The sequence below is a fragment of the Zingiber officinale genome, chromosome 10B (assembly GCF_018446385.1).
Source record: "Zingiber officinale cultivar Zhangliang chromosome 10B, Zo_v1.1, whole genome shotgun sequence".
NCBI classification, from domain to species: domain Eukaryota; kingdom Viridiplantae; phylum Streptophyta; class Magnoliopsida; order Zingiberales; family Zingiberaceae; genus Zingiber; species Zingiber officinale.
In genome coordinates this window covers 13,471,967-13,760,324 of record NC_056005.1, presented here as the reverse complement: position 1 = coordinate 13,760,324, position 288,358 = coordinate 13,471,967, and the positions used below count along the sequence as shown (strand labels likewise).

The following is a 288,358-nucleotide window of genomic DNA, read 5'->3' as shown; positions in this document are numbered from 1 at the left end:
CTTGGGGAAGTCTGAGGATGGGTGACATCCTGGAAAGTTTTTCAAGGTGCGTGCGAGTGAGAACAAAGCACGCTAAAATGACTTCCGGTGGTCTGTGGAGCTAGTCGTCAACTTGATGGGCAATTCTGGTGGTGTTCCCGGTTCAGTCCGGGTGGGGCCCGTCCGGGCCGGGGCGTTACAGATGGTATCAGAGCGACCTTGCGACCATGAGTGCGCCTGTGGCAGGAGCACCCAGGGTACCACCTAGCGAGGGAGCTTCTGTGATTTTTCTGTGGTGTGATTCGTGGTTACACAACGAGGGCGTTGTGTCTTTAAGTGGGGGTGATTGTAATACCCCGGTTCTAAAATTCTGGTTAAGTGTGTGTGCGAGTGAGGACAAAACAAGATGAAAGGACCTCTGGTGGTCTGTGAAGCTAGTCGTCAATCTGATGGGCAATTTTGGTGGCGTTCCTGGTTCGGTCAGGGTGGGGCCCGCCCGAGCTGGGGCGTTACATAACAAGTTCCCATAAGGATATCCTCTGATCCTCCTTTTGTCTGTTACAAGTCGAGCGGAAGAGCCACTCGGCCAGCTATCGGTCATACGGGTGATCTTGTCCTCAGGCCGAGCGAAATGGCCTCTCGGCCAGTATCCACTGTCCAGGCTCCACTGCTATGTAGAACGGAGAAGCTGTGTCTGAATGTAGTCTGCTCGGTCGTCATTGTTTTACCGGTGTGAGTCTGAGCGAGCTGGCCGCTCGGCGCATACCTTGTCTATCCGAGCATCGAAAGCTCGGTACCTGGCCGAGCTATACTAACGTCTGCTTCATGTAGGCTGGGTGGTTCTTCCTCTCGGTCAGAAAAGGGGGTTGCCCAATCGGACGATAACACTGGGATGTTGACTAGCTTGACTTTGACTTCCACCATGTCATTGACCACCTTGCTGACCGGGGCCCCTCCTTACCACCGGATCACAAAATTTGATCCTATCCGACAGCCTCCTGAACCATCCCTGGGCCGAGTCGGATAGCATTGTAAGAAAGACTCAACACTTCACCTCATTTGTGTATTGGTGAAGTATAGCAGTATTGTCGAACTTTCCCAAATGATCATCCGGATCGATCGATCCATTGTACTCTCTGATTGCCAATGGAGCGTAGTGCCTTGGCAATGGGTCTTGTAGTATTGCTTCGGAGAACTGACAGTTGATCCACTCGAGAGATGCGTCGGCTCGGGGCGCCTTGTCCTTCCTTGCGTCTCGAACGGGCGCTTCGTCTGAAGAAGATCCCTTCTCCTGATTTGCTTGCGCAATCTCTGAGGGTGTTTGAAACAGAGTCCAATGAAATGGAATAGGCTCGGGTGGAGCTTCTCCATGCGTGCCGGTCGGCAGCTTATTTTGTCCCCAAATAGAATACTGCTCCGGTCGGTCGTCATGAGCCGCTCGGCCTCCAGAGGTCGACGTTGCTTGTTGCGCTAGTCGGTCGGCTAGTGCCTTTTGCTGCTGTTGCTCGACGATCTTTGTCGTTCGCACTTGTATTAGCGCGTCGAGCTCTTCTTGAGTGGGCGTCACGGTGTGAAGTCGTCCAGCTTCTTCCATTTTCTCAGTTCGGATGTACCTGTGCTCCCACAGACGGCACCAAATTTGATTCTATCCGAGAGTCGAGGCAATGGATGTTGGGGACGTGGCGCTCCCGTTGACCACTAGTGGACTCCTCGTCAATGAAGCCTCCATCGAAGCTTGAGGATCTTTATATAGGACTCCTTGGGAGCGCATGCATGCTCCCCGATGCATGCACGCTCCTCAAAGCATACCCTGAAGAGACGTGCCAGAAAAGTATCCTTGACACCATACCTTAACGACCCGAGCATGTCTCTGACAAGACAGCGGAAGCTTCCATCATACAATCTTCTGCCTAACCATGCCGCCAAGCATGTCGTCTGTCGGTGGCACAGGTTCCCATAAGGATATCCTCTGATCCTCCTTTTGTCTATTATAGGTCGAGCGGAAGAGCCACTCGGTCAGCTATCGGTCGTCCGGGTGATCTTGTCCTCGGGTCGAGCGGAATGGTCGTTCGTCCAGCATCCACTGTCTAGGCTCTGCTGCTATGTAGAACGGAGAAGTTGTGTCTGAATGTAGTCTGCTCGATCGTCACTGTTTTGCCGGTGTGAGTTCGAGCAGGCTGGTCGCTCAGTGCATACCTTGTCAGTCTGAGCATCGGAAGCTCGGTACCTGGCCGAGCTGTACTAACGTCTGCTTCATGTAGGCTCGACGGTTCTTCCTCCCGGTCGGAAAAGGGGATTGCCCGATCGAACGATAACACCGGGACGTTGACCAACTTGACATTGACCTCCACCATGTCATTGACCACCTTGCTGACCGAGGCCCCTCCTTATCACCGGATCATTATTATTATTTTCGAGGCGGGTTAGGGGATGGGGACAATATCCCCATACCCGCCCCGAACCCGCTCCATCCCCGAAAAAAACCCCGAACTCGTCCCCATCCCCGAATAAATTAGGGATCTTCGTCCCCATTTCGGGTTTTCCCCGTGGGGCTCCGAACCCGCGGGGAAAATTGTCATCCATAATCCCAAAAAGGGGAGACATATGCCTAGGAAGGATAGATCTAGGAATATTCAAGGTGGATATATTGATTCTAGGATTATAACCCTAGAATTGAAAAATCACGCCTTGAAAGTAAGGCTTGAGGAAATGGAGAAAATCCTAGATAGATTCATTATTGGACCGAGGGACTTAATAAGTATTTGGGTAGTCAAAGACTCAAAAATATCAATTTAGATCCCTCCAAGACCAAAAGGAGGACAAGTGCTAGAAAGACACATGACATTGATAGGAGAGGAGTGACCAAGGGAAAGGGAATATCATCTAAAGCCCATGAAAAGAAATATGCTAGGGTGGTATATGATTATAGTAAGGAGAGGTCAAGAAATGACAAGGGAAAATCATTTAAGGATAAGGAAAAAATTAACCAAGAACAAGATATCTAAGGTTAAGAAGGTAAGGTTTATAGACTAAATATCACTCAAGGTGCACTGAAGTGGCCTAGCCATAGTGGATGAGTCACATAGGGAGGTGGCTAAGGTTAAAAGCTTTAGGGGGAGCTCAAAGAGTATTTTTGAGACCCATGGTCAATGAATTTCAAGTGGACCTTGCTTGAGATTATAAATGGGTCATGAAATGTGCCAAAGTGAGTTAGAGATGGACTTGAGTCTCTAATTTAGTTGGTTGGTACATTTGAGATATGATTCATGCATAAAAATATGAAATGGGATTCATATTGCATAAAAATTGGTTTTAGATGTATAGATGCCACATGAACTAATGCAAGAGATGCATTGTGGTTTAGTATGAGCAGATACATCAAGAGAAAACCAAACTAGGACTTTAGATGAAAGTTCAATTGAACCATTTAGATAGTTTTAGATTTGTATCAATCTTGAGATCCGTGATAAATATATTTATATATTTTTTTTTCAAGTATACATGACAAAACAGACCTCTTCATAAAATTTGAGAATTTTTAGAGGTCAGTGAAATTTTTGGTGCATTTCTGAAATTGGGTTTAGAATGTAGTTTAGGCCAAAATAGTGGGTCAGTCGACTGATGCAGATACTAGTTGACTGGTAATATTATTTATCAAACACAGAATGATTCTGTGAGATTATTTTAATGAGCTCGATCGACTAGGGTCTATGTCAGTCAACTGCTACAGGTTGAAATTATTTTCAGCAGTTTGAAAATGATCAAAAGGATGGTATACATGTATATAATCTTATAGAAGATTAATTAATTATGGTCATTAGTAGTTAAAGAATTAAATAATTGAGATATTGTTGGAGCTCTTTTTAATTGATTGGAAAATGGGGAGAAATGTTAAGTTTAAGTGGGAAACTTACACACCTTTGTAAAAAATCCTAGCTCAAGGGGGAGTTTAGGTGAAGGGAGAGCCTAGGGTTAGGTTTTATGACTCATGTATGTGTAGATTGCATGTTTATTTATATTTTTATTACATTTATGTTTTCCTAACTTAAACGGATTGTCAAACATCGAAAAGGGAGAGATTGTTGAAGCAATTAGGTGCCCTAGGTTTCGATATTTGGGCAAAGGTTTAAGTTAGGTTTATTATTGTATTTGATGTGTCTTTGAGTGTGCAGGTATAGAAAAATCCAAGCATGGTCTTGGCAAAGGAGGAAAGTCCAAGAGTGAATTTTGGCGGTGTAAGTCAAAGTATGTAGTCTTAGCAATGTAAGTCCAAGTGTGACTTGGCAAAGGATGAAGTCCCCGAGGTGAGGAGTCTCTTGTAATGGAAGACCCGACAACAAGGAGAAGGCCAAAGGAAGCTCTTGAAGGCAATGTGCAAAGGATGGGGAAGCATCTGAGGGACGCAAGACTGATGAAGGAGGCTAGAAAGAAAGGTCAAGGTTGTGTGGGCGAGGACGAGTGTTGAAAGATTGTACTCAGAGTGGAATTCTAGATTTAGGGTTTACCAGCCAACTGGTGTATGTACTAGTCGACTAGTGATTAGACTGGGAGAGAATATAATACTTCTGTTCTTTCAACCCAAGTGGACCTGTCGACTGGTCTTGGCACCAGTCGACTGGTATCGATTCGTTGGATTGTAATAGTCAAATTTCCACATAGGAACAGTCGACTGGTGGAGGGAAACACAGCTTGTGTTTTCTCCCGAGCTCTATTTAATAGAGCCCAGAGTGGCCGGCCATGGTTGACAAAATATACTTGGTGAAAGTATATTAGAGTCTTCTAAGCTCTCGTGTGATCAAACGTGCTTATGCGAGGTTGTGGCGAGATTTCTCCACCCATAAAGAGCTACTTGAGTTAGCTGGGATTTCCCCAACTTGGCGGGTTGGAAATTTCCAACTCAACCCAATCCAAGACGGGTTGCGGGTTTGGCAGGTCAACCCGCGGGCCCATCAATTTTAAAAATAAAAAAAATGTTTCATATCTTCAATGTTTTACTTTGGAAATGTTTCATCAATCAAATGTATTCATAAACATGTATTTTAAATATAAATGAACACAAACGAGTACTTATGTGGGATGAAAAGTACTATTTTTATTTCAAAATTATAATAAAGAAAAATAATAAATTGACATAAAACTTACCTTATATGTGTTTCTCAATCGGCGGGCCAACTCAAGCCCGTCGCTGGCCGACCCGCGCAGGTCACGGGTCGCGGGCCTAGGCGGGTCGACCCGCAACGGGCTTGGGTTGATAAAATTCCAACCCAACCTGTTTAAATTGTTTGGCGGGGCAGGCCAACCCTGTTGGTTGGTCCTAGAAAGATCGTACCGGCTCCACTATACAAAAATTCTGTACAAGTGTCGAACCTTTCCTAAACAACCTATTGTGTTATTTAGAAATTAAATTAGGAATCGCAAACGGAACTTAACATTATTGATTCCAAATTTAACTTATCTGTTCTTAATGGTTTAGATTTGGATCACAAACGGTGCTTAACATTATTGATCCAAATCCACCTATATTATAAATTCAATTAAATATTAATTTCCAAAATTGGCTTACAAGTTAAACATGACGAGGCACTAGGCCTTCTTGGATATGGGAGCAACCACCACTTCCTAGACAAAGCCTTTTAAGGAAAGCTAATATTTAATTTCCTTATAATCGGCGAAAAAGTCTCCTCATAATCGATTCCCTCTTTCTGAGTATACCCTTTCGCAACAAACCTTACTTTGAAGGTTTCTACTTTCCCATCTGTCCCTCTTTTCCTTTTGTAGATCTACTTACATCCAACGGCTTTTTCACCATATGGTGGTTCTACAAGCTCTCTGACCTTATTAGAATACATAGACTCTATTTCAGAATTCATTGTCTTTTGCCAAGATACTGCATCTATATCTTGGAGTGCTTCGTCATATGTCCGGGGATCAGGTTCATGTTTACCCAGGATCAAATCCGAAGATTCTCCCAAAAATATGAATCTCTCAGGTTACCTCACAATCCTCCCACTACGACGAGGCACTGTCTGTAACTGTGCATCATGTGTGACATGTGCTATAGTCTCTTGTGTTACTTCATCTTGTACTGTTGGTACTAAAGTAGGCGTGCCCTCTCTTATTTCTTCTAGAATAATTTCACTCATGGGCTTATGGTTCATCTAAAAAATGAGCATTGGTGCTAACAATGATCTTCTGATTTTTAGGATTACAAAGTAAACTACCTTTCGTTCCCTTAGGATATCCCACAAACAGACAAACTTCTGTACGTGATTCCAACTTGTCAGTATCTCCCTTCAGCACATGTGCTGAACTACCCTATATCCAGATATGATTTAGACTAGGCTTATGCCCATTCCACAATTCCATAGGAGTAGAAGGAACTGTTTTAGAAGGTACCATATTCAGAATGTACACTGCTATTTCTAGAGCATATCCCCAAAACGAATTTAGTAATTCTGAATAACTCATCATTGATCTAACCATTTCCATAAGAGTCTTATTCCTTCGTTCTGCTACACCATTCTGTTGGGGTGTACCAGGTGTAGACAATTAGGATTGGATCCCGGCTTCTGATAAGTAATTTCTAAACTCTCCAAAAAGGTATTCGCCACCACGATCAGACCGTAGTGTCTTGATATTTTTACCAAGATATTTCTCCACATCAGCCCTATATTCTTTGAACTTATCAAAGCATTCAGACTTGCGGTGCATCAAGTAAATATATCCGTATCTTGAATAGTCATCTATAAAGGAGATGAAATATTCATAACCACCTCTTGCCTGGATAGACATAGGACCACACAAATCAGAATAAACTAGTTCTAACACATTTTTGGCTCTATACACCTTGGCCTTAAAAGGTCTCTTGGTCATTTTACCTTCCAAGCAAGATTCACAAGTTGGAAAGTTTTCCAACTCTAATGAGCCCAAGAGTCCATCGGCTACAAGCCTTTGAATCCTACTTAAGTTAATATGATCAAGCCTTAGATGTCGAAGATATGTTTGGTTCATTTTCGAATGTTCTTTTCTCTTATTAGAGTTAGAAGATGTGTTATTAATTTCCATTTGTTACTTTATGGGAGAAATTGGATTTAATGTATATAAATTGCCAACCAATGCACCAGAACAGATAATAACTCTATTTCTCTTTGTAACTACATTGTCACTGAAAGAAACAGAATATCCATCCAAACACAGTTTAGAAACTGAAATTAAATTCTTTCTGAAACTGAGTACATAAAAATAATTTCTTAAAACCAAACTTCTATTCCTATCAAAAGATAAGTAGACGTCTCCCACTGCAATAGCCGTCACCTTAGTAGCATTGCCCATGTAGATGGTTATCTCTCCTTCAAATAGTCGTCGGATTTTCTGGAACCCCTGCAAAGAGTTGCAGACATGATCAGTGGCTCCTGTATCTACACACCAGGTGCTGGTAGATAACATCGCTAAACATGTTGCAACTACTAGAGTATGAGATATACCTTTATTGTTCTCTTTCCTACGAGGACAGTCTGCCTTCCAATGTCCTGACTGCTTGCAGATGAAGCACTTGCCCTTCGGCTTCTTCATTCCAGCTTTTGATCCTGTACTTTGAGGTTTATTTACCTTCTTTGCTGATGCAACCTGTTTTTTCTTCTTCTTGCCTTTCGACCTAGAAGTAGAACCATATTCAGCATAGTGAATCTGAGAATTTTGACGAAATAGCTCTTCTGCTGCCTAAAGTTCTGTCAGTAGTTTCGCCAATGAATACATCCTTTTATTCATATTATAGTTCAGGCGGAAATGCTAAAAACTTCTGGGTAGCGTTTGGAGAATTATATCGATCTGGATTTCCCCATCACTTTATCCTCCAAGGATATGTATTTCATTCAAATAAGCCATCATCTTTAGGATATGGTCCCTGACGGGAGTACCCTCTGTCATGGTGGCTGTCATTAACTTTCTTATTGCTTCTTGCTTAGCGGCCCGATCCTGGTGATCAAAGAGATCCTTGAGATTGTTCATTATATCATAAGCTGTTGGTAAATCCTGATGCTGATGTTGCAACACATTTGACATTGAAGCCAAAATGTAACACCGCGCCATCTCATCTGCTTTTACCCATTTCCTATGATTCTCAATCTCCTCTTGGGTAGACTCACCATTAGGCGCATTAGGGCACTCCTCTGACAGTACACACTTATAGCCTTCAGCAGCTAGGACAATGTTCAAGTTTCTTTTCCAGTCTATATAATTGGGAACAGTAAGTTTATTCTCTTTTAGTATGATAACCAGTGGATTGAAAGTCATCGTAAGAATCACAAAAATAACTTTGGTCAGGTCTCTAAATTTAGAATAATATTGATTCCTTAAACAATACTATTTAAATTTATCAACACCTCAAAACACCGTGAATATTGCATGCCACGTTAGTGTGGACGTATACAAATTCATCATTTGTAAGAGGAGGGTCTTACCCATTAATTTTATTATCTTGTCATCCTAACTTTATGACGAATAAAATTAATAGTTGGTTTTAGTTTAGTCACGCAAAACAATAGCAATGACTCCGTTAGGGAGGATACTATTGAATGCGTCTAAGTGTATACCATTACTTGATACTTAGTCCATTAAATAGAATTATGCCCCTTCAGTTGGAGAAGATCACACGCTCCTAAATAATTTCTTATAACCATCCATAAAGGAAGTTTGATCTAGTGAACCGCAACAAACTCATTCGTTGTGGAGGGAGACACTCAGAGCCAACACGCAAGTTTGTTGCATCACTTACAAACTAGTAATGGAGACCGTGGAATTTATTTAAAAATCCCTCTCCCACTTAATTATTTAAGGTGGGGAATTTTAACCTATGCTAGCATACATCACATGCAAACACACATTACAGTAAATAAAAGCAATAAATATGGAAATTAATTTTTCAACTATTATGGTTTCTTCCATCACTGTCCTTCGCTTGCTGCCATCCCTCGGGATCATGGCGTCGGGTCCATCGAGCTTCTTTTTCCGCTGCGCCTTTGGTCCTCCAATAGCACCACGCCTCGCAAGGATATGATCCGTGACAAAAATAGAATTTTACATACATCGATCTTATATTCCAGAAAGGAATGTATGTAATCTAGATCGAAACAAAAATATAAAATCCTAATAACTAATACAGCTCCTGCTATATTTAATATTACAATCATATACACACAATAAAATGCCCTAGACATGTCCAAGGGTCCAATCACACACAATATCTATATGTCATAATAGTTGGAGCCTACATCCACAAAGTTAGCGCATCCTACTATTATCTTGCCTAAATTATGTATGACATGTGCATAATCTATTTGAAAACCAAACACACAGAGGCAAACCCTAGCTCTGATACCAATTGTTGGTTAGTCCTAGGAAGATCGTACCGGCTCCACTGTACAACAATTTTGTACAAGTGTCGAACCTTTCCTAAACAACCTATTGTGTTCTTTAGAAATTAAATTAGGAATCGCAAACGGAACTTAACATTATTGATTCCAAATTTAACTTATCTGTTCTTAATGGTTTAGATTTGGATTGCAAACTATGCTTAACATTATTGATCCAAATCCACCTATGTTATAAATTTAATTAAATATTAATTTTTAAAATTGGCTTCCAGGTTAAACATGGCGAGACACTAGGCCTTCTTGGATATGGGAGCAACCACCACTTCCTAGACAAAGCCTTTTAAGGAAAGCTAATATTTAATTTTCTTATATAACTCTAGGTTTAACCAAAAAGAAAAATCGAATCACAAATTCAAAAAAATAATAAAACACAAATTTGAAACAAATTCGAAACTCTAGAATCATATGCCTCTTGTGTTTGGAATTCGTACAAAGAAGAACTAGCATGATGTGGAAAGTAATTACTAGTTATACCTCTTCTTTGTATGCTAATAACCTTGAGATCTTCTGCCGTATTCTTCGCCTCCTCTTGGACGTCGTGTGGACGACGATCCTCCAAGATGAACACCACCCAAAAGACTTCTTCTTCCTTCTCTAGTATTCGACCACCACCACCACCACGGAGCAAAAGAGAGCAAGGGGAAAGAGAAGAGGAGAGGGCCGACCACAAGAGGGAGCTTCAACAAGAGAATAAGAATTGATTAATTATGAAGTCTCCCCTCCCCTTCTTTTATATTACTTGCCCAAGGCAAATAAGGAAAAGATTTTTACAAAAATTAAAATCTTCCTCTTGTTTTTCCTTTTCCCCTATTATTTTTCCTTTTCCTTCCTCTTGATTGATTCAATCATTGATTGGATCATTAATAGGATGATTGGCCGGCCCCTTGCTTGGGCACCAAGCAAGGGTGGTCGACCCTTTAAAAGAAGGAAAAAAACTTTGTAAAAATTTTATAAGCAAAAAGAAAAAGCTCTTATAAAATTTTACAAACTCTATTTTAATTTCCTAATGTGGATGTTAAAAAAGGAAAGTTCTAAAAATTAAAACTAAGTTTTAAAATTTAAAACTTCTCATCTAAAATTTCCTTTTTTAACATGGTTACAAAAATAGAAAGTTTCAAATTTAAAACTCCCTTCCTTTTTTCCAACAACCATGAGGATGATTAAAAAAGAAAAGTTTAAAAACTTTTAAACTTTCTTTTAAACCATGTGGCCTAATTCAAATAAGGAAAGTTTTGTGAATTTAAAATCCTTCTTTTAAACTTGTAGTTATCTACAAAGAGAAGATTTTAAAAATTCAAAACACCCCTCTTGAAATATAGTGGTCGGCCCCTCCTTTGCTTGGGCACCAAGCATAGGGCCAACCCTCTTGAGGAGATGGTGGCCGACCCTTGGCTTGGTCACCAAGCCTTGGACCGGCCCCCTTCTTGGACACCAAGATAGGCTTATATTTGGATGGACTTGAGGCTTTAATGAGGCTACGACAGGGACCTAGAGGAGAAATTGGTTTTGGTCTTCCGATGAGCTTGAGCATCCCGTGTTCGCCCCGAACACACAACTCAGGTTCATCAATAATAACTCATTCCACTAGAGAGTTATTATTGTACTATCGCACCAATCCCAAATTACATTATGGGCTCCTTCTTATCATGAGTGTGTTAGTCTCCTTGTGTTTAAGATATCGAATGCCCACTAATTAATTGAGTTACTAACAACTCATTTTAATTAATGTCTTAGTCCAAGAGTAGTACCACTCAACCTCATTGTCATGTCGGACTAAGTCCACCTGTAGGGTTTAACATGACAATCCTTATGAGCTCCTCTTGGGGACATTCTCAACCTAGATGACTAGGACACAGTTTCCTTCTATAATCAACAACACACACTATAAGTAATATCATTTCCCAACTTATCGGGCCTATTAATTTATCGAGCTAAATCTCACCCTTTGATAAGTCAAAGAAATAAATACTAAATATATGTGCTTGTTATTATATTAGGATTAAGAGCACACACTTCCATAATAACTAAGGTCTTGTTCTTTTATTAAGTCAGTATAAAAAGAACATACCTTAAATGGTCCTACTCAATACACTTAGAGTGTATTAGTGTAATTTATTAGTCAAGATAAACTAATACCTAATTACACTACGACTATTCCAACGGTTTGTTCCTTTCCATCTTAGTCGTGAGCAACTGTTTATAATTTATAAAGAGCTGATAACACGATCTTCTGTGTGTGACATCACACACCATGTTATCTACAATATAAATTAATTGAACAACTACACTTAACAAATAAATATAGACATTTGACCAATGTGATTCTTTTATTTCAAAAAATAAATGTTTACAAAAGCTAGGCTTTTAGTATACACTCTAACAAACCCAACAAGCCTAACCCAAATTGAAGAGTCTACTTTCCTATGCCAACGTGCGGTCCTCCTTGACCAACTAAGACTTTCCTTTACCTAACTACAGTTAGGATTTTACCTTGCCTAACCTCCAGTTAGGACTTTACCCTTGCCTAACCCTCAAGTTAGGACTTTGCATTGTTCGACCTCCAATTAGGACTTTACCAGTCAATTATCCAGTCAATCTGTACCTACTTGGTCTCTTCTCACATATTGTCCCACATATTATCCAAACATTGAAACTCAAGCTTAAATCCACTTGAGTTTAGTCAACTGGTTAACTTTGACCCAAGGACGATTGCACCAGCAAATCTCCCAACACACTACGTATTAATCAAACATCGAAACCCTAACTTAAGTCAACTCGAGCTGGGTGAACTTGATCAACCTTAACTAAAGGTCAATTACACCAATAATGTATAGATTTAAAAATATTATTTTACATTTAGCAATTAAATTATGTTTTTAAGTGTTATTCTATCTCAAAATGTAGTTGTCAAATTAAATTCTTAGAGTTACTAAATTATATATTAAGAGATATCAAATCATATTACAAACCTTATTCAATTATTTGAATAGTCTAGGTGCTATTAAATTATAATATAAGTGCCCCTAGATTATAGTGCAAGCATTATCAAATTCTATTTCAGGTGTTACCAAATAATATTATAATAGTTACTAAATTTTGTCTAGGTACTATTAAATTGGAACTTAAGTTATGTCGAATTATAGGGGGAATTAATTATATATATAGGGTTGTAAATGAATCGAATGTTCATGAATAATTTTGGTATTTGATTTGATAAGAGTTTATTTATGTTCATTCAATACACATAAGATCGATTAAATAAATAAACTTGAACAACTTGTTAAATTAAACAAATAATCTTGAACACATACGTGTTCGGCTCGTTAAGGTTCGTAAACAACACTCATGAACAATAGTTATGAATCATGTTCGTTAATAAAATTTATATCAATATGCTAAATAAATAAAATAAAATAAACATACAAGTTTGAATTAACAAGCTCAATAATCAATCAAACATGTAAAAGTTTCAAACAATCAAACAATTTTAAATTGAGAGCTCGATAATATTTAAGCAAACCAAGCTCAAGTCAAGTTTGAATTGAAAGCTTGATAACATATAAATGAGCAAAACTCAAGTTCATTAAAAATTAACCAAGCCAAGTTTGAACAATCATTTTAAAAGTTTGGTTCATTTAAAGTTCGACTTAACTTAGCTTTACTTGATTACTTTATCAAATAAACTTAAACACCTTAAAATAGACTCAGCTTAACTTATTTATCGCCCTAATATTATAGGCGAAGGAGTCTTCTATATTGTATGTTAGTTCTATTTCCATTTATTATAAAGATTTCATTGAAAAACAATGTACTTTTTCACGTAGTAAACTACTATAAAGATTTGAATAAATATATCAAAAAAAGAGTCCAACTTCTCATGACCTCTCTCGACATAACATTAAGGGATTAATTTTAAATATTTTTGAATATTCTCATATTGATCCAATTTATTTATAGTTATATTTAAATATCACTTTTACTTATTATGCTCATGAGATAAATGATTAAAAATAATTATATTAATAATGTTGGGGTAATCGATTTTGGGTCAAGGTTGACCAAGTTTTGATCGAATTGGCTTGAGTTTGAATTTCGATGATTGATTAATATGTGAAATAAAAGTCAAGTGCGCTATGGCTAACCGAATACTTGAAGATGTCAGAAGGTCAACGGAAAATTGACATGTGAAAAGTTTAAATGAGTCACGAAGGACTAGACACTTAATGATTGGAAGTTTAACAAAAAGTTGGCAAAGGAAAAGTCTAAGTAGGTTACTGAGGATCGGAGACTTGGTAATTGAAAGTCCAACGAGAAGTTGACAAGGAAAAATTCTAAATAGTACAAAAAGAATCGAATACTTAGTAAGGAAGTCCTAATAGATCATAGATAATCAGATATTGGATAACGGGAAGTTTTAATAAATCATGGATGAATGTATATTGAGCAGAGGAAGACCTGTAGGTTAAGGACAATATGATATTAGGCAAGACGTGATTTCAACCTTAAAAAGACTAAAACTAGGGTTATCAATTAATTGATAGGATGTAACAATCGATTGACAAACCCTAAATCCTAAATTTAGGATTTGCTATATAGAATCGATTGGAGCAATCAATTAACAACTTATTCCTAGCAAACATAAGGTCTCAGAATCGATTAGAGTAATCGATTGGAGGCTAAGCAATCGATTGACAGAAGTTTCATGAGAAAATAGAAGTTTGCTGAATCGATTGGCCGAATTGATTGGGCTAATCAATTAACAATATTTTCTCTACTATTAAAAGGCTTCAAATGAGTCAATCGATTGGAAGTTGACAATCGATTGGTATTTGATTGGTCGGGTGAAAAAGGGTAGTTCTATAAGTTTGAACGGTCGGATCTAATGTGACAATTGATTGAGGATAAGATTAATCGAATAGAAGACGTTTATCAGTTCGAAAAAAGATATTTCATGAAGATTTGAAATTGTCATTCTTGAGTATATGGAGACGAAGTGTTGCTATATTCCCACCACCAAGTGACATTTTCAAGTAATAAGAGATCAAATAAAACAAGATTTTGATTGTAAAGTCATTTTCAATTGTATTTTATTTTGCATTCTCTTTTCTTATTGTATTTTTATACTTAAACTTATTAAAGGTTTTCCGTCTCCGAAAGATTTCCGAGAAGAAAGAAGTTCTTATTAAAAGGTTTTCCGTCTCCAAAAGGTTTCCGAGAAGAAAAAAGTTCTTATTAAAAGATGTGAGCGAGAAGTGGACTCTTACAAAGTAAAATCGAGAAGCGATTGAAACTATTCACTCTTAGTTCGCACAAATCCTAATAAATAATTCATTAAAAATTTGGTTATAAAAAAATAATTGTCAAACATTTAGGTCAATATTTTCTTTTTTCAATGTATATGTGAGTTTAAATTAATTTATGCAAATATTTTAAAGATTATGAATGTTCCTATTATTTCAATTATCAAACTCTAACAATTAAGAACGATTTCAAAATTAAATAAATATGATATATAACAAAATACTCACTAATGTGATAACAAATATATATATATATATATATATATATATATATATATATAACATGACTACCTACCTGCATGTTTAGAACATCGGTCCGTGCCTCACTGAGTACCAATTGAAAATAATATTTTATTAAAATAATCATCCTTGTAAGTAGTAACTGTGCCAATTCAATTATTGTGGCCAAAAATAATACTTAGCTTTATTGAATAATATACCGTGAACACCCAGAGCTCTTTAAGGTGTGACCCATCACAACATCACGTAATCTTTTTCTGAAAAATTAAAAATTTACAAATTGTAGGTGCTTTAGTTTCTTAACAAAATTTTTTTAGTGTTTAGTCCTGCGTCATGCATGAAATTAATATATAAGATGATATAAATGATGTGCCATCAGTTTTATCATGTGTAATAATAACTAGTTAAATTATACTTAATTATGCAATGCCAATTTGATTCACGATCGACGATCTGTTGTTATTTGTGATTACGCACGTCACCGACACTGACTGTGAACGTCCAGTGGGTGCAAAATAAGAGCTCGGCAAATATTATAATTCGACCTAATTAAAATCATGATGAGGTTAATTAACCTGTCTTAGGTAGAATTTGTCTCTAATCATGTGGATTGAATTCCATCGATTTATATAGCTACGTTATCTGTTAATTAAGAATGCTCAACTGAAGTGAAATAAACAGGTAGGTTAGTTGGAGTTGGTTAAGCACTGACGAGCGACGGCGAGTGAAAAAAAAAACACTGCTATTTGAAATTTATAGTTTTTGTTTTATATATATATATATATATATATAATTCAAGTATGCACTTGCCGTCAAGTAATTTCAACTCTTCAAATATAATATTTAATTTGAATAAGAATTGATTTTTTTTATATAAGAAGTCCGTCCTATTGTGGGTAGCAATTGCCCTAAGTTTGTTAAAAAAAAATAATTAATGAATTTGGGACAACTAATCCGGCTTTATAAATTTTTGTCTGATGGTCAGGATAAATTGAAAAGTACTCACGACAGATTATCCAAAAGCTCAATATTCTTTAATTACGTGTTCCATTTAGAAAGATAAATCACTATAAATATCATATCTAAATGACAACTGAATATTTTTCCACTGTATTATAACTCTTGGGCACCTCCAAGTCTATTAATTATAGCAAAAGGTAGAATCCATCATCTCAGCGGTTCATACGGTCGATCTCACGATCATCTGTGAGGAAGTAAATCGAAAAATTATAATTAACTAATGTGGGGAAAGATTTTTCCCTGACTTTATCGAAATTCAGATCTTTATTTATTATAATAATTCTATCCTACAACTGAACCTTATCCGGGGGCTAACCCCAAGTCTATTAGGCTTAGCTTGAATAGAAGTTTGACGTCAATTTACTTCGGTCATAATCAAAATACTCAACTTTTAAAAAATATCTAAATCATTAACTTCCATATTTAAAAAAATAAAATTAAAATATCAAAAAATAAATAAATCAAGAAAACTCTTACCGTAGATTTTGACCTACCATGATTTTTTTGGCTGATTAATTACGTCTTCGATCAAGCTATGACTTCACATTCGATCACAACTACGTACGAGCAGAAAGAGAGAAAAAGATATTTTAAAAAATAAGTGTACTTTTTAGTAAATATAAAAATTAGGTGGAATATTTTTTTTAAAGTTGGGAATGCGATATCGAAATGCTTAATTAATGCCGTTAGGCGGTTGGTGAAATGGAATTGATTATATTGAGAAAACAGAAATAAAGTAATTAATGGAGCATTTTCAATTTTAATTTTTCGGTAAAAAAAAATAATAGATCAAGAAACATAAGACCTCTATGATATCATTCATTTCAAACGATTCAATATTAATATTATAGGTCCCATAATAAGATATACATAAATAAATTATTAAGAATATTTTATCCTAACATAATAACTTTTTACATCGAAAAGATTATACATCTAACAAGATATTTTACGTTAAAAAGCAACTACAAAATCTATCAGAACATAATACGGTCTCTTAAGTCCATAACGATAGGGTAGCTTTTTGTTAATTTGATTGGTATGCTCCAAGAGGCTAATTAGAATGCAACTTGAAGTAATTAAGTATAGAATTTTGACGACTTTATTATGCTTTGTTTATATTCTCACTGGTCTAGTAAAGAAGGAATTATCATCCAATAAAATTGGCTCATAATCTCATATTTTTAGTTAGTGATCTATATTATCGGTAAAAAAAAAAAATTGTCAGACCCCTTACTGGTAATTCATGATTGATAAATATTATTCACTGTCCTAAATAATATTATGATTTAATATACCTTTCCCTATCTTGTTACACTATAGAATCCTTCTCAAGTTATAATACGTATTTAGATCATTATGTTACTCTAATTAATATCTGGGAAGAATCTAAGTAAATGAGTAATGAGCAAAAAAAGATCAAATTTTGATAATTGGTAATTTAAAGAATGACTACTTAGTTTGTCAAATGATCGATCATATTTTAATTAAAAAAAAGTGCATTTGAAATTCAACAATGTATGCGTTATAATTTTAGATTTATCAAAAGAGTCATTCTCAAAATATCACTACTCAAATTTTTAAAAGTATTTTTGATGATCCTCTAATTTAATAGTGAAAATTTATAAGACCAAAAATCAAGTTTTGAAAGTGCTAAAAATGTACTTGTGCCTGTGAGGGGCAGGGATCCGGGAATCCTCTGGTCCCGGATCCCTGGATCAATCCTGATCTCTTACTCATTCATTGGATGGGTGGATTGATCCCTTGCTCCTTTTATAATACCTCTCTAACTTCTTTGTAATTCCTCCTATTAGGCTTTCAGGGCTTAGCCCTCATAAGAGGAATCTAATGGAGGCCCAAGGGGCTAATACAAGATATAGAGACCCAGCTTAATCCGCTTGGCAGATTGTCTCATAACTAGAAAGGTGGAGTCAGCCATTGGGGTCGTAAAAATCTGATCAGGGTATCCATAATTATAATTATATTGACCTGACCGGACTTTGACCATTTATTAATAAAGAGTTGACCATATGATCCGAGATGGAGGCCTTCAAAACCAACCACATCAGTCATGAACACGATTGGGGTTCTATATTGTCATTTTGACTATTGGAAAACTATGGATGAAATGAGTTAATTATTTTATAATATGTAAGAAAAAGGTAACATTGTGAATGAATTCTGGGAACATCATAAATGGTCTTATATTGCTATTTTGATAAACATCTTGATAATTTTCTTATACGAGAATATATCTTAGTGATGTCCGAGTGACAAAATAGTAAAACGAGATCAGAATTGCTCTCATGATGCTGCTATAAATTCATAAATTCTTTTTTGCTTTGATCACTATGAAGTTATCAAAGTAAATTGGTGTGGATTCATCAAATCAAGATGACTATTTTTTTTCTTAGCATCAACTTTTACATGGTAGGATTCATCAAATCAAGATGACTATTTTTTTTCTTAGCATCAATTTGTACATGGTATCAGAGCCTTGATTTTTTATTTTTTGATAATTTGATTAAAGAACTGTTAATTCAATCCACAGTTTCGGTGGATCAAACTCCGTAGTGAGTTTGCACAATTCGATTATTCGTAAGCATAATTCGTTCTATCATCATGAGTGGTCGCACAAATGAATCGCTCCAATCGATCAGTGTCCGACTAGATAGAAAAAATTATTCGTATTGGGGATATGTTATGAAAGACTTCTTGCAGGGAAAATCTATGTGAGAATATATTTCAGGTGTGCGAATTTAACCTACGGACATCAATGCTAATGATTATGTAAAGTCGTTGGATGTTTGGAAGACCGATAATGCAAAGATTATTATGTGGATCAATAATTCTATTTCACATTCTATTGGTACTCAGTTGGCCAAGTTCAAGATAGCCAAAGAAGTTTCGGATCATCTGGCAAGATTATATATGCAGTCTAACTTTACCAAATAACATCAATTGGAAGCAGATATCCACGCACTTCGGTAGCAAGATATGGGCAAACAAGATTTTTATTCTGTCATGTCTAAACTATGGGACCAGTTAGCACTCACAGAATCCTCAGAATTGTGAGCATTCCCAGCTTATATCACTCGTAGAGAAGAACAACGTCTAGTCCAATTCTTGATGGCTCTTTGTGATGACTATAAAGGATTGCATGGAATAATTTTACATCGTAGTTCTCTCTCTTCTGTTGATTCAATAGTACATGAATTGCAAGCTTAGGAGGTTCATCTTAAGTCTCAGGTTGATAAGAGGACTATTGCACTATTTACGTCATATGTTTTTACAGCACCACAGCGGTCTATGTCGTATAATCAAAGTAGGTCGACTTCGAAGGTTTCTAGTGATGAGTGTGCCTATTATAAAGAAAAGGGACATTGTAAGTCTCAGTGTTCATTATTGTTGAACAAAGGTAAACTACCGTAGCAGCAAAAATGACCACTATAACGGCAATATCTGTTGGCACAGTGGTGGTCGGTAAGAGGAGGGTGAATTGTCTGTATAGGATAAAATAGAAAAACTCTTCTCGTTCTTTCAATGTAAATTAGCAGCACGATAGCACATTTATAATAACAATAAATGAACAACTAATAAAATAAAGAATAGGTAAAAGACCAAAGGTTTACTTGGTTACAACCTAGGTAGTTATTAATCTAAGGCATTGAAAAGTACTAGCAGATCTCCTACGTTGAAGGCAGAGAAGTCTTTTACACACTTTGAATGCTCAGAAAGTTGCTAGAAAATTAATACAGAAATTGTTGTCTATTTCCTAGCTCCAGGGTCTTTTTATAGCCCCTGGAAAATTTTATCCTAAGCTGGAATGCACCTCCAACAAGGTAGTGTTGGGGATCGGTGGTCGGATAGAAAGGGGGGTTGGATAGACGGCGCCCCCAAATACTCGCTTTTCCTACGATGTTAGCTTGCGCAGCGGAATACAAATAAAATAAACAAGCTAAACACTAAAGGAAAGAATGCAAACCAATACACGTTAATGTAACGTGGTTCAGAGATATCTTGCTCCTACTCCACGGCTGTCCGTAAGGTGGACGATCCATATCCGTCGGTGGATTAGCCCCTAGCAAACTCCGACTATCTCAAGTCGCTCCTTATGGGTGGAGAAACCTCACCATAAAACTCACAAGCACTTAAGAACTAGCAGACTACTAATTAGGGTTTACCACCACTAATTTCGTCAACCTTAACCAAGCTCCTAAAACTTGGTTATATAGGTCGCATGTTAGAAAACTCCGCCTACCAGTCGACTGCTAAAACCATCAGTCGATTGCCCTCTGTAGAAATTTGACTGTTACATCCCAACGACTCGATACCAGTCGACTGCTAAAACTAGCAGTCGATTGCTCCACACTGGTCGAGCGAACAGAAGTATTATGTTCTCTCCCAGTCGACTGCTGAAAATACCAGTCGACTGCTACAGTAACTGTTACAGTAAACCCCTAAACCTAGGATTTTCAAGAGTACAATCTCTCATGCACTCGTACCCTCACGAATCACTTGACCCTTCATTGCAGCCTTTACCTCTAGCCTTCAAGCCTACTTCCTTTGGCTCTCGTCCCTCGGATGTATCCAAGCTCACGGTTCGTCCCCAATGTCATCATTCGCGTATGCCTCAAAGTCGCTTCCCTCGACCCTTGTCCTCGCCGCTTTGTCCACGGTCCCTCGGATGCTCCATCCTTCACCGAACACGAAGCCATCAACCTGAGTCATATGTGTATCCTGCAAACCTGCACAACTCAAATACACATATCAAATACAAGGGTGAACCTAACTTAAACCTTTTGCCCAAACACCAAAACACATGGTCGCACGGACCATTGGGATTGCTCCAACAATCTCTCCCTTTTTGATATTTGGCAATACGTTTAAGTTAGGGAAAACAAATAGCAAATAATAATGCTAATAATAATGGACTTACGTTGCCAAGGCTACACACTTAGACTTATACCGCCGAATGGACTTACGTTGCCAAGGCTACACACTTGGACTTACACCGCCGAATGGACTTACGTTGCCAAGGCTACACACTTGGACTTACACCGCCAAAACAAAATGAAACATGCATTGGAACCTATCCCAAAGCTCCCCTTACACCTAAGCTCCCCTTTGAGCTAGGAATTTCCAACAGGGATATTTAAGAACCTATCACAAGGCTCCTCCTACGCAAAGGCACTAAGGTTTTCCCAACTAAACCTTACTTCTCCCCCTTTGCCTAACATCCAAAAAGTTTTCCAACAATATTCCAATTGTTAAAAACTTATCATCCAACTGACCCTAAACTCATGTATTTATCACCCATGGATCTCATACATCTAAACGAGTTGACACAGTCAAGAATAGCGCTGGAAAATAATTTCAGGTTAGTATCAGTTAACTGTCAGAAGTATCAGTCGACTTTCCTTATCGAAATGAGCTTACAGAGATATTCTGTGCTAAAAAATACTGTTACCAGTCGACTGGTACCATATTTCTACAAAAATTAACCTTTTTTTATCAACTTCAGAAATACACCAGAAATTCCACAGACCTCCAAAAATTCTCAAATTTTATGAAGATGTCTATTTTATCAATGTCTACTTGGGAAAAATATATATAAATATATATTTATCACAAATCCTAAGATTGACAAAAAAACTCAAAATTAGCTAAATGGTTCAATTGAACCTTGACCTAAAGTCCTAGTTTTGGCTTCCTCTTGATATATTTGCTCATACTAACCCACAATGCATCCCTAGCATTGGTTTATATGACATCTATATATCCAAAACCAATTAGCATGCTATATGACCCCCAATGTCATATTTCTAAGTATGAAACACAACCCATGTGTGTCAAATCGCTAGGTTTGAGACTCAAGTCCGTCTCCAAATCACTTGGCACATTCCATGACTCCTCTAGACTCCCAAGTACAATCCACCTGAGATCCATTGGTCATGTGTCTCAACTTGACTCTTAGAGCTCCCCCTAGAGCCCTTAACCTTAGTTACCTCCCTAGGTGACTCATCTACAATAGCTGCACCTCCGGTGACACTTGGCCTACAAACCTAACCTTCTTAACCTTGGAGACATTGTCCTTCGTTAACTTCTTCTTACCTCTAAATGGCTTTCCCTTGCCATTTATTGGTTTCTCCTTGCTATAATCATATGCGACCTTAGCATATGACTTTCCCTTAACATTGGAGATACTAGATCGGTATCCTAAACCCGATATATCATTGTTGGATCTTTGGCTACCCAACACCATACCTAGACCCTTAGATCCAACATTGAATCTTTCTAGGGTTTTCTCAAACTTATCAAGCTTTGCCTTCAAAACTTGATTTTCCCTCTCTATGTTCCTAACCCTAGAATTTACTTGTCCAAATTAGACATTCCTAGACCTACCCATTTTTCTAGGCATATGTCTCCCCTTCTTAGGATTAATGCCTTGGGTCTCCTTAGGTCTACCATTTCTAGAGTTATCATGAATGGGTTTCCAAGGGTTATGATCCACATTTACCCTACTCCTATCATGATATTTAAATCCGAAAATTTTCATTTCTATATAATGATAATCATTATTTTTCCTAGTATGCATGGAGGAATTTAAATTTGACTTCAAATTTAAATTAGGGTTTACCTTACCCTTTACCTTTGAAACTCCCCCTTGACATGAGCCTCCATTTTTCCTCCACTTCTTTTCCCACATCTTCAAATGTGCTAGCTTCTTGATCTCTTCCTTCTTGGGCCATTTGGTGTGGTAGTGGCCCTTCTCCCCACACGTGAAGCATCTAATGCACATTCTCCTCCTTTGGGCTTCTTCATTCCTACAACCCTTGTTAATATTTAAATTAACTTGAATAGGTTTAGGAGTTACCTTCTTCTTACCCATTGGACACCTACTCTTGTAGTGTCCCTTCTCATTGCACCCGAAGCAAATTATGTGGTCCTTTGACTTCACTTCGGTGGAGGTGCTTGCTAGGTTGACCACTTCCAAGACCTCTTCTTCTTCTTCACTTATCTTGGAATTTTCTTCAATTCTTGAGGATGTAGATGATGCCTCATCTTCCTTCACCTCCTCGGATGTTGAGCATGACTCAACTTCTGGTTGCTCCACCTCCTCATGTGTAGGCAAAAGTTCTTCTCCTAGAACTTTCTTCACTTTGCTCCATAATTCATGGGTGTTCTTATATTTACCTACATGACTTATCACATTAGAAGGCAAAATTTCAATCAACATTGATATTACCTTTGAATTTGCCTCCGATCGTGTGGTTTGCTCCTCCGTCCAATGCCGTGGTCGAAGCTTCATCCCTTTCTTGTCCTTCGGGACTTCAAATGGCACTTCCACCACCATTATTGTGTCCCAATCCGTCTTGAGGAAATTCTTCATCTTCACCATCCAAAAGGTGATGCCCCATAAGCTTCCTCCTTCAAACTTCGACGGTTCAATCAAGTCGATCATCTTCTTGTATTTTCTCTTCTTGACGATTAGTCCGGTGAAGTGAGACCTCGGCTCTGATACCACTTGTTGGGGATTGGTGGCCAGATAGAAGGGGGGTTGGATAGATAGCACCCCTAAATACTCACTTTTCCTACGATGTTAGCTTGCGCAGCGGAATACAAACAAAACAAATAAGCTAAACACTAAAGGAAAGAATGCAAACCAATACACGTCAATGTAACGTGATTCGGAGATATCTTGCTCCTATTCTATAGCTGTCCGTAAGGTGGGCAATCCCTATTCGTCGGTGGATTAGCCCCCGGCAAACTCCGGCTATCTCAAGTCGCTCCTTATGGATGGAGAAACCTCACCACAAAACTCACAAGCACTTGAGAACTAGTAGACTACTAATTAGGGTTTATCACCACTAATTTCGTCAACCTTAATCAAGCTCCTAAGGCTTGGTTATATAGGTCGCGGGTTGGAAACCCTTGCCTACCAGTCGACTGCTAAAACCATCAATCGACTGCCCTCTGTGAAAATTCGACCGTTACATCCCGACGACTCGATACCAGTCGACTGCTAAAACTAGTAGTCAACTGCTCACACTGGTCGAGCGAACAGAAGCATTTTGTTCACTTCCAGTCGACTGCCCCAATTGACTGCACCAGTCAACTGCTGAAAACACCAGTCAACTGCTACAGTAACTGCTACAGTAAAACCCTAAACCTAGGATTTTATCCTGAGTATAATCTCTCATGCATTCGTACCCTCACGACTCACTTGACCCTTCATTGCAGCCTTGACCTCTAGCCTTCAAGCCTATTTCCTTTGACTCTCGTCCCTCGGATGCATCCAAGCCCGCGGCTCGTCCCCAATGTCATCCTTCACGTATGCCTCGAAGTCGCTTCCCTCGGCCCTTATCCTTGCTGCTTTGTCCACGGTCCCTCGAATGCTCCATCCTTCCCCGGATCCGAAGTTATCAACCTGAGTCATATGTGTATCCTGCAAGCCTGCACAACTCAAATACACATATCAAATACAAGGGTGAACCTAACTTAAACCTTTTGCCCAAACACCAAAACACATGGTCGCACAGACCATTGGGATTGCTCCAACAGGTGGAAGGTGTTGGTGCAATATCCCACAGGTCAAGGTTGACCTGGTTGATCAAGATTGAGTCTTGGTTTGAGTTTAAATGTTTGACAATACAAGACTTCGATGATATGGACAAGTGCAGGTGCAGTTGTTCATTTAGGGAGATTGTTTGGTGCAATTCTCCTCTGATCAGGGTCTGATCAGGTTGGTTGAAGAAGAGTCAAGTAGGTCAAGGTTGACCAGATACTTGACTGGGAAGTCCTAACTGGGATGTTAGGCAGAAGGAAAATCCCGGTGAGTGAAGCCAGGTGAAAGACCTAGTGAGTGAAGCTAGGTAGAGAGAAAATCCTAGTGAGTGAAGCTAGGCAGTATGAAAATCTTGGTGAGTGAAGCCAAGTGAAAGCCCTGGTGAGTGAAGCCAGGCAGAAGAAAATCTTGGTGAGTGAAGCCAAGTGAAAGCCCTGGTGAGTGAAGCCAGGCAGAAGGAAATCCTGGTGAGTGAAGCCAAGTGGAAGTCCTGGTGAGTGAAACTAGGCAGTTGGAAATCCTGGTGAGTGAAGCCAGGTGAAAGACCTAGTGAGTAAAGCTAGGCAGAGAGAAAATCCTGGTGATTGAAGCCAGGTGAAAGTCCTAGTGAGTGAAGCTAGGCAGTTGGAAGTCCTGGTGAGTGAAGTCAGGCAGATGAGAAGTCCTGGTGAGTGAAGTCAGGCACGGGTAAAGTCCATATGGGTCAAAGTTGACCAGACATCTGGTGAAAGTCCAAGTAGGTCAAGGGAGAGACCGGATACTTGACATGATGAGGAAAAGTCCAAGTGGGTCAAAGGGATTGACGCGACACTTGGTGAGAGAGTCCTAGCAGGTCAAGGGTGACCGGATGCTAGGCATGATGAACCAACAGGTCAAGGTTGACCGGATGTTGGTTTGAGGGGCTTGGGACTTGATTTTGGGCAAAAACCAGCAGCTGGATCGATCAGCTGAACGATTGGCTGGAGCCCAATTGATCGGCCGATTAATTAGGGAGTCCCCGCGAGAAGCCTTCGTCCCAATCGATCAGTGGATCGATTGGGAGGCAGTCGCGAGCGCAAAAAAGCTTGCTGGATCGATCAATGGATCGATTCAGAGGCCCCAATCGATCAGTGGATCGATTGGGAAGCTGTGATTTGTCACGATATGCCCTGGATCGATCCGTTGATCGATCCAGGCATTTCTCGAGAGCACAGAGGCGCTTTGGATCGATCAGTGGATCGATCCAAAGCCTCCCCGATCGATTGGGAGCAATCCAGTCGATCGAGATCCGACCGTTGGCGTAGATAAAGGTCGTTGGCGTGCGTCCTCTTCGGTAGAACTCCATAGAGATTTTGCGCATACAGCTCCGATCTACACAGGTGACTCCACAGCGTTTCTCCACTCTACCGCCAGTTCTTGAAGAGTTCTTGGAGCAAGGTTTGCTGGTGATTCAAGATCAAGAGGCGGGCTAAAACAAGAAGTTAGGATTAGGGTTTTCACTGCATAACTTGTAAGCTTTTGCTTGTATTTTGTTTCCCTTTCCTTCTTCTTGTATTGAGAGTGTTGTAGGGCTTCTACGCCTTTGGTAGTTACCATAAAGGAATGTTATTCATAGTGGAGGGTGTGTGTGTGCGTGGATCCTTGGACTAGTCATCTCTTGTGAGGTGGATACCAAGTAAAATCCATTTGTTAGCGTTGTTGTAGTTGTTTCTTGTATTTTCGCTGCACATCTTTGAAGAAACAAGCAACGAAGCACACGAGGAATGCGACGAGCTATTCACCCCCCCTTCTAGCTACATTTCGGTCCCAACAGAAGGCGCCTCCAGCGAGGCAAGCGAAGATAATGTTTTATCTTCGCCAATGATCACTTTTGCCCAGTCTAAGCCGCCTTCAAGTAGTTGAAGGCGCCTTCCATAAAGGCTCGAAGGCGCCTTCAAGAGATTGAAGGTGCCTTCCACCAGATAGGTGCGAGGGCGCCTCCAGCAGCATTAGAGCCACCTTTAGTAGCTTCAGCAGCTCTGTTTGCTCTTTCACTGCTCCAATCATCTAGGTGACTTCGTTCATCCGGAATTGGGCTCACCTGGACCTATTTTTCGGCTTTCTCCTCGAGCTGGCTTCCTCCCTGGCTTCTCATCTCTCGATCGCTGTGCACGTTCTTCTCATTCACCGATGTACTCTTCCGCAGCATTTTGTCCCTTGGATTCACCAAGCCCGTCAGCTCCTTTCCCATGTCACCCTTCTCTTTAGTTGCGTCTTCCGCTCGACTTTTTACGTTTCTAAGCTCCTACGCACTTAGACACAAGGATCAAATATAATAGGACCTAATTTAACTTGGTCAACCATATCAAAACCATCCTAGGGTTCTAACAATCTCCCCCTTTTTGATGTGTACCAACCCAAGTTCAAGTTAGGGTTAAAAATGCAATAACATAAGTAAATTGCAAATAACAATTGCAATAAATGAATTAAAGAATTTAGTAAAAAAAATTATTTATGCAATTATCCAAACTTCTCCTAAACTTGTATTAATTTCTCCCCTTTTGATCACATCAAAAATAAAGTGAGAAAAGCAAAGTTGGAAAAAGAATTAAATTTTCTAAGGGTTAAATAAAATTTTTCTTAAGGGTCAATAGAATTTAAATTTTTCAAAAATAAGTTTCAAGATTTTTTAGATTTGGAAATGTAGTTTTCGGCAAATAATCTATAGAAAATTCATTATTTAATTGTTATAAAATTTTACACAAAGGAGTTAACTATTTAACCGTTAGTCTATTAAATATTTATTTCAATAATTGGCTTTCAGATTATGACGAGGCACTATACCTTCTTGGATATTGGAACAACAACTACTTCTAGACAAAGTCTTTTAAAAAAAATAAACATTAATTTTCTTTTTACAAATTGTAACTTCAAAAAAAATTTATTCTAAGTAGGATTTGAGAACCCAATATAAGTTTCTTCCTACTAGATTAATTAAGTATCTTTTAGGAATATATTTTGGTGATAACTTTCTAATTTGACCCTTATGGTATCTAAAATATGAATTTGGACTTCTATCATTTTTCCCGACAGTTTAATTAAGACATGTAGAATTTCTAGATTTTTCAATTTGGTCCTTCAATTGTTTATTTTCTTCCTTTAACTTATCATACATTTCTAAAGGCTAGGTTTTTGCTAAGATTGTTCTTAATTCAGTATTTTCTCTTTCTAATTTTACTAAATCCTTGGAAAATATTTTAATAAATTGAAATGACTTTTTAGGAGTTAAGGTGCGTACCTTACTTACCTCGTATTTTGATATTTCCTCTTCATCGCAGCTTTCTTCTGATGATCCTCCCCCTTCATCGATGCTCATCTCTGAGCTGCTTACATCTTCTTCTTGGTGGTCGGCTAGTAAGGCTAGTCCAGCGTAGGCCTCGATCTCGAATTCGGAGGATGAAGAGTCATCCCATGTCGCCTTTAAATTCTTGAGTTTCACTCTTGTTAGTCTTTTACCCTTATTTTTCTTCAGTTTAGGGTAGTCATCCTTAATGTGCCCTTCTTCTTGGTAATTGTGGCATCAAATCTTCCTTTTGCTTCTTAAGTCCTTTTTCGTCTACGACTTGAATTTATTAGATCTAATAAATCTATTAAATTGTAACGACCCGACCCTTTTGGCCTCTTGGGTGACCCTTGTGGCGGCCCTTATGTCGTCGTCCCATTTGGCGACCTCTCATGTCGTCGACCGACGACCCTTTGGCCATGTCGTTACTCACTAGGACTTTCCACCCCAGGCAGTGGATTTTTGCCTTCACCAGGATTCGAACTCTAAACTTCCAGGCTAAGTATTAGAATTTATGAATCCTGGTAACCAAGTGAGATAATCTCACTTGGTTACCAAGATTCATAAATTCTAATACTTAGCCTGGAGGTTTAGAGTTCGAATCCTGGTGAAGGCAAAAATCCACTGCCAGGGGTGGAAAGTCCTAGTGAGTAACGACACGGCCAAATGGGCCGACGACATAAGGGCCACCAGTTGGGCCGCCACAAGGGTCACCCAAGAGGCCAAAAGGGTCGGGTCGTTACAATAAAAATGCGCCTTTTTATTGTAACGACCCGACCCTTTTGGCCTCTTGGGTGACCCTTGTGGCGACCCAACGCCTTTTTATTGTAACGACCCGGCCCTCTTGGCCCATTTGGCGACCCTCGGGTCGTCGACCGTCGGCCCTTATGTCGTCGGTCCATTTGGCGACCTCTCATGTCGTCGACCGTGATCTCACTTGGTTACCAGGATTCATAAACTCTAGTACTTAAGCCTGGAGGTTTAGAGTTCGAATCCTGGGGGAGGCAAAAATCCACTGGCCAGGGGTGGAAAGTCCTAGTGAGTAACGGCACGGCCAAGGGTCGTCGGTCGACGACAGGAGAGGTCGCCAAATGGGCCAAGAGGGCCGGGTCATTACAATAAAAGGCGCCTTTTTATTGTAATGACCCGACCCTCTTGGCCCATTTCGCGGCCCATTTGGCGACCTGTCATGTCGTCGACCGTCGGCCCTAATGTCGTCGGCCCATTTGGTGACCTCTCATGTCGTCGACCGACGACCCTTGGCCGTGCCGTTACTCACTAGGACTTTCCACCCCTGGCAATGAATTTTTGCCTCCCCCAGGATTCGAACTCTAGATCTCCAGGCTTAAGTACTAGAGTTTATGAATCCTGGTAACCAAGTGAGATCATCTCACTTGGTTACCAGGATTCATAAACTCTAATACTTAAGCCTGGAGGTTTAGAGTTCGAATCCTGGGGGAGGCAAAAATCCACTGACCAGGGGTGGAAAGTCCTAGTGAGTAACGGCACGGCCAAGGGTCGTTGGTCGACAACATTAAAGGTCGCCAAATGGGCCGACGACATAAGGGCCGATGAGAGTCTCCAAATGGGCCGCCAAATGGGCCAAGAGGGTCGGGTCGTTACATAAATTTTCTTACCAGTAATGTTGCTTCATCTATGTCGATGGATGTTTGCTTTTCTAGGCTTGTAGTGTTAGATTCTGACTTAGTCCCTTTCTTTGTCCTATACATCGAGACTCGTGTAATTCAAAAGTGAAAAAGAGACTTTCTAATGTACTTACCTCGAGGTCTGTAGAGATAGAGTAGGAGTCTACTATAGACGTCCATTCCGGTGTCCTCGAGAACGTATTTAAAGCATACCTTTGTGTGTCCCGATTAGTTACTATATTTCTGAGGTTTGTTAATCCGGTGATTAGCTCTTTAATTCTTCCTTGTAGATGAGCAACCGATTCACCTTTTTCCATCCGGAGGTTGCTGATTTGGTTCTGGAGCAGATCCCATCTTGTGAGTTTGGCTTTGGACGTACCTTCATGTAGTTCCAGGAACTTCTCCCAAAGTTCCTTTGCTAATTCGTAGGCGTTGATTCTGTTGACTTCTTGAGGAGGTAGCACACTCAGTAGATGGAATTCAGCTCATCCATAATCTGCTTGCTCCTTCTTGGTCCATTGATACTCCTCTTTATCTTTTAGTGCTACAAATCCATATTTTAATATTAACAATAAATCAAAATCAGTTTTAAAAAAATACCTCCATTTTTCTATTCCATATTGCAAACTCCCCCTCGAACTTAGGCGGGAAGATGCTGGGTCCAACCATCATCTCAGTGCTTCAGTCGACGGTTAGTCCTTCTAAGGCGTTCTGGCTCTGATACCAATTGTTGGCGCAGCGATGGCCGGCAAGAGGGGTGAATTGCCTATATAAGATAAAATAGAAAAACCTTTCTCATTCTTTCAATGTAAATTAGCAGCACAATAGCACAATTATAATAACAATAAATGAACAACTAATAAAATAAAGAATAGGTAAAAGGCCAGAGGTTTACTTAGTTACAACGTAGGTGGTTGTTAATCCAAGACATTGAAAAGTACTAGCAGATCTCCTTCATTAAAGGTAGAGAAGCCTTTTATACACACTTTGAACGCTCAGAAAGTTGTTAGGAAATAAATACAGAAGTTGTTATCTATTTCTTAACTCCAGGGGTCTTTTTATAGCCCAAAAAAAATATTATCCGAAGTTGGAAGGCGCCTCCAATAAGGTGGAAGGCACCTCCAGTGAGGCAAGTGAAGATAATGTTTTATCTTTGCTAATGGTCATTTTTGCCCAGTCTAAGCCGCCTTCAAATAGTTGAAGGCGCCTTCCATAAAGGCTCGAAGGCGCCTTCAAGAGATTGAAGGCGTCTTCCACCAGACAAGCGCGAGGGCGCCGCTAGCAGTGTTGAAGGCACCATCAGTAGCTTCAGTAGCTCCGTTTGCTCTTTCGCTGCTCCGATCATCTGGGTGATTTCATTCATCTGGAATTGGGCTCACCCGGACCTATCTTCCGGCCTTCTCCTCAAGCAGGTTTCCTCCTTGGCTTCTCATCCCTCAAACGCCACGCATATTCTTCTCGTCCACCAGTGTACTCTTCTATAGTATTTCGTCCCTCGGATACACCTAGCCCATCGGCTCCTTTCCTGTGATACCCTTCTCGCTAGCTACCTCTTCCGCTAGACTTTTTGTGTTCCTAACCTCCTGCATACTTAGACACAAGGATCAAATATAACAGAATCTAATTGAACTTAGTTGACTACATCAAAACCACCCCGAAGTTCTAACAATATCAGCAACAATGACCTAAACAGCCACCATTGCTATATCAAAACTAATTAAATTCAAACTTAATTAATTCAAATTCAAACTAAATCAAATCAAACTTAACTCAATTAAATTTAAACTTAATTAATTCAAATTCAAACTTAATTAATTCAAATTCAAACTAAATCAATTCAAACTTAATTAAATTTAAAACTTAATTAAAATTATTTTAAAAACATAATTAAAAGTATTAAAATTATCAAAATTATTTTAAATCTTAATTAAAATCATTTTAAAACTTAATTAAAATTATTCTAAAACTTAATTAAAATTATTTTAAAACTTAATCAAAATTATTTTAAAACTTAATTAAAATTATTCTAAAACTTAATTAAAATTATTTTAAAACTTAATCAAAATTATTTTACAACTTAATTAAAATTATTCTAAAACTTAATTAAAATTATTATAAAACTTAATCAAAATTATTTTAAAACTTAATCAAAATTATTTTACAACTTAATTAAAATGATTCTAAAACTTAATTAAAATTATTTTAAAACTTAATCAAAATTATTTTACAACTTAATTAAAATGATTCTAAAACTTAATTAAAATTATTTTAAAACTTAATCAAAATTATTTTAAAACAACTTTAAAATAAAACTAAATTAATTAACCCTAATCAATGACTAATAGACATAATCTTTAATGACTATAATCAATAAATTAATTTAACTTTAATATTAAATCAATGATTAATAACACTAACTTAATTAAATTAACTTAACTTAATTCTTAATGAATTTCAACTTTAAATCTTAACCTTAATCATCAAAAGTACTTTAAACTTAACAAAATTTAATTATGAAATTTATAATCAAATTTTTAATCCATAATTAATAATAATACTAAATCCAATTGAAACTAGCCTTTAAATTATGTTTAAATCAATCAATAATCTAGCAACTATTAAAAACAATTCTTAACCAAATCCACTTAATAACTTTACAATTTCTAAACTAAACATTAATTCAATTAATTCACAAAATAAATGTTACCATCTATTTAACTTACAATAATCAAAGTTTAACTAAAATTTAATTTAAATTTCAACAAACTCAAAATCAATAAAGTCATCTTACACAATTATAGGATTACTATACTTGAAAACTTAGAATGGGTGAGATGCTAAGAAAATTTAAATTTAAATCATTTTTAAATTATTTTGAAAACTTATAAATTTATTTTCTTAAGAAAATATTTTTCAAATCTTGATTGATCATTGATTGGGTGTATATAAATTATTATTGTTCATCGTCTAAGTCTTTAGAACCTTAAGTCAATCATCATCCTTAGATACACATAGAAATGTCTTCCTTGTGAGTAACAAGGATATCTAAAAGGAGTGTCTGATTAAGGGGGAGAGACTTGACTGAAGGAAATTTTTTTTCAAAATCTTGCTTTTGAAACATTTAAAAAAATTGTTTGATAAAACTTCTTTACAAATATTTTTGAAAATTATCTTTAAAATCTCTTAATCAAATACTTTTTGAAAATTATCTTTACATACTTATTTAAAGAAATCTGGTTTTGAAATTAACTTAAAAATATTTTTGAAAAATTGTTTACAAAACTCAAAATACTATCTTTTAAACCTAGCTCAAGCATTATCTTTTCAAAATCATATTCTTCAAACTTTTTGAAAACTTTCTGAAAAATCATAGTTTCCAAAATACTTTGAATATTCCTTGAAAATAAAATTTTACTTAGAGAATTTATTTGAGAATTTCCTTGAAAATTACTTGAAAATATTTTTTGACCTCCGCCTTAACAAGGATGCTTGATAAAAACTCTTTCCAAATATTTTTGAAAAGTATTCTTGAAAGAAATTCTGAGAAATTTTTGCAAGCATTAAAACTTCTATATCATGGTTTTGCAAAAATACTTTAAGTCTTGAAATACTTTTTGAGAGATTTTACTTAGTGCATTCTTCAAAATTATTTTGAAAAAGATACTGCAAATTTACTCAATTTTTTAATGGAATGAGGCTTTTTCAAAATCTCTATGACTCGTTTTTGAAAACTTTATTATACAGCAAATGGGTGAGGGAATACCTTAGGCATATCTTGAAAATATTTACAAGTATTCCATCATTGTTGGTGAAAAACTTAGGGATCCTTAGCAATTAAAGCCATTTGTGGAGAGTGTTGGGATCTTTCGTACTCGGCTAGAGAGGGGGGGTGTGAATAGCCGCCCCAAATCGATCGCGTTTCTTCCTACGATTAGGTTAGTGCAGCGGAAATACAAATAGAAACGAAAGGAGAAGAAAATCAAACCTTAACACAGCGATGTACGAGGTTCGGAGATGATACTCCTACTCCTCGGCGTGTCCGTAAGGTGGACGAGCCCTATCAATCCGTTGGTGGATGAGTCCCCGGAGAACCGGCTAATACAATATACTCCTTGTGGGTGGAGAAACCTCGCCACAATATTTGCAACAGCAATAGGAGTACAAATAGGAACAAGAAAACAAGAACAGAAATGTAAACTACACTTGCTTGCCTTCTTGAAGTCAGCAGGAACCCTGGGGAAGCAGCAGCTTCTCGGATCCAAGCCTAGCTAGAAAACCAGCAACAGGAAGAAGCTCACGCGAAGCTTTAGCACCCAACGAGCTCAACAAAGCTCAGCAAGAAGGAGAAGCAGAAGCTTGAGGCAGGAGAAAACTTCGTAAGAAGAAGAAGCACCTCAGAAGCCCTCCCCTTTATACCGCGAAGAAGAAATGAAGAAACTAGCCGTTGCGTAGCAACGACTAGACCGATCGGTCTACGGACCGATCTTGATCGGTCCCCGGACCGATCGGTCGTACGTAACCTTCAGCTACGATCGATGCGTGGACCGATCCTATCTGGATCGGTCCACGCACCGATCCCAACTCGCGTGCTTGCGATATCGTCTCGATCGGTCCCGCATCGATCAGACAGATCGGCGTGGACCGATCACCGCTTTCTTTTCGCCTCTGTTAAGCTGGCGACGGTCACCGATCGACAAGAATCGAACAGAGCTTGATATCGATCGGTCACCGGACCGATCGAGCAACAGTATCCGATCGGTCGGTGACCGATCCGAGCTTGGTTTTTGCCCAAACCAAGTCCCAAGACTTCAAACCAATATCCGGTCAACCTTGACCTATTGGTACTTCATCCCTAGCATCTGGTCACTCCCTTGACCTGCTAGAACTCCTCGCTAAGTGTCCGGTCAATTCCTTTGACCTACTTGGACTTTCAACACCGTAAGTCCGATCATCCCCGATCCATCTGGATTTTCCCTGCACGGCTTCACTCACGGGACTTTCACCTGCCTCACTCACCGGATTTCCCACCGCCTAACATCCTAGTTAGGACTTTCTCACCTGGCTTCACTTACCAGACCCACTGCCTGCTTCACTCACCGGGACTTTCCACACCGCCTAACATCCCGTTAGGACTTTCCCATTCACCTAGCTTCACTCACCAGATTTTCCCACTGGCTTCACTTACCTGGACTTTCACCTTCACCTAGCTTCACTCACTAGGATTTTCACTGGATTCACTCACCAGATTTCCCGGCTTCACTCACGGGACTTTCCCCTGCCAAACTCCTGCTTGGACTTTCCCCTGCCAAGTCTCCATACTTGGACTTTTCACGTGCCAAGCTCCTGCTTGGACTTTTCCCAAGTCTCCATACTTGGACTTTTCCAGTGCCAAGCTCCCTGCTTGGACTTTTCCGTGCCAAGTCTTCATACTTGGACTTTTCCCAAATCAGGTCAACCAGGTCAACTTTGACCTACGGTTGCACCAATAATCTCCCAAACATCTATTCTTGTCCCACATCAAGAATAGAACTCTCTCACGAGTGTCAAACATCAACATGCAACACAACTAGGTCAACCTTGACCTAAGGTTGCACCGATAATTTTCCCAAGTCAAACATCAAAATACAACTCGAGTCACGTCAACTCGAGTCGGGTCAACCAGGTCAACCTTGACCTAAGGTTGCACCAACAGAGAGTTCTTTTTGTTGTATCACAAAAGGGGGAGAAGAAGTGCTTAAGTTAGAAATCTAAATCTTTTTGAATTGACCTAACTTAAACATATTTGTCAAACATCAAAAAGGGGGAGATTGTTGGTGCAATCGACCTCCAAGATTTTAATGTCAGACAAATATGTTTAAGTATGTTTAAGTATGGAGTTTGATCTAGGGAAGTCCTAGTTGTAGGCTAGGCAAGGGAAGTCCTAGTTGGAGGCTAGGCAAGGAGAGAAATCTCGGTATATCGTGGAAGCCAGGTGGATAGGTCTGGAGGACTTGATCCCTGGGTAGCCGAATACTGAGTCTTAGTTGTAGGCTAGGTAAGGGAAATCTCAGTATATCGTGGAAGTCAGGTGGATAGGTCTGAAAGACTTGATCCCTGGGTAGCCGAATACTGAATCTTGGTGAGTGAAGCCAAGTGGAGAAAATCCTAGGGGATGGTAATCTTAGGTAACAAGAAGTCTTGGAGGAATGAACTCCAAGCAAGGTTGTTCGGATAGTTTCCGGTCGACCGCGCGCGGTCAATCGAACCAGCGGATCTCGGTAAATCTAGGTTTAGGTTTACCATTGTTTTCTGTATTACTATTATTGTTGTTGGCTAATATAGTATTGCAGGAAAAGTCTTAGTGGATCAGGCGATCAGACACTGAGCAGACAAAAGACCAAACATGTCTGGAGGATCATGTTTGGTAGGTAAGTTGAGGTATGCAACTGGAAGAGCGACAGTGAGGTCGGGTTCCTAAAGGAAACAACCTAACGTCGCTGATCCAACTAAAGAAACCGGGAAGGTTTTCAAGTTGAGATCAAGACAGTCCTAACTGTCATACTCATGCATCATTATATATTACTGTGCTAACCTTTGTGTTGCAGGGATACTTTGCTTAATACTGTGTTGTAGGTTTGACCGAATCGGTCGACCGAACCAGAGGATCGGTCGACCGAACCAAGATGACTCATCACAGATCAGTTTAATCAACAACGATCAGATGCAGAAGGAAAATACACTGATTGGTCGACCGAACCCGAGGATCGGTCAACCGAACCATCAATATTAAAGGCGCAATAAATGCAGATCACGGCAAATCTCGACGAACAGGGAAGGAGCCTATTCGGTCAACCGAACAGAGGGACGGTCGACCGAACCATTGAAGTCCAGTTAATGCAGAATATCGAGCCAGCGTCAGACTCCAGCTGGAAGGGATCGGAGCTGGTTCGGTCGACCGAACAGAGGGATCGGTCGACCGAACATCCATCATACCTATAAATTGAGGCTCGAAGTCAGAGGTGAAATAGGACTTTCTAATCAATTCTGGTGCTCTTCTGCAAGCTGCTCACGCCTACAATTTCAGCAAGCAACTTCATTCGTGCCGACCAAGCTTCGTCTTTCAAATCTTATTGTCGGTATACTTATTTTATATTGCACTTAATTTACATAAGATAGTAGGTGTGTTACTATCTTAACATTCTTGTATCTGTACGATTCGCTTCTTTCCGAGGATTTCGGAAAGAAGGATTATAGTGCTTTGCCCATCGGTGCAGTCAAGGACCGCGGGCCTTCGAGTAGGAATCGAGTTAGGCTCCGAACGAAGTAAATACCTTGTCTCTTTTTCTTATTTCCGCTGCACAACTTTGGTTTCAAAATACGAAAAGAATAGTTTTAAAAAGCGCGATATTCACCCCCCCCCCCTCTATCGCTTCAAACGATCTATCATGAATTTCTTGGAGCCTTGAACCCTTCCATGAGAGCAAACCATTGCTCTATCTCCATCATAAAAAAATTCTCGATTCTTGATTTCCAAGAATCGAAGCTTGTCATGGTGAACGGTGGAGGAACCCTTGTATCGAATCCAAGTCCATCTTGGAATTCCATTTGAAGTTGAGCTTCTTGAATGAAGTCTTTGACTTGTAGAATTTGCTCCAACTTCTACACCCTCTAGCTTTGTTGCCCTCCGATGATGATTCTGGTGAAGAGCGGCCTCGCTCTGATACCACTTGTTGGGACCAATTATGTAGCTAGAGGGGGGGGTGAATAGCTCGGCTCGATCCTCGTGCTCTTCGTTGCTTGTTTCTTCAAAGATATGCAGCGGAAATACAAGAAACAACACATACAACGCTAACACAAGGATTTACTTGATATCCACCTCAAGAAGAGGTGACTAATCCAAGGATCCACATACTCACGCACCCTCCACTATGAAAACGCTCCTTTTCGGTAACTACCGAAGGTGGAAAAGCCTTACAACACTCTCAATATAAGAAGAAAGCAAGGGAAGACAAATACAAGAAATATCTTATAAGATATGCAATGAAAACTCTAAGCCTAGCTTTTTCTTCTTGCTGTAACTTGCTTCTTAACTTGGACGTGCCTCCAAGATCCTTCAAGAACTGGCGTGAGAGTGGAGAAGAAGTCTGTGGAGAACTGCTGTGTAGAAGAGAATCGAAGTCGTGGAAGTTCTACCGAGAGAAGCACTCGCCAACAGCTATATCCTGCACCAACGGTCAGATCCCGATCGATTGGATTGCTCCCAATCGATCGGAGAGGCTTTGGATTGATCGGTCGATCGATCCAGAGCGCCTCTGTGCTATCAGGAATTGCCTGGATCGATCGGCTGATCGATCCAGGGCTTATCGTGTGAATCGCACCTCCCAATCGATCGGTCGATCGATTGGAGGCTCTGAATCGATCAGCCGATCGATCCAAAGTTGTTCTGTGTGATCGCCACTCCCCCAATCGATCAACTGATCGATTGGGCATGAGCCAATCGATCGGTTGATCGATCCAGCCCATGTGGACTTGCCCAATCAAGTCCAAGAGTCCCTAAAACCAACATCCGATCAACCATGACCTGTTGGTACATCACGCCTGACATCCGGTCATCCTTGACCTGCTAGGTCTCCCTCACCATGTGTCCAGTCAATCCCTTTGACCCACTTGGACTTTTCTCCTCGTGCCAAGTGTCCGATCATCCTTGACCCACTTGGACTTATCTCCATCAGGTGTCCGATCAACCTTGATCCACCTGAATTTCCTGTGCCAAGTATCCGGTCAATCCCTTTGACCTACTTGGACTTCCCAACACCAGATGTCCGATCAACTTTGATCCATCTGGATTTCCTGTGCCTAGCTTCACTCACCGGGACTTCTCATTTTACCTGGCTTTACTCACCAGAACTTTCCATACTGCCTTCACTCACTAGGTCTTTCACCTGACTTCACTCACCAGGATTTTCCAGCTGCCCGGCTTCACTCACCGGGACTTTCACCTAGCTTCACTCACTAGGGTTTTTTCCTTCTGCCTGGCTTCACTCACCAGGACTTTCACCTAGCTTCACTCACTAGGATTTTCCTTCTGCCTGCCTTCACTCACCAGGACTTTCCAGCTGCCCGGCTTCACTTACTGGGACTTTCCTTCTGCCCGGCTTCACTCACCGGGACTTTCCAGTCTGCCTAACCTCCCAGTTAGGACTTTCACCTGGCTTCACTTACCAGGATTTTCCAGTCAAGTATCCAGTCAACCTTGACATACTTGACTCTCCTTCAACAATCTCACCACATGAACAATTACACCTGCAATCTCCATGTCTTGTCTCCATGTATTGTCAAACATCGAAACATAAACATCAAGACTCGAGCTTGAACTAATTCAAGCTCAGTCAACCAGGTCAACCTTGACCTAAGGAATATTGCACCAACATTATTAACCACATCCACATCATCTTCATCATTCGATTCATTTACATTGAGGGTTTGAATCAATTCTATATCTAAAGATTGATCAAGTTCTTCAACATGAATGTTGTTTTCATTCTCTTGTTCCACATTCGTTGGATTATCAATTGTTTCTTCTACCATCATTCTCTTGTTACTAGAAAAATATTTATCAATATCTCCTGCTTGACTTTGAATTAATGCTTCTTCCTTTTTCTTTCTCTTTCTTTTCTGATAGTCAGATAGATGTTTGGGATTGGGAGCCATTAATTATATATTTTACCTAAAAATGTGTAAGAATTATCAAAATATTAAAACTCTTATAGTCTTATGTTGTCCAAACTTTTCTAAGGAATTACATTAACTACAAGAAAAACCCACCTCAAGGGAAGAATTTCCAATTTGATATTTTTGCCTATATTATGCTCCCCTTAGTTAACGGTAACCAAATATGCAAGATATAAACAAGATTCCAATTCTTACTAATGATCTTAATTATCAAGACAAAATCAAAAAAAAAAAAATCCAGCGGCATTAAAGGATACAAATGGAAGCTTTAATCTTGTGTTTCATACCTTATTGAACCTTTGGTAAAGAGAAATGGAAGCTCTAATCTTTAATCTTGTGCCAGATAAATGGAAGCTTTAATCCAAACACGACAAATTCAGCAAAGACAAATTCTGATTTCTACAATAAGTAAAGTGAAATAGGGTTATAGCATTAAAACCCCAGATTGAAACATCATCAAATTCAAACCCACTAGAGAAGATACGATCATACGAACCTTGCACAATTGCACTGAATGATTGGAAATTGGAGTCGATGAATGGGAAAGAAACAAAATAAGAAATGTCGACAATGACGTGAACAACAAGTCAGCACTCAGCAACTTAGGTAGCGTCGCGAATCTCGCGATTGTTGAATCATGAATGTTGAGCCTCAATCGATGCTTCCTTGTTCAAAAATTTTGATAGAAGGCGATAGCCGATAAGAGACTGCAATAGTAAGGGGAGGAGAAGCATCACAGGTGGCTTCGTGGAACAACGATGAGTTGGAGACACGGAATGATAGCAGCAGTGCGGACCGACGGCGTTAGCTGCTAGCGACGGGGAAGTGAAAAATCAAGAACATGTGGAAGAAAAAGGGGAAGTAGGGTTCAACTTATTATTTTACACTTTTACATAAAGTTTTTAAAATTATAATTAAGTCCTTGAAAAGTGTAGCTCGATTATTACAAAGACCCTCTATTGTGCTCCAACTATTGAGCCCCCTAAGATAATAGGCCCTGAGACAGTTGACTCTTGGGACTATGCTCAGGTTTGACCCTGCCAGGCCTTCGCCCTCCTCCTCCTGTTCCATTGTGGCAGCTCTATGCAGATTAGTGTGAGCCAATAGCAGGAACAAGACCAGCCGGATGGCCAATGCAAGTTTTAGCAGGGACGATGCGAGATTGAGTGGCTCAGTGTGCTTGAGCCCTCATGTCACGTGCCATCAGAGGTCAGTGTCACTAAGTACTTTGACCAATTACACCAGCAGATGCAATGCGCTAGAGTGTCTCACTACAAAAACAACATGATTTTAAAGACAAAATTTTTACATCACAAACTTGTAACAAATTTAGTGACAAAAATCAGTGTCATCATAAATTAGCGACAAAAATCAGCTTCATCACATATTAGCCACAAAACACATGACAAAATTATTTTAGTCGCAATATTAACAACCAATATATTGTTGGTTGCTATCCGAAATATCGTACCGGTTCTCCTGTACAAAAAATTTATACAAGTCCTGAACCATTCCTAACAACCTATTGTGTTCTTTAAAAATTAAATTTGAAATCGCAAACAGAACTTAACATTATTGATTCCAAATTCAACTTATCTGTTCTTAGAGGTTTAGACTTGGATCGCAAACGATGCTTAACATTATTGATCCAAATCCACTCATGTTACAAATTCAATTAAATATTTATTTCAAACTTCGGCTTCCAGGTCAAACGTGGCGAGGCACTAGGCCTTCTTGGGTATGGGATCATCCACCGCTGCCTAGACAAAGCCTTACAAAGAAAACCAATATTTAATTTCCTTATAGTAACCCTAGGTTTAACCAAAAAGAATAATCGAATCACAAATTTGAAAAATAAAAGAAACACAAAATTGAAAACATAAATTCGATAACCTAGATTCATTAGCCTCTTGTGTTTGATATTTCAAGATCTAAATAAAAGGATGAACTAGTTATGATCCGGAAACTAATAACTAGTTATACCTTTTATAGCTTATATACCCCACGATCTTCTATCGTATTCCTCTTCTTATCTCGGATGTCATGTGGGTGATGATCTACCGAGACGAGAATCCACCCAAGTTTCCTTCTTCTCCAAGCAAGTTTCGGCCAACAACAAACTCCTTGAGTTGAAGAACTTCGGCCACCAACGAAGCTCCAAAGGATGCTAAGAAACAATGCCTCCTATCACTCCTTCTTCTCTAAGCAAAATCCGACCACCAAGATCTCTCCAAGAAGATGATGTCGTCGGCCACTTAAGAAGAAGAATAGGGGAAGAGGAAGAAGAGAGGGCTGGCCACCACAAGGAAGAGAGGAATGGAAGATAGATTGTTATGAGGTGAGGCACCTCTACCCTCTCTTTTATATTCCTTGGTCTTGGCAAATAAGGAAAGTTTTAATTAAAACTTCCTTAATTTCCTTGCCAATGAAAAGGAAAATTTAATTAAAAATTCCTTTTATTTATTAATGTGGCCGGTCATATCAAATCCTCCAAGGAAGGAAAGTTTTAAACATAAAATTAAAACTTCCTAATTTGTTTCTGAAAATTTTTAAAATAAAAATTTATCTTTAAAAAATTCTCTTCATGGTTGGTTATAAAAGGAAACTTTTATAAATTAAAATCTCTCTATTAAAACATGTGGATGATTACAATAAAGAAAGTTTTCTCCAAAATTAAAATCTTCCTTTCAATCTTCAAATAAAGAAAGGTATCAATCCTTTCTCTTAATCTTTTGTAGAAACTATAAAAGAAAAGATTTAATTTTAAAACTCTCTTTTAAATCATGGCTTCCACATAAGAAAATATTTTCAAAAATAAAATCCCTTTTATTTAATTGTGGCCGGCCACCTAAGCTTGGGTTCAAGCTAGGGTCGGCCACCAACTCACCTTGGTTTAGCCTGCCCTAGCTTGGGATCCAAGCTAGGCTTGGCCGGCCACCTTAAGGTGGGTAAGAAGGTGGGTATGAGTGGGTATAAGACTTTATAAATAAGAGGCTACGGCAAGAACCGAGAGGAGGAATTGATTTTGGTCTCCTGATGAACTTGAGCTTCCCATGTTTGTCCCGAACACCCAACTCAAGTTCATCAATAATAACTCATACCACTAAAGATTTATTATTGAACTACCACAACAATCCCATATTACTATATGGGCTCCATCTTATCATGAGTGTGTTAGTCTCCCTGTGTTTAAGATATCGAATGACCACTAATTAAATGAGTTACTGACAACTCACTTAATTAATATCTAGCTCCAAGAGTAGTACCACTCAACCTTATCATCATGTCGGATTAAGTCCACCTGCAGGGTTTACATGACAATCCTTATGAGCTCCTCTTGGGGACATCATCAACCTATATTCCTAGGACACAGTTTCCTTCTATAATCAACAACACACACTATAAATAATATCATTTCTAAACTTATCAGCCCTTTTGATTTATCGAGCTAAATCTCACCCTTTGATAAGTCAAAGAAATAAATACTAGATATATGCGCATGTTATTATATCATGATTAAGAGCACACACTTCCATAATAACAAAGGTCTTGTTCTTTTATGCAGTCAGTGTTGGTGCGGTTAGCACTAACGATTTAACCCAGGTTTTGATGAATGACAAATCAGGTTAAGTTAGTCTGTTGTTGTCTAACACTCTGATCGAGTGTGCAGGAGAAGTCCAGACAGGTCGACGGGCTGACCGGATGTCTGGCACGAAGCCCAGCTAGGTCGACGGGCTGACCGGATAGCTGGCGAGAAGTCCAAGCGGGTCGACGGGCTGACCGGACGCTTGGCGAGAAGTCCAGCTAGGTCGACGGGCTGACCGGATAGCTGGCGAGAAGTCCAGACGGGTCGAAGGGATGACCGGACGTCTGGCAGGTAAGTAAGGTAAGTCACTGGAGGGGAGTGACTGCGAGGATGCGTTCCCAGGAAGGGAACATTAGGCGTCGATCCGGCTTAGATCCATTTCGGATATCTAAGTCGAGATCGTGACTAGATTCCGATCTCGGAAAGACGGAATCTAAGTCATACTCTGTTTTGCTAAGTCATACTTCTTATACTGACTCATAAACTGTGCTAACACTTTATTTTGCAAGATCTATTTGTCTCGGACTAACCTTGTTTTGTAGGAAAGTTGTTCGCTAGAAAAAGGTGGTCCGAGCGCCCGGAGGGGATCCGGGCGCCCGGAGGTCCGGGCGCCCTGGAGGCACCCGGGCGCCCTGGAGGCAAAAATTATCCTGATCGCGCGTCGCCACTTGGAGCTCGCTGGTTGGACTTGCCACGTCTCACCAGGGCGCCCGGAAGGCATCCAAGGCGCCCCGAGCATCATATAAAAGAAGGGTCAGAGGGGAGCTTCAGAACAACAACGAAAAGAAAAGTCTTCTACTGCTCTGCGCTTCTGCGACGCTAACAAAGCTCCGACAATACGCTCCTTTCTTTTTCTTATTAAATTCTTGTCGGTATTTGTTTTAATTTTCATTAGCATTCATTGTACTGTTTTTGTAATCATTATTTCGAATTGCTAGTGAATTGCCCAACGAAAGTACTCACGAAGTACGAGCCTTCGAGTAGGAGTCGTCACAGGCTCCGAACGAAGTAAAAAACACCGTGTTCAGCTTTTCTAAGTTTTTTATTATTCCGCTGCGCTTAACCCTTATTAACACTGTTTTTCGAATCGATATTCACCCCCCCCTCTATCGACGTTTCACGATCCAACAAATGGTATCAGAGTAGGTACCGCTCTGATTTGGTGCAACCACCAGTCAGACAGGGGGTGAAAATATTTTTTTTTACGCTTAATTCTAATATGATATTATTACTATTAATTTGGGAATTTGTCTTCGTTACAATTAAACTGATATTGGTGCAACACTAATTTAGATACTCATATTATTTTTTTTCCACACTGCTAATCCAAGACCAAGTCTTGGGATATTCTTTTTTCATCATTTACTTGTGTGCAGGATGTCCCAACTAGAAGGCTTCAGCACAGTACGTCCTCCCCTATTCAACGGGGATGACTTCTCGTACTGGAAGAAAAGAATGGAGGTATACCTAAAATCCACTAGACCCGGAACAGTGGACTCCGGACATGAGGAAAAAGGCATCAACAGAAAACAAGGCAATCAACACGCTACACTGCAGCCTAACACGAGAAGAGCTGAATCGGGTTGGACCGCATCAGAACGCTAAAGAATTGTGGGACAAACTGATCGAGCTACATGAAGGAACGAGCAATGCAAAGGTAACAAAAAGTGACCTACTTTTAAATAAAATATTTAATATAAAAATACAGGAAGGGAAAACGGCAAGTCAACTGCATGCGAGAATCAAGGACGTCCTCAACGGACTCCACGTGATAGGCCACCAGATGGAAAACAGAGATTTAATAAGGTACGCACTAAATGCCTTTCCTCGTAATAGCTTGTGGGCATCAATCGTAGATGCCTACAAAATTTCGAAAAACCTATCTAAGTTAAAATTAGACGAGCTTTTCTGTGAGTTAGAATTACATGAACAAACTAATGCTGGAGCCGAGAAAGGTATTGCTTTATTTGCAGGTTCATCCAAAGAAAAGAAGAGCAAGCCTGAATCTGAAGAAGATTCCGATCAAAATTCTGAAGACGAAGAACACCTGGTGAACCTGGTAAGAAAAATGTTCACCAGGAGAAAAAGGAGCTTCAGCAAGAAGGACCTTCAAAAGATCAGTTCTCCCGCGGAACAAAAGAACGTGACGTGCTTCGGATGCAATAAAAAGGGGCACTACAAGAATGAATGCCCAAGACTAAAATTCGACAAACCGAAGCCAACCAAAAAGAAGGCTCTCAAAGCAACGTGGGACGACTCCTCCTCGGACGAATCGGAGGTAGAAGAGCAGAAGCACCAGAGCCACCTCGCGCTGATGGTCCGCGAAGCTGAAACGGAAGACGAGTCGGGAGATGAAGACGGATCCGAACCCGAATCAAGCCACGAGTCCGTACTCGTTTCCGAAAGCCCGGATGAGGTACATTTTAATTTAAACAAAAAGTTTTTTAAAATTATTTCCTGCTTAAATAGTAAGTTAATTAAAATAGAAAATGAAAACAAATCACTCCTTGAGAAAAATCAAGACCTCAAGGAACAAATAAGAAATTCAAATCCAACTCAAGATCTAATACTTGAAGAGAATTCATCATTAAAATCAGAAATTAATAACTTAAAAGAAATACTAGAAAAATTCACTACAAGATCAAAAAATCTAGACTTAATCCTGAACAATCAAAAAGCATGTTATAATAAAATCGGACTTGCATACAAGTCGAACTCAAATAAAACCTTTAAATCATTAATAACTCAATACAAATCAACTAATCAAGTTTGGGTTCCGAAAGCGTGTTTGACCATGCAAGTAGGAATTAATCAATATTACATACCTAAAGAAAAAATATATTATGTAAACTCGAATAAACTAAATCAAAAACCAAAACACAAATCAAAGAAATCAAAATTTAAACATATTAAAACTCAACAAAATATAAATTATCACCAAGTTAATTATAACTATAAAAGAAATCGACACAAACCTAAAACGAAAATTTAAATTAAAAGTCAATAATTCAGGGGGAGGCTCCAGAATAGCTGGCACCTCCAAAACTAACTTACCCGACAGGGTAACCTAAACAAACTTACCCGATAGGGTAACCTAAACAAACTAACCCGACAGGGTAATTAGGATTAGTTAAAAAGAGACCAAGTTTAATTTGAATCATGGTACTGATGATGGTTTTGGATGATAGTACGTTAGGGAAGCTTGGGCATCGCATGTCTAAAAAGATATGGTTTCGATCTGGTGCATTTGGCCAAGTGGAACTGACCGAAGCTACCCTTAAATGAATCCTAACTAGTTAGACCAAGGTTCAGTACTAAGCTCCATGGATAGGACTATTCGGAAAACCTCGAAAGGTTGGTTACTTCTAATGACGTCCATGTGACTCACCAAGCTTAGAAGTTTATCCGAAGAATGCCTATTTGTAGAGACCAAAGCTAAACCTGAATCTAACACAAGTTAAACCAACCTCCATAATTAAAATCCAACCCATCTCACAAAATTATAGGATTCCCTGATTGAAAACTTAAATCGGGTGAGATGACTAAGGATCAAAATTAAATTTCAAATTAAATTTCAAATTTCAAATAAATTAAAATTAAATTTTGAATTTCAAATTAAATTAAATTAAAATTCAAATTCAAATTTCAAACAAATTAAAATTAAATTTTGAATTTCAAATTAAATTAAATTAAAATTAAATTTCAAATTTCAAATTTAAATTAAATTTCAAATTAAAACTAAATTTCTTTTAAATTCATTTTAAATTTTTTAAATTATTATTTTAACTCTAAAAACTATTTTTAAAAATTAAATTAACTTTCAAAATTATTTTAAAAATTAAATTAACTTTAAAAATTATTTTAAAAATTAAATTAACTTTTATTTTAAAAATAATTAAATTAACTTTAAAAATCATTTTAAAAATTAAATTAACTTTAAAAATTATTTTAAAAAATAAATTAACTTTAAAAATTATTTTAACCTTAAAAACTATTTTAAAAATTAAATTAACCTTAAAAATTATTTTAAAAATTAAATTAACCTTAAAAATTATTTTAAAAATTAAATTAACTTTTATTTTAAAAATAATTAAATTAACCTTAAAAACTATTCTAAAAATTAAATTAACTTTTATTTTAAAAATAATTAAATTAACTTTAAAAATCATTTTAAAAATTAAATTAACTTTAAAAATCATTTTAAAAATTAAATTAACTTTAAAAATTATTAAATTAACTTTAAAAATTATTTTAACCTTAAAAACTATTCTAAAAATTAAATTAACTTTAAAAATCATTTTAAAAATTAAATTAACCTTAAAAATTATTTTAAAAATTAAATTAACTTTAAAAATTTATTTTAACCTTAAAAACTATTCTAAAAATTAAATTAACTTTGAAAATTATTTTAAAAATTAAATTAACTTTAAAAAATTATTTTAAATGAAATTAATCTTAAAAGTTATTATAAAAAAAAAGGTCAAAAACCAGGACGGGCGCCCCGCCCAAAATCAACCCCGGGCACCTAGAAAGACTCCGGGCGCCCGGAGCTCCCTATAAATAGGGGGTAGCAGGCGCCCCCAACACTTGCCTCAAACCTTTCACTCTTACCAAGGTTCTATCCGAACCTCAGTGTGAGAGTGCTCTAAAATTAAATTTTCTTGCGGTGAAGACGCTGCTGCGACTCAACCGAGGTCATCAATTCTATACTCTACGATGGCTCCTCGGTAAATCCTTATCTAAAAATTCTTTAAATTTGTCTTGATATTTTCACTTAGAATATCTCTTTTATATACAGTAGGAAACGAACAAATACTGGTGCTGGGCCCTCTAACGCTAGTACTGACCCTAGGTTTCCCACAGATGAACTTAGAGTCAAGTTTGAGTCAACCATTTATATGGCTATTAGGGTTAAATGTATAGATAGACCATTCTTTCTAGTTTCGTGTGCTCCCGTTATAGAGGTTATAAACTACTATAACTTACGAAACCTTGTTGAATGCACTAGTCCGGTAAACATAAGTCTGTGTGCTGAATTTTACAACAACTTAGTGAAAGTAGACGACCTTACCTATACTACTAGGGCAGCGGGTACTGATATCACGCTATCCCCTACGACGATCCGGGAGTTTTTAGGGTTACGTCCATCCACTTGCTCCTTTTTGTTCTATCCTCCTGGGGATCTACCATTCGGAGATCTCTACTCGCATATTACTCTTGATACGATTTATTTGTACTTTTTTGGGGGAGAGCGAGATCCCACTGTGACCCAGTTTAGGTCAGTAGAACTTTGAGTCCAGGACTACGCTCTTTATAGGGTCTTAGTCTTCTGCATTTTACCACTGACTACACGGGACATCGCTGTCATGCGCCCATTCCATTCATTTTTACTCTATGCCCTGAGTCATAGGCTAGATATTGACATCAGCCTACATATCTTCTCCACTATTATCTACTCTACTGGATACGTGACTAATAGACGAGTCCACATGCCTTTCTGTCACATTCTGACAGCATATATGTCCTCGTTGGACATTGATGTCACTAGAGGAGACATTCGCTATATGACTGAGTTTGACGTCATAGCAGCTAGGAACTTCTCTCTAGCTAGTATCCACATAGATGAGGGTGACGGTACTATGTCTTGGCGGAGGGGGGCACGGCACCAGGATGATCCAGACGCACAGGGGGAGGCCGAGCAGGATGAGTTCATGCTTGCACTGTTTCCGGAGGAGGCCATTCCACCTCCACCACCAGCTCGAGCACCACGTCACGCACCACGCACTCTAGCCGACCGCATGACCGGACTAGAGAGAGCCATGACGAGTCTCCAGCAGGAGAACTCTGACTTTCAGCGTGACATGCGGCGAGAGGTCTCCGAGTTACGAGCTGACGGGCAGACTCGACACACTGAGCTGATGACATGCACTACTCCGCTCCTTGGGATCTGGACCACCCCCTTCCTCATCTCAGTGGCTCTAGTTATGACACTTTAGTTATCTACATCACTTGTAGAATACTTTTTGATCTAACTAGTGTTCGTTCTGATATGGATTGATTATGTTCGATCTTAATAGACTAGGAGTTTCAAATTTCAAAAATATTTTCAAAAAAAAAAATGGTTATTCTCAAATTATAGGTTAAAACATATTTCATTTTCAAAAATTTCCTATTTTTAGATTTTTAAATATATTTTTAGCCTTAGACTAGTTCAAAATCCTTAGAAAGTATGTACCCATAGGACTAGTTTTGAGCATCTCACCAAAACCCTAGGCTTACCTTGCTTGTGATTGACGAGCATAGAAAGGGGTGAGATGTATAGGCCACTTGCCTAAGACTTAAGATGCTTATTTCAGTACATCGACATAAGTCTAGGCGTTAAATACAAAATATACATTAATCAAGTTAAGGGTGAACTTAACTTGACTAACTAAGTGAAAGCTGCTATCTTCTGATAAGTCAGTCAATAACAAACTGGTTAGACATTTGATTCAATGTCAGGTTCAGGGGGAGAAATAAAACTACTTCAGTATTTCAAATTAAATTTTTAATCTTATTTTTGAAAATCAAAGTCTAAACTCAACGTGGTTAAAAATGTACAATTCTTTTTATTTTTGAAAATTTGATTCTGAAAAAGAATTTTACTCCTTTGTTTAAAAAAAAAATACATATATATATATATATATATATATATTGCTTTGAATATTTTTAGCAAATATTTTCAACATTTTATGTTAGTGATTGAAAAATGTTTTCTTAAATATTTCTTAAACTTATTTTTGAAAACTAACTCTTATAAAACTAAGTTGTTTTGAGTTTTACTCTTTGATTTTGAAAATTATATCTAACTTAGTTTTGAAAATTAAATGTTTTCACTTAATTTTGACAATTTTATTTGAAAGTTAAATTTTACAAAAATTAGTATTAAAAATTGTTTTGTTACTGAAAATTGTGGAACTTAGAGTTTTTTTACTAAAATCCTAAAAATCAGTTTCCTTAATTTTAAAACTATACTTGAAAAATTAGCTATTTTTCAAGATATTTTTTAAGAAATAAAAGTAAAACTACCTTTTAAACTCCCCCAGATTATCTCGACATTATTTCTTACTGAAGTCTATGTTTATGCTTACTTAATCCAAGCTTATTTTTGATGAATGCCAAAGGGGGAGGGTTAGGTGGTTAAGTTAGCTAAACCAGAATTGAAAATACAAAACTAACTTAAAAACCCTTTAAATGCTTATTTTTTTTCTTGCATATGTTTTCACTAACTTAACCAGGTTGTCATTCCATCAAAAGGGGGGAGATTGTTGGTGCGGTTAGCACTAATGATTTAACCCAGGTTTTGATGAATGACAAATCAGGTTAAGTTAGTCTGTTGTTGTCTAACACTCTGATCGAGTGTGCAGGAGAAGTCCAGACAGGTCGACGGGCTGACCGGATGTCTAGCACGAAGCCCAGCTAGGTCGACGGGCGGACCGGATAGCTGGCGAGAAGTCCAAGCGGGTCGACGGGCTGACCGGACGCTTGGCGAGAAGTTCAGCTAGGTCGACGGGCTGACCGGATAGCTGGCAAGAAGTCCAGACGGATCGAAGGGCTGACCGGACGTCTGGCAGGTAAATAAGGTAAGTCACTGGAGGGGAGTGACTGCGAGGACGCGTTCCCAGGAAGGGAACATTAGGCGTCGATCCGGCTTAGATCCATTTCGGATATCTAAGTCGAGATCGTGACTAGATTCCGGTCTCGGAAAGACGGAATCTAAGTCATACTCTGTTTTGCTAAGTCATACTTCTTATACTGAACTCATAAACTGTGCTAACACTTTATTTTGCAGGATCTATTTGTCTCGGACTAACCTTGTTTTGCAGGAAAGTTGTTCGCTGGAAAAAGGTGGTCCGGGCGCCCGGGAGGCACCCGGGCGCCCGGGAGGCACCCAGGCGCCCTGGAGGCAAAAATTATCCTGATCGCGCGTCGCCACTTGGAGCTCGCTGGTTGGACTTGCCACGTCTCACCAGGGCGCCCCGAGCATCATATAAAAGAAGGGTCAGAGGGGAGCTTCAGAACAACAACGAAAAGAAAAGTCTTCTACTGCTCTGCGCTTCTGCGACGCTAACAAAGCTCCGACAATACACTCCTTTCTTTTTCTTATTAAATTCTTGTCGATATTTGTTTTAATTTTTATTAGCGTTCATTGTACTGTTTTTGTAATCATTATTTCGAATTGCTAGTGAATTACCCAACGAAAGTACTCACGGAGTACGGGCCTTCGAGTAGGAGTCGTCACAGGCTCCGAACGAAGTAAAAAACACCGTGTTCAGCTTTTCTAAGTTTTTTATTATTCCGCTGCGCTTAACTCTTATTAACACTGTTTTTCGAATCGATATTCACCCCCCCCCCCCTCTATCGAAGTTTCACGATCCAACAGTCAGTATAAAAAGAAACTACCTAAATGATCCTGCTCAATACACTCAGAGTACTAGTGTAATTTTATAGTTAAGATAAACTAATACCAAATTACACAACGACTATTCCAATGGTTTGTTCCTATCTATCTTAGTCGTGAGCTACTGTTTATAATTTATAAGGAACTGATAATATGATCTTCTGTGTGTGACACCACACACTATGTTATCTATAATATAAATTAATTGAACAACTACACTTAGCATAGAAATGTAGACATTTGACCAATGTGATTCTTTTATTTCAAAATAAATGTTTACAAAAAGCTAGGCTTTTAGTATATACTCTAACATGTACATTCGTCGCTATATTTGTCACAAAAAAATAATGTCACAAATTTTGTAGCTACTTTGCTACGAATATGCATTCGTTGCACATTTTACGACGAATTATGAAATCATCACAGATTGGCTACTGATATGGTATGTTATGAGTGGAGTCAGAGGTGATGTGGCAGTCAAAGTCAAGGAGGGGTGACAGTCAAAGTTAGGATGAGGTGGTCGTCAAAGTCAGAGTACACACAGCTGAATGAGTCATTCTTGTTGGATCGAGTCGCACGTAAGAGGGAGGGTGAATCACGTGGTTTTTAAAAATTGGTCTTTTTCATTTTTAAGAACTAAGTACGCAACGAAAAATTACGAGAAAAGATGGAAATAGAAAAGCAAGTAAAATAACACGCGTTTGGTTTTACTTGGTTCGGAGCCTTTGGCAACTCTTACTCCAAGACCCAAGTCCCGTGGACCTATCGATAGGCAATCCACTAAAATACCTTTTCCGGTACTTCCAGAAAAGGGAATCGAGTACAAAAGACAGAACAAGTGCAACACCCTGCACTTGTCCTATTGCAAATAGTTAAATACACAAATTACAGCTCGTTACCCAATACCTTTGAAGATTGTCAACTTAGGCTCGGTGTCGATCAGTTCCTCTGCAAATTACAGCTTGTTACCCAACACCTTTGAAGATTGTCAGCTTAGTCTTGGTATTAGTCGGTTCCTCGGCAGTAGTCAAGCACAACAACGTCGTAGCAAAGTCACAACAGTAGGTCGGAGTAGTCGGAACCTCAATCGGATGAGTAGAAGCTTGTATGTGAGTTGTTATTCAATTCCTTCTCAAGACAGCCTTATAAAAGGCATGAAAGGCACCTCCGATGAGGCAAGTTTGTGTTGGAACCCCAAGGTTATTTTGATGTGATCAAACAAGTTAACTTAGGTCCTGTTTGGTTTAACCCTTGTGTCTAAGTGTGCAGGAGCTTAAGAGCATAGGAAGTCGAGCGAAAGATGTAGCTAGCGAGAAGGATGGCACAGGGAGAGAGCCAACGGGCTCGGTGTGTCTGAGGGATGAGGTACCATGGAAGAGTACACCGGTGGACGAGAAGAATGTACGCGACGATCGAGGGATGAGAAACCGGGGAGGAAGGCTGCCCGAGGAGAAGGCCAAAACTTGGGTTCGGGTGAGCCCTATTTCGGATGGCCGAGATCACCCAAGCTAGAGGAGCCGGAGCGGAAGACCCAGACCGAGACGAGCAGAACCGAAGTAGAGGAACCGGATGACAAAAAGTAAATCCTGTTGACTTTTGTGGTCCGGGCGCCATGAGCCATTTCGAGCGCTCGGAGCCTATAGAGTCCGAGTGCCCGGAACCCAAATGTTATCACAAGTGATGTGGACGTTGACCGACACATCAGGGATAGATTTCTATTCCGTTCCAGGCGCCCGGAACCCTTCCAGGTGCTCGGAACAATGCTATAAATATAGCGCTGATTTCAACAGTTTAGATAACAACTTGTAATTCCATTTCTTCTGCTTTACTTTTGTTTGTGAGCTGTGAACGTTGTACGAGGCTACTCCGCCCGAAGGAGATCTTCAAAAAAGTGCATTTCATTCTCCTTGGATTAGCAATCTTCTGATTGCAAACCAAGTACTTCTTCTTGTGTCTATTTCCTTTTTATTAGTTTCTTTATTTTTAGTTACAAGTGTTCTTATTCAAGCTATAAGTCGAGAAAGGGTTGATTTATTTTTGTAGGGAAATTTACCCCTCCCCTCTTGTTGGCCTCCAAAGGGACCAACAAGTGGTATCAGAGCGAGGATGCTTTAGAAAGACTAACCGTCGACCGAAGCAAAGCAACCAATGATCGGACCAAGCATCGTTCCACCAAAATTTGAGGGAGACTTCGCACACTGGAAATGTCGTATGGAGGTATTCCTGAAAACATACTTTGAGATTCATTTAATAATAAAATATGGTTTTGTAGCTCCTATGAATCAAAATGGAGAGAAAAAATAAGAGAGCCTTTGGACAAAGAAAGAGCAAAATGATTCCGTAGCGAATAATCGAGCGGAGTATTACTTGCTGAGCATACTGCCACCTCAAGAAGTTAACCGCATTGAGAGCTACTCGTCGGCCAAAGAACTCTGGGAAAGATTTCTAGAACTCCATGAAGGCACATCCGAAGCCAAGCTCGCAAGAAGAGACATACTTCGGAACAAATTGACAAATATTCGTCTGGAAAGAGGTGAGAAGGTAACCGATCTACACGCGAAGGTAAATGAACTAATCACCGGACTCTAAAACCTCGGTGAAATGGTAATCAACCGGGACATGATACGCTACGCACTCAATGTCTTTCCCAGAACTCCAGAATGGACCTCAATAATCGACACCTACTACATCTCAAAGGACCTTAAGGTAAGTACCCTAGTGGAACTCTTTTCCACTTTAGAATTACATGAAACTAGATGTGCAGGGACAACAAAAGAATCAAGTCAGATTATGACGCTAAATGCAACCAAGAAGGATGAACTCGAGACAGACTCAGAAGAAGATCAAGAAGCTTATATGGTAAGGAATTTCAGAAAATTCTTTAGATCTAATAAATTTAAAGAAATGTAGAATAAGAAAAATTCAAGAAATAGAAGAAGGGTTCGATGATACCAGTGTCAAAAGGAAGGACACTTAAAAGAGGACTACCCATAACTCAAGAAGGAAAAAGGCAAGACGCCCAAGAAACGCAAGACTCTAACTGCTACTTGGGACGACAGCTCATCATCAGAGTCAGAAATAAAAGAGTATGTTGGACTAGCACTGATGGCGAGCTATGAAGGGCAAAGCACATCAGAAGCCAGCATCAAAGAAGGGGGAATGACTTTAGATGAATGTAGCGAAGCAGGGGGAGAGTCAGGCTACAAGTCTGATATGGTAAGTGAGGTATGCCTCTTACCTCCTGATCAACTTTATTATGGTATTAAGTCTATGGCAAAATCTATGTACAAATTAAAAAGTAAAAATAATAAATTAAAAAATAAAAAACTTAGAAATAAACAGAATTTTAGCAAAATCATGTCTGATAGAAGATTTTGATAAAGTAAGACTTGAAAATGATAAATTAAAAGAAGAAATAGAAAACTTGAAAAATTCTGCTTGTTCAAATATTTCTGCTTTTAGAAACTATAAAGGATTAAATTGGTACTATAGGTTTTACAAAAGTCAGATCAGAAAAATATCAAAAGCTTATATACCTAGAAAATACCTGATTAACCCTGTAGGAAGGAACCTATATTGGGTTCCAAAAACTTGTTTAAATTGAAAATGAAATTAGACTTAGGGTTTTCAGGTAGAAAATTAAATATTTAAATTCATTAAAAGACTTTGTCTAGAAGTGGTTGATGATCCAATAACCAAGAAGGCCTAGTGCCTCGCCACAGCCTGGAAGTCAATTTCTGAAGTAAATATTTAATTGACAAACTGATAAGCATAAAAAGTAATTACCTTCAATCTTTGTCAATGGTTTAACATTTCTTCTAAAAATAAAAAATTACTTCACTTAGAATACTTTTTCAAACTTAACTCAGCAAAATTTTTTTATATAGCAAACTTCATTTAAATTATTTTTGTTAAATATTTTTGTATCCGTTGCACAAAAATTTTATTTTTAACTCAGAAATTTTTCTGCTTGAAATTTTTCTCACTTAGAAATTTTCTTTAACACTTAAAACTTTCTAATTTATTGCAAATTTTTTTAAATTAACCTTAGACTTATTAAGGAACCCCATTTTTTATGTGATCGAAGGGGGAGAAAGATATTAAGTCTAGGGGGAGGTATAATCCAATTTTTAAACTGAAAAATCTTTTTGCGCTTATTTGCAAAATTAATTGCCTTTACATTACTTTTTTTTTGCATTTGTTTACCCTAGCTTAACTTGGGTTGCTCACATCAAAAAAGGAGAGATTGTTGGAACCCCAAGATTGTTTTGATGTGATCAAACAAGTTAAGTTAGGTCATGTTTGGTTTAACCCTTGTGTCTAAGTGTGCAAGAGCTTAGGAGCACGGAAATTTAACGAAAAACGCGGCTAGCGAGAAGGGTGGCACGAGGAGAGAGCCGACGGGCTCGGTGCATCTGAGAAACGAGGTGCTGCGGAAGAGTACACCAGTGGACGAGAAGAACGTACATGACATTCGATGGACGAGAAATCGGGGAGGAAGGCTGCTCGAGGAGAAGGCTGAAACTTGGGTTCGGGTGAGTCCTATTCCAGATGGTCGAGATCACCCAAGCTAGCAGAGCCGTAGTGGAAGACCCGGACCGAGACGAGCAGAACTGGAGTAGAGGAACCGGACTGTAAAAAGTCAATCTTGTTGACTTTTGTGTTCCGAGCGCCTAGAGCCATTTAGGGTGCTTGGAGCCTATAGAGTCCGGGCACCCGAATCCCTTCCGGGTGCTCGAAACCCAAATGTTATCACAAGTGACGTTGATGCTGACCGACGTGTCGGGGATAGAATTCTATTCCCCTCCAGGTGCCCGAAATAGTGCTATAAATATAGCGCTGATTTCAACAGTTTAGACAACAACTTGTAATTTTATTTCTTCTGTTTTACTTTTATTTGTGAGCTTTGAATGTTGTAAGAGGCTACTCCGCTCAAAGGAGATCTTCAGAAAAGTACACTTCATTCTCCTTGGATTAGCAATCTTCTGATTGCAACCCAAGTAATTCTTCTTGTGTCTATTTCCTTTTTATTAGTCTCTTTATTTTTAGTTACAAGTGTTCTTATTCAAGATATAAGTCGAGAAAGGGTTTATTTGTTTTTGTAGGGCAATTCACCCCTCCCGTCTTGCCGGCCTCCAAAGGGACCAACAGTTTGATCCCGAACAGCCCGACACTTATCCACTGTGATGCCAAAAGTTTATCCTATGGAAGACACCTTCTATGAACAGTATGAAGGTGCCTTCACTGCTTGAAGACGCCTTCGGACATTGTTCATCCGAAAATAATTTTCTTCTTTTTGCCCTACAAAACAATATTAGTCCAAAAATACCCTGCAAAGCAAGTATTATAATAATTTAATAATAATACAGAGTAGTAATTAGGTCCTATCCTTCTAGGACCAGGAACTTGTCAAGGTCTTAGCTTAGGGATCCCAAATGGACCTAAACTAGACCGATGCCTATTGTCCCTTTAACCGAGATGAGTCCTCACTTGGTCACTCTCCTCCAGTGACTTACCTTAACTTACCAGTTTGCCAGACATCTGATCAGCCCGTCGACCTATCTGGACTTCGTGTCAACTATTCAATCGGCCCGTTGACCTAGCTGGAATTCGTATTAGCTATTTAGTCGGCTCATCGACCTAGCTGGATTTTGTACCAGCTATCTGGTCGGCCCGTCGACCTTGCTGGATTTCGTACCAGCTATCTGGTCAGCCCGTTGACCTAGCTAGATTTCATACCAGCTATCCGGTCGGCCTGTTGACCTAACTGGATTTCCTGCATACTTAATCAAGTGGTTAGATTACAACAAAACCTGACTTAACTAGTTTGTCATTCATCAAAACCCAGGTTAGGTCGTTAGTGCAAATCACACCAACAATCTCTCCCTTTTTGATGCAATGACAACCTGGGTTAAGTTAAGGAAAAAAAATACAATCATAAACCCATTAACCCCCTTTGGCATTCATCAAAAAAACATGAATAGATAAAAAAAATTGCTGGCGAAAGTAAGAAACATTTTTACAATAATTCTCAGGATTTCTTTGAGGGAGGAAAGACTAAAATTTATAACCACAAAAACTTGTTAAAACATATATTTTACAAAATATGTTTAAAGATAGTTTCTGTAGCACCCGAAAATTCTCAAAACTATTTTATAAATATTCTATGATTTTTCTGGAATTTTAGGATATTTTTAAAGAATTTTTAGAGTAGCGGAAGTAGCAAAAACAAATAGAAAATGAAAACGGCCTAAGCGGGAATTGAACCCGAGACCTATTGGGTCCTATGACTTATGGTGAACCATGGTAACGAGGTGAACCCAGCAGGGCCGTGCTGAAAAGAAAGAAAATCAATTATATTTATATTTAGTTGGGCCGAATTACCCACTTAATATAAATAAAGATTTAAGTGAGGAATTCTTATTTTTCTTAAAGGAGAAAAAACCTTTCCTTCACCCTAGTCACGCCGCCCTCTCCTTTTCTCCCTCACCTCTCGGCGCCAACCTCAAGAAACCTAGGGTTTCCGTCCCAAGGGCAAGGGGAACACCTTCCGGCGATATCTCGGCTACGAGAACGTTCCTCCCCGCGAGAAGAGCACGTGGACGTGAGGAAATCGACGGAGGAATCTTCTTCTCCGGAAATCTAGCGATTAGAATCGTAAGAAATTACGAACAGGAGGTAAGAAACCTCTCACCTGCAGTATAAGTAGCTTCCATGTGAATTCCATGATTTAGTTAGTAGTATATAGCTTTTCGGCACAAAGGATGTGAATTAGCGCATACCAAGTGTTCGAATAAATTACTAGCACAGCTAAAATGCAACTTAGGCATTGTGATAGCTTAGTTAAATGCAATAGGAGCATTTCACAGCTCATATAGTCTTGCTACAGCTTTTACAGGACTAGACGTCCAATGGGTGGGCTCCCACAGTCGCCTCTAGGTTTAGATAACCTAGTTCTGGGTTTAGACAACCTAGTAAAAGCAAGACAAAGAATTTATTAGCTTATGTTCAGTATTTTACTTTCTCAGTGGCACTGTACTGGATTAGATATCCATTGGGTTGGACTCCCATAGTCGTCCCTAGGTTCAGCTAACCTAGTAACCCTACTAAATTCGGGACTTGCAAACCAGAGCAAGTACAGTTGCCGGGCCCAAACAGCAACTTGATTATTATTTTAATCTACTTATGAATATAGTTTTCAAACATCACAAATTAGTCATGTGAGTTCAGTCAGCTTTAGCATCAGATTAGTATTAGCTTAGTTCAGTTTTATATCAGTTTAGTTTTCTGTTGATACAATATGATAGTTTATGATTAGTTCTATTGCTATGATCAGTTTCATTTCTATGTGTTGTATGTCATGCCATGTTTAGCATATTCAGTATGTTCTTTTCAAATAGCATGTTTTCAAAGCATGATTTGCATCGATTGCATGTTTTAGTGAGGTAGATGGTTTCTTACTAAGCGAAAGCTTACAGATACTTTCTTTTCCTTATACTGCAGATAAAGGTAAAGGAAAGATGGACTAGCGGAGGCTGGAGGTCAATGCAATGATGAAGATGTGTGTGGAAGGAACCTGGAGTAGAGATCTTGGAGGAACTAGCAAACTAAAACTTTAGTTTTATATAACGTTATTTCCGCATTTTTAGTTATTTTGATGCATGAATCATGAAAGACCTGTTTAGATTGTTAGTAATCATGCTTAGAATGTCAGTTAAATGTTGTTAGTATGTTTATAGCCATATTAGAACTCACGTGTATGAATTTGGCACGAAACGGTGCTGAAATCAGAGTTCTGGTATGAAATCAGAAACCCCAATCGATCGGTCGATCGATTGGAGGCTTCTCAATCAATCAGCCGATCGATTGGGGAGTTCGTACCGCGAACAGTAGGCTTCTGGATCGATCAGCCGATCGATCCAGCAAATTCTGTCGCAAACAGTAGGCTCTGGGATCGATCACTGGATCGATTGGCTAGTCCGGATCGATCAGCCGATCGATCCAGAATATTGGCCCGAGCACAGTAGCCACCTGGATCGATCCATGGATCGATCCGGCCATTCCAATCGATCCGTGGATCGATTGGGAGGCCTGATCGATCCGTGGATCGATCCAGGTGGCTACTGTAATATATGTCATGAATAGTTTAGATCACACCCCTTAGCACATGTAGAACCAAGAAATGATAATAGTTAGCAAAATTTTAATTAGTACAGCTTCCGCACTTAGATTTAATGATGGTCAGGGAATAGTTAGCACAGCATAATGTAACAATCGGCCTCACAGCCTAGTTAGTAGGAAGTGGGTCGTTACAGTTTCGAAACCACTTAACCTTTCAAAAGGATAAAGAAAATAACTTATTAAAAATTTCAAAGTTCAAAAATAAGTTTTGAAAAGAGTCTTTTCAAAAACTTTTTCAAAGTATTTTCAAGACATCTTGTAAAGCATATTTTAAAGATTTTTTAAAGACATTTTAAAAAAAACACTGTATATTAATATTTTCACAAGAGAAATAAAGTTGAAAATAATTTTAAAATTTACTAATTTTAGAAACTTTAAAATTTTCCAAAAAATAATTTGAAAATGCTGAGTTCTCCAAAAAAAAAAAAAAAACTTTTTAAGGTTAAAGTTTTCCAAGACAAAAGTTAAAATACTAAATGTTGCACCATTAAAAATTGTTTTAAAGTAGTTTGAAAAAAAATTAAATAGTTTTTAGAATAATTTTTCAAGACATGTAATAATTTTAAAAATATATTTTTGAAAAAGTAAAACAAAATATTTTCAAAGTTTTGTGGACTTTTTTATCCTCCCCTGAACCTAAGAGTACTTCAAAATAATCTAATCAACTATAAATTGTCCTTAATTGTCTAACCATTGGTTACTAACTAACTATCAGAGGATAGCAGTATTTACTTGGTTAGTTAGATTAAGTCTTTTTATTCAGTTAGAATTTAACTAACCTGGATTACTTAACTCAATCACTATAAATTTAGTATTTAACGTCCAGACTTATGTTGATGCACTGATATAAGCATCTTTAGTCCAGGTAAGCTGCCTATACATCTCATCCCTTTCTAAGTTTGAAATATACAAACAAGATAGTCCTAATGTGTTGGTAAGATGCTCAAGTCCTAAATCTATAGGTGCATTCTTTCTATGGGTTCGATCTAGACTAAGACTAAAATTAATTTTGAAAATTCTAAAAATAAGAGAATTTTGAGAAAAGTACATAAAGAATTTTTCCCTAGAATTTTAAAATTTTGAAAGTAATTTTGAAAATGATGATCCTAGTCTATGAAACACATTCCTAATTTTAACAATCAGACTGAAAAACAACTAACTGAATAGTAAGTCAAGTCATATACAATGCATAATAATGTATGTTGTTGGTGCAATCGACCTCCAAGGTTTTAATGTCAGACAAATATGTTTAAGTATGTTTAAGTATGGAGCTTGATCTAAGGAAGTCCTAGTTGTAGGCTAGGCAAGGGAAGTCCTAGTTGGAGGCTAGGCAAAGAGAGAAATCTCGGTATATCATGGAAGCCAGGTGGATAAGTCTGGAGGACTTGATCCCTGGGTAGCCGAATATTGAGTCCTAGTTGTAGGCTAGGTAAGGGAAATCTCAGTATATCGTGGAAGTGTAACGACCCACCTTTTTTACACTACTACTACTCTCTAAAGGTGGACCATTACTTGACTACTAACTCCACTTAACCGGTACGCTACTTAAACTTCGAGAAATCCCTACCGAAAAATTTCGGCAGAGTCTCCCCTGTACCGGTGACCCCAAACTGGGATACAAACACTATATACACAGCCACAGGCGGCTGGAACATATTTTTCACAACCACGCAGAAATAATAGCACGACACTAAAGCAATAGAAAACTATATAACTCCAACAATAGGAAATAACTCAACTAACAATGCGGAATAGACTCAATTAATCAACATAGACAAAGGAAACAACTAATACAATCTCTATCAACTTAATAACTGAAAGAAAAACTCAAAAGGGGTCTTGACAGTTTCCTTAGCAAACTCATGATCTCTCCATAGTCCTGGCATCACACACCGTTACAACATCTCCTCGTCGCCTTCCTTCTTATACTTTAGCTTTCCTTTTCCTTTATCTGCAGTAGGAGGAAAGTAGTATCTATAAGCAAAATGCTTAGTGAGCGCTATCTAACTCACAAAATCACGATATGCATGTATATAAATAAAAACATGCTAAAACTGAATGCTAACATGTAAATCTACTCATGCTCATAAATAGTAAAGGAATCATACTATCCGGAATACTAAACATGTATAGCTAATCATGCTCATAATCCAATAAAGGAATCATACTAACTGAAATACTAAACATGTATAGCTAATCATGCTCATAATCCAATAAAGGAATCATACTAACTGAAAAACTAACATGTAAAGCTACTCATGCTATACAAGAATAAAACTATAACTGCATCTGAAAAGCAAATAAAACTAATCATGCTAAATAATCTAATAGCAAGAAATCAACTAAATGATAAGACATATAGTCATGCTCAAATAAACTCATAAGGAAGCAAATGAAAACCGATCTGCATGCTTCAAATAACAAGAAGCTAAACTTTCTAATTCTAAACATATTTGATGTTTGTTTCATTTGTTTCCAAAAAACTTTTACTTTTATACTTCAAAATAATAATCAACTTCTCTTGGGCCCGGCATTGTACCACTTTGCGCGCATTCTTAATAAGAATCGAGGTAGCTAATCCCGAAACTACTAAGATACTTCTAGGCCATGTGCCTAGGGGCAACTTGGAGCCCATCCCTTTCTTAATGAGAATTGAGGTAGCTAATCCCAAAACCATTAAGACACTTCTAGACCTTATGTCTAGGGGCAACTTGGAGCCCATCCCTTGGAACTTGTGTCCGGTACATGCCATTAAAAAGTAAAATACTTTTATCTTTAAATACTTCTTATAATAAAATGTCTTGGCATTTTAATAAGCACCCTGTGTGCCAAAATCCCTAAAGTCTTGACTTTAGGATCTACTTAAGGCCTTGGCCTTTTCTTTCTTTTCTTTAGTACTTTCTTATACTTGTTCAAGTAAAATACTTGTTCTCATTAATACTTCCAATAAAGGAATGCTTCTACTAAGCTAAAATGTTTAAACAAGTTCTAAATCTGATATGCTTAAACAATTCTAAACTTTCAAGGCAAAAAGACAAATCTGCATACAAGCTTAATCAAAATTCTGCACTGTAAGCTAAAAAAAATCTGTTCTAAAACTGAGGTTCTGCATGCAATACTTATCAAAATCTGCAAGCAATACTTATGAAAATCTGCTTATTAAAAATCTGCATACTATACTTATAAAAAAATCTGCATACTATACTTATAAAAAAATCTGCATGCTATACTTACAAAATCTGCTTATTAAAAATCTGCATACTAGCTTAGAAAAATCTGCATACTATGCTAATCATAAAAGAGTTCAAGCTTGGTAGTGTTATTACCTTTAATAAAATGTTTGGGGTTGTATGCTATCAAGCTAGCCTAGATCTGATCATAATATGCACATTCCTTGTTGGGTAAGCATTTAAGCATGTAATTCAGAACTTAAGCAAGGGTTAAGTATGAGAAAATGTGCATGTTGTGGACTAGGAGATAGCATTCTTTCTTCTGTTAATTGGAGACCAGTTTTATCAAAGTCTACCTATTCATGACTATAACTTTAAGCATTTAGCTACATAAGGATCCAACACTCCCCAGCTACGTTGGTTCTAAAGTTTATTGCTGTAGTATCCAAATAAGGACAGTGAGAATGGTTTAACATTGGTTGTGACCTCAATACACTACTATCCCAATAACAAAACTTGCAACTACAAGGCTAAATGAAATCCGATCATGCCCATTTAATAGCAAATGAAAGGTCTACACAGCAAAAGAATTTTAAGCTGATCCTACTTGGAATTAACGGAATATCATGCTTACTAAGTCATCACAAGATCTAAACTGCTATGAAATTGTGGGTTGTTCTTGCCCATGGACATGCACAAACAAAACTTAACAGTAAGCTTCGAAAGGGACTGTTCGTGCCCCTTTTTGAAAGGAAACTATGATCTATAAATGCTGCTTATGGAAATGCCGGCAACACAAATGCTTCACCAAATTCAAATCCGGCCAGAAATCTCATTACAATAAGAAAACAGAGCTTCACTGATCTAACTTAAACACCAGAAATCGCAGGAACCCAAAGGAAACCAGCCGAACAACAGGAAGGTGCAGGAACACCAAATCAGAGCTCGTTCGCAAATCAAAACTCGCGGAACTACTCCTACTGCAGGTGAGTAGCAACTCACCTTGGATTTCTTGGACTTACAGCCGAGATCGGCTTCTAGGGCTTGCAGAGACTTGAAATTTCTTCGATCTCTTCGTGTCTGCGTGCTCCCCTCGACGAGCCGGTCACGAATGTGTGAAGAGCTCTCGAAGAAAGGTGCTCGTCGGCCGCCGGATCGAAGCCCTAACGCCGCTGCGTTTTCGCCCGAGGAGAGGAACAGCGCCGTCGGGAGAGAAAGGTGAGGAAAAATTAGGTTTCGGGAAACTTAAATCCTCTCCTTATAACTCGAGTTATTTTTGATTCCAACTATAGCTTATATATTTGCTGCTGCCTATTTAATTAGCAACGATCTTTAGCCCAGTTGGTCCGTTGGGCTTTGCTCGAAGCAAGAGGTCTGTGCTTCGATTCTCAGTCGCGCCCCTTTTTCTTCAATTTATTTCAAACGTTCCAGCTACTGCATATATATATTTCGCTCCATATAAGATTAACAAAAATAGTGTAGCTCAGCTGGTTGGGCTGGTTTCGGCTTGGGTCAGTCCGACCCGAGATCGTGGGTTCGAATCTCACCTTTAACACATTTTTTTTAAAACTTCTTTCTTTTTGTAACCCTACTAAACGACCTCCAAAAATTACGTAAAAATATTCTAAAAATTCCTAAAAATCTCTAGAATATTTTAAAAGTATTTCCAAATATTTTTATGGACTTTTAGAACTTGAAATAGGGAAAATTGGGTCGTTACAGGAAGCCAGGTGGATAGGTCTGGAGGACTTGATCCCTGGGTAGCCGAATACTGAGTCTTGGTGAGTGAAGTCAAGTGGAGAAAATCCTAGGGGGTGGTAACCTTAGGTAACGAGAAGTCTTGGAGGAGTGAACTCCAAGCAAGGTTGTTCGAATAGTTTTCGGTCGACCGCGCACGGTTGACCGGACCAGCGGATCTCGGTAAATCTAGGTTTAGGATTACCATTGTATTCTGTATTACTATTATTGCTGTTGGCTAATGTAGTATTGCAGGAAAAGTCTTAGTGGATCGGGCGATCAGACACTGAGCAGGCAAAAGTCCAAACAGGTCTGGAGGACCAATGTTTGGCAGGTAAGTTGAGGTATGCAACTAGAGGAGTGATAGTGAGGTCGGGTTCCTAAAGGGAACAACCTTAGGTCTCTAATCTAACTGAAGAAACCGGGAAGGTTTCCAAGTTGAGATCAAGACAGTTCTACTGTCTATATTACTCATGTATTATATTACTGTGCTAACCTTTGTTTTGCAGGAATATTGTTTAACTCTGTTTTGCATATTTGGCCTGATCGGTCGATTGAACAAGAGGATCGGTCGACCGAACCAGCTTGACTCAAACCAGAGATCAGTTCAGACCAAAGCGAAGCACAGTCCGATTGAAGCTTGATCGGTCAACCGAATCAGGGATCGGTCGACCGATCCAATCAGCATTAAACAGCATTAAAAGAAGATCTCTGGCAGATTTCAACGAAAAAGGAAAAGGCTTGTTCGGTCGATCGAAAAGATGGTTCGGTCGATCAAAAAGATGGTTCGGTAGATCGAACCATTAAAGACCAGTAAATGCAAATGATCGAGTCAGCTTCGAACTTCAACCAAGAAGGAAGGGAGCGGGTTCGGTCGACCGAACAATGGGATCGGTCGACCGAACCTCCAGTACACCTATAAAAACAGGCTCGAAGACAGAGGCCATACAAAATTTTCTAATCATCTTCAAGTCATCTCTTTGTGTACGGATTGTGCTACAAGTCTTTGACTCTGCAAATCTACTCCGTCCGAAAGTGCCGACCGAGCTTCAACCTATACATAATTGTCGGTATATTTTTATGTTGCACTTATTTTCAATAAGATAGTAGGATTGTTACTATCTTATTCTATTTGTACTTGTACGATCTGCTTCTCTCTGGGGATTTCGGAGAGAAGAGTTATAGTGATTTTCCCATCGGTGCGGTCAAGGACCGCGGGCCTTCGAGTAGGAGTCGAGCTAGGCTCCGAACGAAGTAAAAGAACGTGTCTCCTTGTCTAATTTCCGCTGCTTAACTTTGAGTTTTAAAGTACGAAAAGAATAGTTTTAAAAAGCAATATTCACCCCCCCTCTCTCTATCGCAAGTTTTCGATCTATCAATTAGTATCAGAGCCTCATTAGCTCTGAAATTACTTAACCATTTTTTAAAGTATTTTTTTTAAAACTTTTTCTTTTCTTCAAATTTTTTTTGAATATTTTTTTCTTATTATTTCTATTTTTCAAGCGCTACTAATCCCAAGACGAAAGTCTTGGAAATCGGCTTGTTATTTTCTTTTCTTGCAAGAATGTCGACATCCTATCAAGAAGGGAGAAGCATCTATGAACCTCCGTCGTACGATAAAATCTACTTCAACTCCTGGAGGCAAATGATGGAATGCTTCATTGGAAGCAACAATTTCGACAACTGGATTGCACTAAGACAACCTTCTCGAAACTCAGAATCGAACACAAAGGTAATGAATATGTTGATAAATATTTTGCTTAATGAAGTCTTGTGTCAATTAGAAGGCTATAAGAACGCATTCGAGATGTGGACCAAATTGATCAAGCTTCACGAGATTGCATCAAGGCTAGAAGATCAAGAAGAAAGTGAGTTCGAATCCGAGTCCAAATCCGGAGAGCTATTCTCAGAGCCAGATCTAGAAGAACAAGACCAAATCAACTTTATCACACTAGTGGCTGAGGAGGAGGCTGATGGATCCAAACTCGAGTCAGAACAAGTTTCCAAACCTGAACTTGAGCCCAACCAAATGTTCGAGCCTGAATCCGAAGTGGCAATGGTTAAGGGGGAGAATCCTAATAAGAATTCAGAAGGTAATATTGTAAATTCAAAATTTAAAGAACACATAACATGTTTTAATTACAGAGAAAAAGGACACTACAAAAATAAATGCCTGATGAATCGATCTGCACAACCGGAGGCAAAGGAGGAACCGATGCCTAGAGTCCAGAAAAGGAAGGACCATATCGAATGTTTCAAGTGCAAGAAGATGGGACACTACAAATCTCAATGCCCGGAGAGAAGACCCAAGGATTCAGGGGAGCTAGTATGGTAAATAAATTTAAATTATATGAAACTTTACATGCTTTAGATCCTTCTTGTTTGAATATGAAATTAAAAATGCATGAAAACCCTACATTAACATTACTTAACAGAAATAATAAAAACTTAACTATAATTGACCAAATAAACTCAAACCTTAATCAAGACTTAGATCTAGTTAATCAAAACTTATTTATTCAAGATAATTTGAATTTAAATCAAAATAACAATCATCTAAAATTAACTAACAATAAACAAAACCTAACTAAAAATTTAGAAAGTAAAAATAAGAAATTAAACTATAAATCAAACTTTAGAAAACTAGAAAAACAAAATAATGTTTTGAAAAATAAAATTAATAAATTATAAAATATTATTTATAATTTTATAAACTCGCCAAATCTAGATTTAAGTTATAAATCAAAACCAAATTTAAAACAAAACTTTCATAAACTTAATTATAATAATGTACCTTTTAATTATGAAACTAAATAATAATAATAATAATAATAATAATAAAATTATAACAATAATAATAAAATAACAACAATAATAATAATAAAACAACAATAACAACAATAACAACAATAATAACAATAATAATAATAATAAAATAACAACAATAACAATAATAATAAACCAACAACAATAATAATAATAAAATAACAACAACAACAATAATATTAATAAACAATTTGTATCATGCATGACTTGTTTGAATTGTTTGAATTATCATGATCATGCATACTGATCTGTTATATACCATGTCATGCATCTTCTCTTAATTTAGAACGGTTAGTTAAAAAGATTTACCAAACTCTAACAACATAGCATCGGAATGGATTGGGATGATAGTACGTCAAGGAAACTCTGTCGAAGGCATGTCTAGGTTGAATATGGAATTCTATCTGGTGCACTAGACTTAGTGGATCTGACCGAAGCTACCTCAGTCAAACATGGGTTAGTTAGACCAAAATTTAGTATTAAGTTTTTTGGGCAGGAACAGTTTGGAAAGTCTTCAGCAAGTGGTCCACCGTTGATACACAAGAAGGTCATATGCCTCGCCACTGAACTAAAAGTTTATCCTTAGAAAGCCTGCTTGATTAACCCAAAGCTAAGTTTGAATCTAACACGGGTTCAATAACCTTTTTCAAAAATTTCAAACTAAACTAAATAATTAAAAAATTTCAAACTAAACTAAATAATTAAATAATTTCAAAATTAACTAAATAATTTTAAAAATTAATAAAACTTATTTTAAAACTAAATTAATAAAACTTAATTAAAATTTTTTTTAAACTTAATTTAAAACTTTTTAAAATCTAATTAAAAAATTTTTAAAACTTAATTAAAAACTTTTTAAAATCTAATTAAAAACTTTTTAAAACTTAATAAAAAACTATTTTAAAACTTAATCAAAATTATTTTAAAACTTAATTAAAAACTTTTTACAACCTAATTAAAATCTATTTTAAAAACTTAATTAAAATTATTTTAAAACTTAATTAAAATTATTTTAAAAACTTAACTAAAACCTAATTTAAAACTTAATTATTTTAAAAACTTAATTAATATTATTTTAAAAACTTAATTAAAACTTAATTAAAACCTAATTTAAAACCTAATTAAAACTTATATTAAAACTTATATTAAAACTTAATTTAAAACTAAATTATTTTTAAAAAAAACTTAATTAATATTATTTAAAACTTAAATTATTTTAAAACTTAATTAAAATTATTTTTAAAACTTAATTAAAACCTAATTTAAAACTTAATTAATTAACCCTAATCATTAACTAGTTTAACTTAATTAAAATTAACTTAATACACTTAATTAATTCTTAATAAATCTCAACTTGAAATCTTAACTCTAATCAACAAATAAAGTACTTTAACCTTAAACAAAATTAAATTTTTATAACTAATCCTAAAATCTTTACCTAATTAATTCCTAAGAAATTAATAATAATTCTTAACCTAATTAACAATAATAATAAATTAAATTGAAACTTACCTTTAAAATATGTTTAAATCAATCAATAATCTAGCAATGGACCTATAACCATAGCTATTAAAAACAATTTCACTTAATAACTTTACAATTTCTAAACTAAACATTAATTCAATTAATTCACAAAATAAATGTTACCATCTATTTAACTTACAATAATCAAAGTTTAACTAAAATTCAATTTAAGTTTCAACAAATTCAAAATCAATATAGTCATCTCACACAATTATAGGATTACCATACTTGAAAATTTAGAATGGGTGAGATGCTAAGAAAATTAAAATTTAAAAGACTTTGTTTAATGATTGATTGGGTGTATTATATATAAATTATTATTGTTCATCGCCTAAGTCTTTAGAACCTTAAGTCAATCGGCATCCTTAGATACACATAGAAAAGTCTTCCTTGTGGGTAACAAGGATATCTAAAAGGAGTGTCTGATTAAGGGGGAGAGACTTGACTGAAGGACATATTTTTTATATATCATTCAAAATCTTGCTTTTGAAAACATATTTTGAATAAATGTTTCAAAACATTTTTTTTTAAAAAATGCTTGATAAAATTTCTTTACAAATCTTTTTGAAAATTATCTTTAAAATCTCTTAATCAAATACTTTTTGAAAATTACCTTTACAAACTTATTTAAATAATTCTGGTTTTGAAATTAACTTAAAAATATTTTTGAAAAATTGCTTACAAAACTCAAAATACTATCTTTTAAACCTAGCTCAAGCATTATCTTTTCAAAATCATATTCTTCAAACTTTTTGAAAAATCATAGTTTCAAAAATACTTTGAATATTTCTTGAAAATAAAATTTTACTTAGAGAATTTCTTTGAAAATTACTTGAAAATATTTTTTTGAACACAACTTTAACAAGGATGCTTGATAAAAACTCTCTACAAATATTTTTGAAAAGTATTCTATAAAAATATCTTTGAAAGAAATTCTAAGAAATTTTGCAAGCATTAAAACTTCTATATCATGGTTTTACAAAAATACTTTAAGTCTTGAAATATCTTTTGAAACATATTCTTGAGAGATTTTACTTAGTGCATTCTTCAAAATTATTTTGAAAAAGATACTGTAAATTTACACAATTTTTACATGGAATGAGGCATTTTCAAAATCTCTATGAATCATTTTTGAAAACTCTATTATGCATCAAATGGGTGAGGGAATACCTTAGGCATATCTTGAAAATATTTAAAAGTATTCCATCATTGTTGGTGCAAAACTTAGGAATCCTTAGCAATTAAAGCCATTTATGAAGCGTTCTTTTTGTTGTATGACAAAAGGGGGAGAAGAAGGGTTTAAGTTAGAAATTTAAATCTTTTTGAATTGACTTAACTTAAATATATTTGTCAAACATCAAAAAGGGAGAGATTGTTGGTGCAATCGACCTCCAAGATTTTAATGTCAGACAAATATATTTAAGTGTGTTTAAGTATGGAGCTTGATCTAGAGAAGTCCTAGTTGTAGGCTAGGCAAGGGAAGTCCTTGTTGGAGGCTAGGCAAAGAGAGAAATCTCGGTATATCGTGGAAGCCAGGTGGATAGGTCTGGAGGACTTGATCCCTTGGTAGCCGAATACTGAGTCCTAGTTGTAGGCTAGGTAAGGGAAATCTCAGTATATCGTGGAAGCCAGGTGGATAGGTCTGGAGGACTTGATCCCTGGGTAGCCGAATACTGAGTCTTGGTGAGTGAAGTCAAGTGGAGAAAATCCTAGGGGATGGTAACCTTAGGTAACGAGAAGTCTTGGAGGAGTGAACTCCAAGCAAGGTTGTTCGAATAGTTTTCGGTCGACCGTGAACGGTCGACCGGACCAGCGGATCTCGGTAAATCTAGGTTTAGGATTACCATTGTATTCTGTATTACTATTATTGCTGTTGGCTAATGTAGTATTGCAGGAAAAGTCTTAGTAGATCGGGTGATCAGACACTGAGCAGGCAAAAGTCCAAACAGGTCTGGAGGACCAATGTTTGGCAGGTAAGTTGAGGTATGCAACTAGAGGAGTGATAGTGAGGTCGGGTTCCTAAAGGGAACAACCTTAGATCGTTGATCCAACTGAAGAAATCGGGAAGGTTTCCAAGTTGAGATCAAGACAGTTCTACTGTCTATATTACTCATGTATTATATTACTGTGCTAACCTTTGTTTTGCAGGAATATTGTTTAACTCTGTTTTGCATATTCGGCCTGATCGGTCGACTGAACAGGAGGATCGGTCGACCGAACCAGCTTGACTCAGACCATAGAACAGTTCAGACCAAAGCGAAGCACAGTCCGATTGAAGCTTGATCGGTCGACCGAATCAGGGATCGGTCGACCGAATCAGGGATCGGTCGACCGATCCAATCAGCATTAAAAGAAGATCTCTGGTAGATTTCAACGAAAAAGGAAAAGGCTTGTTCGGTCGACCGAACCATTAAAGACCAGTAAATGCAAAAGATCGAGCCAGCTTCAAACTTCAGTCAGGAAGGAATGGAGCGGGTTCGGTCGACCGAACAATGGGATCGGTCGACCGAACCTCCAGTACACCTATAAAAACAAGCTCAAAGACAGAGGCCATACAGAATTTTCTGATCATCTTCAAGTCATCTCTTTGCGTACGGATTGTGCTACAAGTCTTCGACTCTGCAAATCTACTCCGTCCAAAAGTGTCGACCGAGCTTCAACCTATACATAATTGTCGATATATTTTTATATTGCACTTAATTTCAATAAGATATTAGGATTGTTACTATCTTATTCTATTTGTACTTGTACGATCTGCTTCTCTCCAGGGATTTCAGAGAGAAGAGTTATAGTGATTTGCCCATCGGTGCGGTCAAGGACCGCGGGCCTTCGAGTAGGAGTCGAGCTAGGCTCCGAACGAAGTAAAAGAACGTGTCTCTTTGTCTAATTTCCGCTGCTTAACTTTGAGTTTTAAAATACGAAAAGAATAGTTTTAAAAAGTGATATTCACCCCCCCCCCTCTATCGCAAGTTTTCGATCTATCATATGTAACATGATCAAATCTGATCATCATCAGCAGGTGGTGGTAAGGGTCGCTCAGCAGCGCACAGAGCCTGAAAAATTTGCTCGAATTTGGTGGTCATGTCATCTTGGAGGGAAGTAAATCCAGTGGTCATCTCCTCCAGGAGTGTGTTGAATCCATCCGAGACTGACTTTCAAAGCTGTGCAGGGGACTTCTCAAGTCAAGCAAGTGGATCCTCAATGGATAGAGAAGTCGAGGGTTGAGTCGAGTTTGAAGGTTGGATCGAAGTCAGAGCATACCTAAATATCTCCTCAACTGTAAACTCTGGCCACTCTTTTCCCTCGACTGGAATAGGAAAGTCATCCTCAGCCTCGACTGGTATGGCTGACTGCGGCCCACCTTTTCAGGCTAGAACCCCCTGAGCAGTAATGTCTATCTGCACTAGGGCTAGCCGACGCTAACCAAACTCATCATATACACTAAGGGAGAGTGACCTAAAGTCAGTCACTGTAGGTAGTCTCTCCTCCAAAAAAAAATACTTATAGATAGTATCTAATGTAATATGAGACTAGGGCTTGCCAAAAGGCAAATCCCTACTAGGGTAACACAAAAATAGACATGCTAACCTCCTAAGTCCTAAACTATCATATAATAAGGTAAGGGAAAAGTGAACATGTTTTCCACCAACTCTGGTGGAGTACTTCAGGTCATCTATTTTTTCTAAGTTATTATAGAACTGAGCACACAAATCGAGATTTACTGCATGACTGCAGTAAACTAGTTTATCTAACTGGTAATACTTAATGACCTGTGTGATAGGGGTGCAATAGTGTGTAAAAAGGTCCTATTCAAGTACCTAGATTTTAAAGGAACATATGTATGCTATAAAAAGGATGACCTAAGCTGCTTAGTAGGAAATCTGTCATTAGTAGATGGAGTATTCCTAGGCCTAGGGGTAACATGTTGTCTTTTCCTAATTTTAGACACATATATAAGCATAAATGAAAAAAACATACAAACTAAGGATTGAAGAGATATATTGAAGTAAGATATACCTAGGAGGCATCTTTAAGGTTTTGGGAACGAAAGAGTTGAGAAATCCGGGCTAGAAGGCACCTTGTTGTGATTGAATTCACGAACAGAACTTCATTCTATTCACTGAAAAATGTCAGGTCGAAGGCACCTTCCAGTTTCATGAAAGGCGCCTTCCATCGATTATGGAGGGTGCCTTCAAGCGGCTGAAGGTGTCTTCCTTCGCTTAGGCGGGTATTTTCCCGCCTCTCCTGAGGGCGCCTCTGATGGTGTCGGAGGCGCCTTTAGGATTTTTTTTTTTTATTTTAAATTTTTAGTTTAAATTTAATTTTTAGTTTTAAGTTAAATTTTAAATTTTTAGTTTTAATTTTTAGTTTTAATTTTAAGTTTAATTTTTAATTTTTAGTTTTAAGTTTAATTTTAAATTTTTAGTTTTAATTTTAAGTTTAATTTTAAATTTTAAATTTTTAGTTTAAGTTTAATGTTAAAATTTAATTTTTAGTTTAAGTTTAATTTTTAATTTTTAGTTTTAATTTTAACTTTAGTTTAAGTTTAATTTTTAATTTTTAGTCTAATTTTAAATTTTTAGTTTTAATTTTAAGTTTAATTTTTAATTTTTAATTTTTAATTTTTAGTTTTATTTTTAAGTTTAATTTTTAATTTTTAGTTTAAGTTTAATGTTTAATTTGAATTTAAGTTTAATTTTTAATTTTAATCTAAGGTTTATTTTTAATTGATAAATTATCATTTTGATTTTCAGTTTTAAGTTCGTTAATCATCTCACCCTATCTATATTTTCAATCAGGGAATCCTATGATTTTGTAAGATGAATTAAGTTCAATTTTAGGGTTGAGTTTAACTTTATGTTAGATTCAAATTTAACTTTGGGCTCAACAAATAGGCATTCTTTGGATAAACTTCTGGGATATGGTGAGTCACTTGTACATTATTAGAGTAACCATACCTTCGAAGTTTTTTAAATAGTCTTATCTACTGAACTTAATATAAAACATTGGTCTAACTAATTAGGATCCATAAGGGATAGCTTCAATTAGTTCCACTAAGTCAAATGCACCAGGTCGAAGCCATATCTTCCTAGACATGTATAGATATAGTTTCCCTAACCTACTATCATTCAAAACTTCACCAGTACTTTTGTTAAGTTAAACTGTTGTCCCTGTTTTAGCTAGTCCTAATTACCCTGCCGAGTAAGTTATTATTTTGGAGGTGCCGACTAATTTGGAGTCTCCCCCTGAATTATTGAATCTTTTGGGTTAAGTTTTGGATTTACGTCGATTAGTTTTATAGTTGTAGTATACTTGGTTATAGTTTTTGTTTATATTATTTTTATTTAAGATAGGTTTAAATAACTTAGGATTTTTCTTTTGTTTTGTATTCATTTTTGAAGATTTAACTTTAGAGGTTAAGGGAGAGTCTTTTGATTTTTATTTATTTATATAATAAATTTTATCTTTAGGTATGTAATATTGATTGAGTCCTACTTGCGTAGTTAGACATGCTTTCAGAACCCAAGGTTTACTTTGATTTTTATTTTGGTTAACTAAAAATATAAATGATTTATTGGTTGAGTTGGGCTTATATCCGAGTCCGGACTTGTTGTACATAGCTCTTTGTGATCCTAGTATCATGTTAAGATACTTGGATCTAGTTGTGAATTTTTCAAGTAATTCCTTTAGTTTAACTATTTCATTTTTCAATTTGAAATTATCCTCCTCAAGTTTTACAACTTGAGTTGAAATTTCAGTTTGAATTGGTTCAGTTGTTGAGTTCAGTTTTAATTGTTTATTAATTTTATCATTTTCTTTTGTTAGTTCGTTTATTTGATTTTCATAAGTAGTTAATTTCCTATTTAAGCATGCAATGATTTTAAAGAACTTTTTATTTAAACTAAAATATACCTCATCGGAACCTTCAGAAATGAGTGCGGACTCATGGCTTGATTCGGGTTCGGACCCGTCTTCCGATTCTGGTTTGTACGCCATCAGTGCGAGGTAGTTGGAGTGCTTCGGTTCTTCGCTGTCTGAATCTTCCCCGGACGATTCAGTCCATGTCGCTTTAAGGGCCTTCTTATTTTTCATATTCAGGCAGTTAGTCTTGTAGTGCCCCTTCTTGTTGCATCCAAAATAGGTCACATTCCTGCTGTTAGAGTTGGAGGTGGAGTTGATCTTCTGCAAATACTTGTTGGTGAAGTACTTCTTTCTCCTGGTGAACATTTTTCTTACCAGGTTCACCAGGTGTTCTTCATCATCTAAGTCTGGGTCATACTTGACTTCCTGTTCTAGTTTGGATTTTGACTTGTCTTTTGACGACCCTGCAATAAGATCAAGACCTTTCTCAGATTTGGTGTTAGTCTATTCATACAGTTCTAGTTCACAGAATAATTCATCTAGTTTTAATTTTGACAAGTTTCTCGAAATCTTATAGGTGTCCACAATAGATGCCCATAGTGAATTTTGAGGAAATGTGTTTAAGGCATACCTTATCAGATCCCGGTTCTCTAATTGGTGGTCGATTGTGTGGAGTCTATTGAGGATGTCCTTTGTCCTTGCGTGAAGTTGATTGACAGTCTCACCTTCCTGTATTTTGACATTAGATAATTTATTTAAAAATAAATCTCTCTTTGTTACTTTAGCGGCGTTGGTTCCCTCGTGTAGTTCTATGAGCATATCCCAAAGTTCCTTTGCATTTTCGCATGGGCCGACGCGGTTCAGCTCTTCTTTTGTTAGCCCGCATTGAATTGTGTTGAGAACTTTGAAGTCGATCTGTGCCTCTTTCTTCATTTCTGGATTCCAATGTTCCGGGTCCATTGGAATTCCAGCGTTGTCGACGGGAGTTTTGTAGCCTCTGGTGATGCTAAACCACAGGTCAAAGTCGGTCTTCAGGTACATCTCCATCCGCTTCTTCCAGTAAGGGAAGTCATCACCGTTGAATAGGGGAGGACGAACGGTGTTGTACCCTTCAAGTTGTGACATTTACAGCTGTAGAAAGAAAAAAATAAAACGAGGTACCAAGACTTTGTCTTGGATTAGCAATGTTTGAGATGTAAAAAAATGTATAAAAATTTGAGAGATGTTGCACCAAAATTAAAATCGAACGAAAATAATTTTTTGAATAAGGTTTTATCAATTCAGATAGAACAAAAAAAAACTGCAATTCCCCTTACTTGATTGGTGGTTGCACCAAATCAGAGCAAAATCAGCTCTGATACTACTTGTTAGATTGAGTTGCATATGAGAAGGGGGGTGAATCACGTGATGTTTGAAAAACTGGCCTTTTTCATTTTTAAGAACTCAGTAGCAGCGGAAAACTACGAGAAAAGATGGAAATAGAAAAGCAAGTAAATAAACACGCGTTCGGTTTTACTTGGTTCGGAGCCTTTGGCGACTCCAACTCCAAAATCCAAGTCCCGTGGACCTATTGATGGACAATCCACTAAAATACCTTTTCCGGTACTTTCGAAAAAGGGAATCAACTACAAAAAGATGGAACAAGTGCAACACCCTGCACTTATCCTATTGCAAATACTTAAATACACAAATTACAGCTCGTTACCCAATACCTTTAAAGATTGTCAGCTTAGGCTCGATGTCGGTCAGTTCCACCACAAATTACAGCTCGTTACCCAACACATTTGAAGATTGTCAACTTAGGCTCGGTGTCGGTCGATTCCTCAGCAGTAGTCGGGCGCAACAGCGTCGTAGCAGAGTCACAGCAGTACGCTGGAGCAGTCGGAACCTCAATCGAATGCGTAGAAGCTTGTATGTGAGTTGTTATTCAATGCCTTCTCGAGAGAGTCTTATAAAAGGCATGGAAGACGGCTCCAATGAGGCAATTTTGATCCCGAACAACCCGACACTTATCCGCTGCGACGCCAAAAGCTTGCCCTGTGGAAGGCACCTTCCATATCCATGGAAGGCGCCTTCTATGAACAGTATGAAGACTCCTTCAAGCAGTAAAGGCGCCTTTGGACACTATTCATCCAAAGGCAATTTTGTTCTTTTTGCCCTGCAAAACAACGTTAGTCCAAAAATACCCTACAAAACAAGTATTAGGACAATTTAATAATAATACAGAGTAATAATTAGTTCCTGTCCTTCTAGGACTAGGAACTAGTCAAGGTCTCATCTTAGGGATCCCAAATGGACCTAAACTGGACTGACACCTACTGTTCCTTCAACCGTGACGCGCCCTCACTTGGTCACTCTCCTCCAGTGACTTACCTTAACTTACCAGTTTGTCAAACATCCAGTCATCCCGTCGACATATCTGGACTTCGTGTCAACTATCTGGTCGGCCCGTTGACCTAGCTGGACTTCGTACCAGCTATCCGGTCGTCCCGCCGACCTAGCTGGATTTGATACCAGCTATCCAGTCGGTCCGTCGACCTAGCTGGATTTCGTATCAACTATCCGATCGACCCGTTGACCTAGCTAGATTTCGTACCAGCTATCCGATCGGCCTATTGACCTAGCTAGATTTCCTGCACACTTAATCAAGTGGTTAGATCACAACAAAACCTAACTTAACTTATTTGTTATTCATCAAAATCTGAGTTGGACCATTAGTGTAAACCGCACCAACAATTCTCACTGGGGCTCAGCTCATCACTTCCCATTCTTTGAGCACGAGTCCCTCATCATACGGTTGGTCGGCCCTAGAGTCTGACAGACTTAGAGAACTTATCGCTCTAATTCTTAGTATCAAGGCACTTAGTATATAGTCGGTCAACCCAAAAGCCAGTCAGATTTACTGGGTTTAGCCCCCACATTCTATGAGCACAAGTCTCTCAATATAGGTCGACCAAAGTACTGACGTGAGTTTACTTTCCGTAAAAGTCTAATTAGGCGATCAGTGTTGGCATGTTATTTCCTTGTATGTATGTGGTGCATATAATGTAATAATTTAGGACTTATCACTCTATTCCACTACGCATACAAGATGTCTGACACATCCTTAGTGTCAAGATATACATACCTCTCAGTGCCAAGATATACAAAATAAACCCAGACGGCCATAGTGTCGGTCGGGCATATGGGATCCAGCTTCTCACCGTTACACTACAATGCCCAGCATATAGCTGGTCAGACTTATAGGGCATAGTTCTCCACCTCTCAACACCAAGGTATTTAGCATACTATCGGTCGGTCATAGGGTTAGTCGAACCTATAAGGCTTAGTTCCTCACTTTAATTATCAGTCTCCCATTATACAGTTAGTCAGCTACTAGATCGGGCAGACTGCATACAGGGGACAATATTATTAGAGAATCACAATAACCTATCAGAGAATAGCAGTTACTCGTCAGGGAATATTCCGCCACCAAGACATATACAAGAAACATAACCTTCCTCTGAGAGGGTTTGTACAACTTCTATTGTCTGACATTACTTAGCATATTCTGATATCAAGCATTCTCAACGGCCTCATTTCTCAGCTGTCTCATTAATATAGAGGTTACAAAAGATTATTCAAATTCATATAACGGAACCTTCCTCGAAAGATGACCGTACATATTCTATTATTGGACATATTCTGATACCAAATATTCTTTGACACCTTATGATTATGAAGATTTTGAGGGTCGGTATAAAAAGGGCGCCTCTCCGTTGCCCGTTGGTCGTGTATGTGTTCACTATGCGTGCACCAAAATATATGCATCTTTAGTGCATCTTCATCTTCTCCACTTTTCGCCTCGATACAGTACTGACTTGAGTATCGAAACACCTATGCCAAGGATCCCCTCCCTGGTTCTCATTCTAACGTTTCATCTGCTCTTTCAAGTGTGTGCAGAAAGGAGTAAAAAGAAGTGATATGTGTCATCTCTTCTCCCTCCCAAAGTCTCTCCCAATTAACACCAAAGTCATCTGTCCAATGTGCCATCTCCACCGCCTTCAGACAGGATCAGCTACAAAATATGAACTCATCACCAAATTTAGGTATCGGGATGGCCAAATTGGCGATGAAAACTATTTTCATCTCTAAATTTGGCGATCCAACAAGATTTCGTAGCCAAATTTGGCGACGAACTTGAATTGGCGACAAACCTGGGTTTAGTCACCAAAATTGGCGACAAAATCGATATTCATTGCTAATTTAGTGACAAAATCAATATTCGTTGCCAATTTTGGTTAGAAAATGGCTTTCGTTGTCAAAATTGGTGATCCAACTAGGTTTCCTTGCCAAATATGGCAACAAACAAGATTTTCTTCATCAATTTGGTGACGAATATGATTTTCGTCGCTAATTTGGCAATGAAAATGTGTTTCGTCACCAATTGTTTCATCACCAAAATTAATTGGTGATGAATATCCTATTCATTGCCAAGTTTGATGATGAAACCCAAGTTTGTCGCCAAATTTAGCTAGGAAATATGGTTGGATCGTCAAATTTGGCGACAAACCTAGGTTTTGTCACCAAAATTGGCGATGAATAGGATATTCATCACCAAATTGCCGACGAAAACTATATTCAACACCAATTTTGGTGACAGAAATGACTTTTGTCACCAAATTTGGTGAACAGGATTTTCATCACCAAAACCCTAATTTAGGGATGAATTTGGTGACGAATTAAACTTTGTTGCCAAAAACTCTAACTTAACACCATATGGGAATCTACTCGATCACAAAATCTACCCCGATACCCCCCCCCACACACACACACACTTCTTGACCCTACTTACCTCCTCAAGCGACGACGAGAGTTTAACGGCGATGGTGTGGTGGTAAGCTTCCTCCCATCTCCTTTCCCCTCCCCTCTCCTTCTAGTCCTAGTTTCCTCAACCTAGAACTTCGTCATCGGCTGGATCTGGCCCCACAAGGTGAGTAATTTGGATTCGTCATAAATTTATGACGAATAAGTTATTTGTTGCAAAACAAGCTTTTGTTGTAAATTTTAGATAGTTTTGCTTCGCAATTTTGTAATGATTTTGATGAAAAAATAATTTGTTACAGATTTTGCGAATATGCAACGAACCCTAATTTGTTGTAGTTTTGCGACGAATTTGGATTTGTCGTCCTTCTGCGACGAATATGTTTTTCGTCGCAAATTTGCGATGAAAATATATTTTCATCGTAGATTTGAGATTATGAAATTGTGTAATAAATACAATTTTGGATGTTCAGTTTCCCTATCAATATATCTAAAATTTAAGGTAAATCATCAACTTTATTAAATTTAGAGAATCTCTTTTCAATGCATGATACACCAGCTACTCTATAACTTACCATATCTTTATTTATTTATTATTATTTCTCTCTCCTCTATACTTTTTTATTATTCATTTAATATTTAGGGTAGCATTTTCATTCCCTAAATTTAGGGAGTTACTGTTTATGGAATCTAAATTTAGGGAACTAATAGGGTATCTGATACAAGGGATTTTTTGTATGTAAAATGTAAAATTTAAAGTAAAATATATATTTAGAGTATATGATGTGGATGTTTTAGCGATGAAAATAATTTCGTGGTAGAATTCGTCCTGATGTTGTGTTGATTTATTTTTTTTTTTAATTTCATCATCAAATTCATTACAAAATGTTTTAAAAAAAAAAGTGATCGACCTCATTACCCACCATCCAGCCGCGCGGCAGCTCATCTCCAACGCCCCCAAACTCATCTACATCGTCCAAGGTCAATTCCATCTGATCGATCATCGGTTACGTATCAATTCTTCTGCTCGCTCGTGCATCGATCCTTTCAGTCAATTAACTAGCTTTCATTTCCAAAATAAATACACAGGAAGGGCTGTCGGTGGGATGGTGATCCCTGGTTGCCTTGCCCGGAGACGTTTCAGTGGGCGCGCATCTAACAGTTCCTCTAGGGTGACGTCATCGCGGTGCTGGCCGGAGTTGCACACTGGTGCTACAACAACGGCGAGGTTCCCCTCGTCGCCATTACCATCTCTGACGTGAGCAGCGGTGCCAACCGATCGGATAACCTCCGCAGGGTGCGTAATTATAATCATTCATCACTTCAATTAACAACTTATTTTATTTATTATCATCGATTCAATTAATCGAAAAAATGCCAACTTAAAGGAGGAGTTCCTGTTGGCGAGGAGGGAAAGACGAGCAGAGCAAGGTGCACAGATGGAGAGAGCAGAAGAGCGCAAGGGACTCAATCTCCTCAGCGGCTTCGATGTTGACTTTCTCGCGGATGCGTTGGGCGTGGACAGGGAGGTAGTGAAGAAGATTCAGAATCCGGACGACAAGAGACGCAAAATTGTCCACGTCGAGAGAGGACTTCAGGCGGTGCATCCATCAAGGTTGATGGAACAGCAAGCTGTTGCTCCTTGAAGAACAGAGAGCTCTTCTCTTGTTGCTCCGCTATGGAACATGAATGCTCATAGCACACTGTACGCGTTGAGGGGAAGTTGCCGAGTGCAAGTGGTCGGACACTGAGGACGCAACGTCTTTGACGGTGACCTCCGACAAGCTCAACTATTGGTCGTCCCTCAACATTTCACTGTGACTCTGCAAGCCCGGAGCGAGCGGTTCGAATGGATATCATTCAAGACCAACGACAATGCCATGGTGAGCCAAGTGGTAGGGAGGCCTCAGGCCCTCAATGCTTCGCGGAATGCCGATTGAGGTCCTTATGAACTCGTATCGCATTTCTCTGGAGGAGGCGAGGCGACTCAAGTTCAATAGAGGATTTGATACGTGTTGAATATAAGTGAATGGGAGGTGGAAGAGGAAAAAGACTTTATTAGGAATGGGACTTTAATTCGACATTGAGGAGTTTCATGATATAATAGTTGATTTATATTGATTCATATGCATTGAATATGTGAACAAATATATGAGAAGAGACTCTTTTTCATGGTTGGGTGCGTAGGAGGTGTAAATCTAGGACCCGAATTGCACTGAACTATGTTGACTTGTGTACGGACATGACTTGTGCGTGTTGAATGTTGGATTAGTCAGGGCAAAATTTGCTCAAGTGGAATAATCAACGTTTTACTCGGGTGGCACTCAGTTCGTCGTGACCACTAGTGTTTGATGGGGTTCACAATCAAACCGTTGTATCCTGGGAAACATATAACCCGAGTAAGCCTCAAAGCACAGCCGGAGGTGGGGGGTCGCAGGTCTCGGTTAGTTTTTCCCAGTTGATCTCTTCATCCGGGTGGTCGGCCTTTCTGTTCGCCCAACCTGTCTGCCTGCTTAAACCGGTTTGTCCGCGCTCAGCTTGACTGCTGATCTGTCCGATCGGCCTGCCTGTCTCTTGACAGCTCAGCTCAGAAATACAGACCTGCTGCTCAGCAAATTTGTCCGCTCGTCGACTGAGTCTGATCAGTCGCTCTTTGGCACATAGCAGAAATCAACCCCTGCTGACAGTCTGAGATTATCCACTTAGATCATCTCAATTGTAAGTTAAATTTAGATTTTTATAATTTTAAATTCAGCTAAGTTCGACAATCTCCACCAACAAATTATTTTTATCCAACAATACGTCCATCTTCGCACCTAGGTCCGAGAGGGAACAACAGTTCCAGTTGGGCAACGAACGAGTCAATAGCTACAGGCCAATAAAGCTTTGCCTAGGATTTCAGCTAAGAAACCTGAGGAAAAAACCAACTCGATCCTTTGCCTCTATCAAATAATCAAGTTTGTACTAGTTTGATCGTGCATAATTAAATAAAATATTTTCTCCATATAACTAGATCCTTTGTTCCTCGTTTGGCTCGTTCAACTTCTAGGTCAGTTTAGAAGCCGTTGCTGTCAACCATGTATAATTAAAGAGAACAGATAAAACTCTGAAGAGGAGAAACATCTAACTTGAGCATGATAACGTTATGGAATATTTCGACAACGTGAATGCCATGGAAAAGCCCCGTAGAATTTTCTAGTGCGCGTTGTTCCTTCTGTTCCAGTGTCGTTCGGAGTGAAAAGCAGTGGTAGTCCGTAATAAATTTGTTGAGGCGCTTAGAGTTGATCCCAGCGTCTGGAATCGTTTTTTTTTTAAATTTATTTTTTTTAGATTTTGGTCGAAACGCCTACTCCAAGCGTCTCGATTCTTTGTTTTTTTTTATTTTTAAAAAAAAAAAAAAACTTAAATCATACTTCTGCAATATAAAAATATATATATTATATCCATGAATACCTAAAATTATTTAACTTAAACATTATAATTCAAAAGGAAAACTTGAACCTTAAAAAAAAATTATTATCTTCAACTCATTATAATATAGCTCTTAAATTTTAAAATTTAAATCCTAAATACATAAAATATACCCATGAACATTTAAAATTTTTAATTTAAAATACTATAATTTAAAATAAAAATCTTAACCCTAAGAATAAATCTTATTGACTAAAACATGTTATAACTCAACTCCTAAATTATTTAAACCTTAAATACATATAATATATTTTTAAATAAAATAAAAAAATAAATAAAAATATGGAAAGGCATCCCGGCACCTAGATTAATTTCAGACACCCCAAATCGAATCCGGACAAATCTACCAGTGAAAGTCACTAGAATTCTGCAAGTGAAAGTCCGCTATATATAAAATTTATATATGTAATAAATGGATAATCTTATTATTTTTTATTTCCTTCTATTTTCAAATAAACAACATAAAAATAAGAACCCTATATTATTTTAATCTTCCCCCTCATCCATTCAACGTTATTCCCTTTTCCTAAAGAATATTCAATTCTGGTAATTGAAATATGACCGAAACAATAGTTTTTTATCATATTTGTGATTGATCAGCCCCTCTCATTTTTTTTTCCTTGAAAAAAGTCATTCCCCCGTACGCTTCACACGACTGCCTCAAAACTAGAGAAGCAAATCAAATAAATCAAACACATCACTACGGGAGAAGATTTGTCAGAATCAATCCTTACCCATTCCTATAAATGTACCAATTGGTGGATTGCTAGAGTTCCCAGAGTTATTGGAGTATTTTTCAATATATTTTTTCCTGTCGGTGAAAGACACACGGACTTACATTGATCAAAGAGCAATTTCCGAGTCCATTCTAATCACCTGTGACAGGAAGCGGCAAATGCCATAGTAGACGTTCATTCCAATGTATCTGTAAATCAAAAAGGTTGGGATAGTTCTGCTAACCAGGAACTAAATATATCATTGGTTAAAACTATCACGACATTGTGCATGGCAATAGTCAACAGAGATCAATGAAAATGCTAAAACTAACCATAGCAACTATGTATTAGAACAACCTTGCCACACAGTTAACATCATTCGGTTGTTTGCAGGGAATATCTAAAGCAGACAACGTAGCATTAAACAGGAAATATAGGCAAGAATACTCATACATTCTCATAGTTAAATCTTACAGCATCTCCAGTAGTGTGCTTCCGCATCAAATTCAAATAGACTGACATAATGGAAGGACAACATCCCAAATCACAGCTTGTCAAGCAAAGCAGATTTTAGTATCTCCTCCTCGGAGGACTCCTTGAACGATGAGCTCGTGGGGATCTGTAGTGTGAAACACAATTCTAAGATAGAGCTGCAATTATTTAAGAGGGGTTTCTAAACACATGGAAATGCTGGTGATTTTGTGAAGGGCCCATTGAATTCTACAGCTTCGAAATACAAACTGTAACCTCAGCATTTACAACACATGACATTAGGATGGCCAAATTTTCTAAAGCACAGCACCATAGGGTATTCAAAGAGATCGTTTAAACAAATAAATAATAGAAACAAAATTCAATTCTAATCTGTGTATGCACAAATTTGAAATATACATGATCTACCATAAAAAAAATTACAATAAAATATCAATCTATTGTTAATTCGTTATGGTAGATCATGTATGTTTAATATGTTCGAATTTGTGTAGTATCAAGTAAAAAAAAAATCTAAAAAATCCACCAAAATCAGAAATTATATTAATCACATGAAAGATAAAATGTAATTGAATAAACATATTTGGTAATTCATACAATATAACTGAAAAGAAAACAGTTATAAAATTTTCTATTAATCACTTCCATCTAGCTTGCTAAAGAGATTTACACGTTTGAAATTAATTCATATTAAAAATACAAAAGGAAAATAGATACAAGGACAGCTCATTTGAATCAATAAAAAAAACTAATTGCCAATTCATAAAAAATACTATTGAAAAGAAAATATCTGTAATTTTATTAATCACTTTCCAATTTTGTAAACAGGTTTCTACATTTGAAATTAATTCATATGCATTGGAAAATAAAATAAAATAAAATAAAATAAAAACAGGTATAACATCTTCTTCGAAATTGCCTCAAGGGGGAACGAAGGCTTTGTGTCCCCTCTCCCAGCAATGAATGAGTGGCGACCAAGGCTAAGCAGGATAACATGGGAAAATTTAGTGGCAACTTGGGGCTAAGGAGTGACACAATCTTATTAGTTGGTGAATGGAGGCAAAGAGTCAGCCACACATGAGGTTTGGAAGGAAGACCCAATTAAGAAAACATACCACTGAGGGGGCTTGAGGAAACTGCATCCACATCAGAGGGAATAAAGAATGGCTGGCTGAACGGAGCAAGGGAGGAGGCATTCCAATTGGTGACTGGTTTAAGTTGTATGGGTATGAGTAGATCGCACACTTTACGCGATTGGTGAAGAAGATGAAACTATTATGGAGATGTGGTTATGGTTACTACAGAGACACCAATTTCTCCAGAAAGTGATTGAATCAATCCAGAAACAACTAGAAACCAATGCTCCTTAAATCCGCAATGGTTACAAAATAAAAAATGCACAAAAATAAAGAAATAATGGTTTAATCAAATCCAGTATTTAGAGAGCAATTCTGAAGTTAACTCAGAAATATACATAACAGTAGTTTAAACAATACTGATATATCCTTAAAATTGTTTATTTTCTGTAGTTATAATAATTTATTGAAGTAATTATTAACCCAAGTAATTTATTAAAATCAATTGATACTAATAAAAATTGTGCAAGTTGGATTGGTATTAGAAAAGACTGAATCAATGCTTCCCAAGAAATCAATCATGTATTTAAGATTAATGAAAGTACATGACAATCCTTCTTGCTCTTCTGAAGTCTAGCTAAGGCTCTGTTTATTTATATGGATAGATTGAAGGAAGGATGAATCTATATATCCATCCATTCCGTTGTTTTGTTCAAACTTAGACCCTGACTTTGGGGCAGGTGCACCACGAGCCAAGGCTTACCAAAGACAGTCATGGACTTTAGCCTGCACATTACTAGCCCACGCCTTACAATCAAGCTTATCATGGTGAAGTTGGTTGTCAATGTGCTCAGGCACAGGCATATTGAAGCCAAAGTTAAACTTGAGGGCATTGCATAGAAGACAGTTAAAGGTGGAAGAGGAATGGAAAGGCACTGTCAGGGCAAAAGGGAAGGCATGAATGTAGAAGATGCTGATCTTGAGCCAAAATGAGGAAGATGTAAGTGAAACATCAGCAGCTTCATTGTTGAGGAAACAGAGAAGGCAAGAAAGTAATGTCGTGTAGGGTAAACTTGCACTATGTCGTTAGGAACTCTGTCCTAGATAAAAATATTCTCAACTTCATTGACTTGCTCAAGGCATGCTAAGTCACAGTCACATAGATGATGTAGGATTTACATAGTAAGATTGAAGATAAAGGAAGTCAAATCGATCAAAGAGGGCTTCATCTTTTAGAGTAGACAAAGCAATTGGAAAGTGAAAAGGCTGCTGCATTTTTATAAAATATTTTTATTAAAAAAATGGAAACTCAAGGAAGGGAGAAGCATGGAATCTATTCAGTAGTATTAATAATAATATCAACGAGGCATTGGCTCCAGTGATGTAGAAGACAAAATCAAGCTGCAAAATGTACAAGCAAAAAGATCAAACAAAAAAAAGGCCAAAATATATTTAACATTGAAACATATAGATGAAATCAATCTAAATTCATATCAGGATTCCTAAGAACAATTAGTATGCTATCCAAATAAGTAAAAAGAAATAGTTTAATATGGCATTACCTTCTCCTTGTGTTTCTACGCTTCATAGGACCTTTGCTGAAGGCCCAATCGACAAAAATTGTTTGTGTAAGGAGCTCAGTTCCATTCAGTGTTGTAATTGCAGCTTGGGCTTCATCAAAGTTCTCATATTCAATCAGAGCGTAACCCTAAAGAAGAAAAATGTGCATTTCAAAACTTTAATGGCAAAAAAAATGAAAATGGCATGCATATTTCATTAATCTAATCATATTTAAACGAAGAACTTGCTTTAAATTGGTCTACTTCCTCAAGATGTTATTCTCAGAAAATATTTAAAACAACTTCACAAGATGTACTTTTAGCAGAAACAATTCTAGATAACATCTATGAAGTACCTAACAAGCCAACAAGAACCTAGTGTTTCCTGTCCAACAAATCATTATGTAACAACCTATCGGTGCAAATAACCACAACCACACACATCTCGTCTTTAAGTTAATAAAAGAAAACATCAATCACAGAATAAGGCAATATATGCTATTGACTTCAGGATTGACAATAAACTCATCCATGGGGGTGTGACTGACAGTTGACACCAGAATCATTGCCAAAGGGATGGCTGACAATCTCAAGTCAAATAACACCATTAGTTGATCTGAATGTCTTTTTCCATTAGCCTTTCATATTTTTAAGAATTCTACTAGTAATCATCCTATTAAAAATACAAGGAAATTACTGCCTCCCCTTCAATTCAAAAAATATTACTGATATAAAAACTATCATATCCAAGGACAATCTCCATACCAGTAAAATTCCAGGTTTACAGAAATACAATTGTCCATAATAATATGTATTGAGAATTGACAATGCTTAAAGTTTTCTGTACACTACTTTTGTGTTCAAATATCATTCTAAAACAATCCATGATAATTTTAACAAGGATAAAAATGTTTGAAGATGATTGTTTGACTGAGTTTATAGAAATTATTATACCTACCTTAACAAAACCAGTGCGACGATCAAGATTTAAATGCAAATTTTTTACTTGGCCAAATTCACGAAAGGCATTGTGCAGATCATCTTCCTGTGCTTCTTCATGAATTCCAGTTACCAGCACAATCCATCCCTCAATAGCTGTAATATGAAATTTGCACTTGTCATATACAATCCCAGCAATGAATGGCACCATTCAGCAAAAGTTAGATTCATCACAAAAATGGAGCAAATGCAACATAAAACAGTAGCCTTCTGGAACTAGCAGCAAAATGTACAAGGAATAAAAAATCACAAGGACACTATCACAGAAACAAATAACCTACACAATTAGCAATTAGTTCATACTTCAAGTTATAAATATTCTTACAAATAACATCAAATGTTCAACTCGGTTCGAAATTTACTACTCTAAGAAAGATGAATTTCTTGTTTAGTATAAACTTGACAAGTTCTTCAACGGATAAAAAACAAGGTTGTCAAAAAGGAATACCATCACTTTTCACAAATTATAAGTTATGTATTACATTCGAGTTTGTCCTCAGTCCAAGTCCAGTCAATAACTGAAATCCTAGATTAGCACAAAGAATTTTATGCTAAATTTTCTATGTTTTCCTCACTTATTAATAACACTCTTCTGGTTTGTTGAAAAAATAATTAGACGAACATCTCTTCTAATAGTTTTCTTGATTAACTCAAAATATTATGCCATAATTAAGGAAACTGCAAACTCCACCCATGATGACCGGTCATGGCCGGTCCCAAGCCCGGATAAAAGAGGAGAGTTGCGTTAGGTTGCCAGCCAGTGTCAAACTATGGCAAATATTCAATTAATGAATCCATTACACTATTGTGCTAATGCTAGGTTGCTCCCCGGAAGGAACGCGTTGCAGGGTCCGACTATAACGTCTCGGCAAGGACCGCTACATCTCCAGAACTCGGGTGTAGTGATAAATATACAAGAGTTCGCGTTACAGGTCCGACTGTAACGTCTCAGAAAGGACCGCTACATCTCCATGAGAACTTGGGTGTAGTGTTAAATAGGCAAAAGTTCTCACACCATAGGTTAGATAAGAACAAATATGATAGGAAAACTAATAATCTAATATTTGGAACATGGAATATAAGAACTCTCACTGGTAAATCAATAGAGGTAGTAGATATGATGATTAGGAGAAAAATTAGTATTTTGTGTGTACAAGAGACAAAATGGATAGGCGAGAAGGCAAAGATGATAGAGAACTCGGATTTTAAGTTATGGTACACTGGAAAGAGTAAAGCAAGAAATGGAGTGGGTATCATTGTAGATAATTTGTTAAAGGGTGAAGTTGTAGGAGTAGTTAGAAAAGGGGATAGAATTATAGCCCTTAAGATAATAGTGGCGATAGAAACTATGAACATAATTAGCGTATATGCACCACAAGTAGGATTAGATAAAGCTATCAAATCAAGGTTTTGGGAGGATTTAGATGAAATATTACAAAATATTCCACCGAATGAAATGATTTTAATAGGAGGTGATCTAAATGGGCATGTCGGAGTGAAAAATGAGAAATATGAGAGAGTACATGGGAGTTATGAGTTTGGAAAGAGGAATGAGGAAGGGAAAACTATATTAAATTTTGCGATAGCATATGACCTTATATTAGCTAATCCGTTTTTTAAGAAATGAGAAGAACACTTAGTCACATTCAAAAGTGGGAATAATAAATCGCAAATTGACTTTCTTATGGTTAGGAAGAAGGATAGAAAGATTTGTAAAAATTACAAAGTCATCTCTGGAGAAAGCTTAACTACCGGGTAGTAGTGTTGGATATACGCCTCAAACATAGTATCAATAGAAAGAAAATATATACAATTCCTACAATTAAGTGGTGAAAGTTAAAGGATAGGAAACAAAATATATTTAAGGAGAAGGTAAAAGTACAAGCATTAGGTGAAATATACGATGACTCTAATACAACATGGGATAAGATGGTATCAAAGTTGAAAATAGTAACTAAGAGTGTACTTGGTGAGTCAAAGGGACATGCACCACTAAGTAAAGAATCTTGGTGGTGGAATGAGAAAGTACAAGAGAAAGTGAAGGAAAAACGAATAGCTTATAAGGAATTATATATTTGTAAGAATGAGGAAAACTTAAAAAAATATACAATAGCCCAGAAAGAAACTAAAAAAGTAGTGAGTGAAGCAAAAAATGAAACTTTTGAACGGTTATATCAAAAATTGGATACAAAAGAAGAGGAAAGAGATATTTATAGAATAGCTAAAGTGAGAGAAAAAAAAACAAGAGATCTTAGCCAAATAAAATATATTAAAGATGAATGTAATAGGATATTAGTAAATGATGGAGAAATAAAAGAGCGGTGGAAGAGGTATTTTTATCAACTTTTTAATGAAGGTTTAGGTGACCAACTTAACTTAGGTAATTTAATTAGGTCAAATGAGCATAGAAATTTTAATTTTTATCGTAGAATTTAAACTTCAGAAGTAAAACAAACTTTAAATGAGATGTACAATGGAAAAGCCGTTGGACCAGATGATATTCCAATAGAGGTATGGAAGTGCTTAGGGAAACAAGGTATTGAATAGCTTACAAAATTATTTAACATGATATTGAAAAAGAAAAGAATGTCTGATCAATGGAGGATAAGTACTCTAGTTCCCTTATATTAGAACAAGGGAGACATACAAAATTGTGCAAACTATAGGGGTATTAAACTAATGAGTCATACTATGAAATTGTGAAAAAAAATAATAGAAAAAAGATTAAGGAAGGAGACCTGACAGGAAATCAATTTGGGTTCATGCCTGGAAGGTCAACAATAGAAGTTATACATCTCCTTAGACAATTAATTGAAAAATATCGGGAGCAAAAACAAGATCTACACATGGTATACATTGACTTAGAAATAGCTTATGATAGAATCCCAAAGAAATTATATGGAGAATTTTAGAAAAGAGAGGTGTTAACGTAAAATATATTGAACTAATTAAGGATATGTATGAGGATGTAACGACCAGAGTAAAGACTTTAGGCGGAGTAACTGAAGCATTTCCAATAAAGATAGGGTTACATCAAAGATCAGCCCTAAGTCCCTATCTTTTTACACTAATTATGGACGAACTCACTGCGCACATTCAAGACACAGTACCGTGGTGCATGTTGTTTGCAGATGATATTATTTTGGTAGATGAGACACGTAAAGGAGTAAATGCTAAGCTAGAATCTTGGAGAGAAACACTAGAAGGGAAAGGTTTTAAGCTTAGTAGATTAAAGACAGAATATATGAAATTTAAATTTAGCAATATTAGAAGTAATGAAACAATTGTTAAGATAGGAAATATGAGAGAGATTTAAATATTTAGGATCATTTTTACAAAATGATGGAGGAATTGAGAGAGACGTTTTACATAGAATACAAGCAGGATGGGTGAAATGGAGGGGAGCGTCGGGTGTTTTATGTGATCGTAAAGTACCTCTTAAACTTAAAGGTAAGTTCTATAAAACCGTTGTTAGACATGCTATGTTATATAGAGCTGAATGTTGGGCTATGACTCGAACACATGAGCATAAGATGAGAGTTGCAGAGATGAGGATGTTAAGGTGGATGTGTGGACATACGAAGATGGACAAAATAAGAAATGAGAGCATTAGAGATAAAGTCGGAGTTGCATCTATTGAGGACAAACTCCGAGAGACACGTTTAAGATGGTATGGACATGTACTTAGACGACCAATAAATGCTCCAGTTAGGTGATGTGAAACTATGATAAACATGCATATCAAACGAGGAAGAGGAAGACCAAAAAAGACTTGGTTAGCAACAATAAAACAAGATAAAATATATTTAAATATAGATGATGATATAATAGGAGATAGAGCTCAATGGTGTAAAAGGATTCATACAGCCGACCCCACCTAGTGGGAAAAGGCTTGGTTGTTGTTGTTGTAGTTGAATTAAGGAAACTGCATATAAATAAAACTACAGAAGACATGTAACTATACAAAGTTACACAAAAAACATAATCGTGCGTGCAGGGTTGAATTCACATGTGAAGGCTGTTGTAGGGACCTTTTCAGCACTAAATTCAGCCATCTTTCCTTTCAATTTATACCAAGCCTCATAATAACGCCCGTAATAAAAAATCTTTCACTTAGGCAATCACAATGGACATTAATTATGCTCAGAGAACGACACGTTTATGGGCTTGTACAAGGAATTCAAAATATTGAGCGTTGAGCTAATAATGCAGTTAACCAATTAAATCCAGAACATCAAAATCCAAACACGGTGTACAAAGATTTCAAAGAATTAAGTGCCGAGATAAAAATGCAGCTAATCAATCAAATGCATAACACCATACTCCAAACAGGAAGTGAAATTGCATTAGTACTAACTGCCATTAGGCCTCAATCTTTAAGAAATAGGAGCATCAGCGACATCATCTAACATATCTTGGAGGAGTTTCCCTCAATCTTTCCTTCTTATTTCAATAAGATCTTTTTTTTTTATAGACAAAAATAACCCACGACGTTGGGAAATGGAAAAATAGTAAGATAAACATGCAAAATGGAAAGTTATGCTAAACCTGAAGCCCTAGAAATCCAAAAGACAATAAGAAGGAAGGCGGTGTTAGGGTTAGGGTTTCCCCAACTTACACCGCTGCGGCCCGGGGCCTCCATCGGAGTCAAGGGAATCAAAATCCCTGGCGGAGAGACGGATGCCGCGATTGGGACCTGCTTCCTCGCGGAAACCGCGACCTTTGGTTTTCCTGGGTTCTAATCCAGAGGAGCCGCTCCCGGCGACCGTGGATCGGAGCTTGGGAGCAGGGGAGGGGTCGGCCTCAGCAGCACCAACGTCCTCGTCCATGAGATCATCTTCGTCGGGCTCGAAATCCACCACGTCCACCTCCCCGACGACAGCCGCCATCGTCTTCGCACCTCTGGCTTTCTCACTCTCTCCTGCTCGTCTAATTTCTACAGGATTTGAGTTGCCCAGGCGTAGCGCAATTTACCTCCCTCGGGGTCGGCACTAGGGGACGGATTTGAGTTGCCCAGGCGTAGCGCAATCTATTTTTTCTATTTTTATTTATTTATTTTTATTTTTTTATTTTTATTTTTATTAAAATAAAAAAAAAAAATCAAAAGTAAATTAAACGGACGCTAAAAAAAAAATCAAAAGTCTGTCTCATGCTTATACAATGTTATTGTAGCTATTACCGGCCGCTGTTACAATATTTAAAATTACTAAATAGTTACCGTAGATATTTTAAAATAATTTTAATTAATTTAAAATAATACTGATAACATTTAAATAATTTTGATTAAGTTGATAAAAAAATATTTTGATATAATAATGTTAGATTTTATGATTTAAAATTTGAGATTTTAAAATTTAAGATTTAATTATAACGTATATTAGAAGCTATTAGTTAGTTGTTATAACATGTAGATATTATTTTAAACTACTATAATGTGAACAAATTAACTATTTTAATGTTCAGAGTTTATAATTCAGGTTTCCAGATTTTAAAATTTAGAGTTAAACATAATTGTATTATATCCAAATACTCTTACCAATTTGTCAAAATTATTTAAACTTCTTTAAAATTATTTTAAATTAATTAAAATCATTTGAAAACAATTATAATAGTTATCTAGTAACTACTCTTATAGTATATGTAGAGTAGTTGCTAATTACTTGAAAATAGTTGTAGTAATTATTTAATAATTATTACAATGTATAAAAGATAATAAATAGATGTTGCAATACTCTAATGGTATTATATTAAGTGTTATATATTGTAATAATTATTCTATAATTTTTACACGCTCCAGTATTAGGTGTTACATTAGCACTGTATTTTCAAGATAAAATATTTAAAGCTACCAAAGGGTATAATATGTCTTGTAATATAATCAGGATTACATTATAACGTTGATTATTTTGTTTATTTTAACTTTAAACCTGTAATGTAATGTAATGTAATCTCGATTATAAAAGGTGATGAAATTTTGTAATCTGGATTACAAAGTAAATATTATGTAATTCGATTACATTATGAGGTCATTATTTAATCAAAATTTGAATGTTGAATATATCATTAGTCAGCCGTCGCCCGTCGGCCGCCCCCCGCCCATCGCTCGGCGCCGCCATCGGTCACCGGTCGTCGCCGGCCGTCGTCGGTCACCCGCCGTCGCCAGTCGCCCGCCACCGTCATTGGTCGTCATCGATCGTCGACCGTCGCAAGCTCCGATAGAGGTGCAACGGCCGTCGGTAGAAGTCGCAGGATATTTTTGTCATTTTATAATAATATGAATTACATTTCTTATAAAAAATAATGGATATCAAACAAAAGAATGTAATACTCTTTGCGATCCATTGATTCGATGCTTCAGATCAAGCCTCATCCCAGGCCGTCGGTTCGTTACTCTTTGCGATCCAACGCTCTAGATCGCATCACAAGCGATCCATCATATCTATTTGATCAACGTTGATCAACGGTAGCCATCCATTCCCTAAGTCAACTGTCCAGTCATCTCCCTTTGCCCACGAGGATGCCGCATAGGCGCTGCCACGTCAGGTAAGAACCTGACACATCACCCGAGTGCCACGCAGGCACTGCAATGTCACCTGGCGAAGTGCAAAGTACGCCTACAAAGCGCCCATTGCGCACGTGTGCACGTGCGCACGTAGCGGGTGGCGGGCTCACAGGTGCGAGCACCTGCTCGCCCTGGGCTAAGGGGTCACCTGTCCTTTTATTTTTTGTGTTAACTCCATTAACACATCTTCATTAATAAGTAGAGAATACACATCGAAAATTCCCGATGTGGGACTATTCTCCTATGCACTTTATTAATGAATAACAAATGTTATTTTGGGTTGACTTTAAACATTAATTTCTCATTCACCCTTAATCGGTTTTGAGCAAATTAATAGTCTAAATCTATTTACGCGAATCGTAGATTTCAATTTTGAAGTCAATTACGACTTTCAACAATTGATGGCTTCCTTCCTCTAAATCGTTTTGGTCCATTTAAGGCCCCAATATCCAACAATCCCCCACATGAATGGAAATTAATGCAATGCGTGTATGCATGCTGACATTTTACAAGAGTCCAATCGATAAGTCACTGCATCGGGAGAGGTAACTTGTGGCTTTGAACCTTCCGTAGTGAAATACTATCGAGTATACTAGGCTGCGCAGTGAACGTGATGTCTTGAACTGCTCAGATGTTGGTGTATACTTAGACAATAACACCCACACAGAGATCTATCTCACCTACTTTAGGTTCTCATGGTTGGTTCCGTTTCGGCCATGGATACCATCTTGGATTCATGAGTGTTTCATTGAAGCGGCCTGTCTTCACACTCACATAGGTGACACTTCTATCAAGAGTATCCTACCATACTCCACCTTATCAGGTATAGAAGTCACTAAAAGCATAAGCTTAACCTCACTACATGAGGTAGGACAGCACAAATTCATCCTAGGATTGGGATAGAGATAAACTATCTAATGTGCTGGACCACAACTTCTGTAACTTCGTTGTCCCATTGAACCAAGATCTTGGGATCTCCAGTTAACAAGGTTGGGTTACCGCTACAGTCGTTTTTAGTTGTAGATTTTTAATCTCATTCCTCTAGATGAGCAGTATACTTGATCTCGACTCAACCCCTTCGTTAGAGGATCTGTCAAATTATCTTTGGACTTAACATAGTCGATTGCAATCACTCCATTCGAGATCAACTGCCTAATGGTATTATGTCTACGACGTATATGTCGTGACTTCCCATTATACATATTACTCTGTGCCCTTCCAATCGCCGATTGACTATCACAGTGGATTAGTACGGCAGGCACAGGTTTCATCCAGCTCGGAATATCTTCCAAGAAATTCCGCAGCCGTTCAACTTCCTCAGCTGCTTTGTCTAGTGCTATAAACTCGGATTCTATAGTTGACCGAGCAATGCAAGTCTGCTTAGTGGATTTCCAAGATACTGCTCCCCCACCGATCGTGAATACATATCCACTAGTGGATTTGGAGTCTTTTGTATCTGATATCCAATTAGCATCACAATATCCTTCCAACACAGCGGGATATTTTCCATAATGTAATCCATAGTTCATAGTATATTTCAAATATCTGAGAACTCGCATCAATGCTTTCCAATGGGTGTCGTTTGGATTACTCGTAAAACGACTTAGTTTGTTGACCGTACAGGCAATATCCGGACGTGTGCAGTTTGTGAGATACATCAAACTGCCTATTATCCGAGAATATTCCAACTGCGATATGGTCTCACCATGGTTTTTTGCTAAGTGTTGACTTAGATCCATAGGTGTTTTCACTGTAGAGAGATCGTACGCATTGAATTTTTTCAATACAGATTCTACATAATGGGATTGTGTTAAAACTATCCCTTCTGATGTCCTGAGAATTTTAATTCCCAATATAACATCTGCTTGACCCATATCTTTCATATCAAAATTTTTGGTCAACATTTTCTTTGTAGTCATGATTACATCATGATTACTGCCCATTATTAGCATGTCGTCTACGTATAGACAGACAATTACATAGCCTTCAGGTGTGTTTTTGACATAAATGCATTTGTCACATTCATTTATTCTGAATTCGTTTGACAACATTACTTTGTCAAATTTTTCGTGCCATTGTTTAGGCGCTTGCTTAAGTCCGTATAACGACTTAACAAGTCGACACACCTTTTTCTCATTCCTAGGAGCTACGAACCCTTCGGGTTGCTCCATATAAATTTCTTCTTCCAACTCACCATTTAAGAATGCAGTCTTAACATCCATTTGATGTATTTCAAGGTCATACAGTGCTGCAATGGCTATTAGCACTCGTATGGACGTAATCCTTGTCACCGGTGAGTATGTATCGAAGTAATTAAGGCCTTCCTCTTGCTTGTACCCCTTGGCTACAAGTCTGGCCTTATACTTGTCAATTGATCCATCAGCTTTATACTTACGTTTTAGTATCCACTTACAACCTAATGGTTTATTACCAGAAGGAAGGTCTACTAATTCCCAAGTATGATTATTCATGATAGACTCAATTTCACTATTGACAGCTTCTTTCCACATTGGAGCATCGGGTCTAGAGAGAGCTTCACTTAATGTTCTTGGTTCCATTTCCGACATGAAAGTCATGAAATCTGGCCCGAACGATTTCTCAACTCTAGCCCGTTTGCTACGACGTGGCTCTTCACTTTGATCGTCAATAGTCCTTTTATAACAACTAAGTTCGGTAACGTCATTTTTGTTTGAACTTCCGTTGTTATCACTTTCAACGTTTCCCTTTTTATTTGGGAATACGTTTTCAAAGAATATCGCATTTCGAGATTCTATGGTTGTTCCCACATGTATATCAGGAATATCTGATTTGTGAACTAGGAAACAATATGCACTACTATTATGGGCATATCCGACAAATATCGCATCGAACGTTTTAGGTCCGATCTTTACTTGCTTTGGTTTAGGTACTTCGACCTTTGCCAAGCACCCCCACACTTTCAGGTATTTGTACGATGGCTCGTGGCCTTTCCATAGTTCATATGGAGTTTTATCATTTTTCTTATGAGGGATTCTGTTGAGAATGTGATTTGCCGATAATATTGCTTCCCCCCACAAGTTTTGAGGTAAGCCTGAATTTATCAACAAGGCATTCATCATTTCTTTTAGTGTCCGATTTTTACGTTCGGCAATACTGTTTGATTGAGGTGAGTAAGGCGCCGTTGTTTGATGGATAATGCCAGATTCTGTACAAAATTCATCAAACGGTGCACCATATTCTCCACCTCTATCGCTTCGAATTATTTTAATTCGTTTGTCAAGTTGGTTTTCAACTTCTGTTTTATAGGTTCTGAACGCCTCTAGGGCTTCGTCTTTACTTCTTAAAAGAAAGACATAACAGAACTTTGTGCAGTCATCGATAAAAGTAATAAAATATTTTTTACCTCCTCTAGTTTGCACAAATTTCAAGTCACATAGATCACTATGTATTAACTCTAGAGGAGTTGTCGTCCTTTCCACCGAATGAAAAGGTAGTTTCGTCATTTTCGCTTCCACGCACACTTCACATTTGAGTGTTCCGTCAACATTGACGTTTTGTAATAAATTTAATTTGACGAGACGTTTGAGAGTATTATTATTCACATGTCCGAGTCGATCATGTCATAAATTAAAACACTCAACAACATAGCTGGAAGCATTTATTTTATTACCATCAAAATTTCGGAGTACAGGCATTACAACCATTTTGAATAGACCCTTTTCTAGGTACCCCTTTCCTACGAAGACACCATTCTTCGTAAGTACAAAGTTGTCTGACTGGAACACTAGCCTAAATCCGGCCTTGACCAATGCCGCTCCAGAAACTAGGTTCTTACTGATGTCGGGAACATGGAGTACATCAATGAGTGTTAGCTCCTTTCCGGACGTCATCTTCAGAACAACCTTTCCGAATCCAACAATTGGCGACGTCGTGGAATTACCCATATAGAGCTTCCTGCCATTTATCGGAGTATACTTGGAGAACATCGCTTTATCGGAACAGATATGACGAGTTGCTCCAGTATCAATGAACCACTGCTTCGGGTTGGTATCCACCAAGTTGGCTTCAAATACAACCGCAGTGAGATCCAAGTCCTCAAGAGAGGTTGCGACATGATTCGCAACATCCTTTGGCCCCTTGGTTGGCTTCTTTGGGCGTCTGCAGTCCTTGGATAGGTGTCCTGCCTTTCCACAGTTGTAGCAGGAGCCTTTGAACTTCTTTGCTTGAGCCTTCCTTTTGAACTGCTTCGGCTTTTTGGCGTTCGGCTCGACCAGGTTGGACATTTCGTCTATAGTCCGCTTGGTTCCTCTGGAGTCGGATAACTTTCGATTATCCTCTTCTATTCGTAGCCTCAGGATCAGGTCTTGCAGCCCTATTTCCTTTTGCTTGTGCTTTAAGTAATTCTTGAAATCCTTCCATGACGGAGGGAGCTTCTCAATTACCGCAGCAACTGCGAATGTCTCGTTCAGCTTCATGCCTTCGGCGTCCAGATCATGCAGTATTAATTGCATATCTTGGACTTGAGATGAGACGCTTTTTGAGTCCACCATCTTGAAATCCAGAAATCGACCGACGATGAATTTCTTCAATCCAGCATTTTCGGTCTTGTATTTTTTCTCAAGGGATTCCCACAAAGATTTTGCCGTCTCCAGAGAACAATATACGTTATATAACGTGTTGTCCAAGGCGTTGAGTATATAATTGCGGCACAGAAAATCTCCATGAGACCACGCATTGCTAGCAGCCTTACTTCCTTCCGTAGCGGCTGGCGTGTCTTCGTGCAAAAACCGTACAAGGTTTAGCGTTGTTAGATAAAACAACATCTTTTGTTGCCATCTTTTGAAGTCGGTTCCGGTGAATTTCTCCGGCTTTTCTCCGTGCGGAATGGTTGTCGGAATGGCGGTCGGAACGATGGTTGGAACGGCCGTCGGAACGATGGTCGGAACGGCCGTCGGAATGTCGTTGGTAGCCATATCAGTTTGCAGGAAATATCGTTTACGACTGTTGTCTCCGGGTAGCTTCTGGAGTATGCAAACTGATCGTCGATGCTAGTGTTCGACACTATCTCCGTAAACGATATTGCTCCGCTACGGTGCTTAACGGATTGTTGCAATTCGTTCCCAAGATACAACGACAACGAACGTCTCGGAATCGTAGCACTCCGACTTCCGAGACCAGCGAACCTTTAGTAGACTTCTTGGACTCTTGAATGCACAAGATGTGATGAATGCTTGAGGAAGAGAAGAGAAGATTGAGTGAGTATTCCATCATCTGGAGGGTTCTATTTATACTGAACGAAGAGGTTGAGTGTCCTTTGGGTGAGTGGATGTGTTCCTTGGGCTGGATCGATCTATATCATCTATTCTGAAGGGTTGTAACCCTTCACCAAGCCCACTTCAATCTCATCCATCAGATCTGAGGAGTTGTGACCCTCAGATCCCGCCTATTGTCATCAGTCATCGGATCTGGATCCATTGATTCAATGCTTCAGATCAAGCCTCATCCCAGGCCGTCAGATCATTACTCTTTGCGATCCAACGCTCTAGATCGCATCACAAGCGATCCATCATATCTATTTGATCAACGTTGATCAACGGTAGTCATCCATTCCCTAAGTCAACTATCCAGTCATCTCCCTTTGCCCACGAGGATGCCGCATAGGCGCTGCCACGTCAGGTAAGAGCCTGACACGTCACCCGAGTGCCACGGAGGCACTGCAATGTCACCTGGAGCATAAATTTAAGCTCCTCATTGCTCCTCGCGACGATGCGTAAGTGCAAAGTGCAAAGTGCAAAGTGCAAAGTGCGCCCATTGCGCACGTGGCGGGCTCACAGGTGCGAGCGCCTGCTCGCCCTGGGCTAAGGGGTCACCTGTCCTTTTATTTTTTGTGTTAACTCCATTAACACATCTTCATTAATAAGTAGAGAATACACATCGAAAATTTCCGATGTGGGACTATTCTCCTATGCACTTTATTAATGAATAACAAATGTTATTTTGGGTTGACTTTAAACATTAATTTCTCATTCACCCTTAATCGGTTTTGAGCAAATTAATAGTCTAAATCTATCTACGCGAATCGTAGATTTCAATTTTGAAGTCAATTACGACTTTCAACAATTGATGGCTTCCTTCCTCTAAATCGTTTTGGTCCATTTAAGGCCCCAATATCCAACAATTGCATCCAACCAAATGTAGTCTTAATGAAATATTTTTATTGAATAATTCAAGTATTTAATTTTTCGAACCGATTAATTCTGAAGATAATCAAACTTTATTTTGTAGGACGCTCTTTGATTAATACTTAATTTGTGACTTCCTTTTGCATTTTTGCTCATTACAAATCGCCCAGGTTGAAAAAATTTAAATAATGCTCTATTCTATTTTTTTTATTAAAAAAAATTACTGTTTTACTTAAATATTTAAATATGATTATATTAATTAGCTAAATATATTTTAAGGTTTATGGTAAAAAAAAATGTTTGTATAAAAATCTAAAATATTAGTTCCATTTTTATCATTTACCTAAACATTATTTTCTAATTAGTTAGTAACAAATCTATCATCTATAAACATTGTGAATTAGATAGGAGGTCCAAGTTTATTGGTGGAATCTAAATATAATCCTCTTTTACTCATATGCATATTTTGGTAGCTTCCTCGGACTCCATATATTGGTTTCAAGACCCAACTCCATACTCCACCTCCAAACCAAACAAAAAACTCCATTGCCTTTTTAGATTTAGATTTAGATTTCCATTAAACATTGCTCATCCATGTCCGCTCGAAAACAATAAAATAAATCTGTATATCTTCTAATCTATAACATGCTATGCTCGAAGGCGTTAGCTTGTCCTTCAAAAACGTGCATTCACATCCAACTAGTTATATATAATACATATTTAGTTGGACAGTTGGACTAATATAATTCAGAACCGCCTTTAGAAACGGAAAATGTTAGGATGAAGTCGATCTACGCACAAAACGCATGAGGCCCTCTTATCCATCCTAAGCTGGGGCTTAGGCGGTGGGGACGAGGGTGCTACCGTCCTGAGTTTTTTTTTTATTTTAAAAAATAATATTATATCTCATCATTTTTTTGACCGGCTAATTCATTATTTATCGTCAGAAAATTAAAATTAAGCACATATTCAGAACACTATCAGAAAAAACAAAATAACATTTCCGACTGAAATATCGACGGAATTCATATTCTATCGGTATACTTAATTTTTACCGACGGAATGATTCATTCCATCGATAATTCGTTGTGTTACTGACAGAATTCAGATTTCCGTCAGTGAACCAAGGAATTTACCGACGGAATAACTCATTCCGTCGGTAAAAATTAGGTATACCGACGGAATGCATATTCCGTCGGCAACACTCCCTAAAAAAACCCTAGGCTCGATCGCTGTTTCCCTCACGCGACCGGCCGACACTTCTTCGTTCTCCCGATCCCGATCGCAAGTTAGGTTTTGTTTTTTTTCCTTTTTTTTCCGACGATCGGTAGTTGCCGCCGGCCTGTGCCCACAAGCGGCGGCGCGTGCCCGCAGTGGGCTTCCTCGGGCGCAGCGGGTTTTTGCGGCCGCCAGCGGCTGGCGGCGTTCGCCTTCGACCGCCAGCAGGCTTCTGAGCTAGTCGGCGATGGCCGGCGGCGACCGCCTGCGGCCTTCTGCAGCTGCCAACAGCCGGCGACGGCCGCCTACGACCGCCTGCGCTTGCCTGCGGTTATGCTGGCTATCGTCGGCCGCCAGCGGGCTGCTGGCGACTGTGCTGGCCGGCAACTAGCTGATAGCGGCTGTGTTGGCTGGCGGTTGGCTGCTGGTGCAGTGAGCAACTTGAAAGTTATTATTGTCTTATTTTTTTAGCTAAAATATTTTTATTTTGTAAACAGGTAGCATTTGCTGCTCTTCTCCAGTTGACCTATCATACTGTATGTCATTTAACATGATTAAATTTAGAAATATATTATGTTAGTATGTTAATTTATAACATAATATAGTTCGTTTGTTTGTTTTGTGTTAGTATCTTAATCTATGTTAATTTTTAGTTCTCAATATATTAGTTTTAGGTGAAAATGTCTATGAACAAAGCTTGGATGTACGATCGATTAGAAAAAGGATTTATCGGAGATGATTTTATTGCTGAAATTGAACAGTTTTTGAACTTTTCTAAAAGTCACCCGGAATGTATGAATCATGCTGAGTTACGGTATCCATGCAATCATAATAAAATGTCAAAATAGAGCTTTCCGTGATGAAGATACTGTAAAAATACATATATGTAGAAATGATTTTGTGCCAAATTACTACAATTGGTACTGTCACGGAGAACCTTATTTATATGAATCAATTGGACCTTCTGGTGGTTCGTCATCTAGGACAACTGTTACCGCTTCTGAAGCATTAATTAATATTGATATTGCAATACAATCAATGGTTCATGATACGATGAATGCTGCAGTTGATTATTCCAATATAGATGAAACACCAACACTTGAATATCAGCAACTATTTGAAATGTTAAAGGCTAGTGAAAGAGAAGTGTGGAAAGACATTCCCTCTGGTCATTCTCAATTATCAGCTACTGCAAGGTTATTAAATATGAAAGCAGAACATTATTTTTCAGAAAGATGTTACAACGACATTTGTCAGTTGATGTCAGAATTGCTTCCTGCTGATAACATCATGACGGATAGTTTTTACAGTACAAAAAAATTAATCAGAGGTTTAGGTTTGCCTGTGGAGAAGATTGATTGTTGTATAAATAACTGCATGATATTTTGGAATGAAGACAATGATCTGCGTGAATGCAAAATCTGTACACACCCTCGTTATAAGCATGGTACTCGCATACCAGGGCAGAAGAAGAAAAAAATAGTTTGGAAAGTGATGTATTATTTTCCGTTAACTGCTAGACTTCAACGTTTGTATGCATCTGCTGCTACAGCTTGCCATATGACGTGGCATCATGAGCATGAACACGATGGAGGTATAATGTGTCATCCTTCTTCACCTGCATGGAAACATCTAGATGCTGTATTTCCTTCTTTTGCAATGGAACCATGTAATGTGAGATTAAGACTTTCTGCAGATGGATTTCAACCATTTGGATAGTCAGGACAACAATATTCATCTTGGTCGGTTATATTAACACCGTACAATTTATCGTCATGGATGTGTATGAAAGATGAATTTATGTTCCTTACAGTACTTATTCCTGGTCTAACCAATCCCAAAGAGAAGATAGATGTTTTCTTACAGCTGCTGATTGTCGAGTTAAATGAATTATGGAATATAGGGTCGGTGATTTATGATGTTGCAAGCAAAACTAATTTTAGATTGCATGTTGCATTATTATGGACGATCAGTGATTTTCTAGCATACTCAATGTTGTCGGGTTGGAGCACAACTGGTAAATTAGCATGTCCACACTGCATGACTGATTCTGATGCATTTTCATTACCTTATAGTGGGAAGGTGTCATGGTTTGATAATCACCGTAAATTTTTACCACTTGATCACTCTCTTAGGCGAAATAAGAAAAATTTCTTAAAAAATGTTGTAGTCAGAAAACCCCCTCCACTCCATGCTACAGGTGAACAAATCATTGAGCAAATTGATAGTTATGGATTTCTACCAGTATCATAATCTGGTTTTATTGAGATAAATAAATATATTGTTAGGATGTGCAAGTGTGGTTGGAACAAAAGAAGTATTTTTTGGGAGTTATCGTATTGGAAGTATCTGCTTATTCGACATAATTTAGATGTTATGCATATTGAGAAAAATTTCTTCGATAATATCTTTAACACTGTGATGAATGTGCCTGGAAGAACTAAAGACACTGCAAAATCACGCGAGGAATTAAAAGACCTAGTCAATAGACCAGAGTTGCATCAAGATGAAATAACTAATAGATTTCCAAAGGCTTGTTATACATTGGACAAAGATGGCAAACAAGCTTTATGTAATTGGTTGAAAGAAATCAAATTTTCATATGGTTATGCCTCAAATATGGCTCGATGCGTGGATATGAATAGATTAAAGATGTTTGGAATGAAAAGTCATGACTATCATGTATTTATGCAAAAACTTATTATGCAGCTTTCCATGACTTACTTCCTCAAAATGTTTGGCAAGCACTCACTGAATTGAGTATATTTTTTAGAGATTTGACAGCAAGGTATATTACGATGAATGATATGCTTCGGCTAGAAACAGACATTCCCCTCATATTATGTAAACTGGAGCGCATATTCCCACCAAGTTTTTTTGATTCAATAGAACATCTACCAGTACATTTACCCTATGAGGCACAAATAGCAGGTCCTATGCAGTACAGATGGATGTATCCATTTGAACGGTTTTTGAGGAAATTAAAAAATAATGTTCGTAACAAAACAAGAGTTGAAGGGTCAATATGCAATGCTTATCTAGTAGAAGAAGTATCTTTTTTCTGCTCATATTATTTTGTTGATAGTGTGCAAACAAGACATCGCAAGTGTCCTAGAAATTCTGATGATACTTGTCAGCCGATAGATCCATCGATGCTTTCTATTTTTAAGTTTCCTGGTACGTTGATGGGTGCATCGCTTGCTAGATGGTTAACCGAGGAAGAATATCATGCTGCAAGAACATATAAACTCTTAAATTGTGAAGAGGTCAAACCATACATAAAGTAAGTTAACTTCTTAAATCAAACATTTATCCTTTTCGTTTAATTATTTTGCTTGATATCCCAATTTTAATATAATTACTTATTTTCTCAGCTTATACGAACAACAATTATATTTACAAAACCCATCAATTGGTGCAAGTGAGGTAGCTACAAAGTTAGAGATCGAATTTGCATTGTGGTTTCAAATATATGTAAGTTAAAAAATTTGTGAAATTTTTAAGTTCATGTTTATTAAGAAGTGTACTAAGATATATGTTACTTATTTTTATAGGTGAAAGACCGTAGAATATCAAATGTTCAAGATGATAGAATAATGAATATTGCATCATGACCCCTTCATAAAATAAAGGTGTATTCTGATTACTATGTTAATGGTCTTAAATTCCACGTGGCACAACGAGATTCATGGAGATTAACTTATAATTTTGGTGTTTGCGTCAAAGGATCTGTGGACAACAATAACACTGAATTTGATTACTATGGTAGACTTGACGAAATCATAGAGATTGAATATCCTGCATTACCAATAAAGAAGTGTGTGTTGTTCAAATGTTCATGGTATGATCCGACCCCAAGAATAGGTACTAGAATTCATCCAAATTATAATTTAGTTAAGGTTAATGCAAATAAAAGATTCAATAAGTTTGAGCCTTTTATTTTCGGAATACAAGCGGGTCAAGTTTTCTATCTTGAATATCCTACGAAGAGAAATAGATCTAGTGAATGGTTGTCTATTTGTCGAATCAAGCCTCACTCAACCATAGAGATGTCGAATACAATCACTGCTCAAAACCATGATGCATTTCAGAATGATGAAGTGGAGATACATTCAGTTGATTTACAACACCAATTTACTTCTCAATTACTTGTAGATGCTAATGACATTTACGAAGAGATAGATGATGGGGAGATGTCCAACAGTGAGGATGCAGTTGAACTAAGCTCATCTAGCCATGACGACATAGAAACTGTTAATGTTGACTAGTCAAATGTTAATGATGATTAAATATTAACATTATTATTTCTATCGGTAAGTAATGTTTCCATAATATTTTGTATTTATATTATCAGGTTTTTAGACCTTATTATGATGTGTTGCAATGTTATTTTGCAGATATTATCATGGCAGAGCAGCAGCATGTGGCACCCCGTGGCCACAAGGTCCTTATCGTTGTCGGGGACTCGTAAGTATATTGTCTTATTAATTATTCAAGTTTATATATAACATTAGTTGTAATGTATTTCTCATAACTTAATATTATTTTGTGCATGTTCACTCCAGATGGGCACAGAGTTGCCACATATATCACTGCAAAATTCAAGGAACGAGTTAACGCGTCTGGTACTACATGGAGGCATGTAGACTAGGAGATGAAGCTATTTTATTATAATGAATTTGTGGTAAGTAAATTTAATATATTTAATTCACATTCTATAATATAGTTATCATTTAAACTAAATGTTTAACTTATAATTACAGAAAAGATATACATGGGTGGACGGGCAAGAAGACCAATTTAAAGCTACATGGAATACTTACTGTGTTAAACTCTACAGATATCATATGTATTACATGAGAAAGAAGGGCACTAGGCTTGCGTATGTTACGGAGGCGATATGGAGTGCATGGGCGGTCACCTGGGCTGTAGAAAGGTGGCAAGCTAATGTCGAAAAGACAAAAGCAAATTGGAATACAGAGGCTGGTAGCCCGAGCACCGGAATCGCTCGGCATACGTCAGGATCCAGATCTATTGTTGAGCATACCATGGATTTGGTGAGTATAATTTAAAATTATACTTTGTAACAAATTTTATATTTATTACCAACCTTGTATTGTTGAGCATACTAATTTTTTCCCTAATTTTTTGAATGTAGGAACGTGAGCTTGCCCGACAACGTACATGTATGGAGATTTTTCTGAAGACCCACAAGAAGAAAGATGAGTCATTTGTTGATTCTCGATCTCAAACTCTACATGTAAGATAATTAACTTTATTACATTTGTTCATTTCTATCTTGATTAGTAATTAGTAATACAGATCAAATTGAATATTATATTATTTTTTATGCAACAACAAATGACAGAAAGGGTGGCTCAGGCATCTCAGTCATCAACAGAGGGTGGAGAGTCACAATCTTTATCCACCGATGATCTAAATGAGATTTATTATGATGTTGTCGATGGAAGGACAAAAAACTCCACCCTCTACGACCTTGGCTCTCAGGCCAAAGTGACATTTGATCGTTTGAGGAATCCAGTAGGTCGTGCTAGTTCCTCTTCTTCTAGTGAAATGCAGTCTTTACGACTTGAATATCAAGAGCTGCGGTCTCAACTAAAATCAATGGATCAGAGGATGGCTGATATGGATCAGTGGAGGGCTGATGAGGAGAAGAAGAGAGCTGAACGTGACAAGAGTAATGACGATCTCATGGCCCAAATGCGGGTGATTTTGGCTTCTTTCACCTAGGCATCACAGGGTTCTGAGTCACAGGAGACTCAAGATCCATCAGATGGTGATCGTTAGCTTTTTTGAGGTTTGTTCAGCTACACTTTAGTTTTTTATTTATTATATAGAACGTGAGCATGTTTTGATATTATAACATGTTTATTTCTAAAGATTTTTTATAATATGTTTTAGGAGTCACGTTCAGTCCTATTTACATATTGGCTCTTCGCTACATCATTTGCTCACTTTTATTCAGATAATACATATATATGCAAACTGTTTATTTATACATCATTTTGTATTTACCTTTTTACAGGATTTTCTTTATGATTTCGCGTTCTCGTATTATTTGGACTACATTTTAGTTCGGTATGTATTATGTAAACTCGATTTTATATATGGATATGTGTGGAATATGTATTCTGTAGATTTGGTTAGCTATGGATTGTATGGAATATGATTTTTTTTGTGGATTTTATTAGTTTGTGATTATCATATGATAGATATATGTGTGTGGATTATATTTGATGTAGATTATATTTGCTGTGGATTGTATAAAACTATCCATTGTGATGATTTGTTTATATATTTGAAAAATGTATATGGGAACAGTGTGTAAATAGAATGAATCTGTCAATTTTTTTTTTTGATATCCCGTCGGAATACCGACGGAAATCGGTTCCGTCGGTAATTATCGAAACTTAATTTCGATATGTCTACGACGGGATTACCAACGGAAAAGGCTGTTCCGTCGGTAATTTTCGACGGAAACTCTTGTTCCGTCGGAATTATTGTAATTTGTGATGAGGTGTCATGTTTTAACAATGTCGACGGAGTTTAATTTCCGTCGGTATACTTATCGACAGAAACTAAATTTCCGTCGGTATATAATACCGACGGAATTATGTTTCAATCGGGAATGTTGGCCGGCGGATATTATACTGATTAAAATTATTCCGTCGGAAATCCGTTGGTATGGCAATGTAGTGACGGAAGGCCGACGGATATTTCCGTCGGTAAGCCTGTTTTTTTTTAGTGGAAAGACATCGACCTAAGCTGTCCATTTGGTATTACTTGTATCAGGAAATGTTATAACATATTACGTATTAAATTTTAAAAATAAAACATATAATAATAAATAGATAAAATATGAAGTGAGAATGTAAATTAAAATTAAAATTGGATTGAGTTCGAATTAAATCCAACGATCAAAGGCAGAGATAAGAATTATATTACTTCAAATTGAAATTTATTTGAAATTGATTTTATTAATTATGACTGAACCAAGTTTAAAGTTTAAACACATTCGATCAGTTTAAAAGAAAATAGGATACTTTTGAAAAACTTTCTCTTTTTTTCTCCCTACGCACATTGCAACCCCACCATGACCACCGTGCCTTCGCTAATTCTTACTTTTTTATTTTTCCCTTCTTTTCCTCATTTTTTTCTTCTCTTTATCTTCTTGGCAATAAATTTACAGTTTTTCCTCTTCTCTTCTTGATCCCGTCCGGAAGCTGAGTCAGACGGACCGTCGGGGGAGGTGGATGAAATGTTGACCGAGTCGCGACGTTCCGCGGGTGGGGGGGGGGGGGGGGGGGCTGAGATGACTTATATGTTGACCAAGCCTTCAGAAGTCCTCTGGTCAACGCTACCTACAGCTAGTGACCGGGTTGACCCACCCCCCCCGGTACCCCTATGCTCGAGGTAGATCCAACGAATATATGAGTACAAGATTAAGTCATAAAATAATGAAATATGCATAGAATATGAACGAAGAACGTACCCTGGCCCAGGGGGCGCCCTTGGATGCGACGCTGCTCGAGTTGTCGCGACCCGGAAGAATAGACAATGCCCGATGGGGATGGAGAGCTGGATCTGACGATGAGAAACGGAATGTAGCATGTCATTAGAAGACGACATGCAGCTTGGGATAAGACACCGGCACGCAGGCCGAGAGGTACTAGCGGCACGTAGGCCGAGACACGAAATCAACACCGATCGGGAAACGAGATCGGCACGCAGGTCGGGAGGCGAGATCGGCACGTAGGCTGGGATACGAGATCGACACGCAGGCCGGGAAACGAGATCGGTACGCAGGCCGGGAAACGAATTGGTACGCATGCCAAGACATGAGATGAACACATAAGTCGAGATATAGCACACAACCAGACCAAAACATATCAAAGATGGAGCGTGATCAAATCAAAGCCCAGGGCAACGAGAGCTAGGAGGTTGGAACACATGAGAATCGGGGCACGGTTAGATCGGCTACAACGGCGGCAGGAGCCAGATCTGTGCTGGAGGCGGTGGAGCCAAATCGATGTAGGGAACGACTGTAACGAACGTAGGGGAAACGTGGTCGTAGCGATGGACTGCAGTGCCGACAGCGGCTCGACATATACGGCTGCAGCGGAAAGAAAGGAAGAGGACAGTGGGCTGACGACATGTGGTAGCTGCCGACCAAGAAGGTTACGACACATGGAGGTTGCTGCTGGCGAGAAAGGAAGAGGCAGCGACGTGCATCTAGCGGCGACGTCACGAGGAGGAGGGAGAGAAGAGCGCCGACGATGAGGGAGGAGAGGAGGCAGCGAGGGCGGTAGCTGGTGGCTGGTGGCGAGGGTGCGAGGAGAACCGAGGACCGACGGTTGTGCTGGCCGCGGGAAGAGGAGAGGGGCAGTGGTCTGCCGGCGGCGGCGCAGCGAGGAGGAGCCGACGGCGACGCAACGAGGAGGGGGAGAGGGGGTAGTGGTCTGCCGGTGGCGGCGCAGCAAGGAGGAGGAGAGGGGCAGTGGTCTGCTGGCGGCGGCGCAGCGAGGAGGAGGAGTCGCGCGGCGACGCAGCGAGGAGGAGGAGAGAGCCAGTGGTCTACCGGCGGCAACGCAGCGAGGAGGAGGAGAGGAGTAGAGAAGAGGTAGAGGGCGACCTCGGCTCCAGCGAGGAGAGTGAGAGGGAGGAAGAAGCTACTGTGGCGGCGGAACCAGCAAAACACGAAGCCCCCTCCTATTGCTACAGTGTTCTCTCCCTTAAAACCCTATGCAACCAAAGACAAAATTGCCCCTCCATCTCCCTTTAATTACATCTCCACCCCTAACCCATATCCACATCACTTCTCAAGCACAAAAACTTTCTTTTCTTCTCCTTTATCTTCTTCGACAAGCAAGAAACGTAACATCAGTTGTTGCCAATTTATAGCAACAAGTGTCATCCTTGACCCTCGCATCTTCTTCCTTTTCTCGTATTGTCTAAGATTTTATTGGCATCACAATAATAGTCATATTTTACCTTGCTCTTTTTATATCTTTGCCGAGTTCATCGAAGCTAGTCGAGTTTGTTAACAAATAAGATAAAGTTCTTCTCTTTTATCTCTTTCTTCCTATTTTGGGACAGAGTCACTCTTCGACTAGGATGAGCTACAACTCCATCCATTTTAAATAATTAAAATTAAAATTTTATTTAAACCCCACCTTAATTTAATTAATCCTAGTTTTTTCCTAGTACACGATCTCTTCATATCTCCATGCATTTCAACTCACCATAATTTCAATTAAACCTAAAATTTCACCTCTACAAATTGATACAGTTGGTATCAGTATAAGCATTTGCTCCAATATATAGATCTCGAGATTAATTTCCAATGTATGGAAAATATTTCGTTGGGTGTTTGATTTTCCTATGCAAAGGATCGTTGTGGTAAACTAAAATGCCCCCTATAATTTATTTGTATCTTATTATGCAATGGGCGATATTGAACCATTTGGAGAGAACAATATCACCTATTACTCAAATTAAATTTAAAATTTCCTCCTATTGCACGATTGCTTCATCTTCCCATGCACAACGCACTACTCGATCTGCCATGTGAGCAGCCAATGTCAGCATTATCTTCCTTGTCCCTCCTTTCAGGCATTTGATTGTGATTCAATGAGCACAACCACAACTTCCCTTTTCCCTAATAACGAGCGATATTTACCTGACAATTGCTGCAGTCACTACCCCAACTTTGTCATTGATGGCTTCCTCCTTGACCATCGTTGTGTAACATTCACTACTATCCCGATCGAGAGTTTCATCACTGTTGTTCATCGTACTACAAGTATTGTCGACTCCGCCTTATCTTCACGACTCAATTGAAACCACTATTGCGGAACAACGATGTTGACTACCCATAGCTTCTCCCCAATCCCTTACGAGTCACTCTTTTCTTCCTTTGTCTAACCATATGTCATATGAGGAGTAAGTTGTTCTTTTTTTTCTTTTATATTTTATTAATTGAGGAGGAATTGTAAAATATAAATTTTATTTTATTAGGCTATTAATTAGAATGATTTATATATAGAGGCCTGACTACCAATCCTAACTATTCTCTTACGAAATGACTGAGATTAAATGTCTGTTTAGGATAGCATTTCGTTAACTTCAGAAAAAAAATGCTGCCACTTCGAGTATATCATGAAAGTTAAAAGAAACAGCAACAGATAAGAATCCAAAGAGTGCAAGCAAAACAATGCCATTAGCTCACGCAGTGGTAATCCTTGCAAGCAAACTCACTCTCTCCGCCATCTCATTATAAATGCCTCTATGCAACATTCTTAATGCGAACGCACAGCAACCGATCGCCATGGCCAACGAGCTCTCTACCAGAAGTGATGCGACCATCACTGAACGCACCTTCAAGGGAGTCGGCGACCTCATCAAGCTCCTCCCCAGCGGCACTGTCTTCCTCTTCCAGTTCCTCAGCCCGCTCCTCACCAACGTCGGCCACTGCACCACCGTAAACAGGTGGCTCTCAGGCGTGCTCCTCGTTGCCTGCGCCTTCAACTGCTCCTTCGCCTGCTTCACCGACAGCTTCCTCGACCCCGCCGACGGCAAGCTGTACTACGGCATTGTGACGGCGCGCGGGATCTGGCTCTTCTCCGACCCCGGTGCCGCGGCGAGGTATGACCTCTCTGAGTACAAGCTCCGGCTGGGTGACTTCGCCCATGCCGTCCTCTCGCTGCTCGTGTTCGCGGCGGTCGCACTGCTGGATAACAACACGGTCACGTGCTTCTACCCTGCTCTACTTGTCGAGGAGAAGATGCTGGTGATTGCGCTGCCGCCGGTGATCGGCGCAGTCGCCGGAGTCATCTTCATGCTGTTTCCTCAAAATAGGCATGGAATCGGGTATCCACCGTCGACGGGCACTGCTACTGAAGAAAAAAGTGTTGAATGAAGGAATCGGAAAAAGGAAAATGAACTAATTGGCGTACTACGTTTTGTGCGTGTATAGCAGTTGATTTGTTATTATTTGATCAGGATTTACTTGAAGAATGATTTAATCGTGTGATGTTGTCATTGGCTTGAATAAAATTGATTATTAACGTTTCCATCATCTTTATCATCAGGATTAGAACAAATCATCGAATGCAGTCTTCAAGATAAGCAATCTGATTTCACTTTAAACTATTGTGATTATTCACAGATTAGATTCCACCAGGCATGAATGAGATTTCGGGACCAAACCAATTTCTACACGCCTCAATTTTCCTCCTTCGCTTCGTTTACATTTCCTCGATCTTTTTGGCACTTATCATAACTCAATCCGGGCTAATAAAACTCACACGGGATACAAGAAAGCAATAAAAATTTGATTCTGATCCGAAGAGAAGAGAAGAGAAGAGAAGAAAAAGGGGCCTACAAAAAATTGAATTTTAGGGCTGTTCCTCCCTCGTTTTCTCCCCTGAATCGCGATCTAGGGCACGTCATTCGAGCCGAAGCAACCGCCTCAAGTCTCTGGTGGCGAAGGGATCCACCGATGCGGTCGCCGCCGTCGATTCCTCTGTCCTCATCGAGAATCTCGGCAGCGGCAACGCCTGCGGCGACGGCGACAGCGAGCATGCCGACCCCGCGTACACGTCCTGAGGCAGCGTCAATGCCGTTTTCACCCGCACCTCTCTCGTGGCCACATCCCGCGCCAACCGCCCCGGGACGCACTCCGATACGACGCCGGCAGCCGTGATCTCGCGCTTCCTTGCCTTGGATCCCTGCAGACACTCGCCTCGTCTGGAGACGAGGCGCTTGGAGGAAGGGTTTCTGGTCCGGCAGAAGGGCCTGGGGTGGCGGAGGAGGCAGTCCTGGGGCCGCAGTACCTTGGTTCCCATGGCGGAGATCGATGCGATGCCCTTACAGATCCGGTTTGGGAGGGCGAATTCGGGATGGGGGAAGAGGTAACGAGAATAACGAGAACTTCAATTCTCCTCCTCCTCCTCTGATCATCGAAGCAGAGGAGAAGTAGAGAAGGGATTGGGAAGGGGAAGAGCAAGGCGTCGAGGTCGAGGAGACGAGCATTTATGGAGGTAGGTGCGTTCGTGAGTGACGCTCCTGAGGGCGCGCGTGGATGGCTGAAAGAGGAGGCCGCTGCGGGCCCCACATCGGCGTTGCCTGTTCCTCCTCCGGGAGACGCATTAGGCCGGTTATTATTATTATTTATTTTTGTTTGTTTATTTATTTTTGGATAAAAAGTACTATTCCACAACCTCCCATTTCAATATCCACCATTTGATTTTTCAGTAACTTAATTAAAAACCATTGCAAAATACGATTGGATTAAAATAAGTGCATTATTAGTTTTGTGTTAAAAATAATTGTTGAAGAAAATTCTAATGCAAGTATTCCTGAAATGTACAACATGCTCGTTTAGTCACGGTTGTTAAAACCACTCTGATTTGGCTAAAATAGCATTAATATCTTAAAAACCAAAACTTAATTCCAAAAGTACTTTAAAAAAAAATCTTTTTGAGATTTTTCACTCATTCCAACAGCAAAAGTAAAAGTGGACACCTAACTGACCGAGAAGAAATGGGAAGTATAACTTCACAATTAAAGAATACAAAAGGGGTTGTCAGTAGTCACACTTCCTGCATGAACTCCAATTCATTGACTTTCAGAAGGGCGTCACGTGAGCGAACGAAGAGAGAGAAAAGAAGGAACCAATTCCATTCTGCCTCTCCATCAGCGTCAATGGCTGATTGTGAGAGAATAATTTGATCATATTTATTGGCATCGAAGAGGGAGGAGGAGGGATATTTTCAGAAAGATAGATAATCAAAATTGAAGATTTCTACGGGGTGGTAAGTGAAAACATGGAAAAAAAATTATTCACCTGCCCTACTTACTCTGTTACTCACTCGTTCATCTACCCATCCAAAGCGAAGCCACTTTCTACCCTCTTTTTCACTTAATCTATCTGCCACGTACCTTCCCAGCACGCGTTCCATGGGACCCATTTGATTATCAGAAAGGCGACGTGGCGCCCTACCCCGAGTCCAAGTCATATGGTCATCGCGGCAAGGCCGGCCACCTCCTCGCCGAAGCATATGGCTCGGACAATCATTGACGAGTCTGTAAAGTTAATACGGCATATAAAAACATGATTTTGGTAAGCTAATACTTGCCCACTCACCTTCCGTCCGGATCATGTCTATTGGTGGGGAGATACGAGGGATCAATCTATCTATCTACTCAACTTCAAGCGGCAAGCCATCATCGATTGCTACCATAAACAGGAGAAGAAGAGACAAAGAAGCAGTGAGCAATGCTTCTTCTCCAAATCTTCTTGTTCTTCTTCTCTCTTTCTCTGTAATCTCACTCTTCTTTTACATTTCCGCCATTAAAGCGCTCGATCCCTTCCCCACGAGGGAAAGCGGGCGAGCAAGGTGGTGTTCGCCTCCCCACCTTTCACGCACATTAACACTCCATCGCCCGCCCTCCTTTATTAAACCGTCCTCTGCGAGAGGAAGCAAGCGGAGTAACCGTCTAAAGCAGAGGAGGTGGCACTGATGGAGGTGATTGGGCGTTGTTGCTTGCGGGATTACCGATTCTTTATGATTGCGGTGGTGACGGTGATGGTGATGGTGTCGTTGAGTGGCGTGACGGCGATTCTGGACCCGATTGATTTTTTAGCCCTGCAGGCCATCCGTAAGAGCCTCGATGACATGCCTGGCTCTGAATTCTTCTCCGCCTGGGACTTCACCGGCGATCCCTGCGACTTCCCTGGCGTGTTCTGCGTCCGGGATCATGTGGTAGCTCTTGCGCTCGGCGACCCGCGCGCCGGTGCGCCGGGACTCAATGGACGACTCGATCCTGCGCTCGGACGACTCTCTGCGCTTGCCGAGCTCTCCCTCGTCCCTGGCCGCGTTACCGGTCCCATTCCTGACGCCCTTTCCAGCTGCTCCGAGCTCCGCTTCCTTGTTCTTAGCAACAACCTCCTCTCCGGTCCCGTTCCCACAAGCCTCGCCGGTCTCCCCCACCTTCGCACCCTCGATCTCGGCTACAACCAGCTCACCGGCTCGATCCCGGCGTCTATCGCCTCCTCTCCGAAGCTCTCCAATCTCATCCTTTGCCACAACCAACTTTCCGGTTCTCTCCCTCCCTTCCCGACCTCCTCCCCGCTCCTACACCTCAACCTCAAGCATAACCAGCTATCCGGCCCCGTGCCGCCGCTTCCTCCTTCCCTCCAATACCTCTCCCTCGGTTCCAACGCCCTCAACGGCAGAGTCGACACCGTGCTTCGGCGCCTCATCCGTCTCAATTTCCTTGACCTCAGCTCAAATTTCCTCTACGGATCGATTCCCGGGGTCGTGTTCGGCTTCCCTCTCGCGGCGCTCCACCTGCAGCGTAACGCCTTCTCCGGTCCAGTGGAGCCCTCGCAAGATGACGTCGTCATCCCGGTGGTGGACCTGAGCTACAACCGGCTCTGGGGGGCCGTACCGCCGCAGCTGGCCTCGGTGAGCCGCCTATATCTCAACAACAACAGGTTCACCGGGGACGTACCCAACCGCCTGGTCCAGGGGCTCAACAATGGCATGAAACTGCTCTACCTGCAGCATAACTTCTTGACAGGGATCGAGATCGGTCCGGCGACCGCTGCCCTCCCAGCCGGGACCGCGCTCTGCCTGCATTATAATTGCATGGTGCCACCCATCGACACGCCCTGCCCGCTCAAGGCAGGGTCGCAGAGGATGCGTCCCCTCGACCAGTGCCCCGATCTGTGAGTCTAATTGCTCGGTCACGCCATTTCTGGATTGAACGGGCACGAAGAACACACTCCGTTTTTGAACTAAAAAGGTAATAAGTCAAAAAAAAAAAACTAAATCATTTATAGAGTGATCAAATTTTACGATTGATTTTAGTTTTACCCGAGGAAGAAGAACGTTTACTAATAACATACTTTATTTAGAATAAAGGATGGTGAATTTGTAGTGGGTTCTGCTCCTAATTAAGCTCCCATGTTTTATGTTTAAAACATGGTCTTTTTTTTTACTTCTTTTGAGATAGTTTTATTATTTATGTATGTTCATATTTCATAATGTGTGAAATTGGGTTATTATTTTCAAGAAAGAAAACTAATGTATGATAAGTTGTTGGTGAAGAGATGATAATATTATTTATTTGTGTATCATTCGTGTATGGAATATATATATTTTTTATGTTCTGAAATCATTGAAGTTATTGATGCGAAAGAGTGGCGAAGAGGAGGGCGGCCGTTATGACCTCGCGGCGGAGACGGTGGTTACCAAACAATTATTATTATTTTTACTTCCAACAGAATCTTCTCTATGCTCATCGCATCTGATCATTTTTCGAGAACTACAAAAAATTAAAATCTATTATGACATTTTTTTTTAAAAAAATATAAGTAGATTAAACTTAAACAAATAGAAAAGTAATATTTACTTGTGCCCATTTTAAGTTATGAAATTCAAAATAATTAATTTGATATATGAAATTAGGATGATAAATGAATCAAGTGTTCGTGAATAAATTTAATATTTCAGTTTGGTAAGAGTTTATTTATGTTTGTTTAATATACATAAGGTTAATTAAACAAATAAATTTGAAGAGCTCATTAAACTAAACAAACAAGCTTGAACACATATATGTTCAGCTCGTTAACGTTCGTGAACAACGCTCGTAAACAATATTCATGAAGAATATTCGTGAACAATGTTCACGAATTATATTCATTAATAAAATTTTTTTCAATATGCTAAATAAATAATAAAATAAAATAAATAAATAAATTTAAATTATCAAACTCAATAACCAATCAAACAATTAATTAAAAATTTCAAACAATCAAACAAGCTTGAATTGAGAGTATGATAATATCTAAATGAACTAAGTCCGAACCAATCTCAAGTCAAGCTTGAACCAAGCTCAAGCTAAACTTGAATTGAGAGCTTGATAACATATAAACGGATCAAGCTCAAGTTAAGTTTCAAACAAGTTCAATTTTATGAAAAATAAACCAAGTCGAGATTGAACACTCATTTTAAAAACTTGATTTATTTTAAGTTCGACTTAACTCAACTCAACTTGATTAAATTATCTTATCAAATAAATTTAAACATCTTAAAATTCAGTTTAACTCGATTTATTTTAGAGTCCTATCTTAGACTTATTTTTTTAAATATACTGTTATTAATTTGTTGGAAAGTGCTCGTACCATTATTTGTTTCTTAACTCTTAAGTTTGTTGCTGACTTGAGCTTTCTCGATCCGACGGCCACGACTGCTTCCGTTGTACGACACGCGTGGAACATGACGGATGCCAAAGCGATGCCTATTTATGAGAAATAATAAGGTCGCAGAATATGCATTATAAATTGGCCATTGAAGCGTGGCATCTCATTCTCATCCCACTCAGCCGAGCCCTCTTCTTCTTGTTGCCCTCGTTCTGATCTTCGCTTCCCTGTTCTCGCCTGCGCTTGCGTCCATGGTTGGAGATGTGATAGTATCGGATGGGGCGCAGAACAGTGCCGAGATCGAGGAGCTCGCGCGCTTCGCTGTCGAGGAGCACAACAAAAAAGAGGTACGTTTGTGTTCTTCACCTTATTTGAAGAGAGCTCATCTGAATCATGGAGACGCTTTGTCCGAGGCTGTATCAATTAATTCTGTGTGGTATAATGTTCTATTTTTTTTTTTTTTTGATGTTTTTGGTAGGATCCCCAAAATCTAGTTTGAGGTAGAGACGATCCTGTCCTAGGGTTTGAGTTTTCTATATCATTTATCTGTGCCTCTTTCCTCTCGTTCCTCCTTGTTATTGCTGCCTCTGTCAACCATGTCGTGACTAAGCTGTCTCATCATTTCTCTTCTCAAACTAAAGAATTGCAGCTTTTCAACTGCACCATTCAATTAGTCATTACGGAGTTCTTATGATCTCACCAGCTACCCTCACGCTTAAGTGTTTGCTCAAAGCAAGTGTTAGAAATGTTTAAATATCTTATGTGGATCTCCGTTTAAAGAAAAGTTGCTACTGTCGAATAAAAGATCAAGCTTTTATACCTCATTCAATTGTCAATGCTAGACCTAAACAGGCTAACAATCTCATCCAATGTATTTTACTGGGATAACCTTTCCAATAGTTGAATCCTGCGAGGATGCAGATCAGCCATATGTTACAGTTTAATAAACTCATCCGTTGAAGGAATTTTGCTGGGATATCCTTTCCAACAGTTGAATCCTGTGAGGATATAGATCATCCATATGTTAGGATATCTTTTTGGATCTATGATAGATGTGAAATTCTTGAATTCGTTTTGAGTCATCTCATCATCTCAAGAAAATGCCTACATCATCTATATGGGCCCTGAGATAGTTGCCTCTTGAGACTATGCTCAGGTCCGGCCCTGTTCACACGATCCCTGTTTCAGTTAAAATAAAATACTCCAAGTGAAATTAGGAGAATTTGAGATCAATATTAACCATTAAAAGCTACTCACTCATTGTCTCTCCAGTCAGAGTATGTAGGAGCATTGTTGCAATACTTTTGATAATTTTTATTTTCTGCTCGCACAGAATAGACTTCTGGAATTTACTCGAGTAGTGAAGGCAAAAGAGCAAGTTGTGGCAGGAACACTTCATCACTTGACCTTGGAGGCAATCGATGCAGGGAAGAAGAAGCTGTATGAAGCCAAGATATGGGTCAAGCCATGGCTCCACTTTAAAGAGCTTCAAGAGTTTGAGCATGTGGGAGACTCTCCCTCTCTTACCACTGCTGACCTCGGTGCTAAACGAGGTAATAATATAGTCTAATTCTGAAGTACCTAGGAGTTTTGTATATCAATCTATAGTGATCACAAGGTTTAACTATGTTAGCTTTATCACTGCAAATTTTTTTATTTTGTTCTCTATGGGCAGGTTGCCTAGAGAGTAAGAGTGGCTTCTAAGTTTCACTAGCACGTAACTGTTGTCTTCTTGAATATAGTTATGGCATGAAAAATATCCAAACTTTCATATTCATATGTCATTTGATAGGTTTTATACTGTGCAGCAACCAGGCATTTGTACAAGGATCACATGAACCTTGTGTAGCTAATTTCAATTACTTCTAGGTTGGGAATTTTGTATCTTGTCGTGCTCTATAATAGTTTGAAGCTTGCATAACGTTTGGGTGCCAGTGGGTATCCACTACAATCATTATTTTCTGTCAATTCTGTTAGAATGGTTCCACATTTCTCAGTGAGTATTATCATTTGACAGATGAGCTTGGTCCTGGTTGGCGCACTGTTCCTGTAAATGATCCTCTGGTTAGAGATGCAACAGACCATGCTTTGAAGACCATTCAACAAAGGTCCAATTCCCTGTTTCCTTACGAGCTGCTGGAGGTCCTCCATGCAAAGGCAGAGGTCGAATCTTTTGACTATTTTTTTCCCTCGCTACATGCCTGCTACTTTTAAATTGTTTCACATGTAGTTCTGAAGGGTAAAAAGAGCTAGGATTCACACATTTTGTTATTCTGAAAATTATTAATTTAAGGGAGAGGCTGATTTTCTTAGGGATAGAGCAGCTCAACAAAGGCTTTTGTACTTAGCGGTTGACTTTTCTTATGCTGTTTGAGTTTTGTTTATTTATACATTCAAATTCTCTCTTATTCATTAATGCTATGATTGGTTGGTTCGGGAAATGGAATTGACAGACAATAGAATAGTTGTCCTAGGAATGAAATTGATAGTCATTGTAATAGGAATATGTTTAGCTTATTGGAAGGTCAGGAATAATTCTGATAAAATATCAGCCAAATAAAAGGCTGTAGTTCACTTGGTCCATACAATTGGTCAGTCCACTAGGTCTAATTAGCCCGCCCACCTTGTGGGGTCTGCTTTGCATTGTGCAGCTTGCTTGGTTCATCCAGTCCAATCGTTCCCCATTTGCTCAGCTAGGGCAAGCCACTCCTCCCATTCAACTTGCCCGATCTATTCAGTGCGTTGCCTCCATCATCCCATCTCGTTTGACTTGCTCAAATTACGAATTTCTTGAGTAGTTGAATGGTGTAGGAATACATACTCTTCAGATATTGAAATAGTAATAGGTTTTTTTTTTTTGGGTTGAATGGTGTAGGAATACACTCTTTCGATCTTTCAAATGTAGAAATAGATATTTTTTTTGGGAATGACACGAGGAATAACTATGAATGATGTTTAAAGGATATAACTCCGTGTGAATTGAATTGATATTCCAAACTTATTTGTTTAACCAAACATAGGAAAACTTATCCATGGGAATTCATGGGACTAAAATGATTATTCTTGTCAACCAAACACAAATCCATGGGAATTGATTTGTGCATTTGGTTCACGGAATAGAAGAGATAATGAAAAACGTAGTCATCTTGGGGGAATTAGTTGATAAGGGATACTTAACCAATAAGATACACGTTTTTTTTATTATGAAATGAAATAAATAAAGAATAACTATCTTTTTGTTATTGGTAAATACCTGGTTTGGAAATGAAATAAATAAAGAGTAATTATCTTTATGATTGTTTGGTAAAAATATCATAATGAATACCAAAAACTTGAGGAATGATTTTTATAAAAAGAATTCTCCACATAAATATTTTTTATGGCTCATCTTGCTTGTGCTATTTGTTTCATTGGTCTAGCCAACTTGTCTAATATTATCGACTTGTTTGGCTAGACTGACTCCTTATTTCAACTTGCCTAGTTGATTTGCCCATCTCAACTGAACCATTTGGACCGATTAGTTTGACCCATTCACATCTGACCCAATAGATTCACATTTTATCAATTCGATTGGACCGTGCAACCAGACTGGTCTGCATCTTACTGCCGATCAGACCCACCAAATCGAATGCCCCAATTGGATACTCTGGACCAACTGACTTGATTGGATCCATCAGACTGACTGGCCGGTTCAAACCCATCAGACCAATCACACTAACAAGCCTGATTGAACTTATCAACCCATGAGGATTGACTGAGTTATCTGGGCTGTCTGATCCAGTTAGCTCAATCAGAGTGTCTTGTTTTCCCTTGCTTTGGCCCTTTGACTTTTTCTTAGTTTTCTGTTATTGGAGCTCAACTTTCTTGGGCTGAACTAGGGGTGGCAATGTTTGACCCGACACGAAAACACGACCCGAACCGAACACGAAAAAATCATGTTAGGGTTGGGTAGTTTCGGGTTCGGGTCGAAATCGGGTCGACCCAATTAATAAACAGGTCGGGTTCGGGTCAACCTGAAATGACCCAATTATAACCCGCGAACCCGTTTATAATTATAAATTTAAACTAAAATTACAAATTTAAAAAATTTAAAAACCCTAAACATAGAGATGTGCTATTGATTGTAATGTTGCTATGGTTTATCATTTATGAAATGGATTTTCAATTTATGTAGATAAATGTTATTTTTAATTTTTAATTTAATATACAAAATTTCTTTATTGAATTCAGGTCATGTTCGGGTCAAACGGGTCAAATGGGTCAAACGGGTTAAACGGGTCAACGGGTTAAACGAGTTAAACGGGTCAAACGGGTCGGGTTCGGGTCAAGTGCAAATAAACAGATCAGGTTCAGGTTGAATAGTTTGAACCGAATTCATAATCAGGTCGGGTTCAGGTTGTCATTTTCTAACCCGCCAACCTATCAACCCGAACCTGTCAACCCGGACCCGAACCGAATTGCCACCCTTAGGCTGAACCCCTTTGGGGAATCAAACTTTCCTAGAATTTCATTTTAAGACTTTTTGAAATGCATGGAATGGCCGAACAGCCTGAACCCATTTTAGGAACAAATCTCCCTAGATCTTCATCTCAAGTCTTTTTGAAATGCTTGAAATGAATGTGTTATAATTTCTCCCCCAAAGAAATCGCATTCACTGAGCCTTAGATAATTTAAATTTGTTTCTGAAGCAGAGAAACAAAGTTCTTTATACAGCAATCACTTGATTATATGGATTTATCCTTGATTTTTTTTAACTAATAGGTGATTGAAGAAACTGCAAAGCTTGACATGCTCCTTAAAGTTAAGAATGGAAACAAGGAGGTGAAATTTAAGGTCGAGGTCCACAGGAATCTGGAAGGTAACTTTCTTTTGAATCAGATGCAACAGGAGAATTAGGAGTTCAAAAATGAATAACCAAAGTACTCGCTACAAATAAATAGTCGTGTAACGACTTTGGGTGATATTTGGAAAACCTGTTTTACCTCAACTTGCTTGTAGTGTTTGTGAATGCCTTATGCACTTTGGTATTATTAAAAAGTAATAGCAGATGGAGAATATATATGCTTGTACAGAATGAGTTAATTGTGAATTTGCCTGCTGCATCTTTTGAAGATAGTCATGCAATCATCAAGTCAAACAGTAAGACGTCTCGCATTCAATGTTCTCTGGTGAAGTTAGTTCTGGTAAAACAATGATTAAGTTGGCCATTATATTATATTATGATTGCTGCAATCTAATAATATATACGACTTGTCACATTGAATTCCTATAGAAAAAAAAGGAAACAAGTTATCTGCATCATAGAATGAAATCCTCCGTTAGCAAATCAGTGGAGTGTTGCAACTGATGCGAGAGCTGTTAGTGTGATGATGAAAGAAGATTAAAAAAATGTAGCAGCCTAATTAATAGATAAATATATCTGCAAGGGCAACTTTTAATGGACATACACATTAAAATGCAAAGTTAAGATCACCGCTGTGCTATTTATTTCGAGAATTTATGCATGCCTTTACATTTTGAGCAGATTCCACCGCTATACTATTAAAAGTTTGCATTTATGAAGGTTGAATAATTGTTTCATAGATATTTGCATCCTTAAATGTAAACACGAAGACCGGAAAATAGTACAAGGCCATCAAAGTGAAATAGTACAAGACCTTCATAGGTGGAGCAATTAGGTTCGACGGATTGATCTTTCACATTTCTGAGTAATGAAAACCGAAACAGGAATTTTTAATCAAAGTGTTTCAGTGGCCAACCTTCAGAACAGACTGCTTTGAGCTGTGTATTGTTTTTTTTTTTCACTGGCAAACTGTTTCGGATCGAAAAATAAAACTGAGAAAATTTCACTGGATGGTGAAATAAGCGTTCAAAACTGGGAAGTGGCCTCACAAACAATAGTCATAGTTTTAGGCCTATGTCGACTGCTTTACTCTCTATGCCACGCTTACTTCGTTGGCTGCAGCCTCCTGTCATTTTCTTCAGCTGCAGTCCAACAACGAAGTGGTTGGAATACACATCAAGGACTCTAGTGATTGGAACATGCATATGGATGTTTGTTTACGACGCAGTTCAAAACCTAATTCGGATTTTCCTGGTTAATCGATTTGATCATCCCCCCATCTGAAAAAAAGATCAAATTAATTGATGAAAAATTCAATCATATTGATCTGATCAAATTGTTTCTATGATGTAACTTATGCTTAAACACCACTTTAAACAGAAGCTCGTTTTACGTACTTCCCTGTTTGCAGTCGTCAACTACATCTTGTTTCCGAATGGAAAACCGAGACTTGACCAGAAATCTTGGTAGATCTTTCTCACATAAATATATGTATGGAACTAAGAGATTATCAGCTCTAACTCAAAAGCAGTCTCGAGTTTAGAATTGGAAGAAACTTCCATCGAACAAGAGTACATGACTTTAATTACAAGAAGCACCAACACCCATGCATTGACGGAAAACAAACACATTTGCAGACTTCAAGGTTTTCCCACAGCCCAAAACAAGGAACCTGCCGACATTACTCAACCACCCTCACCAAGTTAAAGGCTGTGAAACTTCCAGCATCCACACTGCACTTCTTTACACGTTCTCTGGCCCTGTCAAAGCCATGAGAGTTGGGTTGGAAGGATGGCTGTAAGGAAGGACATCACTTGTTCTGTAATTCTGCTGCTGCTGCTGCTGCAGTTGCTGGCGACCTGTGGTACTCGTGGTTGTCGCTCTGGCAGACTCAGAGGAGAGTTTGGGTTCCCCACGTGGAAACCTGTTCGGCATAAAAATGGAAGCTTTGGAGGAAATACGCAGCAGAGAGGAGTTGAAGTTCTTGAAGGGGAGAAGAGGAGGGTGAACACTGGGCCTAATCCTCTCCACAACAGATAGGGAGAGTGCTCCCACCCTCAATTTTCTTCCTTCTGTTTCAGTAATCTTGAAATGCTGAGTCTATATTCCTCTTACTTCTCAAGAAAGTATTCTGGATTTATCAGCACAGAAATGACACAAAATAGAATCATGTTTTCAAATATAGTACTCATCTTGATGTTTTTGTTATTCTTGAACTCAATGTTTTTCCTCTTATTACAGCACGTTCATGGTATTTAAATTGTGTGCTGGTGCTTCTCTTGCACTATGATTTAAGGTACTTGCTTAACAGTTGAGTAGCCACTGATACATTCCTTTGTTTTCGTCACCATCATCCCGTTTTTGCCACTATGAATAATGCTATTATGCCCCCACGAACGTAGCTGAGTTGATATTCGGATGGTAGATTGGTATCATAGAAGTAAAGTTCAAATCCTATGGAATTCATTCCCTTGGGGAATAAGTTTCTCCCACTTAGAAGATCGTTTGGTGTTCAGTACTATGATTTATCTCCCTTTCACAAGGCTTTGGGATAGGTAGCGGAGAGCCGTCTGGTCTGGATTGAACGTTATTAACTTTTTGCATCACATGAATAATGCTTTCAGTAATTATGATCTGCATAAGAGTCGAAGTTTTGTTGTACCATGATGCAAGTAAACTTGAATCAACGTACTTTGTCATAGATGTGCTCAAGGAAACACGGCCCATGATTGTTGATCCAACAAAAACATGTGTCTGTCTTTAAAGAGTTGGGCTTCGTCAGTCTCTTGGATCAGTGAATCAACAATGAACTTAATACAATATATGAGATGTCAAATGAGTCTGCGATCAGAGGGAGATGGTTCAGGATAAAGAATAGTGTACGAATTGATAGAAAGGTTAGGACGAACGTATTTATCTTTATGCCATCAGGATAAAGAACAGTGTGAGAAACGGTGTTTTTATTTTAAATTTTCAGTAAATTTATTTTAAAAAAAGAAAATGTAATTTTAACCAGAGCCAAACTTAATTCTTGTAGAGAATGTTAAAAAAGTTCTTAACTTATGCGGTGGTAAAGAGAGTTTACTATGTATGGGTTAAAGGTGGGAATAATAATTAACGTGGAGGTCAAAATTAAGACGGTAAAGGTAGGAAATTGCTTGATCACCAAAGTTGGCAGAGCGGATTCGAAGGGTCCGTTCAATCCGGAGGCTCATCTGAGCAAATCGCTCGTTCGACCGGGACGACTATAGAGAGGACATTAGATGCTCACAACTATGATGACCTTATAAGGGCTAGTCCGACCAGATTGCATGTCCGGTCGCGCGAGGAACAACTTACCGAGTCAAGCAACCGTGGAGAAGAACAGTTGAGATCGACTCGGCAGGGAATCCCTGCCGAGCGATTCCCCGCTCAGCCAAACAATGAGACTCCTTGCTTAGCTCATTATATTCTTCTAAGAGTTGGTGTCGTTGACAACAGAGCATGATTAACAGGTAAATTGTACAACGAAAATTTCTATTGTCATGTCAGGGATTTACATACCCTGTTAAGGAAGAGTGTCAGAGATATTTTCTGACGAAACAGTTAGAAAAATATGCACGTGCTTTGAGAAACGTGTATGTCTGCTACTGAAACACTATATAAAGGGGGGCTATGCATCAGCGGAGATATGTATTATTTATGCTTAGACTTTTATTGTTGCTACAGTTTTCTTTACCGTCTTTTTATTTTTCTGATGACTGACTTGAGTGTTGAAGGATCAACGTCGGAAACATCTTCCCTGACCCAACATTGACATATTTAGTTTGACAAAATGGAGCGGAATCTTTACACGATCAACTACTGAGCTACATCTTTAATCAACTGTCTTCACCGTTTTTGAACATGCATCACTAACATTAGAAAACTTTCTGATTTGCATGTCGATGTAATATTTCCAGATTCTTGTGGGCACAAAAACAATCAATGTGTTCCCTTAATTTTTACTATGTCTGACGGTTCATGGAAGCTCCCGTTCCATGTCTCGGGACAAACTGTAACGAACTCTCGGGAAAACCGAAAACCTGCAATTGTGGGAAAACCTGTGACTCTCAGGGCATAATAAATTGTTGAGCAAAACAAGTTTCTCCAATTCTAGGCAAGTACTTGACCGGTATTCATCTGAAATCTCATCCCAATACAAAAGGTGTCACACCAAGCACTTCAAATGAAGTTAATTCCAGCAGGATAGGATAATTAAGTTATTTATCAGCATGCAATACAGGCGACTGCATAGTTGGTGGGGGTTGTTGGTCCATTACTGACCTTGAAAACCTTTCTAGCTCAACCAGATCAGAACGAGAGTAAGCCACAGAGCCTGAAACGTTGAATTGTACACTGCTCCATCACATTATATATTTATATTGCATTTTCGGAGTACAACAAGAAACAAATAACTGGGCGGTTTCAACTATTTTAGATTAATCGTATTGTCCTACTTAGTAAATAAAGGCGCTCCAGCCACATTATCTGAGCAAAAGAAATAAAAGGACCAAGGCACCATGTGATTTGTCTTCACCTTTTGGGGGCAAGTGTTTGTTTCAGTAAGCAGGAACCTTCCAAGTTTGTGATGCTTGGCATCATACATGGCATGCTTTGTGTTTCCATTTCTCGGATATAGAGAGTTCATACATAGCCTATATATATATAAACCACAACTTCTTGGTATAGCACAAGCTCTCACCGCAAGTGAATTGTGTGTTCATATATGTGTCAAGAAATTGAAAACATGTTCCGTGTCCTCAATCATTTATCTGTAGCATGCGTTGCTCCTTGCATCTTCTTTTTTTTGTACAGTTAGTATATCTTCTCGTCCAGCTAGCTTTTACCTTTCATCGCAGATGATGGCACATGAGCTCACCTTACCTGTGAAGCCTCCTTGCGCACCTTCATCTTTTGTGTTCGGCAAAACTTAGTGGACGTCTGAAATCAAATGATGTCCTCCACGCTCCTGTCATTTCTTTTCTTTCTCATTCTCTCTCTCCCTCTTTCTTCCGTGAGAAGCGCAGCTTTGCCTTTCTCTGTTCCCTCTGTCGAAGATTGAATATTAAAGACGCTTCCCCGTTGCTCTTTGTTACAAATTAATGTTAACAATGAACACGTCGTTTTCGTATACTTTTTTATTTTTATTTATCATATTATTATTGATATTAATATACGAGATCCTAAAAAACGGATCCATTATATATAATCTTATCCTGCCTCTTACAAAAAGTTGTTTCCATAATTTTTATCATTACGTTAAGACTCCATTTCTTAACTTTAAAAAAATTTACTAAACCTTAAATTCAGGTTAACTCTGATTAATTTAACTAACACAATCCAAATCCTCAATCTAAATTTGAATATGAAAATCTCTAATATGATATTTTCAGATCAACATAATTAAAATTTTATCTTTCTCGCTTTATGATACATCTGTAGTTCATAGCCCTCAAGAGGAATTATTCTGCAAACTCTCTTTCATTCCAACTACTTTAAAAATAAATAAAAATGATAAATCAGGTAACATTAAACCTAAGATGATCAATCAAGTTCTACAGAAATTTCCTATTGATCACTTGGTAAATCAGAAACATACACATGGAGGCGTATCTTGACAAGTAACATTCTCAGGTCCACTATCCATTAAGGAAAAATCCTCCGTAAAGATATCGTAGCTGAGTTTCAAACTTCAAATGCCTAATTTATCACCGAAAGACTTAACCATATACACTTCAAATGCCCTAGGACATCCCAACTGCTTCTATAACACTTTGGTTCAGCGATTTGCATGGTTGATGATTATGAGAACAATTCTACACATATACACTCTAAGAGCATTTTCAATGATTAAAGCTCTAAATGAATTTTTTTCATGATTCCAATATGCCACATCAATAATATGAAAGCTTAATTATTTAAATATCTCCAATAGTTAAAGCTCTAAATGAGTTTTTTTTTATCATCCCATAAGTTGCATGACTTCATACATATTACATCAAATTACAAAAAAGTAGGTTTGTACTTTCACTATTGCTCTTAAACTACAAACTTCAAACCTCACCGTTTAAAATTTTTTATTCAATTTTTTTAGATTTTACAAACCTCTCATAAATCTTACATTGGAGATGCCCTAAGTCAAGATGAGATTTTATAGTACCCTCAGAATGAACAGTTAGCTAGTGCATAAGGTGTTGTAATCAGAAAATATATGGGTCAATTTTTAACTGATAGCCAGATTCCTACTCTTCTCCATGTATTAAATAACTGTGAGAAGGACTTGAAATAAGCGTTATCATATTTTTATGACTAAGATGACACTTTATTAAATGTTCCTTTAATTTGTTCGTATAACTCCATTTGATTGAATGACATAATTATCATACAAAACATAGCCGTTGGACAGGCGTAAAACATGTTCAATTAAAATGGTGGTACAACATCTCCATACAATATATATTTTGTCATTGGATGCCCACTTGAAGTTGCACGGGAAGACTACGTGGGCGATGTCTCCTTAGCCAGTTCCATCAATTATTGATAGATACCTCCGCACTTTACTGGCTTTATAATTTCCACTCTTCCGTGGAAGACGACGACAAAGCTAATCCGGACATCGCATCCTCCCGTCCATTTGGGTCGCCGGCCCTCGCTGATTCCTTCTCCTGGATTTTCGGACATCAGTAAATTTCTTGTTCTATTTTGTTATTTTTAGACTCACATTGCATTGTTTCTTCGAATTAATTGTTTCTGCCCTTAAGTCGTAGCATAGACAAATAGACCATGGATGTTTGATATAACGTAATGATTAAAAATTAAAAATTGACGATCTAAAATTTATTTTAATATATATCTATGTATTTATATTTATCTTTCATCATATTTTAACGTATATATATATATATATATATTTTGTTTCGACCTTATTTAAGAAATTTTGTTGGATGGCGTTTCCGTAATTTCGGATGCTGCCAGCATAAATTAAGAACCCTGCTTCCGCGACACTCTCCGCCTCAGTTCTGAGAACTCACGAAGCAGAGCGAGCGATAGATCAGGTGCCGATGGGAAACGTGGAAACGGTGCGAACGTCTTCATCTCGCCGTGAGGTTGGATCGGGAAACCGCCCGAACAGCATCGGTTGCATGTCCGGCATCTTCCATTTCCTCTCCCGTCAACACAACCGATCTCGCAGACGCATCGCCTCCGGTAGCAACCCTAGTACTGCTCCTTGCTCCGCCGTCCCCTTCTTCTAGCTAGCTCCTTCGTAATTAATCATTATGCGGTTCGCCGTTGTGCTGCAGTTAAAAGGAAGGAGAACCCCGGCGCTCCGCCTCCGAGGAGACCGACGACGCCTCCGCCGCCGGAGGCCGCGGTCGAAGGCGCCAAGAAAATGCGGCACTCCAGCGAGTCTCCGAGGAGCCCGGCGATCCCGCAGGAGATCAGGCGAAGAAAGCCGGCGCCCGCGTCGCCGGACAGCCCCCGTACCCCTCCGGCGCTGGTGGCGCGGCTAATGGGTCTCAACGAGCCGCCGCCGCCGGCGGTGGCCGCGGACAAGCGGAGGGAGTTGCTGCGGGCGCTGGAGAAGTGCGACGAGGACCTCCAGGCGCTGACGCGGATCATCGAGGCGATCCGATCGGGGGAGACCCAGGCGGACGCGGTCGTCTCCACTGCCGGGAAGACGTCGGAGCGGCTGCTGGAGATCGAGACAAGCGCCGGGGACGCGAAGAGCGAGTGTAACGGGGAGCAGCCGAGCCCCGTGTCGGTGCTCGACGCGATATCGTCGCCTCGGTATCGGTCCCGGTCGCGGTCGCAACGTTCCCAAGAGGGTAGGTATAGCGGTCCGAGTTGATGAATTTGTCGCCGCTGCAAAACCGGTAATCACGCGAACTTTTCACGAATCTTAATGCAGATGACGAAGGAAGCCCGGCCGACGAATCTCGGATCGTGAAGCCCTCCCGCATGGCCGTTTTTCATGCGGGCAAGTCTATTAATGCGATCAGTAGTACAGAAGATGTCGACAATCATAAGAAGGCGCACGAGGCCACACGACGCCGGAACATAATGGAGCCAATGCCGAGCGGTCAGGCCACGGCGGAGGACTTGGGCGGTCGGCCGTCGTGGTGGCGAGCGGGGAGGAGGTGTGCGAGCCGGGCGATGGAGGAGAGCGTGGATGAGGTGTGGGAGGAGGGGGCGGAGAAAGAGAAGTGGGAGCTGGGCCGGGTGAGGGCTTGTTTGGAGTCTCACTTGCTGGGGGAGTTGGTGGAGGAGCTCGTGGTGGACCTCCTCGGCTTGTGTTGTAAGCTGTCGTCGTCGCCTAATTGCCGGAAGAGGCTTCGCTTCTAGTTCTGGAACTGTAGTTGGATACTCGATCGATCGCATGGAAGCTCTGTGGCCTGGGTTGGAATTTAGTCACTCGTCCACTGAAAACTTTTGAACGAGAAACCATGAAATAAAAAACCAAACCAGTGCGTCCAAATTGGCATAACTTTAGACTTTGTTCCCCCCAAAAACACTGAAAAAGAATCGTCACTTTTGCTTTTTTGTACTGTAAGGAATAGGGTGTGTGAGGACTGATGTTGCAATAATCTTCATTCTTCAGTGGATGGGTTTGAGGCAAGTAATGGAGCGAAGATAATTTAACATAAAACATACAGAACATAAGAATCAATTCGCTTAATGAGTTTCATGAATCGTGTTCATGCAGGTCCTATTTAACTGATGCATCTCTCAATCTCATACTAGAATTTTAGAGAATTCAAAACCAGTGCAATTCGTCTGTTCACTGCTAAACATGACTACGCCCCTTTAATTTGCATGAGATGTGATGTTGTCTTTGCCTTCGCGAAGTTTTTCTAGTATGGGAAGAATCTGTGTCATGCCGGGTCTGCTTTTGGGATCTAGATGTAAGCATTGCAAGGCAAGAAATGCAATAACTTGGGCTTCCTTCTTAGAGTACCGACCCTCCAATCCTATGTCCATGATCCTCAACATTCTTCCTTTATTCTTCAGGAATGGCTTCGCCCAGTCCACAAGAGTTTGCTCTGAAGCTCCACTGTCTTCGTCCATTGCTCGCCTTCCTGATAGGAGCTCCAACAATAGAACTCCAAACGTGTATATGTCACTCTTCAAGCTCAAGTGACCTGCCACATACACTAGTATTCAATGGGCTGAAAAAAATGAGAAGAAATAATCCAAAGAGAGAAACATTATTTTCAAGGTTACCAAGAAGGCGTCCAGGGTCATTGGTTGCTGGATGGCTTGATACCATGAGACGGTAGCAAAATGGTACATAGTTGACTTAAAAAAACATAAATAAAATTGATCATGTTCCAAAGCCGACGAGATAGATGTCGGAGATGTGACACTCTCGTTAATTTCCTATAGATTTCGTTCTGACCTGTAACATAAGTGACATCAGTGTTGAACCAGGGAAGGGGTCTCGACGATGACCCTCCGACGCTTAAGTCAGTCTCCGACGAAAAAAAAGAAGCAAAGAGCGGAGCAACAAGAAGACTGTAGTGCAATAGTAAAATATCGCATACCTCCGCTGATGCTTGGACCCCCTTTTATATAGAGCTCCGCTAACACGCGTGCACGCTTCCCAAGGTGAGCACACATCTCAAAACTTTCCCTGAAAAGACTTGTCAGCAAAGTATCCCTGACAGAGTACCTTAACAGGCCGAGCATATCACTGAAGTGATAGTGGAAGCTTCCACCGTACGATCCTCTATCTGACCATGTCGCTTGTTAGCGGCACTAGCTCCCAAAAGGATGTCGAAAGATAGCCTGCTGTGTCTGTTGCTTGGCCGAGCAGAATAGCCGCTCGGCCGGAATTTCACTGTCCACGTGTTGTCCTTTGTCGGGTCGAGTGGGATAGCTGCTTGGCCGGAAGTCCATTGTCCGCATGCTCTATTGTTGGGTCAAGCGAAATAACCGCTCGGCCGGAAGCTCACTGTCCGCATGCTCGGCTGATGTTGAGTATGCTGCTCGGTCGAGTGGGGTAGCCGCTTGGCCAAAGTCGAACTCTTGATGTCATGCCCTGCTGTCTTGCCGAGCGGGGTAGTCGCTTGGCTCGGCTTTTGCGCACCATCTCCCTTGAGCGTCAGTTGTTTGATTGCTTCCCATGTCGAAGACAGTGGGTTAGAGCCTAATCCCTGGTCGGAGCATGATTCGTCCGACCGGCCGATGTCACCCACTCATTGTCCGTCTTGACTTTGACCTCCTTTGACCTCCACCGTGGCAACGGGGTGGGACCCTTCATCATTACTGCATCACAAGTCTCCCCTCAAGTCTAGTTGAATGAGGCTGTAGTCCGACTGATTGGACAATTATCCAAGTAGGCTTCCTCTTGATCGACCTTCGACACTATGTGGTTTCCGATCGGGATAAGACCGACTCTCGCCGATCGGCCTGTTGAAGCTTGTTGTTCAGGCATAGGTATGCTCCCTCGACCTTCGACACTATGTGGTTTGCACTTGTAAATATTCTCCTTGGGTTGTCTCGGGCGAGTGCGAGCTAGGCTGACGTCACCCAAATTTCTTGGAAATCGTACAAATCCCTGCTCATTAAGGCTGAGCACGCTCCTACGCCTTCATTAATTGCTGACCCATGGTGACGCGCCATGTGTCACGTCAACTGCCGGCGCACGCCTGACGTGATAGGGCATTGATGTGACGTTTGATGGTTTGAATTCGATGGTTCGATCGCTGCATTGGCTTTCGTGACCTAAATCAGATGGCTCCGGTCGACTGAACCTGAAGTTTATAAGCTCGTCGCGTCTCTTCCTTTGCAGTCTTTCTTGAGTGCTTCCGGTGACGCGTTCCTCGTCCTCCGGCGACCTTCTTTTTGTTCCTATGTATCCTTTGTTCTCCGACGACCTTCTTTCTGTTCCTATGTATCCTTTGTTCTCCGACGACCTTCTTTCTGTTCCTGTGCGTCCTTCGTTCTCAGATGACCTTCTTTCTAGTAAGCTTCCTTCCAACCGCCCCCGCCCCCGCCTTCGTGCTTTTCGGTCTTTCTTTCTGTTCCGGCGGTATTCCAGCAACCTTTTTCTTCTTTGATCATCTTTTTATTTTTTCGATGGCGAGTTCTTCGCAACCGTCTACCTCCGTCCTTGGACTCTGGTACACATCCATGGAGTCTAGGTTTGATGGAGGTGACACTGAGAGCTTGAGAGATGTCTTCGAGATTCCTTCTGATCATCAGATCGTTCTGCCTTCTCCCTTCGATCGGCCCAACTCTCCGCTGATCGGATGTATCTGTTTCTTCTGGGATTAGTTTATCGCCGGTCTGCGGTTTCCCGTCATCCCTTCATTCTCGCAGTTTGTAAATATTTTTGCATTTCCCTTCCTCAACTTGTGTCGAACTCCTTCCGACTACTGTGCAGCGTCGTTATTTTGTTTCATCTGCACAGCATCCCCCTTACTCCTCGAGTTTTCCACTATTTTTACTATCCCAAACTGTCTGATCCGGGGACTTTCCTCTTCCAATCTCGAGTCAGTTTAGTTTTTTTCGATAAGATGCCGACCTCCAACAAGCACTGAAAAGAATATTTTTTCTTCATGCGCCTTCCTGAGCGGCCAGACTTCCTGACCCACTGGTAGCTCGAAGTGGCACCTCAGCCTTCCTTGAAAAGCTACAAGAGCCGATCGGATTACCTGAACGCAGCTTCAATGTTGGCCAGTCAGAAATACGACATCCACAAGTTGCTGCTGGAAGACATCCTTTATATCTTTGGCTTAAGTCCGATTCGCACCCGGCTGCTGACCAACCTAGGTATGAAGCTCCTTTAATTCTTCCTTTGATGCTAACTGATTTCTTTTTCTCTTTTGCAGCTGAAGTCATGTTGCGAGCATGTCTAGCCGGCACGACGAAGCTCAAGGACGTCGCGATTAATGCGGCAGCTGTTGAAGAACTGGCGAGCCACGGCCTGTAGCCGGTCGGCTCACATAAAGAGCCCCAGGATGAGAGCGATGCGACACCCATCTTGGTGAGCGGAGGTGAGGCTAGCCATGCGCCGAGCGGAGAAGCGGCTGCGGGCTCACAACCTCCATCCGAGCGGCGTCCGATCATCCCGGTTGAGGAGCCATCAGGCTCGACCTCCTCCGATGTACCACTGAATCGGCGCAAGAGACGCCAAGAAGCGCCCTCATCGCGCTCCGCTACCTCAGGTGCGCGGTCTGCTGAGTGGGTCAAAACTTTAATCCCGACTCCGATTCAAGAAATGACGACCTCCATGTTGTCTGATCGGACACCCTCCTTGGCTGATCTGCCGCAGGAGACTCTTGCCGCGCCGCTAGTGGCCTTCATGCCATCACCTTCGAAGCCCTCAAAGGTAAAAAAGTCCGGCATCCGTCCGACGTCCTCTTTCCGATCGTTCGGCCGAGCGACCTCGGCTCAATCGGCCCCGAGCGACCAGTGCCATATCACGGTGATCCTCCACCTACCCACTGAAGAATATAGCGAGCCGAGTGTCGAGTCTCGAGGCCCCGAGCACCAGATCATTATCCAGGGGCCGCTCGCTAAGATTTGGGAGGACACACGAGCTCGTGCGGTGATCATGCCTCGTGGTGCGCTCGCGAACAACCACACCCAGATGTCCACTGGGGTAAGTATTCCCTGTATTGTACCTTTTTACATTACCTCCGATCGGCGCTGACCTTTTTTTGCTCGTTTGTAGTATTGGGTGGAGAGCCTGGCCATGTGCCACAGGCTAATATTTTTGGAAGAGGAGGTGAAGCAATTAAAGGCGTCGAGCGGCCAAAACTCTACCGCTCAGGAACATACAGGCGCCGAGGTGGCCAAGCTGCGAGTCGCTCTGGAGAAGAACGACAAACTTCTTGAGGCCAAACGGGCCAAGAGCGTCGGGCGGGCCAAGAGCGCTGGGCAGGCCACTATGCTGGAGCGGCTCAATAAACAGGTCGCCGCTTTTAATAATAAGATCGAGTTGGCTAATGCGCGGAAGAATCGGGCCATCGCCGACCTCGACGAGAAGAATAAAGAGGCCCGGGCCTTTGTCCAAAAGCTTAAGGAAGCTGAGGACTTCCTAGTCGCCGAGCGGCACAGCCGGTTGGCCGAAGAAACGACACTTCGGGGCCAGCTATCTGTTAGAGTGTATAATAAAAGCCTAGCTTTTGTAAACATTTATTTGTTGAAATAAAAGAATCACATTGGTCAATATCTGTATTTATTTGTTAAATGTAATTGTTCAATTAATTTATATAGTAGATAACATGGAGTGTGGTGTCACACTTAGAAGATCATGTTGTCGGTTCTCTATAAATTATAAACAAGTTGCTCACGATTAAGATGGAAAGGAACAAACCATCAGAATAGTCGTAGTGTAATTAAGTATTAGTTTATCTTAACTAATAAATTACACTGATAAGACTTTAAGTGTATTGAGTAGGACCATTTAGGTAAGTTCTTTTTGTACTGACCTAGTAAAAGAACTAGACCTTAGTTATTATGGAAGTGTGTGCTCTTAATCCTAATATAATAACAAGCACATATATTTAATATTTATTTCTTTGACTTATCAAAGGGTGAGGTTTAGCTCGATAAATCAATATGCCCGATAAGTTGGGAAATGATATTACTTATAGTGTGTGTTGTTGATTATAGAAGGAATCTGTGTCCTAGTTATCTAGGTTGAGAATGTCCCCAAGAGGAGCTCATAAGGATTGCCATATTAAACCCTGCAGGTGGACCTAGTCTGACATGACAATGAAGTTGAGTGGTACTACTCTTGGAGCTAGATATTAATTAAGTGAGTTGTCAGTAACTTAATTAGTGGACATTCGTAATCTTAAACATAGGGAGACTAACACACTCATGATAAGAAGGAGCCCATAATGTAATTTGGGATTGGTACGGTAGTGCGGTAATAACTCTTTAGTGGAATGAGTTATTATTGATGAATTTGAGTTGTGTGTTCGGGGCGAACACGGGATACTCAAGCTCATCGGAAGGCCAAAACCAATTTCTCCTCTAGGTCCCTGTCATAGCCTCAAGTCCATCCAAAGAAAGGTCCGTCTTGGTGTCCAAGAAGGGGGTCGGCCCATTGCTTGGTGACCAAGCAATGGCCGACCACATCTCCTTTTAATAGGGCCGGCCCTATTGCTTGGTGACCAAGCATGTAGGGGCCGACCACAATTATTTCAAATAGGAGGGGTGTTTTGAATTTTTAAAATATTCTCTTTGTAGAAAACTATAAGTTTTAAAAGAGAGATTTTAATTTTTAAAACTATCCTTATTTGAATTAGGTCACATGTTTTAATAGAGAGTTTTAAAAGTTTTAAAACTTTCCTTTTTTAACCATCCTCATGGTTTAAGAAAAAAGGGAGATAAGTTTTAAAATTAAAATTTTCTATCATCATGTTAAAAAAGAAAATTTTGTTAGAGAAGTTTTAAATTTTAAAACATGGTTTTAATTTTTAGAACTTTTCTTTTTTAACTCTAGGAAAGAGAGCATGTAAAATTTTATAAGAGTTTTTTCTTCTTGTAAAATTTTATAAAAAAATTTATTATTTTTCTTTCCTAAATATGGTGGACGACCACCTTGCTTGGTGCCCAAGCAAGGGGTCGGCCAAAACACATTCCTAAACCAAATAGGATTGATCACAACCATTGATTGGTGATTGATTCAATCAAGAGGAAAGAAAAGGAAAATTAAAAAGGGAAAATGAAAAACTCTTGGATGATTTTATTTTTTGTAAAAGTTTTTTCCTTATTTGCCTTGGGCAAGTAATATAAAAGAAGGGGTAAGGGGGCTTCATGAGACACAACTCTTATTCTCTTGCTTGGAGATCTCTTGGTGGCCGGCCCTCTCCCTTCTCTTTTTCCCTTTGCTCTCTTCTCCTTGGTGGTGTTGGTGGCCGGATTTTAGAAGAAGAGGAGAAGCTCTTTTAGGTGGTGTTCATCTTGGAGGATCGTCGCCCACACGACGTCCAAGGTGAGGCGAGGAATACGACAGAAGATCTCGAGGTCATTAGCTTACAAAGAGAAGGTATAACTAGTATTTTTCTTCCGCATCATGCTAGTTATTTTCTTTGTAAGAATTCTAAATACAAGAGGCAATTAGATCTAGTTTTTCGAGTTTGTGTTTTCTTCTTTTTCGAATTTGTGATTCGATTGTTCCTTTTGGTTAACCTAGAGTTATTTAAGGAAATAAATATTAGCTTTCCTTAAAAGGCTTCGCCTAGACGGTGGTGGTTGCTCCCATATCTAAGAAGGGCATGTGCCTCGCCATACAGTCCTGGAAGCCAATTTTGAAAATTAATATTTATGGAATTAATAACTCAGGTAGATTTGAATCAATAGTGTTAAGTTCCGCTTGCAATTCAAATCTAAACCATTAAGAACAGATAAGTTAAATTTGGAATCAATGATGTTAAGTTCCGTCTGCGATTCCTAATTTAACTTCTAAAAAACACAATAGATTATTTAAGGAAAGGTTCGACACTTGTACAAAAATTTTTGTACAGTGGAACCGGTACGTTTTCCTAGGACTAACCAACACTATTCGCCAAAGACGATGAGCAAAAAACTATGAAGGATGAGCTGGAGGCTTCCTGAGTGGCCCTGAAGACCTATCAGGAGGCCGAGTCGAGTATGTTTGAGGCCAGGAAGCAAGCCTACATATGCTCGGACGCTTTTAATGATAGAGTTGCCGACCGGGCTCTATGCCTCTTCGATATAGCCATCGATGGGGCGATCGACCAGCTCCGCAAGGGAGGCCATCTGTCGGTCGATCTGACCAATAATTTCATAAGCTGGGACAAGCTCACTATCGCTCTGCCTAATGATGTCCTGGACTATCTTGAGTGAGGCCAAGCGTTCCTAAGTGAGGCTGAGTGTTCCTGTAAGAAGCAAAATTTTTGAAGTTTAAATGCATGCTCGTCCATTCGGGCGAGCTTTACCTCCTTGTATGTTTTTCAACTGACCGACCCCTCGAAAGAGCTCGTAGCCTCGTTCATAATTATTCTATCAGCTGAATGACCCCTCTGATATTCAGAGTTCGTGATTCCGCGATCTCCCACTTGACCTTGAGAGTATTTTAAAGAATAGTGTCAAATGGTCGCTATATTCTAAAGACTTAGAGCTTTTGAGTAGCCCGGGTTCACAGTCGACTATTCATCGATGCTTGCCTGCTTACTGAGCTTTCAAAGACTACTCGACTCTAAATAGGGGAGACAAGGAAACCCGTATGCTGGTATGAGACCAGGGAAAACCACTCGACCTCGAACGGGGGAGACAAGGAAACCCGTATGCCGGTTCGAGACCAGGGAAGACCACTCGACCCCAAATGGGGGAGGTTGAAATCCGATGTGCTAGTCCAAGACCAGTGAAGCTCACTCGACTTCTAGAGCTTGTGGCTCCAGTACAACCCAAAACCTGACTGATCAGCTCGGGAGTCTTTGACTTAAGGGTTTATAGTCACCGCTCGACTATTGATGAAGACTTGGGTTTTAGGTCGTCGCTTGTCCTTTGTTGAAGAACACGCGAAGTCTCGAGTTTAAGGTCGCCGCTCAATCGTTGATGGAGACATGCGTTTAAGGTCGCCGCTCGACCGTTGATGGAGACACGCTTTTAAGGTCACCGCTCGACCGTTGACATGATCTCGGGTTTAAGGTCACTGCTTGACCGTCGATGGAGACAAGGGTTTAACGTCGCCGCTCGACGGTTTGATGTAGACATGCGTTTAACGTCGCCACTCAACGATTTGATGTAGACCCGTGTTTAACGTCGCCGCTCGACGATTTGATGTAGGCCCGCATTTAATGTCACCGTTTGACGATTTGATGTAGACATACGTTTAACGTCGCCACTCGACGATTTGATGTAGATCGCGTTTAACGTCGCCGCTTGATGATTTGATGTAGCGTTCGGCTCAAAGTTCAGAATCCCTTATTTGTATTCTTATCCTGCACTCAAAGAGGGCGTACAGATACATTGCTATTCACTCACGCACCTTATCTTGCCCTATACGACTATAGGTGATTGGCGCTCCACTGCCGTTCGAGCTTCCTTCCATCCTCATCCTCCAAGTAATATGCGCTCGAGCGGAGCTTTTGCACAATCTTGAAGGGTCCCGCCATGGGGCTTCGAGCTTGGTGATGTCGCCGATCGGTTTCTCCTTCTTTTAGACAAGATCACCGACCTGGAAGGATCTCGAGATTACCCTTCAGCTATAGTTCTGCTTCATTCGCTGTCGGTACGCCGTTAGCTGAATGACTACCTTATCCCGCACCTCGTCCACCAAATCAAGTTCCATGAGCCTCCGCATCATAGTGTACCTGATCAGACTCCACTCCAACTTCTACAGGGACAACTGCTTCACCGCCATATACCAGGTGGAAAGGAGTCATGTCGGTCCCCTCCTTCAGGGTTGTGTGGAGAGCCCACAACACGCTTGGGAGCTCGTCGACCCAACTGCCTCCGACGTGATCCAGCCGAGCGCGTAGTACTCGAAAGATTTCCCAATTGGTGACCTCCGCTTGCCCGTTGCTTTGAGGGTAGGCGATAGAAGTGAAGGCTTGCTGTATGTCATAGCCTTCACACCATTCTTTGAGTCTCTGACCGGCGAATTGTCTCCCGTTATCTAATACGAGCCAGCGCGAGATGCCAAACTGGCATACGATGTTCTGCCGGACGAACTTTAGGACCATCTGCTCAGTTATTCTTGCAAGTGCCTTGGCTTCCACCCACTTCGAGAAGTAGTCCATCGCGACGAGCAAAAATCTCCGCTGACCGATCGCCATAGGGAAGGGCTCCACAATGTCCATGCCCCATTGGTTAAACGGGTAGGATACTGCGGACACCTTTAATTCTTCGATCAGTTGATGCGAGAGGTTGTGGTACTTCTGATAGGATAGGCAGGTGATGATTGTCCGAGCGACATCTTCTTGGAGGATCGACCAGAAATATCTGGCTAAAAGCATCTTTCGGGCCAATGACCGACCGCCTGGATGATCTTCGCAGGATCCTTGGTGCACTTCTCACAAGATGTATTCAGCATCCTCCGATCCGATAGACTTGAGTAAAGGCTTGGAGAAGGTCTTCTTATAAAGTTGGTCCCCGATCATGGTGAACCATCCGACCCTCTTCTTCAGCAAGCGAGCTTCTTCCGGATTGGCAGGTGTAGCTCCTGAATGCAAGAACTCTGTCAGGGCTGTTCTCCAGTCGCTCGGGAAGGTTATCCCCTACATTCGATCAATATGTGCCACCAGCGATACTTGTTTGATCGGCTGCCCTATTATGATCAGTGCCAACGAACTAGCTAATTTCGCTAGCTCATCCGCCGCTTGGTTCTCCGATCGGGGGATCTTTTGAATAATGACCTCTTAAAAATTGACCTTCAGCTTCTTGAAAGCTTTATCATAGAGAGTCGGAGTCAGGCATTACTGATCTCGAATGTCCCGGATAGCTGCTGAGCAGCCAATTGAGAGTCCGAGTGGATGAGGACTTTAGTGGCTGCCACATGCCGAGCGACTTGTAGGTCAGCTATCAGCGCCTCATATTCGGCCTCATTGTTAGTGGCTCTGTAGTATAGCCGAACGGAGAGTTACATCTGGTCTTCTCGAGGCGATATGAGTAATATGTTGATTCTGCTGCCTTGTCGATTGGACTAACCATCCACATATATCCTCCAAACGACTTCTAGCTTTGGGCTTTGCACCTCGGTGGCAAAATCGACCAAGGATTGTGACCGATAATGATACTAGATGTCGAGCACTAAGAATGAACAGTCGCAAAAATAGTGTCTATTGCCTATTACGGATTATGTATAGGGTTTTCAATAGCGGCGAATAGTGCGCTAATAGCTGTATCGCGCGCTATAATCAGCGAACGCTCTGCAACGTTCGATGATTATCGATTGTCCCGAATAACCCACGCTATTCGGGACAAAAGCGTCGATAGCGCACATAGCGTGCGCTATCATGACCTAGCGGCCCATAGCGGGCGCTATAATTGCAACTTGCTTACACAATAGCTAGGGCAAAGGCGAGTTGAATCGTTACCGTCGAGGTAGGGCAGAGAGAAAGGTAGGGCAGAGGCGATAGGCGGTGATAGAGCAGTGACCTGTGAGCGGCGGCGAGGGACAACGATTGGAGGTAAGCTTTTCTCCTTCCTTTCGTTTTCTTCGTTTAGTTTTTCCTTTTCATTTTTTTTCTCAAAGGAGCAAAAGTGATTTCGCGATTTCCAGAAGTCGGGCATCTTGATCGATTGAGTGATCAATCCAGATCCTTTATGTTCAAACAGAAAGGATCTGGATTGATCCAGGGTCTGGATCGATCTAGTGATCGATCCAGATGCCCTGGATCGATCCAGTGATCGATCCAGACCCTTTCTGTTCGAACAGAAAGGATCTCGATCGATCACAGGATCGATCCAATTCCTTGGATCAATCCAATGATCGATCCAGATGCCCTGGATTGATTCTCATTTTTTTTGTTGATTTGTTTCTAATTAATTAATTAATTATTTGTTCTGATTTTTTTATTTTATTTTTCTAGGATTTTGATTGTCTAGTTAGAATTTGCAATGTCTACAAATTTTTCAAAAAAAAGATATTGGTTGGAAGTATTGTTATCAAAATGATGGGAAAAAATCTGTTCGGTGTGAATTTTGTCATCATATATCGAATGGAAGGATTACTCGTTTGAAGGAATATTTAGCTTAAACTCATAAAGGGGTTGCACCTTGTGTTAGTGTTCCGGATGATATTAAGAAAGAAATTAGAGAATCACTTGACAAAATTAGAGCATCTAAAAGCAAACAAACCGAATTATTACGAGAGATTAGTGAAGGTCCCCAGAGTATGAGTACACAATCATCAAAAGTTGGAAGTGTAGGGGGAATTTCAATTGGATGTTCTGGTAGTGGTGAATCAAAAGGTAAAGATACCCTTCATGGGTTTGTTAGTTCCGAACCTCGACAAATAACCCTAAATTCGACATACAAAAAAAGATTTGTTGGTTGATGTGAAGCGTAGAGTTGGTCATTTTATTTACTCTGCCTCACTTCCGTTTAATGTTGTGAATGATCCTTATTGGTTGCCTATGGTTGAGGGCATTGCGGAATATGGACGAGGGTTCAATCCTCCTTCAATGCATGAGTTAAGAACTTAGATACTTAACGTTGAGGTTGATGGCATCAACCTAATATATGAGGAGCATAAAAAGGCATGAAAAAATATGGATCAACTATTATGTCTGATGGTTGGACGGATGGAAAGAATAGAAGTTTGATCAATTTTTTGGTAAATAGTCCCACCGACACTTTCTTTTTGAAATCTATTGATGTTTCAGCCTCTATTAAAAATGAAAAATTGATCTTTAAATATCGTGATGATGTTGTTGATGAGGTGGGAGAGGAAAATGTAATTCAAATTGTCACGGATAATGCTTTGAATTGTATTAAGGCGGGGAAAAAATTATGGAGACTAGACATAGAATTTGGTGGACACCTTGTGCGACGCATTGCATTGATTTAATGTTGGAGGATATTGCAAAGTTGAAGATTTTTTCTGACACAATTGAGCATGCTATGATGGTTGTGAAGTTCCTTTATAGTCATGGGACTATACTTTCTTTGATGAGAAAGCATACAAACGGTGAAAAAATTCTTCATCCCGCTGTTACTTGATTTGCTACTTCATTTCTCACTCTTCAGAGTATGTATAAGGTTAAAATGTCACTTGAACAAATGTTTGCTTCCGAAGATTGAGTTAGTTCACCACTATCTCAAATAACTCAGGGGAAGGTCGTGAAGAGAATTGTTATTAATGATCCCAACTTTTGGCCACATGTTACATTTTGTGTTAAGAGTGTTGTTCCTCTTGTAAGTGTGTTAAGGGAAGTTGATTTGAAGAAGAGATCGGCCATGGGATATATTTATGAACTTATGTATAAGGTAAAAGAGACAATAAAATTTAATTGTGGGGGAGTTGACAGAAAATACAAGCCTATTTGGAAAAAAATTGATTCACGATGGACTCCACAACTTCATCATCCTCTACACGCGGTCGGGTACTATTTGAACCCGCAATTGAGTTATGAAGAAATATTTTCTGATTGTGATGAAGTTAGAGATGGATTGCATACTTGCATGGATAGGATGTTGTCTTCTGATGATCGTCTTAAAGCAGACATCTCCAATAGCAAAACAAACAAGAATGTTGCGAACTCCGGGTAAAATTTTCTTCTTGTAACCGTTCTTGTAAAATTATACAAGCATTCATATTTTAAAATTATATACATTCTTGTAATTTTTTTAATGTTATTACTTATTAGTCTCGTGGTGGGAACGTTTCGGAAGTAAGACACTCGAGCTTACTACATTTGCAATTTGAGTGCTTGGTCTCACTTGTAGTGCTTCGGAATGTGAAAGAAATTGGAGCACTTTTGAATCGGTGAGTATTCTAAGTTTCTAACTCTACTTGAATTTTAATTGTTTTATAATTTTCATATCATTGTTTATTTTTAATTTATATATATATGTTTTCTTCTTTATAATATTAGATTCATAGAAAAAAGAGAAATAGGCTTGAACATGCAAAGTTGAATGCGTTGGTGTTTGCGAAATATAGCTTCAAGCTTAAGGAGAGAAGCATTAGGAGGAGAGACAAGATTGATCCCATTGTAGTTGATGAAATTAATTCGGATGATGAATGGATAACTGAGAAAGAAGGTCTAGTTCTCCCCGTAACTATTAAATGACTTGAAGGTGATGAATTATTTGAAAGTGATCCTATTGTGAGTGTGTCGTCGGCTACCTTTGAAAGTCTTTTTGACTCAGATAAGCAAGTCGAATATGTTGAGGATATAGTTGAAGTTCCTCCTACGAATTCAAAAAAAAGAGTTGTTGAAAATTCAAGTAAGCACTAAGCATATGCAAATTATTTATTTATATCTACTTCACCTATAATTGATTCTTAAATGTCGTATCTCTTATATAATAGGTGGAAGCAAAGACAAACAAGCAAGGTTGAGTCTTGTTAATGTGGAAGATAATCATCTTGATGTTGAAAATTATGGAGGAGTAATTCCAACAACTTTTGATAGTGAAAAATTTCCAACCATAGACACTATTGATGATGATAGTGATATATAGTTGGATGATACTAATTATTTTTAGGTTATGTTGTTTTAATTATAAGACTTTTTAAATTGTTGTTATGAGATATTTTGGCATGTAATGAATTATTATGATTAATTTTAAGTTATGCTATTTTTATTTTACTTATATAAGTATATTTTATTTTTTTTTAAATTTAAACATTGACGTGCACGAAAAGCTTGCGCTATACGCTTCGCTATTTATGCTACGCGATGACAAGGCAAAAATGCTATGAACCAACACTACACGATTTAAAACACTACTAAGAAGTACAAGCGAAGTTTTCGTGCGACGAGTACTAATGCATAAGCCAACTTTTTGAGACCAGTGTAGCGGGACTCAACATCTTTTAATATATGATTCAAAAAGTATACAGGTTGTTCTTCGCCGTTCTGCTTAACTAAAGTAGAGTCGACCGCATACTCGGTAGATGATAGGTAGATCCGCAGCGGCTCGCCGACACTCGGCTTAGCTAAAACGGGTAAGGAGTTGAGGTACTCTTTAAGGTCTTCAAATGCCCGATCACACTTTGTGTCCCACTGGAATTTGGTAGCTCGGCGTAGTATCTTGAAGAACGACATGCTCCGATCGGATGACTTGGAGATAATCTGGATAGCGCTGTGATTCGACCGATCAACCGCTGAGCTTCCTTCAGGTTTTGAGGCGGTGGCATGTCTTATAGTGTTTTCACCTTGCTTGGATTAGCTTCAATGCCCCGCTCGGTGACGATATAACCCAGGAAACAATCACTCTTTGCGTCAAACAAACACTTGCTGGGATTTAGTTTTATCCTGTAAGTCCTCAGCGTCCAACAAGTCTCGTTGATATTTACGCATAGGTCAGCAACTCGGAGGGATTTAATTAATATGTCATCGACGTATACCTCCATATCACGACCGATCTACCATCGGAACACCTTGTTCATTAGCCTCTGGTAGGTGGCTCCAACATTCTTGAGTCCGAACGACATGGTGTTGTAGCAGTAGGCCGTAATGAAGTTGACCTTCTCCTAATCCTCACGGGCGAGCAACACTTGGTGGTACCCTTGATACCTGTCGAGCATGGAGATTAGCTCGCAGCCCGCCGCCGAGTCCACCATTTGGTCTATCTTGGGTAGCGGATAGAAGTCTTTCGGGCACGCCTTATTTAAATCGCGGAAGTCGATGCAGACCTGTCATTTGTTGCCCGACTTAGACTAGCATAACATTGGCTAGCCAGTTGGGGAATTGGACTTCCTTGATATGGTCGGCCTCTAGTAGCTTCTCTATTTCCACCTGGATGATCACATTCTGCTCTGCACTGAAATCCCTTTTCCTTTGCTTCACTGGCCGAGCGTCTGGTCGGACATGAAGCTCGTGTTGAGCCACGCTCGGGGAGATGCCGGGAAGCTCATGGGTCGGCCAGGCAAATACGTCGTGATTTTGTTTAAGGCAGGTAACCAGCTCTACCTTCTCCTCCTCCAGGTTGGTGGCGATAAAGGTTGTTGCCTCCGCTCGATTGGGATAGATCTGGATCTCCTCCTTTTCTTTATATACCAGAGTGGGAGACTTCTCAGTGATAGCGTTTACCTCTAGCCGTGGAGTCTTCTGAGCGGCTTTTGCCTCGATCTTGACCATCTCAACATAGCAGCACCGAGCGGCCAGTTGGTCGCCTTTGACCTCACCCACCTGATCGTCCACTGGGAACTTGATCTTCTGGCAGTAAGTTGACACCACCGCCCGGAACTCGTTAAGGGTCGGTCGACCCAAGATGACGTTGTAGGCCGATGGTGCGCCCACCACTATAAAGTTGGTGGTCCTGGTCCTCCTCAACGACTCTTCTCCTAGTGAGATGGCCAACCTTGCTTGACCGATCAACAAAACTTCGTTACCTGTGAATCCGTAAAGCGGGGTTGCCATTGGCAGCAGCTCGCTTCAATCTGCAGTTGATCGAACGCCTTCTTGAAGATGATGTTCACCGAACTTCCTATGTCGACGAAAGTCTGGTGAATGGTGTAGTTGGAGATCACTACTCGGATGATCAGAGCATCATCATAAGGGATTTCTACTCCCTCTAAGTCTCTAAGACCAAAGCTGATCTCCGATCCCTCGACCCTTTCCCTGCTGCACCCAACAACGTGGATCTCGTGCCACCAAGCATTTGATTTTCTGGCTTGGTTAGAATCACCACCGATCGACCCACCGACGATCATGCCAATTTCTCCTCGAGCGGCATTATTTTTGTTTTCTTCCTCCTGAGAGGAAGACCTATTTCGCTTGATCGGGATCCTGGAGGGATCAGTGTTATCCCTTTGCTACTGTTGATGGTGTTGCTCGGCTGACCTTCTTTCATCCTCTCGCTGCCCGGTGGATCGGTGTCGATCTCGCCGATCAGGAGATGGGGAACGGTGGCGATACCCTCTAGGTGCCGGTCAACGTCATACTGCGGCAATCTTGCGTGTTGTGCGTCGCTGACTGATGAAAGGAACAAAACATTGGTGTCCATACCTTGCCTTTTGACACCTTCTGCCGAGCAGCGGGCACATGTTGCATAGCATGCGTTCGGGCCTCCTAATGTGGTCGTGCTTCCTCCACTTTTGGCCCCCTGGGCGGTTGGTGACTGCTCGTTGGACGTCACTCAGGTACTAGTGTAGGCTCGGCCGGCACTTCCTTCTTCCTTGCCACTTGGACTTCTTCCACATTTATGTACTCGTTGTCCTTTCTGAGCAGGTGGTCGAAGTCCCTAGGTAGCTTCCTGATGACCGATCGGAAGAATTCTCCTTCGACGAGCCCTTGGGTGAAGACATTTATCATGGTCTCGGATGAGACCAATGGGATGTCCATAGCCACTTTATTGAAGCGTTGGATGTAGGCTCGGAGTGTTTCCTTCGATCCTTACTTCATGGAGAAGAGGCTGACGCTCGTCTTCTGATAGCGTCGGCTGCTGGCGAACTGATGTAAGAAGGTAGCCAAGAAGTCTTTGAAGCTGCGTATATATCTGTTCGGCAGTCTTCAGAACCATCTCTGCGCCAACCCGGAGAGGCTTGTGAGGAAGACTCGACACTTCACCACTTCACCCCATCTGTGTACTGGTGAAGTGTGGTCGCATTATCAAACTTATTCAGATGATCGTCTGGATCAGTCGACCCATTGTACTCTCCGATCGCCAATGGAGTATAATGCCTCGACAGGGGGACTTACAAGATTTTCTCGGAGAACGTCGGTTGATTTGTTCGGGCGACGCGGTGCCTCGGGGTGCCTTGCCTTTTCGTGCGTCCTGAACAGGAGTGTCATCCGAGGATGATCCTCTCTCTTGGTTCGCTTGGACTATCTCTGAGGGGATTTGGAATAGGGAGCGATGGAAGGGGATTAGCGTGGGCGACGCTTCCCCTGGCGTGTCGGTTGACCTTCTATTCTGTCCCCACACAGAGAGTTGTTCTACTCGGTCTTTGTGCCTAGCTTGTCCTGTTGTCGATGTCGCAGGTTGCGGTGCTAGCCGATTAGCTAATGCTTGTTGTTATTGTTTGTCAATCATTTTTGCTGCTTGAGCTTGCACGAGCATGTCAAGCTCTTCTGGGGTAAGCGTCAGGGTGGTTAGTCATTCAACATTCTCCATCTTCTCGGCTCGGATGCATGCTACATTCCCACAGATGGCGCCAAATATGATCCTGTCCGAAAGTTGATGAGATGGATGCTGGGGATGCGGGGCTCCCGCTGACCTCCTGTGGACTTTGTTCTGACCTGCAACACAAGTGGCATCAGTGCTGAACTAGAGAAGGGGGTCCCCGACGATGATCCTCCAACGCTCAAGTCAGTCTCCGGAGAAGAAGAAGAAGCAAAGAGCGGAGAAACAAGATAACTGTAGCGCAATAGTAAAATATCGTATACCTCCGTTGATGCTTGGACCCTCCTTTACATAGAGCTCCAGTAACGCGCGTGCATGCTTCCCAAGGCGAGCACGCATCTCAAATCTTTCCCTGAAAAGACTTGTCAACAAAGTGTCCCTGACACAATACCTTAACAGACCGAGCATATATCTGAAGTGACAGTGAAAGCCTCCACCGTACGATCCTTTATTTGACTATGTCGCCTGTCAGCGACACTAGCTCCCAAAAGGATGTCGAAAGATAGCCTGCTGTATCTGTTGTTTGGCTGAGCGGAATAATCACTCGGTCGGAATTCCACTGTCCACATACTATCCTTTGTCGGAACGAGCGGGATAGCCGCTCGGCCGAAAGTCCATTGTCCGTATGCTCAATTGCTAGGTCGAGCGGGATAGCCGCTCGGCCGAAAGCTCACTGCCCACGTGCTCGGGTGATGTCGAGTCTACTGCTAGGCCGAGCGAGGTAGTCGCTCGGTCGAAGTCAAACTCTGTTGATGTCATGCTTTGTTGTCTGACTGAGCGGGGTAGTCGCTCAGCCGAAGTCGAACTCTTGATGTCATGCCCTGCTGTCTTGCCGAGCGGGGTAGCCGCTCGGCTTGGCTTCTGCGCCGTCTCCCTTGAGTGTCAGTTGTTTGATTTCTCCCCATGTCGAAGACGATGGGTTGGAGCCTAATCCCCGGTCGGAGCATGATTCGCCTGACCGACCGATGTTGCCCACTCGTTGACCCTCTTGACTTTGACCTCCTTTGACCTCCACCGTGGCAGCAGGGTGGTGTTGGAGCAATCCCAATGGTCCGTGCGACCATGTGTTTCGGTGTTTGGGCAAAGAGTTTAAGTTAGGATTACTCTCGTTATTTGATATGTGCATGTGAGTGTGTAGGTTTGCAGGATACACATGTGATTCAGCTTGATGACTTCGGGTTCGGTGAAGGATGGAGCATCCAAGGGACCGTGGACAAGGCAGCAAGGACAAGGGCCGAGGGAAGCGACTTCGAGGCATACGCGAAGGATGACATTGTGGATGAGCCGCGAGCTTGGATGCATCCGAGGGACGAGAGCCAAAGGAAGTAGGCTTGAAGGCAAGAGGTCAAAACTGCAAAGAAGAGTCAAGTGAGTCGTGAAGGTCCGAGTGCGAGAGAAATATACTCGGGATGGGAAACCCTAGGTTTAGGGTTGTACCAATCGACTAGTACTGGGACCAGTCGACTGATGGTGAGCACAGAAAGCTTCTGTGTTCGACTGGTGCAAGGACCAGTCGACTGATAGAGAGCCATTGGAGTATCATTGGGCTGACACCAGTCGATTGGTGCAAGGACCAGTCGACTGGTAACGGGCAAATCAACTTGCTGATATCTTCCAAGCTCTATAAGAAGGAGCTTGGGATGGCCGACCAAGGTGACGAAATTAGACTTGGTTAAAGCCTAATTAGTAGTCACCAAAGTGCTCAAGGTTCTCTTGTGTCCAAGTGTTCTTGGTTGGTGTTGTGATGAGGTTTCTCCACCCACAAGGAGTTGCTTAAGTAGCCGGAGTTTGCCGGGGGCTAATCCACCGAAGGATCGGGATCGTCCACCTTACGGACATCCGTGGAGTAGGAGCAAGTTATCTCCGAACCACGTTACATTGACGTGTATTGGTTTGCGTTTCCTTTCTTCGTTTTAGTCTTTCTACTTGTTTGTTTGTATTTCCGCTTGCACACTAACATTGTAGAAAGAAGCGAGTATTTGAGGGCGCCATCTATCCAACCCCCCCTTCAAGCCGACCACCGATCCTCTTACAAGTGGTATCAGAGCCAGGTTTTCACTTCACCGGACTAACCGCCGAGAAGAGCAACTACAAGAAGATGACCGTCTTGATTGAACCTCCAAAGTTTGAAGGAGGAAGCCTTGGGGACATCACATATTGGATGATGAAGATGGAGGTCTTCTTCGACATGGATTGGAACACTATGATGGTGGTCAAAAAGCCGTTCGAAGTCCCGAAGGACAAGAAAGGGAAGAAGCTCCGACCATGACATTGGACGGAGGAGCAAACCTCACGGTCAAAGGCAAACGACAATGTAATATCTATATTAATTGATATTTTGCCTAATGACGTGATGAGCTGTGTAGGCAAATACGAGAACGCCCACGATTTGTGGAACGAGATAAAGAAGGTTCAATGGGAAGAACCTATGCCTACACAAGAAGAAGAAGAGCCCAAGGAGATGGGCTTAATGACTCAAGATGAGGAGGAGCAACCGGAAGGTGACAAACACTCAACTTCCAAAGAGGAGAAGGGTAAAGAAATGTCATCCACTAGTGTGGATGAGGATACATCCTCAAAGGTTGAAGAAGAATCCAAGACAAGTAAAGAAGAAGAAGAAGTCTTGGAAATCGACCTAGTGAGCACCTCCACCGAAGCAAAATCAAAAGATCACATTGTGTGCTTCGGGTGCAATGAGAAAAGGGACACTACAAGAGTAGATGTCCATTGGGTAAGAAAGAGGTATCTCCTAAACTCAATTCAATTCATTTTGAAACTAATTTGGGTTGTAGGAAGAAGAAGGAGAAAAAACACATAGTGTGCTTCACGTGTGGTGAGCGGGGTCACTACCACACCAAATGCCTAAGGAAGAAGAAATCAAAAAGTTGGCGCATTTGAAGAAGGAGGAGAATAAGTGGAGGAAGAATGGAGGCGCATGTCAAGGGGGAGCTCCAAAGGTAAAGGGTAAGGTAAACCTTAATTTAGATTTGAAGTCAAATTTAAATTCCTCCATGTATGCTAGGAATAATTGCTATTATTTACTCATGCATAACTTTGGATTTAAATATCATGATAGGAATAGGGTAATTATAGATCATAACTCTAGGAGACCAATTCATGATAACTCTAGAAATGGTAGACCCAAGGAGACCCAAGGCATTAATCACAAGAAGGGAAGACATATGCCTAGAAAAATGGGTAGGTCTAGGAATGCCCATGGTGGACATGTTGACTCTAGGTTTAGGAACCTAGAAAGGGAAAATCAAGTTTTGAAGGCAAAACTTGATAGGTTGGAGAAAACCCTAGAAAGATTCAATGTTGAATCTAAGGGTTTAGGTATGATGTTGGATAGTCAAAGACCCAACAATGATAGATCGGGTCTAGGATACCGATCTAGTGTCTCCAATACTAAGGAAAAGTTTATGCTAGGGTTGCATATGACTATAGCAAGGAGAAGCCAATAAATGGCAAGAGAAAATCATTTAAAGGTAAGGTTAAATTAACCAAGGACAAGATGTCCAATGTTAAGAAGGTTAGGTTTGTAGGCCAAGTGTCACCGGAGGTGCACCGATGTGACCTAGCGATTATGGATGAGTCACCTAAGGAGGTGGCTAAGGTTAAGAGCTCTAGGAGAGCTCAAAGAGTCAATTTGTGACCCATGGCCAATGGATCTCAAGTGGATACTACTTGGGATTCTAGATGAGTCATGAAATGTGTCAAAAGGTTTGGAGACAGATTTGAGTCTCAACTTCAGGGAATTGACACAATTGAGTTGTGTTTCATGCAAGGAAATATGACATTGGAGTCATAATGCATGACAATTGATTTTGGATATATAGATGCCATATATACTAATGCTAGGGATGCATTGTGGGTTGGTATGAACAAATACATCAAGAGGAAGTCAAAACTAGGACTTTAGGTCAAGGTTCAATTGAATCATTTAGCTAGTTTTGGATTTTGTGTCAATCTTGGAATTGGTGATTGATACATTTTGTAATGTATTTTTTCCAAGTAGACAAGGGTATAATAGACCTCTCCACAAAAATTGGAGAATTTTGGAGGTATATGGAATTTTTGGTGTATTTCTAAAGTTGGCCTGAAAAGGTTGATTTTTGCAGAAATAGGGTACTAGTCGACTGGTGCAGATACCAGTCGACTGGTAACAGTATTTTTCGACCACAGTATGCTTCTGTAAGGTTGTGTCGAAGGGGGCAGTCGACTGACACTTGGGACAGTCGACTGATACTAGCCTGATAGTGTTTTTCAGCGCTGTTCTTGACCATGTCAACTCGTTTAGATGTATGAGATCCATGAGGGATAAATACATGAGTTTAGGGTCAGTTTGGATGACAAGTTTTCAACAATTGAGATTTTGTTGGAGAATTTTTTGGATGTTGGGTGATCCGGTGGTAAGGACGAGGGACCCTCGTTGGCAGGAGGTCAACGACACGTGGAGGTCAATGGTCAAGAGGGTCAACCCCAGGTTAGGCCGAGCGGACAGATGTCACGCCGAGCGGACCGGCGGGCCACCCAAGCATCCGGCTGACCGGACATCCACCCAAGCATCCGGCTGACCGGACATCCGGCCAAGGATCCCCGGACCGGACGAAAGACAGCCCGACCAGGGGTCGGGTTTCTGACGCTCAAGGTAAAAGAGTCTATGGCCGAGAGGACGGGCCGCTCGTACGAGCCGCAGAACAATAAGGCACAATTCCATCTGAGCACGAGCAAGGCTTCCCCGCCCGGGCCGAGGTATGTGCATTCCCGGGAGCCAATGAGTGCCGAGCGGCTGTTCCGCTCGGCCCGGAAGCAGACAAGAGCGCTAGGAGACAAAAAGGACAACTGGAAACTTCATCCTCGAGACATCTACCGTCGACAAATAGCACGGTCGACGGTCGAAGCGAACAGAGTATCGTACGGTGGAAGTTTCCACTGTCACATCCGGGATATGCTCGGACAATTGCGAAATGGCGTCAGACATGCTTTTCTGACACAACCCTACTGAGGTATGTTTGGGGAAACGTGCACGCATCGAGAAGCGTGTCCGCGCCTCCACGGGGTCTTATATAAGGATCCCCAGACTTCGACGGAGGTATGGAATCTTGATCACTGTAGCCACAGTAACGTTACTCTGCTTCTTCGTTGCCTGACGTGAGCGTCAGAGGGTCGTCGCCGGGAAACCCCTCCCGGCTCGGCTTCTTTGCAGGTTCATCGGAGATCTAAGCCACCAGTCGGATCAGCAGCGGACAGTGCCACGTCCCCAGCATCCGTCGACTCAGCGCTCGGACAGGATCAAATTGGCGCCGTCTGTGGGAACACACCTGAATCCGAGCCTAGACGATGGAAGAAGCTGGACGCCAACTTATGGTGACGCTCTCCCCAGAAGAACTCGACGCACTCATCCAAGCGCGAGCAGCAAAAATCGTGGAGCAGCAGTAGAAAGCTCAGGCTGAGCGGGCAGCGCAGCAAGCGACATCAGCATCGGGGGGGGGGGGGGGGGGGGGGGGGCGGCACCCGAAGAGCGGCCGGAGCAGCTCTCAATATGGGGGAAAAATAAGAGGCCAACCGGCACCCAGGTGGGGGCGCCGCCCGCCCCGATAACATTTCATCGGGCCCTGTTCCAGACTCCCTCGGAGGTCACACAAGCTAATCAGGACAAAGGATCTTCATCGGACGAAGCACCCGTCCAAAATGTCAAAAACGGAAAAGCACCCCGAACAAACGCGTCATCCGAGCGGATCAACTGGCATTTCTCAGAGGCCATCCTGCGTGATCCACTGCCGAAACATTATGTGCCCCCGACAATCGGGGAATACAACGGGACAACCGACCCAGACGACCATCTGGGTAAGTTCGACAGCACAACCACTCTGCATTAATACACAGATAGTGTGAAGTGCCGAGGGTTCCTCACCACCCTTTCGGGATCGGCGCATCGGTGGTTCCGGAGACTGCCAGACGGATCTATCACGAGTTTCAAAGAATTCCGAATGGTGTTCCTCCATCATTTTGCGAGCAGCAGGCGCCACCAGAAAATCAGCGTCAATCTGTTCACCATCAAGCAAGGCACGAGGGAGTCGCTCTGAGCTTACATCCAACGCTTCAACCAGGTGGCCATGGACATTCCAACGGTCACCTCGGAAACAATGATGAACGCGTTCACGCAAGGGCTCGTGGACGGTGATTTCTTCCGCTCGCTCATCCGGAAGCCGCCCCGGGACTACGACCATATGTTGTATAAGGCCAACGAGTACATCAATGTGGAGGAAGCCCAGGCGGCGAGAAAAAAGGAAGCCCTGACGGACCAACTAGCCTCCGCCAAGCGGAAGCAGCCCGTCAGTCACTCGCCCCCCAGAGGACCGCGAGCCAAAGCAGCCTGTCCTCATCAACACACTCGGCCACATGCCATCCAGCAAGTATCGACCGATCGACCCAAGCCCAAGGGGAAGGTATGGACCCCGATGTTTTGTTCGCTCCATCAGTCAACTACTCACAACACCCGCGACTGTCGGAGCCTCCTCCCATCACTCATCCTGCGCCAAAGAGCTACCGCCGCCGATCACCTTCACCAGACTGACGACATCGACAATGGATCCCCATTCAAAGAATAGAAAGGAGATCCCCCGAGCGGAAGCATCGTCAGCAGCCCGGAGCCCACCATCGGGCGTCGCATGAACGACCTCGACCATCCGCTCGAGAGGAGGAGAATAGAGGCAACACATCTCGAGGCGAGATCAACATCATCGCCGGAGGTCCGACCGGAGGAGACTCCAATAGAGCCAGAAAGGCACACGCAAGGCAGCTGAGGATACACGCGGTCGGCTGCAGCCAGGAGAGGGCGAGCGGACCTGAGATCAGCTTCGGGCCTAGGGACCTCGAGGGAGTCGAAGTCCCGCACGATGACACCCAGATCATTCAAGCAGTAATAGTTAACTACACTATTCACCGCATTTTCATTGACACATGCAGCTCGGTCAACATAATATTCAAGAAGGCCTTCTACCAACTGCAAATCGACCGAGCTGAACTACTACCAATGACAACCCCCCTCTACGAGTTCACTAGGAACGAAGTCTTGCCGGTCGACCAGGTCCGGCTGGCTATCTCGTTGGGAGAGGAGCCGCTCAGAAGGACAAGGACCACCAGCTTCATCGTGGTTGATGCTCCTTCTGCGTACAACGTTATCTTGGGGCGACCGGCTCTCAACGAGTTTCGGGCGGTCGTCTCTACCTTCTGCCGGAAGATCAAGTTCCCGGTGGAAGATCAAGTAGGGGAGGTGTGGGGAGACCAGCTGGCAGCTCGAAGATGCTATGTGGAGATGGTCCGAGCCGAAGCCAAGTCCGCTCGGAAAGTGCCGCGAGTCGAGGTAAATGCTATAACCGAAAAACCACCTTCTTTGGTTTACGAAGAAAAGGAGGAGGTGTAGATTGACTCTTCCCGACCGGAGGCCACCACCTTCATAGCATCCGACCTGGAGGAGAACCAGAAGGAAAAGCTGATCAAATGCCTCCAGCGAAACCGCGACGTCTTCGCTTGGTCGACCCAGGAGCTGCCAGGGGTCTCGCCAAGCGTAGCGCAGCACGAGCTTCACGTCCGGCCAGACGCTCGGCCGGTGAAGCAAAGGAAGAGGGACTTTAGCGCTGAGCAGAATGTAATTATCCGGGCGGAGGTAGAGAAGCTTCTGGAGGCCAGCCACATAAGGGAAGTGCAATTCCCGAGTTGGCTCGCAAATGTGGTACTGGTCTCCAAGCCGGGCAACAAGTGGAGAGTCTGCATCGATTTCCGGGACCTGAACAAGGCATGCCCGAAGGACTTCTACCCCCTGCCCCGGATCGATCAACTGGTAGACTCCACGGCCGGGTGCGAGCTGATATGCATGCTGGATGCATACCAAGGCTACCATCAAGTGCCGCTCGCCCGAGAAGACCAGGAGAAGGTCAGCTTCGTCACGGCGGACGACACCTACTGCTACAACGTAATGCCGTTCGGGCTGAAGAATGTAGGAGCTACCTACCAGCGTCTGATGAACAAGGTATTCAGGGAGCAGATCGAGCGCAACTTGGAAATGTACGTGGATGACATACTTATCAAGTCCTTCCGGGCGACAGATTTCTATGCGGATATGGAGGAGACTTTCCAAACATTAAGAAGATACGGAGTCAAGCTTAACCCTCAGAAGTGCCTGTTCGGAGCAAAAGGCGGGCGCTTCCTAGGTTACATCATGACCGAGCGGGGCATAGAGGCGAACCCCAGCAAGATAAAGGCATTGCAAGACATGTCGCCTCCCAGAAATCTTCGAGAGGTATAGCGTCTCACCGGTCGGATAACGGTGCTGTCAAGGTTCATCTCTAAGACCGCCGACCAGAGCCTGCCATTCTTCAAAATTCTGCGTAAAGCTACCAAGTTTCAATGGGACGAGGAGTGCGATCGGGCATTCGAGGAACTGAAGACTTACCTGAATTCCTTACCCGTGTTGGCAAAACCGGCCGTAGGCGAGCCACTCCGCATTTATTTATCTTCAACCGAGCATGCTGTGGGCTCGGCATTAGTAAGGTCGAACGGCGAAGAACAACCTGTGTACTTCTTAAGCCATATCTTAAAGGATGCTGAGTCTCGCTACACCGGTCTCGAAAAGTTGGCTTTCGCCTTGGTCCTTGCCGCTCGGAGGTTGCACCCTTACTTTTTGGCGCACACCATTATTGTGATGACGAACAACCCGTTGGGAAGGGTACTCCTAAACCCTAAAGCATTCGGACGGCTCATCAAGTGGACGACGGAGCTAAGCGAATTCGACATCCAATACCAACCCTACTCGGCGATCAAGGCGCAGTCCTTGGCAGATTTCGTGACTGAGGTACATAAGCCCGAGCCCGAAGCTACATGGAAAGTATATGCAGACAGATCGTTCACTCGGCTCGGAAGTGGAATTGGGATCCTGCTACTTTCGCCTCAGGAAGAGCGAATGCATTTGTCCGTCCGGCTGGACTATCGGGCAACAAATAATGAGGCAGAGTACGAAGCCCTCATAGCCGGACTGCAGGCCGCACGACATGTTGGAGCCAGCCGGGTGGTGATCCACTCGGATTCCTAGCTAGCCGCTCAACAACTCATGAGCGCCTTTGAGATAAACAATGCAAGACTCAGGCTGTACGCGGAGGCCTTTGAAAAACTCAAGACCAGCTTCACCGAGGTGGTGGTCCAGAAGATACCCCGAACGGAGAACCAGGCAGCAGATGAATTAGCCAAGCTCGCAAGCTCGATATTGCCGGTCTTCATCTAGCAACCAATCGAGCAAGTATCCTTAGTAGCGCACGTGGACCGGATGGAAGGCCTCACATTCCCGAGCGATTGGAGAACAACCATCATGGAGTTTTTGCGCTCAGGTGCCACGCCGTCCGGTCGAGAGGAAGCCCAGCTACTGAGGAGGAGAGCCGGCCGGTTCACGCTCATCGAAGATCATCTTTACAAAAAGGCGTTCTCCCGACCTCTGCTAAAGTGTGTCAGTTCGAAAGACGCCGAGTACATTCTCCAGGAGGTACACTAAGGATCTTGCGGAGGTCATCCGGGCGGCCGTTCTTTGGCTAGGAAGATCCTGCTGGCCGGATACTTCTGGCCAACTCTACACGAGGACGCCGCTCAGACTGTCGCAACATGCCTTTCTTGTCAGAAGTACCACAGTTTCTCTCATAAGCCGATGGAGGAAATGAAAGCGTCCACAGTGTCCTGCCCGTTCGACCAGTGGGGCATGAACATCGTAGGACCTTTCCCTATGGCGACCGGACAACGGAGGTTCCTATTGGTGGCAGTCGATTACTTCTCCAAGTGGGTGGAGGCTGAGCCACTGGCCAAGATAACCGAGCAGATGGTCAAGAAATTCATCAGCCAACACATAATTTGTCGGTTCGGCATTCCGCGTCGGCTCGTGTCGGACAACGGGCGACAGTTCGTCGGAAAGCTGCTCGAGGAATGGTGCAAGGGATATGACATTGAGCAACACTTCACGTCTATAGCGTATCCCCAAAGTAACGGGCAAGCCGAAGTAGCCAATCGGGAGATCCTCCGAATTCTTCGGGCTCGACTCGACCACATGGGAGGAAGTTGGGTGGACGAGCTGCCGGGAGTCTTATGGGCCATCCGCACGACCCCTAAGGAGGGAACGGGAGTAACACCGTTCCACCTGGTGTATGGAGGCGAGGCGGTCGTCCCAGTTGAAGTCGGCGTAGAGTCCGTCCGGATCCAAAACTACGACGAGGATAATGCCGAGCGGAGGCAGCTAGAATTGGACTTGATCGACGAGGAGCGAGCCAAAGCGTCCGTCCGGCTGATGACCTATAGGCAAAGAATGAAGCAGAACTACAACCGCCGCGTGATTCCCCAAGCATTCCAGGTGGGTGATTGGGTCTGGAAGAAAGTGAAGCCGGTCGGGGAAGTAGGCAAGCTGGAGGCTCCCTGGGCAGGACCCTTCAAAGTCATCGAGAAGCTCCAATCGGGAGCCTACTACTTGGAGGATGAGGATGGACGGCGGCTAGAGAGACCATGGAGCGCAAATCACCTCCAGCCCTATCGGGCCGGATGAAAGGTGTGCCGATGTAATATATTTCATGAATATTCCGTTCGGATGTATCCTTTGGCTGCAGGAGTGAAAGTTATAAGAACAAAGCAAAGGCATGAGCATTGTGCGCCCAGCGGGTAGCTGCATGAAGGCATGGTGGAGACCCCGTGCCGTTGAGCCGGGCGTATATTATCCAAGTTATGCTGGAAGACCGTTGAGCAGCGACGTTAAATCTTAGAATCGAACCGGCGACTATAAACCCTCCAGCCGGAAGACCGTCAAGCAGCGACGTTAAATCTTAGAGTCGAACCGGCGACTATAAACCCTTCGGCCGGAAGACCGTCGAGCAGCGACGTTAAATCTTAGAGTCGAACCGGCGACTATAAACCCCCCGGCTTGAAGATCGTTGAGCGATGACGTTAAACTCTAGAGTCGAACCGGCGACTATAAACCTTCCGGCCGGAAGACCGTCGAGCAGCGACGTTAAATCTTAGAGTCGAACCGGCGACTATAAACCCTCCGGCCGGAAGACCATCAAGCAGCGACATTAAATCTTAGAGTCGAACCGGCGACTATAAACCCTCCGGCCGGAAGACCGTCGAGCGGCGACGTTAAACTCTAGAGTCGGACCGGCGACTATAAACCCCCCAGCTTGAAGACCGTCGAGCGGCGACGTTAAACTCTAGAGTCGGACCGGCGACTATAAACCCCCCAGCTTTAAGACCGTCGAGCGGCGACGTTAAACTCTAGAGTCGGACCGGCGACTATAAACCCCCCGGCTTGAAGACCGTCGAGCGGCGACGTTAAACTCTGAGTCGGACTGGCGACTATAAACCCCCCAGACGAGGCAGTGTCATGTTGAAGCACTTCAGCGAGACACTAGCAGAAAATCCATATAAAGTGGGAGGTCGTTGGACCGATCGGCAAAGTTAAGAAATTTCCTACGGGAAAAAGGCCGAGAGACCGGTCTGCATAGTTACAAGGAACTTAAAACGAAAGGTTAACAGTGCAAAAGTTGGCATTACAAAATTACACTTAAAAGCTCGCCGACCAAGGGCAAAGTCACAGATGCCATTCCTTAAAACTGTTGGAGCAATCTAGGTGCCCTAAGTTTTGATGTTTGGGCAAAGGTTTAAGTTAGGTTTATTGTTGTATTTGATATGCATTGTGAGTGTGCAGGATACAGGTACAACAAGGAAAGTCCAAGGGTGAGTCTTGGCGGTGAAAGTCCAAGCATGTAGTCTTGGCAACGTAAGTCCAAGTGTGATCTTGGCAAAGGAGGAAAGTCCAAGGTTGAGTCTTGGCGGTGTAAGTCCAAGCATGTAGTCTTGGCAACGTAAGTCCAAGTGTGACTTGGCAATGGATGAAGTCCCGGAGGTGCGACCTCTTGGCAAAGGAAGACCCGACAACAATGACAAGGCCGATGGAAGCTCCAGAAGGCAAGACGTGAAGGATGGGGAGGCATCCGAGGGACGCAAGGCTGATGGAGGAGGCTAGAAGGCTAGGTCTAGGTTGGTCGGGCAAGAACGAGTGATGAGTGAATGTACCCGAGGTAAAATTCTAAAATTAGGGTTTACTGTAGCGTTACTGTAGCAGCACTGTAGTGTTACTGTAGCAGTACTGTAGCAGTCGACTGATGACTGTAGCAGTCGACTGGTGCAAGGACCAGTCGACTGGTAACGGGCAAATCAGGTTCTGATTTGTTCCAAGCTCTATAAGAAGGAGCTTGGTATTGCCGGCCAAGGTGACGAAATTGGACTTGGTTAAAGTCTAATTAGTAGTCTACTTGTGCTCAAGAGATCTTTGTGTGCCAAGAGATCTTGATTGGAGTTGTGGTGAGGTTTCTCCACCCACAAGGAGGTTGAGCTAGCCGGAGTTTGCCGGGGACTAATCCACCGACGGATTGAGGGATCGTCCACCTTACGGACACGCTGTGGAGTAGGAGCAAGTTATCTCCGAACCACGTAAATACCTTGTGTTAGGGTTTGTGTTTGGTTTGTTGTCTTCTTCTTTCTTGTTTTAGGTTAACTTTCGTATTTGTTAGTTTATTTTTGTATTCCGCTGTGCACTAACATTATAGGAAGTAAAGTTTTAGGTGAGACGCTATTCACCCTCCTCTAGCGGCCACCGATCCTCTAACAAAAACAAGGTCGTTTAAGCCAACCGGGGAAAGTACGGAAAAAGCAAATCTTCATTAAAGGTAAGGCTGAAGGAGCCGACCGGGAGAATTACAAAAAACTCTTTTCATTCAAGAACGTCAAAAATGGGCTCGGGAATATGCTCCAGCAGCCCGGCCAGATCCTTGGGGGGGGGGAATAGAAGACGCCTCCGGGAGCAGGCCCTTAGCCTTCAAATACGTAGTGGTGGCTTGGATGACTTCTTCAAAGGCAAGGACCAGCCCATCGCTGAACTTGTTACCAAAGTCATCCGACCGAAAGTAGTTGTGCCTCATCGCCGCGAAGCGCCCTGGTTCGCTATCTTGATATTCTTTGAAAGAGGCTCGGGCGACTTCTAAGCCGTCTTGGAGATCTTTAATGTCTCCTCGAAGTTTAGCTTCAATAGTCTATCGGCCCTTTTGCTCAGCAGAAAGCAGATCGGCTAACTCCTGGACGCGTTGCTCCAGCGCTCAGGCCTGCTGATTCTTGGCCTCTAAGTCAGAGATGGTTGTATTCTTCCTATTGGTCGCCAGCTTCATCTCCCGGTCGTGCGACTTGACTTGGGCCTCAAGGCCGGCAACCCTGGTCTCCAAATCAGAGGACTTGTGCGGTTCGACCTGCAGTAGTTTCTCCGATTTGCTCAGTTCGGCTCGGAGTGTGGCATATGATGGGCCCTGAGCTGGCGCCCCTCCAGAAATTTGAAGCTTTTTCAATTCTTCTTCCAGGGCAGCCAGGCCATTGCTGACCGCAATGTTCTCCACCCAGTACTGTTCGGACGGAATAATGTCAAGAACCAAGATTAAGCATAAAGTAGGTTAAAGAGCATACCCCGGTTGTTTGTTGCAGATGGCTGTCGCCGAGCTGTCCGAGGCTCATCAGGGCAACGCGAGCCCTCGCATCTTCCCATACTTTGGCGAGCGGTCCTCGGATGGTGATCTGATGCTCCGGAGCAGTTGGCCGATTAGCGACCAAAAGGAACTCTTCAGTGGGAAGATGGAGGACGACCTTAACCGTTCGGCGTCTGCTCGGATCGGATTGAGAAGAGGTGGATCGACCGGATGACTCACCGAGCGGAGCAGAAACTATTCCTGAGCGCCTAAGCCGGAGACGAACCCGGGGCAGGGAACTAACGGGTCTCGCTTCGAGGGAGGCCGCTGGTTGGTCGAGCTGGGAAGGTGATGTGCGTAGATTATATACTTTTTTATGCATGTTTTTATGCACATTTACATACTTTGAGCATGCTTGATCTATGCATTTTTATACTTCCAGCTTTCCTTTTAGCATATTTACTCTTTTGGTTCGGAGATCTGCTTTTTGTGCATTTTCTGTACACAGGAGTCGAAATTGGTGAAGATTATGCGTCCTCAGGCAAGTTTGGAAGTAATTGAAGGGAGAGAGCATCAGGCCGTGTACCACACATGGCCGTGTAGTCTTAACAGGAAGGGAAGAGGACATGGTCGTGTGAATCTCACACGGCCGTGTCTTGATTTGAAGAAATCAGAGCAGATGCCTTACATGGCCGTGTGCATCTACACGGCCGTGTGAGGTTTCCAGAGACCAAGTAGGTGGTGGCCGTGTGCATCACACTGCCGTGTGAAGTTTCCAGAGACCAAGCAGGTGGTGGCCGTGTGCACCACACAGCCGTGTAGCACTTCCAGAGCAAGTGGGGTCTGGCGGTGTGGAGTCACTGCACTGCAACTGGCAGAGGGCTGGACATGGCCGTGTGAATCTCACACGGCCGTGTCGTGGGGCCGTGTGGCGCCCGACTTCCTCCTCTATTTAAACATTCCTTCATGAATTGAAAGGGGATCTCTCCCCCTTTGGGAGAAGGCAAGATTTGGTGGTTTCCTCCCATTCTTGGGAGGATTTCTGGCCGATTCTAAGGGAGTTCTTGACGATTTCGACTCCGGAGCGAGGATTGGATCCGAAGACGAGGCTTCTTCGTAGATAAGTTTTCTCCTTCCCCTTTTCTTGGTTTCTTGGATTGGGGATTTAAGAAATGCTTGTAATCTTTATTTCTTCGGGTATTCTTCCTCGATTCATGGAGTAGATATTGTATTCTAGGATTAAGGGAGTATTTGTATGATGGATTGATGTAATCTTATATGGATTTGCCATTTTCTTGTTTCAATGACATTGTCTTGCTTGTATCAATTAGATCTTGAATGATTAATGGTGATTTGTGCTTAATTCTCATTCTTGATTGATTGTTTGGATTTCTTGTGGACTTTGTAAAGATAAACTCTCACTCGATCATCTGAGGGATCCACGTGACAGGTGCAAGCCCGTGTAAGGATGTTTGAGAGATAATCTTGAAGAGGAAATAGGAATATTCAAGAGAGTAGGATGGATTTTGTGATTAGTTTCTTGTATCTTGATAGATTAATAAGTTGTGGGCTTCTATGTTGATATCCGAGGAAGGCATAGTAATAGGTGCACTTCTGTGTAAGGACAATGTAGGTTCACGTCTAATTGATCATATTTAGATACATTTCTCAGTCCTTAGCCGGTTATCTATTGCAAGAGAGAACCGACAACTTTCTACAAGTGTTTGGCAATTGAGGGATAAGAATTGGTGAACCATTTACATTCAAGAAACCTTACAAAGAAACCGAAACTCCTAGAATCTCCCTTTATCATAACCCAAAACACTAAACTCTTGTTTGTTGATTTTTAATATTAGATTTGTTTACCTTCACTTTGCATTTGAAATGATTGGATAGTTGTTTAGCTAATTCGCATTGAGACATTTCTAGTGCTTATTCTAGTCCCTGTGGATACGATAATCTTTTATATTACTTGCGACATTTCCGTACACTTGCGGAGTGTAACAAGTTTTTGGCGCCATTGCCGGGGACTGCGCTATAACATTAGGAATTATCAATTGAGTTAGAGTAAACATAACATTTGTTTTCCTTTCATATTGCGTAGTTGTAACTAATCATTAGATTTCTGTTTTTACTTTCTTGTATAACTTTTACTTCTTGTTAATTCTTTTTGTACAAATTCAATTCTGCATTTTTGATTCCTTTATTTTTCTTTTTCTGTTGAATTGACATTTGCTATCTTGTTCTTGTGTATGCGAAGATCTAACTTTGCAGGGGAATTCTTTCCTTTTGACCCTGAGATTGACAGAACTTTCCATAAAAGAAGAATTCTGCAAAGGCAAATTGAAGAACAAGAACATTTGAACATGGTGAATAGACCACTCAAGGATTATGCAGCACCTTATGCAAGAGGTTTTCGATCTAGTATTTCAAGACCTTCAGTGGAAGCTAATAAATTTGAGATCAAACCCGTAATTATATCTATGGTGCAGCAGAACCAATTTGGTGGAGGACCTCATGAAGACCCCAATCAACACTTAGAGGTCTTTTATAAAATATGTGGTACCATGAAAATGAATGGAGTTCCTTCAGATGCAGTTAGATTATTATTATTTGGGTTTTCTCTAAGAGATAGGGCAAAGCAATGGCTGAATTCTTTGGCCCCTAATAGCATCACCACTTGGGAGCAGTGTGAGCAATAGTTTCTTGATAAATTCTATCCACCAAGCAAAATCGCTCATATGAGGAATTTAATTGCAAGCTTCAAGCAAACTGACTCAGAATCTCTTTTTGAAGCATAGGATAGATATAATAGTATGCTCAGACAATGCCCACATCATGGGTTGGAAAGATGGTTAGTGTTGCACACTTTTTATAATGGTATCAACTATCATACCAAAGTGTCCCTTGATTCAGCTGCTGGAGGGGCACTTATGAACAAAAGTTTAGATGAGGCTGAAGAAATTATTGACAGTGTAGCACAAAATCATCATCAATGGGCAAATGAAAGAAGTGGTGGCTATTCTTATGTAAACCCAACAATTAAAGCATCAGGGAAGTTTGATGTAGATGCGGTCACTCTTTTGTCTGCAAAATTGGACGCTCTTACAAAGAAATTTGAGAATATGGGGACTAGTGCTAATATGGTCAATGCTATTAGTACATCTTGTGAAGTATGTGGGAGTTCAGAGCATTCAAATGACTCGTGTCCATTGGGAGCTATCACTGCACAAATCAATCAACTGGAACAATGTGATGCAATCATGAGTTACAATCAAAGGCAGAACAACCCATACTCAAATACTTATAACCCTGGATGGAAGAGCCATCCCAATTTTTCTTACAGAAATAATCAAGATTAAGGACCATCTATGGGGGCAAGACCAAATTTTCAAGCTGGGCAACAAAATTTTCAACATCTATCTTCTCAAGGCTTACCAAAGTCAAATATTGAAAAGATGCTTGAAGAAATTATCTCAAGTCAGAATGAAATGAAGCAAGATTTAGCAAAGCTCATTCAGAGAATGGATAATTCTGAAAAGCATCAAAAGATCCAGGATAGTCAAATTGCCCAACTAGCTTCCTCATCATCCAGAGCACCAGGACAACTTCCAGGAAAACCTGATGTGAATCCTATGGAGCATTGCAATAGAATTGAGCTTAGGAGCGGACGGACCTTGGGAGACTCCCAAGTGACTGCTCCAAAAGGGATACAAAAAGAAGAAGAGCTCTCTCCTCTTATACCAAATCGAATTCAAGCTAATGAGGAGAGTACCATTGAGGTTGAAGAGACTCTTCCACTGAACCATCAGAGCAAAGTTGTCCCTTTTCCTCAGAGACTTACAATGCGCAAGAAAGATGAAGAATTTGGCAAATTTTTAGAAAAAGTTAAGGAAATTTGTGTAGAGGTACCTCTTATTGATGCTATTATTCAAATGCCTAGATTTGCCAAATTCCTGAAGGATCTCATGTCAAACAAGAGAAGAAGAGGAGAGGTTGAGACCATTGCGCTTAGTGAGGAATGTAGTGCTATTTTTGAGAAGAACACTTCCCCAAAACTAAAGGACCCAGGGAGCTTTTATATTCCTTGCAGCATAGGAAAAGAATTTTTTGAAAAAGCTTTTTGTGATTTGGGGGCAAGTGTTAGCCTCATTCCCTATTCAATTTGTAATAAATTAGGTCTCAAAAACATTAAACTTACTACTATGACACTTCAACTTGCCGATCATTCCTGCAGGTACCCTTTGGGTATTATAGAAGAGGTGGATGGGAATGTTATTCCCACTGATTTTGTTGTGTTGGACATGGAAGAGGACCCTAGGATTCCTATCATATTAGGAAGACCTTTCCTTGCTACAGCTGGAGCTATAATTGATGTCAAAAATCATAAGCTTTCTTTGGTAATTGGTAAGGAAAGGTTGGAATATGATTTATCTAATATCTCTAACCATGTCTCGTCTCTTTTAAATGCTTGTAGCAGGATAAGCATTTATAAACTTGAGGAATGGAATTTCCATCCTCATGGAAGGCCACCAAATGAAGGAGACAATGTGGTGGAAGATGTTGGGAGAAGATCTCCCAACAAAAACGAAAAGTATATCTGTCCTCCAAGGGCGAGGAAAAGAAGTGAATGATCAAGATTGATCGAGCTAAAGACCTTAAACAAGCGCTTCTTGGGAGGCAACCCAAGGGTTCTTTTAGTTAGTTTGGATTTGTGTTTTAATTTCTTTTAGTTTGATGCATTCTTTTGATTTTGTTTTCTGGTTAGGTGCAAAACAGAGCCCGGCCGTGTGCTATACACGGCCAGGCAAAGGTTGCAGAGAAGGGAAGTGCTTGGGCTGTGTCATCCAGACACGGCCGTGTAGGATATCCCGAGGAGAAAAAGGTCTAGGCCGTGTCTCAAATACGGCCGTGCAAAGAGTCCCGAGAAGAAAGATGGAGAGGCCGTGTCCCAGACACGGCCGTGCGAGGAAACCAGTAAAAGAAGAGGGGGAGGCCCGTGTGGATCTGCACGGCCCGTGTAGGGGAGCTATTAAAAGTGTTCTTTCTACCTCACACGGCCAGATCTTGGCCGTGTTCCGCACACCCCCAACTCTCCAAAACATCTTTTTCTCTCCCAATCTCTTAAAAACTCTTCTCTAATCTCTCAAAATCTCTTAGATCTGGATTCTCTTCCTCTCTAAGACTTGGACTTTTCATTCTCCTAACCTAAGATCTTTGCTTTTTGAAGTTTTGTTCTTTGAGTTTCATTTTTCCAACCCTAGATAATTCCTCCCCTATCTAAACTCATTAAGATGTCCAACATTTTGAAGAAACTTCGCAAAAGAGGTGGTGGATCCAGTGGGGACAAAGAGGAGGAGCCATCAAGGGACAAAGGAAAACAACCAGTGAAAGGAAAAGGCAAAAGGACTTCACGCAACGAAGGTAATGACAATGAATTCAATATTGTGTTTAGAAATGATGATCAAGTAACTAGATTTGCAATTCTTGTCAATAGAAAGATAGTGTGTACTAGATATATGGACCCAACTGTTCTTGATATGCTTGGAATTAGGGAAGATGTAGATTTGATGATTGGGTTTTTGGAGTGGAGTGATATTATGTACACACATTTGCCTACATATCCTCGTCTTGTTTTGAAATTTTTAAGTTCATTGGATGTCCATTTTACTAATGAAGATGATTATTTTGGAAAAGTCTCATTTAGACTAATGAATCAAGAATTTCTATGGACATTTAGTGACTTTAATTCTTGTTTTGGATTAACCACCGGGAGCCCTCGTAGGTTTGATCCAAGGTTTAATTGGAATCTTTTTTGGAATGCAATAACTGGGTTAGATCAACCTTATGAGCCTTCAAGAGCTAAGGCCTCCAATATGCAAAACCCCATCTTTAGGTATCTACATAGAGTCATGAGTAAAACTATTTTTGGTAGGGGAGAGAGTGATGGGGTAGTTAAAAAGATAGAGCTTTATGATTTATGGGCTATGCTTTATAAGGTTGAATTTGATTCTGGATTTCATTTTGTTCAAACCTTATTAAGATCTGCTAGGGCATCATTGGGATCAATTGTTTTTGGTGGTTTGATTACACGAATAGCTTATAATTTAGATCTTGATGTTGATGGGTTGGAAATAATTCATGGTAATGACATGATTGACATTGATGCATGTCTTGCTATGAAAATGATCGTTCGGGATGAGAATGGTTTCGTGTTTCCTAGGAGGAGTGGTTCTCCTTTACCCCTTCCTTTTCCTGAACGAACTACTATTCGTAACCCGGCTAATTGGGTAATTTCTGAGTTAGATTTTGAGGATAACCCTTCTATACCTGGAGACACTGAGCCACATCATGAGCCCTCGTCATTTGGACACCCGCAGCCTTCTAGTTTTATGGAGCCTGCTAGGCATTCTTTTGCATATGGCACGGGATCTTCTAGGTTTGATTTTTCAGATTTTCGTACGTCTCTAGAATCACTTCATGAGAAGCAAGATGCCCAACGAAAAATGTTGGAGGGTCGCTTCTCTTTATCTGATGATCAGTTTAGGGAGGTACAAAATCATTTTCAGTTTACGAGGAATTTTCAAGGTCAAGTGGCTAAGTTTGTGCAGGATTATGATACTGATCAGGCTAGGATGAGAGATTTTATGCAGAGCATGACACTTACTAGCCAACAAGTAGATGCTTTATATGAGTATCATAGATCTTTGGGTGAGATTCCAGGTTTTCCTAGTTTTCCTATTGGCCAACCACGTCGTAGACCCCCTTTTCCTCGTCCACCTCCACCTCCTCCACCATATTGATTTCATCGGGACGATGAAAAGTTTAAGTCTGGGGGGGTGTCATGTACTGTTTAGTTTGGTTTTCAGTTTTTAGTTTTTGTTAGTTTTTCACGTTGGTTCTTATTTTCATTACTTGTTGCTTTATTTTGCTTGTGTTTGAAATAATCATGGCAAAAATATTTTTGAGAACATCAAATCTTCACTTATATGCTTTCTTGGATTCAAGTGAAATGTTAGCACGATTATTGTCTTGATTCATGATGTTCGAATGATGCTAGTAGTAAACTTTGTGTAGTTCTTTTTTCTATCTTGGGAAGCATTAATAAGCTAAGAATCTTATGGTGATGAGTTTTAGTTTTGGTTCAACCTTAAGGATTTTATCTTCACTACACTTGTGCTTGATACTTGAATAGTTGATGTCATTGAAATAGTCATGATTCATCTTGTTTGCTTAGTACTTGGTTTCCATGGTGATTTCTCAACTTTCATTTTGGTTACTGGATGAGGCTCAAATCATTAAAGCTCATTTGGAAAAATCAAAATATCCCAACATGTGTGTTTAAAGTACATTTGTGAATAAGTTTTGCACAATGCAAACACTTATAAAAAAAAAAAGATATAAAAAACAGTTGTCATGAGTGGAATCTAGCAAGTCACCCCTTTGAGACCGAGTTAGGTTACTGGGGAAATGACTGCTTAGCTTCTCTTGAGATTGAGCACACCTTTGAGACCTTGGGTTAGTTGAGAAATATGAACCAAGTGAATGGTGAGTAAGTGCCTATCATTGGTTACTTGTCTTTCACTGGAAACATTAGGAATTCAAATTTGATGACGACTTGACTAGGACGTGGATTGAAACTTGAAGGGTGTTGAGTTACTTTTACACTGTGCACAAGATTCTTATGCTTGAACCATACTTTACTTGTTTCCATGATCATGCTTGTTAATGAAACTTTTTGATAGAATTAGGAAAGTGCACTAGGTTTTATGAATGTGTTGTAGAACATATGAATTTAGACTGCAGTATTTTGCTTGAGGACAAGCAAAGGTTTAAGTCTGGGGGTGTGATGTGCGTAGATTATATACTCTTTTATGCATGTTTTTACGCACATTTACATACTTTGAGCATGCTTGATCTATGCATTTTTATACTTCCAGCTTTCCTTTTAGCATATTTACTCTTTTGGTTCGGAGATCTGCTTTTTGTGCATTTTCTGTACACAGGAGTCGAAATTGGTGAAGATTATGCGTCCTCAGGCAAGTTTGGAAGTAATTGAAGGGAGAGAGTATCAGGCCGTGTACCACACATGGCCGTGTAGTCTTAACAGGAAGGGAAGAGGACATGGCCGTGTGAATCTCACACGACCGTGTCTTGATTTGAAGAAATCAGAGCAGATGCCTTACATGGCCGTGTGCATCTACACGGCCGTGTGAGGTTTCCAGAGACCAAGCAGGTGGTGACCGTGTGCATCACACTGCCGTGTGAAGTTTCCAGAGACCAAGCAGGTGGTGGCCGTGTGCACCACACGGCCGTGTAGCACTTCCAGAGAACAGTAGGGTCCTGGCCATGTGGAGTCACACGGCCATGCAGCTTTGGCAGAGAGGGAACTGGACATGGCCGTGTGAATCTCACACGGCCGTGTCGTCGGTTCCTCCTCTATTTAAACCTTCCTTCATGAATTGAAAGAGGATCTCTCCCCCTTTGGGAGAAGGCAAGATTTGGTGGTTTCCTCCCATTCTTGGGAGGATTTCTGGGCGATTCTAAGGGAGTTCTTGACGATTTCGACTCCGGAGCGAGGATTGGATCCGAAGACGAGGCTTCTTCGTAGATAAGTTTTCTCCTTCCCCTTTTCTTGGTTTCTTGGATTGGGGATTTAAGAAATGCTTGTAATCTTTATTTCTTCGGGTATTCTTCCTCGATTCATGGAGTAGATATTGTATTCTAGGATTAAGGGAGTATTTGTATGATGGATTGATGTAATCTCATATGAATTTGCCATTTTCTTGTTTCAATGACATTGTCTTGCTTGTGTCAATTAGATCTTGAATGATTAATGATGATTTGTGCTTAATTCTCATTCTTGATTGATTGTTTGGATTTCTTGTGGACTTTGTAAAGATAAACTCTCACTCGATCATCCGAGGGATCCACGTGACAGGTGCAAGCCCGTGTAAGGATGTTTGAGAGATAATCTTGAAGAGGAAATAGGAATATTCAAGAGAGTAGGATGGATTTTGTGATTAGTTTCTTGTATCTTGATAGATTAATAAGTTGTGGGCTTCTATATTGATATCCGAGGAAGGCATAGTAATAGGTGCGCTTCTGTGTAAGGACAACGTAGGTTCACGTCTAATTGATTATATTTAGATACATTTCTCAGTCCTTAGCCGGTTATCTATTGCAAGAGAGAACCGACAACTTTCTACAAGTGTTTGACAATTGAGGGATAAGAATTGGTGAACCATTTACATTCAAGAAACCTTACAAAGAAACCGAAACTCCTAGAATCTCCCTTTATCATAACCTAAAACACTAAACTCTTGTTTGTTGATCTTTAATATTAGATTTGTTTACCTTCACTTTGCATTTGAAACGATTGGATAGTTGTTTAGCTAATTCACATTGAGACATTTCTAGTGCTTATTCCAGTCCCTGTGGATACGATAATCTTTTATATTACTTGCGACATTTCCGTACACTTGCGAAGTGTAACAGAAGGAGTGCGGTCCGAAGAGATGACCTCGGTTGAAGCAGGAACTGGGTTGACCGCTTCAGAGGGGGCGTCAACTAGCACAGTCACTGGTTCCACAATTGTGAGATCCGTTCAGCGCCGCTTGCGTGTTATCAAGGGGGAGTCACCGGCCGACTGCCCCACATCTTCGGAGGTAGGCTGACCAGCTGACGATATAGCATTACCGATCGCTCCGGTCGCAGGGATCCGGCCGGTGGACTCTCGGGCCTCTGTTGGAGCTTCTTCGCTCTCGCCCTCACGTGAGCCGACCGACACGATTCCCAGATCGACCATTTCCTTAGCCGCTGCTGCTTCTATTTCGGCAGCCTTCAATTTCATCCGCTCGGTGGCCTTGGCGCGCCACATGATTTCACCTGCATAAAAGAAAAATAAATCAGTTAGACCAAAAGGAGCGGGGACAGAGAAAGCGCTTACCCATGCTGCTCGGAAGCTTCGTTCGGATCGGGCTCAATCCGAATATGTATAACACCCCCTCGTGAAGTAGTTTATTGATACTGAACCTCTGGCCGGCTAATAGATTGGCTGCATGAAGATAATCTGGCTGGCTCTTGTATTTACCCAGGTCCGGCGGGCTCGACAAAGTGGTCTTCCATTGGGTGCAAAAGGAGGGCCGTTCGGGAAAGCAAAGGTAAAAATAATTTTCCTTCCAATGTTTGTTCGAGGTCGGCATCTTGTCGAAAAAGACAAGACCGATCCGTGATTGGAAGGGAAAAGTACCCCACTCGGACTGTTTGGGATAGTAAAAGTAATGAAAAATTCTGGAGACTAAGGGAATGTCGTGCATCTTGAAAAGGACTACTACGCCGCACAACAACCTAAAAGAGTTGGGGACAAGTTGGCCGAGCGGGATGCGGAAATAATTACAAACCTCAGGGATAAAAGGATATAGAGGAAAGCGCAGACCGACCACAAATTGGTCGCGAAAGAAGCAAACAGTGCCGGTCGACGGATTGTGGGGCTGATCGGAAGAGGTGGCCAAAACTAGTCTATGGTCAGGAGGAAGTTCGAATTCGTTAAGGAAGCGTCCCGTGTCATCCTCGTCAAACCGGCTTATCATGGTCATATACCATAGGCCAGGAGAGGGATCGGAAGGTTGCGAGGTGCTAGCCATCGCCAGAACAATACCGAGGAAGAAAGGACCAAGGAAAGAATGAAAGGGTTGACGGAGGAGATCGAAACTGTATCGAACTGGCGCAAAGGCCACCGGTAGGGAAAACACGAAGGAAGGTAAAGATATGAGAAGGCTTACTGGGAGGCGAAGCGTGAATAAGGAAGTCGAAAGTTCGTCGGGGCGCCGAGGCAAGCGAACGTTGGGAGGATGGTCGCGAGAGGAACCACCAAAAGCGCGAAGGAAAGAACGATAGAAGGAGAATCAGCGTCGGCGCCTGATAAACCTAGGGCGCGGACCACAACAGCCGTTCGATCCAGGTCATCGAAAGGAACGATGACATCGGACCGTCGGATTTGAACCGACATCTGTCCCATCGAAGCTGACGCCCTCGCCGTACGATGACGGCGGACTCGCCAAGTGGTGGTCAGTGATAGGGCAGCATTTAATGAACATCATTACTCGCGCGTGGGCAGCTTAATGAGGATTGACACGAATTCCGAGGAGACCCGCCAACTCCGACCATCCTTAGAAGTGGTAGCGCGACAAGCGGCAAATAGAAATCAAAACTACCAAGGCACAACCATCAACTCGCCGGTCGGCTGAATGGACCTCCCTAGAGACGAACGGAGGTACACTTTCAGGAGCGGCAGAGTGGATGTCGCTCGATCAAACTCATGGTCCAATCAGTCGGACTTAGTGCCTCCTTCGACTAGACTTGGAGGAAAGGCATGTGATCCGGTGATAAGGATGGGGGACCCTCGTTGGCAGGAGGTCAACGACACGTGGAGGTCAATGGTCAAGAGGGTCAACCCCAGGTCAGGCCGAGCGGACAGATGTCACGCCGAGCGGACCGGCGGGCCACCCAAGCATCTGGCTGACCGGACATCCACCCAAGCATCCGGCTGACCGGACATCCGGCCAAGGATCCCCGGACCGGACGAAAGACAGCCCGACCAGGGGTCGGGTTTTCGACACTCAAGGTAAAAGAGTCTATGGCTAGGCGGACGGGCCGCTCGTACGAGCCGCAGAACAATAAGGAACAATTCTGAACACGAGCAAGCCTTCCCCGCCCGGGCCGAGGTATGTGCATTCCTGGGAGCCAATGAGTGCCGAGCGGCTGTTCCGCTCGGCCCGGAAGCAGACAAGAGCGCTAGGAGACAAAAAGGGCAGCTGGAAACTTCATCCTCGAGACATCTGCCGCCGACAAATAGCACGGTCGGCGGTCGAAGTGGACAGAGTATCGTATGGTGGAAGTTTCCACCGTCACATCCGGGATATGCTCGGATGATTGCGGAATGGTGTCAGACATGCTTTTCTGACACAACCCTACTGAGGTATGTTTGGGGAAGCGTGCATGCATCGAGAAGCGTGCCTACGCCTCCACGGGGTCTTATATAAGGACCCCCAGACTTCGACGGAGGTATGGAATCTTGATCACTGTAGCCACAGTAACGTTACTCTACTTCTTCGTTGCCTGACTTGAGCGTCGGAGGGTCGTCGCCGGGAAACCCCTCCCGGCTCGGCTTCTTTGTAGGTTCGTCGGAGATCTACGCCACCAGTCGGATCAGCAGTGGAGAATGCCACGTCCCCAGCGTCCGTCGACTCAGCGCTCGGACAGGATCATTGGGCAAGGGGGAGAAGTAAGGTTTAGTTAGGAAAATCTTAAGTGCCTTTGCGTAGGGGGAGCCTTGGGATAGGTTCCAATGCATGTTGTATTTTGTTTCGGCGGTGTAAGTCCAAGTAGCCTTGGCATCGTAAGTCCATTATTTTTAGCATATTTATTTGCTATTTGTTTTCCCTAACTTAAACGTATTGCCAAACACCAAAAAGGGGGAGATTGTTGGAGCAATTCTAATGGTCCATGCGACCATGTGTTTCGGTGTTTGGGCAAAGGATTTAAGTTAGGATTACCCTCGTTATTTGATATGTGTATGTGAGTGTGCAGGTTTGTAGGATACACATGTGATTCAGCTTGATGGCTTCGGGTCCGGTGAAGGATGGAGCATCCGAGAGACCGTGGACAAGGCAGCAAGGACAAGGGTCGAGGGAAGCGACTTTGAGGCATACGCGAAGGATGACATTGCGGACGAGCCGCGAGCTTGGATGCATCCAAGGGACGAGAGCCAAAAGAAGTAGGCTTGAAGGCAAGAGGTCAAAGCTGCAAAGAAGAGTCAAGTAAGTCGTGAGGGTCCGAGTGCGAGAGAAATGTACTCGGGATGGGAAACCCTAGGTTTAGGGTTGTACCAGTCGACTGGTACTGGACCAGTCGACTGATGGTGAGCACAGAGAGCTTCTGTGCCCGAACGGCTAGGCACCAATTGACTGGTGCAAGGACCAGTGGACTGGTAAAGAGCCGTTGGAGTACCGTTGGGCTGACACTAGTCCACTGGTGCAAGGACCAGTCGACTGGTAACGGGCAAATCAGCTTGCTGATTTCTTCCAAGTTCTATGAAAAGGAGCTTGGGATGACTGGCCAAGGTGACAAAATTAGACTTGGTTAAAGCCTAATTAGTAGTCACCAAAGTGCTCAAGGTTCTCTTGTGTCCAAGTGTTCTTGGTTGGTGTTGTGGTGAGGTTTCTTCACCCACAAGGAGTTGCTTGAGTAGCCGGAGTTTGCCAGGGGCTAATCCACCGAAGGATCGGGATTGTCCATCTTACGGATAGCTGTGGAGTAGGAGCAAGTTATCTCCGAGCCACGTTACATTGACGTGTATTGGTTTGCATTTCCTTTCTTAGTTTTAGTCTTTCTATTTGTTTGTTTGTATTTCCGCTTGCGCACTAACATTATAGAAAGAAGCGAGTATTTGCGGGCACCATCTATCCAACCCCGCTTTCAAGTCGGCCACTGATCCTCTTACAGGTGGGACCCTTCATCATTACTGCATCAAAATTAAGCCTAATCAGTCCTTATTTTCATTTAACGACTGATTTGTAACCAATTATTGCGTCGTTGAAAAATTGGTCGCTCACGTCACTTAATAACGAAATTAAATTAACCATCGTTAATTTTAGTGATGAGATTAAATAGTTCGTTGCTAAATTAAAGATGGTTGTTTACTAATTTTAGCTAAGATTTGTAATGTAATAATTAAAAACCATAGTTAAATAGGGACGAATAAATAATTATCGTTGTAAATTTATGTAACATTTTAAAATTTCATATACAAACATTAGCAACGGAAGTTAATATTCTATCGCTAAGCAGAGACAGAATTTTAAATATCTGTCGCTATATAGCGACGACCCATTTATATTCTGTTACTAATTATCATAATTTTTAAAAATTCATATATAAATACAACGGAATTTTAATATTCCGTCGCTAGACAGCGACGGAATATTAAAACTGGTCGCTAATTAAAGATGGAATATTAAATTTTCATCGCTAATTATCATAACTTTTTAAATTTTATATAAAAATATAGCGATGGAATATTAAAATTCCGTCACTAATTAGCTCTCCGTGACAGTACCAATTGTCATAATTTGGAACTGTTGGATATTGGGGCCTAAATGGACCAATACGATTTTGAGGAGGAAAAATCGGAAGCCATCAATTGTTGAAAGTCGTAATTGACTTCAAAATTGAAATCTACGTTTCGCGTAGATAGATTTAGACTATTAATTTGCTCAAAACCGATTAAGGGTGAATGAGAAATTAATGTTCAAAGTCGGCCCAAAATAACGTTGGTTATTCATTAAGGAAATGCAAGGGAGAATAGTCCCACATCGGAAATTTCCGATGTGCATTCCTTACTTATTAATGATGTTGAGTTATTGGAGTTAACTCAGAAAAGTACCAGGCACTCTCTGCTCAGGGGCGAGCAGGTGCTCGCACCTGTGAGCCCGCCACCCGCCACGTGCGCAATGGGCGCTTTGTAGGCGCACTTTGCACTTCGCATCGTCGCGAGGAGCATTGAGGAGCTTAAATTTATGCTCCAGGTGACATTGCAGTGCCTACATGGCACTCGGGTGACGTGTCAGGCTAGTACCTGACATGGCAGTGCCTATGTGGCATCCTCGTGGGCAAAGGGAGATGACTGGACAGTTGGTTGGGCGAACGGATGGCAGCCGTTGATCAACGTTGATCAAAGAAGTATGGTGGATCGCTTGTGATGCGATCTAGAGCGTTGGATCACAATGAGTCACGATCTGACGGCTTGGGATGAGACATGATCTGAAGCATCGGATCAATGGATCCAGATCCGATGGCTGATAGATCTGAGGGTCACAACTCTTAGATATGATGGATGAGATTAAAAGGGCTATGTGAAGGGTTATAACTCTTCAGTCCGGACGGCCCAGATTAATCCACCTAAAGGTCACACCCCTCCCTAAAGCCTCTTCCTTCTGTATAAATAGAACCCTCCAGATTGGAATTAAATCACTCAACTTAATCTTCTCTTCCTCAAGTATTCACTCATTCATCTTGTGCATTCAAGAGTCCAAGAAGCCTACGAGAAGGTTCGCTGGTCTCGGAAGTCGGAGTGCTACGATTCCGAGACGATTGTCGTCGTTGTATCTTGGGAACGAATTGTAACAATCCGTTAAGCACCGTAGCGGAGCAATATCGTTTACGGAGATAGTGTCGAACACTAGCCTCGACGATCAGTTTGCATACTCCGGAATTTACCGGAAACAACAGTCGTAAACGATATTCAGTACAAACTGATATGGCTACCAACGACGTTCCAACCGCCATTCCGACCGCCGTTCCGACATCCATTCCGCACGGAGAAAAGCCGGAGAAATTCACCGGAGCCGACTTCAAAAGATGGCAGCAGAAGATGCTGTTCTACTTAACAACGCTAAACCTTGTACGGTTTTTGCGTGAAGACCCGCCAGTCGCTACGGACGGTAGCAAGGCTGCTTGCGATACGTGGACGCACGGAGATTTTCTGTGTCGCAACTACATTCTCAACGCCTTGGACAACACGTTGTATAACGTGTATTGTTCATTGGAGACAGCGAAATCTTTGTGGGAATCGCTTGAGAAGAAATACAAGACCGAAAATGCCGGACTGAAGAAATTCATCGTCGGCCGGTTTCTGGATTTCAAGATGGTGGACTCAAAGAGCGTCTCATCTCAAGTCCAAGATATGCAATTAATACTGCATGATCTGGACGCCGAAGGAATGAAGCTGAACGAGTCATTCGCAGTTGCTGCGGTAATTGAGAAGCTCCCTCCGTCATGGAAGGATTTCAAGAATTACCTAAAGCACAAGCAAAAGGAGATAGGGCTGCAAGACCTGATCCTGAGGCTACGAATAGAGGAGGATAATCGAAAGTTATCCGACTGCAGAGGAACCAAGCGGACTATAGACGATATGTCCAACCTGGTCGAGCCGAACGCTAAAAAGCCGAAACAGTTCAAGAAGAAGGCACAAGCAAAGAAGTTCAAGGGATCCTGCTACAACTGTGGAAAGGCAGGTGACTTGTCCCAGGAGATTCCAAGAAGGGACCAAGGCAACTGCGAACCCACATCAACCTCTCTTGAGGACTTGGATCTCACTGCGGTTGTATTTGAAGCCAACTTGGTGGATACCAACCCGAAGCAGTGGTTCATTGATACTGGAGCAACTCGTCATATCTGTTCCGATAAGGCGATGTTCTCCAAGTATACTCCGATAAATGGCAGGAAGCTCTATATGGGTAATTCCACGACGTCGCCAATTGTCGGACTCGGAAAAGTTGTTCTGAAGATGACGTCCGGAAAGGAGCTAACACTCATTGATGTACTCCATGTTCCCGACATCAGTAAGAACCTAGTTTCTGGAGCGGCACTAGTTAAGGCAGGATTTAGGCTAGTGTTCCAGTCAGACAACTTTGTACTTACGAAGAATAATATCTTCGTAGGAAAGGGGTACCTAGAAAAGGGTCTATTCAAAATGGTTGTAATGCCTGTACTCCGAAATATTGATGGTAATAAAATAAATGCTTCCAGCTATGTTGTTGAGTGTTTTAATTTGTGGCATGATCGACTCGGACATGTGCATAATAATACTCTTAAAGCGTCTCGTCAAATTAAATTTATTACCAAGCGTCAATGTTGATGGAACACACAAATGTGAAGTGTGCGTGGAAGCAAAAATGACGAAACTACCTTTTCATTCGGTGGAAAGGTCAACGACTCCTCTAGAGTTAATACATAGTGATCTATGCGACTTGAAATTTGTGCAAACTAGAGGAGGTAAAAAGTATTTTATTACTTTTATCGATGACTGCACAAAGTTCTGTTATGTCTTTCTTTTAAGAAGTAAAGACGAAGCCCTAGAGGCATTTAGAACTTATAAAACAGAAGTTGAAAATCAACTTGACAAACGAATTAAAATAATTCGTAGCGATAGAGGTGGAGAATATGGTGCACCGTTTAATGAATTTTGTTCAGAATCTGGCATTATTCATCAAACAACGGCTCCTTACTCACCTCAATCGAACGGTGTTGCCGAACGTAAAAATCAGACACTAAAAGAGATGATGAATGCCTTGTTGATAAATTCAGGCTTACCTCAAAACTTGTGGGGGGGAAGCAATATTATCGGCAAATCACATTCTCAACAAAATCCCTCATAAGAAAAGTGATAAAACTCCTTATGAACTATGGAAAGGCCGCGAGCCATCGTACAAATACCTGAAAGTGTGGGGGTGCTTGGCAAAGGTCGAAGTACCTAAACCAAAGCAAGTAAAGATCGGACCTAAAACGTTCGATGCGGTATTTGTCGGATATGCCCATAATAGTAGTGCATATCGTTTCCTAGTTCACAAATCAGACATTCCTGATATTCATGTGGGAACAACCATAGAATCTCGGAATGCAATATTCTTTGAAAACGTATTCCCAAATAAGAAGGGAAATGTTGAAAATGATAACAACGGAAGTTCAAACGAGAATGTCGTTACCGAACTTAGCTGTTATAAAAGAACTATTGACGATCAAAACAAAGAGCCACGTCGTAGCAAACGGGCTAGAGTTGAGAAATCGTTCGGGCCAGATTTCATGACTTTCATGTCAGAAATGGAACCAAGAACATTAAGTGAGGCTCTCTCTAGTCCCGATGTTCCAATGTGGAAAGAAGCTATCAATAGTGAGATTGAGTCTATCATGAATAATCATACTTGAGAATTAGTAGACCTTCCTTCTGGTAATAAACCATTAGGTTGTAAGTGGATACTAAAACGCAAGTATAAAGCTGATGGATCAATTGACAAGTATAAGGCCAGACTTGTAGCCAAAGGGTACAAGCAAGAGGAAGGCCTTAATTACTTCGACACCTACTCACCGGTGACAAGGATTACGTCCATACGAGTGCTAATAGCCATTGCAGCACTGTATGACCTTGAAATACATCAAATGGATGTTAAGACTGCGTTCTTAAATGGTGAGTTGGAAGAAGAAATTTATATGGAGCAACCCGAAGGGTTCGTAGCTCCAAGAAATGAGAAAAAGGTGTGTCGACTTGTTAAGTCGTTATACGGACTTAAGCAAGCGCCTAAACAATGGCACGAAAAATTTGACAAAGTAATGTTGTCAAACGAATTCAGAATAAATGAATGTGACAAATGCATTTATGTCAAAGACACACCCAGAGGCTATATAATCGTCTGTCTGTACGTAGACGACATGCTAATAATGGGCAGTAATCATGATGTAATCATGACTATAAAGAAAATGTTGACCAAAAATTTCGATATGAAAGATATGGGTCAAGCAGATGTTATATTGGGAATTAAAATTCTCAGGACATCAGAGGGGATAGTTCTAACACAATCCCATTATGTAGAATCAGTATTGAAAAGATTCAATGCGTACGATCTTTCTACTGTAAAAACACCTATGGATCTAAGTCAACACTTAGCGAAAAACCATGGTGAGACCATATCACAGTTGGAATACTCTCGGATAATAGGCAGTTTGATGTATCTTACAAACTGCACACGTCCGGATATTGCCTGTACGGTCAACAAGCTGAGTCGTTTCACCAGTAATCCAAACGACGCCCATTGGAAGGCATTGATGCGAGTTCTTAGATATTTGAAATATACTATGAACTATGGATTACATTATGGAAAATATCCCGCTGTGTTGGAGGGATATTGTGATGCTAATTGGATATCAGATACCAAAGACTCCAAATCCACTAGTGGATATGTATTCACGATCGGTGGGGGAGCAGTATCTTGGAAATCCACTAAGCAGACGTGCATTGCTCGGTCAACTATGGAATCCGAGTTTATAGCACTAGACAAAGCAGCTGAGGAAGCTGAATGGCTGCGGAACTTCTTGGAAGATATTCCGAGCTGGGAAAAACCTGTACCTGCCGTACTGATCCACTGTGATAGTCAATCGGCGATTGGAAGGGCACAGAGTAGTATGTATAATGGGAAGTCAAGACATATACGTCGTAGACATAATACCATTAGGCAGTTGATCTCGAATGGAGTGATTGCAATCGACTATGTTAAGTCCAAAGATAATTTGGCAGATCCTCTTACGAAAGGGTTGAGTCGAGATCAAGTATACTGCTCATCAAGAGGAATGGGATTAAAAAATCTACAACTGAAAACGACTGAAGTGGAAAACCCAACCTTGTTGACTGGAGATCCCAAGATCTTGGTTCAATGGGACAACAAAGTTTCAGAAGTTGTGGTTCAGCACAGGAGATAGTTTATCTCTATCCCAATCCTAGGATGAATTTGTGCTGTCCTACCTCATGTAGTGAGGTTAAGCTTATGCTTTTAGTGACTTCTATACCTTATAAGGTGGAGTATGATAGGATACTCTTAATAGAAGTGTCACCTATGTGAGTGTGAAGACAGGCCGCTTCAATGAAACACTCATGAATCCAAGATGGTGTCCATGGCCAAAACGGAACCAACCATGAGAACCTAAAGTAGGTGAGATAGGTCTCTGTGTGGGTGTTATTGTCTTAGTATACACAAACAGCTGAGCAGTTCAAGACATCACGTTCACTGCGCAGCCTAGTATATTCGATAGCATTCCACTACGGAAGGTTCAAAGCCACAAGCTACCTCTCCCGATGCAGTGACTTATCGATTGGACTCTTGTAAAGTGTCAGCATGCATACACGCATTACATTAATTTCCATTCATGTGGGGGATTGTTGGATATTGGGGCCTAAATGGACCAATACGATTTTGAGGAGGAAAAATCGGAAGCCATCAATTGTTGAAAGTCGTAATTGACTTCAAAATTGAAATCTACGTTTCGCGTAGATAGATTTAGACTATTAATTTGCTCAAAACCGATTAAGGGTGAATGAGAAATTAATGTTCAAAGTCGGCCCAAAATAACGTTGGTTATTCATTAAGGAAATGCAAGGGAGAATAGTCCCACATCGGAAATTTCCGATGTGCATTCCTTACTTATTAATGATGTTGAGTTATTGGAGTTAACTCAGAAAAGTACCAGACACTCTCTGCTCAGGGGCGAGCAGGTGCTCGCACCTGTGAGCCCGCCACCCACCACGTGCGCAATGAGCGCTTTGTAGGCGCACTTTGCACTTCGCATTGAGGAGCTTAAATTTATGCTCCAGGTGACATTGCAGTGCCTACATGGCACTCGGGTGACGTGTCAGGCTAGTACCTGACATGACAGTGCCTATGTGGCATCCTCGTGGGCAAAGGGAGATGACTGGACAGTTGGTTGGGCGAACGGATGGCAGCCGTAGATCAACGTTGATCAAAGAAGTATGGTGGATCGCTTGTGATGCGATCTAGAGCGTTGGATCACAATGAGTCACGATCTGACGGCTTGGGATGAGACATGATCTGAAGCATCGGATCAATGGATCCAGATCCGATGGCTGATAGATCTGAGGGTCACAACTCTTAGATATGATGGATGAGATTAAAGGGGCTATGTGAAGGGTTATAACTCTTCAGTCCGGACGGCCCAGATTAATTGACCCAAAGGTCACACCCCTCCCTAAAGCCTCTTCCTTCTGTATAAATAGAACCCTCCAGATTGGAATCAAATCACTCAACTTAATCTTCTCTTCCTCAAGTATTCACTCACTCATCTTGTGCATTCAAGAGTCCAAGAAGCCTACGAGAAGGTTCGCTGGTCTCGGAAGTCGGAGTGCTACGATTCCGAGACGATTGTCGTCGTTGTATCTTGGGAACGAATTGCAACAATCCGTTAAGCACCGTAGCGGAGCAATATCGTTTACGGAGATAGTGTCGAACACTAGCCTCGACGATCAGTTTGCATACTCCGGAATTTACCGGAATCAACAGGAACAAATTCTTTTTTACATAGATGTACTTTCACAATGTGTTTATCACGGAAAGATTTATTTTTACATTTAGAATGATTACACCGACAATATAACTTGACACTATCCATACATTCTGGATGACTTTTAATAAAGTTCACAACTCTTCAACTCCATCTCTAATTCCGTTGCTAAAATCTATTTTTTTAGTGTTAATTTACTAAACCATATTACAGACCACATAATATTGAAATTTGTAACAAGAAGATTTTGTTCTTGTTTTCTGAGTATTGCCGTTGTTTGATATATGTCGTCTTTTAGTGATAATCTATATCTAGGAGCTAGGATACCAAAGTAGCGGCATAACTATTTATCTTTGTGGAGAACAATTACGTCAGTAACAAACAAGCAATGCCCTTCAACAAGTCCAAGTAGTACACTTATTTGCGTTCGAGTGGGGCTTACCGGTTGCAACGTATTCTGGAGCAGCATATCCGCGAGTTCCGACCACCCGAGTTGAGACATGACTCTTGTCTCCAGTAGGTCCATTCCTAGCTAAGCCAAAGTCTGATAGTTTAGCATTGAAATCCTGCATACTATTTGCTAGTAAGACTCACTATGCCATGTCGTTTTTCAGGAACTCATACAATTAGTTTGCTAAACAGGATATCAAATCAGTGCAGGTCAATGTAGAGACTACCGTATCAAGGAGAATATTCGAGGCCTTTAAATCACGGAATATGATTTGGGTTTCTAATCCATGTAAGAAGGACAATCCTCGAGCAACATCAATGGCAATTCTCACCCTCGTTGCCCAAGGAATGGGTTGTACGCCTCCTAAAGTGCATAAACAGATTTCCATTCATTCACATATAATCAGAGACGAAAAGAAAAACCAAAATTGTAAGTTGTGGGAGGGTACAGTGCTGATTCATTTGTTCATGACAGAATTAAGCATAGCATAGAAGCAATGAGATCAATATTACCAAATATAAAGGAACAAAAGGAATTGCATAATTTCAATTGAATCCTCAGCAGAATTGATAGATGAAATGATATTCCAATGTTGAGAGCTAATGTCAGAGGAACATACTTTTGAATAAATGGTTCTCCAAGCTGCCTTTCTGCATGTACTCGTAAACAAGAAGCTTGCTATCCGCCTCCGAGCAGTAGCCTATAAGTTTGACAAGATTCTCATGGCGAAGCTGGCTCAAATAGGTCACTTCTGCCTGCAGGCATCACAATGAAGGTGACTCTTAATTACGCGAAACCCAGAAGGTGCATAAGCACATCAAGTGTCTGTGAGATATCAGTTGCTTACAAGCCATTCTTTGTATCCTTGACTGCTTTCTCGTTTGAGTTTCTTGATGGCGACAACAATTCCAGTTCCTGCTTTAGTAGGAGCATAAGTATGCTCATCGATCCACCCTTTGAAAACGCAACCGAATCCACCTTCACCTAGATATGAAGTGGAGCTGAAATTTTTAGTAGCATTCTTGAGGTCAGTCAAGCTGAAGGACTTCAGGCCGACCGTTTTTGATCCCTCCTTTTCGCTAAAATTGGTAGTAGCAGCATTGTGGTAGTCCAAGTTAAAGGACTTCTGATTGGTTGATGCCTCACGTTTCAACTGTGCAACAGAATTGTCTGATCCAGTCGAAGTTTTCTTAGATGATTTCTTTAGACTGGAATCACCATCCATGGACAGAGGATTCTCTGCAAATTACATACAAGTATAGTTCCCTCTCCAAATAAGTTTCGTTTCAGGGAAAATGAAGTGATGTTCTGTCAGGAACTAGTTGGCAGTTTGATTAAATGGGCGAAATTGGATTTATATGTTTGCTTTATCAACTAATTAATCAACAAGAAACACTTAGATTTTCGTACTCGATCATTGAAAATAGAATGCTCAAACAGCCTGAAGCCCAAAACAAGCATAGCAATTAGCAACTGCTATCAAGATGTAGGAAAAACTGTCCTGTTAATCTGCTTGCTATTAGGTCAAACATCTTCTCTAGAGCGAGAAATTCATCATCTTACAGGGTTTAGTTGTTTCGGGTACATGACAGGACAAAAGGATTATCCAAAGCACTAATTGAGTAATTTGTCTCACGCAAGATATCTAGAGAGGAAGATTTCCACAGAAGTTAAATAAATGAGAAAACGAACGTAATTCAAGCACAAGAGGGAAAAAGCCAAGGAAAATTCCTTCTTTCAAATAGCAGAAACATGGAAGACCAGAGGGAAAAAAAAAATCTTACTTGAACCATGAGAAGAAGAGGCGTTTGCAGTCTTTGAAGAACGCCCACACTGGTTCCCCATCGGAAGAGGGCACCCAAACAGCCCTTCTCAATTCCCTCTTGGCTCACAGACAATGATATGTGTTCTACAGTTGAAACTTCGAAGGATACACTCGCGTCAAGAATGTAAAACACGTTCCATTAAAGTCTTTGCTTCTCGACTGGTTCAAAGTTTGCTTTCTGATAATAATTGTTAAAAAAAAAGAAAGATAAAATTATACTAAATGGAGTCAAGCGTTCGGAGAAGACAAAGTGTTTATATATTTGAAGTTCAATGATACTGACCTGAGAGGAAATAATTCTACAAAAGAGTAATTGATTTCATATCGCACCAACCATATTTTGATTTGTGGTAGTTACTTCTGGCTCTGTTTTTTTTTTTAAAAAAATTATTTATTTACATATTATCCGTATCTAAGTCTTGTTTATTTCAGTAGATCTATCCTTTCACGTTCTGTAAGTTACAATATTTGGATGAATTGGACCTACCAATCCATATAGGCTATTGTGTTTGATGTTCTTCAAACATGTAAATTTTTTTTTGTCTTTCTATTAATTTTCCACATCTTTTCTCTTTTTCATTTTGTCTTCTTCAATTTCTCTCGCCTTTGTTTAATTCCTAAACCTTTCCCCTCTTTGTTTTTTCCTCTCCCTCATATTTCCTCCCCTATGGTGGTCTCTCTTGTCTCTTTTTTTTTTTCTTGTTCTCTACCAAAAGATATATATTTGTTTAAATATATTGACATGTAGTTTTATTCGATTAATTAAATTTTATTAATGTTAAAATATTTCTTAATTTTTTTTATTAATATCTATTCTACTCTTCTAAACTAGTGTTTAAATAACTTATTTATTACTAAAGAAAACACTATTTCAATAATAAAAATAAATTTTTTTTCTAAAGGACAGTTTAACGTTAATAAAAGTTAAACAAACATTTCTATAAAAATTAAATATTAAAGATATTTTAAAACTTAATCCATCCGCTCCTTGGGGTTGATTGACTTGCACTATTTATTATTATTATTTTTAATCTAGATATTTCGGCATAGAAGGTGATAATATTTATGTCCAGTATCACCGCCCTAGGGCTAAATATAGAAATCCTAGTACAGCGATTTCTTACCTGAAAAAGATATAAATCGGCTTAAGATTTAAATGCTCGTATGAGAATCACACTTATCTTTTACCACCACAACGTGTCCCATGGGATGCTCAATTTTCCCTGTCGGTGGATCTCACATGAACTAAATTTCCAGAGTCCACTGTTGACTTTTCGATCTATAATCATCCTTTCGTCAGCGCTGTCAGCCGGACACTGGTGGGCCAACTGAGTGGGCCTGCTCTTTAATTTTTTTTTTTTTATCAATCCATAAGAATTTGAAGTTTTAAACTTACATTTGAAATTAATGCTTTATTTTTTTATTTTTTTTTCAAAGTACTTCGATTATCTTAATATGAATCGGAACAGCACGTAGCTAATGGAGGTTTCCTCCTAGTCAAAAGTTGAAACAATATTTTGACCTTGTCATCGTAAAAGAAAAAAATAAATAAATAAAATTGACCATGATAGCATCGAATCAGAAATGAAGGAACAACCTGTTCCATCCTACACAAATTTGGTATATAAGTAAATTACAAAGTATTACGACAGATAACTCATAAGCCCACTGATTCTATTTGAAAATAGTGAAAACGGTTGGTTGTGAATATAATTTCTTGGTTGATCGTGTGAAAACTCGACTCTATTATGTAACACAAAGAATATCAGTGTTGAGTCAAGAAAAAGATCTCCGGCATTGATTTTCTGATACTCAAGTCAGTCATCGGAATAGTAGAAAGAAGGCGAAGTAATGTAGCAACAACGAGAGCTCAAGCACAAATAACACTTCCCTCTGCCGATGCATGAACCCTTTTTATATAATGCTCCAGTAACAGACATGCACGCTTCTCAAGGTACGTGTATATTTTCTCAACTATCCTATAAAAAAACATGTTAGGAAAATATTTCTAACACCATTCCTTAACAGGACGTGCAAATTCATGACATGACAGTAGAAGCTTCCGTTGTACGATTTTCTTGTTGACTATACTCTCTTGTCGGCGACACTGACTCCCAGAAGGATATGAGGAGATATGGAAGGAGTCCCATTATTTGGACGAGCGGGGAAGCTGCACGACCATGATTCCCCACCCGTTCGCTCAAGATTGTTCTTCTCTGAGTCGATCGGCTCAGTAGGTCGTCCCTTGCCCGATCGAACAGGCGGTTCGATCGGACTAGCATTCACTTGGTCACAGTTGTGAAAATCTGATGTCCTCTATATAGTCGTCCTGGCTGGATGAGCAATCTGCTCATATGAGCCTCCGGGCCGATCGGATCCTTCATGCCCGATTGGTTTCCTGCCTTTGCCCGCCTTGACTTTGAGCTCCACATCGGCCGTATTTCTCACCTTTGACTCATCCTTGGTATACCCCTTTTATTATCGCATCACAAGTTTTCCCCTCAAGTCTAGTCGAAGGAGACTGTAAGTTCAACTGACTAGACGAGTAGTGTCTTCGGTCACCTCCACGGCTGATCAGACACTCTCGGATTTAGAATAGCCACTCGGCTATGGTGAATACTGCAGGTGCTTTCTGCCATGAGTTTAGAGTCGTAGCTCGACTTTTTCACTTACTGACCTGGGTTTGTAGCCGCAGCTCGGCTATGTTTCACTGCCTAAGGTTTAAAATCGCTGCTCGACTATGGTGAATGTGAAGTTGCATTCTGCCATGCGTTTAGAGACATCGCTTGACTATATCTCATTGACCTGAGATTAGAACTGCCACTCGGTTGTATCCCAATTTGGTCCATCCGTTCGAGGTGCTCGTGGGTGGTACTTAGCATTTTTTTTCAACTTCCCGCTGCTTCCTCTAGTGAGTGAGTGCCTTTTAATGGTTGTTGACATTCGCCCAATTTCTTGAAGACTATGCAAATCTTTGGTCATTATTGCCGAGCACGCTGCCCATGCCCTTTAATTAAACCCCATTAATGCCTCCCTATTGCCAAATGTCACGTGTCCTACTTTCTGCCGCCGCACGTTTGATGTGATAGGCGTATATCCACGATTGATGTGACAAACGCCGCTTTGAATTCAACGACCATATCTTGACCTTGTTTTGTGTAGCCCTCGATCGGATTGCCCCGAATAGTCGTTCCAAGGGTTTATAAACCCTTACTCGCCGTTGTTCACCTTCCTCACCGCATCTCTTCTTCCTCGCACATGCTCTCTACTTGTCTTCTCCGTTGTTCCTCGCCAGCGATATTTCGCAGTAAGCTTTTTCTCCCCTTGTTCGTCCACTCCTTGATTTTTGTTGATATTCCCGTTTCTGTTTCTCATTGTTTTTTCCATGACCGCTTCTTCTCCACTTCCTCTGCCTATCGTCGGATTGTGGTATACATCCACCAAGTCTGACTTTAATAGTGACGAGATATTGCAGATACAAATTGATGGGACCGAAATGTAGGTAGAGGGGGGGGGTGAATAGCTCGTCGCGTGCTTGGTACTCGTTGTAGCTTGCTTCTTCAAGGATGTGCAGCAGAAATATAAAGAAACAAAACATACAACGCTAATAAGGATGATTTACTTGGTATCCACCTCACAAGAGGTGACTAGTCCAAGGATCCACACCTACTCACGCACCCTCCACTATGAATAACACTCCTTTATGGTAACTACCAAAGGCGGAGAAGCCCTACAACACTCTCAATACAAGAAGAAGAAAGGGAAATACAAGATAAGCAAAAGCTTACAAGATGTACAATAAAAACCCTAACCCTAACTTTTTTCTCTTGCAGTAGATCCGCCTCTTGACTTGGAAGAGCCTCCAAGAATCTTCAAGAACTGGCGATCTGGAGCTTGGAGAGAGCTGTGGAGGTGCTGGAGAGTATCGTGAGTGAACAGTAGAAGCGATGCTGAAGGAAACGAACGCCTGCGGCTTAAATCGATGCTAACGGTCGGATCCCGATCGATTGGATTGCTCCCAATCGATCGGGGAGGCTTTGGATCGATCCACGGATCGATCCAGAGCGCCTCTGTGCTCTAGGAATTTGCCTGGATCGATCGACTGATCGATCCAGGGCTTACCGCGACAAGACGCACCTTCCCAATCGATCCACTGATCGATTGAGACCTCTGGATCGATCAGCTGATCGATCCAGAGGCGTTCTGTGCGCTCGCGACTTCCTCCCAATCGATCCACTGATCGATTGGGACGAAGGCTTCTCGCGGGGACACCCCAATCGATCGACTGATCGATCCAGCTGCTGGTTTTTTCCTAAAACCAAGTCCCAAAGCCCCCAAACCAACATCCGGTCAATCCATGACCTGTTGGTTCATCATGCCTAGCATCCGGTCACCCTTGACCTGCAAGGACTCCCTCACCAAGTGTCCGGTCAATCCCTTTGACCCACTTGGACTTTTCTTCATCATGCCAAGTATCCGGTCAATCCTTTGACCTACATGGACTTTCACCAGATGTCTGGTCAACCTTGACCCATCTGGATTTTCCAGTGCCAAGCATCCAGTCAATCATTTGACCTACTTGGACTTCCCAACACCAGATGTCCGATCAGCCTTGATCTATCTGAATTTTCCCCGTGCCTGGCTTCACTCACCAGGACTTCCAACTGCCTAGCTTCACTCACTAGGACTTTCACCTAGCTTCACTCACTAGGATTTTCCTTTGCCTGGCTTCACTCACCAGGACTTCCAACTGCCTAGATTCACTCACTAGGACTTTCACCTAGCTTCACTCACTAGGATTTTCCTCTGCCTAGCTTCACTCACCAGGACTTTCACCTAGCTTCACTCACTAGGATTTTTCTTCTGCCTAGCTTCACTCACTAGGTCTTTCACCTGACTTCACTCACCAAGATTTCCCTTCTGTCTAACATCCCAGTTAGGACTTCCCAGTCAAGTATCCGGTCAACCTTGACCTACTTGACTCTTCTTCAACCAACCTGATCAGACCCTGATCAGAAGGGAATTGCACCAAACAATCTCACTAAATGCACAACTGCATTGTCAAACATCGAAACCCAAACCAAGACTCAAGCTTGGTCAACCAGGTCAGCCTTGACCTGAGGGATATTGCACCAACAATCTCCCCCTTTTTGATGTTTGACAATACCACATTTAAGTTAGGCTAATCCCATAGCCTCAACCTCCTTCATACCACTAGGTATGAAGGCATAAGTTAAACCCTTCATTCTCCTTCTAAGAGGGCAAACTCCCTCTAGGTAATGAAGTTCTAACTTAAACCCTTCATTCTCCCCCTATTGGCACACATCAACAAATGCCCCATCTTTGGGCACACATCAACAAATTCACTTGTTGAATACTCTCTCCTTTGAGACTCTCCCCCTGAAGAGTTGCTCATTGTTGTTCACAACTTCACTCGTTGTGATCAACACGATAATGAAAGTCCCATGCCCTTTATTATCCTTAACCCTACATTCTCCCATTAATGTAGTCAAAATGCCCACCCTTGAACATTTTTAACTTAAACCACTTGAACAATGAGGATATCCACCCCCCATTAAAGTTCAACCGCTCAACCTTGAGCATGGTCTGAAAAGAAGGTTAACCACCTTCCAAGGTTCATGAAAAAATAGTTTTCATGTCTTTAAAGAGTCCCTCCCCCTAAAGACATGGTGGTAACTTCTGTCATTGCACCAACAATGACTTGGAATCCCTAAGCCTTTAGGAAACCCCAAATTTAGAAGTTTAGAGGTTCAAATGTTCAAAATTTTAATCAAACCTCAATCTAAACTTCAATTTAGTCTCCCTTAACCAATCCATCCTTGTTTTCAACATGAAAACACCCTTTTTATGTATACAAATGTATTTTTAAGGGTTTGGAATGGTTACCTAGACTAACCATGGTTCAAAAATGCTGATATCAGGCTTTACCAGCCAAAATCAGCATCTTGGATCGATTGGAGTTGAGTTCCAATCGATCGGACCATTTTGAATCGATCCACTGATCGATTCAGGAGGGCTGGATCGATCGGTGGATCGATCCAGATGGCTTCTGTTAGCGAGAAGCCTGATCTCAATCGATCGCCCGATCGATTGAGACCCTTCAATCGATCGGGTGATCGATTGAGGTCTGATAGTTGCTGAAATTTCATTTCAGTCAACTTCAGAAACTCCTAGAAACTTCTACAAAATTCAAAAAATCGTGAAAATTTGTGTAGACATTATTTAGAGTATACTTTATCATAGAAAAATAGTTTTCTATGAAAATACATCATATTTTCAAATATGGACACAAACTCGAAAACTTGCAAAAGCTTTAGTATTTTCTTCAAGTTTGTGTCTAATTATTCAATGATGATTACTATCAAAAGATAGCCTTCACCAAGGTTTTCCAAAAGCATTTATAAACATTTTCGAAACCAATATTCCACCATGTTCCTTGGGCTTAATGCACATGACTTGTACATTAGCTTTCCCAATGATGGGAAAACACATAACTATGTGTTTTGATGAACTTAAAACTCAAGGAAATGCACTAAAACAACATGTTGAGTTTTGTTCATCATCCTAACATCTCACTTGTATCTATTGTGCACAAAACACATATAAGTCATCCTATAGGTCTTTGTGAGATGTAAAAATTTGGTTTGCCCTAATCTAGAGATCATGCATATCTATCTAGGCATTTTGTGGATATTGAATATGTTAGAATGTATACTAAAAGCCTAGCTTTTGGTATAAAACATTTATTTAGAAATAAGAATCACATTGGTCAAATGTCTACATTTGTAATAAATGTAGTTGTTCAATTAATTTATACTGTAGATAACATAGTATGTGGTGCCACATGCAGAAGATGATGTTATCAGTACCTTATAAATTATAAACAGTAGCTCACGACCAAAATGGAAAGGAACAAACCATTAGAAGGTCGTAGTGTAATTAGGTATTAGTTTATCTTGACTGTATAATTACACTAGTACACTTAGAGTGTATTGAGTAGGACCATTTGATATCGTTTCTTTTATACTGACTTTATAAAGAAACAAAGACCTCGGTTATTATGGAAGTGTGTGCTCTTAATCCTAATATAATAACAAGCACATATATTTGATATTTATTTCTTTAATTTATCAATGGGTGAGATTTAGTTCGATGAATCAATAAGCCCGATAAGTTGGGAAATGATATCACTTATAGTGTGTGTTGTTGATTATAGAAGGAAACTGTGTCCTAAAGATACTAGGTTGATAATGTCCTCAAGAGGAGCTCATAAGGATTGTCATGTTAAACCCTGCAGGTGGACCTAGTCCGACATGATGATAAAGTTGAGTGGTACTACTCTTGGACTAAGATATTAATTAAATGAGTTGTCAGTAACTCACTTAATTAGTGGACATTCGATATCTTAAACACAGGGAGACTAACACACTCATAATAAGAAGGAACCCAAAAATGTAATTTGGGATTGGTGCGGTAGTTCAATAATAGTTCTCTAGTGGAATGAATTATTATTGATAAAATTAAGTTGTGTGTTCGGGGCGAACAAAGGATGCTTAATTTTATCGGGAGACCAAAACCAATTCCTCCTCTCGGTCCCTATCGTAGCCTCTTATTTATAGAGTACTATACTCACTTATACCCACCTTCTATACCCACCTAAAGGGGGCCGACCAAGCTAGCTTGGGAACCAAGCTAGGGCCGGCCTAAGATTGGTGGCCCTAGCTTGAACCCAAGCTAGAGGGGCCGGCCAAATTAAATTAAAAAAGAATTTTAATTTTTATTTTTATTATGTGGAAGATATAATTTATTAAAGAGAATTAAAATTAAATTATCTCTCTTGTAAAAGATCTACAAAAGATTAAAGAAAGAGATTAGATCTCTTTCCTTATTTGTAGATTGGTGAGATATTTTATTTTCTCTTTAAAAATTATTCACATGTTGTAAAATTAAAATTATGAAAATTTCTTTTTATCAACCATGAAGAGTTTTTGAAGAGAAATTTTAATTTTAAAATTTCCGAAAACAAATTAGGAAGTTTTAATTATTGATTGAAACTTGTCTAATTTGATTTCATGATGTGGCCGGCCATTAGAATTTAATTGGGGAAATTTTATTTTATTTTTCTCAATTAAATTATGTTAAGGAAATTAAGGAAATTTTATTGTAATTAAATTTCCTAATTTGCTTAGGCCAAGGAATATAAAAGAAGGGGTGAGGGTGCTTTCATGAGACACAACCTCTATTATTTTCTCTCCCTATTTTGTTCCTTGGTGTGACCGGCCATCATCCTCTCCCTCTCTTCCTCTTGTGGTGGCCGAACCTCTCTCTCCCCTTGGAGCTCTTGTGGTGGCCGGATACTACTTGGAGAAGAAGAAGAAGAAGGAGAGAAAGCTAGCATCTCTTGGAGCTTGGTTGGTGTTTTGATCTTCTTCCTTGGTGAAGCTTCCTTATTGTTGGCCAAACCTAGCTAGGAGGAGAAGAAGGTGGTTGGTGGTTTCTCATCTCGGAAGATCGTTGCCCACACAACGTCCGAGGTTAGAAGAGGAATTACGGTAGAAGAGCAAGAGGTCTTTCTAGAAGGTATAACTAGTAATTTTTCTTTTCCGCATCATGCTAGTTATTTATGGAAATAATACCAAATACAAGAGGCTTACGTTCTAGTATTTCGAATATGTTTTTCGAAGTTGTGTTCTTTTGTTTTGTTTTATTTTTTTCCCTTGTGATTTGATTGTTCTTTTTGGTTAACCTAAAGTTATTTTAGGAAATTAAATATTATATTTCTATAAAAGGTTTTGTCTAGTCGGTGGTGGTTGCTCCCATATCCAAGAAGGCTATGTGCCTCGCCACGTCAGTACTGGGAATCAATTATGGAAATTAATATTTAATGGAATTAATAACTTAAGGTGACTTGGGTTGAACGTGTTAAGTTCCGCAGGAGATCCAAGTCAAAACCTAAAAGAACAAATAGATTAAGTTTAGGATCAAACGTGTTAAGTTCCGCAGACGATCCAAAATTTAATTTAAAAGAACACATGGTAGCTAGGAAAAGGTTCAGACCTTTGTACAAAATTTTTGTATAGTGGAACCTCTAGGTTTTCCGAGTAGCAACCAACAATTGGTATCAGAGCTAGGGTTTTGCCTCTATGTATTTGGTATTAGTTTAATTATGCACATGTCATACATAATTTAGGCAGGTTAATAGTAGGATGTGCTAACTTTATGGATGCAGGATCCAACTATTATGACTTATAGTTATTATGTGTGTGATTGGACCCTTGGACATGTCAAGGGCATTTTATTATATGTGCATGATTGTATTATAAAATACAGCAGGAGCTGTATTTAGTTTTTTAGGATTTTATTTTTGATCTAGCTATATGTACATTCCTTTTATGGAATATAGGATCGATGAATGTAAATTTTATTTTATGTTCGATCTAGTTTACATGTACATTCCTTCGAGGAATATAGGATCAAAATTTAAAATTCTATTTATGTCGCGGATCGAATCTTGCAAAGCGTGGAACCTTCTAAGGACCAGAGGCGGAGCAAGATGGATGCGACAGCTAGACCCGGTGGCAGTGGCCAAATATGGCAGCAGCTTGGGATGACAACACACGGAGGACAACAAGAGATAAAAGTCATAATAGTTGAAAATTAGATTTTCTATTTATTACTTTTATATTGTGCTGTGTGTGCATGTTAGTTTACATATTTAGTAGGCTAGCATAGTTAAAATTCCTCATTTATAAATAACTAAGTGGGAGAGGGATTTTTAAGTAAATCCCATGGTCTCCATTACTGGTTTGTAAGTGATGCAAACAAACTTGCGCGTTGGCTCTGAGTGCCTTCCTCCATAACGGATGAGCTTGTTTGTGGATCACTAGAACAGACTTCCATTTTTGGATGACTATAGGAAGTTAATTAAGAGCGTGTGATCTTCCCCAACGGAAGGGGCATAATCTTATTAATGGACTTAGTGTCAAGTAATAGTATACACTTAGACACATCTAATAGTATCCTCCTCATCGGAGTCACTGCTATTATTTGTGTGACCAAATGATACCAACTATTAATTTTATTTGTCAAAAAGTTAGGTTGACAAGATAATAAAATTAATGGGTTAAAACCCTCCTTTTACAAATGTTGAATTTGTATACGTCCACACTAACGTGACATACAAAATTCACGGTGTTTGAGGTGTTGGTGAATTTAAATAATATTGTTTGAGGAATCAATATTTTTTAAATTCAAAAGTTTTTGACCAAATATTTGATCAAAGACAGATCAACTATTAATTTTATTCGTCATAAAGTAAAGTTGACGAGATAATAAAATTAATAAATAAAATCTTCTCTTCGATTTTGTAATACGTCCACACTATCGTGACATACAAAATTCATGGGGATTTTTAAGGAGTTGATCTTGACCAAGTATTTTTGTGATTCTTAGGATTTAAAATGTTTGTCAATTCCCTAGTAGTCATACTATAAGAAAGACTTAGTAAACCCAATTGTAATGATTGGAAATAGGACTTGGACATTAAGGTAAACTGTCTTCTTAGAACTAAGAACAATATAGGTGTATTTAATTCATTAGTTGAAACATGTTTAGTGGTGTTATCTACCAGAACCTGGAGTGTAGATACAGATGCCATTAATTATGTCCGCAATTCATTGCAGGGTTCCAGGAAACCCGACAACTAAATGAAAATTAAAACACCGTCTACATGGGCACTACTGTAAAAATGGTAGCTGTTGCAGTGGGAGATGTTTATCTTTTGATAAGAATAAAACATGGATTTTTGAGTAATTGCCTTTACGCACCAAGTTTAGAAAGAACTAGTTTTCAGTTTCTAAACTATTCAAAGAACTTGATATTCTGCCTCTTTTAATAACAAAGTTGTTATTAAGAAAAAGAGGGAAGTTATCTGTTCTGGTACGTTGGTTGGCAATTTATAAATCCAATAACTCTCACGATGCAACAAATGGAAATTAGTAACACATCTTCTAACTTTAAGAGAAAGTAACCTTCGAAAATGAACCAATTATATATTTGGCTTCTAAGGCTAGGTTATATTAACTTGAGTAGGATTCATTGGTAGCTGATGAACTTTTGGGTTCATTAGTAGTGGAAATCTTTCCAACCTACGAGTCTTACTTGGAAGGAAAAATAACCATGAAGCTTTTAAGTCTAAGGGGTATGGAGTCAAAGATATATTGGAATTGGTTCATTCTGATTTGTGTGATCCTATGAGCATCCAGGCAAGAGGTTGTTTCAAATATTTCATCTATTTTATAGACAACTATTTGAGATACGGATATATTTACTTGATGTGCCGCAAGTCTAAGTGCTTTGATTAGTTCAAAGAGTACGAGGCTGATGTGGAGAAACGACAAAGTAAAAGTATCAAGACACTACGGTAAGATCGTAGTGGCAAGTACTTCTTGGGAGAATTTATGAGTCATTTATCAGTAGTAGAGATTCAATCCCAACTAACTGCACCTGGTACACCCCAACAGAATGGTGTAGGAAAAGGAAGGTATAGGACTCTTATGGAAATAAGTAGATTGATGAGTTATTAAGAATATTATCAAAATCATTTTAAGGATATACTCTGGAAACGGGAGTGAATATAGTACCTTCTAAAGTCAAAACTCTCTACTCATATAGAATTGCTGAATAGACGTAAGCCTATTTCGAAGCATATTCGGATTCGGGTAGTCCAACACATATGCAGAAGAGAGACAATGATAAGTTGGACAGGAATTCACTTGTTTGTGGGTTATCCTAGTGAAATGAAAGTAGGTTTATAGTCTTAAAAATCAGAAGGTCATTGTTAGTATCAATGACCGATTTTTAGAAAAGGACTATGTAATAAACCATGTGCCCATAAGAAAATTTGTTCTTAAGGAAATAATAAAAGACATGTCTAATCTAGTACCAACTGTACAAGATGAGATAGCACAAGGAAACTGTAACACGTATCACAAATGATACACAATTACAGAAAGTGCCTTGTCGTAGTGGGAGGGTTGTTAGGCAACCTAAAAAGATTCATGTTTTGGGAGAGTTTTTGGACTCGATCCCTGGAGGACATGAACCTGATCTCCGGACATATGACGAAACACTCCAAGATAAAGATGCAGCATCTTGGCAAAGAGTAATGAATAAAAGAATTAGAATATATGTATTCTAATAAAATCTGAAAGCTTGTAAAACCACAAAATGGTGTAAAAGCATTTGGGTGTAAAAAGGTCTATATTAGGAAAAGAGGGATAGACAGGAAGGTAGAAACTTTCAAAGCAAGCCTTGATGAAAAAGGAAACTTTTTCACTGGTAGCCATGCTTAAGTCTATCCAGATTCTTTTATCTATTTGGCAAGTGGATGTCAAGACAGTATTCCTTAATGGAAGTCTTGAAGAAAGCATCCATATAAAGCAACCAGAAGGGTTCATTGCAAAGGGCTAAGAGCATCTTGTGTGCAAGCTCAATCAGTCTATGGACTGAGGCAAAGCTTCAAGGTCTTGGAACATCCGGTTTATCAAAGTAATCCAGATCTATGGATTTAGTAACCGGATAAGTCTTGTGTATACAAAAGATGTGATGGAAACGTGGTGGTATTTCTTGTACTATACTTAGATAACATTTTTGGTAGTTAGAAACAATATCAAAATGTTGTCAGAAGTAAGGGTATAATTGTCCAAACAATTCGATATAAAGGACTTGGGAGAATGTATATATTCTTGAGATCAAAGTAATAAGGGATCGCAAGAAAAGAATATTTTACTTATCCCATGCTTCATACATCGGAAAAATCCTTGCTCGTTTTAAGCATACAAAACTCCAAGAAAGGTTTCTTACATTTTCAGGATGGAGTAACAGATATGTCTCTGTAGACATCAAAGGAGATAAAGAAAATAAAGGCAGTTCTTTATGCTACGGCTGTTGGAAGCCTAATATATGCTATGCACGAGATCAGAAATCTGTTTTGCCAAGGGCATAGTTAGCAGATATCAAAGTAACCCTGGACAAGGACAGTGGACTGCAGTAAAGCATATATTGAAGTACCTTAGAGGCACTAGATTATATGCTAGCTCACAAGGCAGTTAATTTGGTTCTTGTGGGTTGCATGAATTTTGACTTACAATCGGATAAGGACAATAATAAGTCAACCTCGGGGTTTTGTATTTACTTTAGGAGGTAAAGTCATAACTATGGAAGAGTGATAAGCATAGGTGTTGATCCGGCGGTAAGAATGGGGGAGCCACAGATGGGGTCCCGTCCGAGCGGAGCCAGAGATTACCCAGCCAAAGGTTTGGGTTTCCGACGCCAAAGCAGAAGAACCGGAGCCGAGTGGCCGAGCGGAGGTGTCCGCTCGGCCGAGGATAGAATGGCCGAGCGGAGGTGTCCGCTCGGCCAGAATCGTGGCAAGGGAACAGTGGTTAGCCGAGCGGCCTATTCGCTCGGCTCGGGATATGATATGTCAGCAAAGGCATGATGATTAGACTGTACGCAAGATGACACTATTAAAGGCCCCACCATCACGTCACGGAAAGGTTGATACAGTATGGTCTTATGGATGCCCTTCGACAGGCCCACACCTAGGCATGGTCGAAAGCGGTGATCGATTGGTGTGCCCAGGCTCCTTCGAGAGGTCTATATAAGGCCTCCATTTCTTCAACGGAGGTACACGAGTCTACATTTTCGAGCCGCTTTCTTATTGCCGTCGCCGGGACACCCCGGCTCGGTTTTGTTGTAGGTTCGGCGAGCACTCGAGGATCCAGGGCGCCACATCCCAGTGCCATTGACCTGGTTCGGACGGGATCAAATTGGCGCCGTGGGAGCAGCGCTGTCGGCGGAATAGATGGACAGTTGGACGACCTCACCGTGGCGCTCTCCCGGAGAAACTCGGCCTCTGGTGAGGCAAGAGCGGCTAAGCTCGTGGAGCAACAAAGAGAGAAGGCTCAAGCCGAGCAGGAGGAACGGCCGGAGAAGCATTAGAAATGGGGGCAAAATAAGGGTCCGACCAGCACTCAAGTGGGAGTAACTCCTGCACCGATATCGGTCCGACGAGGAAGCCATGATGAGTTTCGACAAGTATATATATTCTTCATCACTCCACGGGTATTCGGGAGTCGAGAAATTGGGTCAGAACCCTCGCTGGTCGGCAGGTCAGTTCTTCAGTTATCCTCTTTCCGTTGTAAGATTTATTATAGTTCCTCGAGCTAAAAGCCCGTGCCGCTCGGCCGGGAGTATATTAGCCGAGCCAAGAGCTCGATGGGAAGCCCGTGCCGCTCGGCCGGGAGTGTATTAGCCGAGCCCCGAGCTCGATGGGAAGACCCCGTGCCGCTCGGTCGGGAGTATATTAGCCGAGCCCCGTGCCGCTCGGCCGGGAGTATATTAGCCGAGCCCCGAGCTCGATGGGAAGACCCCGTGCCGCTCGGCCGGGAGTATATTAGCCGATCCAAGAGCTCGATGGGAAGCCCGTGCCGTTCGGCCGGAGGTAAATTATCCGAGCCAAACGCTCGAATATCGAAGGCCCCGTACCGTTCGGACGGAGGTATATTAACCGAGCCAAAGGCTCGAGGATCGAAGGCCCCGGACCGTTCGGCCGGAGGTAAATTATCCGAGCCAAACGCTCGAGTATCGAAGGCCCCGTACCGTTCGGACGGAGGTATATTAGCCGAGCCAAAGGCTCGAGGATCGAAGGCCCCGTGCCGTTCGGCCGGAGGTAAATTATCCGAGCCAAACGCTCGAGTATCGAAGGCCCCGTACCGTTCGGACGGAGGTATATTAGCCGAGCCAAAGGCTCGAGGATCGAAGGCCCCGGACCGTTCGGCCGGAGGTAAATTATCCGAGCCAAACGCTCGAGTATCGAAGGCCCCGTACCGTTCGGACGGAGGTATATTAGCCGAGCCAAAGGCTCGAGGATCGAAGGCCCCGGACCGTTCGGCCGGAGGTAAATTATCCGAGCCAAACGCTCGAGTATCGAAGGCCCCGTACCATACGGACGGAGGTATATTAGCCGAGCCAAAGGCTCGAGGATCGAAGGCCCCGGACCGTTCGGCCGGAGGTAAATTATCCGAGCCAAACGCTCGAGTATCGAAGGCCCCGTACCATTCGGACGGAGGTATATTAACCGAGCCAAAGGCTCGAGGATCGAAGGCCCCGGATCGTTCGGCCGGAGGTAAATCATCCGAGCCAAACGCTCGAGTATCGAAGGCCCCGGACCGTTCGGCCGGAGGTAAATTATCCGAGCCAATCGCTCGAGTATCGAAGGCCCCGTACCGTTCGGCCGGAGGTAAATTATCCGAGCCAAACGCTCGAGTATCGAAGGTCCCGTACAGTTCGGACGGAGGTATATTAGCCAAGCCAAAGGCTCGAGGATCGAAGGCCCCGAGCCGTTCGGCCGGAGGTAAATTATTCGAGCAAAATGCTCAAGGACGAAGGCCCAAGCCGTTCGGCCGGGCGTGCGATATCCTTGCATCGGCATAAAAAACCGAAGGCCCCGTGCCGCTCGGCCGGAGGAAAATTATCGGAGCCAAGCGCTCGACGACGAAGGCCCCGAGCTGCTCAGCCGGAGGTATATTGTACGAGCCAAAGGCTCAATTCCGAAGACCCTGTGCCGTTCGGCCAGGTAAACGTTGTCCAAAATTAGGCTTAAAAGCCCGACGAGCTCCGTCGTTAAAGATCGAGAGCCGCGCCGACCGGCTATAAATATCCGCGCCGACGAGTTCCGTCGTTAAAAATCGAGAGCCGCGCCGACCGGCTATAAATATCCGCGCCGTCGAGCTCCGACGTTAAAAATCGAGAGACGAGCCAGCGTCTATAAATCCCCGAGCGGAAGACCGACGAGCTCCGTCGTTAAAGATCGAGAGCCGCGCCGACCGTCTATGAATATCCGCGCCGACGAGCTCCGTCGTCAAAGATCGAGACCCGCGCCGAGCGGCTATAAATATTCGCACCGTCGAGCTCCGACGTTAGAAATCGAGAGACGAGCCGGCGTCTATAAAAACCGAGCGGAAAACTGACGAGCACCATCGTTAAAAATCGAGAGTCGGTCCGGCGACTATAAATACCCCGGGCGGACGAACGAATATCAAAGAATAAGAAACCGCGGAAACCACAAGTATTAAAACATTTAGGCCCGCTCGGGCGTTGGTCCTTCAATACTTGGCGTTTGTTGACTTCACACATGCTAGATACGTGCAGAGCGAGTAGGCCCTCCCGCTTGGACTTTGTTTAATGGGTTAAATTGATCGGCCGCGTGATGGAGAACACTTAGAGCATGACTGACTCTAAACATAAGCGTCAAGCAAACAGAAGAATATTATGGATAATGATCAGGAAGACGTAAGCAAAGACATAATTGCATTAAAGGGAAAACATGCCGGACGACAAGTACAAAAAGTTGCGTTGGGCGTAAGAAACGCAAAAACAAGATAGAGACGAGGAACACTCTTCACTCGGGGTCTTCGAAGTTGAAGAAACTGTCCGGAATGTCGTCTGTCATGGCCGCCAGATCGGAGGCGGGAATGTGCATTCCCGCAGGAAGGTGGCCACCCTTCTTCAAGTAGGCCATAGTGACCTTAACGGCCTCGGCAAAGGTTGAAGAGACGCTGCCGCCAAATTTCGTGCCGAACCTCTCCGAGCGGAGGTAATCTTGACGTGCAGCAGCCAGACGACTCGGCTCCCCTCCGCACGGGAGGCAATTAGTGAATCTTGGAGAACCTTCTGGTCCACCTCCGCTTTAGTGCGTTCAGCTGAGCGCCCATCCCGTTCGGTAGTTAGTTTGGCTTCCAGCTCCTTAGATCGCTGATCTAGGGCTCGGACTTCAACTTTCATCTTGTCCAGATCAGCGATCGCCCGCTTCTTCCGGCTACTGGCGCGTTTCACGTCTTCGTCGCGCTTCTTCACCAAGCCTTCAAGTCGAGCCACCTCAGTAGCCAGGTCGGCGGCCTTCTTCTGTTCGGCCTCGCGGCTCGGCCGATGGACCCCCTGAGACTTGGAGCTTTTCCATAAGATCCTCCAGCTCGGCCAGCCGATGGCTAGTGGCGATTTGCTCAGCCCAATGCTGTAAGGGAAATAATAAAATCAGGAACCGAACAGTAGCATGGCACAGGAAGAAAAATGAACCTACCTGAGTGGCCTGCTGCATGTGGTTATCGCCGAGCTGCTTGGGCGTCATGAGGGCCACCCGAACCGTCAAGGTTATTTCGTGAACGGGGCTTGATGGCCGATCGGCAGACAATAAATATTCCTCCGACGGGAATCGAAGGGTAGTCTTGATGGTGGGGTGGCCGACGGCACTTCCTCAGCCGCAGTCGCCTGGCCCTAGGAGTTTCGCCCAACCGTCGTAGCGACGACGAGTCCGTGGAGGAGAGCCAAAGGGCTGTGCGGTGGGCGAGGCCACGGGGTCTGATCTGCGCGCGTGCGATCTGGAGAAGCGATCTCGATCGGCGCTGCGGTTCGCCCTCTGGGTCGGCGAAAGGCTGGACTCTCTTAGACGTTTCCGCCGAACTTCCCGTGGTGAATCTGGGGACTCCCAGCTCGGTGGAGCAGAGGAAGCAGGATCCGCCTCAACCTCCGTTGAGGCGGGTGGGTGACTTCTGTTTCAGGGGCGGACTGCGCTCGGGATAAGACCCCGTGGCGTGTTCTTTTTGGTAGCTGCCTCAATTTCCACGGCCTTCATTTCAGATGATCGGTAGCCTTGGGCGCCACATGACTTCAGTGGAAGAAATTAAAATCGGTTAGACAAAAAGGAAGGGAGTAAAGAGCTTACCCATGCGGTGATTGCCGAGCGGGAGATAATCCAAAATGTACAACACCCCTTGAGAAGCAAGTCGATTTTGTATGGGACAAGCAATTTGCATGAAGGTAGGCTGATTGCTTGAATTTGCCGAGCTACTGGCCTCAAGATGTCCGCCATTTGGTTACGAATCTTGCCGCTCGGAAGTCGTATATAGAAGAAGAACTCCCTCCAGTGCTTGTTGGAGGTCGGCATGTTCTCAAAAAATTTGAAGCCTATTCTACTTTGGAAAATAAAAGTACCCAACTCGGATTGTTTGGGGTAGAAGAAGTAGTGGAATATTTTGGGGTCAAGTGGGATACTGTGCAGCCTAAAGAGGACGACAACCCCGCTCAGTAGCCTAAAGGAATTCGGCACAAGTTGGCCGAGCGAGATGCGGAAATAATTACAAACTTCCAAAATAAATGGATGAGTAGGAAATCTGAGGCCGCCCTGGAATTGGTCCAGAAAAAAACAAATAGTACCGATCGACGGGTTATTGGGCCGGTCGGTCGGGCCGGCTACAACTATTTCATGATCGTGCGGGATCCCGTAGGTCCTAACAACGCGCCGGGCGCGCTCCTCATCTAACCTACTCTCCATACTTATATACCACGGACCGTGAACCTCGGTAGCGGGTGCAGAAGTGCTCTCCATGATTAAAAAAGGGAAGGAAGCCTAGCAATACTCGGAAACAAGGGGACGAGAGAAGAGAAGAAGCTCACTGAGGGAAGATCAAAGGAAAGAGGCCCAGGAACTCGAAAACCACCGGAAAGCAAGCACTGGGAGTCGCCGGAGTAAGCTAGCAGCAGGCAGCTTCGACAGAGGACGCGCGATGAAACAGAAAGTGCGGCGTGAAGGCCAGAACGAGGGCTTTATACAAACGAGACCGCTCAACCTCGTCCGTCGGATGAAGGGCACAAGAGACGAGGTCATCATCTAGCCGTTCATTTCAAAACAAAGGGCGTCCCATCGTACAGAGCGTCACCGCCACTAGAGACAAGCCATGTGGCGCTCTGTCACCAAGCGCAATTAATGCGCCCATACCGCGCATGCTTCAGCTTAATGAAAAAGACTTGCGCGATTTTCAAGAGGATTTAGACAAGCAAACATCCACGTTGGGCGCCAAGGCATACAAAGCGAAGAGCCGAGCGGATAAATTTGGCATGAGGGCCGAACGGCTCAAGGGATATCAGCAGCAGCGATAAGGCGACGATCCAATCAGTCGGACTCGCGCCTCCTTGACTAGACTTGAAGGGAGGCAAGTGATCCTAAGAATGGGGACCCAGATGGGGTCCCGTCCGTGAGCAGATTACCGACCAAAGGTTTGGGTTTAAGCGTAAGAACCGGGCCAGCGGAGGTGTCCGCTCGGCCGAGAATAGAATGGCGGCGGAGGTGTCCGCTCGGCCGGAATCATGGAGAGGAAATGGTTAGCTGGGCGGCCTATTCGCTCGGCTCGGGATATGATATGTCAGCAAAGGCATGATGATTAGACTGTACGCAAGATGACACTATTAAAGGCCCCACCATCACGTCACGGAAAGGTTGATACAGTAGCAGTATGGTCTTATGGATGCCCTTCTGACAGGCCCACACCTAGGCATGGTCGAAAGCAGGTGATCGCTTCGATTGGTGTGCCCAGGCTCCTTCGAGAGGTCTATATAAGGCCTCCATTTCTTCAACCGGAGGTACACGAGTCTATATTTTCTGAGCCGCTTTCTTATTCCCTCGCCTAACTTGAGCGTCGGAGGGCCGTCGCCGGGACACCCCCCCGGCTCGGTTTTGTTGTAGGTTCGCCGGAGCACTCGAGGATCCAGCAGGGAGCGCCACATCCCAGCGTCCATTGACCCTGGTTCGGACAGGATCAGGTGTTTTTCTGGACTCCACCATAGAAGCTTAGTATATGGCAAGCCTCTGAGGTAGCCATAAAAGCTGAATGACTCAATAACCTCAAGATAGACTTAGATATGATTTCTGGTTTGTCCAAAGATTATTACAAATTATTGTAATAATGTTGGTGCAGTAGCAAACTCAAAGAAACCATAAGTCTATAAGGCAAGTAAACACAATAGAGCGCAAGTACCACCCAATACGAGAAAACGTATAAACGAGGAGAAGTTGTTGCCGCCTAGATTGCATCAGGTGATGACCTATAGATCCTTTCACTAAGGTCCTTAAGGCAAGAGCTTTTGATGGGCATGTTAAAGGGATGAGAATCAGATGTATGACAGCAGATATGGCAGCTTAGTCTTTTAGTATAAGTGGGAGATTGTTAGAATGTATACTAAAAGCCTAGCTTTTGATATAAAACATTTATCTAGAAATAAGAATCACATTGGTCAAATGTCTACATTTATGATAAATGTAGTTGTTCAATTAATTTATACTGTAGATAACATAGTATGTTGTGCCACATGCAGAAGATGATGTTATCAGTACCTTATAAATTATAAACAGTAGCTCACGACCAAAATGGAAAGGAACAAACCATTAGAAGGTCGTAGTGTAATTAGGTATCCGTTTATCTTGAATGTATAATTACACTAGTACACTTAGAGTGTATTGAGTAGAACCATTTGAGGTCGTTTCTTTTATACTGACTTTATAAAGAAACAAAGACCTCGGTTATTATGGAAGTGTGTGCTCTTAATCCTAATATAATAACAAGCACATATATTTGATATTTATTTCTTTAATTTATCAATGGGTGAGATTTAGTTCGATGAATCAATAAGCCCGATAAGTTGGGAAATTGTATCACTTATAGTGTGTGTTGTTGATTATAGAAGGAAATTGTGTCCTAGAGATACTAGGTTGATAATGTCCTCAAGAGGAGCTCATAAGGATTGTCATGTTAAACCCTGCAGGTGGATCTAGTCCGACATGATGATAAAGTTGAGTGGTACTACTCTTGGACTAAGATATTAATTAAATGAGTTGTCAGTAACTCACTTAATTAGTGGACATTCGATATCTTAAACACAGGGAGACTAACACACTAATAATAAGAAGGAGCCCAAAAATGTAATTTGGGATTGGTGCGGTAGTTCAATAATAGTTCTCTAGTGGAATGAATTATTATTGATAAAATTAAGTTGTGTGTTCGGGGCGAACAAGGGATGCTTAATTTTATCGGGAGACCAAAACCAATTCCTCCTCTCGGTCCCTATCGTAGCCTCTTATATATAGAGTACTATACCCACCTATACCCACCTTCTATACCCACCTAAAGGGGGCCGGCCAAGCTAGCTTGGGAAAGCTAGGGCCGGCCTAAGTATAGTTTAGGGTGGCCGGCCTAGCTTGAACCCAAGCTAGAGGGGCCGGCCAAATTAAATAAAAAAGAATTTTTAATTTTAATTTTATTATGTGGAAGATATAATTTATTAAAGAGAATTAAAATTAAATTATCTCTCTTGTAAAAGATCTACAAAAGATTAAAGAAAGAGATTAGATCTCTTTCCTTATTTGTAGATTGGTGAGATATTTTATTTTCTCTTTAAAAATTATTCACATGTTGTAAAATTAAAATTATGAAAATTTCTTTTTATCAACCATGAAGAGTTTTTGAAGAGAAATTTTAATTTTAAAATTTCCGGAAACAAATTAGGAAGTTTTAATTGTTGATTGAAACTTGTCTAATTTGATTTCATGATGTGGCCGGCCATTAGAATTTAATTGGGGAAATTTTATTTTATTTTTCTCAATTAAATTATGTTAAGGAAATTAAGGAAATTTTATTGTAATTAAATTTCCTAATTTGCTTAGGCCAAGGAATATAAAAGAAGGGGTGAGGGTGCCTTCATGAGACACAACCTCTATTATTTTCTCTCCCTCTTTTGTTCCTTGGTGTGGCCGGCCATCATCCTCTCCCTCTCTTCCTCTTGTGGTGGCCGAACCTCTCTCTCCCCTTGGAGCTCTTGTGGTGACCGGATACTACTTGGAGAAGAAGAAGAAGAAGGAGAGAAAGCTAGCATCTCTTGGAGCTTGGTTGGTGTTTTGATCTTCTTCCTTGGTGAAGCTTTCTTATTGTTGGCCGAACCTAGCTAGGAGGAGAAGAAGGTGGTTGGTGGTTTCTCATCTCGGAAGATCGTTGCCCACACAACGTCCGAGGTTAGAAGAGGAATATGGTAGAAGAGCAAGAGGTCTTTCTAGAAGGTATAACTAGTAATTTTTTTTTCCGCATCATGCTAGTTATTTATGGAAATAATACCAAATACAAGAGGCTTACGTTCTAGTATTTCGAATATGTTTTTTGAAGTTGTGTTCTTTTGTTTTGTTTTATTTTTTTCCCTTGTGATTTGATTGTTCTTTTTGGTTAACCTAAAGTTATTTTAGGAAATTAAATATTAGATTTCTATAAAAGGTTTTGTCTAGTTGGTGGTGGTTGCTCCCATATCCAAGAAGGCCATGTGCCTCGCCACGTCAGTACTGGGAATCAATTATGAAAATTAATATTTAATGGAATTAATAACTTAAGGTGACTTGGGTTGAACGTGTTAAGTTCCGCAGGAGATCCAAGTCAAAACCTAAAAGAACAAATAGATTCACCTCCTCTTGGTCTTGATCCAATGAGTCGCCCTCTTTGGATTCCTCTTGATTCGGTACAGTGGAGGGGATCTCATGAATTGATGCCAATTTGCTCCATAGCTCCTTGACATCCTTTAACTCTCCAATTTGAGCAAAAATGTGGCTAGGCAATAAGTTGACCAATAACTTGGTCACTTTATCATTTGCCTCGCTCATTTGAATCTGCTCTTTGCTCCATTTGTTTTTCTTGAGGACTTTTCCCTTGGAGTTCTTTGGAGCTTCAAATCCTTCCATAAGAGCAAACCATTGCTCTATCTCCACCATTAAGAAGTTTTCGATCCTTGATTTCCAAAGATCGAAGCTTGTAGATGTGTACGGTGGAGCTACCCTTGTGTCAAATCCAAGTCTATCTTGGAATTGCATCTTGAAGTTGAGCTTCTTGAATTCTTTGACTTTGATGAATTTGCTCCAACTTCTTCACCCTCTAGTTTTGCTTGTTTTGTTTGCCCCTTCCGGCGATGACTCCGGTGAAGAGCGACCTTGCTCTGATACCACTTGATAGGACTGAAATGTAGCTAGAGGAGGGTGAATAGCTCGTCGCGTGCTCGGTGCTCGTTGTAGCTTGCTTCTTCAAGGATGTGCAGCGGAAATATAAAGAAACAAAACATACAACGCTAACAAGGATGGTTTACTTGGTATCCACCTCACAAGAGGTGACTAGTCCAAGGATCCACACCTACTCACGCACCCTCCACTATGAATAATACTCCTTTATGGTAACTACCAAAGGCGGAGAAGCCCTACAACACTCTCAATACAAGAAAAAGAAAGGGAAATACAAGATAAGCAAAAACTTACAAGATGTACAATAAAAACCCTAACCCTAACTTTTTTCTCTTGCAGTAGATCCGCCTCTTGACTTGGAAGAGCCTCCAAGAATCTTCAAGAACTGACGATCTGGAGCTTGGAGAGAGTTGTGGAGGTGCTGGAGAGTATCGGGAGTGAACAGTAGAAGCGATGCCGAAGGTAACGAACGCCTGCGGCTTAAATCGACGCTAACGGTCGGATCCCGATCGATTGGATTGCTCCCAATCGATCGGGGAGGCTTTGGATCGATCCACGGATCGATCCAGAGCGCCTCTGTGCTCTAGGAATTTGCTTGGATCGATCGGCTGATCGATCCAGGGCTTACCGCGACAAGACGCACCTTCCCAATCGATCCACTGATCGATTGGGACCTCTGGATCGATCAGCTGATCGATCCAGAGGCGTTCTGTGCGCTCGCGACTTCCTCCCAATCGATCCACTGATCGATTGGGATGAAGGCTTCTCGCGGGGACACCCCAATCGATCGACCGATCGATTGGGCTCCAGCCAATCGATCGGCTGATCGATCCAGCTGCTGGTTTTTGCCCAAAACCAAGTTCCAAAGCCCCCAAACCAACATCTGGTCAATCCATGACCTGTTGGTTCATCATGCCTAGTATTCGGTCACCCTTGACCTGCTAGGACTCCCTCACCAAGTGTCCGGTCAATCCCTTTGACCCACTTGGACTTTTCTTCATCATGCCAAGTATCCGATCAATCCTTTGACCTACTTGGACTTTCACCAGATGTTTGGTCAACCTTGACCCATCTGGATTTCCCAGTGCCAAGCATCCAGTCAATCCTTTGACCTACTTGGACTTCTCAACATCAGATGTCCGATCAGCCTTGATCCATCTGAATTTTCCCCGTGCCTGGCTTCACTCATCAGGACTTCCAACTGCCTAGCTTCACTCACTAGGATTTTCCTCTGCCTGACTTCACTCACCAGGACTTCCAACTGCCTAGCTCCACTCACTAGGACTTTCACCTAGCTTCACTCACTAGGATTTTCCTCTGCCTGGCTTCACTCACCAGGACTTTCACCTAGCTTCACTCACTAGGATTTTCCTCTGCCTGGCTTCACTCACCAGGACTTTCACCTAGCTTCACTCACTAGGATTTTCCTCTGCCTGGCTTCACTCACTAGGTCTTTCACCTGGCTTCACTCACCAGGATTTCCCTTCTGCCTAACATCCCAGTTAGGACTTCCCAGTCAAGTATCCGGTCAACCTTGACCTACTTGACTATTCTTCAACCAACCTGATCAGACCCTGATCAGAGGGGAATTGCACCAAACAATCTCCCCAAATGCACAACTGCATTGTCAAACATCGAAACCCAAATCAAGACTCAAGCTTGGTCAACCAGGTCAGCCTTGACCTGAGGGATATTGCACCAACACAAATGTCTTACAATATTCCCAATGACTACCAAATAATCATTCCCACTGCATATACACGACCACATATGCTATCGGACGACTGCCTTACTTTTTTAAAGACTAATTTTTGGCCGATCTGTGCTTCCCAATCTACCCCTTCTTCTTTGCTGTCTATAAATACTTTCATATTCCTTTACCCCAATTAGTGTCGAACTCCTTTAGGCTTCTGTGTGAGGTGATAATCTTATTCCGCCTATACGACATCCGCTCATCCCTCATATCTTCTATTATTTTTATTATCCTAAGCTATCCGAAGCGGGAACTTTTCTGCTACAGACTTGAGTGGGCTCTGTATTCTTTGATAAAATTTCTTCTTCCAACAAACAATGGAAGGAGAATTAATTTTTTGTTCACCTTTCTGAGCGGCCATCCTTCCCGACCGGTTAGCAGATGGAGCTGATGAAGCCTCTTGCTCTGCGCAAGTATCGTTGGGAGCTGACCTACCTCGAGGCGGTCGCTCAGCTTGCCGATCAGAAATATCATATACATAAGTAGCTGTACGAAGGTGTTCTATACATTTTTGGATTGAGTCTCTTCTTCTCACGGCTGCCCGTCTCATTAGATAAACTATTCTTCCTATGTCGCCTTAGAATCTAACTGATCTCACTTTTGATTTTGCAACCGAAGTCATGCTGAAGTCCCTGCTGAGCGGCAAGAGCAAGCTCTCCGCTGCCAAGATCAACGCTCACGGAGCTGCCGAGATGGAGAATCATGGGCTTGCGTCAGCTCAACTGATCAAAATGGTGAGGCGAGTCGAGTGACAAGGAGTAGTGCAGCCGCTACTACTCGGCGAGCTTCCTTCTATGCAGTCTACCATGGTCCTGGTGGTCGTACCATCTAAGTCACTGCCAACTGACTCGGCCGGTTCTAGCGAGCCATTGATTCAACGACAACAGAGGAAAAGGCTCCGCTCAGAGGGGACTTCCCGCTCTGGAACCTCGGCACCATCACCAATGGAAGTGCCTACTTCCCGATCTTAGTCCGAGCAGGGCGAGAGCTCGTCTTTCGCCGTCCCCGAGAGGACGATCGTTTTACCAATGCCCCCTTCGTCTGATCGGACTCCATCAGTGCTGGAATTGGTGACCAGTGCACTTTTGGTACAACCAGTTTCCTTCTTTCCACTGCCGGCCAGTCTGGAGATCCCAGTCTCCACCACCCGTCCCTCCAAGTCCAAGCCCAAGGGCCAGGCGGCTTCAGAGCCCTTCGATCCGGTCGGCCGCCGACACATCTCCGCTCTATCCTCCTGCCCACTAACACCTGGCGCTCCCTCGATGATGCCACGCCCCGTTCACCTGAGTATACAATCCATATTCAGGGTCCTCTGGCTTAGACTTGGGCGGACACCCAGAGTAGGGCAATGACCATTCTGTCGGGGGAGTTGGCGGACGACTTCACTCAGAAATCCATCATGGTACGTTCGCCCAAGAGTCATTATTCACCTCTGCTACGCTGTTATAATTTATACTTTTTGCAGTACTAGGTGGAGAGTCTAATGATGTGCCAGAGGTTGGCCTTCCTCGAGCACGAAAATAAAGAGCCGCGAGCCCCGATCGGCGAAGCAAGTGCATCCCGAGTTACAGTCGAAACGCTCACTGCTGAGGTCGCTCAGTTAAAGGAGGATTTAGAAAAATCTTTCGAACCGCCGGCGGGCTTCGAGCGGGCGTTATCGGTACAGAAGAAGAAGAGTCAGGAGCAAGCTCAACATCTCGAGCGACTCAACAAGTAAGCTAAGGATTTTGACTCCAAGGTTAAATCGACGAACACCCGGAAACTCCGGACAATAGAGGACCTGGAGAACAAAAATGTAGAGGCTTAGGTCTTAGAGAAGAAACTCAAGGAAACAGAGACAACTCTAGCCCAAGAGCAATAAAGCTGATTGGCGGAGCAACTGAAAATTACCAATCAAGAAGCCGAGCTGTAGTCTCTGAAGGTCGAACTAGAAGCGTCCAAGGCCCAGATGGCTAAGTTTTAGGAGGACGAGCCTGCTCAACTTGAGGACTTCCGAGCCAAGTATTTCCACTCGGAAAGCTTCAACCAGCTCTTCTCCGATCGGATTATATGGCTTTTCGACTTGGGCATAGCGGGCACTGTCCAGCAGCTGAAGGATGACGACCACTTGCCCGGTGATGTCTGTTGAATCCGATCAAAATGATGAGCTCGTGGCTTTGCTCCCCAAGGAAGCTGTTGCCGATCTGAAGTAGCTTTTCTTCTTAAGTTTCTTGTACTTCCTCTAGTTTCTTGTAAAAAATTTTGAAGTATAGATCTATGTTCCTCCATCCTGCACGTAATTTACCTGACCCTTAAAGTCTTCTAAGTGTAAATCAATGTCTTCCCGTTTGGTTCTATATAGTGTTTTATCCTCGAAGCTACGAGGTACTCATCCATGCATACCCGCTTAGTGATTCAACATGTTAACTTACCATGTGCAACCGTTTGAATCCCATGAGGCGCGATCGAGCAACCTTCTATTATAGAAGATAAGAATGGACGCTTGGCCTGATCAGCTCGAGTATCTCATACTCTTTCTTGCGAAGATTCTTCTTCGCCCATTCATGATTCGCCTAGTCGGGTTAGGAGTGTCCGACGCTTGGCACTTTTATTCGGCTCGTCAGGTTTTATAGCCGTCGTTCAACTATTAAACCGAGATTTATAATCACCGCTCGACTGTTGAGTATTGGCTATCCGGAGTTTATAGTCGCCACTTGACTAGTTGATTATCAAGGCTCAAGGTTTTAAAGTCGTCGCTCGACTTTCAAATTACATTGTGCTAGAGTTTATAGCCGCCGATGGACTTCGATTCTAATCGAATGGCAACACTAGGGTTTATAGCCACCACTCAACTTTAGTTCTCGACTTTAGTTGTCGTCTACTCTTGGGTTTATAGCCGCTGCTCGGCTTTAGCTGTCGTCGACTCTCGGGTTTATAGCCGTCGCTCGACTTTAGTTGTTATCGACTCTCGAGTTTATAGTCGCCACTCGACTTTAGTTATCGCCGACTCTCAGATTTATAGTCGTCGCTCGACTTTAGTTGGTGTAGACTCTCGGGTTTATAGCCGCCGCTCGACTTTAACTTTCATCTACTCTCGAGTTTATAGTCATCGCTTGGCTTTAGTTATCGCCGACTCTCAGGTTTATAACCACCGCTCGACTTTAATTGTTGTCGACTCTCGGGTTTATAGCCGTCGCTCGACGTTTATTAATTCACACGAGTTTATAGCCGCCGCTCGACTTTAAGAATCACTACTTAAGGGTTTATAGTCGTCGTTCGACTGTTATTTTCGTCAACTCTAGGGTTTATAGCCGCTACTCGGCTTTAGTTGGAGTAGACTCTCGGGTTTATAACCGCCGCTCGGCTTTCTGACAATGATACACAAAAGTTTATAGTCACTGCTTGACTTTTAACTTGGTCAATCGGTGCAAGAGTCTGGGATACTTGGGATTTTTATTCATCACTTCCCTGCACTTACAGAATAAACGTTCTTACAACTGTATCGGAATTCAATCACGCACCTCTTGTAGGAGATTGGTGGTCGGCTAGAAGGGGGGATGCATAGCTAGGCCACCCCCAATTTCAATCGTTTCTCTACAAGACGTTAGTGCCTAAACGGAATATACTAAAACAATGAAACCAAACAAGAAGGAACACAAATGCTAACACAAATCCTTTACGTGGTTCGGAGATTGTTTGCTCCTACTCCACGGCGTGTCCTTGAGGGGGACGAACCCTTGAACCATCGGTGGATCAATCCCCGGCAATTTCCGGCTAGATCTTACTCCTTCTCGGTGGAGTACAACCTCTCACATAGCTCTCTTCCTATTACAAGATGGAACTTAGGTTTGGAGAGGAAGAGTGGGCTTGGAAGCTTTGGACAAAGACTTAGGAGTTATTCAACAAGCATGAGTCACCTCCTTCATGCCTCAAAACTTCCTATAAATAAGAGGAGAGAGTTAATCAACAACTCAACTCATCTAGGCACCAGTCGACTGACACTTCCATCAGTAAACTGGTGCTACCGTTGGAGGTAGCCAACGACTACTTCGCAGTGTTAACGGTTTGCCAACGGCTACTTACCAGTCGATTGGAAAAAGTACCAATCGATTGGTCATTGTTGGCTGAGCAAATAGAATACTTATGTTTGCTCCTAGTCGACTACATAGTCGACTATACCAGTCGAATGACACTTCCATCAGTCGACTGGTCCCGGTTACACACTTACACTCATCCTCTCCGAAGTCGCCCTTGAAGCCCTCTTCTTGGGCCTTCGTCTCTCAGATGTACCCGAGTCCGCGGCTCCTCTCCGTGCCATCCTTCACGTTGCTTTGAAGTCCGCTTCCTTTGGCTTCACTCCGTTGCTCCTTATCCGCAGTCCCTCGGATGCACCATCCTTCACTGATCTCATAGACCCGAGCCATAGGATGAGCTTCCCAAGCTTAGCCACACCAAGCTCCTCATGTGTGTTTTACTAAGTCCTGCATGACTCAAACACATATCAAAACAATATGAAAGCCTAACTTAAACTCTTTGACACACACATTAAAATCATGATCGTACCGATCAAACTTGGGTTGATTGCACCAACAATCTCCACCTTTTTGATGTGTGACAATATGTTTAAGTTAGACACAAATAATAACTTTGAAAATTACAAGCAATATGTAAACATGAAACATAAAACCCAAACTCCCCCTTAACATATGCTCTCAACCATAATTTTCAAGTTTTGCACAAAATAGATAAATAGAAGTTTCTAACTTAAAACCTTCCCATTTCTCCCCCTTTAACACCATCAAAGAGATTGCACTAATCAATCATACATACCAAGGCATCAAAGTTTGATTAAGTTAACCAATCCCAACTCTTGACAGTGCTGGAAAACAACTACCAATCGACTGACATCTATTGCAGTCAACTGACACATTGCTAATCTGAGTTTCAACCTTCTGAAGTCAACTTCAGAAATGCATAGAAAATTTTAAAATATTTAAAAAATCATGAAATTTGGAACACATTTCTTATAATGTTCTTTAACAAGGAAAAATATGTTTCCATGAAAATTCATCATATTTTTGAAGTTTTGATAAAAACTCAAACACCTTGAAAATCACTCAAGTTTGTATCAATTTGAAAATTTATTTTGAATTCATAAGTTTCAAAATAGCTATACCACAGTAAATAAAATATAGAATTATTTTCAAAACATTTAAAATATCTAACTATGATCTATGGGCAAGATGCCCATTAATTAAATATTTGCTTTCCCCATAGTTGCCCTATGATTACAAATAATTGATACATTTCATAACTCATCAAAATGCCATAAGCATAAGTGAATTATTTGTATCATCCTATCATCTCACATTTATGTTTAGAAAATAATGAAAGTTTTTGTGAGATGAAATAAAGATAACCTCTACTTAGCCCTCTTTATCATGAATTTCTATCAAGGCTAAGTGCTCCCCCTTAAGGTCTCAAGTCAACCATTTTTCAAAGATTTGAATTATGATTTCAATGGTTGACTAACCCAAAATCCTCTAACCCTTGAGGATTGACTTTGGTACCCAATAAAAATTCTTTCTAATTGGGTTAACCAAATATTCTTTGGGGATCCATTTTCTATCTATAGCCTTAGTTTTTGATTGCCCCAAGCAAATAGACAATGATAGGTTTTTTCATTGTTGGGTTCATTGTACCCTAACCCATTTTGCACTAATCATATATAATTTAGGCAGGATAATAGTAGGATATGCAAAATAGATTAACTCTGTGGTTATAGGCATCCTAGTTCCAACTATTATGACCTATTGTGTTTGTATGTGATTTGGACCCTCGGGCATATCGAGGGCATTTTGTGTGTGTATGATTGTAATTATTAAATACAACAGGAACTGTATTAGTTTATTTTGTATTTTGATCTAGATTACATGTACATTCTTTCATGGAATATAGGATCGATAAATGTAAAATTTTATTTTGTTGTGGCTCGTCTCCTTGCTATGCGTGGTGCTATCTTGAGGATCGGAGGTGCGGCGGAAGAGGAAGCAAGAAGGACGCAACGACATAAACCCTAGGGCTGGCGGCGGGTAGGGTTAGCGGCATACGGATGACAACTATGGATGATGCCATAATAGTTAGAAAATTATTTTTTCATATTTATTGCCTTTATGTGTCGTGATGTGTATGTTTTTGTGTGCATGTGTGATATGTGTGCATGTTAAAATTCCTTGTTTAAAGAACTAAGTGGGAGAGAGTTTATTTATTTAAATTCCATGGTCTCCATTACTGGTTTGTAAGTGATGCATTTAAACTTGCGCGTTGACTTTAAGTGTCTTCCTCTACATCGGATGAGTTTGTTTGTAGATCACTAGATCAAACTTCCTCTATGGATGATTATAGGAAATTATTTAGTTTTGTGTGATCTTCTCCATCTGAAGGGGTACAATCCTAATTAATGGATTAAGTATCAAGTAATAGTATATACTTAGACGCATTTAATAGTATCCTCTCCATCGGAGTTACTGCTATTATTTGTGTGACCGAAGACAAACCAACTATTAATTTTATTTGTCATAAAGTTAAGCTGACAAGATAATAAAATTAATGGGTAAAACTTCCTCTTACAAATGTTTGAATTAGTATACGCTCACACTATCATGGCATACGAAATTCACAGTGTTTTGAGGTGTTGGTGAATTTAAATTATATTGTTTGAGAGATTAATATTATTTTAAATTCTAAAGTTTTGACCAAATATCTTATTTTGTGATTCTCAGGATTTTAAAATGGCTTTCAATCCTTTTGTTGTTAATTTAAAAGAAAACAAACTTACTGGTCTCAATTATATTGATTGTAAACGAAACTTGGACATTGTCTTAACTGCTGAAGGGTACAAGTTCGTACTTTTTTAGGTCTATCCTAACGTGCCTGATAGCAATTCTAGTGAAGAGGAGATTGACAGGCATAAGAAATGAGTCAAGGCAGATGAGATGACATGGTGTTACATTTTGGCTTCAATGTCAGATGTGCTGTAATATCAGCATCAAGCCATGCCTACTGCCTATGACATGATGTACAATCTCAAAGAACTCTTCGGACACCAGAATCGGGCTGCCAGGCAGGAGGTTATGAGAAACTTGATGACAACCGCCATGATTCAGGGGACACCCGTGAGGGATCATATTCTCAAGATGATAGCTCATTTGAATGAAATACAAATCCTTGGAGCTGAAATCAATGGGGAAACCCAGATCGATATCATTCTCCAAACACTACCTAAGAGTTTTGAGTAGTTCCGCCTGAACTATAATATGAACAAAAGGATATATTCGTTGGCAAAACTTCTCACAGAACTCCAAGCAGCAGAAGAGCTATTTCGTCAAAGTTCTCAAATTCACATTGCTAAAAACGTTTCTGCTTCTAAACCGAAGGGTAGAAAGAAGAAGAAGAAACAAGTTGGTTCAGCAAAGAAAGTAATTCGACCTCAAGGTACTGGACCGCAAGAAGGTGTGAAGAAGCCAAAGGACAAGTGCTTCACATGCAAGCAGTCTGGACATTAGAAGGTAGACTGTTCTCGCAGAAAGTAGAATAATAAAGATATATCTCATTCATTAATTGTTGAAACATGTTTAGCGGTGTTATCTACCGACACCTGGTATGTAGATACGGGAACCACTGATCATGTCTGCAATTCATTGCAGGGGTTCCAGGAAACTCGACGACTACATGAAGGAGAGATCACCGTCTATATGGGTAATGCTACCAAAGTGACGGCTATTGCAGTGAGAGACATTTATTTATCTTTTAATAGGAATAAAACATTAATTTTGAGAAATTATCTTTACGTATCATGTTTTAGAAAGAACTTGATTTCAATTTCTAAATTATTTATGGATGGATATTCTATTTTTTTTATGACAAAATAGTTGTTAAGAAAAATATAGTGGTTATTGATAAATTGAAAACGTGCGATAGAAGGGGGGGGGAGTGAATATCGCTTTTTAAAACTTTTCTTTATCCTTTTTTAAAAACAAAGTTAAGCAGTAGAAATTAAACGAATAGAAAAGTTCTTTTACTTCGTTCGGAGCCTAGCTCGACTCCTACTCGAAGGTCTGCGGTCCTTGACCGCACCGATGGATAAACACTATAATCATTCTTTCCGAAATCTTCAAAAAGGGGCGAATCGTACAAGTACAAGAATGTAAGATAGTAACACTTCTACTATCTTATATAAAAATTAAGTGCAATATAAATGAAATATACTGATAATAATAATTAAACGTTGAAGCTCGGTAGGACAGAGTAGCTTGTAGGGTTGATGAAGATTTGTAGCACGAGAAGCTTGCAGAAGAGAACTTGAATCGATCAGAATGTTATTTTGGCCTCAGACTTCGAGCCTCATTTTATAGGTGTAATGGAGGTTCAGTCGATCGATCCATTTGTTCGGTCGACCGAACCAGCTCCCATCCTTTCCTGGCTGGAGTCTGACGCTGGCTCGATCTCTGACATTAACTGATCTTTAATGGTTTGGTCGACCGATCCCATTTTTCGGTCGACCAAACAAACTTTTTCCTTGTTCGTTGAAATCTACCGAGATCTTCAATTAATGCAGCTTTAATGTTGATTGGATCGGTCGACCGATCCCTGAGTTCGGTCGACCGATCAGGCTTTTTCCTTTTCCTGCTGATCGGTGCTAATGAGCTAGCCAGTGCTGAGTCACCATGGATCGGTCGACCGATCCTTTGGTTCGATCGACCGATCAAGCTTTGATCGGATTGTACTCTATTTTGGTTTGAACTGATACCTGCTTTGAGTTGATCTGGTTCGATCGACCGATCCTCCTGTTCGGTCGACCGATCGGGTCGAACCTGCAAAACAGTGTTAGATAATAATCCTGCAAAGCAGAGATTAGCACAGTAATATTATAATGCATGAGTAGTATAAAAGACAGTAGAACTGTCTTGATCTCAACTTGGAAACCTTCTCGATTTCTTCAGTTGGATCAGCGACCTTAGGTTGTTCCTTCTAGGAACCCGACCTCACTATCGCTCCTCTAGTTGTTTACCTCAACTTACCTGCTAAACATGGTCCTCCAGACATGTTTGGACTTTTCCTGCTTAGTGTCTGATCACCCGATCCACTAAGACTTTTCCTGCAATACTACATTAGCCAACAACAATAATAGTAATACAGAATACAATGGTAAACCTAAACCTAGATTTACCGTGATCTGCTGGTTCGGTTGACCGCGCGCGTTACCTAAGGTTGGAGTTCACTCCTCCAAGACTTCTCGTTACCTAAGGTTACCACCCCCTAGGGTTTTCTCAACCTGACTTCACTCATCAGGACCTAAGGTTATCACCCCCTAGGATTTTCTCCACTTGGCTTCAGTCACCAAGACTCAGTATTCAGCTACCCAGGGATCAAGTCCTCCAGACCTATCCACCTGACTTTCACGATATACCAAGATTTTTCCCCTTGCTTAGCCTACAACTAGGACTTCCCTTGATCAAATTCCATACTTAAGCATACTTAAACATATTTGTCTGACATTAAAACCTTGGAGGTCGATTGCACCAACAGTTATCTGTTCTGGTACGTTAGTTGACAATTTACACACTCTTAATCCAATAACTCCCACGATGTAACAAATGAAAATCAATAACACATCTTCTAATTCTAATAAGAGAAAACAACCTTTAGAAATGAACCAAATATATATTTGACATCTAAGGTTAGGTCATATTAACTTGAGTAGGATTCAATGGTTAATAACTGATGGACCTTTGGGTTCATTAGAAGTGGAAAACTTTCCGACCTGCGAGTCTTGCTTGGAAGGAAAAATGACCAAAAGACCTTTTAAGGCACAGGGGTATAGAGTCAAAGAAGTGTTGGAATTGGTTCATTCTGATTTGTGTAGACCTATAACTATCCAGGCGAGAGATGATTTCGAATATTTTCTCTTTTATAGACGACTATTCGAGATATGAGTACATTTACTTGATACGCTGCAAGTCCGAGTGCTTTGATAAGTTCAAAGAGTACAAGGCTGATGTGGAGAAACGTCATGGTAAAAATATCAAGACACTACAGTCTGATCGTGGTGGAGAGTACCTCTTAGGAGAGTTTAGGAATTACTTATCAGAGTCCGGACTCAATCCCAACTGTTTGCACCTGGTACATCCCAACAGAATGGTGTGGCGGAACGAAGGAATATGACTCTTATGGAAATGGTTAGATTGATGATGAGTTATTCAGAAATACCAAATTCGTTTTGGGGATATGCTCTGGAAACGAGGGCGTATATTCTGAACTTAGTACCTTCTAAGTCAGTACCCTCTACTCCCATAGAATTGTGGAATGAGCGTAAGCCTAGTCTAAAACACATTCGGATTTAGGGTAGTCCAACACATGTGCTGAAGGGAGACGCTGATAAGTTGGAAACACATAAAGAAGTTCGCTTGTTTGTGGGTTATCCTAGAGGAATGAATGGTGATTTGTTTTATAGTCCTAAAGATCAAAATGTCATTGTTAGCACCAATGCCCGATTTTTAGAAGAAGACTATGTAATGAACCACAAGCCCATGAGTAAAATTGTTCTTGAGGAAATAAGAAATGACACGTCTAATTTAGTACCAACGGTACAAGATGAGATATCACAAGAAACTGCAACACGTATCACAAATGATGCATAATTACAGGTAGTGCCTCATCGTAGTGGGAGGGTTGTTCAGCAACTTGATATATTCGTGTTTTTTGGAGAGTTTTCGGACTTGATTCCTGGTGAACATGAACCTGATCTTTGGACATATGATGAAGCACTCCAAGATAAAGATGCAGTATCTTGGCAAAGTGCAATGAACTCTGAAATAGAATCCATATATTCTAATCAAGTTTGGGAGCTTGTAGAACCACCCAATGATGTAAAAGTCATTGGATGTAAATGAGTCTACAAAAGGAAAAGATGAGCACACGGAAAGGTGGAAACCTTTAAAGCGAGACTTGTTGCGAAGGGGTATACTCAGAAAAAGAGAATCGATTATGAGAAAACATTTTCGCCGGTAGCCATGTTCAAGTCTATCCGAATTATTTTATCTATTGCTGCTCATATGAATTATGAGGTTTGACAAATGGATGTCAAGATAACTTTCCTTAACGGAAGTCTTGAAGAAAACATCTATATGAAGCAATCAGAGTGATTTATTGCGAAGAACAAAGAGCATCTTGTATGCAAGCTCAATCGATCCATTTATGGGCTGAAGCAAGCTTCGAGATCTTGGAACTTCCGGTTTGATGAAGCAATCTAGTCTTATGGATTCATTAAGTGTCCGGATGAGTCTTGTGTATATAAGAAAAGTGACGGAAACGTTGTGCTATTTCTTGTACTATACATAGATGACATTTTGTTCATTGGCAACAATGTCAAAGTGTTGACAGATGTAAGGGTATGATTGTCCAAGCAGTTTGATATGAAGGACTTGGAAGAATGTGAACATATTCTTGGGATCAAAGTAATAAGGGATCGCAAGAAAATGATGTTGTGCTTATCCCAAGTTTCATACATCGATACTATCGTAGCTCGTTTTATCATGCAAAACTCCAAGAAAGGTTTTCTACCTTTTCGGCATGGAGTACCTTTATCTAAAGAGATGTGTCCTAAAACATCAAAGGAGATAGAGGACATGAAAGCAGTTCCTTATGCTTCGACTGTAAGAAGCTTAATGTATGCAATGCTATGTACGAGACCGAATATTTATTTTACCGTGGGCATGATTAGCAGATATCAAAATAATCCAGGATAGGGACATTGGACTGTCGTAAAGCATATATTGAAGTACCTGAGAATGACTAGAGATTATATGTTGGTTTACCAGGTAGATGATTTGCTCCCTGTTGGTTACACAGATTCTGACTTCCAATCAGATAAGGACAATAGTAAGTCAACCTCAAGGTATGTGTTTACTTTGGGAGGTGGAACCATAACATAAAAGAGTGTTAAGCAGAAATGCATTTCGGACTCCACCATGGAAGCTGAGTATGTGGCAGCCTCTGAGGCAACCAAAGAAGCAGTATGACTCAGAAACTTCTTGATGTACTTAGATGTGATTCCTGGTTTGCCCAAAATTATCACAATTTATTATGATAATAGTGGTGCAATAATAAACTCGAAGGAACCACAAGCTCATAAGACTAGTAAACACATTGAGCACAAGTACCACCTGATACGAGACATCGTAAAACGAGGAAAAGTTGTTGTCACCAAGATTGCATCAGCAGATAACTTGGCAGATCCTTTCACTAAGACCCTTCCGGCGAGAGCTTTTGATGGACATGTTGAGGGGATAAGAATCAGATGTATGACAACATATATGACAGCATAGTCTTTCAGTAAAAGTGGGAGATTGTTGAGATGTATACTATAAGTCTAGTTTTTGTATGAACATCTATTTTTGAGATATTTTGAAATGAGAATCACTTTGATCAAATATTGCATTTTATATTTATATGTTAATGTAGTTATCCATTTAATTTATATTGTAGATAACATGATATGTAGTGCCACACAGAAGATCATATTATCAGTTCTTTATAAATTATAAATAGTAGTTCACGACCGAGATGGATAGAGACAAACAATTGAAACGGTTGTAGTGTAATTTGATATTAGTCTGTCTTGACTATAAAATTACATTAGTACACTACGTGTGTATTGAGCAGGACCATTTGAGGTTGTTCGATTTATACTGACTGTATAAAAGAACAGAACCTCTGTTATTATGGATGTGAATTCTCTTAATCCCAATATAATAACAAGCATGTACACTTAGTATTTATTTCTTTGACTTATCAATGGGTGAGATTTATTCGTTAAATCAATATGCCCGATGAATTGGGAGATCATGCTATTTATACGGTGTGTTGTTGATTATAAAATAAAACTGTATCCTATTTATTTAGGTTGATGATGCCCCCTTGAGGAGCTCATAAGGTTTATCATGTAAATCCTGCAGATGGACTTAGTTCGATATGATAATCAAGTTGAGTGGTACTACTCTTGGGGTCAGATGTTAATTAAGTGAGTTGTCGGTAACTCATTTAATTAACGGCATATAATATCTTAAACACAGGGAGATTAACACACTCATAATAAGTAGGAGTCCATATTGTAATATGAGATTAGTACGGTAGTTCAATAATAACTTTTTAGTGGTATGAGTTATTATTGATGAACTTGAGTTGGGTGTTCGGGTCGAACACAGGAAGCTCAAGTCCATCAGGAGGCCAAAACTAATTCCTCCTCTCGGTCCCTGTTGTAGCCTCTACATAGCCTCGTATTCATTCATTTGATTTTATTTCCTACCTAAGAAAGGGGTCGGCCAAGTCTTGCTTGGTGTCCAAGCAAGGGGTCGACCAAACCAAAAGAAAAAGAAAAGAAAATGAAGAGAAAAGAAAAGAAAGAAAAAAAGGGAGATTTTTTCTCAACAAAATTAGAGATTTTTCTAAAAAGAATTATATTAATTTTTTCTTTGAAATTTTTCTAAAAGGAATTATGTTAATTTTTTTCTAGAGATTTTTTCTAAAATGAATTATGTTAATTCTTTTCAAGAGATTTTTTCTAAACAAAAATTCTATTAATATTTCTCCTTTTTTATCTGGTGCCAAAGGTTGTAAAAAGGGAGGAGGTCATGCCACCATAATCTAATCTCTCTTGAGTTGTTTTCCCTTGCTTGTGGTCGACACCTCATCTCTTCTTTTCTCTCTTTTCTTTTCCCCTAGAGTCGGCACCCTCCTCCTCTCTTCTTCCTAGGGCCGACGCTCCACCTTCTCATCTCTTCCTCCCTTTCCTCCCTCTATGGTCGACGCATATCTCCTTTGGTGGCTGGAGCTTGGAGGAGAAGAAGAAGAAGAGAAGAACCCCCCTATGTGATAGGCAATTTGGAGGAGAAGAAGAAGAAAGAGGCACCCCTTTTCTTTGCATCTTTTGGTGGTAGGCGGCTTGGAAACAAACGAAGGTTCGGGTGGTTTGTCTTGGTAGATCGTCACCCACACGATGTCTAAAAAAAGGAGAGGAATACAACAGAAGATCAAGAGGTCTTTGCCTACGAAGAAAGATACAACTAGTTATTTATTCCGCAACGCAACTTGTTATGTTTTCTTTGTATGGATCCTGAACACCAACTCAAGAGGCAAGCGATCTCGTGCTTCGATCAAGGTGGGTTTTGGTCAATCAAGGACTTGCTTGATTGATCAAACACATGTCTGATCGAGCATGTAGGTTGATAGGAAAAGTTCTATGCCTGTACAAATTTTTGTACAGGGGTTTTACACAGAACGAAATTCCGAGCGCCAATAGTAGCACCGCTGAGCGGCCAATTGGTCGCCTTTGACTTCGCCTACCGCATAGTCCACCGGACGCTTGATCTTCTGGCAGAAGATGGACACTACGGCTCGAAACTTGCTCAGGACCGGTCGACCCAGTATGACATTGTAGGTGGACGACACATCCACCACGATGAAATTTGTGGTCCTTGTCTTCTTGAGCATCTCCTCCCCGAGAGATATAGCTTACCGACTCTGGCCGATTGGCAAGACTTCATTGATCGTGAACCCGTACAGTGAGGTCGTTATGGGCTACAAGTCGCTCTGGTCGATTTGCAGCTGATCGAACGTTTTCTTGAAGATGATATTCACCGAGCTACCTGTATCCATGAAAGTTTGATGAATAGTGTAATTAGCTATTACCGCTCGGATGATCAAGGCGTCGTCGTAAGGGATCTCCACTCCCTCTAGGTCTTTATGGCCAAAGTTGACCTCTAGTCTCTCGGCCTTCTCCTTACTGCATCCTACAGCGTGTATCTCCAGTCGCCGGGCATGCGACTTCCTTGTTCTTTTGGAACCACCATTGGTCGGTCCCCGACAATCATTCCGATTTCGCTCCGAGCTGCATTGCTTCGATTTTCCTCCTCCCAAACCGAAGGTTGAGCTCGCTCAGCCGAAGCTTGGGCGCGACTTGCATTCCTCTTTGTTGAGGCTGGCGTTGACGTTGCTCAACCGTTGGTCTCTTTTCTTCCCTTCGCCCGTCTGATCGGCGTTGATGATGCTGATCGAGAGAGGGTGGACCGTCGTTGATGATGCTGATCGAGAGAAGTTGAAACTGGCCTCAAGTCATAGCAGTCCTAGGTATTGTGCGTTGTCGAACGATGATAGGAGCAGAACAATGGTGTCCATGGTCTACCTTTCGCAGCCTTCGACCGCTCTACCTCTACATGCTACACTGCATCGGCTCAGGGCTCCTGGTGTGGCTGTGTTGCTCTTGATCGGGGCCCTTTAGTGGTTGATAGTTATTGGCAGGTCGTCGTTCAAGGGGAGCAATATGTTCAACGGACACTTCCTTTGTGCTACTTGAGCCTCCTCGACATTGATGTATTCGGTGGCGCGCCTAAGTAGGTGATCGAATTTTTTGGCGACTTCCGGATGAGTGAGCGAAAGAATTCGCCTTCGATAAATCCCTGCGAGAAGAAACTCACTAATATCTTCAGGGTGACTGATGGAATATTTATGGTCACTTGGTTGAACCTCTTGTTGTAAGCTCTCAATGCCTCCTTGGGCCCTTGCTTTATAACGAACAAGTTAACGTTCGTCTTCTGGTAACGACGACTGCTAGCAAAATGAAGCAGAAACGCCGCCCAGAAGTCCTTGAAGCTGTGGATTGATCTGATCGGCATGTGTCTAAACCACCTCTGTGCTGATCCAGAAAGAGTGATGAGGAAAACTCAATACTTTACTCCATCGATGTACTAATGGTGTGTGACTGTGTTGTCAAACTTGATCAGATGGTCTTCTGAGTCGGTTGTCTCATTGTATTTCTCGATCATCAATGACGTGTAATGTCGGGACAGTGGGTCGTCCAGGATCCCCTGAGAGAATTACCTGTTGATTCGTTCGGAAGAATCATCAATCCTTGGTGCCTTTCCCTTCCATCTGTCCTAGATAAGCGCGTCGTCCAAGGAGGATCCTTGCTCTCTATTCGCTCGGCCTTGTTCTTCTGAAAGAGTGTGGAACAACGTCCGATGAAAAGAAATCGACGCATTTGGTGCATCTCCGTATATGTCGACCGACTTCTTGTTTTGCCCCCGAATAGATATATTTTTCACTTGGTCTCTATAGCCGGCCTGCTGTTCTACTGTTGATGTCGCGAGTTCATTTGCTTGACGATCGACCATCGCCTGTTGTTGCTGCTCCGCCATCTTAGCTGCTCGGGCTTGTATCAACATGTCCAACTCCTCCTTCGTCAATGCCATAGTCGTGAGTCGTTCAGCGTCCTACATCTCCAAGTCTCGGATATAAGTTAAGTTTCCACAGACGACTTCAATATTATACTGTCCAAAAATGATGAAGACGGCTGACTAGAGATGTGTCTCCTTGGTTGACTATGTGAAGACTCTGCTTCGCTTTGCAACACAAAGAACGTCAATGCCGGACCAGGAAAAGTGCCCCCCGCGTTAGTCCTCCAATGTTCAAATCAGTCATCGGAATAATAGAAAGACAACGAAGTAATGTAACAACAACGAGAGCTCAAGCACAAATAACACCTCCCCCACCGGTGCATGGATCCCCCTTTATATAGTGCTCCAGTAGCAGACATGCACACTTCTCAAGGCACACACATTTTCTCAATTGTCCTATGAAAAGACATGTCAGGAAAGTGTCTTTGACACCATTCCTTAATAGCACGTGCAAATCGGATGAGCAATCTACTCAGATGAGCTTCCGGGTCGATCAGATCCTTCATGCTCACTCGGCTCATTGCCACTCGCTCGGTCCACTTTGATGAGCTGGCAGTTTCTTGCCTTTGGTCACCTTGACTTTAACATCCACACCGACCGCATTTCCCACCTTTAACTCGTCCTTAGTATGCCCTTTTACCACCACATCACCCACCTTCCTATAATTGTACGCTCCATTTGAAAGAAAAATTCCTATAAATATATATCATAACTAGAGATCGAACTGCATAACTTAGCACCTCATAGCTCCAAGAGTGACCTTGTCATCTTCACATGATGGCAAAAGAAGACTACACTCGCCCTCAGCACCCCATCAATCTATCTTAAGACCAAGATAGAAGAGGTAAATCATGAATAACTATTAATATTTGGAATAATGATGGGCGCAAGAAGGACCTTGTCATCTTCACAATCAACTTTGCAGTTGTAGCCGGTCATTGATCTTCACAATATTTTTCAAAGTACTTCAATTTTGACTTGGCCATTGAAGTCGGCGTTTCACAATATTTTTCAAAGTACTTCAATTTTGACTTGGCCATTGAAGTCGGCGTATCATCTCGCTACGCTTGCAGAGCTTTTCACATGATCAAAACGCACTTTATCTAAGAGTTCAGTCACCAGTTTATATTGATGCCTTTGATCTTAGATGAGCCGGAGTAAGATTCCATCGCGAGTTTTAGTAAATGTAGTCCCATACTATGTCATTAACGAGGTGACATTCCAAGCTAAATTCCTCGATAGCAAATACAATATTGAGAGTTCTGATAACATTGTTGTTATTGTGGGTACACCGCTCATGATCTGTGGATCTTTTCTGGACATCGAAGCATTTGGAATGGAATAAAGCTGACAGATATCAAATTCATATGGCAATGAGGTAATATGGTCCATTCTCTGTTGCTTCTCTCTTATCAGGAGGCAGATTCTTTTATCTAGAAACCCAGCAATATACCAGTCAGATCACAGTAGAAGGATAGCCGAATATAATACATAAAACTTGAATGCAAAATAACTAACAGTATGGGATAGGAATTTGTTGCCGAATGCACTAACAAACTGTTACAATATTGAAATCCAAAAACAAATTTAGTTCATTCCTCATAATTTGGCAAAGGTTGGCAGTACATCCTACCATGCTGAGGCATACATGAGATGCAGATGAAAACAACTACTATGCTTGCAACAAGTCTCCGGAACCAAATTCTACTATTAGACTTATTAAATAGAGAACTGATTGTTAAAAAGAAACTATTATATAATAAATACAATGTACAGCAGGCTACTTAGTATCTAATAAATACCATTACTTGGTAAAATTTTTACTCAAATTTAATTAGAAATGTTATGATCTATTATCCGATGCTGAAATGTCTTGATATAAAGATAAAAAAATGCTAAAACACTTTATGAGCAGCATTTAATGTTATATAGGATATGTGATATATCACGCCAGTCACATCTGAAAACTGATAGAAAAATTAAGTAGGAAGAGGTTCCAACATATCTCCTTATTGATCAAAAAGGATTTATGTATATGCTATAAGAAAAGTTCTTGTCTGCCCCCTATAGTTTCAAATAAGGAAATATCAATTTGTCTTCCTAAATAACATGCCTCAATTTGGTCCCTAGAGTTATCAAATGTGTATGAGTCAGCGATAAGCAGTAGTTTTAAATGGAACCAGATAGGCCAGTTCAATTGGAGGTTGATCTGATTCAGTTTGGTATATAGAACCCAAAGCTGAGAAACTGATAAAAACCAGATAAAAAAACAGAAATCTGAAAAACCTGTGTTTACAAATTTAAATTGGTGCAGGGTCGGGATTCATTTCTTGCAACTGTCTAACACGAGATCAAGAACTCCTAGAACAGTTAATTGTGTATATAGAAGTTTATTCATACGTTTGATATATTTTATTATCTATGAGTTTTTCATATTTTAGAATTATTTATTTAATTTTATTATGTTTTAAACTTATATTAAATAGTAGATATTTATAAAAATATAAATTACATTTATGATATTATTGAGCAAACCAATTAAACTACAAAATCATTGAATCAGTAAACTTGCCAGTTCGATCCATAGATGTGAAGATGACTAGGTTGACAAGTTGGTCTCATGAAAACTTTGAGATAGAAAATTGTACAAAAATAGTTATCAAGAGTTTAAAAAAAATTAGAGAACTTCATTTTTTTTTTTTAAATGCAAATCAAATTAGATGGTTCCTTCCATGCAACATTTATTCACCCATTTTCTATTTCTATAAAACAAATCCTGAAAATTAAAATTTCTTTGGGGTTCCTTAGTAGGGTGTTAGTTTATCAGCAAATCAGGAATTATAGGAAAGATCAGTCAATATGATTTTAGTCCTGCCCAGATTTCAATTAAGTGGCAAAGGGAAAAAAGAGGATCCTACCTTGAATTCACACCCTCTAGAAGACAAGTGGGCATTTTCATCTAGATTTTAAAGAGGGTCGAACATCATTATCTTCTAGGAGGTATTTAGGCAAATTGGCTTTTGATTGTTTCAGGGATTTGAAACTTCAAAGGTCAAATTGAGATTGTTTTCTTTTTTGAAGCTTCATGGGCCAGTCTAAGATCTCCCTAAATTATATCTTCATAATCAAAGTAAAACAATACTGTAATCGGAGAGCACACCTGTTTGGTCCTAAAACAGTTCCTTTACATCCTAAGGAAACTTGCTCACTGTGATGAAACTCACCTGTTCACTCTAATGACAAGTCACCAGCAACAAGGCAAACAGAAATGCCAGATAGACTATTTCTTGAAACGTATCCACTTAAAGAGATTGGCAACCAACAATACAATCTAAACTATAGTCATCAAACTTTCAAGGCACACTACACATATGATATTACACGGATATATACTTTATATGCTAATTTAGAAGCGAGTAAGAAACGCCTGATCAGAAAATGTTTGCTAGATATTACGAAGAAACAAGATACACTACTCCAAAGGCTACTATCTTCAACCTAAAGAATCTTTTCCCAAGTGTAACGATCCACATTCCAGAAAAAAAAAAAAAGAATTCCATATTTCGTTTGATGAACAACAAAATCGTTGAAAGATCAAAGATCTACTCGATACTTCGATAGAACCTTCCTGCACAATCAACAAACAGATATACCTCTTCTTTCTCACCAAATCATTAAAAAAATTGCAACTTGTAGAGACTAGTAGCAAAGGGGAGGTCTTGATGTAGTTTTTCTTGAAAATGGAATAAAACTAAAATTTTTGCCATTTGTTAATCAAACAAAAGGGAAGGCGTAAAACAACAAAGATCTGACCTGTTTTTTCTGAAGCAGCAGCTAATAGTCCGTTGCCATCTAGTACATTAAATTGATAAAATAGCAGTCAAAATATTTGAACTCGGATATGCTACCTCAGAGACGAAGACTGAAGACATGAAATCTGGCTAGGGTTTTGTGGATTGAAAGAGAGAGAAAAATGAGCGATGCATCGGAGTGAATATTCTTAGAAAATTCGATTGCCATCGCCAGGACCAATTATAGCAACACTGCGTTTTACCTCCGTTATAACGCAGTTATATTTGCGTTATATCGGACAGTTACGCCAACCTGCTACATCCTTACCGTTATTTTGATCGGAGTTGCTTTTATATCGGTTAGTGACCCAAATAAATTCGCTTTCATCACCGCATTTTGTTCATTCTCCAAGCGGATCGGAAGAAGCGAAGACCTCGGCTCTCAGGTTCTTATCTCCTTCCATCTACCCGCTTCCTCCGTCCTACACGCCTCCCGTGATCCCCAGGTGATCCTGATCCCATATTTTCATGATAGTTTTTAGATCACGAGATGCCCGATCTGCTTCCGTCATTTTAAAACGTAGATTAATCTTTCTTTTCTCGCGTCGTTGCTCGGATCGGAATTGTCTTCATGTAGATCTTTAACTCTGAAGCCTTCTCCTTGTCTTGGTCTTTTATTTTTAATTGTTCGTGTTAAATACAACGCCATGCGTGTTTCTGTTTCAGATCTGCGGCCTTTTTGCTAGATCTTTGATCCGTGTGTTGTAATCGTGATTGCTTTAGGTTTAATTAAGTTCGTGTTTTGCTCGTGATAGCTGAAGGAGCTATGGGGCTCACTTTCGCAAAGCTCTTTAGCCGCCTGTTTGCTAAGAAGGAGATGAGAATTCTGATGGTTGGGCTTGATGCTGCTGGTAAAACGACGATCCTTTACAAGCTCAAGCTCGGCGAGATTGTCACCACCATTCCAACTATCGGTGAGCATTACTGTTTTTTTTTTCATTTTTAATTCCGGTGATGGTTGCTACATTTGCTTGGGGACGAGGTTTGTTTTACCTAATATCTTTTCTGCTGTTATTTAGGTCGTATACATGCATTATTTCTTCTAATGAATCAGTGATTTTCAAATATTTGATTAAGGTTTGTAACTTGTGAACGTCATTGATTGATATCATGTAGCTAGGATCATGGAGAACAAGAGGATAAAGAATACACATCATGAACAACTGAAACAACTTCTGTAGATCAGCCATGTAAATCAATTTAATAATATTAATGTAACACGATCAACCTATTACAGCACTCAGATCCATATTCAAAATATAACCAAATACATGAAATTAACAAGAGATAAAATTATTGCAACTGGTTTTTAGCGAGCTACAGAATGTATTGTCAAATCAAATCTTTAATATGCTTCCATAGGATCTGTTTTTGTTAGAGTAAGAGCGAGATCTTAGACAATTGAAAGATCTTATCATTAATCCATAGATCATTTTAATTCCATTAAAAAAAAAAAGAGAATTTGGAATTTTCCACGTTGATCAAACAAACAAAGATTCAACAACCAAAAAGAAAGATCAATTCTTTGGGATCCTTTCTTCAAATGGATTGAAGAATCTCCAATAATTCATTTTTGGATCTTCCTTGATGTCCCAGCTATTCACAGAACTTGAGATGTAGATGAATGATCACTTGCTTCTGAAAGAAAACTTGATAAATACCCAACAGCATTTTTAAATAGATCTTTTTTTTTTCATTTAAAATTAACAGTTATACAGTGACTTTCTGTTTGCTAAGTTAATGATTGCTTCTTTTGATGACAATTATATTGATTTAAAATGCAGTTTATGGATATTCAAAACATGGATAATTACGTGCAGCTTATCACCATATGGCATTTTCATTTGGTTATTGTAGATTATTTGAACATTTACATTTAGTTATTATAGATTATTTGAATATTTACATTTAGTTATTGTAGATTATTTGGGAGCCTTGGCGCAACGGTAAAGTTGTTGCCATATGACCAAAAGGTCACGGGTTCAAATCCTAGAAATAGCCTCTTGCAAAAAAAAAAAAGCAGGGTAAGGCTGCGTACAATGGATCCTTCCCCGGGATCCCGCATGGTGGGAGCGTCGTGCACCGGGCTACCCTTTTAGATTATTTGAAGGTCTTCGTGATTTTCTGATTGTTTGAGTGCATGATTTATGTTTATGTGTTTGTTAAGTGAGATGGGTCTTAATGCAGGATTCAATGTGGAGACTGTTGAGTACAAAAACATCAGTTTCACTGTATGGGATGTTGGTGGTCAGGACAAGGTACCACTCCATTCTGGTTAGCCAGTATTTCTCTTATCTAAACAACTCCGTCACTCTGGAAAAGTTGTTTTTTGGTGACAATTGTTTCATGAGAATTCCAGAGGTTGATGGGATAATGAAACAACATGGGAATTTAATATCTAAGGTGGTATCACAGAAACTATCACTACAAATGTTATGATCCTGACATGTATAGCTGACTTGATTCTCTAATTATGATTTATCTGTTAATAGTCACCTTGTTTACCTGTTTCTAAATCATGTTCTGGTAAACAACAGATCAGACCTCTCTGGAGGCATTACTTCCAGAACACACAAGGACTTATTTTTGTTGTTGATAGCAATGACCGAGATCGTGTTGTTGAGGCAAGAGATGAACTCCACAGAATGCTTAATGAGGTACATGTTTTAGTAATATATTCTTGCTTTGATTTTCAGAGTTGACTCTGTTTCTACATAATATATTCTGGAGAATCAAAGTAGATTTCCTTGGATAGTTGAGTAATAATGGTTGTAGTATCATTTCTATTTTCTATCTTGTTTTTAGAAAAAAAAAATTGTGTATTCTATATGGATCTAGGATATTCCACCAGTAATTAAGGTAAATTGTTAACAAGACAGAAAATTTGCTGCAGTAAATGTTCTACTTGTGCCTTTCCTGATTTAGTTAGCATGAAATGGAAAGTTCCTCAGTTCTCTTTATTACTATTGTAAACATGCATAAATGCCTACTCGCAACTATTTTTTTTAATCTAATTTCATGTAATTCTATATTGATAGGATGAGTTAAGGGATGCTGTCTTGCTTGTGTTTGCTAACAAACAAGACCTTCCAAATGCAATGAATGCTGCTGAAATAACTGATAAGCTTGGCCTCCATTCTCTCCGTCAGCGTCACTGGTAAGATATACTGGCAATATCTGTTTTCGTTTGATTATCTACTATAGCAGGTAACTGCTATCTGTTGCTTGGCAATTAATTTTTGGATTCTATGCTAAACTATCAGAACAATAATAACCAAGCCTTATCCTATTAGGTGGGGTCGGCTATATAGATCCTTTTACGTCATTGAGCTTAGAAGCTAATAAAAAATAATAGCAATCATAGAATTGATTTGTCACATTAAATATGGCTAAGATAGATGCATATTATTATCTTCTTTAGAGGGTTTGCTGTTCAAGTTTAAAAGGTTGGGTTATTTTCTCTTCAATATCAAGAAAATTGGGTTGAAATCTGCATCCTCTCCTGGAACCCAGATTGGTAATCAGAATAGGAGATCAGTTTTTATATTATTGGTCATTGTGCTATCTTTTCTTGAATAAATATTGATCATTATTGTGTCTAAACAACAACAACCAAGTCTTTTCCCACTAAGTGGGGTTGACTGTATGAATCCTTTTACGTCATTGAGCTCTATCTTCTATTATATCATCATCTATATTTAAATAAATTTAATTATCATCGTCTAGAAAAGGAAAAAAAAGGAACACATAAATTGGCATAGAAGATTAGTTTATGAATTGTTATTAGTCTCTGGCCCTTATTTCCTTGAATAAATGTTGATCCATATTTGGCTAGAAATGTAATAAGAGGAAAACAGTCTCGAGAGTTTAAGAAAACTCCTATTGGTAATTGAAATAGAAGATTAGTTTACAATTGCTATTGGCCTTTATCTTTCTTTTCTTGAAGAAATAATTAAACTGTGTTGTGTCTAGGAAAGAAATACAAGGAAACACAGTCTCCTGAAGTTTAGAAAAGTTCACAAAGAGAGACCCAATATAGTTTGCTGAGATGAGTTTTGCTAGTTTAGGACAAACAGGCTAGGTTTTCTGCTTTTTATTTTTATTAATGTTTCCCTCGTAGGTCTGAAGTCAGTTGAAGTCCAACCTACATTCCTAATGAAATTAATGCCCTATTGTCAGTTTCTTGATTCTTTAACCTCCAACTTCCAGATTATGCAAGTATCTTACTGTAAAGTGTAAGAAGTTCCTACGTTTATTCCCCTATTGTCAGTTTCTTTGGTTCTTCAACTTCTAACTTCCAAACTATGCAAAAGATCCTACTTTAAAGTTTAAGAAGTTGCTACTATTGCCAGTCTCTTCTGTTCTTCAACCTCAAATTTCCAGATTATGCAAAGTATATCCTACTGTAAAATTTAGTCGCTACATCGATTTCCCTACTGTCAGTTCCATTGCTTGCTCAACCTCTAACTTCCAGATTGTGCAAAGTATCCTACATTAAAGTTTATGAAATTGCTAGATAAATTTTTGGAGAATGAGAACACAGATTTTATTTCTTTTCTAGGTACATACAAAGTACGTGTGCTACATCCGGTGAGGGGTTGTATGAAGGGCTTGATTGGCTCTCCAGCAACATCGCCAGCAAGGTATCTACTTTTTCATTTCTTCAATATGAAATCCATGATTTGTTACTTCGACAAACAAATTCATCAAGTAATTCCCCTACTCTTCCATTGCATTCTTATAATCACTGTTTGTTTACAGTAATCAAAGCTGCCTTGAGGTTCATGTCTTAACAGCACGATTGTTAACGTTCATTGCTCACGTTCGATGCTTTTGAGACCTTGTGGAAACAGCAAAACTATCAGTGTGCCACTGTTTTTCCTGCCTTTTGAAAAGTCTTAATACTTGTCTGTAGAACAAATACGTGTCTGGTTGTCACTTAATATGGTTTATGTGATTCTCACCAACACCTTATTCCATTTCTAAAAGAGACCGTCAAATAATAGCTTTTGCTCGTGGACATTTTTCTCTCTTTTAGATTTTTATTTTCATTTAAAATTTGTGGATTACTGATCTTGTGGTTACATTTGTTATCGAATAGAATACATACCACGATACAAAAATAAACTCAATCATGGTCTGTGAGATGGCAAAGGTTCATATGGAACATATTTCCTTTTTTTTCTTTTGTTCTGACAAAATAAGTTGTTAATAAAGTTTAGCTACTCCAAGTCCAGGCTGAATAAAGTATGAGACGATGCTGAAGATGTCAAGAAGCTGAAATGCAAGTGGTTAAAGTGCAGTTTAGTAAGTCCTAGATGAAATGGCCATTTGTAGAACGCTTGCTACTAATTACATTGAATGAAGATTAACCTTTGAAACAGAAGCTAATCAATTTCGTCGCGCCTTTTGATGGCATGAGTACAAAAAAAGGGTCTCCCTAAATTTCGGAGGCATTCAACATATTAAGAGGAATGAAAGGAGAATAGGAATAATCATCTTTTTTTTTTATCCTTTTTAATGGCATTCATGAAAAATATGAAATGATTTAATTAGTAGAATAATTCATTTTATATGTTTGGAGTTATCAATATACCTAACATGATAATCATAAAAATCAATCTTCTTAAGACAGTGCAACTAATCACTTCGATTGAGAAACAGTCGACTGGACCGAAGGGCCGATCGGATCCTAATTTACACTGCCTTCATAAAACTTTGAGCCGAGTCAACATACTACAGAGCTAGTCTTATTCATGAGGCAGAAACAACACAATTAACCAATTTGGCAAAGTGATTTAACTGATTGGATCACACGTTCGATCGGATTAGCTGAACACTCAGTCTACTCGAACTCCCTAATTCGTTAAGGAGGTCGAGTCTTCGATTACAATTCTCTAGGCCGATCGAGTGGTATCTCCAAATGTTACCGATCAAGGTACTTGAGAGGCTCGGTCAAGTTATCAGATAAACACTTAGTGGGCTCTTCAGCCCAATGGCCTCATGATACCTTTTTGGCATTTTGTGCCACGTGGAACAAAGGATATTCGGCAGATAAGTTGTATACTAGAAGCTTCCACTCTGATATGCACAGAAATTGCGGGTTCATTTTGGAAAGGGTGTCAGATCATCTTTATAATCTGTTTTTTTAGCAATACTTTGAAATTCATGCATAAACAGTGTCACTATAAAAAGGGGTCTTCACTTACAAGCGCAGGTATGCTTATGCGATGCTAAATAGTTTGCACATCCACTGCTATTGTTCCATTCATTTTTTCTTCTCATATCGAGCACTGACTTGAGCTTCAAAGAGTCAACGTCGAGAAACCCTTCCTTGGCCCGACACTAACACTCTTTGTGACATGCAAGATTGTGATGAGTCTTCGTTTGGTCAACATCAAAGCCATCATTCCTAGCCAGCCACCTCTTGTTTGGTCAACATCAAAGCCATCGTTCCCAGCCAACCACCTTCATCGTTTTGGACATGATCATATTTGCCGTCTATGGGAACTTCACCTGCATCCGAGACGTGAAGATGGATAACATTAGACGACTCACTACAGTAACCTTGACGCAAGAAGAATTGGAGATGCTGATAGAAGCTCGTGCGGCTAAAATGGTGCAACAATGATAAGCAGCAGCCGAGTGTCATTTGCTGAACGACCCAGCTATATCCATGATCGGCCAGCATGCTGAACATGGGACCTAAGTAGAGGGTTTGACTAGGTTCCAACCGAACCACCCTCTGTCGGGCACTTTCCCCCAAGCACCTGTGCCACTGACTAGCCTACTGTCGGTGTCGCTATCACTAATTGCATATCACAGGGCGCTGTTCTGAACACCCCTTGATGACATAGGCTGAGTAGAGAAGACTCAGGGATCGTCTTCCGAAAGTGTGTCCGCCCCGACATCTGTAAAGGAAAAGCACCAATGGTCAACAGTTCTCCCTAGCGGGTTGGTGACTTAGTCTAGAAGAGGATCAAGCCGGTCAATGATGTAAACAAGTTGGAGCCATAGTGGGACGGACCCTATCAGGTGATACAAAATCTTGTCTCGGGTTCTTATTATCTTCAAGACGTGGAAAGGAAATGTTTGAATAAGTCATAGAGTGTGAATCATCTACAACCCTATCGGGCGTAATGGTGTGTATGTAAAAACCCGAGGTATTATGTTGAAAGTTTATACTTAATGAATGCAGACAAATTCAAGCTAAGAAGACTAAGTCTCAGACTCTCAAGCCGTTCGATCGAGTTATAAGTGAGCTATCTTTCATGACCAAGTCCCGGACTTTTGTACTGTTCGACCGAGTTATAAGTGAGCGTGCTCTCATGACTAAGTTCCAGACTCTCGAGCCGCTTGGCCAAGTTATAAGTGAGCTTGCTCTCACGACCAAGTCTCAGACTCTCGTCCCTTTCATCCGAGTTATAAGTGAGCATGCTCTCACAACCAAGTCCTAGACTCTCGTGTCGTTCGATAGACTTATAAGTGAGTGTGCACTCACGATTAAATTCCAGACTCTTGAGCCACTCGATCGAGTTATATGTGAGCTTGCTCTCATGACCAAGTCCCAAACTCTTGAGTCGTTTGACCAAGATATAAGTGAGTTTGATCTCATGATTAAGTCCCAGACTCTCATGTCATTCGGTTGAGTTATAAGTGATTGTGCTCTCATGACCAAGTCTTAGACTCTCGTGCAATTTGGCTGAGTTATAAATGAGTGTGCTCTCACGATCAAGTCCTAGACTCTCATGCCATTCGACCAAGTTATAAGTGAGCGTGCTCTCATGACCAAGTCTTAGACTCTCGTGCCATTTGGCCGAGTTATAAATGAGTGTGCTCTCACAACCAAGTCTCAAACTCACAGCCGTTCGGTCAAGTCATAAGTGAGTGTGCTCTCAGGACCAAGTCCTAGACTCTCAAGCCGATTAGATGAGTTATAAGTGATCTTGCTCTCACGACCAAGTCCTAGACTCTCGAGCTGCTCTGTCGAGTGATAAGTAAGCTTGCTTTCATGACCAAGTCTCAGACTTTTGTGCTATTTGACCAAGTTATATGTGAGCGTACTTTAACGACCAAATCCCAAACTTTGGTGTCGTTTGGATGAGTTATATGTGAGCTACTTTCACGACCAAGTCCTAGACTCTCGAGCCACTCGGCTGAGTTATAAGTTAATTTGCTCTCACGACTAAGTCCCAGACTCTCGAGCTCCTCGACCAAGTTATAAGTTAACTTGCTCTCACGACCAAGTCGCAGACTCTCGAGCTCCTCGATCAAGTTATAAGTTACCTTGCTCTCACGACCAAGTCCCAGACTCTCGAGCTCCTCGGCCAAGTTACAAGTTAACTTGCTCTCACGACCAAGTCCCAGACTCTCGAGCTCCTCGACCAAGTTATAAGTGAGCTTGCTCTCATGACCAAGTCCCAGACTCTTGTACTGTTCGGCTGAATTATAAGTGAGTGTGCTCTCACGACCAAGTCCCATATTCTCGTGTAATTCAACCGAGTTATAAGTTAGCGTGCTCTCATGACCAGGTCCCAGACTCTCGAGTCGTTCGACTGAGTTATAAGTTAGCGTGCTCTCACAACTAAGTCTCAGACTCTTGAGTCATTATGCCAAGTTATAAGTGAGTTTGCTCTCACGACTAAGTCTCAGACTCTCATGCCGTTCGACTGAGTTATAAGTGAGCATGCTCTCACGACTGAGTCTCATACTCTCGAGCCGTCTGATCGAGTTATAAGTTGGACTACTCTCACACATACATCGTGGATATGCATAACAAGTGATCCTTGATTTGCCCAGACACTTTAAGCATGATGCTATTCATTCAAAGTCTCTCAAAAAGTCTAAGTGTCTCTCATTTGAGTAGATGAATGTTCGAATACTAAGTGTGGAAGTTCAAAGGAAGAAGGTTGAGTTAAGTAAGAAGGTTGAGTTAAGTAAAGGGAAATATAAGAAACAGAGAAAGCTCAAGGCGAGAAAGTTTCCTAATTCATACAGACCATATACACAAGGACACAACTAAAGTTTCTGAGGAGCTTGCGCAAAGCCAATACAGTCGGGCTGGCAAGAGAAAATGTTTTTTCTACATTAAGTAAAATCAGGGAAGGCGTCCAGCGGAATGTCCTAGAAATCTTTCGGCGCTTGATGAAGTTTCGAGGAATCTCAGTAGTCAGATAGCCTCCCTCCCTCAGCTGCTTAACGACCCTGTCTGCACCATAGCCGAACATTTTGTTGGTCCGATTGGCTAGCATTTGGTTGAAATATTTGGAGCGTAAATAGTGTGTAAAATACCGGAAATAGGCGAATATTAATAAGGGAATTTTTCAGAATTTTTGAAAATTTTTCTGGAATTTTTCGGAGCTCGTACAGACGAGTTAACGGGGGATAAAAACGGGGGCCAGAAAAGCTTGTTTAGGTTACCCCGTTTAAGTGAGGAAATGTTTATATTTACATTTCCTTTTTCTTTATTTTCTTTTCTTTCTTTTGTTTTCCCCGCGTGCCTGAGTTCTTTTTCCCCCGATCCCGATTCTCTTCTTCCTTTCTTCTTTTTCCCTCACGCGAGCCCTAACCGGCGCCGCAAATCGCCGGTTCCTCCCTCTCCTCTGCCGACGCCGACGACGCCAAGGACCAGAGAGCTGGCGGCTGAGTTTCGCCTTTCCTCTCCCTCTTCCTTCTCGGTGCCCTAATCTTTGCTTCGCTGCCCAGTCGAGCCACCGGCCGCCAACACTGTGCCTTGCTGACGCCGTCACACTCGCCGGGGAGATCCCAGTGGCCGACCCTCCCCTGTGCCCTAGCACCACAGTAGTGCCACTGCCGAGCCTCTCCCTCTTCGTGAGTTGCGACCGCACCATCAAAGGATCTCAGCGTAGATCACGGCGTAGATGCATTCCGAGCACCCGTTGCCAATGTCGAGCCCTCAGCCCTAGCACCTCCTCTTCCTCGCTGTGCTTCAACAGGACCGTGCCACTCACCTTTGTATTGGCAGTGAGCTTGACCCCGTTTCCTGCCTCGATTTGGTTCTCTGGTTGTCATGAAATGGCTCCATCAGGTCATTGAGGAGGTATAAGCATACGATTATTACTCTTTTGTTGGTTTGATTTTCCTCTCTAGATTATCCTCTTTAGTCTCATGTTGGATTGTTCTGTTTAAGGGGGCTTGGATTTAAAATTCACTGGCAGGTGGAATGTGAAGATTTTAGATCGGTATTGGGAATATTGATTTAGGTAGGAATTGATGCATACATAATTGCTTATGTGTTGGAATTGGTGATATGTGGTAAATTGTGAAGGAGATGTGGATCTATTGGATTGATTCACCATGATTTATTCCTAATAGGTTTAGGATTTGGTCATTTTGATTTAATGATATAATTAATTGTAAAATGTGATTACAGGAGGTTGATTCGAGACGAGTATCTCGACGTCAAATTTGGATCGGATTGGACCTTACCGATTGGAGGCGGGTACCTCTTGACTTATCTTTTATGATATTGTCATTGGATATGTATAGTATTTTATAACTACATGCAATGAACATGTTTGCCTTTGGTATGTCACTGTTTGATATCCATAGCATGTTAGGTTTGTCACCTGTGATGTATCCGTGATTATATCTCGTGATTTGTTGCCATGATTATCTTGTTACCATGAGTATCTTAGTTTCTAGAGTGACATACCATGCTTACTGAGGTTAGGACTAGGATTTGGATTGTTGTTTCTGGCCTGTGTATCTAGATTATCTGATACTTAGGTTTTTGTGCCATATCAGATTTGTGTACCTCTATTTGTATATCATATATGATTCGGGTGTTTAGACCCTGATTCTTTGATCTGTGTATATTGTTGGTACATATGCTATGGAAGAGGGATATGATTTGGGTCTAGGTTGTTATACCTTAGAGGACTTGTATACCCTAGATCCGTGGATTTGACTTACTGATACTGTGGTACCCATATTATGTATATATGGATTTTCTATGCTGATCAGGATATTCCATACTTATTATGTTCAGGACATAGGGTTATTGATATTCTATCTGACCTGTGTACTCTAGATCTTGATATGTGACCATCGCTTTTACAGTACCCATTTTGTATGTATGGATATGGTTATGTTGATCAGTTTTTGCCATGCTTAGTGTCATGCATCATGATTGCATCTTGTGCGATAGTCGACTCCATTGTTGTTGAGCACATCGCCAGTTACATGGATCTGCACACACCACCACTCATGGGTTAGTGGTCGATTCGGCAGTGTGTGTTGCAGTAGGGACTTTGTTTGCCTCGTTGGTCCGCTCATGGGTAGTGTGACACTACGTGTTAGGGCAGGGATTCCCCCTTCATCGTGTACTGGGAGTTGAGAGCATTGAGCTCCCCATTTATGATTTGGGGTCACAGGACAGGACGACAACATCCGTCCACTCGGTCACTCATCGGGAGCAGTGACGACAGAGTGCACGGTGTCACAACCCTACCCACTCGGTCTCGCCATTTGTGTGAGATGGTGACTGGCGGGTGACCAGGACGCATCATTGACATCATATGCATTGATGCATTTATTTCTTGTGATTGTGTTTTGCTGCATTTATTGCATTTGGTTGGATGCATATGTTTGACATGCATACAGGGGCACTTTCGGTTTGTGACCCTTTTGTTTGGATAGGAGTTCTGGTGAGTCTGATTCTTTAGTTACCTTCGGTTTTGCATCTTTCCTAGATATATGATTAGGAATTTGTATTCCATGTTTATTCTTGTTAGATATATCTTACTAGGCATGTCTATTGGTATTCTGAGTTGTTGAACTCACCCGTGGACTATTTTTTGGTACCAGGTTATTTATGGTGTCGCTTGGAGCATCCTGTCTGCTGGTCCCCACGTCACATCAGAGGACTTATCGGTTTCACGTATGTTTTGCTTGTTTTTATGTATCAGTTTGTTTAGCTCGGTACTCTGGTTTTATTTTTGGAGAGTTGATGTTGTTATGTGGTGTTTTGTATTTGTTATTGGTTGTGTAAGCCTAGCCGGCTAGCAGTTTTGTGTTTTGGTTTTGGTACCGCCGAGTGGGCTGCTTTATTTTTTTTACTACGTGGTTGTGTCAGCCAAAGGCTGAATTTGATATTAACTGCGTGGTGTTTGTTTTCTTTTATTGTTATTATTCCAGCCGCATGTGGCTGAGGTATATAGTGCTTGTAGAAAAGTTTCAGATTGTCCGCCGTACAGGTGAGATGCTGCCGAAATTTCTTCGGACAGAGACTCCTCTGGGGCGTGACATAGTGACTCTGAATGCTTCTAGCTGATCAGGCTCTCCTTCCTTATACTTGGAAAATTCGGCCTTTGAAGCTTCTAGCTCAACTTTGAGAGCTTCCAGCTCGACGCTCTTCTCAGCAAGGACCCATTGATGCTCTCCAAGCTGAAGCTCCTATGTAACTTGTTTGACCGTTTGGCTAACCTATTCAGTAACAAGAGTCGCCTCAGTCTCCTCTAGCTTTTTGGCCAAAACTCGAGCTTCTTATTTTTAATATTCAAGTCTTCAATGACCTGAACATTTTGGTGTTGGCCAAGTGGATGTGTGACTCATAATTGGAGGTTTGTTTCACTAGCTTCTCAAGCTGAACGACTTGATCATGGTTTTTGTCTCTCTCTAAGCTGAGCGCCCGTTCGACCCTAGTTGTCATGCCCTGCGAGTATACTTGTCCGTCAAACCAGATGGAACCCCCTAGTGACAATAAGGAAATAATCGATATCAAACAAATTCAAGCCAATACAAACTCCAATGCAATATAAAAATCACAACTCATAACAACTAATGCGTATATGTATGCATATACATGTAATCATACTAAACTAAATAATTAAACTATTATAATGAAACTCAAAGATTCGACTAGGAAATACAACCATAAATAAAGACAGCGGAAAAAATAAATCAAATGACTCGTACAAGATGAATCCAACTCAAGTGGGTCTGACAGTCAGGACTTCTGAGTGACACAACACATCCTCTACCTGCTAACCTGGAAATAGAGGAAAACAAAGGGTAGTGAGTATAAAATACTCAGTGGGTATAAGAAGATTGTGCATGATACTACTATAAGGAGATCAAATGATGTAGTCTCAAGTAATAAAACTTGCTATAAAAGTAAAAGAGTACTGACATGAAATCATCTACTGAACAAAACATAGCCAACAATGTAACCCTTAACTGACCTGCTCCACTAAGTATAGCTAATAAATCGAGAGTACATACCGTACATCCAAAATGACCTGCATAAACTCATCACATAAGAAGCATATAGCAAACATATATCAAATCCTGATTGTGCGTAAACTCATGCTACCGCTATCTGGTCTAGTGGGTAGTTGGTTGTTGCCCAATTTTGTCGCGAATTGGGCATCAAACAATGAAGTACCAAACCCCTCCTACGCTAATGTAGCATAGGAATGACTCGGGTCGTCCGCCAACGAAAGTAACGATAGGATGGTAAACTTAGGATCGTATGTTATTTTATTTTTGGGATTTTCAATATTAAAATGGGGTTTGGATTTTTGATTCTAAATCTAACAAATAAAAAACAAGACAAGTAGGAAATTACTCTAATGCGGAATGAAATCTAACTAAGTGCGAATAATTAATCCACAACGCATTGTCACTCTACGCTATGGGTTAATTATCAACACGATTAATCTAGGGATGAAATGACGAAGCATCAAATAAAATCTAACTTAAATAATGAAAGACAATACAAGTAATGAAACTAACCCTAATGAATAAAAGACATTGCAAGTAAAGAAATCTCTATCTAACCTAAAGTAAACATCTATGAAATTAAGCATATAACAAAACCTAAAGCATTAAAGAAATCTAATCTAACCTAACCTAACCTAATTACATTTAATCAAAACTAGAACTTAACTAAATTGAAAGAACAAGTCAGTAAAAATTAACCGAACTAAAATGCGTCAAAATAAACCTAGCACTTGGTTGAAGCAATTCATCGAACACTTTGTATGCGTTAAGCTAATTAAACGTAGTAAGTGCAATTCAAACATGGACAATCATATTCAATACAAGCATTCAACAATAGAACTTCAACACAAGCAAATTAACAAAATTAACAGAATTAAACTCTAAACTAATCCAACCACAATTCACATATCCACTTCCGATTACCAACAACTATTTTCGTCGTCACACGAAGACCCGGCTCCGGAACCCCCAAGAGCCAGTGAACAGTAGCACTCTGATGGACTTGCTGCTAGCTTCGACACCGACAATGGATGACTACGAATCTTCCAACGAAGAACCCCTTCGCTGGAAATGGCTGGAAATGGTGGATGGACTACTGCCGGCTGCCTCCTTGCTGCACCGCCTGAACCCCAGATGAAGAGCTGTCAGAAGGCTGCCGGAGTGTGGAGGTCTCACCGGAGAACCCCTCCGGTGAGGTGGAGTTGGTCGGAAATCGCTGCCGAAACCTGCTGCTCCCGCCACTGTGCTGCTGCCGCTCGCCGCTGGAAATCAAGAAGAAGGGTGGCTGTGGATGGCCGGCCGGCGGCGGTGAAGAGAAGAAAATAAGCCGCCGGCCGGAGTTGAGAAGTGGAAGAGAGGCGGTGTGGGGAGTCGATGCCCTAGCCGCGCCCTGCAATTCGCGAACAGAGAGGGAAAAGTTCGGCACTGTGCCGTGCGTGTGAGAAAGAGGAAGGTTTCTTAACGGGTCGGGTAAAGGTTTTGGGTAAAGGATAAGGGATCCGATCCGAATCCAATAAGAAAAGGAGAAATTGGGTTTTGAAATTGGGCTTCAAGTTTGGGCTTTAAAAGTGGGCTTTGAGGATTGAGCTTCTCTCTTTGAAATGAAATGAATCTCAACTTTAGCTTTAGGTCCAATTAATTTGACTTAGCTCATGTTTATGGCATCTCTTTAATTCCCTACCAAATCATGAAATAATGCTAAAATTAGAGAGAAATTATAATAAGCTCACAAATATATCCTAACTTATGAATCATGATATAAAGCAAAATTTAAATGAATGAGAGGATAAAAATACTAAGTATGAGAGCTAAAATATCACATAAAAATATCCATTATCAGTAGTCAGGGTCACTGTCTACGAGCAAACTCATGCTACCACTATATAATCCAGTGGGCAGACAGGGTGAGGTAGCTATCTAGCTCCTCAGCTACTGTCTGCGGGCAAAATCACACTACCACTATCTGAGTCTAATGGGCAGTCGTATGTATCATGAGCGCTGATGACTCTCTCAACCACGGATGAGAAACAATAGTCGATAAGATATACCAACGGTTACTATCGACTCTCTCACCCACGAATGAGAGACAATGGTCATCAGGATATACTAACGGTTACTAACAACTCTCTCAACCACGAATGGGAGACAGTGGTCGATAAGATATACCAACGATCACTAATGACCCTCTTAACCATAAATGAGAGATAATGATCGTCAGGATATAATAGCATAACGATAAGTAGAAAATGAATAATTACATCCAATATAATACTCTATAATCAACCCTCAGTCTAACCTTACTAGCGTATAGACATGAGCCTAAACAATAAACAAGGGTCTAGTAGGGTATTTGGCATCCTATACTATAATATGATCTAACTAACAATAAGCGCAATCTCAAATCATCAACCAAGGGTCTAGCAAGATACTCAACATCCTATACTATGACATGGTAATATCATACATATATAAAAATCAAGCATGAAGGATCATGAGATTGCATAGATATAAAATGGATCATCTCTAAGGTCAAGCAATACAAGGTTAAGCTCAAGAGATAATATGAATAAAGTCCAGATAAGCAACTAAATGCTACCTAATCAATATATAAACAGATATAATCATGCACTAAGATCAAATATCTAAAAAAATTAAAGCAGGAACTACCCACCTCAATGTAGATCATTCTAACTGTTTTCAAGTCAGAGAGCATGTCTCTAGCTTGAATCCTATAATCAGCTGCTTCTTCTTCTTCTGTAGCAGTGGCGGCAATGACATTGATGGTCGACGACTACAGTGAGCATAGGTAGGATCGGGGCAACCACAGTAGTTGTTGACATTTCGCAGTGGCTCAACTAAGACCGAGCAGCTATTTGTTTGTGATGAGAACAAGAAATAGGCACTGGCACCGATAGGCTATTTGTAGGGGTAGAAAAGGCCAGCGATCGACATCGAGAGAGGAGAGGGAAAAATGGCATTCGGGCGGTGGAAGAGACGATAGTCGGTGCATGCCGCGCACCCAGAAGAGGAATGAAGCCAGACGTAGGTGTCATGCTTCCTTCTTGTCCAAGACGATGGCCGGCACGGCAACCCACGAGCTTCAGCCAAGAAGAAACGCGACTATGGCCCGCACACACACGGTGGACAACAGCAGCTTCGCCGCCACGAGGCAACTGTGCTATGAAGGCTGCCTTTCAGCTTAGGCAATGAAGGAAATAACCAGATTGCCGACAATGGAGATGGAGGAGAGGAACGATGATGGCGGTAATAGCAGCAGCGCTGAGAAATGCACTGTCGCGCGTTAGTGGAGAAGCGATGAAGATGAATGTGACGGAGAGAATAAAAACGTAGGTTTGATAATCACAAACCTAGATTTTTAATTAAATGATTTAAAATAATTTTAGAAAATTAAATATTTTCTTATTTAAATAGAGATTCTCCTTTTATCCAGATTATTCCCATAAAACATAAAAAGTTTAATTTAAAATCTAGAAAATTTTCATAAAATTATATAAATTCATATAAATTTATTTTCTGATTAATTATCAATTGCGTTATTATTAATTTTCTCAATATATTTATTTAGTTTTAATTTTTATTCATTTCAAGTCATTATTGAAAATATAAAATTTATATTTTTGGGTATCTTACACTAGTAGCTGCTCAGACTGGGTCTCCAACTCTTCCTTCAGCCGAGTCACCTCGATAGACAGTCACGAGTCCTGGAGGAGCTTATGCTCGTGGCTCAACTGATCCAATCTTTGCCACCTGACTAGACCATCCACACAAAACTGTCCAAGTAAAGGGGACGGTCAGTTGCATCAAATGGAAAAACACAAGTGTTTGAGAGCCAAGTAAACTTACTCCAATGGAATGTTGACTAAATTAATCGGCTAACTCCTTGGGTGTGCTCGTCCCTGCTCAGGCTTGGGCATTCGCCCAGGTTTGGGCCAAGAGGCCTTGGATCCTAATTTTGTGTTCAGAGAGCGCGACTCTCTTGGGTTAGGGTGTCGCCATTCATTAATAGGTAGCTCGAGGATGTTCATGATCCGCCTTTGTTTGCCTGAGCTGATGGGTTCTGAGTTGGATATGGTCTGGGAGTTAGAAGCAGCGACTGAGTGTATAATAGAGAACGGTGATGTTGGCTGGATCGAGGGTGGCAGGAAAAAGGCGATCGGCTATGCTCGAACAACTTCGATTGGTAGAACAGAAAGTGAGGGGGTTCGGTCGGAGGAAGCTAGAGTGGGTTAATCGACTGCAACTTCCGAGATTGCGGAAGTGGAACTCTCTTCCCTATCAGAGGGGGTGTGGGCCATCGAGGCCTTTATGGAAGCTTGGCGTAAAGGTGCGGCCGAACGGACAGGCGTGTCTGCTCGACGCCTTTTGCGGTGGTGGTAGTGTATCAGTGGTTCGGTGGATGTAGTGGATTCTGATGGAATAGCGATGGGCACCATGGAGGGACCAGGAGGAGGCAATTCCTCAGTGCTGGCGGCGGCGTTGCTCCCAACGAGTCGTCTTAATTCTTCTTTGTCGATTGGCTCCTCAGATAGGCCGATCGACAATGAGTCATGGCTCACCAATTCTGCTTCTCCTCGAGCCTCGATTTCTTCATTAGTCAATTTTGTGGAGTCACTCAACAATGCTCTCCACATGGTTTTAGCTAAAAAAAATGAAAATCAATTAGAGACAACAACAATAATGAGAAGAAGTGTCTCACTGAAGCCATTGCACAATCGGCTACATATGGGACTTAGCCCAAATATATACAAGGCTCCTTCGGTCAGCAACTTATGGATGTGATACTTTAATCCAGCTAGCTAAGTGGAGGCTTCCAATTAGACCAGCTCCTAGCGATACTTGGGTAGCTTTGGAGGGTCAGGCAGCTCCATCTGCCACCCAGTCAGGAAGGTTATTCGGTGGAGCAATTGGAGGAAAAAATAATGGGATTTTCAACCTTTGTTGGAGGAGGACATTTTATCAAAGAAGATTGCACCCACTCGGGCTTTGAATAGGAAGACGCCTGGCTCGAATTTCTTCAGATAGTAAAAGTAATGAAAGACGCGAGGGTGCAAAGGAATGCGGTACAAACGAAAAAAATACAATGATCCACCAATGATACTAATGAATTTAATCATAAATGAGAGATATGAAAGTAGGAACAACTAGAAAAAAGATGAAGAGAAAATGAATAATGACATCCAAAATAATAGTCAATAAGTCAAGGATTAGTCAAACCAGAAGGGGTCACAATTTGGTGGACAAGGGGAATATAATAGGAGCGGTGCATTTCGTCCACCTTATCACCATTAAAATAAGAGGCGACGAAGGTGTACCAGAGTCTGTGGGCAGCAGCGGGTGGATCCGAGGCCATGGAAGAAAATGAAAAATGGATTGGAGGGTGGGAAAAAGCAAAAGTACAAGGGAAGTTAGAGCTTAAAAGAGAGCCAACGATGGGGAGCAGAGAGCAAGAAAGTGAAGAAGGAGAAAGTGAAGAAGAATCGTGAAAACAATCAGATAGCATCGTTTGCAGAGAACCTTAAAAACCCTAATGGAACTATTGGAGAGTCGTTTGATCAAAAGCCTAGAAAGTCGAGATTCGATCTGGGTAGTTGAATTTGAACAAGCAACTATCACATCAAATCGCATCAGTCACCCGCCACATCGAATATTCTGCAGCACAAGCGTGTGACACGTGGTAGCAAATAACGGGGGGAATTTATGAGAGATGGGAGGTAATCAGTAGGCTTGTGATAAAAAATCATGCTCAACATGCTGCGTATTAATGATAAGGGATTTGCTCGGTTCCCAAGGTGCTAGGGTGATGTCAACTTAAGCCGAGCTGTGGTAAAAAAATAAGTGTGAGGTCGGGAAACAAAGGATGAGTGAAGAAGTAGCAACTAAGTTTTATGTCAGGTTGAGCCGATCGATGGTACAGTCAGGAAATAGTAAAACTCATAAACATTAGCGGCTAAGTATAATAGTCGTTCACACTAAATGAATGTCCGATCGAAATACAAGGAGCATAAACAACACCAGAGTCTAGTCAATCGGTCTTGCAGCCTCCTTCGACCAGACTTGAGAGGGAGACTTGTGATGCGGCGATTTAGGTAGGGCCCCTAAGTTGGGTCAAAGTCAAGGAGGTCGGATGACATGGTGATCATAGTTATAGTCAAGGAAAAGTTAATCTTCTTAAGACAACACAGCGAATCACTTCGATCGAGAAACAACTGACCGAACCGTTAAATCGACTGGACCGAAAGGCCGATTGGACCCTGATTTACACTGCCTCAATAAAGCTTTGGGCCGAGTCAACATACCATAGAGCCAGTCTTATTTATGATGCAGAAACAACACAATTAACCAACTCGGCAGAGTGATCTAGCCGATCGGATCACATGTCCGATCGGACCAACTTAATACTTCGTCTATCCAAGCTCCCTAATTCGTTAAAGAGACTGAGTGAAGGCCGAGTCTCCGATTACAATTCTCTAGGCCGATCGGGTGGTACCTCCAAATGATAGTTTGTCAGAGTACTCAAGAGGCTCGGTCCGATTATCAGATAAACACTTAGTGGGCCCTTCAGTCCAGCGCCCTCATGATACCTATTTGGCCTTTTGTGTCAGGTGAAATAGAGGATATATATTCGGCATGTAAGCTGTATACTAGAAGCTTCATCTCTGATATGAACAGAAATTACAGGTCCATTTTGGGAAGAATATCAAAGTATCTTTATGGCATGTCCTTTTTGATAATGCTTTAAGATTCGTGCATAAACAGTGCATCTATAAAAGGGGTCTTCACTTATAGGCACAGGTACACTCACACGACGCTAAATAGTTTGCACATCCACTGAGATTGTTCCATTCATTTTTTCTCCTCATATCGAGTATTGACTTAAACGTTGAAGAACCAACGTTGAAACCCTTTTCCTAATCCGACAGTGACGCTCTTTGTGACACATTGATCATGAGAAATATTCATTTAGTCAATATGAGAGTCATCATTCTCAATCGGTCATCTTCATCATTTTGGACAGGATCATGGCTCAATTATTCAATTGGCACATTTGATTTTTTTGTCGACCAATATGGTCGACTTAATTTACTTAGCCAATACACTAATCTAGTTTTGCGGTTTTCTTGGCAGGCTTTATCTAATTTTCGCACAGTATGTATCTGTTATTCCGGCTCGTTTGTTTTGCATATTCTATGAAATTCACTCTACCTATTTGCTTTGTTGCTGTGTTCACTTTTCATTTTATCTTCAAAACTATTTTTTATATTCAAATTCACTCCAAATATTCAATAAAGTAAAAAAAAATAAATAAATGACTAAATTTCAATACGCTTTAAATAATATATATAAAGATTATATTTAAAGGAAATTATGGTCAAATTATAATTATTAAATTACTATTTGGAGAGAGAAAAATTGGTTTATAAACAAATTTAGAATAATATGTTGGGACCTCTTTAAGAGCTAGAGGAGGGTGAATAATTCTTCGTGCTTCGATGATGTTGATTTTGCAGTGGATTAAACTCGAAGCACACTCATAGTACTAACACTATGGATTTACTTGGTATCCACCTCAAGAAGAGGTGACTAATCCAAGAATCCGACCCCCACTCACTCATCCATTATCAAATACCTCATTCTCGGAAACACTCCGGAGGCAGAGAAACCTCGTACAAGCTCACACACAAGGAAATACAAGCTAATACAATATGAATCTTGCACGATACAATCAAGAAACACTAGCTTGCTTCTCCTTCTTGCTTGAATACACCTCTTGATTTGCTTGGAAGTGCAACAACACTCTTCTTTAAGCCTCCAAGATCTGGTGTGTCGGTGAGCTCAATGCAGAAGAAAACCTATGAGAGATCGGGAGAGGAAGTGCCGAAACAGTGCACGCAAAATCCTTTTATCGGGTGCACAACAACTAGATTTTCAACCTTGAGTGATTATTCTAATCACTTAAGTGTTCTTAATCGATTAGGGTAATCGATTAAGAACCCTTCTGTTTGATCGCGAGAACTCCGTAAGCAACTAAGCCTCCCTTCTTATTCGCTTACCACACATTCTGTGTCTTTGCGAAAACCAGGCTTAAGCGATTACTCTAATCGATTAGGCACCTCTCTGTGCACTTCATGAAAACTGTTTAATCGATTAGGTACCTCTCTGTGCACTTCACGAAAACTGTTTAATCGATTACCCTAATCGATTAAACTTCGATAATCGACTAAACTAGTCTATTACCAAACCCTAACTTCAAAACCGAAGTCTAGGGTTTCTTTACCCAACATCCGGTCAATCGTGACCTGTTGGAACTCCTCATTGCCTAGCATCTGGTCAACCTTGACTTGCTGAGACTTTTTCACCAAATGTTCGGTCAAACTTTTGACCCACTTGGACTTTTCTCCTTGTGCTAAGTATCCGGTCAATCCTTTGACCTATTTGGATTTCCAAACACCAGATGTCTGGTCAACCTTGACCCGCTTGGATTTATACATGTCTGGCTTCACTCACCAGGACTTCCTCACTTCCTAGCTTCACTCACTAGGGTTTTTCATCACCTACCTTCACTTACTAGGATTTTCACCTGGCTTCACTCACCAGGATTTTCTCACCTGCCTAGCTTTACTCACTAGGACTTTCCATCACCTAGCTTCACTCACCTGGAATTTTAAACTGCCTAGCTTCACTCACTAGGTCTTTTCAACTGTCTAGCTTCACTCACTAGGACTTTCCAACACTAAGTGTTCGATCAATACTGACCCACTTGGATTTTCATCATCTGCCAACATCTCCGTTAGACTTACCTTTGCTTAATCTCTAGTTTGGACTTCTCAATCAAGTATCTGATCAACCTTAACCTACTTGACTCTTCTTCACATCAAATTGGTCAAACATTGACTAGAGGGGAATTGCTTGAACAATCACCCCAAACGGACGATTGCACTTACAATCTCCATACATTGTCAAAGATCAAAACTCAAACATAAGACTCAAGCTTAGTCAACTTGGTAACCTTGACCTAAGGAAATTGCACCAACATAATATGTTGGATTTTATCTCATTTACGTGGATTTATTTGTAATTTGTATATGTGAATACAAACTAAACTTGTTAAGTGATCTAACTCTGATTTATTGGATTTCAGATTATTTGATGCGGATTAGATATGTAGAGCCTTTATTGTCGATCCATTATCATCGATGGGTTGATAATGTATACAACTCCACTATATCTGACTTTGGTCCCCGTTGAATTAGGGAATCTTGACAGAACCCGTCATTCCCCATTGATAACAATTTTCAGCGCCATTACCCTATCTCCTCCGGAAGATCTTGCCTGCTTCTTCTTCTTCTGTGGGATCTTGATATTAAGGATGACGCTTGAGACAATGACTCTTTTATTGTAATCAGATTCATTGTCTCTATTTTCTACATTTATTTTCTGTTGTAGTAGATTGATAAAATTAGTTCCTTGGCATGTTTGTTTTCTTTATACGAGTTCTTACGGTTCTAGAATTCATGAGGTTAGGAAACAACATATCTAACAAGCGATATCAGAGTCTTATGTTTCATCATTTATTATAGCATTAAAGTTAGGGTTTCTTTCCATTGTTTTCATTGTTTTATGCTAGATTAGGTTTTGCTAGTTTAAACCAATGTCTGATTGTCGAAGGTCAAGCAAGAAACCTAGAAAAGGCTTGTGTTTTTTATATTTTTTTATATTTCACGAAGAACACGAAGAACGGTAGAAATTGTTGCTATTTTAAGGGAAAACTATCTTGTTGGTCTATTTTTAAATCCAATCATGATAGCTCAATCAATTGGTTTGATCAACCAATTGATTGCAAAGCTAAAATCAGTGAACAAAAATGTTTGGAATCGATTGACCTGATCGATCGGTTGACACCAATCGATTGCCTGATTAAGAAAATTTATTTACACGACTGAACTCGGGTGTAAAATTGATTTAAATCAATTATTTGCATCAAATGTAGTTACCAATCGATTGATAATTTCACCAATCGATTGATGGCCTTGAGGTCAGATATAGAATTGATCAAATGAATCGATTGAATCTATCAATAGATTGGAAATTTATGTCAATCAATTGATAACCTTAAAACCAGACACATAATTGATTTAAATTAATTAGTCAGATCGACTACTTGAGGCAATCGATTCCTGGTTTTTAGCAATCAATTGTCAATTCGAAAGTCAAGCACAGAAGGCTCTAGGATCAACTAGTAATCACCAATTGATTTCCAAGGATCGACAATTGATTGATTAGTGTGTTGTTAAGCACAAAAGGTTTTGTGATCGACTAGCCAGATCGATTGGGTGATACTAATCGATTGACACACAACATCAATCAATTGATGGTCGCAAAGTTGGATACAGAAGGCTTAGCTTTCAAGTCAATTTGGGCAATCAATTAGTTGATGACAATTGATTGTCATATGATATCAATCGACTAATAAACCCAAACTTGATCTATTAAGGTTGATTAAGTGCTTATCTATTTGATTAAAGTTCCTAGGTATTTATTTATATATGTGTTACTAAATTAAAATATTATGTCTATCCAAACGAATATACCTTAGGTAGATTTAGTGTATTTTATGTAAACAGATGCATATCTATCCTAAAAATAATTGGTTTAAAGAAAAATTACTTTTATGCCAGATATATGTTTAAAATAGCTTACAACTAAAGAACAAATTTTTATTTTTGTTCAGATCATGTATAAAATATGTCAGCCCAAAAGAAGGCCTATTGTGTGACTGATTACAACTGTGGTGAGTTATTGGACTAAAATACAACTCACATAAAGTATCAAATTATGCGAACAATGGGTCAACTCATAGGAAGGCATATTGCATGACCAACTAAGGTTTGAATTATATTAAAGAGTACCGCTAACAAATTACATTTTAATTCAAAGAGTAAAATACAATGTTGTACTTAGTATCTTATAAGGAGCTCATTTATATATTTTTATTTTCATAATATAATGATATTAATTCATTGTTAATTTAATCTTTATTCTTGGCTTAAATTAAATCGTGAACTAATAGTATTTTTCTCTCTTCTAATTCAATGCAATCAGTAACTACCAATATTAATAACATCTCCACATTAACTGGATTGAACTTTGTTGAGTGGAAAGAGTACATAATCGTATATTTGGGTTGCATGAACTTAGACTATGCATTGAGACATGATCGCCCTGTACCCCTGACTAGTATTAGCACTATAGAGTATAGGGTTGCATTTAAAAAGTGGAAGCAATCAAATTGCATGAGTCTAAATATCATGAGGCTTTTTATTCTGGTACCAATTAAAGGCTCAATAATTGAAGGGAAAGATATTAGGAGTTTCCTCAACCAACTTACAGACCATTTCATGGCAAACGAAAAGGTCAAGATTACCACACTTCTTGCGAAGTTGGTGTCCATGCGGTATAATGACAAAGGAAACATCAAGGAGTACATTATGGAAATGTTTAATATTGCCACAAGTCTAAAAGCACTAAACTCGAAATGCTTGAGAGTATGTTAGTGTATTTCATCTTGATGTCTATGCCTGTATAGTTGACTACTTTTAAAATTTTATATAATATTAAAAAAAAAGTGGACATTGAATGAGCTTATAGCTCAATGCGTGCAAAAGGAGGAGAGACTGAGGTGTGAGACATCTGAGAATGCTCATTTAGCATCTTTTTCTCAAGGTTCGAGCAAGAAGCGAAAGAGAATCAATAATAAAGGAAAGGAAAAATAAACTATAGATTCTAGGGGCTATGGCCATTAGGAGTACAAGAAACAAGATAAGGAGTCCGGTTTTTTCCTTCTACAAGAATAAAGACTATATGAAGAAAGACTATCCGAAATACATCAATTGACATGTAAAGAAATGTCAACTTCTCAATCTTATTAGTTTGGAAGTCAATTTGGTTATTGTACCCACTAACACTTAGTGGATAGAAATCAATGCTACTACTCACATAAGTGTTACTATGTAGAGTTGTCTCAGGAGCCGAGTCATCTTCTATTTGATGGTGAAAGATATTTCTATAGGGGGAATGGAAAGAGATATAAAGTTGAGTCCATAGGTATTTTTAGGTTTTATTTAGAAATTAATGTCTATTTGGATTTTAAAAATATATTTATTATATAGTCTTTTAAACAAAACTTAATTTTAATTTCTTGTTTGGACAAATCAAGTTATTCTTATTCATTTAGAAATGAAATGTTTAGTAATTTCTTGAATTCGGTGTTGATTGACAATAATTCCTTGGTTGATAAGCTATATAAATTAAACACCTTAACTCCTACGGTTGACAACGTGGTTATGTATAATATAGGTATGAAATGCATAATAACTAATGAAAATTTTTCTATGTTGTAGCATAGATATTTAGGACATATATCCAAATAATGTCTAAAAAGGTTAATGTCATATGGAATTTTCGATTTTCTTAACATGTTAGACTTTGATGTTTGCATAGAATATGTTAAGGAAAAGACAACTAACAAAAGAAATAAGGGGGGTAAGTTATTGTAGTGATATTTTGGAGCTAATACATACGTAAATTTATGGATCATTCCCTAAAGTATCTTGAAATGGGCACGCATATTTTATTAGCTTCATAGATGATTAATCTCAATTCCACTATGTACACCTTATTCATGAGAAGTTATAATTCTTGAACATGTTCAAAATTTTCAAAGCCGAAGTTTAAAATCAACCGGGTAAGAAAATAAAGGTTGTGAGATCCGATCATTGAGGTGAATATTACGGTTGATATGATAAATCAAGTGAACAATGTCCAGGACTTTTTATGAATTACCTTACAAAGTGTGGGATTGTGCTTCAATATATCATGCTTGGTACTTCCAGTCAGAATGGTATAGCTGAGTGGCGCAATTGTTCCCTAAAAGATATGGTAAGAAGTATGATAACTTTTACTTCTTTATTTAAATCTTTGTGGGGTGAATCACTCAAGATTGCAGTTTACTTACTTAATAGAGTAGAGATGTGGACGAATAGGAAGCCTAATATTAGGCATTTACACATCTAGGGTTCTTCAGCTGAGGCTAGACCTTATATGCCTCATGAAAAGAAATTGAACTCAAGGATAGTTAGTTACAATTTTGTAGGTTATTTTGATAAGTCAAGGGAATATAAATTTTATATCCTTCCTCGAAATGGAAAATGTCAAATTCATTGAGAATGGTAGGAACACTAAAGTTAGGCAGTATGATTATTATACCTTACATTATGGGTCTTGCACATTCAGTGAAAGTAGCAAATTAATATATTCCCATGTTATCTCTAATGCAATAACTCATTAGATGTTTTGATGAAAGAAGTTAAGGAATTTATATAGCAACTCATCCAACAATAACAAATTGGCATACAACAATACCAGTAGAAGAATGATACCATTGTGAAAGACTTAGGAAGGTAGTTGAGTCAGATGGCATCTTCCATCAATCAGATGTAGTCACAAGGGTCGAGCTAGTTTCCCTCTCAGTGTCACGCCCCAAAGGAGTTTCTGCCAGACAAAAATCCGACAACATCTCCCCTATACGGGTGATAATCTGAAGCATTACTACATACAAAATATACACAACCACATATGACTGGAATATATTGTTAGTTAGAGCCCTAGAGCCAATCATTTGATGATTGTATGGACTCATGTATATCATATTCATGTATATATATTAAGGCATTTGATTTTTGGTTATTATGCTTATTTGTATTAGTGCCAGATAAAATAAGTATAGTAACGTCCTAGAGTAGAAAGGTTCTTACCTATATCAATCGATTGGTTGAATCGATAGTGAGATGATATAGGGAACACTACTCTAAATCATTCCTAGTCGAGTATTAACATTCAGGGACAATGTTAATACAATAAGACTAGCATGTAGGTCAGCTCGATGACTTGATCTCACAAGTCATGGATATAGAGATATCAAGCTGACACATGGGTATGCATTAGAGAATGTATACTGAATGACCCGCCATGAGAAAGTATCATGGATCGTTATATGAGTGTCATATACTTTCTCATGTGGCTATTAGTATGACTATTAGTCCTTGGACCTGAAGTCACCATGGATCCCTACATAAGGAGTTATGTACTTTGGTTTCGTCAAACGTCACCCGTAACTGGGTGGACTATAAAGGCGATTACTGGGTATATAACGAATTATGTAGAGGGATGTGAGTGATGTAGATGGGATCTATCCCTCCCATATGACGGGAGCGACATCGGTATTCTTGATAGAGTTAGACCACGAAGTGCATGACCATGCCCAAATGAGTCAACATTAGATGTTGAGCTCATTTGATCGAGTGAGTCTACTTGGAGTTCAAGATTTAGATTGATTAGAGGATGACACGGTCTATGCCTCACATTGATCAATCTAGATGTCTAGGATAGAAGGACAATGTCACATATTTTGTGAGGAGTCACAATTGGTAGTCACAAGGTGATGTCGGATCTCGACATTCTTGTAAATTGGGTAGTAATGATGTGTTGCTAGATACCGCTCATTACTTATGCTCCTAAATGGGTTAAGGGCATTGCCAACGTTACAAGAACCTATAGGGTCACACACTAAGGATAATTAGATGGAGATTTGGTTCATATGATGAACCAAGAGGATTAGATTCATTTGATGAATCATATTGGATTAAGAGTAATCCAAATTGGGCTAATTGAGTTATACTCAAGTTGATTCATGTATTCAATGAGTCTAATTTAGATTATGACTCATTAAATCAACTTAATTTAATAAATTAGATTCATTATATTAAGTTGACTTGAATCATATGGTTGGATTAGATCAACCATGAGAGAGATTTGATCAAGTTTGACTTGATTTGAGAGGAAGAGAAAAAGTCATGTTTGACTTGATTTTTTGCCACATCACTAGTGAGTTGGCAAGATGTGGACCAATAGGATTGCTCCACATCATCAATGTGTGCCACCTCATGGAGGTTACAAGCCTCCATAGCATTTAATGTGGCCGGCCCACATAAAATGAGGAGGTTACACTTGTTGCCATGTCATTTAGTGAGGTGGCAAGATGTGGACCAATAGTGTTGATCCACATCATCCTAGAGTGCCACCTCATGGGGATTACAACTCTTAATGGTCTCCACATTAATTGGAATTAATGTGGGGGTTACGCCTCCTAGAGTGGCCGGCCACTTGATGGCTAAGGGGTTGTTTTGAATTTCCTCTCATTGATTTGATTCACTCTTCTTCTCCCTTGGGTGCTCTCTCTTCTCCTTCTCCCATTCCTTGGCCGAACACTCCATTGGTGCTAGCACACCTTGTGTTTTGGTCATCTCCTTCTACTTGTGTCCGTGTGGATACATATAGAGGTTGTCTACTTTGACAACTAGAGATCCGACGACATCTTGGACAAGCGGGAACGCGAAGGGCTTCGCTACAAGGGTAATGATCTTAACTTTAGTGTAGATCTAAAGTTTTTACAAACTCGTACAAGAAAAGGTTTTTCAAAATTTGTTTCTGAATCTTTGCACGAGATCCATGGCTTTGGGTGACTCGGGGTTTGCAGCGGTTTTGGCCCGCGAACAACGGTGGTATCGAGCCACGTGCAAAGACTTGTCTGAGTTCGTTTGTATTTTATGAAAAATATACCTTCTGTGATTTTCTGTAAAATTGAGTTTTAGAGTTTTATGAGTAATTTTTCCGTAGAAGCGAAGCACAGTGTCTCGACACTTGTAGGCTACCGGAAAGTTTTCTTTTAAACGACTTCGTTTTGCCCCAAATCCGTTTGGGACAGCGGGGTCGGGTGCCATTAGATCGCAAAGGAGCAACTCACGATGGTTAGATCGTGGGTAGGGTCATTGCCCCTAACCCCGCAAGGGAATTTGCTTCGCGATTGCACCCGAAATCGCTAAAAACGAACCCGCCGGGAAGAATTTTCCGAAACGGCAATGTCTCGACCCAAATCGTTTTGGGACAACGGGTTTAGGTGCTGTTGGATCGCATAGGAACCCTCACGATGGTTAGATCGCGGGTAGGGGCGCTGCCCCTGGGCCCCGCAAGGGGATCCGTTCCGCGATTGCGCCTGAAACAGCTAAACGGGACCGTCGGGAAATTTTACTCATAAAAATTGTAAAACTTATTTTAAAATTACATAAAAATTATGAAAAATATATAATTTTGAATTATATATTAATTTGTGATAGTCATGGCCCAAAATACCCAATAAGATTGGATTTGTGTTGTAATTCATAATACGGCCTGCGTGCCGTCATATGATTGTGTGTGCTGTATTTTTATTTTTTTTTCCCACGGCCTGCGCGTCGTGCCTTTCTCTTATTCTAGTTGTAAATTAGATTTAGACTCGAATGTAACTCGAGTTTCAAATTGTAATGTACAAATTGGAGCGGTGGAGGGTCCACACGAGACGGAGTTCCGAGGCGGGCACGAGCAACACAAGGTGGTCAAAGGGAGGAGCTTGGAGAAGCTGTTGACCCTAGGTTGACCATTCGATCTTCTCATTGGCTTGAGAAGATCGTAGTAGGGTCATGACTAAATCACAAATAGATTAATTAATTAATTGTTATGTATCTGATGCATGTTTAATAATTAATTAATTAATTAGTGCCTTAACGATTAGATTAGATCTAAGTCGTGCACATGATGCACCCTTGCGATTAGATTAGATCTAAGTCGTGCACAAGATGCATCCTTCTCGATTAGATTAGATCTAGATCGAACCAACTCTAAATGCCTAACCGTGCCGTGATACCTATCACTACCTCGATCACATGTATTGTTGAATCTGCCAAAGCAGAGCAATACATATTATCTTGGTAGGGTACGGAGGGACAATCTTGGTCCCGCCTATCAACGCATGGGTGAATACAAACTCAATTAGATTGAGTATTCCTAATTACTCGATTGGATCGAGTCAACTATAGGCATTCTTCCAATAGTTGGAAAGGTAGGATAAAATCACGTTTATATTAAATCTCGGGCGTATTAGCCAAAGCTAACTCGAGTTTTAATATAAATGTGGATATTGATTCTATAAACAAGAGTTGCATAGAGATGTAATTGGTAATCGTTACCTACCGATCATACTAAGCCTTGGGCGTATTAGCCAAAGCTAACTCAAGGGTTAGTATGATGTGGATCTTGTCCCACAAGAATTATTGTATTCAGTGGGAGCATCATTTAGTTAAAGGCCTAATTAAATGATTTTAAAAGAATATGATATTTATTTCTGCAAATTTTCTGTTGTAGATAATCATGACGTCGAACACGAATTCCTTCTCCCTGCGATCTGTCCTTGAGAAGGACAAGCTCAACGGAGCGAATTTCTGGTACGGGAACTTGAGAATAGTTCTCACTCGGGAACGTAAAACGCTTTGGAGCAGCCCATTCCGGAGGCTCCTCCTGCCCAAGCTGAGCAGGATGCTTACAAGAAGCATCAAGATGACGCATTAGATGTGTCTGTCTAATGCTCGTGACCATGAACTCCGAGCTTGAAGCAACACGAGTTGATGGGCGCTACGATATGGTTGAGCATCTTCGCCAACTATATCAGGGACAAGCGAGCATGAGAGATTTGAGATCTCTAAGGCACTGTTTCAGTGCAAGATGTCGACAGGGCTCCGTAGGTCCTTATGTACTCAAGATGATTGGGTACATAGAGAACCTACAAAGGTTGGGGTTCCCACTTGGCCAAGGGCCATTGACTTGATCTTGCGGTCCTTGCGGATAGCTATAGTTAATTCGTTCTGAACTATAACATGAGCGAGATTGACAAGCCACTGCCCGACTTATGTTATGAACTACTGAGATTAACCTTAAGAAGGTTAAGCCCATTCGGATGGTCCGAAGCACAAGGGCAAGGGCAAGGGCAAGCCCAAAGTAGGAAAGTCCCAAACTAAGGGCAAAGGCAAGGCACTGAAGCCGAAAGGAGGGTCGCCAAGGATGCTACCGCTTCCCTGCGGTCAGACCGGGCATTGGAAGAGGAACCGCAAGGTATACTTGGAGGATCTTAAGAAGAAGCAGAGTGAGACTTCCACTTGGTATATATGTTATAGAAGTCAATCTATCTATTTCTACATCTTGGGTATTAGATCTGGATGTGCTTCTCACATTTGTATTGATGTGCGCTGAGAAATAGCAGGACATTGACAAAGGCGAGGTGGACCTACGAGTAGGCAATGGAGCACGGGTTCTTTTGTTGCTTTAGGGATTTACTTTCTATCTCTGCCCTCTAAGCTTGTACTAGAGTTAGTCGATTGTTGTTATGTGCCTGCATTAACTAAGAACATAGTTTCAGTTTATTGTTTAGACAAGAAAGGATACTCTTTTATAATAAAAGACAAATGTTGTTCTGTTTATTTAAAAGATATGTTCTATTGTAGTGCACCTCTGATAAACAGACTCTACATTCTAGACCTTGAGAGCCCTATCTATAACATAAATACCAAGAGGATCAAGTCGACTGACTTGAACCAAACCTATCTCTGGTACTGTCGCTTAAGTCATATAAATGACAAGCGCTTATCCCAGCTCCATAAGGATGGTTTGCTGGACTCATTTGATTTTGAATCATATGAAATATGCGAGTCATGCCTACGAGGCAAGATGACCAAGACTCCCTTTAGTGGGCACAGCGAGAGAGCAACTGATTTGTTAAGACTCATACATAGTGATGTATGTGACCCTTTCAATGTTGCTGCTAGAGGCGGTTATAGATACTTCATCACATTTACTGATGACTTCAGTAGATATGGTTATGTGTACTTGTTGACACATAAGTCTGAATCCTTTGAAAAGTTCAAAGAATTCAAGAATGAAGTACAGAACCAGCTTGGCAAGAGTATTAAAATACTTTGATCAGATCGAGGTGGTGAATACTTAAGCCATGAGTTTCGTGACTATTTAGCTGAGTGTGGGATTCTATCCCAACTCACTCCTCCTAGAACACCACAGGTGAATGGTGTGTCCGAAAGGAGGAATCGTACCTTATTAGATATGGTACGGTCTATGATGAGTCACACAGATCTTCCGACATACCTCTGGGGTTATGCTCTAGACACGGCAGCTTTCATTCTCAACCGAGTTCCATCCAAGGTCGTGATAAAGACACCATATAGGATATGGACTGGGAGAGATGCCCAGGTGTCTTTCATGAGGATTTGGGGTTGTGAGGCTTACGTACGACGTCAAGTCTCAGACAAATTAGGACCCAAATCCGACAAGTGCTATTTCATCGGATATCCCAAGGAAACTAAGGGATATTACTTCTACATTCCCAGTCAGCACAAGGTAGTTGTGGCAAAGACTGGGATCTTTCTAGAAAGGGACTTTGTTTCTAGAAAGACTAGTGGGAGCGCGTTCGATCTTGAAGAAGTTCAAGATGCGAACAATAGCACTAATGCCTTGATGGAAGTTGAACTAGAACCACAAAGTGTTGTGGATGATGTTGTTCCACAAAGAGTTGAGGAACAACAACCAGTTCAAGTAGACATACCTCTTCGCAGGTCTGATAGGGTACGTCGTCAGCCTGAGAGATACTCATTTCTCTTGTCTGACCATGATGACATTGTGCTCATAGAGGATGAGCCTACCACCTATCAGGAAGCTGTGATGAGACCAGATTCCGAGAAATGGCTAGAGGTCATTCTCGGAGCTGGAATCTTCGATTCGATAATGCGATCAAACAGTTTGGTTTCATCAAGAACGAAGATGAGCCTTGTGTCTACAAGAAGGTTGTAGAAAACATAGTTGTCTTCCTCATATTGTATGTGGATGACATACTACTCATTAGGAAGTACATCTCTATGCTTCAGTCTGTCAAGATCTGGCTAGGGAGTTGCTTCTCAATGAAGGACTTAGGTGAGGCATCCCGCATTCTTGGGATACAGATCTATAGAGATAGATCTAAGAGATTGCTTGGCCTAAGTCAGAGTACATACATTGATGAGGTACTCCTACGGTTTGCCATGCAGAACTCCAAGAAGGGATTTCTGCCGATGTCACATGGCGTGAGTCTTTCGAAGACTCAAGGTCCCTCTTCTAGAGAGGAGAGAGACCGCATGGATCAGATCCTTTATGCCTCAGCCATAGGATCGATCATGTACTCCATGCTATGCACTCGACCTGATGTCTCGTATGCTTTGAGCATGACTAGCAGATACCAGTCAGATCTAGGTGAAAGTCACTGGATAACGGTCAAGAATATTCTTAAGTACTTAAGAAGGACTAAAGAATATTTCTTGATATATGGAGGCAATGATAAACTAGCTGTAAAGGGTTACAGTGATGCTAGCTTCCAGACCGATCAGGATGATTAAATATCACAGTCGAGGTTCGTGTTTTGCTTGAATGGTAGTGCTATGAGCTGGCAGAGTTCACAGCAATTCTACAACGTTTCCATCTCATTCGAGAGATTATCGATAGAGGAGATGTGAAGATTTGCAGAGTACCTACAGAGGCTAACATTGCAGATCCCTTGACCAAGACTTTGGCACAGAGGAAGCATGATGGCCACACTAGGTCATTAGGCCTTAGAGCCTATACTGATTGGCACTAGTGCTAGTGGGAGATTGTTAGTTAGAGCCGTAGAGCCAATCATTTGATGATTGTATGGACTCATGTATATCATATTCATGTATATATATTAAGGCATTTGGTTTTTGGTTATTATGCTTATTTGTATTAGTGCCAGATAAAATAAGTATAGTAACGTCCTAGAGTAGAAAGGTTCTTACCTATATCAATCGATTGGTTGAATCGATAGTGAGATGATATAGGGAACACTACTCTAAATCATTCCTAGTCGAGTATTAACATTCAGGGACAATGTTAATACAATAAGACTAGCATGTAGGTCAGCTCGATGACTTGATCTCACAAGTCATGGATATAGAGATATCAAGCTGACACATGGGTATGCATTAGAGAATGTATACTGAATGACCCGCCATGAGAAAGTATCATGGATCGTTATATGAGTGTCATATACTTTCTCATGTGGCTATTAGTATGACTATTAGTCCTTTGACCTGAAGTCACCATGGATCCCTACATAAGGAGTTATGTACTTTGGTTTCGTCAAACGTCACCCGTAACTGAGTGGACTATAAAGGCGATTACTGGGTATATAACGAATTATGTAGAGGGATGTGAGTGATGTAGATGGGATCTATCCCTCCCATATGACGGGAGCGACATCGGTATTCTTGATAGAGTTAGACCACGAAGTGCATGGCCATGCCCAAATGAGTCAACATTAGATGTTGAGCTCATTTGATCGAGTGAGTCTACTTGGAGTTCAAGATTTAGATTGATTAGAGGATGACACGGTCTATGCCTCACATTGATCAATCTAGATGTCTAGGATAGAAGGACAATGTCACATATTTTGTGAGGAGTCACAAGGTGATGTCGGATCTCGACATTCTTGTAACTTGGGTAGTAATGATGTGTTGCTAGATACCGCTCATTACTTATGCTCCTAAATGGGTTAAGGGCATTGCCAATGTTACAAGAACCTATAGGGTCACACACTAAGGACAATTAGATGGAGATTTGGTTCATATGATGAACCAAGAGGATTAGATTCATTTGATGAATCATATTGGATTAAGAGTAATCCAAATTGGGCTAATTGAGTTAGACTCAAGTTGATTCATGTATTCAATGAGTCTAATTTAGATTATGACTCATTAAATCAACTTAATTTAATAAATTAGATTCATTATATTAAGTTGGCTTGAATCATATGGTTGGATTAGATCAACCATGAGAGAGATTTGATCAAGTTTGACTTGATTTGAGAGGAAGAGAAAAAGTCATGTTTGACTTGATTTTTTGCCACATCACTAGTGAGTTGGCAAGATGTGGACCAATAGGATTGCTCCACATCATCAATGTGTGCCACCTCATGGAGGTTACAAGCCTCCATAGCATTTAATGTGGCCGACCCACATTAAATGAGGAGGTTACACTTGTTGCCATGTCATTTAGTGAGGTGGCAAGATGTGGACCAATAGTGTTGATCCAAATCATCCTAGAGTGCCACCTCATGGGGGTTACAACTCTTAATGGTCTCCACATTAATTGGAATTAATGTGGAGGTTACACCTCCTAGAGTGGCCGGCCACTTGATGGCTAAGGGGTTGTTTTGAATTTCCTCTCATTGATTTGATTCACTCTTCTTCTCCCTTGGGTGCTCTCTCTTCTCCTTCTCCCATTCCTTGGCCGAACACTCCATTGGTGCTAGCACACCTTGTGTTTTGGTCATCTCCTTCTACTTGTGTCCGTGTGGATACATATAGAGGTTGTCTACTTTGACAACTAGAGATCCGGCGACATCTTGGACAAGCGGGAATGCGAAGGGCTTCGCTACAAGGGTAATGATCTTAACTTTAGTGTAGATCTAAAGTTTTTACAAACTCGTACAAGAAAAAGGTTTTTCGAAAAATTTTGTTTACGAATCTTTGCACGAGATCCATGGCTTTGGGTGACTCGGGGTTTCCGCGACGCGAAAAAGCGGTTTTCGCGGCCCGACGAACCCAACATATATACACAATAGAAACAACATAACCATACAATTTAATATACTCAGCCTACCCGGCTGGACAACAATGAAATAAACACACAATCACGCAATATAATAACAGCCCATACGGCTGGAACAAAATAAACGCAACGGAAAATACAAAATAATACGAACATAAGACCAACAACGACACTAACAAAAATACCTGCAATCACCAGACTTGACTCCAAAATTCACATCGACTTATTGAAAAGTAAAAAAATACACAAAATCAAACTGCCACCCAAACGATAACAAAACCCAAAAAGAAACTATCCTCGAGTGTGACGTAGGACCCAGGACTGGTAGCCGACATCTCTCCAAGCGTTCATGACTCATCTACCTGTTACCTGGCGAAAGAAAATCATTTTGTGGGGTGGTGAGTATTAGAACTCAGCGGGTGAAGAAAAGAGATAGTGCATGAACATAACATATAAGTAGAGAGTGTTAACAGTATACAGTCTCATAAGAGAAATAGCAGATACTATAATAGAACCAAAATAAATGTTCATACCTAAAACCATATCCTAGGCTAGGTATAGTAGGTCAGAACTGGTACTAATTTGCTACAGTACTGCTCATAACTACAGAGGTAATAAGTAAGGTATATACAAATTTCCAATGACTAAACATCTATGATGAGAATATATCTCAACACAAGTGAGCATATTAGCATATGTGAACAACAACAGTAAGTAAGCAATAACAGCATATATAGATAGCAGCAGCCAAAACAAATATAATAACAACAGCGTATGCACGGATGGTCACTCCCGCCCACCTCTCTGCACCATGACCCCTGTATGGTCAAGAGGTCGGGTCAGTGACAGACTGTACACCACTCCAGCTACCACTCACACGAGTGGCCGAGGGGACAGTTACATAGTAGCTAACTAGCTACATCTGCGACGGGGTCCCTGCTGCTCGTACTCCAGCTACCACTACCCATGAGTGGCCGAGTGTGGCACGACAGGACAAGCGACATCAACTCCAGCTACCACCCTCTCGAGTGGCCGAGGATGCAGCCCTGGTCAACGACTCTCTCGACCGCAAGGGAGAATTGGTCGTTGACATGCATGCCATGACATGATGCGCCAATGCAACAATCATCATACAAATATAAGCAGAAATTAGGTATGCTACATGAAGCCAACATGCTCAATATAGTACATAAATAAATAACAGTCAAAGCATACAAACATGGTATCTAATATCTGCTACTTATCATAGACAACAACAAGAGACTGTATAGATATGGAAACGAATATCTGAAAGATCACGTGGAAGTATCAAGCGCAAGAAAAATAAGAGTGGAGTCAAGGTAAACAGTCCTTATCCAAAATAATTCATGCACTAAGGTCAAAGTACTAAAAGAAAACAAAACAAGAAGTACCTGCCTTTATCTGTCGATCGTATAAGGCTAAAACCCACGTTGTGACGCTCGTCTCGTACTAAAATCCTGTATACATCAATATATATATATATATATATATATATATATATATATATATATATATATATATATATCATTTAGCTCAATTAATATGAATCAAATAGCTAAATAAAATCCCCATCCCACCTAGAATGACTCCAATAATCAATCTAATGATCCTAACGACAAACATAAAATCATGCTATTCAATCAAACCCCAATTACACAAATCATACTCATTCCACAACTAAAATCGAATCCAATTCATATAAGAAATTACCTCTATGACTTATCCAAATCTGATTGCAGTATTGTTAACCCGCCGCCGAAGAAACTTACTACTGGAAATTCATTGTTGAAGCTACAGTGAAGTTGTTGCCGGAAACCAGGTTGGAGTCGCAACGGCTGATCCAGCAACTTCCTTATTTTTGTCGGAGGTTCACTGCTTCTTCACTATCTCTACCCGAATAGCAACCCATTGCCCACTGAAAGGAAGGGCAGCGACAACGATTCACAGAGGTGGTTGTGTCTGGTCGATAATAAGATAAAGGGAATTCTGTGAAGAGGATTCGAAGTTGCCATCAGACAGGCAAGGAGAAAATAGCCGACTTTGATCTAGATCCGGTGAAGAGGAGGAGATGTACCTCATTGATAGAATCTACGTTGGCTTGCTCGGATCCGCAAGTGAGGTGAAGAGTTTGTCGTCACCCCCCCTTCATCAACTTCCCCCTCCCGGCGACAAATCAAAGCTAGGGCACGGCTGGAAAAACTTAGGAGAAGAAAGAAGAAGCTTGGGAAAAGGGGCAACGGCTAGCAAGTGCTGCCAGCGCGATCGACCATCGAGCAGAGTCCTGTGAGGGAGAAACTCGACGGCTACTGATCTCCCATGGTCGGCGGCGTCAATGGCTGGAAACATCGGTGTCTCGCTGCTCGTGCGAGGGAGAAAGGTCGGCTGGTGCTCGGTGAGGGAGAGATCGCCGGCTTAGCTTGGGGAGAAGTAGTTCGGCGAGGGAGAGGAGGTCGGGAGAAAGGAGTTTAATGGAGGAGGTGAGGGCTCGGGAGAGGAGGAGAGCCCGGCGAGCGCGGGAACTCGCGGGAACAAGGGAATCGGCGATGAGGAAGCTAGGGCACGGACAACCTTTATTTTATAACTTAGGGATTTTAATTAAACCCTAGACCTATTCCTCAATCAACTCCCACCTCCGGATATTCCAAACAAACTTTTTCTCGAGCCCATAAGTGCATCTCCTCTAAATAAGTCGTACAAGCTCCGATTAATTCCAAAAAAAATTCTAAAAATTCTGTTAAGGCTATTAGCCTATTAAACCTTATTATTTATTCATTATTTGGATCAGTATTTTACACTCAGACTATCTCGAACCCTAAAGGAAATGTTAGTTCTATTACGCTTTAGAGTGGGAGATCGACTTTAGATCCTATATCGTCAATACTAGTTTCAGATTCTGATTGTACAGATCAGAGTCCAGATTCAGAGTTGGACCCATGGCCACAACAAAGTTCTGAGCCACATATGGCCTTGCCTTTTCCTTAGAGACAATGCAACCCAAGGGGAAGAATGACTCAACAAAGGCTAAGGAATTTTAGGAGATGGTGGATGTATTCAGCAAAGTGGTGGTGAATATTCCATTGTTGGAGATAATCAAGCATGTTCCAAATTATGCAACATTTTTGAAGGATTTGCGTGTGCATAAGAGAAGAATGAAGGGTAATGAGTTGGTTTGCATGGGAAAAAATGTGTCAGCATTGATTCAGCCTATGCCTCCTAAGTGTAAGGATCTTGGAGTTTTTATCATACTAAGTATTTTTCACCAAAGCCCAATGTGATTTTGCTTTATCCACATGCCACCACTCGTCTCCAAAAAGACTCACTCTCCTGGGCATTACCAACTACTAGATCTTCGCTCATGATTGTGTAGGCTACTGCAAGGAGCTTATCATTTGGTACTGTCCACACTATTTGCTTGCTATGATCTCCATTTGGTTCATTTTTCGTCTTGGTTGCTTAATCAAGAATAATATTTTCAAGCCTTATTTTTTTATGAGAATGAAGGAAATTATGAATCAGGGACTGCATGAGGTATTTCTATCCCTTTATCACTACACTTGCATCAACACTAACCCTTCTCAATTCATTTGATTGAATCTCTAATAATTGAAGTAGAATAATTCTATGAGATGGACCTTGCATGAAATATTGGCTATGTTGGGACCTTGACGCCGCTAGAAGGGGGGGGGGAGGGGGGGGGTGAATAGTGTCTCACCGAAAATGTCACTCCCTACAATAGTTAGTGTGCACAGCGGAAATACAAGATAAATACTAACAAAAGAAGGCAAACCTAACACATTGTTTAACATGGTTTGGAGATGGAGCTCCTACTCCATGGCTATCCGTAAGGTGGACGATCCCGATCCGTCGGTGGATGACTCCACGGAAAACCTCCGGCTAGCTCGAGTAGCTCCTTGTGGGCGGAGAAACCTCACCACAAACTCGCACAAGCTCTTGATCACTCAAGAAGACCTTGGAGACTCTAATAGGGGTTAACCACCTCTATTTTCGTCAACCTTGGCCAAGCACCCCGAGCTCTATTAAATAGAGCTTGGGAGGAAACACCTAACTATGTTTCCCGCCACCAATCGACTGGTAAAACCACCAGTCGACTGGTACTAAGTAGAATTCAACCATTATAGACTAACGGCTCGATATCAGTCGACTGCTCCACATCGGTTGAGCGAACAGAGGCATTCTGTTTGCTAACAGTTGATGATGAAAATATCAGTCGATTGCTACAGTAACTGTTATAGTATTGCTACAATAATTACTACAATAAAACTCTAAACATATAATTTTACCCTGAGTACAATATCTCATGCACTCGTCCTTACTCGCACAACCTAGACCTAGCTTCTAGCCTCCTCCATCAGTCTCGCGTCCCTCGGATGCCTCCCCATCCTTTACGCTTTACCTTCTGGAGTTTCCTTCGGACTTGTCCTTGTTGTCGGGTCTTCCTTTACCAAGAGGCTGCGCCTCTAAGACTTCATCCATTGCCAAGTCACACTTAGACTACGTTACCAAGACTACATGCTTGGACTTACACCGCCAAGACTCGCCCTTGGACTTTCCTCCTTTGCCAAGATCACACTTGGACTCTTCTTGTCGTACCTGTATCCTACACACTCACAATACATATCAAATACAACAATAAACCTGACTTAAATCTTTGCCAAAATATCAAAATCTAGGGTACCCAGATTTCTCCAACAGACTACTCTGCCAATATTTTGAGGCACATATTTAAAACGGAGCTCGAGGTCACTACTTGAAAATTTTGGAAAACTTTAAAAATTATGATAATATGGTAGTGGGTATGTAAAAGGTAGGAAATTATGTGGGTGTTGTATAGGAAATGGAAATTGAGGATGTTGTAGATTAGGACAAACTCGAGAATTTTCTTCACTTGAACTTTTGTCGATATTTGGAGAGTTCAACAACAACAACAACTAAGTCTCATCCCACTAGGTGTGGTCAGCTATATGGATCCTTTTATGCCATTGAACTCTATCATCTACTATATCATCATCTATACTTAAATATATTTTATCTTATTTTATTATTGCTAACCAAGTCCTTGTTAGTCTTCCTCTTCCTCGTTTGATGTGCATATTTGTTATAGTTTCACATCGTCTAAGTAGAGCATTTATTGGTTGTCTAAGGTCACCTAATTACATGTCAGTATGATCTTAAACGTGTCTCTAAGAGTTTTTCCTCAATAGATGCAACTGCGACTTTCTCTATAATACTCTCATTTCTTATTCTATCTATTATCGTATGTCCACACATCCACCTCAACATTCTCATCTCTACAACTCTTATCTTCTGGTCATGTGCTTGAGTTATAACCCAACAAGCTATAACCCAACATTCAACTCTATATAATATAACATGTCTAACTATAATTTTGTAGAACTTCTCTTTAAATTTTAGAGGTACTTTATGATCACATGAAATACTTGACACTCTCCTCCATTTCAACCATCATACTTGTATTCTATATAAGATATCTCTCACAATCCTTCCATCATTTTGTAAAAATGATTCTAAATTTTTAAAGCTCTCAGTTCCAGGCAACTCATAATCTCTTTTTTTAACAATTGTCTCATTACTCCTAATATTGCTAACCTTACATTTCATATATTCTATCTTTATTCCACTAAGCTTAAAATCTTTCACTTCTAGTATTTTCTGCCAAGATTATATTTAGCATTTATTCCTTCATGTGTTTCATCTACCAAAATAACATTATCTGCAAACAACATACATCACGGTACTGTGCCTTGAATGTGTGCAGTGAGTTCGTCCATAATTAGTGTAAAAAGAAAAGGACTTACAGCTGATTCTTTATATAACCCTATCTTTATTAAAAATATTTCAGTTACTCCGCCTGAAGTTTTTATTCTGGTTGTTATATTCTCATACATATCCTTAAGTAGTTCAATTTATGTTACTCTAACATCTCTCTTTTCTAGAATTCTCCATATAATTATTCTTGGAACTCTATCATAAGTTTTTTTAAGTCAATGAATATCATATGTAGATCTTATTGTTACTACCGATATTTTTTGATTAATTGTCTAAGAAAATGTATAACTTATATTATCGACCTTCCAAACATGAACCCAAATTGATTTTCAGTCACCGTGATCTTTCCTTAATTTTTTCTATTACTCTTTCTAAAAGTTTTATGGTATGACTCATTATTTTAATACCCCTATAGTTTGTACAATTTTGTATGTCTCCTTTGTTCTTATGTAAAGGAACTAGAGTACCCTCCATTGATCAGATATTTTTTCCATTTTCAATATCATGTTAAATAATTTTATAAGTCATTCAATACCTTGTTTCCCTAGACACTTCCATATACTTCGATCGGAATATCATCTGGTCCAATAACTTTTCCATTGTGCATTCCATTTAAAACTTGTTCTACTTCTAAAGTTTAATTTTATGATTAAAAATTTAAATATCTATACTTATTTGACTTACTTTAATTACCTAAATTAAGTTGGTCACTTAAGCCTTAATTAAAATGTTGATAAAAATACCTCTTCTATCACTCTTTTATTTCTCCATTATTTATTAGTATCATATTGCATTCATCTTCAATATATTTTATTTGGATAAATCTCTTGTCTTCCTTTCTCTTACTATAACTATTCTATAAATGTCTCTTTCCCTTTTTATCCAATTTTTAATATAATCATTTAAAAGTTTTATTCTTTGCTTCATTCACTACTGTCTCAATCTCTTTCTTGGCTATTGTATATTTTTTAAAGTTTTTCTCATTCTTACAAATATATAAATCTTTATAAGTTGTTAATTTTCTTTCACTTTCTCTTGTACTTTCTCATTCTACCATCAAGATTCTTTCCATTTGTCTCATTGAGTATACTCTCAGCTACTATTTTCAACTTTGATACCATCTTTTCCTATATCATATTAGAGTCACTGTATATTTCACCCAATGTTTGTACTCCTACCTTCTCTTTAAATATATTTTGCTTCCTATCCTTTAACTTCCACCACTTAATTCTAGGAGTCATATATATTTCCTTTCTATTGATATTATGCTTGAGGCATATATCCAACACTACTAACCTACGTTGGGTAGTTAAGCTTTCTCCAGAGATGACCTTGCAATCTCTAGAAATCTTCCTATCCTCTTTCTAATTATAAGAAAGTCAATTTGTGATTTATTATTCCCACTTTTGAACGTGACCAAGTATTTTTTTTCTTTTCTTAAAAAATAAATTAGCTAATATAAGGTCATATGCTATTGTAAAATCTAATATAGTTTTGCCTTCTTCATTTCTCATTTCAAACCCATAACCTAATTATGTTCATATTTTCTTTCGCTACTATTATCTTAAGGGATATAATTCTATCCTCTTTTCTAACTACTCGAACAATTTCATCCTTTAACGAACTATCTATAACAATACTCACTCCATTTCTTGTTTTACTCTTTCTTGTGTACCATAACTTAAAAATATTGGTCCAAGTTACACTAATGATCAGGTTTTGATATATGACAAATAGGTTAAAGTTAGATGTATTATTTGTCTAACATTTTTACTAAGTGTGCAGGACTTGATGGGTCTAAAGGACCGGAACACTAGGCTAAAGTCTATTTAGGTTGATAGCTAATAGGAAGTCCAGATTAGTTGAAATCTGGCAAGAGGAAGTCCAGTTGGGTTGACAACTGGTAAGAAGTCCTGTGGGTCAAGAAACCTGACATCAAGGAAGTCTGCAATTGGTAAGTGAAGGTAAGTAACTGGAGGAGAAATTCAATAAGGTTGTGTTCCCTATTGAGGGAACAATAGGTATAGGTCTAGCTTAGGTCCATTTGAAAAACTTAAGCTGAGACTGTGACTAGATCCTAGTCTCGAGGAGATAGGATCTAATTGCAACTACTACCTTATTGTGCTAAGTTTATTTTATAGGATAAACATATTATAATTGCCTAGACAAACTTTTTTTTTTGTAGAAAAGAGAAAAGTGAGAAAGAGTGGTCTGGGCACTCAGAGGGGATCCAAGTAGTCAAACTTTGGACACCTGGAGTTGGTCACGATGCCTAAACCAGTTTCTCCCAAACAGATGCCTGGTGAGGCACCTGAGCAGTACGAACACCCAGAGTTGGTCCAGACACCCAGACCAGAAAAGTTCATCCAGAAGTTGAGTTAGAGCACGACGACTAGCCTAACCCACATCAACGGTCCAAGCGCTAGAAGGGAGTTCGGGCGTCCAGAGGTGGATAAACTTCGAGGATGAAGTTTCAACAAGAGCTCACTACATTAGCACAATCCATGCATTTGGGAGGGGATACAGACGCCCGGACAAGGTTATAAAAGGAGGCTTCGACTAACAGCTTCAAAACAACAATTGTTACAACTTTCATACTCGCGCACTATTCCGAAAAGGTCTCCAGGATACCGAAAAGTTGCTCCAACAATCTATGCCCAAGTTTTTCAAGTTGTATTGTCAATATAATTTAATTCCTACAATTGTATTTAAAGTTCTGTAATTGCCTCATGATTATAGTGATTGTTCAACGGAAACACTCAGCGAGTGCAGGCCTTGGAGTAAGAGTCGTCAAAGGCTCCGAACCAAGTAAAACTACCTGTGCTAGCGTTCTCTTTTCTTTTACTTTGATTATTTCCGCTGCGTCTTCTTGTGATTTCTGAAAAATGAAGAATGCTAGTCACCTCTCCTAGCGTCTTTACGATTCAACAAGTGGTATCAGAGCGAGATAACACTCTGAATTGGTGTAACCACCAATCGAGTAAAGGGGACCCTTTTGTTTTCTTTCTTTTTAAATCTCATTCAGTTTTAAGATTTTTGACCTAGTTCAAATTAGTACAATCACCTCTTTTGGATAAGCTTTTTATGTTGCAAAATACTCTGAATTGGTCCAACACCAATTGAGTTTCTTTTTATACTTATCATCCTCCCACGCTACTTATCCCAAGGCCTAGTCTAGAAATTTCTCTATGAAATTGTGTTGTGTAAGTGAAATGGAGTACAAAGAGATGCTCAAGCAGAACATCAACCAACCATCTCTATACGAGATATACAAGAAGGATGAATTCAATTTATAGAGGATGTAAATGGAAAGCTTCGTCCTGATGAACGACTTTGATGGTGGCATGACGCTGAAGCAATCTTATCAGAACTCTAAAGTAAACCAAAAGGTCATAAAGCTAATTTCATATTTATTACCTAACAAAGTTACTTGTACGATAGGAAAGGTCAAAGATGCCTACAAGTTTTGGACTCACCTGACCAAACTTCATGAGAAGTCGTTGAAGCTAGAGGAACAAGATAAAAATGAATCCAGGCTCGATTTCAATCCAATGGAGAAGCCTCCAGAATTAGGGGGCACACTTAAGGTTAGTAATATTTACTAAAATACCTTTATCAGTAGCAATTTAAATAATATACATGATAGTTTAGAAAATTCTTCTATAAATCTGTATGATAATTTAGATATTCATAAAAATACTCCTGTAAACATATTAAACAATTTAGATCTAATTAATTCATAAAGTCTAAACAAATTTGATTTAATTAAATCAAAAAATTCAAAATTAAATAAAATAATTAATAAAACTTTAGTTGTAATTAATTCATAAAATTTAAATTTAAATACATCTCAAAATTAAATTAATAATTCAAATTTAAATAGATCTAAAAATTTAAATGATAAAATTAAAGATCTAGATAAAATTAATAAATTTCTTAACAAAATATTTGATAATCTAAATAGTGTCAATCTAGAAATTTCTATCCAAAATAAAAATAATTTAATAAATAAAAATCTTAAGGATAAATCTACAGGTAAAACTAATCTAATAAATACAACTAACAATATAAAAGAGATTAATAAAATCAAAACTAAATCTAACAAATTCAAAATTAACAATTAATAAAAAGTTAAACATTAAAGATAAATCTTTAAAGAAAGATAATTTAAACAATTTAACTAATTTAAAATAAAAAATTAATAAAAACATAAATATTAAATATAATCTTTTAAACAAAGATAATTCAAACAATTTAATAAATTTAAAATTAAAAGAAAATTTAAATCTTAAGGATAATTTAACCAACTTAATTAATTCAAAATTAGAAATTTAAATTCAACATAAATTATAATTAATTAAATCTTGACTAAACTTAATTAATCCTAATTAAACAAAATCCAAGTTTAATAATTCAGGGGAGACATTAAATTGGTTGACACCTTCAAAATAATTATTTATCCGACTGGGTAATTAGGACTTGCTTAATTAGGGGCAAAAGTTTAACCTAACAAATAGCACTGAAAATTTTTTGGATAATAGTAGATTAGGGAAGCTCTGTTTATGTATATCTAGAAAAAATATAGTTTCGACCTAGTGCATTTGGCTTAATGGAACTAATTAAAGCTACCCATTACTAATCCAAGCTGGTTAGACCAAAGTTTTGTACTAAGTTCAGTGGGCATGACTATTTTGAAAATTTTGAAAGCGTGGTTACTCTAAAGATGTCCAGGTGACTCACTACTGCTTTGATGTTTATCTAAAAAATGCCTATTTGTTGAACACAAAGTTGAACTTGAATTTAACACAATTTAAACCAAATCCTGAAATTTAACTTAACTCATCTCGTAAAATTATAGGATTCACTTAATTGAAAATATAGATCGGGTGGGATAAATAAGGATTAAAAATTAAATTAAACTAAATTAAATTAAGATAAATTAAATTAAAAGTAAATAAAATTAAATTAAATTATATTAAAATTAATTTAATTTAATTTAATTTAATTTAATTTAAATAAAATTAAACATAAAGTTAATTAATGTATTACATTAATTTTTTTAAAATTTATCTTAAAAATTATTTTAAAAATCCTTTAAAAATTATTTTAAAAATCTAACTTTAATGAAATCCTAAACTTAAAGTTTAATCAATTAAAGTTAATTAATCTAAACCTAAATCTTAATTAAACAAATAATTAAATCAACTACAGTTTTATTAACTTAAACTTAAAATTGAATTAAATAATTAATAAGTAAAACTTAATTGAATTAAACTTGAAACATGAAGTCGAACTTAACTTTAACATTAGGAATCTAAGAAGGAAACTGGGAATGTTAGACTAAGACTCTTATTATAAAATAAATTTTTAAAAAAATTATAAATTTTAGGAAAAATCTTTCTAAAAATTTCCATTTTTTTAGTGTTTGAAAATTTATTTTGGCCTTTGTCTAGGACAAATCCCTAGAAAGCATGATCCTATAGATCTATATAATAAGCATCTTACAAATACACTATGTCTATCTTGAACATTGAATGATGTAAGATGCGTAGACCTTTTGTCTGGACTTCATATGCTTATACCAGTGTATCAACATAAGTTTGGGCGGAAAATATAATAATACATTGATCAAGTTAAGTAGTCCCTTTTCAACAAATTTCTAACTAGACATTAGTACTTAACTTGACTAAGTGAACACTGCTATCTTCTAGTAGTTAGTTAGTAACTAAAGGTTAGACACTTAAGGACTATTTTTGAATGAATAATATTTTCAAAATAATATCAGGTTAAAAGGGAGAATCTACTTGGACAACTTAAAAAGTATTTTGAAAACTGTTTCCAAGTATTTCTAAAACTAACATGCAAAAATGTTGGATCGAGAAGCGCTAGAGGGGGGTGAATAGCGCTCGTGGCTTTCACTTGTCGTATTTGAAAACGTACGAGTACCGCAACGGAAATAAATAAAGCACACACAAAAAGACTCAAGTATTTTTACTTGGTTCGGAGCCTTGGGCGACTCTTGCTCCAAGGCCCATGCTCGTTGAGCGTTTACTTTGGACAACAACTATAATCGTGCAAAAGGATTACAAAGAATGATTACAAACAATGCTGGAAAAAGCTATATCGATAACACAATATGGAAATTTCGCAGCTTCAGGTTGTCGGGTACTTGTCATAGCTCAATCGGAAAGTCTCGTAAGCAACACGTGGGAGAATGATCACTTGGAATTTGTTGAATGGAGCTGCTGATCGAGATATGCATATAATGGCTATTGAAGGCGCCTCAAAGCCCCATGAGGGTGCCTCCATCATAGCCAAGTCAGCCGCGCGGATAAGCGCAGAAGAAGTCCTCGCTAATCCTCTTGAAGGCGCCTCCATACCTCTTGAAGGCGCCTTCAAGGTTGTCTGAGGCGCCTCTAGCCTTGCCGTGCGTACATCTTATCCTTTGCACCTGATGTGCCTCCAAGCTCCATGAGGACGCCTCGGGTACTGTTCATCCGAGGCATACTTTGCTTTTTCAACCCTGTAAAACATGTTAGTTCACAAAATACCAACATATCCTGCAAAACAAAATTAGCACATAATAAACATAGTAATAGAAATGTTTTGACAGTCTTCGGACTGTCCGGTTCTGATTTCGGATTTCCGACCGAAAATCCTAGGTCGAACCGACCCCTACTGTTCCCTCTTCCGGGGAAGAAGTCCTCACCTACTCCACTCAGGAGAGCATACCTGATGCCAATCCGGTCCTCCAGACCTACTAGACTTTCTGCCTAAGGTTACCACTGTTGGTGCGTTTAGCACTAACGGTCTAACTCAAGTATTGATGAATGACAAAATACGTTAAGTTAGTTTCTTTGTTATTTAACACTCTGATCGAGTGTGCAGGAGAAGCTCAAACGGGTCGATGGGCTAACCGGATGTTTGACATGAAGTCTAGCTAGGTCGACGGACTGATCGAATAGCTAGCACGAAGTCCAAACGGATTGATGGGCTGACCGGACATTTGGCACGAAGTCCAGCTAGGTCGACGGACTGACCGGATAGCTGACACGAAGTCCAGACGGGTCGAAGGGCTTGTTGGTTTCTACTCGGAATATCATACTGGTTCCCTTGTATAAAAATTTTGTACAAGTCCTGAATCATTCCTAACAACCTATTGTGTTCTTTAGAAATTAAATTTGGAATCGCAAACAGAACTTAACATTATTGATTCTAAATTTAACTTATCTGTTCTTAGAGGTTAAGACTTGGATCGCAAACGATGCTTAACATTATTAATCCAAATCCACCTATGTTACAAATTCAATTAAATATTAATTTCAAAGATCGACTTCCAAGTTAAACATGGCGAGGCACTAGGTCTTCTTGGGTATGAGAGTATCCACCACTTCCTAGACAAAGCCTTTTAACGAAATTCAATATTTAATTTCCTTATAGTAACCCTAGGTTTAACCAAAAAGAACAATCGAATCACAAGCTCGAAAAACAAAAAAAAAAACACAAAATTGAAAACATAAATTCGATAACCTAGATTCATTAGTCTCTTGTGTTTGGTATTTTAAGATCTAAATAAAAGGATAAACTAGTTATGATGCGGAAACTAATAACTAGTTATACCTTTTATAGCTTATAGACCTCACGATCTTCTGTCGTATTCCTCTTCTTATCTTAGACGTCGTGTGGGCGACGATCTACCAAGACGAGAATCCACCCAAGCTTCTTCTTCTTGCAAGTTTCGGCCACCAAGATTCTTCTAGAGTTGAAGAACTTTTGCCACCAACCAAGCTCCAAGGGATGCTAGGAAACAATGCCTCCTATCTCTTCTTCTTCTCCAAGCAAAATCCGGCCACCAAGATCTCTCCAAGTAGATGATGTCGCCGGCCACTTAAGAAGAAGAATAGGGGAAGAGGAAGAAGAGAGGGCCGACCACCACAAGGAAGAGAAGAGAGGAATACTAGATGTATGTTCTTGTGAGGTGAGGCACCTCTACCCTCTCTTTTATATTTCTTGGTTTTGGCAAATAAGGAAAGTTTTAATAAAAACTTCCTTATTTTCCTTGCCATTGAAAGGAAAATTTAATTAATTAAAAAAATTTCCTTTTTCTTTATCAATGTGGCTGGCCACTTCAATTCCTCCAAACAAGGAAAGTTTTAAACACAAAATTAAAACTTACTAATTTGTTTCTAGAAATTTTTAAAATAAAATTTTCTCTTTAAAAATTCCCTTCATGGTTGGTTATAAAAGGAAATTTTTATAAATTAAAATCTCTCTATTAAAACATGTGGATGATTACAATAAGGAAAGTTTTCTCCAAAATTAAAATCTTCCTTTCAATCTACAAATAAGGAAAGATATCAAACATTTCTCTTAATCTTTTGTAGAAACTATAAAAGGAAAGATTTAATTTTTAAAACTCTCTTTTAAATCATGGGAATGGTTACAAAAAGGGAAAGTTTTATCAAAAATTAAAATCTTCCTTTTAACTACAAATAAGGAAAGATATCAAACTTTTCTCTTAATCTTTTGTAGAAAGCTATAAAAGGAAAGATTTAAATTTTAAAACTCTCTTTTAAAACCATGAGGATGGTTACAAAAAGGAAAGTTTTATCAAAAATTAAAATCTTCTTTTTGACTACAAATAAGGAAAGATATCAAACTTTTCTCTTAATCTTTTGTAGAAAGCTATAAAAGGAAAGATTTAAATTTTAAACTTTCTTTTAAAACCATGGCTTCCATATAAGGAAAGATTTTAAATAAACTCCTTCTATTTAATTGTGGTCGGCCACCTAAGCGTGGGTTCAAGTTAGGGCCGGCCACCTACTTGACCCATCTAACATTGGTTTGGCCGACCCTAGCTTGGGCTCCAAGCTAAGCTTGGTTGGCCACCTTAAGGTGGATAAGAAGGTGGGTAAGGGTGGGTATAACACTTTATAATTAAGAGGCTACGACAGGGACTGAGAGGAAGAATTGGTTTTTGGTCTCCCGATGAACTTGAGCTTCCCGTATTCGCCCCGAACACCCAACTCGAGTTCATCAATAATATCTCATTCACTAAAGAGTTATTATTGAACTATCGCACCAATACCATATTACTAGCTATATGGGCTCCTTCTTATCATGAGTGTGTTAATCTCCCTGTGTTTAAGATATAGAATGTCCACTAATTAAATGAGTTATTGACAACTCATTTAATTAATATCTAGCTCCAAGAGTAGTACCACTCAACCTTATCGTCATGTCGGACTAAGTCCACCTGCAGGGTTTACATGATAATCCTTATGAGCTCCTCTTGGGGAGATCATCAACCTAGATTATTAGGACACAGTTTCATTCTATAATCAATAACACACCATATAAATAATATCATTTCCCAACTTATCGGGCCTATTGATTTATCGAACTAAATCGCACCCTTTGATAAATTAAAGAAATGAATATTGAGTATTTGTGCTTGTTATTATATCATGATTAAGAGCACACACTTCCATAATAACAAATGTCTCATTCTTTTATGTAGTCAGTATAAAAAGAACTTACCTTAAATGCTCCTGCTCAATATACTCAGAGTATACAAGTGTAAGTTTATAGTCAAGATAAACTAATACCAAATTACATTACGACTATTCCAATGGTTTGTTCCTTATCCATCTTAGTCATGAGCTACTGTTTATAATTTATAAGGAACTGATAATATGATCTTCTGTGTGTAACACCACACACCATGTTATCTACAATATAAATTAATTGAACAACTACACTTAGCATATAAATGTAGACATTTGACCAATGTGATTCTTTATTTCAAAATAAATATTTACAAAAACTAGGCTTTTAGTATACACTCTAACAATCTCTCACTTATACTAAAAGACTATGCTTCCATATACCCTGCCATACATCTGATTCCCAACCCTTCAACATGCTCATCAAAAGCTCTTGCCTTAAGGGCCTTAGTAAAAGGATCTTCCAGGTTATCATCTGATGCAATCTAGGCGGCAACAACTTCTCCTCGTTATACGATGTCTCATATTGGATGGTACTTGCACTCTATGTGTTTACTTGCCTTATGGGCTCATGGTTCCTTCGAGTTTGCTACTGCACCATAATTTTGGGAAAACCAGGAATCACATCAAAGTCCATCATGAAGTTACTGAGCCATTCAGCTTCTATGGCTGCCTCAAAGACTGCCACATACTCAACTTCTATTGTGGAGTTCGAAAAAGCATCTATGCTTAACACTCCTCCATTGTTATGAATTTACCTCCTAAAGTAAACATAAAACCTCAAGGTTGACTTACTATTTGTCCCTATGTGATTGGAGGTCAGAATCCGTGTAACCTGTTAGAGTGTATACTAAAAGCCTAGCTTTTGGTATAAACATTTATCTAGAAATAAGAATCACATTGGTCAAATGTCTACATTTATGATAAATGTAGTTGTTCAATTAATTTATATTGTAGATAACATGGTGTGTGGTGTCACACACAGAAGATCATGTTATCAGTACCTTATAAATTATAAACAGTAGCTCACGACCATAATGGAAAGGAACAAACCATTGGAAGGTCGTAGTGTAATTAGGTATTAGTTTATCTTAACTATATAATTACACTAGTACACTTAGAGTGTATTGAGTAGGACCATTAGAGGTCGTTTCTTTTATACTGACTTTATAAAGAAACAAAGACCTCAGTTATTATGGAAGTGTGTGCTCTTAATCCTAATATAATAACAAGCACATATATTTGATATTTATTTCTTTAATTTATCAATGGGTGAGATTTAGTTCGATGAATCAATAAGCCCGATAAGTTGGGAAATGATATTACTTATAGTGTGTGTTGTTGATTATAGAAGGAAACTGTGTCCTAGTGATCTAGGTTGAGAATGTCCTCAAGAGGAGCTCATAAGGATTGTCATGTTAAACCCTGCAGGTGGACTTAGTCCGACATGACGATGAAGTTGAGTGGTACTACTCTTGGAGCTAGATATTAATTAAGTGAGTTGTCAGTAACTTACTTAATTAGTGGACATTTGTTATCTTAAACACAGGGAGACTAACACACTCATAATAAGAAGGAGCCCAAAATGTAATTTGGGATTGGTGCGGTAGTTCAATAATAGTTCTTTAGTGGAATGAATTATTATTGATGAAATTAAGTTGTGTGTTGGGCGACGGATGCTTAATTTTATCAGGAGACCAAAACCAATTCCTCCTCTCGGTCCCTATCGTAGCCTCTAGTATATAGAGATTTATACCCACCGCATACCCACCTTCTTACCCATCCAATGGGGCCGGCCAAGCTAGCTTGGAACCCAAGCTAGGGCCGGCCAAGACCAAGTGGATGAGCCATGTAGGTGGTCGGCCAAAGCTTGGGTCCCAAGCTTAGGTGGTCGACCACTAGAATATTAAAAGGGTTTTTTTTATTAAAATTATTTCTTATGTGGATATCATGATTTAAAAGAGAGTTTAAAAATTAAAATTTCCTTTTATAACTTTCTACAAAAGATTAAGAGAAGAGATTAATCTCTTTCCTTATTTGTAGATTAAAAGGATGGTTTTAATTTTTGGTAAAAACTTTCCTTATTTGTAAATCATCTACATGTTTAAAAGAGAGTTTAAAATTTGAAATCTTTCTTTATTTGTTGATTAGAGGAGAATTTTAAATTTTAAGAAAACTTTCAATTTTAATCATGTTCATGATTTAAAAGAGAGTTTAAAATTAAATATTCTCTTTTATAAGTTTCTACAAAAGATTAAGAAAAGATTTGATATCTTTCCTTATTTGTAGATTAAAAGAGATTTTAATTTTTAGAGATAACTTTCTTTTTATCCACATGTTTAAAAGAAATATTTTAATTTCCTTTTTATTAACCACCATGAAGGGAAAAATTATTTGAGAAATTTTTATAAATTTCCGAAAGCAAATAAGGAAGTTTTAATTCTTGTGTGAATTAAAATTTTCTTGATTAAAGGGATTAAGGTGGCCGGCCATTACAAATAGAAAAGAAAATTTATTTTTATAAAATTTCCTTTTTAATGGCAAAAGAATTAAGGAAGTTTTTAATTAAATTTCCTTATTTGCCAAGACCAAGGATTATAAAAGAGGGGGTAGAGGTGCCTTCATGGGTGATCAACTCTATTTTATTCTTCCTCTCTTTTCCTCCTTGGTGGCCGGCCCTAGCTTCTTTCTCTTCTCTTCTTCTTGTGGCCGGTGGCAATCCCTCTTGGAGCTCTTGATGGTGGCCGGTTCTAGCTAGAAGAAGAAAGAGACAAAGGAGGTTTTGTTTCTTGCATCCCTTGGAGCTTGGTGGTGGTGGCCGGACCTCTACTTCTCTTGGAGAATTTTGGTGGCCGAAACCTAGAAGGAAGAAGAAGGTGCTTGGTGGTTCTCATCTCGGAAGATCGTTGCCCACACAACGTCCGAGGTTAGAAGAGGAATACGGTAGAAGATCAAGAGGTCTTTCTATAAGGTATAACTAGTATTTTTTCTTTCCGCATCATACTAGTTATTTTTGAAAATAATACCAAATACAAGAGGCTTACGTTCTAGTATTTCGAATATGTTTTTCGAAGTTGTGTTCTTTTGTTTTCTTTCTTTTCCTTGTGATTTGATTGTTCTCTTTGGTTAACCTAAAGTTATTTTAGGAAATTAAATATTAGCTTTCTATTAAAGGTTTTGTCTAGTCGGTGGTGGTTGCTCCCATATCCAAGAAGGCCATGTGCCTCGCCACGTCAGTACTGGGAACCTTTTATGGAAATTAATATTTAATGGAATTAATAACTTAAGGAGACTTGGGTCGAACGTGTTAAGTTCCGCAGGAGATCCAAGTCAAAACCTAAAAGAACAAATAGATTAAGTTTTGGATCAAACGTGTTAAGTTCCGCAGGCGATCCAAAATTTAATTTAAAAGAACACATGGTAGCTAGGAAAAGGTTCAGACCTTTGTACAAAATTTTTGTACAGTGGAACCTCTAGGTTTTCCGAGTAGCAACCAACATAACCCACAGGGAGCAGGTCATCTGCTTGGTATACCAGCATATAATCTCTAGTCCTTCTAAAGTACTTTAATATATGCTTTACGACAGTCCAATGTCCTTGTCCTGGATTACTTTGATATCTGCTAACCATGCCCACGGTAAAACAGATATCCGATCTCGTGCATAGCATACATTAGGCTTCCTACAGCTAAAGCATAAGGAACTACCTTTATCTCTTCTATCTCTTTTGATGTCTTAGGAGACATCTCTTTAGATAAAGATACTCCATGCCTAAAAGGTAGAAAACCTTTCTTAGAGTCTTGCATACTGATATGGGTTAGGTTTTGTGGGTCTTCAGATGAGGAAAGAAAAGGAAGAAAAGAGTCAAAGGAGGAAGGCCAATAACGGCCGAAACATACTTTCAGAACAAAGGTAGGCCAATATCGGTCGATACATGCCTGCCGAACGAAGGTAGGCCAATATCGGTCGATACCTGCTTGCCGAACGAAGGTAGGCCAATATCGGTCGATACATTCTTGTCGTATGAAGGTAAGTTAATAACGACCGATGCACACTCCAAAGCAAAGATAGACCAATATCGGTCGATACATGCCTGTCGAACGAAGGTAGGCCAATATCGGTCGATAAATGCTTGAAGGTAAGTTATTAACGGCCGAAACATACTTTCAGAACAAGGGTAGGCCAATATCGGTCGATACCTGCTTGCCGAACGAAGGTAGGCCAATATCGGTCGATACATTCTTGCCGTATGAAGGTAAGTTAATAACGACCAATGCACACTCCAAAGCAAAGATAGACCAATATCGGTCGATACATGCCTGCCGAACGAAGGTAGGCCAATATCGGTCGATAAATGCTTGAAGGTAAGTTAATAACGGCCTAAACATACTTTCAGAACAAAGGTAGGCCAATATCGATCGATACATGCCTGCCGAATGAAGGTAGGCCAATATCGGTCGATACATGCCTGCCGAACGAAGGTAGGCCAATATCGGTCGATAAATGCTTGCCGTATGAAGGTAAGCCAATAACGACCGCTACATACTCTGAGGCAAAGATAGACCAATATCGGTCAAGAGGGTTCTTTCGAGCAAAGAACCCGCATAGTTCCTTCAATGAATACCTTAGAAACATGTTGAATAAAATGTTATTTTTTAACATAACAAAAATACAAACAGAAGGCACATGAAGGAGAATCATACATGAATATACCGAATAGAATAATTCATGATAGAGAATATATATTTTGGTGGGAAATATGCTTTCAGCTTGTCTTGCAGGCGCTACACGACAAAGAAGGTACATCTGGGGTACACAAAAAAGATTCCTTAAAAATCATCTTCCCTAAGTACGCAGCTGATGTCATAACGAATTCTAACAAATCGGGGTCCAGTTCGTGACTACGGAGGTTATATGAAGTGGTATAAAAGGGGGAATCCTCTCCGTTGGCTAGGTAAGTTCACATCTCTAATTCTGGGGCTACTGTTCATCTTCTTTCTTCTTCTTTCCTCGGCATCAAGAGAGATCACTAACTTGAGCGTCGGAGGGCCTAGCCAGGGATTCCCACCCCGGTCTTAGGTCAATGACGATAGTGTTGGTTGGTCTCTTGTGCGCAGGGAGCCTCGGGAGCTTGAAGGTTCGGCTTTCTCCTATTTGGACGGGGATTTCTTCCTACTTATCAGATTTCCTTCGGTGACTCGGGTTTTCTTCCGATCCGCTTTGGGTTTCTCGGGTCGAGGTTTCACCGGGATTATTCTTCGTCATTACAGTGGATCTCCTTCTTCCGGATCTCCTTCACGGTCAGCTTCTCAGACAGGATCAAATTTGGCGCCGTCTGTGGGAAACTTCACCTGAATCTGAGACTACGTGATGGAAGAGGCTGGGAAGTCGAACCTACTTACTATCAGTCGCGAAGATTTGGATCTCCTCATTAATTCTCATGTTCAGAAAGTCCTACAACAACAGCAACAACAACTGCAAGCTCATACTGGGGCCACTTTGCCGACGGCTCATCATCCGGCGATATCAACTACTGAGCATCGGAAAGGAAAGGAGATGGAAGAAGAAGAACCTTTGTATTTTCCTCCAGCTACTGTTTCTCCAACCAGGCGTCCACGAGCTTTCCTTCGCACTCCCTTGGATCCAGGGGGTAAGAGGCCTGTGTTCCAAGAGTCCTCTGGTGAGGCGCCGGACAGAGAGAAGCGTAAGATTAAAATGATAACTAGTGATAGTTCACCGGAAAAGGTCATCTCCCCATTTTCACAAAGTGTATTAGATGACCCACTTCCTAAGAGATATCAGAATTTGTAAATTGGAGAATATACCGGAACCATAGATCCGGAAGATCACTTGTTAAAATTTGAGAATGTAGCCTTGTTGCAACAATTCTCCGATGGGGTGAAGTGTCGGATGTTTCTCACTACTCTTGGGGGAGCAGCGCAACGCTGGTTCAAGAGATTGCCTGAAAAGTCTATTCGAAAATTTAAAGATTTCAAGAAAGTCTTTCTACATCATTTCTCCAGCAACAAAAGGTATAATAAGACCCCGTGGAGCCTATTTTCAATTAAGCAGACGTCTAAAGAATCCATCCGGGCATATATTAAAAGGTTCAATCAGGTAGCTATAGATGTACCTAATGCTACTACTGAAATATTAGTAAGTGCTTTCTCTCAGGGTCTAAATGATAATGATTTCTTTAAAGATCTGGTAAGAAATCCTCCTGTTAATTTTGATTCTCTGATTGAACGTGCCACTGAGTTCATTAACGTAGAAGAAGCCCAAGCTGCTCGTAGGAAAGAAGGTGTTCCCTCTTCTCCTACTCATGCGAAGGAGAAGGCTCCGACCCCGGTACCCCCACCAAGAGGACCTAGAACTACTCATCCACCTCATCGGCAACCAGATTATCGTCCACAAGCTGTACAGCATGTAGAGATGCAGCCGGAGGCACCGAGGAGATGGTGTACTTATCATAAAACTAGCAGTCATCACTCTGATGACTGTTTTGTTTTGAGAAATAGAAGAGTCAATAAAGAGCGCTATCAGAAGCAGAACTATTACCGGCAACAATACCCCAGGCAACAAAGTCCACTCAAACCGAAATATCACCCGGATGGAACCCGGCAAGAAGCAATGTCAGTCCCAGCTGGTACCAGCCAAGTATCAGATAAAGCACCTTCCGAGGCCACAATGACTCGTCAGGAAGAGAACAGAAACAATGCTGCTCGGGGCAATATTAACATGATTACGGGCGGACCCACTGATGGGGATTCTAAAAGAGCCAGAAAAGCACACGCCCGAAGGTTGGAGATTCATGCAGTAGGATGCAGCATGGAACGAGCAGCCGGTTCTGAAATAAGCTTCGGGCCCAAGGATCTTGAGGGGGTAGAGATACCTCATGATGACGCATTAATCATCAAAGCTGTGATAGCTAACTACGCCATCGCCCGTACCTTCATAGACACTGGCAGCTCAGTCAACATTATATTCAAAAAGGCTTTTGATCAGCTACAAGTTGACCCCAGTGAACTTCAACCGATTGCAACTCCTCTGTATGGATTCACAGGCAATGAAGTGCAACCTTTGGGTCAAATAAAATTGGCCATTTCTCTGGGAGAGGAACCCCTGATGAGAACCAGGAGATCCTACTTTATGGTAGTAGATGCTCCATCTTCTTATAATGTGATATTGGGTCGGCCTGCCCTGAATGAGTTCAGGGCGGTCGTTTCTACTTTCTGTCAGAAGATTAAGTTTCCCGTGGAGGATCAGGTCGGA

The 288,358-nt window shown here is 40.4% G+C and overlaps 8 protein-coding genes, 2 long non-coding RNA genes, 1 other non-coding gene and 1 pseudogene across 15 annotated transcripts; 6 read left to right on the top strand and 6 right to left on the bottom strand.

Annotated features, from left to right (window-relative positions):
• Nucleotides 1–76,261: 76,261 nt before the first annotated feature.
• LOC122028953 lies at nucleotides 76,262–81,345 on the top strand (annotated as a pseudogene).
• Nucleotides 81,346–83,822: 2,477 nt separating this feature from the next.
• On the bottom strand, nucleotides 83,823–92,608 carry LOC122029810 (RNA-binding protein Y14A-like). Its single transcript, XM_042588940.1, has 4 exons — nucleotides 92,258–92,608; nucleotides 87,599–87,735; nucleotides 86,644–86,789; nucleotides 83,823–84,132 (listed from the first exon to the last, which is right to left on the bottom strand). The coding sequence occupies exons 1-4, from the start codon at nucleotides 92,526–92,528 to the stop codon at nucleotides 84,084–84,086; spliced, it is 603 nt and encodes a 200-aa protein (XP_042444874.1). The 5' UTR covers nucleotides 92,529–92,608; the 3' UTR covers nucleotides 83,823–84,083.
• A 19,287-nt stretch (nucleotides 92,609–111,895) lies between these two features.
• LOC122029975 (protein DMP2-like) lies at nucleotides 111,896–112,667 on the top strand. Its single transcript, XM_042589118.1, has one exon. The coding sequence runs from the start codon at nucleotides 111,929–111,931 to the stop codon at nucleotides 112,517–112,519; it is 591 nt and encodes a 196-aa protein (XP_042445052.1). The 5' UTR covers nucleotides 111,896–111,928; the 3' UTR covers nucleotides 112,520–112,667.
• Nucleotides 112,668–113,048: 381 nt separating this feature from the next.
• LOC122028952 lies at nucleotides 113,049–113,447 on the bottom strand. Its single transcript, XM_042587924.1, has one exon. The coding sequence runs from the start codon at nucleotides 113,445–113,447 to the stop codon at nucleotides 113,049–113,051; it is 399 nt and encodes a 132-aa protein (XP_042443858.1).
• A 1,123-nt stretch (nucleotides 113,448–114,570) lies between these two features.
• Nucleotides 114,571–116,741, top strand: LOC122028551 (LRR receptor-like serine/threonine-protein kinase ERL2). Its single transcript, XM_042587396.1, has one exon. The coding sequence runs from the start codon at nucleotides 115,125–115,127 to the stop codon at nucleotides 116,337–116,339; it is 1,215 nt and encodes a 404-aa protein (XP_042443330.1). The 5' UTR covers nucleotides 114,571–115,124; the 3' UTR covers nucleotides 116,340–116,741.
• Nucleotides 116,742–117,954: 1,213 nt separating this feature from the next.
• On the top strand, nucleotides 117,955–122,868 carry LOC122029322 (cysteine proteinase inhibitor 12-like). Its single transcript, XM_042588263.1, has 4 exons — nucleotides 117,955–118,158; nucleotides 119,145–119,364; nucleotides 119,829–119,974; nucleotides 122,573–122,868. Exons 1-4 carry the CDS (start codon nucleotides 118,063–118,065, stop codon nucleotides 122,705–122,707), a joined length of 597 nt encoding a protein of 198 aa, XP_042444197.1. The 5' UTR covers nucleotides 117,955–118,062; the 3' UTR covers nucleotides 122,708–122,868.
• A 6,296-nt stretch (nucleotides 122,869–129,164) lies between these two features.
• On the top strand, nucleotides 129,165–131,292 carry LOC122030315 (oleosin-B6-like). 4 transcript variants are annotated; one of them, XM_042589515.1, is made up of 4 exons: nucleotides 129,165–129,358; nucleotides 129,651–129,893; nucleotides 129,977–130,501; nucleotides 130,585–131,292. In XM_042589515.1, the coding sequence occupies exons 2-4, from the start codon at nucleotides 129,737–129,739 to the stop codon at nucleotides 131,016–131,018; spliced, it is 1,116 nt and encodes a 371-aa protein (XP_042445449.1). In that variant the 5' UTR covers nucleotides 129,165–129,358; nucleotides 129,651–129,736; the 3' UTR covers nucleotides 131,019–131,292. The 4 variants fall into 4 exon arrangements, with proteins under 4 accessions (XP_042445449.1, XP_042445448.1, XP_042445451.1 ...); XM_042589516.1 differs by having other exon boundaries at nucleotides 129,341–129,358; nucleotides 129,608–129,893; XM_042589514.1 differs by having other exon boundaries at nucleotides 129,165–129,893.
• Nucleotides 131,293–131,296: 4 nt separating this feature from the next.
• Nucleotides 131,297–185,336, bottom strand: LOC122030314 (probable serine/threonine-protein kinase PBL11). Its single transcript, XM_042589513.1, has 6 exons — nucleotides 185,078–185,336; nucleotides 184,141–184,532; nucleotides 183,913–184,048; nucleotides 183,520–183,656; nucleotides 183,285–183,408; nucleotides 131,297–131,815 (listed from the first exon to the last, which is right to left on the bottom strand). The coding sequence occupies exons 1-6, from the start codon at nucleotides 185,136–185,138 to the stop codon at nucleotides 131,481–131,483; spliced, it is 1,185 nt and encodes a 394-aa protein (XP_042445447.1). The 5' UTR covers nucleotides 185,139–185,336; the 3' UTR covers nucleotides 131,297–131,480.
• On the bottom strand, nucleotides 164,678–164,783 carry LOC122030726. Its single transcript, XR_006125576.1, has one exon. It is a non-coding gene; the product is annotated as a small nucleolar RNA R71 (small nucleolar RNA).
• A 41,907-nt stretch (nucleotides 185,337–227,243) lies between the features above and the next one.
• On the bottom strand, nucleotides 227,244–230,086 carry LOC122029479. The gene is made up of 2 exons (XR_006125076.1): nucleotides 229,859–230,086; nucleotides 227,244–227,478 (listed from the first exon to the last, which is right to left on the bottom strand). It is a non-coding gene; the product is annotated as an uncharacterized LOC122029479 (long non-coding RNA).
• A 103-nt stretch (nucleotides 230,087–230,189) lies between these two features.
• Nucleotides 230,190–234,918, top strand: LOC122029478 (ADP-ribosylation factor 1-like). 2 transcript variants are annotated; one of them, XM_042588478.1, is made up of 7 exons: nucleotides 230,190–230,342; nucleotides 230,652–230,810; nucleotides 232,084–232,154; nucleotides 232,434–232,553; nucleotides 232,935–233,053; nucleotides 234,458–234,539; nucleotides 234,658–234,918. In XM_042588478.1, the coding sequence occupies exons 2-7, from the start codon at nucleotides 230,663–230,665 to the stop codon at nucleotides 234,658–234,660; spliced, it is 543 nt and encodes a 180-aa protein (XP_042444412.1). In that variant the 5' UTR covers nucleotides 230,190–230,342; nucleotides 230,652–230,662; the 3' UTR covers nucleotides 234,661–234,918. The 2 variants fall into 2 exon arrangements, with proteins under 2 accessions (XP_042444412.1, XP_042444413.1); XM_042588479.1 differs by having other exon boundaries at nucleotides 230,209–230,342; nucleotides 230,620–230,810.
• A 7,728-nt stretch (nucleotides 234,919–242,646) lies between these two features.
• LOC122028523 lies at nucleotides 242,647–244,567 on the bottom strand. The gene is made up of 2 exons (XR_006124842.1): nucleotides 244,066–244,567; nucleotides 242,647–242,908 (listed from the first exon to the last, which is right to left on the bottom strand). It is a non-coding gene; the product is annotated as an uncharacterized LOC122028523 (long non-coding RNA).
• Between the last annotated feature and the right edge of the window lie 43,791 nt (nucleotides 244,568–288,358).

Coding starts and splice junctions, on each gene's coding strand:
- LOC122029810 (XM_042588940.1), bottom strand. CDS start 92,528: ATGGCGGCTGTCGTCGGGGAGGTGGACGTGGTGGATTTCGAGCCCGAC. Junction 86,790..87,598: donor GTCGCACTGGTTTTGTTAAG/GTAGGTATAATA, acceptor TTTCTTCTTTAG/GGTTACGCTCTGATTGAATA. Junction 84,133..86,643: donor CGTAGAAACACAAGGAGAAG/GTAATGCCATAT, acceptor TTCACACTACAG/ATCCCCACGAGCTCATCGTT.
- LOC122029478 (XM_042588478.1), top strand. CDS start 230,663: ATGGGGCTCACTTTCGCAAAGCTCTTTAGCCGCCTGTTTGCTAAGAAG. Junction 230,811..232,083: donor CACCACCATTCCAACTATCG/GTGAGCATTACT, acceptor GTCTTAATGCAG/GATTCAATGTGGAGACTGTT. Junction 232,554..232,934: donor TCCACAGAATGCTTAATGAG/GTACATGTTTTA, acceptor CTATATTGATAG/GATGAGTTAAGGGATGCTGT.
- LOC122028551 (XM_042587396.1), top strand. CDS start 115,125: ATGGAGGTGATTGGGCGTTGTTGCTTGCGGGATTACCGATTCTTTATG.
- LOC122030315 (XM_042589515.1), top strand. CDS start 129,737: ATGGGAAACGTGGAAACGGTGCGAACGTCTTCATCTCGCCGTGAGGTT. Junction 129,894..129,976: donor CGCCTCCGGTAGCAACCCTA/GTACTGCTCCTT, acceptor GTTGTGCTGCAG/TTAAAAGGAAGGAGAACCCC. Junction 130,502..130,584: donor GTCGCAACGTTCCCAAGAGG/GTAGGTATAGCG, acceptor ATCTTAATGCAG/ATGACGAAGGAAGCCCGGCC.
- LOC122029322 (XM_042588263.1), top strand. CDS start 118,063: ATGGTTGGAGATGTGATAGTATCGGATGGGGCGCAGAACAGTGCCGAG. Junction 119,365..119,828: donor TGACCTCGGTGCTAAACGAG/GTAATAATATAG, acceptor ATCATTTGACAG/ATGAGCTTGGTCCTGGTTGG. Junction 119,975..122,572: donor TCCTCCATGCAAAGGCAGAG/GTCGAATCTTTT, acceptor TTTAACTAATAG/GTGATTGAAGAAACTGCAAA.
- LOC122028952 (XM_042587924.1), bottom strand. CDS start 113,447: ATGGGAACCAAGGTACTGCGGCCCCAGGACTGCCTCCTCCGCCACCCC.
- LOC122030314 (XM_042589513.1), bottom strand. CDS start 185,138: ATGGGGAACCAGTGTGGGCGTTCTTCAAAGACTGCAAACGCCTCTTCT. Junction 184,049..184,140: donor AAGGATACAAAGAATGGCTT/GTAAGCAACTGA, acceptor TGATGCCTGCAG/GCAGAAGTGACCTATTTGAG. Junction 183,409..183,519: donor CGAATATTCTCCTTGATACG/GTAGTCTCTACA, acceptor AATAGTATGCAG/GATTTCAATGCTAAACTATC.
- LOC122029975 (XM_042589118.1), top strand. CDS start 111,929: ATGGCCAACGAGCTCTCTACCAGAAGTGATGCGACCATCACTGAACGC.